The 215855-nt window shown below is 35.6% G+C and overlaps 3 protein-coding genes across 5 annotated transcripts; 1 reads left to right on the forward strand and 2 right to left on the reverse strand.

Annotated features, from left to right (window-relative positions):
* Nucleotides 1-14189: 14189 nt before the first annotated feature.
* On the reverse strand, nt 14190-112985 carry MAP4K5 (mitogen-activated protein kinase kinase kinase kinase 5). Its single transcript, XM_028508068.2, is given in 34 exon segments — nt 14190-15791; nt 17796-17851; nt 20530-20600; nt 23421-23513; nt 26020-26088; nt 29728-29905; nt 30278-30381; nt 33083-33141; nt 34476-34590; nt 35724-35726; nt 37417-37477; nt 37792-37871; nt 40624-40708; nt 41955-41996; nt 42183-42208; nt 42211-42279; nt 43586-43739; nt 44336-44368; nt 44370-44379; nt 45779-45846; nt 46963-47021; nt 54984-55062; nt 59408-59524; nt 60356-60437; nt 62298-62360; nt 64185-64316; nt 66658-66730; nt 67865-67907; nt 67989-68036; nt 76564-76619; nt 79373-79437; nt 79951-80041; nt 90287-90344; nt 112843-112985. Coding segments are annotated over 34 exon segments (2538 nt in total). The 5' UTR covers nt 112951-112985; the 3' UTR covers nt 14190-15703.
* Nucleotides 112986-113539: 554 nt separating this feature from the next.
* Nucleotides 113540-177299, forward strand: ATL1 (atlastin GTPase 1). Of its 3 annotated transcripts, XM_036009875.1 has the most exons (15): nt 113540-113749; nt 121691-121861; nt 137615-137862; nt 140107-140241; nt 140693-140797; nt 144517-144567; nt 146659-146715; nt 160889-160981; nt 162061-162199; nt 169593-169720; nt 170764-170820; nt 171629-171700; nt 172880-173311; nt 174556-174570; nt 175559-175684. In XM_036009875.1, exons 2-15 carry the CDS (start codon nt 121828-121830, stop codon nt 175667-175669), a joined length of 1677 nt encoding a protein of 558 aa, XP_035865768.1. In that variant the 5' UTR covers nt 113540-113749; nt 121691-121827; the 3' UTR covers nt 175670-175684. The 3 variants fall into 3 exon arrangements, with proteins under 3 accessions (XP_035865768.1, XP_035865773.1, XP_028363870.1); XM_028508069.2 differs by lacking the exon at nt 113540-113749 and having other exon boundaries at nt 121538-121861; nt 175559-177299; XM_036009880.1 differs by lacking the exons at nt 113540-113749; nt 174556-174570 and having other exon boundaries at nt 121536-121861; nt 175559-177299.
* Nucleotides 177300-177335: 36 nt separating this feature from the next.
* On the reverse strand, nt 177336-199836 carry SAV1 (salvador family WW domain containing protein 1). The gene is made up of 5 exons (XM_028506968.2): nt 199361-199836; nt 196368-196811; nt 187702-187972; nt 184904-185047; nt 177336-178404 (listed from the first exon to the last, which is right to left on the reverse strand). Exons 1-5 carry the CDS (start codon nt 199452-199454, stop codon nt 178203-178205), a joined length of 1155 nt encoding a protein of 384 aa, XP_028362769.1. The 5' UTR covers nt 199455-199836; the 3' UTR covers nt 177336-178202.
* Nucleotides 199837-215855: the final 16019 nt, after the last annotated feature.

Here is a 215855-nt window from a genome sequence, read left to right on the forward strand (position 1 = left end):
AGAGTGAGTGGTATTGCAGACTGGGTTAAGTAATTTATAGAAGGACAGTAAGCCGGTGGGTTGTGCAGCAGGGATTGGAACGCAGTCTGACTCCAGAACCTTTGCTCCTAACCGTTTTGTTAATACTGCCAAACACAGAGGGGTGGTTGTCAGGAGTTTTGAGTTCACGTATAGGGCCCTGGGAGTTGGCCTGAAATAATGATCATGCCCAAAGTAGTACCCTCCTTCTTTTTAAGCTGCCAGGAAGATGAATCTTGTCGCCATGCTTCCTTCTCACAGTTGCTCTGTAACCTCATCTGTGTGCAGCCCCGACACTGGAGAACCAACCTCCGTGAAGCTGGGAGAGGGGCACTGTGAGGCCTCATCCCAGAGCTGATCCCAGGGGCAATGCTTGAAGCTTTTTTCTCACCAATTACGTTTCCCATAAGGAAAAGGGAGTTGAGTCACTGTGATTTTTAAAATGACACTATAATGCTTCTTGAGGAAATACTTGAATTTACTTTCCCTTTTTTGAGTGGACTTGGAAAGGAAAGGAAATAGTTTCTAGGGCATGTAAAGAAAAACAGTTAATAACTACCATTTAGGTGCACTCATGTTTGAGGCTCATTAACCATACTATCTTTAATCTTTAATAACAACCCCACATGGTTGGATTTATTCACTGGCTGGCATTATTAAGTGGCCCATTTTATAAAAGAAGAAGCTGAGGCTCTGAGAGGTTGGTCAGTGTAGACAAGGCCATCCAGCTAGCTATCCAGAGCAGAAGGCAGGTTTCAAAACCAAGTCCACCTACTTCCAAGCCCATGCTCTGCTGGTGGGGAACGGGGTTGTGATAAACATCCCTGTCTTCAGATGCTCAAGAGAGCTGACCACTGCTGGTCCAACCCTGATCCACAGCCACCTAACGAGCAGCCAGGTGTCAGCTCCCTTCTTCCTGAGCAGTCACCGCTAAATGGTACCAACCCAGATGATTAAAGACTTTCCTCTTATTTGGATATAGTGAAGCCTGATAAATCAGTGTAAGTTCTGGAAACTAAATTTAAATAAAATGAGAGCCTATCATCCTTAATTTTGCATGTGGATGAAATGTTTCCATCCCTAATTACTACAACTTTGGTTATTTTGTGTGTATTTTCCCCTTACTTAACGGGAAAAAATTGCATTTTATTGTATGTATGGCCAGCCGCTCTTTTAAAGGTACCTCTTCTTCTAAAAACTTGCCCTTCTCAGTCTTCCTTAAAAACCCTCAACACTTGTTTACATTTTCAGATTTTTAAACCAACCACCCAATACTTTCACCAATGAACCCAAATGTCTTGATTGTTCAGCAGTGTTAACACTAACGCCCTGGAGGGTTCATCCCCAGAGGGCAGTGAGTCAATGTATATGATGATTCTCCTTTTGGAAATAAGTCTCAGAAGCCACTTTGGACAGTTGATTGTTAACCATACTTACTCGTAATGCAATCTAAGTACATTCTATGCTTTTATGATTTTTGAATCATGATATTCTAGGACAAAGGTAAATTTCTGAGACAATAAATAGGAAAGAACATTAGTAACTTTCTGAACTTCAGCTTAAAGCTGCGACATGGAGAGTACTGTCTGGAGAGCAGACCTGGACTGGGAGCTGACTTGTACCAGGCGTCGTGCCAGGCCCTGGAGACTGAGGAGTGACTTTCCCAGGGGCCAGCACACAAGGCACAGAGCAGCCCTCCAGCCTCCCCACCCAGGGGTTTTCTCCAGGGGCCGCTAGCTGGAGAACCAGGAGAGCTGCTGTTTAATTTGTACTTTTTGCTTTTCAAAATACTTCACAAGGGTCTGTGAGGGACAGAGGGCACATCTGGCATTTGAGGAAACAGATACAGAAAATTTAAATGACTGTTCAGAGTAAAAAAAAAAAATTGTTCTAGGCAGCAAACAAGTGTGAAAACAGGACCTTAACTCTGAGTTGCATTCTTTCCGTTTGCTGTACCACACTGTGGCTTCAAATTAGACAGCTGTAATTATGTGGTTAGAGAAATATAAACTTGTCTTAAGAAAACGTAATATCAAAACAGAAACATTTGTGTTTATGACAAGGTGATGAAGGAAGGGAGGAGAGGACAGGAAGTACAAATTATTTGCATTTTAAAAATATCCTTCATTTTAATTCGATTTTATATATACTTTGTTTTAGAAATGCATCCATTTCTTGTAAGTTCTTTATAAATTTGGGTATTAACCCCTTATCAGATGTATCAGTGAATATGTTCTCCCATTGTGTGGGCTGTCTTTTTATTTTGTTAATGATTTCCTTTGCTGTGCAAAACCTTTTTAGTTTGATGTAGTCCCATTTGTTTACTTTTTCTTTTGTTTCCCTTGCCTGGGGAGATATATCTGATACAAAGTTTCTACGAGCAATGTCTGAGATTTTGCTGCCTATGTTTTCTTCTAGGATTTTTATGGTTTCTGGTCTAACATTTAAATCTTTAATCCATTTTGAATTTATACTTGTGTGTGGTATAAAAGGTAGTCGTTTCATTTTTCTGCACATATCTGTCCAATTTCCCAAAACCATTTGTTGAATAAACTGTCTTTAGCCCATTGTATGTGCTTGCTTCCTGTCAAATATTAATTGACTTAAAGATGTGGGCTTATTTATGGGCCCTCTATTATGTTCCATTGATTTGTGTATCTTTTATGCCAGTACCATGCTATTTTGATTACTATGGCCTTAAGTATAGTTTGATATTAGATAGCATGATCCTCCAACTTTGCAAAGTTCCTCCAACTTTGTCCTTCTTTCTCAGGATCACTGTTGCTATGCAGGGCCTTTTGTGGTTCTATATAACTTTTTGAAATATTTATTCTAGTTCTGTGAAATACAACATTGGAATCTTGACAGGGGTTGAGTTGAATCTACAGATCACTTTGGGTAGCATGAACATTTTAATTACATTCATTCTTCCTATCCATGAGCATGGTGTGTGCTTCCACTGATTTGTAACTTCTTTAATTTGTTATTTAGTGCCTTATAATTTTCAAAAAACTCAATACCAGAAAAACAAATAATCAAATTTAAAAATGGGCAAAGGATCTGAATAAACACTTCTCCAAAGAGGGCATACAGATGGCCAATTGACATATGAAAAGATGCTCAACATCACTAATCATCAGGGAAATGAAAATTAAAACCACAATGAGATCCCACCTCACACTGTCAGAATGGCTATCATCAATAAATCAACAAACAACAAGTGTTGGTGAGGATGGGGAGAAAGGGGCAGCCTTTTGCACTGTTGGTGGGAATGCAGACTGGTGCAGCCACTGTGGAAAACAGTATGGAGATACCTCAAAAAATTAAAAATGGATCTGCCTTTTGACCCAGAACTCCCACTTTTGGGAATACATCCAAAGAAACCAAAAACACTAATTTGAGAGAACATAAGCACCCTTATGTTCATTGCAGTGTTATTTATAATTGCCAAGATATGGAAGCAGCTTAAGTGTCCATCAGTAGATGAGTGGATGAAAAAACTATGGGACATTTACACAATGGAATACTACTTGGCTGTAAAAAAAGAGGAAAATTTTTACCCTTTGCAACAGTGTGGATGGACCTGGAGAGTATTGTGCTAAGTGAAATAATAAGCCAGTTAGGGAAAGACAAATACCATATGATTTCACTTATATGTGGAATCTAATGAACAAACTGAAGTAACAAGCAAAAGATAGACCCATAGATATAGAGCAGGATGACAGCTCTGGGTGGGGAGGTTACAGGGTGGAGGGATTGAGCAAAAAGGAGAAAGGATTCATGGACGTGGACAACAGTGTGGTGATTGTAGCGGGGAGGGGGCCATAAAGGAGTTAAATGGTAATGAAAAAATACAATAAAAAGTAAAAAAAAAAAATCCATTTCTTGGAGTTAATACTTTAAGTCCTCTCACTTTTTACTTCCCTTATAGAAACTTTGTGACACTTATTCATTGCTATCTAAACAACTTTGTACAAAGAGAAGCCTCTGGCACCCTTGATACATTTTCCACGTCAACCACTGAATTTTTAGGCATCTATTGATCCAAAAGATCTAAATAGTTTTATAAGCTCATAATTAAGCTGCTTGCATGCCAAGGATTGAATCAAGATTATAGTTACAACCATATGCAGAAATCCTATTATTGCACAATAAATAGCTTTCACAGGAATGGCTCGTTGTCAAATATTAGTAGTGAGATATTATTGAGGCCTCTAAAGCAAACTCATGTATAGGTCCTTGTAAAACTATTCATTTAAACATCATTCCCCCCATGTAAAACTATTCATTTAAACAACATTCCCCCCAAACAACAAGAAATCCTTTACCTTAAACACCAACAGATTTTCTACTATATCATTTGACCTGATTTTCCCAGTAAGAGCATGAACCCCAGAGCTAGACTACCTAGGATCAAGTCCAGCTCTGCTATGAACCATCTGTGAGAACGAGAGCCAGTTACTCAACCTCCTCATGCTTCCTTTGTGTCATCTGCAACATAGAAATTAATTACTTCTTAAAGTTGTCATGAGGATTCAATGAGTGCTATATCCACGTTAGCTTTCACTGTTATCGTCACAATAGTAATAGTCTCACTATACTCATTTTACTGTTCAGATGGAAATGTCATTTATTACTAAAATGCATTCCATACTTTATTGAAAACATTGTAAAGTTATGGATTCATCTAAGGCCTACCAATCAAGGCAAATCATCTTCTTTTTAGTTCCTCAGTGTCCCGAGCAACACTCCAGGGTTCTATCCAGGAAGCCAAGCTTCCCACAGCCAGTGCAGCGCTCTTCCCACCACACCATGCTCCTGCTGACGCGACAATCTCTGAGAGAGGAGACAGCATGTGATCGGTGAAGGGCCAATCACACATGGGTTCATATCTGGGTCCCATCCTTTTTTAGCTCTGTGAAACCAGAAAAATTACTTCCTATATGGGTCTGTATTTTTTTTATTTTTAAAGTGACACTTTTTTATTCAGAGGTAATTGTAGATGCTCATGCAGTTGTAAGAAACACCATAGACATCTCATAATCTGTACCCACTTTGCCCAGTAACATCTTGCAAATCTATAGGACAATATCATAACTGGTATTCACATGGATAAAGTCAAGCTACAAAACTGTTCTATCACCACAAGTGTCCCTCATGTTGCCTATCCCCCGGTCCCTGGCCCTGGTTGTGAATCAGTTTTTCTGCGGGCTTATGTGTTCACTTCTCTTGGGGAAATACCTGGAACTGAAATGGCTTGATTGTAGGGTATGGCTAACTTTCTATGGTACTGCCATGTGGTTTTCCAACATGGCCACCCCATTCTGCATTCTCATCAGCAATATGTGAGGGTTCCACATCCAGGCAAGTACTTGCTACTGTTAATGTTTTTAGTAGTAGTAAAGTACACATAACACAACATGCATGGCTGCTACAAGATGGGAGTCATTAAAAACATTACAAAATAAATGGCAGATAAGATTTTTTAAAAAATATTTTATTTATTTATTTTTAGAGAGGGAAGGGAAGGAGAAAGAGAGAGAGAGAAACATCAATGTGCGGTTGCTGGGGGCCGTGGCCTGCAACCCAGGCATGTGCCCTGGCTGGGAATCGAACCTGCGATGCTTTGGTTCGCAGCCCGCGCTCAATCCACTGAGCTACGCCAGCCAGGGCAAATTTTATAGATTGCTTAAATATCTTGAAATTCTCTCCTGATATGGGTGTGTTAGGCCTAGGTCCTCACTGCTAACTGAAGTGTTATTTCCTTAATATATTACATGCTTTGGTTTTATAATCTGCTTTACTCATATCTTCAAGCTACTGTGAATGCCATAGCTTCATTTCGCCTAAGTGTGACAGAAATAGTCTAAAATTATACTGTCTGGTACATAGTAGATGCCTAATTAAAATCTATTGAATAAAAATGCCAGTTCTTGCACTAGGAGAGGCCTTTAGTGCAATATCTGCTACCTGGTATTCATTTCCTTAGTTAAGTCCAAAGAAGAATGTTCAGAAATCATAAGGTTAGGTGTTTTTTACAACACCTATCAGGACACTGGTCTCTCAACAAAAACCATGCAGGTCAGGCATAAATTCACAGGAAAAAGATTCTTTGTCCACTTGAACTCAATGATAATGAAAGTAATGGAAATAAATTACTTATTGAAGAATGATCTCCTGTAACGTACTGTAGATATGAAGTTAAATTAGCACAGTCTTTTCTTGGGCACTAATTCCAGAAGGGAAGACAGAAGTAGAAATAATTAGAATACAGTGTGGCGATTCTTAATAAAAGCAGGTACAAAGTGTGGTGTTATATCATTTTAAATTATTTGGATTTGGGAGAGTTATATATGGAAAGGTCAACAATTAAAAAAATTTCTTCCAGTTTTTTGTAGTTTGGTTCCACCATTGCTCTCTTAATATCAAGTATAAACAGTTTGATAAAAGAGTTCATATGTGTAAATTAACATGGATGTACATGTGCATACAAACCGCCCACATTGTTTCAAGTTGGGAAGACAAGGTTTTGCTTTTAATATAAGTGAACCCTATTTACTCAATAAATATTAAGAGTATTCAGATGACATTGACAAAGCATTCTTAGGGAACAAAAGGGTAAACTTTGGGATTGCTAGAACTTGGGGATTCACAGAAGACCCACAGTCTTTATGCTTTGGCCTCTGAGGAGGGGCTGCTGCCTGGCAGCCACTGATGTGTAATAAGGCTGGTTTTGGAAGGGCTAAAAGACGCTGGAGCTAAGGACAACTTCCACAGTTGAGGAATAAGAAGGGACAGCAAGTTAACTGTTCTCCACCTACTATCCATCCTTCTCCTAGTGTCTCCTCTCTAGTTGGGCCAACCTAACCAGAATGGATTCTTGCTGAATAGTATTACATAGCATGGATATGACATTTTGTTCATCCATTTACCAAGTGGTGGATATTGGGGTTACTTCCACTTTTGGGCTATTATGGATAATGCTTCCATGGACATTTTCATACAAGTCTTTGTGTGGATATATTTTCTGTTGGGTGGGTATGTAGGAGTAGATTTTCTGGGTCATAGGGTAAATCTATGGCTAACATTTTTAGGAAAATGCCAGTTTCCCAAAGTGATGCGCTATTTTACATTTCCACTAGCAATGTGCAAATACTGGTTTCTTCACCATCTCACCCCTCTTATATTTTTCACTTTAGCCATTTTGGTGGGTGTGTAAAAGTATTGCATTGTTGACTTTGCTTTCCTCTGATAACCAAGAATGATTAAATCATATTTATTGGCTACTTGGATGTTATCTTCTGTGGAGTGCCTGTTCAAAATCTTTTGGCCATTTTTCTACTGGGTTGTTGGCCATCTTCCTAAGTTTTTATCTTCTGGGTAGGTCTTTTGTGGATATATGCAATACAAGCCTCTTTTCCATGGCTTAGCTTCTCATTTATGTAAAGGTGTCCTCAGATGAACAGAGCATATTAATTTTAATTAAGTCCTTCGTACCAACTTTTTCTCTTACAGTCAAGGCTTAATTTTATATTTAGGAAATCTTTGCTTACCCCAAGTTCATGAAGACATTATTTTCTTTTTACAACTTTATAGTTTCACCCTGGCTGGTGTGGCTCAGTGGACTGAGCTGGCCTGTGAACCAAAGGGTCGCCAGTGGGTTGCAGGCTAGGTCCCCAGTAGGAGGTGCGAGAGAGGCAACCACACACTGATGTTTCTCTTTTTTTCTCCCTGTGTCTAAAAATAAACAGAATCTTTAAAAAAGTTTTTTTAATAAAAACTTTAAAGTTTTGTATGTTAGATTTACAATCTATTGTGTGTTTATATTTGTTTTATATGAGGTAGTTGTCAAGACTCACTTGACTTTCCATTATTGTTTTCAATAAAATTTAATGAAAAGACTATCTTTTCTTTCACTCTACTGAGTGTATCAGTCACATATAAGGTGACTAAGTGGGTGTGGGTCAGGACTCGTCATTGTACTTGTCTGTCTGTGCTAATCTCACACTATCTCAACTGCTGTTGCAGCTTTATCACAACTCTTGAAATCTAGTGGCCTGAGACTCTCAGGTTTGTTTTTCTTACTTAAAATTGCCTTGACCATTCCTGGCCCTGTGCACTTTATATAATTTTAAAATTAACTTATCAACTTCCATAAAATATTTGCTGAGATCAATATCAGATCTTCAAACTCACGAACATGGCATAATCTGTGATTTATTTAGGACTTTAATTTCTTTCAGTGATGTCTTGCAGTTTAAATATGAGATCTCGCTTTTCATTTTATTTCTTAGGTATTTGATATTTTCTATATTGTAAGTGGTAACCATTAAAATATTTTATTTTGTTCATTGCAGTTATATGTATATATAACTTTTATGTAGACAGTGCAGCCAGCTTCTTTTCCAAGTCTACTTATAATTTCTAATAGTTTATTTGCAAATAAAGGTATTTTTTGAATTATCCATTTCTTTTTCTTTTTTTTAAAGATTTTATTTTTTTAAATTTATTTTTAGAGAGGGAAGGAAGGGAGAAAGAGAGAGAGAGAGAGAGAAACATCAATGTGTGGTTGCTAGGGGTCATGGCCTGCAACCTAGGCATGTACCCTGACTGGGAATCGAACCTGCGACACTTATTTCTTTTTTTAAAATTTTATTTAAATTGTTGTTGCAGTACAATTTTCTATCTTTTACTCTCATCCCAACCCACCCACCCAACCCTCCTCTCCTCCCTCCCATTTCCACCCACCCCTAGTTTTTATCCATGTGTCCCTTATACTCGTTCCTGTAAATAAAGGTATTTTTTTTATTCTATCCAAATTTTCAATCTTTTAATCTTTTCATTTTTCTTAGTTTTCTTGGTTAATTGGACTGACTAGGTAGGTCCTCCAGTACAATGAATAACAACTGGTGAGATGGAGAATGTCCGGTTCATTCCTGATGTCAATATAGATTTTTAACAAATGTTCCTTACTCTTCTCCTAAGTAAGATCCATTAGGAACAGTTTAAAATTCTCAGTGGAATTAAAGTGATCTCTTTTGCTAGGGTTCCTTGGACCTTTGACACAAGATATGTTATTTTTTTTAATGAAAAAGCATTTAAGGAACTTGAAAAAAACAAAAAGTTCCATGGTAAGCCTGCCAATGTGTAACATACTGAAAGGAACAACTGAAGAGTGAAAAGATATTCATTATGCCCTTAACAAACTACTTGGTGAAAAATATAGGAGACTATTTTTTTCTTATCATAGAAACTTTAATGCACATCCTTTCTCAAATCTCCTAACACCAAATAATGAAGTGACCATTATTTCCAATCAACAGATAAGAAGTTGTTGAGTGAGTTGTTTTCGGTTAAGTGGAAAGTGCTCAGTGCTTTGGCTAAGTGGCAACTGAGTGTTACATTGAAATGTATAATCTGCATGTGCTACAGAAATTCTGAAGAGCAGAAAATAGTCTGTGTTAAGTAGTCAGAGCTGTCACATAAAAGTTATAGCTTGAACTACATGCTTTGAGTGAAGTAAAGGATTTAAGTTTTTGGTAAAAATTCAGAATTTCAGGGTGGGAGAGCCAGTGTGAGTCAAGCAATGAAGGTGGAATGATCGTGGCCTCTCTGTGCCAGTGTCCCAGGGTGACCGGCGGGGCAGTGGGAGAGAAGGCTGGATAGGAGGCTTAGCCAAAAAACATAGTTTGATGAAAACGCCTTCTCTTACAAGACCTTCTGGATTTATTTAACCAGTCCCTCCTCCACCCCAGTTACTTTGTCTCCTTCCACATTATGCATACATTAACTACATCAATTAATATTTATTGCCTACTATGTGTACAGTATAAGAAGCTGGACTAATGTTTGCTCATGCTGATTGTCATGTAACGAATGTATTTTTACTTAGTTAAAATTTTTTTCCATGAAAGAAATCAAATGTAGGTATGCACATAAATACCTAGTCCTATGAGGTTTGCCACCAAAAAAAGCATGCCCTTCCCCCATTTCTCACTTCCCAAAATGCAACTTTTCCTTCTTCTAGCTGATCATTTTATTTCCTTGTCACTAAATAAGGTATTCTTGATTTTTTTGAACAATAAACATGTTTATTACATGAGCTAAGATAGGAAGGAGGAGGATTTATTTGCCTTTCTGGGACTCGGTTTTCCTCAGCTAGGACTCCAGCTCCTTACGCTCCAGCACATGGTCACCTGTGCGGCTACACTGGCCTGGTCTTGGAGCGATGCATGCATGAAGCTTGTCAGCTGGAATTTTTCCTCTAGAAGATTGCTGATTGTGGCATTCTTTCTCTTTTCATTTCTTCCCAATTTTTTGGATAATTTTTTTGTTTAAAATCTCTTCCTTCTCAGACATCAGCTTGGCCCCCTTCTTGCAGCCCAGGTGCAGTGCATAGTGGGACTCCTACCAACGTTGGTACGGTGTGCTCTCAGTGAGCACGATGCAGTTCTTTACTCAGGGCTTGGTGTGCACCAGTTTGCTGTTGGGTGCATCGTAGGCATCAGTAATCCTCATTTTGCACGGACAACAGGAGTCCCAAGAGAGGTTGGCTGCCCAGGTCCAGCCTTAAGAAACAGTATTTCTTGTCGTCTCCCCACACACAGACTGTGTGTGTGTGTGGTAAGATTGTGGCCAATCTTAATGTTAACAGCAGGGTGTCCCAGCTCATCTTTTCACCCTTGTCTTACTCTTACCCTCGGTCTTACGGCACTTGTGCCAGTTGTCCCAAGAGATGCCCATGGCTTGGCATAAGCTAGAAGACCTACTTCTTGATTTTTACTTCTTAAGTATTACCCATTGAATTTCCACTGTGGAAGATAAAGATTTAAGATGACTTCCACCTCACCTACAAAACACCATGTCCTCTCCCAATATAATTATGCTGCTATTTTTATTAGACCAATATTTACTCTTCATATGATGCCATTCAACCACTGTTTACTTTTTCTTTTCTAATACAACATTTTGCCTTCCTGGAGGTAATAAATGCCAGTTTTTGTTTCATTTCAGTCTTAGATCTAAGTTTTTGCTTAGAAACAGTATCACCACTGATTGAACCCTGGAGGCTTGACGAACATCTGCTCCACCTGCCTGACTTTGGCCACAGAGGCAATGAATATAAGCTCAGATTTATCCCTGACTCTTTCAACTTTCCCCTACTTGGGGAAGGCTGTGTGTGTGGAAGGTAAAGGTTTTGAGACCTTGCACAATTAAAAATGTTTTCATTTTACCCTTAGGTTTGATTAATCATTATTTGGATCCAGAATTTTAGGTTGGAAATTTCTCTCAGAATTTCGAAGGCACTGCTTTGGTTACAGAACAGACCCATGGAGCGGGGGACAATATACTATTACCGAATGGACCCCTCTTCTCCCGGGGTCCCCCTGTACTAGTTCACCTTGCCCGCTGCCAGGTAATTATAGCTCTCAATGTCTGAGATTAGTGAAAAGGAAAGGATTTATTTAAAAGTTATGCAGATTTAGGATTAATGACTTCATTAATGTCTTCATTAAAATCCCAAAGTCCTTTAAAATACCCACAAATGCACACAGCCCTTCCTTCCCCCCTCTGCCCAGTCCGGGGTACCGTATCTCAGGAAAACAAATAGAAGTCCGTGGCTCAGGTAGCTCCGGTTTCTTCCCAGTAATCCGTGATCAGCTGGCAGGTCTCCCTTGGTTCCCAGTACCATCAGCTGTGTTGCCCCCACGATCTTCAGTTGATCCAAACCCATGTGGCACCTTTTTCTGGCCCACCAGCAAGAGTCCTTTTACCCCTTTCCTTCCTTCAGCATTTCTCCTGCATTCTTCCAAACTGCTAAGACAGAACTCTGCATTGCTGCTACATCTTGTTTTCCAGCTTCCTAAGCTGCATGGCAAAGGGAGCCCCCAAAGCCATGTGGTGCCCCTTCTCTTGCCAAAGCCGAATAGTTCCCCTCTGTAGCATGGCTGCCATGCCTGGGTTTAAATACCAGTGCCAATCTTCCTCTGCAGTCCCATTTCCAACTCCTCCCACAATTGGCTACACCTGTCAGCTTTCCTGGGCTGCCATAAGTCTGGGGATGCGTAGCTCCGTGGTGTGGAACCAATCTTCTTCTAAGCTCTTACGTGGGCGCTGTAACCCAGGGGAGTTGCCTCCCAGTGAAGTCATGGGTTAAAGTCACTCCCATCTCCCTGGTTCAAAGCATGGCCACAGCTTTTTACCATATCTATGAAGCCAGTTAAAAGTTATAGATATGTTAAATGACCATGCCTGAGGTTAGTTGCAAAACTGGTGCTATGCAGAACAGCTCTCAATGGTCCTGCTCCACGTGTCCCATCCCCAAGTTCAGATGTAGGGTTGAGGACATCCCGTATTTTTAAAATACTTCCTGGACACCCTCAGTTCTGGACCCCATCACAAATCCCTATGGGGGGGGGGGGGACTGGCTCCACCCTGTTACACTTCTGTTGAAATTCAAAGTTATTTTGATTCTTACTCTTTGGTATTTGCCCTGCCCTTTTTGTTTGGAAACATAGCAGATCTTCTCTCTGACCCATGTCCCTGAAATCTCATATGATGTGTTTCAGTGTAGGATGTTGTTTTTTCTATCCAGTGTTCCTTCAATTTAGAATCTCATCTAAAGCTCTTCAGTACTGGAAAAATTTCTTGAAATGCTCTGATTTATTGTCCCTTCTTTTTGGATCTCTGAGAGATAGATATTGGGCCCCCTGGGCTATTATAATTTTTTTCTTCAATATTTCCATTTCACTTGATTTTCTGAGAAATTTCAACTTTATATCCCAAACCTCTGTTCAATTATTCAAATATGCTATCACATTTCCTTGGAGCTTTTTGTTTTGTATTTATTTTTCAAGTTCATTATTATATTTTTCCATTACCACGTATCCCCCAACACCCTCTTCCACCTCCACCCCCCAGTCACCAGTTGTCTGTCCATTCTTTTTTTTTTTTGCTCCATTCCTCCACCCTCACCCCACCAAGCTGTCAGCCTGCTCTGTATTTATGAATCTGTTTTTGTTTTGCTCGTTAGTTCAATTTGTTCATTAGCTTCCACATATGAGTGAAATCATATGGTATTTGTCTTTCTCTGACTGGCTTATTTCACTTAGCATAATGTTCTCCAGGTCCATCCATGCTATTGCAAAGGGCACAATTTTCTTTTTTATAGCCAAGTAGTATTCTACTGTGTAAATGTACCACCGCTGTTTTACCCATTCATCTACTGATGGACACTCTGGCTGCTTCCAAATCTTGGCTATTGTAAATGGCACTGTAACGAACATGGGATGCATATATTATTTTGAATTATTGTTTAGTATTTCTTTGGATAAATTCCCTGAAGTGGAGTTGCTGGGTTATTAAGGCAGCTACTTTTTTAATTTTTTGAGGTATCTCCATACTGCTTTCCACAGTGGCTACACCAGTCTGCATTCCCACCACCAGTGCAAAAGGCTTCCCCTTTCTCCACATCCTCACCAGCACTTGTTGATTTATTGATGATAGCCATTCTGACAAGCATGAGGTGATACTTCATTGTGGTTTTAATTTGTGTTTCTCTGATGATTAGGGACATTGAACATCTTTTCATATGTCTATTGGCCAAATCTCCTTTTTTTAGTATTCTACTCTTGATTCATAGTTGTAACATTTTTCTGAAGATATCTTTTTCTTGACATTTTCACACTGTATGGTCTGTGTCCTCTAAGTGCTTTTCTTCCTCAATTGTTTTTTTCTCTTTAATATTAGAGGCTTTCCTCAGATGTTTTATAACGCCTGGTTGTTTAATCATTTTTAATAGTGCAGGACTAAAAGCTCTGTAAGCTCTGGATGCACGGGGTTGTGGGGGCTCGTCAACTATGATTTTCACTGTAGAGTTACCTAGCTGAGTAGTTTAGCCAGGACACCTTTGATTCAGGTATACGCAGGCCTTTCCACTTTCATGGGCCAGCCTGCACAGGAAAGCATCTTACAATATTGGTAGAATGAGAAGATCTGGTTGCCAGGATTCAGTGACAGGAGAAGGATACTGGTTTTTATATCTAGTATGTAAATACTTCCTGTTTTGGGTGTGGTCCTTGCCATCTATTACACCCAGTATCCTTCCATCCCAAGGACCCATTTAACATACCCCAAATAAACAAACACACACACTGAAATTATATTGTATGTACACTTTTAAAGGACAATACTTTATTTGCATAACATTTTATTGTTTGCATACTGCATAGTGGAAAGAACAGAGTCACAAGACTCATGGTCTGGCTCAACCACTAACTTGCTGTGTGAATTGGGTCTCTTAACCTTGCTAACCTCTTATTTCCTCATCTGAAAATTGCTAAAGGCCAAATGAGAGTTGTACTGGTTTCCTCTCAAGTAATTTGCTCAAAATAAATCTATAGGTTGCTATTGCCAACCCCTTATTCATGATCTCAATGCTAACTGTCCTCAATGAATGCATTAAGACAATAAGTACCAATGTGACACTTTAATTTTGGATACTAACAATAGCAAAAGAGAAGCAAACTCAAAAACGGCCTTATTATTTCCTATTTTTAGAATACTGGTTTTTACAATACTTTTTTATACTATCCCATCAGGAATTCAATTTCATTAAAAACTTTTTTTCTTAAACCTACTCAAAATGAATACCTACATATGTGAAAAACCCAAGATTACACGTGTAGTTGCTTTACAGTGTTCCCTCTGGTATAATATATGTAAATTACATATCATGGGCAGTTAAATAGTTTCACCCCCTACATTAGGGATGACAATATATATGGAGATTAATTTCTTATACATTATCCCTAATGTAACAAAAAATCACAGGTATATTATACTGCTTGTCAAGAACACATACACATGGTAGTCACATCTAGACACACATATATCTCTTCTAACCATGTTTCTACAATCATCAGTATCTTCTGTATGACCCCCTAAAGCCATCTGTAGTTGAAAACACAATACTCCCTTTAAGGCAATTCTGGATAATATTGTTTTATAAAATATTTGTGTTAAAATTGCATGTATGTAGCAAACCTCCAAACACACTGCCTTTAACCCCTCTTACTACTCTTAAAAGGTAAACAAAATTTTTATACATTATAAAAAAATTTAAGCTGCTCTGCAACCCTCCTTTGCTAAAAGTTAGATACATTACACCACTCCAGCAAGAGATTAATAAATAAGGATTAAATATTCTATTTTACAAAATGATACAGAATGGCCAATGTAAAAGTGAAAGGCAAGGCTTATTTGGTAATTTCTTTACAAATTATGTTCATTAAGAAGAAATAAAACATGGTATAAAATGAGAAAACTGCCACTAAATTTATCTCTGAAGATAATCACATGAGTTGTTATCTAAAAATATCATGGCACCCTTGTTACAAACATTATTTTTTTTAAAAAAGACTGGGCTTCCTGGAACTACAGGACTATTTATCTCATAGCTTTTATTAAGCAAACTTGATATAACCACCACACAGTGGCAAGAGATAAAACAGCTGTTTCCAGCTACAGAAAACATTGAATTCTACCTTGAAGTACAGATCATTTGAGATGTTTCCCGTAACAGTCAAAGCAAATCATGGTGTAGTTGTGCTGAATTTCCTTAAGATTTTTTTGCTTTCCATGGAATATATTCATTTTCCTGTTGTCTGAGATCAGTTTCTGTTGCTTAGTAACTATTTTCATGTCCAGCCAAGATGTAAAGATTGCTGTGTGCAGTAGGATTTTCTGTTGGCCTGCTTTCCAAAACGACAACCCTGCAGTTGAACCAAAACAAAAGGTATGTGTAAAAGTAAAAACAGACATTGCATTCTTCAAATACTACCATCAAACCAGGAAAGAATATCACTGTTTACATTTTCATAAGATTACATAAAAAGTACAGCTGTACATCAATTTCAGCTTTACATTTTATAGCTTAAAAACAAAATTGAGTAAGAATCGATTAACTTATGAATATAAAATACTGAAAACATTTCAGGACAGTCTTAGTTTCTTATTCCAACTAAAAGCAAGCTGGCTTATTCATATGCCTGTAAAGCTATTAATAGCTTTAGCATATACATTAAGAAGGGTGCAGAAGAAGAGCTGAGTGAATAAAACAAGATCTCTAAGGACACCCATTCAAACTGTTCAAGGTATTTGGAAAAAAAAAAAAGTCGAAAAAACGCATGAAGTGGGATCCAACTCCTTTGTCCACAGAACAAGGGAAGGGAAAAGTTCAATCAAAGGATCCACAGGAAGAAAAGTCGATAAGTACCATACCATCGGATTTACACTGTACTTGAGGGTTTGTGAACAGAATAAAAACTAATGTATCCATACAGAGAAAAAAGTCTTGGAGGGGAAAATTCATAAACACTTCATGTTTTTCCAGCGTATGAGTTTTCTACAACTAGCATATTATTATTTTCATGATGAAAACAATAAAATGTACTTTATATAATGTATTACAGAAAAGTAGAAGTGCAAAATAAAATTATAATCCAACTGCCCAGAGTTAATTTAACTGTTATTAATATTTTGACATACTTAGGTCTTTTTTTCTAGACACAAATATCTATATTTAAAACTACTTTCAGAAATTAAGAGAAAACCAAAACTTCTGTATCTTAAAATCAAAGAGATGCCCAAGTAAGATAAGCAGACAAGGCAATGGTCTGAAAATAAAGTTTTTTTAGGGTAAATACATGACAGAATGGAGAAAGACAAAGGGAGAGTTGCAGGAGAAAATTCTGGGGGGAGGGGTGGATGCAAACAAGTAACTCAGAGAAATGGCTTTTGATGCCTGCCCTCTATTAAGCAGAATTCGCTCACACTACGTCTTGTTGAAGTGCTTTTTGCGCCAGGGTCACTGGATGATCCACAATTCTCTGTCAGCCCTTCCTGGAGAAGGGAAGAGCCTCCCACTTTAGAGTCTTTAACAAGGTGGTCCTCAAATTCTCTCTTCTTTGTCTTCTGCAGGACTAATCACTAACCTGCCATGCTCTGTGGGCTCACGTTTTCTACTCACTAGTTGTCTTTACAAAAGATCTTTGTTCTCTTTACAAAAGTCTCCTACAAATTTTTATGGAGTCATAACACCACCCCTCCTTTCCTGAAGTGTCTAATATTTAAGCAATTATTTTGTGACCAGACTGAACTTGAAGACCATAGGTTCTCAATCCTTGCCCTAGGACTAATGCATATAACTATAGTCAATTTTGCTGCAGCAACAATTTTGAGTGAGAAAACAGAAAGGAACAGCTATTTTTATTAGTTGTAGAAGGAGACAATATAGACTTTGGGGAACAAAAACTACTAAATTTTTTCATAAGATGGCACAGTTCTGGAATTTGTCTTTCATTTTGATCATGGAGACCCACATAATTGCTTCTAATTTAGACTTAACTCAGAAACTGAGTCAAATAGTTTCTGATATAAAGTCAAATACCAGAGGGTGCATATTCTGTTAGATTTATGTAATAATAGTTAATAGCAGGCAATATGCCAGGAAGAAATGATGAAATCAAAGGAGCCTGAAATATGTCATGGTACTAGGGACATAACGCCTAAATTAACATGTTTGGTCTTGGCTGAGTATAACTATCTCTAGGATCAAGATCCTTCCATAGACAAGAGACTGCTTAATGAACTAATTAAAATATTATTCTCTCTTTCAATAAAGTTATGAGAAATCCTCTAAGAGTTTTGTGTGACAGTATAATTAAGAACATAACCACCAAAACTCCTGTGGTAATTGAAACAACCACATTATTTACCTGTCTGATCCTAATAAGCGGAAAACTCTTGTTTCATCTGAAATCTCCTGGGTAACCTATAAGAGAAAATATCTATTAATAATACATTTGTCGCCATGTTATTTAAATAACAGTTTAAAAATCAATCATCCAGATAGAGCAATTATTAAACAATGATAATTTCTGATATGACTCTGTTCCTCAAATGAAATATATTTCAGGAAATATTTTTTGATCCTCTATTGGTAGAAATAAAACCACATTTATGAAACACCTATTTGGGTCAGGCACTTTCCCTAGAAGAGCTCCTTGTGTTATAATTCCCATATTACTGGTGGAAAAAACAAGCAAACTGAAGACAGATGTTAAGTAAGTTGCTTAATATTATGTAATTGGTAGAACCAAGATTTGGTAGACCCAGTTTTCATAAGACGGCACGGTTCTGGAATTTATCTTTCATTTTAACCATGGAGACCCACATAATTGCTTCTAATTTAGACTTAATGCAGAAACTGAGTCAAATAGTTTCTGACATAAAAGCAAATACCAGGGAGTGCATATTCTGTTGGATTTATACAGTAATAGTTAATAGCAGGTAACCTGCCAGGAAGAGATGCCATCTTATATAACTGACAGACCCTGCATATAGGACTGCAGGGCCCCTGCTCTTTCCTATATGTCACAGTGCAGATTTCAGCAGAGCTGCGGTGGACACTCCCATGTGCCAGTGTCATATACCAGCATATCTGTGGTCCTCTGCTTCGTCTTCTACAAAGCTGTAGAAGGCACTCAGCCAGCCACAGGTACTATACTGATATGTGGGGAGTTTATACTTCCAGGAGCAAGCCTTAATCAAGAGGGATGGCAGTGAGTTTCTAAATGCATCAGATTCCCCACTTTCAAATAAGTCAATTCTGAGGTGTACTGTACACTGTTCCTCAGTGGTCGGTACGGGATTAATCCCTGGCTGCCCATAGTAGGGACCAGTTTATTATTGTGCTCTTGACTGGATTTTTGCCTCTCTCCATCTTCCTACATTCCTCACTCCATCACTTGTGTTCGGGGATCTACTCCCAAATAAACTGCCCGCACTTTCGGAGGAACCCAAACTATGACAGTGTGGATATAAAAGAAGTACAAATATAGTCTGTTATCGATGAATTTGTAATCTATCTGGGAAGATAGAATTAATAAACTTCAATCAGAAAATAAATTAGGTGCTATTCTAGATAGAGTAATTGTCTGAGTCTTAAGTTCAGAAATGTTCTAATCATTAGGGACTGGAATGGATAAATATTACTTTATTAACATCACAGCAAGCCCAAACTGAAGTGTGAGAACGTAAGGAGAGAGAAAGAGGTAAGCAAGGTGAGTTAAAAACTGGAAATACAATTTGTACTTGATATGGTGAAAACAGGTATCTTCTATGGATTTCTAACTAAAGGAGTGATACAATGAAAGCAACTAAGGAAAGTTAGTATTATGACAGTAAGTAGGGCAGTAAATGTCACCAGGTCCTTCATTAAATGCAGGGACCTGGTGACATTTAGTGACATGGGTTAGTAACAAGATAAATTGACATACTCAAAGAGAGAGAATTACGTCATTTTCTCTTGGAAGCTTTCTAATTCCTCATTCATATAAGAGGTAAAAATACTCAATTACACGTGAATAAGAGTGTGGATAAAACTACAGGTAACTCAAATAAGAGACTTGAAGCTTTAAATAAGTCCGCATATTTGTGAGGCCATGGCACATGAGAATTATACAGGTACTTACACAAATGGGAAATGTCCATTAATACTGCCCTAACTGTTAGGATTTATCTGTCAAGATGGGAGCCCAAGTTCTCATCTCCTGTGTGAAATGAATCCTGATTATCTCAGCAAAGTGATCTTTGGAGACCCTTCAAATCCAGGCAAGTTACTTAACCACTCTGTGCCTGTAAAAACGGGAGTACAACTAGCACCCAACCCCACTGAACTACAAGTCTTAAAGAGATAGTATTTGTAAAGTGCCAGGAACACACATGCTAAAAGGGTTTGAAATCATTTGTAATTATACTTCCCTATGCCTTACAATGCTATAATAATAGTGTGTTGCATGTAGTTGGTACTCAGTAAATATCTGCTGAGTTAATTTCTTAGATTTTCCTTAGTCCTGTGAATTAATACATGTCAACTTAGAATTTTAAATAAGTATTTAAAAAAGCTACACACTTCCAGATTCAAAAAAGGCTTATTAAATTTAGAGTAGTTTAGCAAGCTTAGTAACCATATATTTTTTTAAGATTTTATTTATTTATTTTTAGAGAGGGAAGGGAGGGAGAAAGAAAGAGAGGGAGAAAGAGAGAGAGAGAGAGAAACATCAATGTGCGGCTGCTGGGGGTCATGGCCTGCAACCCAGGCATGTACCCTGACTGGGAATGGAAGCTGCGACACTTTGGTTTGCAGCCCCCACTCAATCCACTGAGCTATGCCAGCCAGGGCTGCTTAGTAACCATATTTAAAAATTACAAATTAGAGGAGTAAAATTATATAAATGCCTATTTTCAAATTTCTTGCAGCTACTGAGAATTTTACAATACGAAACTGAACATCTGAAGCAATAATACTGGCAATTTTGCTCTACTAGTTCACAGCACTAAAGGCACTAAACATAGTAATGTGGGCTCGAGAAGAAAATGTATAAAATGAACATTTCAATATTTAAAATCTTTAGTGGGAATCATTGGAAGTAATCTGAGAAACCTTACCTCATCTGATTTGAAGCTTTTACCCTGCATTCCATGTTTCCAGAAGGCCAACACACTGTCCTGAAGGCATACTAAAAAAAGATAAAGGAGAACTGAAACTAAAATACAGCACAAGTCAGTCACTACACAGTTTCCTTAACTGTTTTAATCAATGATAACATAAGGCTATCCAAATGCTTGGTGCAAAATTCCACTGTCTAGACGATTAATTCTGAACGTTTTTGTGGCTAGGCTATGCCTAAACTCTAATTTACTGAGTCAGAGTCATGTAAGTTTTCAAAGATATATGTGACAGGCATTCATTTAAACATGATATATACTATCTTTTTTTCTTAGGTGAATAAAATAATAAAACATATATAATAGGCTATGTGAATAAAAAAATCCTTATTTAAATACTCGCGTATAAAATTAGAAGTAACTATTAAAGAAGCACCTTATATTTATGTTCACATTTTCCCTATTATGAAATTACTTAATCCAAAATTTAACCACACATTGAATATTTTTTATCTTTGAGTCAATTCTTATTTGGAGGGGCTCTCAGTTACAACACTCCCTGCTACAGCCCCAGGTCCAGCTTCCTCAGGCCTCTGGATCATTCTGGGCCTTTGCTCTGGCCACTGCAGGCTCCACTGCCCACATTTGGGTTAAAAGATTTGAGTCAAGCTTGTCCACTCTCCTGATGGCTTTAAATCCAAGAGTGACCGTGACTCCATAGTATGGCCACCATGTGGCATGCCATTGCCCCTTCTGCCCCCTGCCCATCTCCCATGTTCCCCTGGAGTGGCGTCAAAGTATCGGAGGGAAACCTATTCTTGCTGTGCCTTATCCATCTCTGTGTCCTGCATGGTGCCAACCACAGGTCTGGGTCCAATGAGACACCCATATGGGGTCACTTAGTGGTTCAAAAGCAGAATGGGCAGGTCCCCCAACTGGAAGAGGCAGCAGGACCCTTTCTGGCTAGAGTCATTAAGGAACAGCAAAGAAAGGAGAAATAATAAGGGACAGAACACATTTGTTTGCTGGCAAGTTAGTCGTATGCCCTACACTAGTAATGGTGATTGAAGAGTGATTGAAACTTACTATATTTTCTACTAGAATACCCACTCTGTAAAAAGTTAATACAAGAATGCCTTGAAAAAATAATTTTGCTCAATAAAAATAAAAATGTTTTACAATAACAAATCACACACGTTTTACTAACTGTGATGAATACAAAACTCAGTTACTGGTTGATTTTTAAAAGGTGACTTAAAGATGCTCTTTTTCACCCAGGAGGACCACTGTGATTATTCCAAGGCTCACTGGCAGGGAGAAACACTAGTCTAGGAGGAACAAACTTTTGTGCAACAATTAAAATTCCCTAAAAAATCTGACACATGAAAAAGTTGAGGTAACTGTGTTTCAGTTAAAATGAAGAACTACAAAGATCTTCATGTCAGGATATCTATTGACAATATTAAAGCTTAGAAACTGGCATGCAATAACCTGGACATAAAGATGCAGAGAAAGAAACCAGTTCTAAAATTTCTTTTGTCCTGACATGTACAGAAAGTTTAGGCTTTCTGCTTCAAAAATTATAATTTTCAATCATAAGCAAATTATATTTTTGTAAGATATTTACAAAGAGGGATGAATATACTTTGTGACAGGGCAAAACTCCAGTTGAAAAACCATTAAAATAGGTCACAGATTCGATTCCCAATCAGGGCACATGCCTGGGTTGTGGGCCAGGTCCCCAGTAGGGGGTGCGTGAGAGGGAACCACATATTGATGTTTCTCTCCCTCTCTTTCTCTCTCCCTTTTCTTTCTCTAAAAATAAAAAAATAAATTAAAAACATTTAAAAACCTATATATACATTTGCCCTGGCTGGGTGGCTTGGTTAGAGTGTTGTCCCTTGCGCAAAAAAGTTGCAGGTTTGATCCCTGGTTAGGGCATATATGAGAGGCAGCCAATCAGTGTTTCTCTATCATATTGATGTGTGTGTCTCTCTCTCTCGCTGTCCCTTCCCCACCTCTCCTTCCTCTTTTTCTAGAGTCAATGAACATATCTACAGGCAAAAAAAAAAAAAAAAAAAAAAGAAAAAAGAAGAAAAAAAAAGAAAGGATAAATAAGAACATATACACTTAATTATAAAATACATATATTTTTAAGGCCCAAAGAAAAATTGCCAACTTTAAATATTTTGGCTTATGATAGAATCATATCATAAACTGTTCAGTGTTTCCAGCTGCAGCATTTTTTTCATAAGTTCTATCATCCCTGGGGAGAATACTTACTGACATATAATCAATGAGGAATTTTTATCATAAAACCAATGAGTATTACAGGCTAAAACACTCACTGACAAAGAAGTAAATTAAAATGGCATATTAGTTTCTAAGTCCTATGGAAAAGTTATTAATTTAGAAATAGACCTAAAAGCAAAACCATCAACACACACCAAGTAGAACTTACATGACAAAGAATTATAACATAGTTAATGCCATTATTCATATCATGGAAATATCTTTATGATTTACAGTGAATTGACAGAACTATAATTTACTTGACACAGTAAAGGGGACAACAAACAGAAATTTAAAAAATTATTTCAATTTTTAAATATTTAGGAAATAAAAGATTTATTTTCATCTGCATCTGCACCATCCAACACAACAGCAACTAGCCATATGTGGCTATTTACATTAAAATGAAACTAAAATGTAGCACTAGCCATGTTTCAAGTACTAACAGGTGTGGTTAATGACTACTATATTTAAGAGCACAGGGAACATTTCTAGTAACAGAAACTTCTATGTGGTAGTGATGGTCTAGACAACCCTAGGTACAGAATGAACAAAAAACCAAGTATTCTAATAGAACTATTTAAAAAAAAAAGTCTTACCTACAGACTCAATGCGAAAATCAAAAGTTAGTTCAGAGGCCAGTTTCTTACTTGACTTTAGTTTTCCTTGTAGATTTACAATTTTTACAAATTCTTAAAAAAAAAACACAAAAAAACGTAAGTCGAGTCTGGAAATCCAAATTTGTTAAAATAAATTTAACTGGATATGTGGATTTTACATGCATCTAGAACATTCTTAATGAAGTTCAACTATTTTGATTCAAGCATACCAAGTGAAAAATTATCATTAATATGTTTTATACTATAAGAGTATCTCCTTTGGTAAATGGTAATTTCACTGCTATTTTCTTCTTTTTTATATAGTATACATCAAACAATTATATTCTCATTTTTAAGAAAGTACAATGTTTCTTTAAAAGTGGCTACCTTGGTGCCTAAATATATTTAGCAGTAAGAATTTTTTTCTTACACATTATATAACATATGATAAGTATATCTGTAGTCATTCATAACTTTAGTAACAAGTATTACTGGAACAAAAGGGCAATAAATAGTACTACTACTCCCAAGGGCCACAATTTCTTTATAAGTAAACCCCAGGATGGGGGCTATTCATAATTTTATTTCCCTTTCATCTATTTTTTTTAATTTAAGAACCTTAGCTCTGACTTGGTAGATGCCCTTCTCTGTATTGCTTTCTTATCTGCCTAATGTGATTTGTAATTTTAGACCTATTTTAGACCTTTAGACTCATGCTTACTAAAACTGATTTATGCTGCATAGCTGATGCTTAGTTTTTGAAGTCTTACACTGGTCCTTAAAAAAAAAATCTTAAGAAAGTCAACTTTTCATTTACCTTGACTAATTGGAAAATGGAAACGTTAGTTTTAATCAAAGGTTAAAAAATATTTTTTATAAAATACAAATATCAACAAAATGAAACTAAGCACAATTTATTTTCCTTGGATGTATCAGAAAGTATTAGGGATTTAACATTAAAGGTCAACATTATTAAAATTAAATTCTGATGATCTGATTTTAGTTAACCAGTATAGAGCTTTCTACTTTGGGTAAAAAAAAGAATTTATCAAATTGACTTAAAACTAGTGGAATAATATTCCAATCTTATCAATAGTCAAAGAATCAAAAGTACTTAAAAAAGGAATGATGGGTGAATGAAATTGCTTTGAGTTTTGGGTTACTTATCTCTAATATTAGATGATCTTTATGATTCTATAAGGTAAATCCACTAGGGTACCCTTCAGAGAAGAGAAATTAGGATAGAAACATAGGGAAATTCCATAGTATAACAATTTTTAAAATAACTCTGAACACCTGTTGGCAGACTCAGTAATTTAAAAAATATTGTAATGGATCAAACACAACAAATACTGTCAAGTTTCAAGTATAGTTCTAAGTCTAGGTGAATTTCACCTTACAGGATTCGCTGCATAAAAAAATAAAAGGGGTTTGTTCGAAAAACTGAACTAATATCTGTTGCTAAAAGTTTTCTGTTTCTCTGGTTATAGTACAACACACTTCTATCAATACCTCTTCCTACATCAAAAGAATCCTAATGAGCAGATAAAGGAATGAAATCTATCTACATTAAAATCTCACTGACATGATTCCAAAACTCATGTTACATGACACCAAGTGACCTTAGTTATGTGCTGCATAATGATGATTTGGTCAACAACAGACCCCTTACACAATGTGGTCCTGTGAGATTATAACGGAGCTGAAAAATCCCTATGCGGTAAAGCTGCAGCCATGATAACACTGTAGTGCAACACGTGACTCACACGTATGTGGTGATGGTGGTGTAAACAGACCTACGTGCTGCCAGTCATGTAAAAGTATAGCACATTCAACTATATGTAGCACATAATACTTGACAATAATAATAAATCGCCATTACTGGTTTATGTATCTACTATACTGTGTTTTTTATTGTTGTTTTAGTGTACTCTCTATTTACACAAAAACTCTTTTCTGTAGAACACCATGGCTGTGTTATGCTGGCAGCAGCCACATACATCTGATGTTTACAGCATCTCTTGACTGTATCATTTTCTCTTCTGCTTGATTTAATATCATGCTGTACAGTACACTGTACAGGTTTGTAACTTAGAAGCAATAGGCTATGCCATATAACCTGGGTGTGTAGTAGGCTATACCACCTAGCTCTGTGCAAGTGCACTCTTATGATGTTCCCACAATGACAAAACTGACTAATGACACATTTCTTAGAATTGAGTATCCCTGTTAAGTGGTGCATGACTATATACCATCCATTTTTCTATCAATTATGAGGTATGGAAAAAACTCGAAAGTAGTTTTACACAGAATTTTATATAAACAGTTTCATATAGAATTTAACCCCAAGGTTACAACAAAATGTTCTTATAGAGTGTTTCCAAGTAGGCCAAAGAAAAAGTCAGAGAGAACAGTAATGACAAACAGATCAATTACTACTTATTATAACTGTAGCCATTTTAGGTTTTTCATCAATAAAACAAAGCCACTTGAGATGAAAAAAGTGAAAATGTTGAATTACAGTTTAATAGAATCACTTCCATAAAAAGATTTGTTATATCAAGTAGTAAACTCAGAGTAAATTTTAAATAGTACTTACTGTCTAAACACACTAAAACGGTATCTCTCTCCAACTGTGTTACATGAATGGAATCTAACTGTTGGCTGCCTGGGCGGGGGGGGGGGGGGGGGGCGGGGGGAAACAAGGTTACAGTTATACAACATGCTTTAAAAACTAGCGCTTAGAAAAAACACAAATTCTGACCTTTTCTGTGATTTAAAACTAGCTTTTGAAATTTAACACAGAAACTGTATTTTATAATGATATATTATTTTTTCAAAAAACGTCTGTAGGTCAACTTAGGAGAACAAACATTAAGTCTTAAGCATGGTTAAATGACCTGAGAAAAGCTCAATATTATAGTTAATTAACACCGTAGCTAGTTCTAGAAGGGTGAGTTACAAAAATAAAATGAAGCAAAGGGTAAATACAGAAAAGAAAGATGCATGCTATAAAATGACTAGATTTTGCACTACATTTTACAGTAACCAATAGGAAGATGAAAACAAGATCAGTTAGGTAAATCACAGCATTCTTGAGACAAAAACAAGCCAGTATTTGAAAAAAAGCAAAAACAAAATTAATAAAACTGTAATCAGAGAGAAATTTTCCCGGTGTTGGGGGGTGTGTGTGGGTAGGTGGGAGTTCCTTTCTGAAGAGGACACTGAGCGATATAATGAACCATTCTGTCAACAATAGCTTTTTGTAGGAAGCATCTTTCATTACTTTGCTGATATTTGCAAAGCTGCTTCTTTTAACATCTGTGTTAGATGTGATGGCATTTTTGTATATATATGTGTGATGACATTTCTGCAAAACATTTTTGGCAAAACAATTCATTTTAGGCACTCAGATTGGCTGAATGGTCTAGCTAAATCTAAGAAAAGATTTTAGATTATTTAGAGCAGTCATTCTTAACTGCATTTATTTTGGAGCCCATGGATCCTCTCCCTTAAAAACTGTACATCTAAACATAAACACAAAGTTTTACATATTATTTTGGGGTGGTTTTGGATCTTCTAATGCACGTACATAGAAAAGAATTCAGATCAATAGAAGTTATAAAACTGTTGGGCCCTTGGATGACACTCCAAAAATAGTTTTTCTCAGTAAACCGATGTTCATGCATTTATTCAACAAATATTTACAGAGTGCTGACAATGTACTTGGAATAGAGTTCATTTTAACTGTTAACAACTGTTGCCCACTAAAGAGGGGGTGGGCAGCGGTGCTCAACAATGAACACAGCTGGGAGGTGGATTAACAATCACTGGTGAAAATGGAGAAGCCTAATAAGGACAACCTCTGAGGGTAATCTCCTTTCCTTAGGAAGCAATTTTGGTTTTGCATTATATTTAGCTTAGTAAATGTTCTAAGTGGTTAGACAGTATAGGGATTTTAAAAAAAGGAAAAATCACCTCAAGACCCCTAGCCCCAAATTTCATAAGAGGACTGAATGTCTAGCCTTGAGCAATGTAACCTAATACAAGGGGGACCCCCAAAACTGGAATTTATAAAAAATCATATTTATTCTTACATGTTTAATCTCCAGTCACCTTCCAAGTACTCTCTATTTGATGCAATACACCTATTGAGACGTAAACTTGCTCAAAACAGTTTTTGAACTAACTCATCAATTTTCGTGTCTTTTAGTGCTTTGGCCATTTTTTGTTTCACTTCTTCCACATTGGCAAAGTATTTCCCTTTGAGAACTTTTTTCATTGGGGGAAAAAAAAGTTGCTTGGGGTGAGGTCAGGTGAATAGGTAGGGTGGTACACAGGGGTCATGCTGTTTTGGGTCAAAAACTGCAGAACTCTCAGCATGGTGCTGGCAGGTGCACTTATAAATTGCCCATCATGAAATGGGCAAATGCACTGAGTCTTCAAAAAAAAAATCCACTAAAGCCAAATGCAACCTCACAACAATGCCATCTGGTACACTGGTACAGATGGGTTCCTAGAACACTCACCCAGTAGGGGAAGCCTATACAACAAGGGGCCTGCCCTCCAAAAGATAACTGTGTTTTGGGGGGTCCTCCCTTGTATATCATACAGAAGACAGCTGCAGGCATACATCAGAAAACTGTATGTAATGACTTGCTTTATACTATTATTACATACTAAACAGTAAAAAGAAAGTTGGGACTCTGCCAAAATGATTGATATATATAATACTTCTTTTTGGCAGTAATTATATAATAGGAATATATTTCTATGTGGGCTACTTACCATGTTTTGCTGTATATTATGCATACTTTTTCACCCAAATTTTTTAGTGAAAAATAAGGATGTGCATTGTACATGGGTATAATGAGTACATACTGTGGGCATAATAATCCCATATATAATGTGCACCAAAACATGGGTGCTCATTATACACAGGAGCACACAGCCATGCACACTGTACATGGCAAATACGGTATATGTCATGATACTAAAACAATGTCACTTGTACCCTCCCGTTAGCTATGCTAGGAGGATATGCATCCAACTCAACCAAAAGTATTAAACAATAAATTAAAAAGAAATGTGGGATACAGGTGAATGTAGGAGTGTACAGAATACATTCCAATTTTATTGTACTGGAAATTATGACCTGGTCCATAAAGAGAGTGACACAGTCCAGTGCATACTCTAACTGGCTTATATTTGGTCTTTACATTTTTAGAAATTTTGTAAGCCAGATGACCTCAGGTCGGTAGTTTGAAACTGGGGCGGGAGTACTTAACACCACAGAAATAGGCAACTGCTACAAACCAGGTTTCTCTGTGCCCCAAGAGCCTATTGTTAATTATTCACTGGGATACCACTAGTTCATACTGATTCTTATTCTGAAAGTGACATTAGTGGTTCTACATTAACTTCAGTAGCTGAACTGTATGAAGAGTTCTTGTCATTTAGCCTATAATCAAAAGCTAAAGATATTTAATAAGAAACATCAACCTTATGATACTTGTAACAGACTTCTCTACAAGGTAAGTCAGTAGTGAAATAGCTGTATATAAAACTTGCCTGACTTCTTATGCGAAAATGTCTTCATAAACTTCGGGTTACAAATGATCAAATAATATACTATCTTCATTTCAAATAATATACCCCCCATTCATTTCACTATATAGACTTAAAAAACAAATTGACTGATTTGTCCCAATTTTAAAGCTTGAAAATAAACTTCCTAACCTTTTCTGAACTTTCATTAAGGCACATCTGATAAAATCCTAAGCTAATGAACCATTCCCAGAAAGTGTAAGAGATATATCCCTGTATCTTTAAATGGTAAAGCTTGGAGGTCACACGTGAAAAGCACTTGAACTAAATGATTCTAAGAATTGTCAAGGGAAAAACTTACAGAAAAAAAAATAAAGCTCTTTGCTTGAGAAACTGATCAAATTTGAAAAATACAGGGGTGGGCAAAAGTAGGTTTATAGTGGTTTGGACAGAAAAAAACCTGAATTAATAAATATTAACACAAGAAAAAAACTCTGTTTCAAGTACTCACAACTGCAAACCTACTTTTCCCTACCTCCATATCTTAGAAAACTTAAATCATTAAAATTTTCCTTGGTAAAATAATTTGCCTTAAGCAGACAGAGATCATAAACTACACGCACATGATCCTCTGGGCTTACACGGAAAGCTGTGACCTGAGTGTTTATTTGACTAAGCCTGCATTGGTTGAAACCATTCTGCTTCTTTCATACACAAAACCATCAACATTTTATTTAACATAAGATAAAAAAACACTTACCAGCACCGATTTCTGTAAACCACGAAGATGCAGAATTCAAATTGATTGTCTCAAACTGAACTACCTGATTTGATTCAGTGCCCTTGCTAATAGCTACACAGACCATAGGGTATTCCTGTTCAGGTATTACCAGCATTTCAAAAACATTCAAAGGACTTGGCAGAGGAAAATCAAAGTGCTGAAAAAAACAAACAAGAGAAGTGTAATTTAGAAGCCATCCCTATTCATACTGTTGCTGAGTAAAGTCAAAGGAAAGGCTTTCATTTTCTTGATCGATCTAATTTAAAAATTATCATGATAAGCATCATAAAAATCTATAAAATATGTTTTAGAGAACTGGATACATTTAGCTTTATGTCTGTGATGCTTCTGGAAGCTTATTAATATAAGTTAAAGAGGAAATCTTAAGAACAAAAAAACTGTTAAACCAAATGAAGACCTAGTATAAATAACTGTAAACATGCCGACACTACATAGTAGCAATGAAATCTTAAAATTTTAACTTTAACTTGCACACTAGTTTTTTCTATAGGAGAAAAATGTAATGTACCTTTATCAACATGAATTTCTGCATTGGCTCATACCACTGAAGTAAAACAATTCCAGACTGTAAAGCTCCACAGAGGTATTTATGTCCTGTGTAAGGGTTTCTGACTGGAAAGAAGCGAAAGAGACACACCCAAAACACTGAATACCTTTACATGAAAACATAATTGGTTCATGTCTAACTACTATGCTGTATACCTGAATCTAATACAAAATAATATTGAATGTACTGAATATTGACAAATAAAGACATTTTTTAAAAACCTAAGTAGTTTAGTTAAAAGCTAGACTCATCTAAAAGCTAACTCAGCTCTCTTTATAAAGGCAATGGCTATAATATACACGGGGGAAAAACAAGGAAACGTGGCCTTCTATGGGTGAAAGAAAACCTATTTGAAGCAATTATTTAGCTGATAATGAAAAATTATTGTTTGTATTCACTAGGATGATAACAGTGAGTAGAATTTTTATGGACTCTGCTACCTTTTTCACTTTATCTCATTTAAAAATTATATACATTTACTTCTAAACATTTTTAATATACTACATCCTTAAACATTAAGAACTTTTTACAAGAAGAGTATTTTAAACACTAAGATAACTAAACCAGTATGCAACTTACAAGAGCTGCTTTTTAAGTAATCGACCAAAAGACAGAATTGAGATAAGAAGGTCTAGGAAGCAAGTGAAATCTATGATTTTATTTTTGGTCTACTTTACAATTGTGTACTTACAACAAGGTAAAAATAACTATTTTACATCTTACTAAAGATATAACTTCCTTGACTCAATTCTATAAAAACTTATTAGTCTTTCCTTGTCTGCAATTTGACTCCCATCAAGAATGACTATAAAAGGAGTTATTTGCAATAAACTCTACCTTAATATATTTATGAGTTTATATCTTAGGTTGTAAGTTTCTAGACCTTTCTTGAGTCATATATCTGCTAACAGATATGAACCTGATTCTGCCCTAGAAAATTTGCTCACAAAATCTGCTCACAACTACAGACTATGTTATGGAGCCATGTGGCATGAAGGTTATGGATTAAACAGAAAGATTAAACAGGAAGTTAGCAGCTCAGGATCTGAAGTCATGAACTGGGTCTGATCCCAGAGTCCATTACATCCTAGTGACATGACAAGTATCACAGGGTGGTTTGAAAGTTGAGATAAGTATACACAGCAGAATTCGACCCCCCCCCCCCCCCCCCCCCGCCAGAGAGGTCTGCATTTAGTTGTCACTTCTGCAAGGTACCCTCTAAGCCCCATGTATGTCATAACTGATAGGAGTATCTTTGTTTGCCCGGGACCTTGGCTCACTGGATAGTCTAACAAAATGATTTAAAGCAGGGGTCTGGCAACACTGAGGGAAAATAAAATTATCTATAATCCAACTGCCCAGAGTTAACCACTATTAATATTTTGACATGTTTAGGTCTTTTTTTCCCCAGACACAAAAATCTACATTTAAAACCACTTTCAAAAATTAAAACCAAAACTTCTATATCTTAAAATCAAAGAGATGCCCAAGTAAGATAAGCAGACAAGGCAATGGTCTGAAAAATAAAGTTTTTTAGGGTAAATACATGACAGAATGGAGAAAGACAAAGGGAGAGTTGCAGGAGAAAATTCTGGGGGGAGGGGTGGATGCAAACAAGTAACTCAGAGAAATGGCTTTTGATGCCTGCCCTCTATTAAGCAGAATTCACTCACACTACGTCTTGTTGAAATGCTTTTTGCGCCAGGGTCACTGGATGATCCACAATTCTCTGTCAGCCCTTCCTGGAGAAGGGAAGAGCCTCCCACTTTAGAGTCTTTAACAAGGTGGTCCTCAAATTCTCTCTTCTTTGTCTTCTGCAGGACTAATCACTAACCTGCCATGCTCTGTGGGCTCACGTTTTCTACTCACTAGTTGTCTTTACAAAAGATCTTTGTTCTCTTTACAAAAGTCTCCTACAAATTTTTATGGGGTCATAACACCACCCCTCCTTTCCTGGTGTCTAATATTTAAGTAATTATTTTTAAAAAATATTTATTACTCTCTGAAGTTCATTTATCTACTTGAACATATTGCTATTTAGAGCTTTTTTTTAAAGATTTTATTTATTTTTTTTAGAGAGGGAAGGGAGGGAGATAGAGAGAGAGAGAGAAACATCAATGTGCGGTTGCTGAGGGTTATGGCCTACAACCCAGGCATGTACCCTGGCTGGGAATCAAACCCGGGACACTTTGGTTCCCAGCCCGTGCTCAATCCACTGAGCTACGCCACCCAGGGCTTAAGCAATTATTTTGTGACCAGACTGAACTTGAAGACCAGAGGTTCTCAATCCTTGCCCTAGGACTAATGCATATAACTATAGTCAATTTTCTGTAGTAATTATTTTTGGAGATTTGGGGAAGCTCTCAACTTTGTGATTGGACTCAGAAGTGAGGGTATTTATGTGTGGACTGTTTTGTCTGACTTCATAGTTGGCTAAGCTCCAGCAATAATAATGTTCATAAAGCACTAAGCAGGAACTGTTAAATAAATGAAAATAGAATATTAGCAGATATACATCCTCACGGACTAAGGTTAAAAAAGTTTAGGTACACTACGCTCTGAGAAAGCACCAGGACTATTATCTCCAAGCATTTTTACGCCATGTCCCACTATACATTCTTGTGCTTCAGTGGCCCCTTAATTCCTTATTAAAACAGATCTAAAGCCTTCCTTCCTTCCTTCCTATTTGATACTATAAGTCTCTTCAGATAACTTTAAAGATGTTAAAAGTTCTAACCATCAGTTTGAGAAATGGCATTTACTCACCTATGCAACACTTGTGGCAGCCTTTTGTATCAGGAATCTTTGTAGTTAAAGCAAACTTCCTGAAAGCATAAGAATATAAACATACTGTACTGCAATGGTTTCTATACAGTGATATGTGAACCAGTTGCATCAGAAGCAGTTAAAGAACTCTATAAAAACTGTCTATGACCCCCAAATATAATTTTACAGGACTGAGGCAGGGCCTAAGAATCTATACTACCAAGGGGGACCCCCCTAAAAAGCACTATTATCTTCTGGAGGGCAGGCCCCTTGTAGTACAGGCTTCCCCTCTAGGCGAGTGTTCTAGGAACCCATCTGTACCAGTGCACCAGCTGGCATTGTGAGAGGCTGCATTCGGCTTCAGTGGGGGTTTTCTTGGAAGATTCTTTCAACACATTTGTTCTGATTTACAAGCACACCTGCCCACACCACTGAGTGTTCAGCAGTTTCTGATCAAAAATGGCATGACCCCCATGCCCCACCCTTCTTATTCACCCAATCTTGCTCTGAGTGACATTTTTTTTGTAGAGTGCTTTGAAGATGACTGAAGTTTAAACATGTAAGAATAAATACACACTTTTTAATACATAAATCTGTTTTCTGGGGGTCCCCCTTCACTTAAAACTTCTTCAGAAACAGACTAAAACACACAGAGAGCGGACTGGTAGTTGCCAGAAAGGAACAGGGTTGAGGGACTAACTAGGTACAAGAGGTGAAAGGATTAAGTACAGATTGGTAGTCAGGAAACAGCTACCCAAGAGACTAGACAGCAGTAACTATGTCTGGTACCAATGTGGGTGGTGGAAATATGGAGGGCAAACACGTTATAAAGTACATGACTGTCTAGTTACTATGCTATATACCTGAAAGCAATACAAAATAATATTGCAAGTAAACTAATTTAAAAATTAAAATAATAATAAGCATTAAAAAACTTTATAGGTGATTTCATGGAAACATTGATCTTTCAAATTTTAGATGACATGTACTTTAGTGTAAACTATCTTTCAAAATTAAGACAAAATTTTTTAACCCTGAGGACATTTTTTATTGCTTCTAGAGAGGCAGGAAGAGGGGATGGAGCAAGGGAAGAGAGAGAAAAAGAGAGGGGGGGCGGCAGGGGGGAGAGAGAGAGAGAGAGAGAGAGAGAGAAAGAGAAACATAGATTAGTTGCCTCTAATACATGCCCCAACTGGAATCAAATCCACAACCCAGGCATGTGCCCTGAATGGGGACTGAACCTATAACATTTTGATTTACAGGATGATGCTCCAACCAGCTGAACCATACTGGGCAGGGCAAGACAAAGTTTTTTAGAAGACAAAGAATAATGACTATTTTAAAAATAAACACTAATTCCCCTCTCTCCCAGCATAATCAAAATATTTTGTACCTTGGTAGTATGCGGTCTGGAAACCTGTGAGTTTGAATATGAGCAGCTAATCCTGGTTTTTTGGCTTGTTCAAACAAAGCTATAAGATTATGAGAGTAGAGTTGAAAGGTTTTTCCTATAAAAAAGAAACATATTATTTTTATTAGAATCATTTACAGCAGGAAAAATATAATTTTCAAGCAAAGAAAACATAATTACCTTCTAAAATGAGGAGTCCAGAAATGTTCAAAAAGCCAAGCAATATGAAAAGACACACACACACACAAACAAACAAAAAACCCAGTTAATACTATTTTGAAAGACAGTAAGTAAAATGAGTTTTAAGAAAACAGACAATTGTGTTTCTTAATACACAAATTAGGTATATTCTGACTAACAGGTGACCTGGATAGAATATACATAGACCTTAGTAAAGCCAGCATACAAACAGAAATTGTTAACCACTATTGTACAATGGGCTGAGTTACAATGATGGGCGTGTGGTTATTTTAGCATAACATGGAAAAACATGAAAAATTCTACTATGTGTTATTTTCTAGAATAGACCTACTCATTAACAATTTATCAAAATACCTTGGATTAAAAATGATTGTGAGTGACACCTTATTTTAAGTATTTTAGTCCTTAACCAAGGATATGTTTATTGAGTTTTAGAGTGAGAGAGTGACAGAGTGACAGAGAGAGAGAGGAACATCCATCAACTGCCTCCCACATGCGCCCCAAAAGAATCAAACCCGCAACCTTTTGGTGTATGGGACAATGCTTGGACCAACTAAGCCATCCAGCCAGGGTGTGAATGACACTTTTATAACAGATTGAAATACTAAGGAAAGTAAAGCAAACTAACATATGCCACAAAACAAAGACAACAGCAATTATTATGTGGAAATAACAGGAAATAGGATTATTTCCACATAATCAAAACCACAGCTGTCTTAAGCATGGGGCATATGGTAACCATCTTCTCATTCCATGTTATACATGGTATGGTACTATAACAACAGGGAGAGAGAAATGGGTGGGGGGGAGAGAGAGCGCACGAGTTTGAGAACAGAACAAGTGCATGAGAAAGAGCCAGTCTTACCCTTAACAGAATTCTCTGCAGTTTTTCAGAATGCAAACATTCTGCCCAACATTATGCCATCCGTCCTCTCTCTATTACTTTTATACACATAGCTAGTTACATGGCTAGCTAGGCAGCTAAACATAGTAGTACAAGTATGTGTGCCCATCCACACAAATGCAGACCTTCTTCTCTCCTATTAAGCAGAACAGTGTTTTCTCCTATTAAGCCCTGCTACCTACCTTTATTCAGTTTTATGAATCATTTTAACTAGAATATGAGAACTAATTTATAGGCTAACTCTTCCCTATTTTCCTTAGTTATGTTATAGACATGTAAGATGTACTCCATGTGGTTTTTAAGCTTATTTCCAAAGACAAGTAGAAGTAGAGATAAAAGCAGTAAATGTTAGAGGAAAGTGATCTTATATGTATACAATTCAGAACTGTTAAGTGATACAGAATTGGATTTAAGTTTATTTTCATAATAATAATAAATTAATATTTTGTTAAAAGCAAATACAATTTGGAGGAAATGTAATTTAAATAAAAAAATCAGACTAAATACTCTTTGAGGACCCCCTCTTTTTAGAAGCCATTTATGCACAATCAAATAACATGCTCTTTGTAAACAGTGTCATTAGTGCAAATATAAAATTCCTGAAGAATCTCTAATTAGGTGCTGGAGAGTGAAAGAGTTCAAGTTACACACACACACATACTTAAAATTATGAAAATAACATTTCTTAGATTAGGCCACAATTTATAATGATCTACTTATCAACGAGTAAAAATGAATATCAGCACTGATGCTGTACAGTATAAGTAGCTGAAAGGTACACTTAATACTGAGAAGCCTGACAGTACAGTAAATAAAGCAGGAATATAATCCTCATGTAATCTACTGAGACACAGAGCAGGAGAGAGCATCAAACTAAATAATTTTAAAAAATTAAAATACTAAAATTATTTTATTATTCAAAGTAGAGAAAGGGGTGAGTGTTATTTTCATAGTTAATAACATTAGGATTAAATTAAGGAACAGAGAGAAATAATTAGCTTGTACTCTATTGTCAGAATGAAAGCAAGCAGCAAATCTCCAGATAGCCACTTTAATCTAAAATGTAAAAAAATTAAAAATAGCTTTTCATAGGTAAGAATTTTTTTAAAAGTCTGAAATACCACCTATGAATCTACTGCCAACAACAACCAAAAAAAGAAAAACACAAAAACAAAATTAGAATAGGTTGCTCTGGAACCCACTTGTTTCTAAGACTTCAAAGCATTGGTCCAAGATAATTAATGTGTGGTCCAGAATAACATGAATTCTACCAGAAGTGTCTGGAGAATCCCTCACAGCTCACCAAGCACTCTGGATATCATCTCATTCCATCCTCAAAGCAGCCTCTGAGGCTGTTATTGTTACCAAAATTCTTTTACAATTGAGAAAGAAATTGTTTTACAATTGAGAACACTGAGGCTGAGAGAGGGTGACTTGCTCAAGGTAACAGAAAAAGAAAGCAACTAGATCCTCTGATTCTTTCCCTTCAACTGCTAATGCTCAATGGAAGGCAGGAACATCAGTGAAAGTGGAGGTGGGTAAGTGGAAGGACATGGCCTCAGGTGACAAGCACACTGGTATTCCTTAGGAGCTGAGATCCTGGGCAGGCTTGAGAAGTGCTACCTTAACTGAAAACAGGGTCCCTTCTCAAATTTCTTCCCATTCTAAGCTGGTAAAAAATATGTGCAAATATCAAGTTACTATACTAGATTATAGTTACCCTGAATAACAAATAACATTTTAAAATAATACATATTAAATTACATTTCTCTGCTTGTCTATATATTATCTTTCATATTATTTGAATCATATACATACCTGATAAAGACATTAAAGTATTATTGATAACATAGAGCCAAGTACATTTCCTTGGAAATAACTATAAAAAAAAAAAGATAATTAAAACTCTCCAATTTTCATTTCCTTATCTCTTAACCTCCAAATTCCAAAAGTCTGAAATAGTACAAAAAAATAATCATTTTCTATTTTTCAGTGAATTACCAAAAAATATTTTTCAGTAAATTACAGGAAAAAAGCTTTCAATAAGCACATGCAAAATGTATAATTTCACTTCTTTAAATGTTTAAATAATAAAAATTAAAACTGAGGCCTACATATATTGATTTAAAATTAAGATACTTCTTTTACTCAATTTATCCAAACTAATTTCTTGAGTTAAAACTCCAGAATTACCTGTTCCATTGTTGCCTCATGTAGTTCATTGAGATTCAATGTGTAAATACCATCTTCAGTTCCAAAAATAATGTATTGATCTAAAATAGTTGAGATAACCACCAGAATTTACTATCATTTTCTGAAATCATTCACAAAAATAATGGCTCTATTTTTTAATGGTATTAAGAGTAGCCTCCCACCCAGTCAAAAAAATTATTTTCTAAATCCACCCCACCTTCTTTACTTACCTCTTTCCCCAATTTGTTTCTTATTTTTAAAAGCATATGTATTCTCTGTTACTCACTCTGGCTTTACCTTACTATATAATCCTTCCTTTCAACATAATAATTTTCATATCTTAAGATTTGTTATTATAACTATATTTTTTACCAGACATCTCAAATACTCTTTGAACAAGGAAACTAAAGATTCAACAGAAATTATAAATTATGACATACCAGAAACCATGAGCACACCTAGAATACACACCTTGGTTTCTAAATATTATTTCCCACTGAAAAAAACAAAACAAAACAAAAAACCTTCTTGGAGAGAAGACTGATTCTAATTCTGGGGCATGAAAGTATAAGATGATTCCAGAAATCTTGCTAGGTAAGAAAGTAAGGAAGCACTCAGAAAATAATGAGAACATATCAAACAAAAGTACACAGGAGCTCCCACAGCCCCAAAATTTTGACAGTTTAAGTGCTAAAATAAATATTAACAGTGATAGATCATATCTCACAGGATAAAAAAAAGGATTCATAAGTTCAAACTGGTAAAAATACATAAATGAATAGATAGGAAAAAAGAGATTGTCAATAGACATCAATGGATTGTTGCTAATGGATGCTAAAATTAGTCGGTGAAAGTCTGAGGAGCAAAAGGATTTTATATAACCTTAATGTATCTCTACATTTATTATTTATCAATTAGTTTGGGAAATTACTTAATTAATTAATTACTATAACTTAGGGAAAACAGGAACTTGACCGTGGAGAAAGGGAGTGAACACCACCTTAAACAACTGGTCAATATTCGTATCACCAGTATTTGGACAAGCTGGTATCATGTGCCCCTGCTACGATGCACTGACAGGAGCACAATGACACTTCCATGACATTCCTGCCAAAAATGCATTTCCTGACCTAAGCATCAAACAAACCCAGATTAAGAGACATTCTACAAAATAAGTAGCCTCGAAAATGTCAGGATCAAGAGAAAGACGAAAAGGTGGGTAAACTGTTCCAGACTAAGACTAAAAAGACATCCTAGCTAAATGTAACCTGTGATATTGAATTTTGAACTGGGGGAAAAAATGAGGAGGGAAATCATAAAGAACATTATTGGAATAATTAATATAATTTAAATATGGACTGTGGATTAAAAATATTATCACCAATAAATTTCCTGATCTTTATAATTGTACTGTGGCTATGCAAGAGATAATTCTTGTTACTAGGAAATACAGATTGAAGTACAAGGGGAAGAGGAGCATGATGTCTTCCACTCATTCTCAAGTGATTCAGAAAAAAATGCACATATATAGTAAAACAAATGGGACAAAATAGAAACAATGATTCTGAGTTTACTGCACTATTTTCCTAACTTTTCTGTAAGTTTAAAATTATATCAAAATGCAAATTTACAAACACAAAAAACCCCACTTCCTTACTGTTAAAATATTTTCTTCTTGTATACTTCGTAATAGTGACATTTAAAGCAGATAATTATATGATATGACCTGTTTTTATTGGTGTGAAGTGAAAACAAATATTTCCTGAACACCCTCCACTGCCTAACTCCTGTTTGCTAATTTCCAGACTTCCAGGTAGGCTCCTTAATTTCCTTGCAATAAAGTGAGTTGTATTAAGGTTCTGTTATGAATGATCATTCCAAGAACCAAAGTGGTTATGTATCTTCCCCAAGTCACATAGTAATGACAGCAGAAATTCAAACCCAGATCTGTTTGATTAGACATTTTTGCTTCTATGTATTATGCTTCCTTACTTTTAAAAGTTTAAATTTTTTAAAATAAATTTTATTTGCCATCATTTCACACTTGCAGAAAAGCTGTGATAGTACAAAGGATTCCTGAATGTCCTCCACACAACTTCCACATTTGTTAATATTTACCACTTTGGCTTTATCCTTCTTTCCATACACACTATTTTTTTGTTTTCTAAACTTTTTTGTTTTTCCCTTCAGATAAGTTATAAGCACAATGTCCTATTACTCCCAAATGTGTGCATTTCTTAAAGGGGGGAAAAAGAGGTTTTACGTAACCACAGCACAATGATCAAAATCAGGAAATTAACAGTGAAATGATACTATTACCTTGACTTGACTTACTGAGATTATCATCTGTCCCAGTATTGTCTTTTTGCATAACAGAAAATCCTAAATTAGGGTTGCAATCAATTGTGATGTCTCATTGGTCTCCTTTAATCAGAGCAGTTCCTTTATATCAGGGGTGTCAAAGTCATTTTCACCAGGGGCCACATCAGCCTCTTGGTTGCTTTCAAAGGGCTGAAATAATTTTAGGACTGTATAAATATAACTACCCCTTAACTGTTAAGGAATGGAAACTACATTCAGCCCTTTGAAGGCAACTGCGAGGCTGATGTGGCCCCCGGTGAAAATGAGTTTGACATGCCTGTTTTATACGCTTAAATTCTAATGCTTTAAATCAAAACTCTTATTCACCTACTTAGGTTGTTGCAGGTACCTATACTATTTGGTGTTGAAGTTATATTTATAAAGTAAACAAACTCAGTTCACCGATCAGAAAGATTCTTTCCCATAATAAATATTTTATTGGAGATGTGTATAAAACTTCAGAAATTTTACCTTTTGTGTCAGGATGTATCCAGGATGTTGCACAATTAATTTTCAAAGGGCAGCCATCAAAAACTTTGGAAAAGCATGCTCCCATCTTATTTATAAAGAAAAAAAAGTTGACTTATTTGACTAAATAATTTTATATATTCTTAGAAAATAGCTAAGGTTATGTTAAACTGACTCTTTATACTTATGGTTCATTACAAAGTCATATTTTGATATAATTTAACCCCTTCTACTAATAGAAGCTCATATTCTTTCTTTGTATAATCCATATTTTTGGGCAAAAGTATCAAATTTATCAAAACATCTATTTACATCAATGATATTCTAAAAATTTTAAGTCACTGCTTATCTTGAGGACTAATATTTAAGGATGTAAAACAATGGATCATTTTATTGCAGGGGTGTCAAACTCATTTTCACCAGGGGCACATTAGCCTCATGGTTGCCTTCAAAGGGCAAAATGTAATTTTAGGACTGTATAAACATAACTACTCCTTAACTAGAGGCAATGAGCTCTACATTCAGCCCTTTGAAGGCAACCACAAGGCTGATGTGGCCCCTGGTGAAAATGAGTTTGACATCCGTTTCATTGAGTAACACTACCATGGTTATAATTGTGCTGTAACTCTTTAACAGTGATAACAGAAAAAAAGAGTAATCTTTACACTACATATTTAAGACCTTTGCTGAATAAAAAGGTACAACTTCTGAAGTGTCCTCTTTATATGATCGGCTATACCATCACTTACAGATAGGTTATACTGAAGGACCAGAGAACAAGTGTTATAAGGTTTCCTGATCCTTTTCACTGTGTGTAGTTCAATGTGAAAATGGCTTCAGATGTAGAAAAATACTTAACCCATATAATGAAGAAAACACAGTACCATTAATATCATCACATTAATATTAATTTGGCCTTTGTAGGCTAATCATAGAACTCAACTGCCTATAGGGTGACTCTCCACCCTGGCCTGAGTGGCTCAGTTGGTTGGAGTGCTGGCCCATAAACCGAAAGGTTGTGGGTTTGGTTCTGGGTCATGGCACACACTTAGTGGGTTCTGTCCCTGGTCTGGGTGTGTACATGAGAGGCAACTGATTGATGTTTCTCTCCCTCTCTCTCTTCCTCCTTTCCCCTTTCTCTAAAAAATCAACGAGCATGTCCTTAAGTGAGGATTAAAGAAAAAGGTACATAGTATATCCAAATGCATTTAATGCATTTTGTACTTTATAAATCTTTCCTATCAATGGCTCAAGATACTTGACAGCAAATAAACAACCTTCTGCTTCTAAAGAGATAAAAATTGGTTAGTGATTCATATAAAAATATTCCTTACCAGCACTTTTGGGGTGGGTGGGAGGCCATTGATGACTGGTTTCTATGAGAAAAATAATTATTAATTCTATAAGACCTCTTAAGCCTTAAAATTTTTTTTACAGATTTAGAAATTCAGTTATTCAAATTCTTCAATTAAACAGACTATGCCCCTTATAAGAAAATATAGTATTAGTTACTATATAGTAGTACTATATAGTATTAATCACCAAATGCCTGTTGTACTTACAGGGAAATCTCGCTTGTCCTTTTTCGTGGTAACTGTGGTGCTTGTGCTGATCCTTCTGTATTTTCACTAATCAGTTTTGAAATACCATCACCATTTCCTAAAGAGAGTCATAGTTAAAAGTTGAATAACTATTTGAGTAAGTATCTTCCTTAAAAAAAAAAAACTTTCCCTTTCCCCTAATGCTTGGTAAATTTTATTTTTCAGTTATATTTCATGTTCAATTATAGGTTACAGGTATACAGCATATACCATAGTGGTTAGACAATTATATACTTTACAAAGTGATCCCCCTGATATCTCAAGTACCCACAGGGCACCATACTCAGTTATTACAATATTACTGACTATATGCCCTATACTGTAATTTACAACCCTGTGACTATTTTGTAACCACCAACTTGTACTTCTTAATCCCTTCACCATTTTCACCTAGCCTCCCAAACACCCTCTCCTCTGACAATCAACAGTCTGTTCTTTGTATCTATGAGTCTGTTTCTATTTTGTTCGTTTTGTTCTTTAGATTCCACATATAAGTGAAATCATATGGTATTTGTCTTTCTCTGACTTATTTCACTTAGCATAATATTGGGTATCCCTTTATTGGGAAATATTCTCCATCACACGAGTTAAAGTATCTTCCATGCCTTTTTTCTGGATTCTCTAGCATCTTTAGCAATGGTCTTAATGAATAAAAACAACAAATGTCTTTTCATATTGTAAGAAAAATAAAATCTGACCTGTTGATTCTGATATTTAAGGCCTTTCATAACTGAATGTCAACCTATCTTTTCAGTCCTATCTCCCAGTATACACCTTTAAAAGCTCACATTTCTACCATACTGTTGTAGATTGCATTTCAAACACATTCATATTTTTCTGCTGTAGTGCATTGTTCATTCTTGTTTTCCAAGAATGCCTGTCAGCAGTGGCTCTACCTATTGAAGGCTCACCAAGCTGTTTAATACTTTGCAAGGGCTCACCTCCTGCCTCTTTCCAATCCCTATTTCCCTCAGAAATCTCTCATCCTCTACTGCATATAGTTAATTATTGAAGAAGACACTTATAATACAAAATGTCTTGTCTAATGTTATGTGTACATGGGTTAACTTCGGCTATAGACCCTGTACTTCTGCAGGGCATTACATCCATTCCTCTTTCTGGGTCCTAGAATATTTAGTAAGGAATCAAATCAGGGTTGAACAGGACTGAATCTACTTAAAGCCGACCCATGTGGAATTTTAAAGAAATTTACAAAGATTTAAATGCTAATAAAACTGACTAAAAAGACATTTAAAAAAATCTGAACAAAATGGCATTCTTTTCAGTTTTCACTTTCATTTATTTACCCAGATCACAGTATCTAGCTATATACACTCCAGGGCTGCTAATACTGCTAGCCATACCAATAGAGGAAGTCTCAGCTACAGGAACACAACTTGGGCTACTCTGTCTTCTGAGAACTTGGGGAGGTCTGTTCTCTGAATCAGGGCAACGTTTTATAGTTGATGATTTTTCTTCATCTAGGTGGTTATCTTCAGGGTAACTGTTTATCCTTGGCTAGTGATAATAAGACACAAAAATACTTTAATAAATTTGAGTGTATTAAACAGTAACACTTCATCATCATTATGCATCAAAGACTTTAGGAGGAGGAGGATATGCCTTTTTTTTTCTTTCTTCTATGGAATTCAATTCACTGGGCTACTAAGCAAGGTAAGCAAGAGTTCAGTTGCTGTTCCAACACAGCTATGAATCTGCCATGTGATTTTTAATCAATTCTAACCTAAAATTGATTGATACAATTTTTATAACCAGTAAAACTATGTAAATATTTGGTACCTAGAAACAAGGAAATGACTTAATGAAGTATGACTTTACTGAAATGTCAAATTGTATCAGTAATAAGTCAGGATTATAAATAATGAACTCTTTTTTACTTCTCATGTAGCCAAATATTTTCTCAAATGAGTAATAATCAATTTTTGTCTTTTCTAATAGCTATTTTAATATATATTTACATCTTCATAATCCCCTCTCAAAGAAAACTGTATCTAAAATATAGTTAAAAGAATTTGAACAAATTCAATTACATTATTTTTAAAATTTAATTATTTAAATGAGGATTTATTGTTTAAAATATATCAAAAGCTCACCTTAGGAGGAAGGGGAGGTGGAATTGCTCGTTTTTGAGGTTGATCTAACACAAAAGGAAAAATGCAGTTTAGATGGTGATAAATGATCATAACGTAGATACACTATTAAATGTACATTAAAATCTGTTTATATTCAGGGGACAGAAAAGACAATTAGATCATGGTACACAGAATTTTAAAAATCTATAGGAAATCATAAGATCTCCTGTCAAATTGTATTAGTATAACTATAAAACAGATTTTTACACACTAAATAAAAGGCTTTTTTTATTTTATGGTTATGCTTTGCAACATTTTATAATAAAAACTAAATTAAACTAAGTAGTAAAAAACAGAGTCAGAAGTTTACAGTTGGAACTCCCAGTGATTCACAGATTCAAATGGCCATATTATCAAGTCCTTTGCAGCTCTAAGTGGGGTCCACAGATCAGCAAGACTGGCATTATGTGGAAACTTTCATCAATGCACTTTCTAGACCCACTGAATCAGATCTGCATTTTAACAAGATCTCCAGGTGAGCATCCAGACACACCAAAGTTGGAGAATCACTGATCTAGACTACTAGTTCCATACACTTATTCAGTCACTGCAATCAATTGAGAAGCTTTCAGGATTCTTAGATTCTAGTCCCAAAGACTATTTTGTATAGAAGGAGTTGACACATTTTTTTTTTCTTTAAAGGGCCAGCCAGTAAATACTGCAGGCTTTCCAAACCAAATAATGGTCACAAATACTTAACTCTTTTGTTGTAGCATTGAAAGCACTCACAGAAAATATATAAACTAGTGAGCGTGGTTATGTTCCAATAAACGTTATCTATGGACACTGAAATTCAAACTTCACATAATTTACAAGTATAACAAAATACCACGGTTCTTTTGATTTTTATCATTCATTAAAAAATGTAAATACCATTCTAGTTGTGGGCTGTACCAAAAATAGGCAGTGGATCAGCTGTGGATTATAAGCCAGTTTACCAAACTCTAAATCTACAGGCTTAATGTAGGGCCCCAGGACTCTTGTATCTTTCTCTAGATACTACAATACACACACAGGTCTGGAACTAGTCTCCTAGGCTATCCCTGTCAACTGCTGAGGGAAGACAGGTCTAGAATATGATGTAACTGCATTGCAGAGATGAAATTGGAGCTTTTTGGCTCCCACTATAGTATTTTTCCCCATAATACTGTGTGGTTCATCTTTTAGAATATTAATATTACACATACTACATTCTAATTTAAAGAACAAAAACTAAAACCTGAAGAATCAACACATGATGCATTCTGGTAATTAAAAAATGTCAGAAACTTTATATTGACAAGAAGCACAGTATAACTTTTTAAAGACTGTAAATGAAAACTCTCTGGGATAAATAAATCACCCCCCAATACTGCTCTTATGTAATGAAGTAAAATAAAGTTTTTATATTAGTAAACAACTTACTTTCCAGTATTTGCACCCTCAGCAAAAGAACTCCACTGTAATACAAAGTTTGGGTCTGAGGATACTCCCTGTGAAGGTAAAAACTAGAGTTTAAAATGTTACCTTGAAACAGATATTAACCATTTCACTTGATTCAAAAAAATGTTCAGTCATGATTGCTAATCATCTTGGCTTTCAATCAATTTTTTAATCTCCAGCTAGATTAGCTGGCGTTAGGCATATTTAGGTCAATGAATCATCAGCTGACTAAAACTTAAGAAATTCCATAAACATACTATAATATAGCTTCAGGTGTGATACGCCCTCTTTATCAATTAGCTAGTATATTCCAGAGTAAAACAAAACATCTAATTTTGAATTATTTGCATCACTACTTTATTAGCATGAAGAACTAAACATCATAATATCATTAATTTATTGATGCTATTATTTTTTCCCTACTAGTATAGACGTTGAGAGTTTATTATACAGCAACACACAGGATTGGACAAAAGTAGGTTTACAGTTGTTCTCATGGAAAATAATACAATACTTAACAAAAAATAATGCAGGAACAAACTGTTTCATGTACTCACAACTGTAAACCTACGTTTGCCCCTTGCTATAAATAGTAAGAGGAGCACTGTTTCCAAGAGTTAGGATGAACAGATCCATTAACAGAAGATAATTACTCTAGAAACTATACTTTTACTAATATAATGTGGGTTAAGATAATGTCTAGGCTGACTCTAATAGTATCTTGCTCTATCTAGTAGTTCTTTCCTTTCAGATAAGGAAGGGGTTACCTAAACAGTAATCACAGAATAAGAGCAACTGTTAAAAAGAACCTGTATTAGTAAGTAACTATGAAAACAGTAAGGCAAATGCAACAAGAATCAATAAGAAAAAAGAGCCTGAGAGCTTAAAGCTGAGCATCAAATTCCATGTACAATACTAAATAACTTCATGTAAGTTTTTCAAGTCTCATAAGGGTCAAAAAATGGTTAAAATAGCAAATTACACATTCTACCTGAGAAAAAATACCCTAGAAAAGCCCAAGTGTAGGGTTTTTTCAAACTTTAATGTATGAAATACATGATCAAAATTGATGCTTAAAAGAATATATGCTTTGTTCCTTAGTCAAAGTACACCTAAGTTTTCTCAAATTTTAATGTGTAAAATACTTTAAAGTCATTAACTCCTACCATTTCATCCCGTGCTTCTGTTTCTTTCCTCAGAGGTGGTTCAAACTGTAATTTGTCAACTGCAAAATATATAATAAATGTTCACAAACTCCATCTTATAGGGTTAATCTAAGAACTGTAATGAGAAGCATGTGTATTGGGGTGGGGGAAAAGTAAGAGAGGAGGCAAAAATACAAAAACTCATTTTTTAAATTATAAGAGTACACCTTTATGTTTACCAAAAGAAAGTACTAATTTATCTTCCTAACAACTCTACTTAATTCTTGGTTCAAGTCAGAAAATTTTATGTGTAAGAGATTTTTATAAACTAAAATAGATGACTTAAAGGATTTTAAAGGGTTTAAAAACACTAAGGATCTTCTCTAGACTGCAAACTCTGTTTTGAGACTAATTTAAGCTACAACTTTATGACAGGGATGCACCCCACCACCAAATTACTTATAATTATCTAAAAATAACAAATGATATTTGTCAAATTAAGTGTTGCAATGCATTCAGGAATCTAATATTATATTTTGCTAAATTTGTATTTTATTTGGCCTACACTGATTTTAGAATTACAAATAAAGAATTCTTCTTTTATATGAACTATTCTAAAACAGAGACAAGGACAGCTTATAATCCACTCATAAAGTATAGAGAATTTGAAAATTCTAAAATCTGTGACTAAAAGACTAAAAAAATTAAAATACACTTTCATCAGAGATGCAAAATTCCTAAATACATTAAACAAGTACTTTCAAAAAGGATTCAGTTGTCCTTATCTCTAAAAAACAAGATTTGTAAAGCAATACAAAATATGTATATAATTTATTGCATTAAACAAAAAAAATTAAGTCCAAATTTACAATAAAGGCTGGAAGGTGCTCTGACTGGTATAGTTCAGTGGACTGAGTGCTGGCCTGTGAGCCGAAGGGTTGCTGGTTTGATTCCCAGTCTCAGGCACATGCCTGGTTTGCAGACCAGGTCCCCAGTGAGGGGGTGTGTGAGGGGCAACCACACATTGATGTTTCTCTTCCTTTCTTTTTTCCTCCCTTCCCCTCTCTAAAAATAAATAAATAGAATCTTAAAAAAAAAGACCAGAAGACATTCTATTAGATATAATATTTACTTTCAAAAATAACCCAAAATAAAAAGACCCTTGCTCATTAATGACTTATTTCTTAACATAATTTAAAAAATCTTAATTCAAGAACCACTACTATAATTCACAAGGAAACCATTCATTTGAGATAGAGATAAGCTAAAGTTTTTTTTGTCACAACTAGAAATAATAGCAAGCAAGTCTAGAGTTGAATTATAAAAGGTATAAATATAGAAAAAAGAAAATACCATTTTTAAAAAAAGAAATTATACATCTACAACAAATTTCAAGACAAAAAGTTTCTGGAGTAAATGAGTGTCATAAATTTGAATTAAAGATACAGTAAATATCAACTGCATCCCAATACCAGTTTCAGTGATTAAAAATGAGAGATTTCGCTTATAATAGCAAATACTTAAAGATGTTTTATTTTAGCGTGTAATAAAAGTATTCCTTAAAAAAAAAAACAAAACAAATTCTTTCTGACTAGCCTAATATTACTGTAGGTATGGTTTCTTGTTCTGGGATGAACCCCAAGTTGTTTTGTTTCAAAGAAAATCCTGACAGTACCATGCATCTTTGTCCTATGAAAATAAAAAGGTGAAAGGTTTTCTATTATACATTCTCATTTATCTCCAAAAGATCATGCAGGTTCTGGCCATAATGAAGTAACAGGAATCGGACTTACCCGTCTGCTATAAACAACTACATACATATAACACAAATATGTGTGTGTGTGTACAAACTATACAAAGCAATATTTAGAGGCAACGGATAACAGACACCACAAGGTTTGAGAGAAGGAAACTACATGGTGGCAAGATCCAGATTCACCCTCACTTTCTGCCTGAAGGGAAGGCATTTTTCTAACTAGGGCACAAGATAGTGGAACCCACAGAAGAGAGTAACAGTCTCACTGGGTGCAGGAAACAAAGACTGGAGATTCAAGCTGCTTGGACAGTGGTAATTTGATGGGCAGAGTACCAGAAATAAGACAGCTGCATAAAGAAGAAATATGCCAAGAGGTCTGTTAAGGTTTAGTTAAATGCTAAATTGCTCAAAAGCAAAGCAAAATTATGCAAGGTATGTCAGAAAAGAGCTAACAATGCAGTGAGCTACATGTAGATCTTGCTGATCAAAGTGAAGACACCTCAGTTTCTACCCAGAGGAAAGACTTTGCTAAATATTCTAGTAAAACTTAGACAAGCCTTGAAAGGATTAAGTTGACCTACCGAAATTAATTAACTCTTAAATACTCTTTAAAATAAAGAGGATAAAATCAAGACACTCAATTCTGTATCACAACATTCAAGACACAGTAAGAAACTAGAGAAGAAAACAGAAACCATAACCAGTTGAAAAATAAATAGAAATAGATCCAGAGACAATATACATATTGAAATTAGTACCCAATAACTTTAAAATAGCCATTATATACTCAAGAACTGAAAAGGCAGACACAGTGAACAGATGGAAATTCTCAGAAAAAAATGGCAACTATATATACTGCATTTTGCCATGTATAATGTGGTCCCATGTATAATGCACACCCATAGTTTTGGCTCAAACTTTCGGGAAAAAATCTTTTAATTTTTAATTATTAACTAATTAACTAATTAATTATATACTTGTTTTTTTAACATATTATGGTACAAGATTTTATGTAACATAATTATAAAACACAAGAACAAATACAAAGTATTTCAGATACTACCCATGTATAATACACATCCTTATTTTTCCCTCAAAAATTTGGGCAAAAAAGTGCAAATTATACACAGCAAAATATGGTATCCATGTATATTATATGAGGCCTCTCCAGGAAATAGTCCAGCCATTCTTCATGTAATAAGAACAGTTTGTGCAACATCGATGTAACCTGGCAGCCAAGGAGAGTGGACTGGAATGTGCATGAGTGAACAATGATGACTTCACTGTACTAGTCAGTGAGGACGGTACATGCTGCTGAGTGAACATATGTACTGTGTGGTCACTGCATTCAAAATGAGTGAGTAGAGCAACAAATCTGCATCACATTTTTAAGCTTGAACACTCCTCCACAGAATCTATTTGGATGACTCAGAAGGCTGCAGCTACACGTAACTGGTGACTGGCAGCTTCATCACAAAAATGCACCTGCTTATGTATCATGCCTCGTGCAGAGTTTTTTGGCTAACCATCAAATCACCCAGGTGACTCAGCCCCTCAACAGCCAGATTTGGCACTCTGAGACTTCTGACTTTTTACAAAACTAAAATCACCTTTGAAAGGGGATTAATCAACTCTTGAAAGGGGAGAGACTTTAGATTGTCAACAAGATTCAGGAAAATACAACAGGGCAGCTGATGGCGATTGAGAGAACTGTGTGAAGTCCCAATGTGCGTATTTTGCAGGGGGCTGAGGCTTCATTGTCCAATGTACAGTATTTCTTGTATCTTGTATCTTCAACAATTGTCTCTATTTTTCGTATTACATGGCTGGATACCTTCTGGACAGACCTTGCATATATACATATATCTATATATATAAATAAAAATCTAGGTCTGAAAAATTCAGTATCTAAAATAAAATTCACCAATGGACTTAAAGAGAAAATTGAATATCACATAAAAAAAGATCAAAGTACTTGATAGCCAGGGCACTAGAAACAAAATTCAAGTAGAGAGGACCAAAAGCCACATGTAAGTCTATGGGAGACAGAAAGAACAGAGCCTCAGTCACCTGTGAAACATCAAATGGTGTAACATTTAAATGAAGTTCCAAAAGGAGATGAGAGGAGCTCGGGCAGAAAATCTAAAGAAACAGTCACTCCAGATTTTCCAAATTTGATGGAAAAAAACCCCAACAATTAATAGATCTGTGAAGTTCGATAAACCACAAATAAAACAAGGAAAACTTGCACCTAGGCACATCACAGTCAAATTGCTAACAAAACAAAGTCCAACAGAAGTTTCATAGTGCAGTACTTATTCAGGATTGTGATGCACCTGAATATTTTTCTATTTTGTGTCTTAAAAACAGTCTGGTGTGTTGAATGTGGGGGTACTGTGGTAGGTGGAGGTGGAAGAGGGTACGGGGGAATAAATGGTGATGGGACATATGGGTATGCCATGTTTCAGATCATCTCTTTTTTAAAAGATTTTATTTATTTATATTTAGAGAGAGGGGAAGAGAGGGAGAAAGAAGGGGAGTGAAACATCAATGTGTTGTTGCCTCTAGTATACCCACTACTGGGGACATGGCCTGCAACCCAGGCATGTGCCCTGACTGGGAATTGAACTGGCAATGCTTTGGTTCACAGGCTCGTGCTCAATCCACTGAGCCACACCAGCCAGGGCCAGATAATTTTTCATAAACAATTTTTCTGTTAACAAAGGCTATATTTTTGGTTATCACATGTTTATTTTTAGGATGGATCAAAGTTTTGTTGAGGCTTTTTAAATCCTCAACTATTAACAATGGCAGAGAAAAGTTGCAGTTTTTGTTTCCTACCAGGGAAAACTCTTAACTTCTCTAGTGACATAAACCCTTCCCTACAACTGTCACTAAGGAGCTTTGTAAGTCAATACATCTTATGCAAATCTCCACTACCTCTGTGTTCAGGTGAGATAAGAGGGACAAATGGAATTTTCAAACTCAAGTTGGGTGAACTTTCAAAAATTGTTGGACTTCCTCGGCCTAAAGTGTTTGTTCATTTTGGTGTGAATGACAATGAAGTCAGTTCCCTTGGGAGCTTATTAACGCTCTCCCAGTGAACCAAAGACTAGGTATCTTACACATCTGGGAATACTGCCCCCAACTCCAGTTTCTACATTATAGACTAATATAACTGAGACTTGTACAGTACACACTGTTCTAAATTCAAACACGCCCAAGAAGCATTTCCTCTGAAGTAACCTTTTCATGATTAAAAACTCAGACTGCCTTCTGGAAAACTGCCCTCTAACCTATTAAACAGAATCTTGCCAGGTACTGTGAACAACTATTATAGTGACACAGGCCAATCTTAAATCAATGTAAGTTCTCTCCATAGGACATGTCAAACTTGAGATGACAAAGAATCTTCAGAAGCAGATGACTGCAAAGAGAAGAGTTTCCACACAAGTCTGTTGGATCAAGCTGAAGATGACATGAAATGCATTATTTGCCAAGATGCATGGAACATGATGCCAGCAGACACTGTCATATTTTAATGTGCATATCAGTTTTCTAATTTCTTTCCTCTTTTTTCCCTATATTTTTTTCTTCTTTGCAAGTTGGGAGACTTTCTTCTTTGCAAGTTGGGGTTGTTGACAGCCACACTTGTTATCTCTTATATGTGATACCTGTAGAGTCCCTATTCTTAACATTGCTCTTTGCAGCCAGAGTCAGTCCACTGTATGAGTTCAATACCTGGCTAAAACTTGTGAGTCAGCTAAAACCAAACAATTAAACCGAGTGTTGGGGTGCATTCTTTGTCGATCTCTCTCATCTTCTTTTGGTTTCAATTCCTTGTAATCAGTTAGTTTCCTAGGTAGTTAGACTCAATCACTAAGAAACTTTTTCAGATGACAAAACAATTTTTTAATATTTTTTAGAGATTTTTTAAAGATTTTTTAAAAAGATTTTTATTTATTTATTTTTAGAGAGGGAAGGGAGGGAGAAAGAGAGAAAGACAGACAGACAGACACACACACACATCAATGTGCGGTTGCTGGGAGTTCATGGCCTGCAACCCAGGCATGTACCCTGACTGGGAATCGAACCTGTGACACCTTGGTTCACAGCCCACGCTCAATCCACTGAGCTATGCCAGCCAGGACAAAACAATTTTTAAAAATAAGTAATTTAACTAATACACCCATATATATAGAGGTCAGACTGAGAAAGTAATCTGCCTTGCCATTCATAAAGCTGGCAGGACAGACACAAATCCAAATGCAAAGTCAGTAAGAAAGAATGTTTTTCCCAAGGATGTACTGCATATGTAAAGTACCGCATAATGATCCCCTCTCTGAATTACTACTGCCTTCTTACTGAGAAATACCATTCTCTGAACTCACAGACCGTAGAAACTTTGCTAGAAATTATATTCACTAGAATAACCATTCTGTTCTTGCCTGAAAGATCTAAGTCATTGAAAAGAGAGAAGCACCTTCAATATCCAACCTAGATACGAAGCTTCAAATAAAAGGGCTTCTGAATACAACACTGCAAGTTTCCAAGGAAACAGGTTTCTGGGTCTATTTTACTGTATAGATTTACTGTTCACCCTTTCATACACATCCCTACTGAGCAAAAAGGAAAAAGGACTCATGGATATGGACATGGACAACAGTGTGGTGACTGCTGGGGGTGGTAAGGTAAAAGGGGACTAAATGGTAATGAGGAAAAAAATACAATAATGATTAAATAAGAAATTAAAATAAAAATAAAATCTAAAAAAAGTATGCTACCAGCACATGATTAGACATATTAATGCAACAAAATTTCCAGAAAGAGCCCTAAAATATATGTGGTAATTTAGTACATAATAAAGGGGGCATATCAAATTGATCAGTGAAAATACTAAGTTTTTAATAAATAGCAATGAGACAAATGAGTTGTGATTTGGAAAGAAACTGAAGCTGAATCCATATTTTATACCTTCTACTAAATAAATACTTTTATCAAAGATTTAAATATTAAAAATGAAACTGTAAAAATACAAGAAGAAACAATAGGAAAATTCTTTTATAACCTTAACATCTAGAAGGCCTTCCCAAATATAACACAATACCCAAAAGTTATACAAGAAAAAATGGATAAATTAGAGTACATTAACTGAATACTACACAGCAGCATAAAATAAAGAGAGCTTTATAATGGAACATCAACTTTGCTACTTTTCTGTCTGGTGTTTGAAGCCCAGAGTCCACTTGGGATTTTATGAGAAGAGAGCATAACAACATCGCCAATCTGGGACTAATGCAGAGATAAAATCTTGAATTACTGGTTTAACTGTGAAGAGACATGATCGAAACAACTGATAAGGGAACAACATTCTAACTCTCTGCTGACCTACATTTCCAATGCTGTATCTAGAAAGCTAGAAATACTTGGATTCAAGAAAACTCACACTTAAAATGTTGATCTGCAATAATTCCAATTAGCCTAGATATTTAATAAACTATTTTTCTCCATTATGGTTTGTAATTTTTATTCATATTTTTAGTGTAAACTAATACTTTAGATCTCTTTTGAAACAAGCATGCATGTAAGTCAACATATCCATATACTTAAAACTTCTTTGCAAATCTATTCTTCTATATTAGTATGGCTATAATGACAAATATTTATATTCTTCAATACAAAACTCTTATCTGTCAATGATTAATTTACTGAATAAAAACCTATTCCCCTTTTTAAAATACATATTTTAGGAAACACTCATCTTAGTGTTAAACTAACTAAACCAACCCAAGCATCCAATAATAAAGAACTGTTTGACAATAAGATATCAATCAATAAATAGGATGTAACCATCAAACATAATGGTTATAAAGACTAGGCTAATATGTGTAAAATACATCTGACTATGGTAAGCAAAATTTTATGTATAAATTCAGCCATCTAAAAATATACATGGGAAAGCATGAAAAAATTTCAGCAAAATATTATCTGTGGGTTGGCACTATGTGATGTGATCACAGGCAGTATTGATTTTCTAGTTTTTTCCTCTTGTGAATTTTCTGTGACGAACATATATTATCTTTGTAATTAAAAATAAAAAATTATTTTATTGTAAACCAAGCGAATTTCATTATAAACAAGGAAAACAACCCTTATTTTGAGGTATTCTAATATGTTAAAGTATGCAGACTCAGTTGGTTTGAGATTTTATTATTCCAAAACACCACATGAATAATTAGCTCAACCCTCCAAAACCACCAATTGAAAATGTATACCAAACACATACAATTTATTTCTGAAGCTGTCCTTTCAGCTCTGGCATTCCTGTTTGTAGATCTAATGGTATGACGAATGATTGCATGAGGCTGTGGATATAAACATGATATACACGGTTAAATTTAATTTTTTTTTCAATTAGTTTACATTCAATATTATTTGCATTAGTTTCAGATGAACATCTTAGTGGTTAGACAATCATATACTTTACAAAGTGGTCCCCTCAATATTTCAAGTGCCCACCTGGCACTATACATAGTTATTACAATATGAAGGGGACAAAAAAAAAACCCCCTGGAATTTATTTATAAAAAATTGTGTATTTATTCTTAAAAGTCTAAAGTTGAGTCCCCTTCAAAGTACTTTCCATTTGATATAACACATCTATTAAGACTTTTTTCCACTGTTCAAAACAGTTTTTGAACACATTGATTTTGATGCCTTTGGTGCTTCTGCCGTTTTTGTTTCACCTCTCCACGCTGGCAAAATGTTTCCCTTTGAGGATGTTTTTCATCCAGGGAATCAAAAAAAAAGTCACTTGGGGGTGAGATCAGGTGAAGGGAGAGAGCAGCACAGGGGTGATGCCATTTTCGGTCAAAAACTGCTGAACACTCAGCGCAGTGTGGGCAGGTGCACTTGTAAATCACACATCATGAAATGGGGAAACACACAAAAAGAGTCTTCAAAAAAATGACTGGATTAAAATAAAATAAAAAAAAAGACTGAAGCTGAACGCAGCCTCTCACAACAATACCAGCTGGTACACTGATACAGATAGGTTCCTAGAGCATTCACCTGGTGGGGGAAACCTGTACTATAAGAGATCTGTCCTCTAGAAAATAATTCTGGTTTTTCTGGGTTGTCCTTCATATTACTGACTACACATTTATTCCCTATGCTGTACTTTACATCCTCAGGACAATTTTGTGACTACCAATTTAAAGTTCTTAATCCCTTCATCTTTAAAAAAATTTTTCAGTAATACAGTTTAAAAGGTAAAACTTTCTTTTTCAATTAAATGTTCGCTTACAAACATGACTACTAATTATAAACTGTAGGACAAAAATAAAAATATATAAGGCACACTAAGGTACTTTAAAAGTTTATTCACTTATTCCATATCTGTACTATATAAAATATTAAAGAGATTCAAAGAAACACAGAGATCTTCAGAGAGCTTATAGTATCGGAAGATAACACACAAAATACTTATAAGATTAGGAAATGGTAAGTGTAATTCATTAAGAAAATCACTATTAATGGCCTGAGGAAGGAGGAATGACTTTCACCAGAAGGGGCATAGAAGTTCTTCATGAAAGACCTATAATCTGGTCCTGGGCCTTGATGGACAAGTAGGTACTGGATGTGCAGCAATGTGGGAAATGCATTCTAGCCAGCAGAAAGGATATGAACAAAGTGAGCCAACAAGTAAAGGAAATTGTGGTGTGTTAGAGGGATTGGAAACGGTTTTTAATTGGCTGTAGTGAAGATTAAGTGAAGAGATGACAAAGCTGGCAAGAGACTGAGGAGTAGGACTCTAAAAGACACTGCGAGTCAGGCTAGATTTCTTAATTTTATTTTCTTGGCAAATGTATTTTTTGGAGATTTCACAGAGAGGGAGTGGCATCACCAGAGTCATCTTATAACTGTGTAAGGGGGTATGGAAGGAAGAAACACTGGATACAGGGAGACTAAGTAAGAATATTACTCACTAAGTAAATGAGAAGCATACTATTTCCACTCTCTTGTACAAGTTCCTGATCCTTTTGAAATTATGCCTTCAGCTCAACCCCTGTCTACTAAATTTCTGGAGACTCCTCATTCATTGATGACTCAGACAGCAGCTCATGTTTTCTCTCTACTTCAAGATCCACCATCATACCAACAGACTTCAAAATCCCATTGTTCTGGACTTAAGTTTTCTGACCTCATCTCTAAAGACCTTCTTCCATACTTCAGTGCACTCTCTACTCCTTAGATCACACCCTAGACCCTGTCATCAACTCAGATACACAAATTCGCACTATTGTCCAAACTCCTCATCCTTCTGAGCTCACTCTTTATTTATTTTCATTAAAATTGTTCAACATTCATATTAGAATCTCAAGTTCATTGATCAATTACTTTTTCACTCTCCATTAACATTTCTCCTATCTTCACTTTTCTTCCTATCCACTTTATATATGGTTGACCACAATTTCAAGCAATCCCTTGCCAATATACTAAATTCCCTTTGCTTTACTGTCCTTCATTACATTGGCATGCCAAAATGACAACCCTGGATGAGTTAAAGTAGCTACCTTTGTGTTTGCATCTGGGATATCAATGACTGCTGGTAGAAAATTACACAGTAGAACACACTGAAAATTTATCTACTCTGAGGCTTCAGCTTGCTCAAAACACTTCTCTAGTCATTTAACCCATAAACTCACCACAATGTACCTTCTCCACACTCAATAAAGGGTACTTTGTAGTCACCCAGCTGAGTCAAAATCTGGAATAATCCTTTACTTACTCCCCACCCCTCATGTCTTCATCCAATCACCAAATCTCTAATGTATATCTTGAACTAGTCTACTTTTCTCTATCTTTGCTCTACCATCCTAGTCTAAAATATTACTATATCTATTCTCGATAACTTCAATAGACCCTTAACAGGTTTTCTGGAATGGAATTACCATTCTAAAGTCATAAAGATCTTAAAATGCCTATTTGATTATGGGACTCCCTTACCCTTTAATGGTTCTATTGCCCTTAGACTAAAGCCTAAAATTTTCAACGTGGTTTGAAACTGGCTAGTGCCTAGCTCTGTAACTTCATTTCTCATCACTTCCTTCCTTGTTTTCTGCTCTAAAAAGACTAAATTTATCTTCAGTTCCTCAAATTCATTGCCTTCTCTCTTATCACCAGACTTTCAAACATACTATTATTCCCTCTGCTCAAAACACTTTTACCTCCTCTCTTCCTCTATTTCCAATTTATCTTTCAGGTTTTCAGTATACATATCACTTCTACATTGAGTCCTTTCTTGTCCCTATATTTTCCAGTCCATAACAGTTATCACAGTTGTAGAGTGGATTTGGGAAGCCAAGCAAAATAGTACAGGGAATAAAAGATAAGTGTTGTTATTTACGTACCCAGTGAAAGACTAATTAGGGAGTTAAATAATAGCAAATTATATATATTCAAAGTAAAACAATTTTAATAACTTTTGAATTTTTAAGAGTAAATTATTATGAATTACTACAAGTCTGCAAATAATTTTTAAGTAAAAACTACCTATGTACAGCTGATTTAGTTAATATTTTCAACTATTCATTTAACCTTCAATGTAACAGTCATAGGTACGTACCTGTGATAAAACTATGCTATATGAAGCAATTATTCATTTTCAAAGATTAGTTTTTAAAGATTGTTTAATGACTATTTCTATTAAGTTCATACATAGAAATGATGGTATATTAACCAAAAGAATAGGCTCTAGAGTTAGTTTGCTTGGATTGAAATCCTGGTTCCACTACTTACTAGCCATATGATCTTGGCCATATTACGTCTATTCTTTCTTCTTCACTTTCTCATTTGTAAAATGGGAACAGTAATGATATCTATTGCAAAGGGTTGTTCTGAATATTAGATGAGTTAATATGGAAATTATTTGGCCTAATACTTGGCATACAATGCCTACCCAACAAGTGTTAGTAGTTATCATGATATTTAAATGGTATAATTTAAAACTTAAAAACTGGAAGTTGAAAATTTCCTTTAGTAAATAATAATGCAAAGTTTAGTTTTATAGTCTTGTCAAAAATAAATATAGAGATACAAAAAAGAAATAAAGCATAAAGAGAAATGAAGGGACAGATTCCAAGAAACACAAAAATAAATAAGAATCAAAGAAGTGGATAAGACTGGTGAAAAAAATACATAGTTATATACAGGCATAAAAAAGGTATACACCTATGGGCAGTGTACCTCATTCCTGATTTACCAGTTATATTATTAAATGATATATTCAAAATAATTTAATATTTTCCGTGACAATATTTTCAGAGAAGGAAAGCATATTCATAGTTATACATAGCCCTACTTGCAATTATATAAGAAATAATAGTTCTGAATCAGTACTGGAAAGGACAAATGTTCTATGGGAACTTCAACTTAATTTTTTAAAATCATTTGTATTTTGTTAATGACCTATGTAATAAAAAAGCTACAAAGCCCTGGAAAGAACGAGGACTAAGAAATGATTAGGTTATGCATATTATACAATTTTAAAAAGAAGTATCAACTGGTAATTATATTCAAGATAAGTGCAGTTTACATTGCTAATTAATATTTGTAGCTAAATCTGTTTTAATTAACTTAAAAGAAAAAATTACAAAACAAACTGTAAGGCCATGTTAAACACTTATTTTAATATTAGATTGCAAATACCTCAAAGTCATCATCGTCTCCTTCGGGGTAATGTGCATGGTTATCTGGATTGTTCACTTTGTCCAAAAGTTCAACTGCTAGGGCCCTAGACAGACCTGACTGTCCTACAAAAGTATGCTAAATAAAAACAAAACAAATCAACATCATGAGTATGCCTTTGCCTCTATGGCTTACAGAAATGTTGTTTGTATTTTTCCATTCATTAAATATCAGAGACAAACATATGGGAGCCTACTAATACAAATAAATTAGAGAATATATTAACAAAAATATTAATCAGAGAATCCATAATTATATATTATAAAACTAAAGAACCTCTGTGGCCTAAGTTTATAACATGAATATATTAGGTGTAGAATTAAAACCTTGGCTAATGACATTCATTATTCCTATCATTATACTGATAAAATTATGTTAATGTACAAAGACATACAATGAAAATCAGACATTTCAATAAAGTTTTTTTAGGCTGCTCTAATCATTGCTTTTTTGTATTATAAAAGTATTTAGCCAACACATATACACACAAAGCATTCTATAAATTTATAGAAGTCAAGAAAAGCAATTAATTTTATATGACAGTTACATTTTTAACAGTTTTTTCTAAGGCAGGGTTTGGCAAACTACATATAGCCCATAGGTAAAATCTGGTACACTGCCTCTTTTTGTAAATAAAATTTGTTTGGGTAGTAAAGCCATACCCATTTGTATGTATTGTCTATGGCTACTTTTGTGTTTAAAGGGCAAAGCTGAGTAGTTGTTACAAAGGCTATACAGCCCACAAAGCCTAAAATATTTACTATCGGGCTCCTTACAGAAAGTTTGCTGACACCTGCTACAAGAGATCACTAACATTTTTATATTAAAAAACCTAAATACTTCTGTTCTAGTGATATGCCTAATTAAGGCATAACTATGGGAAATTCCTCTATAATTTCAATGACTTACAGTCAGAAGTCTTTCAGCAGTTGGTCTTTTTTTGGGGTTTTTGGTTAGTGCTATTTTGACAAAATTATGGAATGTTGATGACCTTCAAATAAAAAGAGACATGTATAAAAATAAATATTTCACTAATATTAGTGTTTCGGTGTTTCTAAATAAAGTTAACTTACAAGTAGTTAGAAAGTCTAAGACACATGAGTTTGTTTTCCTTTAGGCCTCTTAGGTCTACATATGCCAAAAACTAAACCCAAAGCACAGTGTATTCCTTGAAAACATGTACCAGTTTCATTTCTTAAGTAAAATGCAATTAGTTAAGAGAATAGTAATATAGGAGCTCTAAAAAAATACACTAAAAAGTAGAAATGCATAGTTGTATCATTTACAGGATGCATAATCTTGTGTTTCAGGAATTCTACTAAGTAATCAAAATGACCTTTTCTCAATGTCTAATTTATGTAGAATGTAAATATTTTGCTATACTAAAAGAGATGAATGGCATGGAGAATAGTGTGGAAATGTAAAAGACTATTTGGAGTCCTTAAAGGTCACTGAATTTGTTAGAAAACAAGGGCAAGGAAGAAGGAGTGATTTTAGCAACCAGAAGAGTTTTCCTGCCCTCTGCATTAATAAAATGGGGAAAATAAAAAGATATAACTCAAAGGAATCATGTCTGGATTATTAATTACAAGCCAAAATTCCACTGGAGGGACTGAGTAAGAACCGAAGAGAATAACCTTAGTCATTAGCAATGACAGCAAACACACAGCAGTTCTCTTCAGAGAAATCACATCACTGCATTATATTTGGTGACTTGTGGAGAAGACAACATGGAGTCATAAAGTGCCTGAAATTGGCAAAGGTACTCCAATGGTATGACTTCTCTGGATTGTGACTGTGAACTCAGTGGTTATAGCTAATAGTCGCTCATTCCTGAATGAATATTCAAGTCATTCCTGCCAAAAAGCCCTCCACTATCAGTTACTTAAAAACTTGGGGTAACAAGGAATAGGAAGAAGCCCAAGTCAATACAAAGGAATACAGCTAGCAGAATATAAGCTCCTTTATTTCCACAGTGTGATCTGCCTTTCACGTCTAGCATCATCCCCAGAATGGCCTGACTCCTAAGTAATACTATGCACAGAAGGGGACTAAATGGTAATGGAAAAAAAATAAAGATTAAATAAAAAAAATTACACAGCAGTTTAGAACCTGTTTTGGGAATGGGCCTCTTAGAATCTGAAATAAGATATGAACTATCTCACCAGAAAAATGAATATACATATGTACAGAATATTGGGGGCCCATCAACCCTCAAAGAGATCCATATAATCTAGATGAAAGATTACTTAATTTAAAAACTTAGAAACTTATTTGCAGTTTTTTTAAAAAATTAAATGTGTGGGAAGACATTACCAGAAAAACAATTTTCAATTTTTATCATTCAGTTGAAAACATCTGTATGAACCATAAGACTATTGAAACTGCTTTACTCTGTACAAAAAGAAGAGATTAGAATAAAAATTAAGTAATAACCTTTTTAAATATTAGGGAAGGAAGGTAGATTTTAAGTGTCATGGTATCTGGGAACCTTTTCATATCATCTTCCATAACAGTTACCATGTAATTAATGACAGTAAAGTATAGGGCAAAAATATGAAATCTCCAAAACCTTAATGTTTTTATTTCAAATCCTTTCCTCACCACACATTTTACCCAAGACATAAGAATATGATCAGAGTTTTTTAAAAGAGTAACACATTATAAAGGATCACTACCAGAAAAACCTAGATCCTTGCCATAGCTCTCAAGTACATTAATGTGTAACTTCAGGTGAAGCAGTTGTTTAAAGGCTCTGGGCTTCAGTTTCATCTTCTATAAAATAAGAGAATTAAACCTGTGTCCCTTTCCAACTGTAAAACTGGACAAATCTATATATTATTTAACTTACCATTTTGTTTTGTCCTTTAGTTTCGGGGGCTGAAAATTACTTTTTGACATTAAGAAGAGGGCCCTGAAATAAATATTTCAGTTAAAGAGCAATACCAAAATACTTTCATTACTACATCTAACAATCAGAATGAATATTCTATAATAAATTTATATAAGATTACTACATATATAGGCAATGACGAAAACTTGTATGAAATATGAAAATTAATTTTTTTTAATTTTTAGAAAGCCTATGGACAATTTCTCCTGGCTAGAGAAAGGATCTTTAAATTTCAAACAAGCTCTAATTCACACAGTAAAGCTACTAAATGTTCGAGAAGGGTTTTGCTACTATACTGTTATATATATAACTAGTATTATATCTTAAGTAAAAATCTATATAGTTGTCTGTCATTCTGTATACAGGTTGTACGTTTAACTGAAGATTTGCCTCTACAATTATTCTGGGTGTATAGGAAAATCATATTCACTTCATAGTCTGTTTTCCCTTTTGGACAATAATTTTCCACATTCTCTCATGAATAATACAGAAGTCAACCTAGAAGAGTCCTAGAAGAGTCCATAGAAAATGGACTATAGGGGCAGAAAAATGGAGGGTTTAAGGAGGAAGTTCTAAAATACTCTATTTTACTATTTCCTATAAAACCCTTCAAGGTTTCTAGGCAAACTCCTTAGTCTTTTTTTAATACCAAAGATATTTTCTCCTTTTAAGAATGAAATGATTCATATGCAAAGGAAAATTCAAACAGAAATAAAGGTCTATATTCCTACAACCCTAAAACATTATTTCAAATGTTCTGGTCTTCTTTTTAGTCTTTATCTTAATAAATAACCAATTACTACATCATTGTAGTAGGTAGTATTATGTTCTGCCTGTTTTAAAACTAATAATCAAGTTTCCATGTTGCTTTGGTTTATATATGTATACAATAGTTGTCCTTACTTGCTAAAATAATTTGCTTACCAATTTATCAACTATTAGGCATTTAGATTTTTCCCTGTTATCCTGAAATGGATAATTCTTAATTTTTTTCTTAAATTATTTCCTAAGTATAATTTTCTAAGTAGTGAAATCATTGAAACATTTGGATGGCCAATAACAAATAATGTATAAATTATTTTCCTAGGAGTCTACACTTATTGGCATTCTACCTAAATGTGGATATCTCTTAACTTGAATAACTTCAGTTACTTGTGAGGTCAAATAGTGTTCCATGTTCTTTAATATCTGATACTTGCTCATAAACAACCTATATTTTGCCTATAAAGTCTCTGAATAAATTCCTTATGCAATATATATCATTCTGTCTGATATTAGAAGAACAAGTTCCCCCTTCTGTTGATTTTCTTTTTAACTTTAAATTTAAAAGTTTAAATTTTAGCCAATTTATATTTTCCTTCAAAATATTAAAAACCCTTTAGAAGTCTCTCCTTTTCTGAGAAGCAATTTATCCTAAAACGCAAATGATAATTACACGAAGCATAACTACCTTTGTCCCTAGAAAGAGGTTAAAAAAAAAGAAAAAGAAAAAGTAAAAGAAAGTGGGGGAAAAAACCCCCACCATGATGAAAGAATAAATAATCTAATCTGTATTCTATCCTTTGTTTATAATTCTACTTAAAACCAAAAAAAGAAACAAGTTCAATTGATGGAAAAATCAAAGTAAAGACTTAAAAAGACTTCAGACAGTATAGACTATTCACTCCCAATTGTTTTAGAATAGCAACACAAGATTGGGGCGGGGTGGGGTTTAGATGAGATTATCCTTAAGTCCCTCTACTATTTTACCATACTTGATAATGAACTTAGAATACCTAGGTTTTTGGTATCTCATTCTCCAATAAGACCTATTAATAACTGCATAATTGTAAACAGTGAGAACACCTCATTGGATGAAGATCAAACATAGGTGGCTGAAGTTCTCCAAGTTCAATTGCTGTTATTCCTACTGCCCAGATATCACAGAGTTGGTTGTAGCCACCATTCTTTTCTACTGCTGCAACTTCTGGGGCCATCCTAGAAGGAATCAGTGAATATATCATTTTTACTTTTTAGAAATGATATAAAATCTGCTACTTTTGTTATATTTACTAGACTTCTTGGAGGAAAAGCAGCTGAGAGGCATTTGCTGAGAAAGAAGAAACGTTACTATAAAGACTTATAAAGACCTCATACATATAGAGACACACACTCTTTACATTTATTTAAAAATCTTAAATCTTTTCCTCTGAATACTAGTGCTCTGAGGAAAAATCAAGCTGTCTTACTTAGTTTCTGTTATGAGAACCTTGTTATATAAAATGTGAAAAGAACACCTAAGTCCCCATTCAGGTCAGAGATGTGACCAGTGAGTCCCCCATGGATGAAGTAAGGCAGAACGTGTGCCACTCTTCAGGCAGAATAGAACTTAACATAAGCATGGAAGACACATATACGAGGGAGCTAATCACTAGTATCTAGAATAGTGAGGGAAGAAAAAAGTGATAATTTTGACTAAGAGGAGTGTTCACAAGGGAGGACAGTCACAGGAAAGAGACTGAGGAGGGAAATAGGCATGCGATGAATGGAATTTTATAGATAGCACAAACAATATATGTTTTCTTTTAACTTTATTTAAATATTTATTGGGGTTTTTCTTCTGTTAAAAGTGGTATGTGTTGCCCTGGCAGGTGTGGCTCAGTGGATTGCGCGCTGGCCTGCGAACTGAAGGGTCACAGTTCAATTCCCAGTCAGGGCATATGCCTGGATTTCAGGCAAGGTCCCCAGTGGCAGGCATGCAAGAAGTGACCTATTGATGTTTCTTTCCCTATCTTTCTCCATCCCTTCCCCTATCTCTAAAAATAAATATTTTTCTTAAAAAGTAGTATCTGTTGACTGAAAAGATTTTGGAATATAGGAAAAATATGGAAGAAAACAAGTTAAAGATTATCCCACTCAAAGAGAACCACTGTTTCACATACTTTCACCCACATATATGTCTTTTATAAAAATGATATTATATTGCATATGCTATTTTTAATCTTATTTTTTTATTATCATTATGTCATAAGCCTAGCCACTGACCATTCATCCTTTATAACAGGATTTTTAAGACCAGCAATTTTATTCCATTGCTTTGAATGAATGTTCGTAATTTCCTTATCTAACTTTCCATATGCATATACTCCCTCTATTTTTCATAATTAAAGTATTTGATAAAGCTCTTAATATATAAATCTGTATGTCTCTTTGATAAATTAATACAAGCAGAACTGAGACTAGAACATAAACATTACTTAAGGTTTTTGAAAAACATTATTGCCAAATTATCTTTCAAAACTGTTCTACCAATTTCTACTTTCATTGTCAAATATTTAGTGCTAGTCATAGGTATTATCCAGGATTCCAAATATTTTCCTGGATAATAGAATGTCACTGTTTATTTAATTTGCATTTTTGGTCATCATTGGGGGAAACAGTTTTCATATTTTATGACATCTTATATGTATTATTTTAATAACTGTTTCTAAGGAACATTCTTTTTACTGATTTAAAGATTAAAACCTAGATTGCCATGCATATTTTAGCTACTAATTCCTGGTTTGTAACCTGCCTTTCCCTTTTCAGCTGGTGGACATATAATAGCTTTAAATTTTCATGCAGTTGAATCTACCAAATTTTCTCTTATATTTTATGCTCTTATTCCAAAAAAGACTTATTCAACTTTTAAAGCAGATAGTCACTGATATTTCTTTTGGTTTTACTTTTATAATTGACTATTTCCATATAAAATGTATAATGATATTATTATGAGGTATGGAGTTACTTAAATTTCTTTCCAAATAATAAAAAATCCAACCTTTCATCAACCTTTAAATGGGACTGTTTATAATATTCACTAAATGATTTTACATATTGAAATTTACTACTAGGCTTTCTATTATATTTCAATTATCTGTCTTCATTAATAAAAGCAGTGTTTTAGGAAGATTATTTGGTCAGTAATTGGAAGGATGCATTAAGAGGAGGGTGGCTGGTGAAGACGAATGGTAGGGTAGGATGCATGAGTTTCAACAACCAGAGAGCAAAGTTCTAGATTAAAGTAGAAGCAATACCAAAAGCAAGAATAACAAAATGACAAAAGACTATGTAATATGAGTCTTTCTTTTGAAAATCTCATACCAATGAGAGCTCTCAACACAAGACCCCCGGGATGATAGAAAGTATTAGCACTTTAACATAGGAAACGCTGGACAATAAAAATCAGTATCAAAGTTTCCAACCCAATTAGAACTATGATAGTATCAAGGCACATGCAAGCCTTCACAATTTATAAAGAAATAAAAATGCACAAAATTTAGTCACAATTATGTCTTACCAATAAGGGGTGCCAATGAAAGATTTTCTCTTTGCAATGGTAGCTGTTATTTTTGCAGCTACACCAAAGTCAGCTGGTGGGGAAAAAAATAGAACAGAAAATTTTAGTTCTTTTCAGTAAAAGCACTTACATTTCTAAGTATCACCCTTACGTATGACATTACTACTAATTCAGATCGTATAGTATAGTATACATTTTCCTAGTATAAATAATACTAGGAAAGTGTATAAAAATTGAATACCTGCCCTGGCTGGCGTAGCTCAGTGGATTGAGCGTGGGCTGCGAACCAAAGGGTCGCAGGTTTGATTCCCAGCCAGGGTACATGCCTGGGTTGCAGGCCATAACCCCCAGCAACTGTACACTGATGTTTCTCTCTCTCTCTCTATCTCCCTCCCTTCCCTCTCTAAAAAAAAAAAAAATAATAATAATAAATAAATAAAAAATAAAAATAAATAAAAATATTGAATACCTAAATCCCTACTTGCTTGGTTTATAACACACTTAATAAAAGAAAATAATACTAGCACTTTACTAGAGTAAATATGTACTTCATTAAGAACAAAGTTAATAAAAATATTTTTATTATAAGCACATTAAAGTTAATTTGGAAAAAAAACCCAAAACAAAACAAAAAAACAAAACCTACCCACCTGAATTCCTTTTATTCTAATGGAACCAGATTAGTATATACTTTGGTGCTATTATTAAAAAGTTGCTTGTTTTTTTTTTTTTAGTACATCCTGGTGGGAAGGAGGTAGGTGGGCTTCAGCCCAGCAAAAAGTTCTTTTTTCTATGTATAAACTTTTTATTGTTGTTGCTACACTTAGTTGCAAAAAACTAAATACATGTATAGTTCATTTTGTCACTTAATAGACCAGGGGATTTTACTCTTACTCTTCTTAACTATTAATTTTGATGACTGAATAATGTTCCTTAAGTGGATTTATCACAACTTAATAGTTTTTCTAAAGCTAGAACTATATTCTAATTTTTCTATTATATATAAATGTTATGATTCATACATCTATAAATAAGGATTTTATAATCTTTAGGATTGATCTCCTTAAACTGTGTCTCTAAAAGTAAAATTACTGGGTCAAAAAATGAACATTACGGTGGCTCTTGATATGACTTTTAAACTTGTATGATGTTAAATTTACATTTTATTAAAATTTGGAAAAAATGTTAGAAACTTGAAATAACATACCTAATTTCACATCACCATGATCTGTCAATAAAATATTTGCACCCTAAGACAAAAATACAAACACTAATTAGCATCATAAAATTCCTTCCAATACTATTAATTTAAACATACTAAATAAACTTACTTTGATATCTCTATGCATTTTGCCTTTAGTATGCAAATAGGCAAGACCCTACAGTTAAAAAGAAACAAAAAGGTAGCATTAGCAAAACTGGAAACTTGACACCTAAATTTTCTACTAGAATTCTTACTGAATAAGAAAAATGCAAATGTCTGTTTTTTAGAGAGAAACCCTAGATGAGTTTCTTTTTACTAGTCAATGTTTACAATATTGTAAGATTTCAAATTCATTTTCTGATAAAAATCAGAAATATTTTACTATAATGACATTGCCACAATGAAGAAAATGAACATATCCATTGCTCTCAAAAGTTCTCCCCACATATAAACACTAATCTTCCTTCTTTGTCATTAAAATATCTTTTATTATACAAAATTCACATATAAAGGCTGAGTAACAACACAATGAATCTCTACATACCCAACATCTACACTTAACAATTGCGAAACCATGGCCAATCATGTTTCATCTTTACTCACTACACATTTCCCCTCCACCACCATATTATTTTTAAGCCCCATATTTAATATAATTTCATTCGCTAAGGCAGTGACTTTCTAAAAAACACATAACCACAATAATATTATTATGCCTCATGATAAACAATTCTTTAATATGATCAAATATCCAGTGTTCACGATTGTTTAAAATGGGATCCGAAGTTTGTATGCTGCAATATGTGGACATGACTCCTACTCCTTTTAATCTATAGGATCCTCTGCCATTTTATTACTTTTTCCTTGTAAGTTTGTGTTAAAGAAAGTGCTGTTATCCTGTGTAGTCTCCCAGTATTTGAATTTTGCCAGTTACATCCCACTGATGATGTTTTACATGTTCCTTTGACCTTCCGTATTACCAGTAAATGAGCACTTATATCTAAGTTCTTGATGAAATTCAAGATTACATTATTTTGGCAAAGTTACTTCATGGGTGGTGCTGTATCTGAGTCCAGTTGGGAGAGACTAAAAACATTTTGAACTACAGAACTAAAAAGGAACAAGGAGAGCACTAAAGAATTACACTAGCAGCAATAAAGAAAGCTGCTACCAAAACTCTGGGACATAGGGGAGCAAGGGAGAGAAGACGCTGGAATTATTAATACTTAGAAGCCTGGAAAGAGAGTCCTATGGAACTGAAATTCAGACTGCTGATGTCCATTAGAAATTACACACCTGGCTATCTCTTAGTGATATTAACAGCCACTGATGCTGATCTACGTTCTATTAACTATAGATTATTCTGACTTTTCTAGAATTTTATATAAAAGAAATCATACAGTGCATTGTTTTTGTCTGGATATTTCACAATAATTAACGTGACAGTCCTTGTCAATGTGAGTATCAATAGTTCATGCTTTGTTATTACTGAGTAGTAGTCCGTCATACAGATATACCAAAATTTGTTTATCCATTCACCTGTTGACAGACATTTGGGTTGTTTCCAGTTTTTGGCTATTACAAATAAAGGTGCTATGAAGTTCAAGTACAATCATATGATTTTTCCCACTTGGGTAAATACCTAGCAATATAACAACTGGATCATATGGTGGTGCAAGTTAAACTTCTGGTGACTGTCAAACTGGTTTCCAAAGCTGCTGCTCTACTGTTTTACATTGAAACCAGCAGTGTTATGAGAATTCCTGTTAATCCACATTCTCACCAACCTTCCTAATGTCAGTCTTTTTAATCATAACTATTCTAGTTGGTGTGTAGTGGTATCACACTGTGGTTTTAATTACACACTTTTCTAATAACTAATGATGATGAGCATCTTTTCCATCTGTCTTCTTTGATGAGATGTCTTGTTAAATCTTGTCTCATTTGCTTAATGGGTTGCTGTTGTCTTATTATCAAGTTTGACAGTTCTGTATATACTCTAGATACAAGTCCTTGATCAGATATACTATTTGCAAATTTCTTCTTTTAGTCTGCAGCTTGTCCTTTTAGTCTCTTAACAGTGCTTCTTGAAGAGTAGAGTTTTTAGGTTTGACAAAGTCTAATTTACCAAGTTTTTCTTTTATGTGTCATGCTTCTCATGTTATGTCTGAAAAGGCTTTGCTTAACTCAAGACTACAAATTTTTGCCTATGTTCTCTTCCAGAATTTCTAGTTTTAGGTTTTACATTTAGGTTTATGAGATTTTTATATATGGTGTGAAGTATGGCAGGAAATTCATTTGCTTGCATATGGACATCCAATTATTCCAGTACCATGTATTGAAAAGCCTATTCTTTCCCCACTTGTCTGTATATGGACTTATTTCTGGTCTTTCTATTCTATTCCACTGAACTACTTATCTACCCTTTATGCCAATGCCACTATGATTTGATTAGTTTTATAAGTTTTCAAATTGCTACTGTAGACTCCAAATTTTATTCTTTTTGTTTGACTATTCCAGATCCTTTCTATTTTCACAGGGATTTTAGAATCAGCTTTGTGAATTTCTGTAGAACAAAAGCTTCCTTGATTGAAACTGCATGGAATCTATAGGTCAGTTTGAGAAGATCTACCACCCTACTGTATTGAGTTTTCTAGTCTATGAATACAGCATAGTCCCCCACCCCCCACTTTTTTTAGGTCTTCTTTAATTTCTCTCAGCAGTTTTATAGTTTTCAGTACACAGGTGTTTATGCATCTTTTGTGATACATGAATATCCCTGAGAATGTCATATTTTTATTATTGTAAGAGGTATTTTTTAAATTTTAATTTCTGAATGTCTGATGCTAGTGTATAGATATCCAATTGATTTTGTATATTGATCTTGAATCCTGCAACCTTTCTAGCTATACTTACTAGCTCTAGTAGCCACTTTGTAAATTCTTTTCCATTTTCTAGATAGTTAATTGTATAGGTTGTGAATAAGGACTATTCATTTCTTACTTTCTAATATGTGTGCATTTTATTTCATCATTTTTTTTCTTTTTGCAATAGCCAAAATCTCTAGCACAATGTTGAAAAGAAGTGGTGAGAGCAGACACCCTGCCTTGTTTGATGGACCTTGGTGGAAAAGCATCTAGTCTTTACTATTGATGACTCAGCCGTAGGTTTTTCATAGGTGCTCTTTGTGAGGCTAAACAAGTTCTGTTCTATTCCCAGTATGCTAAGAATTATTATCACAAATGAATGCTGGATTTTGTTAAATGCTTTTTCTCTCTCTAGATGATCATGTGTTTTTTCTTTTTGTTTGCTAATGTGGACAATTACTTGAAATGATTTTTCAATGTTAAAACAATACTGCATTCTAGGGGAATGCCCTCCCCACCTTGTTCATGAAGTATTATTTTTTTAATATAATGTTGGATTACCTTTGTTGACCATTTAATTTCCTTTTTATGTTTATGAAGGATATTGATCTGTAATTATTTAATGTCTGATTTTGGCTTCAGATCAGTGCTGGCCCCTAAAATGATCTGGGAGGTATTCTCTAGTCTTCAGTTTTCTAGAAGAGTTTACATAGAATTGGCATTATTTCTTTCTTAAATGCTTGATAGAATTTATCTATGACATTATCTAGCTTGCAGGTTTATCTATGGGAATATATATAGACTATTAAGATGACTTCTAATTGAGTGAGCTTTGGCAGTTTATGTCTCTCAAGGAAATTGTCTATTTTACCTAAGTTGTGGGCTTTTTTAAAAAAAAGACTTTATTTATTTTTTAGAGAAGGGGGAGGGAGAGAGAAAGAGAATAAGAGAAACATCTATCTGCTGCCTCTAATATATGTCCTGACTAGGGGACAAAATGGTAACCCAGGCATGTGCCCTAACTGGGAATAGAACTGGCAACCTTTGGCTTTGTAAAACCATGCCCAACCAATTCAGCCATACCCGTCAGGGATAAGTTGTAGGCTTTATTGGCATAAGCTGTTTTTAAAATTCCTTAGGTACTAATTATCCTTGTCATCCTCTTAATATTTGTAGATTATATCATAATATTATAGTAATTTATGTCTTCTTTTTCTTGATCAATCTGGCTAGAGGTTTATTAATTTTATTAATCTCAAAAATCATATTTTTGTTTCATCAATTTTCTCATGTTTTTCTGCTTTCTATTTAACTGACTTCCACTCATTATTTTCTTTCTCTGATACTTTGTATTTAACTTGCTCATCTTTATATAGTTTCTTAAGGTAGAAATTGAGGATACTGATATCAGACCTTTCTTTCTAAAAGAGGTTAAACCCCTCTGTAGTGTTATAATCTTCTCTCTAAGTATTGCCTTAGCAGCATCCCAAATTTTGATGTGTTGTGTTTTCATTTCATTTGGTTCAAAATACTTTTTAGTTTCTCTTTTGATTTGACCCATAGGTTACTTTTCAGTGCTTTAGTTTCCACATTTTTGAAGGTTTTCCAGAAATACTTGTTAATTTCTAATTTAATTGCATGTGATCAGAGAATATTATTTTGTATTACTTAAATCCTTTTAAATGTATTGAAACATATTTTATGGCCCCAAATATGGTCTATGTTGGTAAATGCTCAGTGGGCACTTGAAAAGCACATGTATCCCGCTGCTGTTGGACTAAAATTTCAGTAATTGGTTGATTGTGTTGTTTAAGTCTTCTATATTCTTACTGATTTTCTGCCTATTTGTTCTGCAAAAGTATTGGGAGAGCGGTATTGAACTGTACATTAATCTATTTCTCCTTGCAGCTCTACTGGTTTTTGCTCACTTATTTTGAAGCTGTGTTTTATTAGGAGCATAAACATTTAGGATTGTTATGTCTTTTGATGAAATGACCTTTAGTAATAGTCTTTGCTCTGAAGTCTACTTTGTCTAATTATCAGTATGGTCACTCTGGCTTTGTTTTGAATAGTTAGTATGGTATATCTATTTCTTTTCTTTTACTTTCAACCTATTTGTCTTATAAAAGTATTTTCTCATAGGCAGCAACTAGTTGGGTTTTGCTTTTTTCCATTCTGACAATCTCTGTCCTTTTTTCTTTTCAAAAAACTTATTTAACAAAATTGTATATATTTAAGGTGTACAACATGAGTTGATATACATATGCAATGAAATGATTACTTCAAGTAGTTACATCTCCTCACACACTTGCTATGTTTTTTTGTAATGACAGCACTTGAAATCTATTCTCTTAGCATATTTTTACTATTTAATACAGTATTATTAACTACTATCATCATGCTATGCATTAGTAATCAGTCCATCTATATGACTTCAACTTCATACTCTCTGACAACGTCTCTCCATTTCTCTCCCCTGTCTTCACCCAGTCCCTGGTAATACCGTTCTAATTTCTGCATCTGTAAGTTCAACTAGATTCTACAAAAAATGTAGTACTTGTCTTTCTGTGCCTGGCTTATTTCACTTAGCAGAATGTCCTCCAGATTTAACTGTGTTGGTACAAATGACAGGATTCCCTTTTTTATCGCTGAATAACATATTCCATTACATATGTGCATGCACATGTGTGTGTATCACACCTTCTTTACCATTTGTCTGTTGGTAGACACCAGATATGGAAGTTTGTGAACATAACAGAATTTTAAAACTGGAACTAATCATGGAGGCCATCCTTTCCAAAGAGTCATTTTATCCTTGGGGAAATAAAAATGTAGAAGACATTATGGTCATATACCAGGGCCAGAATACAAGCCCAGATTTTTGTTTCCATTCTGTCCTCTGTCCATTACCTATACAAGCAATGAACTTTGGAAATTAAAATGTAAAAAAACTGGACTTCCGGCAAGATGGAGGAATAAGTGGGCGCACCGTACCTCCTCGCACAACCAAGAACAGAACCACAATAATTTACAACAATGATTTGCAGTCATAATATCAGAACTGTCAGAGGATTTATCTAAATGGAAGTCGGACAGCCTAGAAGTTGAAGTAGACCCGTACATCCAGACTGGTAGGGGACTACGAGCCGAGCGAGCGGGAGCGGGGCTGGCGCGTGGGTCGCAGGCGCGCGTAGGTCGGGGGAAATTTGGCGCAAAATCGGTGCGACAGCAATCTGGGACACAAGAGCGCAGCGGTGTAGCGGTGATCCCTGAATACGCAAACAGCGGCTGGGGGAATCAGTGGGGCAGCGACTGGGAACCAGGGCAGAGCTCACGGCCCAGAAGCCCAGGGAAGTGTCTGACTCCAGGAGAACGGAAGGGTCGCCATTGATCCCTCCTGTCCCTGCTCCCGCCCCTGCCCCCACATATAACATCACAAGCTAGCGACTGGGGTGCCCAGCACTGGTGAACACCTAAGGCTCCGCCCCCCACCGTAACAAGAGCGACCAGACCAGAGAAAAAATAAATAAATAAGTAAAATAATAGGAGAGACAGGGAAAGACGTAAGACATGTTTCCAGCAGAACAGATCAGACCCCCAGGACTCATCCTTTTGAGTGACCAAGAAATAGCCAATCTATCAGATGCACAGTTCAAAACACTGGTGATCAGGAAGCTCACGGAACTGGTGGATTTGGGATCCAAATTACATGAAAAAATGCAGATTACCATAAAAGGGATGCAGGAAGACATACGGAGGAGAGCCAATTGTGAAAGGAAGGAATCTGAGTCTCAAAACAACACAGTGGACCAGAAGGAAGATAGAATCAACCAAGCAGGAGAGCATAATGAAATAAGAATTCAAAAAATCGAAGAAAAGCTTAAGACCATCGAGGACACCTTTAAACATTCCAACATCCAAATTATAGGGGTACCAGAAGGGGAAGACCAACAAGTGGAAAAGTTATTTGAACAAATAATAAAGGAGAACTTCCCCAAACTGGCAAAGGGAACAGTCTTCCAAGAAATCCAAGGAGCGCAGAGAGCCCCAAAGAAGTTGGACCCAAGAAGAAACACACCAAGGCACATCATAATTACATTAGCCAAGGTAAAAACAAAGGAGAGAATCCTAGAAGCAGCAAGAGATAAGGGGACAGTAACCTACAAAGGAGTTCCCATCAGACTGTCAGCTGATTTTTCAAAAGAGACCTTACAGGCAAGAAGGGGCTGGAAAGAAATATTCCAAGTCATGAAAGACAAGGACCTACATCCCAGATTGCTCTATCCAGCAAAGCTCTCATTTAGAATGGAAGAGAAGATAAAGTGCTTTTCAGATAAGGTCAAATTAAAGGAGTTCATCATCACCAAGCCCTTACTTTATGAAATGCTAAGGGGACTTATCTAAGAAAAGAAGATAAAGAAAAGACATGTATAGTAAAAGGACAGCAAACTCACAATTATTAACAACCACACCTAAAGCAAAACCAAAAGAAACTAAGTAAACAACTAGAATAGGAACAGAACCACAGAAATAGAGGGCACAAGGGGGGGCTAGCAGTAGGGGTGGGAGGAGGAGAGAGGGGGAAAAGGTATAGAGAATAAGTAGCATAGAATGTAGGTTGAAAATAGATAGGGGGAGGGCAAGAATAGTATGGGAAATGTAGAAGCTAAAGAACACATAAGTATGACATATGGACATGGACTAAAGCGGGGGAAGGTGGGTGGGAGAGGGGGCACAGGGTGGAGGGGAGTGAAGGGGGAAATGGGACAACTGTAATAGCATAATCAATAAAATATATTAAAAAAATAAAAATTAAAAAAAAAGAAAAGAAAATGTAAAAAAATTAAATCTGTCAATAATTCTCTGCTATGAGTGTATGATTAGCTTTACATTCCATGTGGATACAAAGAAATTTCTATGTTATGTGAATATTAAGAAATTATATATATAAATAAGTTATATGTACTCGGGTGTGTGTATATATATGTGTGACTATATATGAGATACATATATATGAGAGAAACTTTTATATATCTAACAATAAGAATGACATGGTATATCTTTTAAAGCATGCAGAAACCAACTCTTTTCAAAATGACTACAGCTTTCTCTGAAATCAGGTCAATCTCCCAGTTTCTAAAATGTGAGAGAATATATAGAACATCAAGTTTACTTCTGAACAAACTGCATAATCTAGGAAATGTAGGGAGAGAAACATCAATTAACAATTATCTGTTGCAAATTACCAAAATAAAAAAAACACAAGCACTACAACTTAATCCTTCTTCCTAATTTAAATACCTTAGAATATATGAACAAAATAATTTTTTTAATTATTCATTTTCTCAATGAAAAGTCTTTCAGGACACTGAAAAAAATAAGCAAATTGGGAGAAATGCTGCATACTCTTTATTCCTATGAAGATTCACAACCTACTTCAACACAACTAAAACGCTCTCAAACTCTCACAGATCTGAAATAAAGGAATAAAAAAATCCTTGCTTAATACAATGTTTACCAAACTCATAAAAAAGATTCTGCTTCCAGTGACTCTTATTAATATCACATAGAACTATGATTTTGAGATACCTTTCTGGGTAATTATACTGATTTATTTTCTTTTGGGGAGAAATGGAAAAAGACTACTGTGTACACCAGTATTGGCTTAAATGAATTCCTATGAATCATTCATGAAAGAAATAACTAGGCTTACAGAATTACAATATGAGAAGTTAACAGAAAAATTTGGTTTACTCTTTTGGGTGAATCCCCATTTTATAGTTATTAATTGTGAAATCAGAACAGCATTTTTAGCTACATAAGCAAATGTAGTACCTGCAAAGTTTCTCTGCATACATAGGCTATTTGCAATTCTGATAATGGTCCAGTAACTAGAAAGAAAAAAAAAGAAAGACCACATTGTAATACATTTGAATATGACAGATTAAAAACAGTCTACTTTTAAAATGACAAACTATTATAAAACAACTTCTGTATATGTCATTGGGTGACTTCTCATCATGAACATAAATTATCACTGTGATCAGAAAATAACAAGAAAAGATGAGAATTAGAAATGTACTTTAAAAATGAAAAATTTACTCCATAACAACTTTGGTCAGTGAAAGTATTAAGCACCCCTAATGTGCAAAGCACATTACTAAGCATCACAGGCTGTTCTATAGAAAGCAATGAACATGATCTAAATCTTGAACAACTTTTCAGAAATAAAGCAAGAGCCCTGGCTGGGTGGCTCGGTTGGTTGGAGCATTATCCCATACACCAAAATACTGCATTTGATCCCTGGTAAGGACTCATATAACTAGGTTGTGGGTTTGATCCCCAGTCAGGGCACGTATGGGAGGCAATCAATTGATGTTTCTCTCTCACATTGATGTTTCTCTTTTTCTCTTTCCTCTGTCTCTAAAACCAATAAAACATATCCTCAGGAGAGGATTAAAAAAAAACAAAGCAAAGAAATGAGCAAAATATATAATTAAATACAGCTATATAGACAAGTCGAGGACTATAAAGACACTGGTTATTGAAATGTGCTGAAAGAAATCATATACTTTTTAAAAGGTCAAGATACAGTATATTTCTTTACTATAGCTACCAAAACAGAGAGGCTTGATCCAGTACCTTATCTAAGAATTTAAAAAGCAAGTAGATCACTTTTGGCAACCAGATCATTCCCTATGATGAAACACAAAATCTTTTTGCAAGTACCTAGCCAGAGGCTTTGGAAATATGTCCAATACCCTGAGAGAATATTTGAAATCTGGGGTGGTGTTTGCTGACAGTGAAACTAAATGAGGTCCTTACATGCAATCCTTACTTAAGAAAAATATTTTACTGCATATTTTAATCACTGGCTTTCTACACCTACTCAGGAACATAAACTTTTGATTCGTAGTAAGTTGATGGAATAGTAGTAAAAGAAGAAAAGTCACTTTGCTAACAGTTTATTATAAGTATAGATGTTCTTGATTACTATGCTAAATAATATATACAAGTATTTATAAGAATACTTCTGTAAATAATATATATTTCTTAGATTCAATTTCATTAAACAAATATCAAGTTTTACTAAAGGAACTTAGAAATTTCATGAAGAAATAAAATTAATGTCTCAAAATATTCTATAAGTTTGACACAAGAAGTAGTAAAAAATGTCGACTATATAGTTTTATTTATCCATATTCTTCAGTTCTCATTCTGTAAAAGTATAAATGAATAAAAATTATAATTACTGATAAAAACTATATAAAAGATCATAAGTCTTCATAAAATCATGGAAGACTTAAATCTCAAGTAGCATAGAGCTATTTTCTACCAATAATTCTTTAAAATCAACACTATGGTGAAATAAAAGAGAACAGTTATTCTAGTATGATATAATACCTAGCAAAACAAAAAACTACTAAATAAGGAAATACAACTTATTTTTCTTTTTTAAAACAAAAGATCAGTTCTTTCTTTAAACATCCTTTTGCATATTTATAGTATTTATGTGGTATTAAATATTATTTTAAATAAAGAGGCAGTGACCTGAGAGAATTTAGACATCACAACCTTTTTATCATGGGTTATTTGTTGTGACAAAATTAGATAACTACATATTTATTAATGTATAATTAAATAATATACCAATACATTTTCATTGTAATTCAACCTTTTACTTATGAATGTTTTCCTTAGAGGTAATGACTTACTGATTTGATATGTATCCTTTTATTTTCATGTGAATTTATATTCATATGTATACTTTTAAAAAGTGTAAGTATGATTGATTATGTTACACAAATTTTTCCATGACTCATTTTTCCCATTAAAAAAGGTTCTTGGGGAGATATGCCCAGGTCAATATAAATGGAACTTACTTCATAAGGCTCTTAATATAGAGATTTCAGCAGAGAAGTGTTTAAAAATACTTTGTATATATTTAAAAATACATAATTATACAATGCACAGATGCAATAGGAGTTTTACTATTCTATATCCAGTGAAATAAAGAAAAGTTATTTCATAAGGACTATGCATAGTCTCATAAACTCTAGAATTCAAGAAATTATCAACAATAAAACAAATTGAAAGCTAAGCTGTAGAACCAAAATGAAAATTATTTCTAAATACTATTTAAGGCAAAATAAACTTAACTAAAAAAACTGCCTAAGTTAACAGAATGTGAAATAAAATACTCCATATTTTTAAAAAGTATGCATTTTAATATAAAAATATTATAACAACTAAATTGCTTTCCTAGATAGCAGGTTAATTATTATTAAGACAGATATATAATTTCCTTTTTGAGTTACCCTTGCATTTCAATTCTTATTTATTTACAAGGAAGTTTAGGCAGTATCATCTGTAGATGAAATACTTTTCTAAAAGAGTACATCTAAAAAGTAAAAAATGGACTGTTCAAGCACTCTTGAATTTCTCAGTTCAGGCTCCAGCAAATTTAACTGAATAACCAACAAAAAATTAAATTTAGATGTCTTTTATGCAATACTCCAGGAACAGAACAGAAAAAGGCAAAACAGTTAATCTACTTATTAATATTCTCGGTTAACTAGGCATGTCAAACAACAACCATTAAATCCAAAGTCAATCTTAAAATATAAAGGCAAATTAATAGTACCATGGTAAATATCTTGAAGTGATCCGCCACCACAGTATTCCATACAAATCCACAGTTTTTCCCGACTAATATGAAAGAGAAAGAAAAGTACATTAGCTAGTAATTCTTGACCACTGACATGCTCTGAAGGCTTTCACTCTTCAGCATACCAAGATTTACGATGGACTGCAGAGTACAGCATGAAATTACCCGGGCAGTGTCTCTCTCTTATTTCTAATTTATTGGGATATGGCAGTCTCTCCTCAAGCTACAGAAACACATACTGACTTTCAGCTTTTTTCCCATCTTACATTGTTTAGAAGTAGTAAAAAGTATTCATTGTTTACAATATGACCACTTTTATAAGCTGAAACACCTACTTGTAACATTCATAATAGTTCATTAAGGTTGCCAGATAAGGTATAACTGCACATGGAGGTGTCACTATTAATATAATGGGAAACAATAAGAAAACCTAAGAAATTTTAGAACCTCAGGCCTATAATTTTAAAAATGTATACATATAACACTAACAAGAAAGGGAGAATGATAGCAGACATAATATACAAAGAGAACACAGAAGCTTTTTTATGTTTTACCTGAGATAGCTTCCAAAGTAGGCAACAATGTTGCAATGTTTACATTCTTTAACCATAAATATTTCTTGCTGAATCAAAGAAAAATCATCTCCTGAAAAACAAAATGATAATAACCTGGTCACTATGTTAATTTTGAATTTTTTAAAAAAATTTTTACTGTGTTTTTCCATTACCATTTAACACCCTTATATACTCCCCTCCCCACTAAAACCCTGTCATCATCACACTGTTGTCCATGTCTATGAATCCTTTTGCTTTGTGCTCGATTCCTCCACCCCACACCCCCTCCCAACAGCTGTCATCCTGCTCTCTATGAGTCTGTCTCTATTTCGCTTGTTAGTTTAATTTGTTCATTAGATTCCACATATAAGTGAAATCATATGGTATTTGTCTTTCTCTGATTGGCTTATTTCACTTAGCATAATGTTCTCCAGGTCCATCCATGCTGTGGCAAAGGGTAAAATTTTATTTTTACAGCCAAGTAGTATTCCACTGTGTAAATGTCCTGTAGTTGTTTCATCTACTCATCTATTAATGGACACTTGGGCTGCTTCCATGTCTTGATGATTGTAAATAATGCTGCAATGAACATAGGGGTGCTTCTGTTCTTTTGATTTAATGTTTTTGGTTATTTGGATATATTCCCAGAAATGGGATCACTGGATCAAAAGATCAATTTTTATTTTATTTATTTTATTTTTTAAAAGATTTTTTAAGTTTATCTTTTTAAAGCCCTGGCTGGCGCAGCTCAGTGGATTGAGCACGGGCTGCGAACCAAAGTGTCGCAGGTTCGATTCCCAGTCAGGGCACATGCCTGGGTTGCAGGCCATGACCCCCAGCAACCGCACATTCATGTTTCTCTCTCTCTATCTCCCTCCCTTCCCTCTCTAAAAATAAATAAATTAAAAAAAATTTATCTTTTTAGAGAGGGAAGGGAGGGAGAAAGAGAGAGAGAAAGAAACATCAATGTGCGGTTGCTGGGGGCTGTGGCCTGCAATGCAGGCATGTGCCCTGACTGGGAATCGAACCTGCAAGGCTTTGGTTCGCAGCCCGCGCTCAATCCACTGAGCTATGCCAGCCAGAGCTAAAAGATCAATTTTTAATTCTTTGAGGTATCTCCACACTGCTTTCCACAGTGGCTACACCAATCTGCATACCCACCAACAGTACAGTAGAGTTCCTCTTTCTCCACATTCTCATCAGCACTTGTTGTTTATTGATTTACTGATAGCCATTCAGACAGGTGTGAGGTGATATCTCATTGTGATTTTAATTTGCATTTATCTGATGACCAGTGACACTGAGCATCTTTTCACATGTCTATTGGCATCTGTATATCCTCTTTGGAAAAAAGTCTATTCAGGTCCTTTACCCCTTTAACTGGACTGTTTGCAAAAACTACTTCTTTAAGACATGTTTTAAAAATAAAAATCCGGGAACCCAAAGTTTTTGATATCATTTATAATACAAAAAGTACACTTTTTAAAAATTACCCGAGGACATATTTATTGATTTTTAATTTTTTTAAAGACTTTACTTATTTTTAGAGATGGGGAAGGGAGGAAGAGAGGAAGAGAGACACCAATGTGTGGCTGCTCCTGGAGCACCCCCCACTGGGGACCTGGCCTGAAACCCATGCAAGTACCATGACTGGGAATAGAACCAGTGACCCTTTGGTTCGCAGCCCAGTGCTCAATTCACTAAACCACACCAGCCAGGGCTGTTTATAGATTTTTAGAGAGACAGGAAGGGGAGGGATAGAGACAGATTGGTTGCCTCTTGCATATTCCCCCACTGGAGATCAAACCTGCAACCTAGGAGTATGTACCCTGCCTGGGAATTGAACCCACAACCTTTTTGGTGTATGGGACAATGCTCCAACCAAATGAGTCACTGACTAGGGATAGATCTTTTTTTTAGGGTGGGGAGGGTGTGGAGCTAGATCTATTAAATGCATACTTGCCATATCAAGCAATGGCAAAAGCCTTTTGCACTAACTAGTAAGCATTAAATACATTTCTGAATTTTATGAAACAAAATCAACAGTCAAGATAGATACCAAAGAGAAAACTAGTTTTACTGTACAGCTAATAAGTTAGTATTTTCAGAAAACCAATTAGTCCAATGCTAACTATTCTGTCAGATAATTTTCAAATGTCCATGAAAATATAGTGATACTATAGTAGGTGGAAGCAATCTTGTCTATTTGTTTTGGCTGGTAATAACAAAATATGAATGTTTTCAATTGAGCAAAATGAATGCAGCAGGCAAATACAAAGGACAATCAATTCTAAAAGGATATTTTCTTTGGGATGCCTATATCGATTCTGAAAATTGATCTAAAGAGGAAAACCCTACCAGTTTCAAATTCACTAATTTAGAACCTGGATTTGAAAGTCATCTTTTTATTACATAGTAACAAAATATTTACCATTTCAATTTTATCTTGTGTTCAAAAGCAGACTGGGATCTAACTGAAACAGAGTACCCTAACATTACAAGTGATTTTTACTTACTAAATAGCAGAAAATATCTATTTAACCTTATTAGTTTTCTGTATCTATTATTTAAAACCAATAAAAGAACATATCTGGTGGGCATTTATTACCTCAATTTAACATTTTCCACCAATTCAGGTTTGAACTTTACAAAGAGGGAAGATAGAATACCAATGTTTTACTTTAAAAATTATTTTAAAAAATCAAAATTATTAATTTTAAAAATATAAGCAAATAGTGAAAAGAACACCTAACCAGAATAGTTGACATCTGTCCTATCTGGCCAAAGCTCCTACTTTGGAATTTCGTTTTAGAGCATTAACAAGGCAAACTAATGGCTGTTTAAATCTTTATGGACTCTTGACTTTTTAAAAATTTGCTCTTTGTTCCATGCTTATACTTCTAGGAAACAAGAAAAACACTGAGAAAAGTTCTAAACATCTATCTACTGAAAGATATTTAAAGATTCTTATTTTGAAAACTGTCTACACTAATGAAATACATTTAACTTATTTTATTTAAACATTCTGAACTACTTCCTGAGTGTTTCAAGTTCCCATTTTATTTTTTTGCTTATTGAATTATTACTAATTGGAAGAAAGCCAAGAAAATGTCTACAGCCTATTATTAACTGTAATAGTGTAATCAATTTAGTATTTTAAAAAACAAGCAAACAAAGAAACAAAAATATACCCATTAATCACTTTGGGTGATAATTTTATTAAATTTGACTCACAGTTTTCAACAAACTATAATTTGTATAACTTTAAAATATATCATATAGTTTCACCATTAAGGAAGGATAATGAGAAAAGAGAAGAGAGAGGAAGGGAAAGCAGGGTTTTGATGATTAACTTTCCCAAGAATCTTACTCCTGTTCTGGCTGTCTGCTGCCACTAGCTACAGACTTGTTTGAGCAAAATGAACATCTGCAAAACGAGTTAGAGAGCGAGTTGAAATTCAGACACAGACAGGGAAACATGGTGACAAACATCACCATAATACCTGCCTGCTTTTCTAGGCCAATTCTGATGCCTAACCAAAGCAATGGAAAATACAACTAAAAATCAAAACAGTACCACTGAAATTATTTCCAATACTAATCACTAGTATGTCAAACTTTGTTTGAAAGAGGGTGCCTATATTTATTTAATAAGCACCTACTATTAAAATGATACAGAAATGGTTACATCATTCTTAGAAATAATCATTTGAGTGTGAAAAGAATAACAAAAATATAGGGACATAGAAGGAAATGCTGACTCATCTTTTCAATCATGTTTATGGCTAGTTAAAAAACCAATTATCTGTGCTAATCTATTTTTATTGTTAACTCTGATGTTCACTTCAGAATTTTTATGAGTATCCAGAAACACCTCAAAGGCAATTTTTCAGTAAAATTTTGAATATAATATTATAAATTTAAATTGCCAGCAGCAAACAGTAAATCTGTAATAAAACACAGGACTCTAAAATTACTACAAATTTCAATAATCTCTTTTTTAACTGGGTTGAAAAGTATTACTAAGTTTACAGCTGTGATTTCATTTACTTAAAAAAAAGTCTTGTTGATATTTTATCAGACATAAGGCTTTTTCTAACTCATCTTGGCAAATTATCTTTCCATGTCTAAAAACAATTCTAAACCAGCTCATCTGTTAAATCAATACAAGAAAGCACTTCTGTATTATACTGACTTTAGTGCCATTTTTTTCAAAACCTGAGTACAGTTAAGAATTTATTTCTGAAATACGGCTATCTCCAGAATTATTTGAAGTATCTGAACTGACTGCTGGGAAAATTAGCATACCATCAGATTTTGACCTAAACATTTCTTAAGTCTGTTCTAAAAATGTGGAAAACACCATCTACTTTGGTTTTACTGAAAATGCTAAGACACTATGGTATAACAATCTATGGTCATATAGAAAACATATTTTTAAAAGCAAGAAAGAAAAGATAAAAACTCCACAAACAAAATATAATGAAACACCCCAAATGAATAAAATTACCACAAACAGATCAATTCCTCCAATTCTAAAGCACAGATGATAAAAATAAATGAAACTGTTTTCTTTTAAAAAGACAAGTATATATATTTAAAGTGTAAGAAAAACTTATTTTATTTCTCAGGTGACTAGTTTTATAGTTGTTATTACTAATTTTTAAAACTACAATTAGTATTGTCCTGGCCCAGTGGCTCAGTTCATTGGAGCATCATCCCGTAACCCAAAGGTCATAGGCTTGATGCTGGTCAGGCAGGGCACATGCCCTAGGCTGTGGGTTCTGTCCCCAGTCCATGTGCGTATGAACCTGGGTCCAGGCACACACAGGAAGCAACCAATCCATGTTTTTCTTCTAGCATTGATGTTTTTCTCTCTCCCATCCTCTCTCTTTCAAAGAAATGAAGAAAAAAATGCCCTCAGATGAGTATAAAAAAAGAAAATAAAATAATTTTTTTCAAAAAAAGAGAAAGGCTGAAACTGGGTTATAAAATAAAACTCAAATATGGCCCTGGCTGGCATAGCTCAGTGGATTGAGCGCGGGCTGAGAACCAAAGTGTCGCAGGTTTGATTCCCAGCCAGGGTACATGCCTGGGTTGCAGGCCATGACCCCTAGCAACCGTACATTGATGTTTTTCTCTCTCTCTCTCTCCCCCCCCCCCCTCTCTCTCTCCCTCTCTCTGTCTCCCTCCCTTCCCTCTCTAAAAGTGAATAAATAAAAAAAATCTTAAAAAAAAACTCAAATATGATTTGTCATAAAAGAAACACCTAAAAAACAATGACCCAGAAAAGATTACGGTAAAATGATAGGTCCAAGTACAGCAGCTCTATTCATTTGTAATACTACAATTCTAAACAAAAAGGGGGTCTGGCAATATCACTGTTTGACAAAGTTATATTCAAGGCAAAAAGGGTCAAAGGAAACTGAAAAATAATAATTCTATCAGAAAAACTATGAAAAATTATCAGAAAAAATATGAATTCTGTAAAACTGCTAGAAAGAAAATAAATCCAATAAAATTAACAACTTATAAAAATATATACAGTAACAACCTAGAAAGTATAAGAGGGAAAAATGCCATTCACAATAGCAGGCAATACCATAAGTATGAAAATATATGTGGCAAAAGGTATAGTATTTTCCTGAAGACCTGAATAAGAAACAATCCTTACTACTATCAAAATGCTGTCTTCTAAATTAAATCTCATACACTTTTTTCTTTGATAAAAATGATTTTAAACTTCTAGAAAATAACTACAAAAATAGAAATAACTAAAAAATAAAAGCAATAAAGATTATAAAATACAATGAAAAGTTAAGAGTAATAAAAAACAGGAGAGTACTCAGCTACAAATAGGAGTGGAAAAATATCATGGAAACAGAAAACAAAACCCATGCTTACATGGAAATTCAGTTTATGACAACCGAGACATTTTGAACCCATGAAAAAAGACAGTTTGTAGTAAACAGCTTTGGGAAACTCTCTAGCCATTTGAAAAGAATAGACCAAGAGCTCTCATTCACCCCTTGGGAAAAAATTGTTGCTGATAGTATAAGCAGAGTTCAAAGACAGAAGACAAACAGGCAAACTTTTAAAACATATGAAAAGTAACTATTCTCAAAGTGCATATGGAATCTAAAACTCAATAATATAAAAAGACAATCTATACAAAGCATATGTATAGGCAATTACCAACATAAAAATGGTCAAACACTAAAATCATATCAACAAATATTTACTGAACTTTTATGTTACTCTTCTGTGAGGAAAGATTTTACACATTAGTCAATCTTTCTGTATGAACTGAACTCTGACATAAAGTCAGCAGGTTTTACAAAGCAAGGCAGTGAGAAATTCCAACCTCCCAAAGAGTCTTAACTTATGGTTCTAGTAATTAATCATTATGTGTTAAATAGTAACATCTTTTTTTGTATGGCTTACTGAGAAGTCAGAATTGTAGGATTTAAAAAATATTCTAATCAATTCATTATATAAGCTGAACTCAAAGTAAGCTATACCCTCAAGTCAACTAAGTGAAACTGTACTGTCACAAGCCCAGAGCACTCACTCACTGAAGGCCGAGAAGGGATGAACATTTTTGTTTCCCATTAACCCTGTCCATTCACTTCCTGGACTATAACTGTACCTTAAACATAATTTGACTAAATATTCAAGTGACTCCTCCAGGACAGGCAAATGCTTACGTAGTTCTGTTATACTATCTTCTGTTTATGTTACTGACATTTTGGAGATCATTCTATGGGGGAAATGTAAATAAAAACTACAATGAGATGCCACCCCCTCCCATCCATTTAGCATAGATGCTATAACAAAACAAAACTTACTGGCAAGGATGTGGAGAAATTGGAACCCTTGAGCACTATTAGTAGGAACTGTAAAATCATTAGGTGAAACTTAATAAGAGGACTCAAAAAGAGTTATTATTACAATAATTTCTATTAGCCAGCAAAAAATAGGATACTAAGCCATACATGAAAGCTTATTATTAAAGTGTATCTGTCTAACAAAGTATAGACATAATGATCAAAATACTGTATTGAAATGCAAAACCATTTTAACAGCTGAAATTTAGAAACTGTTTGGCATAATTATTAACCACACAATTATTCTACACATCTAAGTTTATGAAGTAGCAAATACACAGATCAACTATTCACCTATATGGTCAAAAATTACTATTCCTCATCCCAATGTCATTTTTTAAAAGATTTTATTTCTTTATTTTCAGGGAGAGGGGGTGGGGGTGGGAAGGAAGGGAGAGAAACATTAGTTGGTTGCCTTTCCCACACTCCCCAACCAGGGACCTGGGCTACAACCCAGGCAAGTGCCCTGACTGGGAATCAAACTAGAAACCTTTCAGTTCACAGGCCAACCCTCAATTTACTGAGCCACACCAGCCAGGGCCCAATGTCATTTTTTGCAGAACTAGAAAAACCCATCCTAAAATTAATATGGAATAGCCAAATAGCCAAACAGCCAAAACAATCTTGAGAAAGAAGAAAGCTGATTTCAAAACTTACTACAAAGCTACATTACCAAAACAGTGTGACAGTGGCACAAAGAGACATAGAGACCAACAGAACAGAGTGCCCAGAAGTAACGTTTAAATAATTCTTGACAAGGGTGCTAAGACCATTCAAAGGGAAAAAGGCCCATCTTTGCAACAAATAGGTGAAAACTGGATAGCCATACGCAAAAGAGTGAAGTTGGAGCCTTACCTAACACCTCATACAAAAATTAACTCAAAATGGATCAAAGACTTAAATGTAAGACCTAAAACTATAAAACTCTTAGAAGGCAATATAAGGCAAAAACTTCATGGCATTAAATTTAGCAATAATTTCTTAAATATGACACCAAAGGTACAGGCAACAAAAAAAATAAGTAAAAAACTGGACTTCATAAGAATTTTTAAATTTTATGCATCAAAAGACACTATTAGCACAGTAAAAAGGCAAGCCACAGAACGGGAGAAAATATTTGCAAATTATGTATCTGATAAGGGATTAATGTCTAGAAATATACAGAACTTCTAAAACTCAACAACACCAAAACCAAACCACTAAATTAAAAAATGGACAAAGGACTTGAAGACACGTTTTTCCAGAGCAAACAGACAAATATCTAATAAGCACCTGAAAAGATACCAACATTACTAATCATTAGAGAAATGTGAATAAAAACTACAATGAGATACACACCTACTCACACCCATTAGAATCACTACTATCACAAACAAACCAAAACAGAAAATAAAAAGTTTTGGCAAGGATGTGAATAAATTGGAACCCTTGAGCACTGTTAGAAGGAATGTACCACTGTATGGAAAACAGTATGGCCATCACTCAAAAAATTAAAAACAAAACAACAACAACAACAAAAAACAACACACACACACACAAAAAAAAATTAAAAACAGAATTACTATATGATCTAGCAATTCCACTTCTGGGTATATACCCAAAAGACTGAAAGCAGGGTCTCAAAGAAATATTTGTAGCTCATGTTCACAGCAGCATTATTCACAACAGCTAAAGTGTGGAAGCAACTCCAGTTTACTTATCCAACAGATGAATGGATAAGTAAAATGTGGCATATATATACAATGGAACATTATTCAGCCTTATAAAGAAAATGTGGCATATATACACAATGGAACATTATTCAGCCTTATATTGACATGTGACAATATGGATGAATCAGTAATAGAAACCAGTAACAGAAAGACAAATACTGTATATTAAGTACCTAAAGTAGTCAAAATCAGAGACAGAAGATAGAATGATAGTTGACAGGCATTGGGGGTAACAGGGAAAGGGGAAGCTACTGTTTAAAGGGGTATACAGTTTCAGTTTTACAAAATGAAAGGAGTTCTGGAATGGGACAGTGGTGATGGTAGCACATTATGAATGTAATTTATACCACTAAACTGTACACTTAAAAATGGTATAGATGGTAAATTTTATGTAATACGTGTTTTACCATAGTAAAAAAAAAAACTTGGGAGAAAAAAGCTACTTTTGCTCTCATTAGAAACTTAATTATGAAAACATGGATGGACCTTGAGGGTATGGTAAGTGTAATAGATCTCACTTACATGTGGAATCTAAAGAAACTGGAAAAATCCAAGCTCACTGATACAAGTAAGAGATTGGAGGTGAAAGGCTGGGGATTGGGCAAAATGAGTGAAGGGATAAAACACTAGGAACTTCCAGCTATAAAATAAGTAAGTCATCACATGTAATATACAGCATGGTGACTATAGTTAATGATACTGTACTGCGTATTTGAAAGTTGCTAAGAGGGCAGATCTTGAAAGTTCTCATCATAAGAAAAAACTAACTATATAGGGCAACAAATATTAATTAGACTTACTGTGATCCTTTCACAGTATATACAAATACTGATCATTGTTGTACATCTGAAACTAATCATATGCCATTTCTACCTCAATTTAAAAAAAGAGTATTTACTGATCTAGAAACTGTCCTTTATGTAATGTTGGTGGGGGCAGCATACAGCACATGTAGTATATGCTAATTATGTAAAATGTTTACATGTATATATAGGAGGAAAATGAGTGGAAATATACAAAAAGGCAATAACGGTTTTCTCTGGGTGATAAAATAATGGATTATTTTAACTTTATTCTTTACACACTTCTGAATTTTCTATTTTTTTGCAGTGAACCCAGGCCCAATACCAAGCATTAATACTTCTTTCAAAGATTCCATTGCTAAGAAAAAAAATGAAACAAAACTTTGAGGCTATCAAAGTAATAAAATTGTTTCAAGTTCTTTACAGTACTTTTGTTTTTAAAGCAAATTACTCAGGATGTTTTAAAACAGCCTTCTGAAAAACAAGTGTTTAAAAAAATAAGCATTAGGCTAAGATTAGGATTATTAAACCTTTATCAACCAGCCAGAAAACAGCTGACATATAAAATATCATTATATTGAATATTAACATATATTCTTCCAAAATCAATGAACACTTTCCTAATCAAATTCTCATAAGTTAATATTAAAGTTCAATTATTTCACTATAACTTAACAAAAAATTAACATTGTCAATGTGTCTTCCAATTTTGAATGTGCACATCTGAAATATATCAACTTGTCTTTTAACTAACAACCTCCAATGCAATTGAATCTAACTATATTTGAGACATCCTACTGCCCTAACAACATACAAATATTTCTTTTGATGAAGGGAAACAAAGAAAGAGATACAGAAAATGCTTTTAAGTTCTACATTTATAAACTGCACAAGAAAAGTGTTCAAAAATTGTCTTGAGGGTTTTGACACATACCAGGTTCCAATTTGATAATTTTTACTGCAGCCAACTCTCCCGTATGTATGTTTCTGGCCTAAAATGAAAATGAAAATAAAATGCTTTAAAAGTTTGTTAACTATATAAAAGTTACTTGGTATTATGTTAATTTGTTGCTTATCAATCATGCTTTTAAAAAAAGCTAAAAAACAAAATTTCAAAGAGTATATTCACTTTTCCATTAAAGAAAAATATACAAATGATACATATACAAAATATTACCTTTAGTTCCACCACTTAAAAACAGTTCTGTTTAAAATGTTGGTGTACTTCTTCCAAGTCTTTTTTTTTATACCTGAGTTAATATTTTTCTAAATTAAAACATATTCATGAGGAACTAGACTGCAGGTACTAAGCATGCAACAGAATATACTGATGTCAAATTATAATGTTGTACACCTGAAATTTACATATTATTATTAACCAATATGCAACAGCATAGGGATCTGGGCTCAGGATCCCAAGGACACCAGACCAAAAAATCCCACAGAGCTAGCATTACCCCATGACCCCTCACTGAAATTCAAAGGTTGCCTGATGGCCAGAAAAAACCACAGATAGGCCCACAAGAATGCAACCACTCCTCCAATTACCAGGAAAAATGTCTTATCTCCCTTCTAATCTCTTGCTTCTTGCATCCTGACAAAAAAATTTCCAAGCCTGCTTTTTTCAAAAACCTGCCTTTTCACACAAGTCTGCTTTGCCCACAGCTTATAAAATGGTGTATTTACACAATGGAATTCTATGCAGCAGAAAGAAGGAAGGAACTCCTACCCTTTGTAACAGCATGGATGGAACTGGAAGACATTATGCTAAGCAAAATAAGCCAGGTGGTGAAAGACAAATACCATATTATCTCACCTTTAACAGGAATCTAATCAACAAAACAAACAAACAAGCAAAATATAACCAAAGACACTGAAATTGAGAACAGGCTGACAGTGACCATAAGGGAGAGGGGAGGGAATTTCAGGGGAAAAGGGGAAGGGTTTGCAGGAACAACTATAAAGGATACATGGACATTAACAAAGGTGGGGTAGAAAGGAGAGGGAGGTGGCGAGGGCTGAGATGGAGGTAAAAGGCAGAAAACTGTACTTGAACAACAATTAAAATTTTAAAATAATAATAAAAATAAGAACAGAAAAAAAGTACTTACAATACTCCATAAGAATATTGAAGCAATCCCAGACAAAAAAATCCTCAAAGAATATATATATAGTAGCTAAGCAGAGCCAGTCCCTGAGCAAGCTTACAGAACCTTCCTTTCCTCTGTGCTGCATCTCTTGTGCTTGAGCATAACTTAGTAAAATCTGTCTGGAACTTCTCTGGGGTTTTCTCATTTCTATCTTGGGGAACTCAAGAACCCCAGTGCCAATAACAAATGTTACTTCAATAAATTTAACTTTTAAAAACATCACGGACAAAATACTCATGGTTGTCATATATTTAATAAATACAGTCATAGGTTATTGAAGGACAATTTTTAATAAATCATCTGTATCTTTTGATCTGGAGGAAAAAAGTTTAAAACATTAACATTTGATATATGTGTTTTCTTTTTGTGGCGCATCTGTGCATGCATGAGTGCATGTGTTCATGAGAGTGTGTATGTGTTATAGAAGAGAATGACGTCAACACAGCCTTCTACAACAGGGGTCTCCAACCCATTAGGAACCAGGCCACGGAGCAGGAGGTGAGCCTGAATGTAATGCACTTCAATCATCCTGAAACCATTCCTTCCCTTGCCACCGGTCCATGTAAAAATTGTTTTCCACAAAACCCATCCCTGGTGCCAAAAAGGTTGGGGACCACTGTTCTACAACATGCTTTGCAATGCTGCCTAATTTTCCACTGATAGAACATGTAATTTACTTAATTAATCTCTTATTGTGGATAGTTAGGATTTTAATATTATTTTGTAAGTATAGAGATAAATGTATGTTATTTATATCTATCCACAGCTTTATTTACTTTAGATAAATTCCTTAAAAAAAACCTATTTACACTTAAAATATTATAGACAGACTTACTATAATTAGTGTTGCAATAATTATCACCATAAATATTTTAGCACATATTAGTTTATCAGTAAAGCAACCTCCAAGAATGGTTAGGTCAAAAAGGTATGTGGATTTAAAATGGATATATTACCATGTTGCTCCAAAATAAATTATGTAAATTTATATTTTCACCAACCTTGGGAATTAAATCTATATCTGTCAAGTTCTATTGAATGTACAAATATTTATTGTTTTTAAAATTACATATTTTCTTCATGCTATATATAATTTTAAATAGCTATATAATAGTCCATAAATCATTCCCCTTTACTGCTAGACATTAAAGATGTTACACTCGGTCTTTTCATTTTTTTAAGGTTATTTCTAAATATATTCTAAAGTATGAAATTAGTAGGTCAAAGGGTATGAATATGCACATTTAAAGCCATTAACACATACTGCCTACACACCTTAAAAGGGCTGTACCAGTATACTGGCATTGCTAATATGGGTGCTCATTTTCATTGCACCCATGGCACCCCATATGTGGAAATTCAATTTAATAATTTACAACATCTTTCACTTACTAGATTTGAATGTGAACTTTCATACTTGGCATAAAAAATAAGGAGTGCATGATAAAACAGGAAAGTATGATTACTAATTTGCTGGATTAAATAAATAAGTCATTTTACCAGAGGAAACAGTTGAAGAAATAGAAGAATGACAAAGAATGTGGGGAAGACAGCCTTACAAGGCATACTTTTAGAAATGACATACAGAGGTTGAGAGAAAAATAGAATAGGGGAGAGAACCACAGAGGTACAGTCACAAACGGGAAGAAGAAAAAAAAAGGATTGTCCTACAGCAGAAGTCTCAAATATTTTGTGATGCGATATTCACCTTTTCCTCATCTGTTGTGGTAAACAGGGGAAGGTGGGGTCTCATCAAGAGAGAACAGACATTTTAGTAACATCCACCCAGAGTTACCCCTCCCCCAATCACTAACACAAATAGAGACTGGACTGGTCAGCCAAAACCTCACACCACTGTTACTGTCTCCTCTTTCTTGACTTTGGACAAAAAAATTGTCTGTTAGCTTTGGGTCTAAAATCTCTCAGCATTTCAATCTCTCTTGGGTTATAGAAAGTTATGTACATACAGACTTAGGCAGTCGATTGCCACACTTCACATGTCAGTGAGATTCAGGTACAGAAAATATGACCAGAAGTTATAGAATAAGTAATAACATTGACCTTCTGGGAATTTTGTTTAGTGGGCAATAAGACGTTAATTCTGTAACAACGATGTCAATTATATTTGTAAACTTTTATAGTTTGGGGGAACTTTCATATTCAGTACTTATGTTGATTTAAAAGCATAAAGATTTAGCTTAGTAAAGTTAAGTGACTTACCTAAGGCCATCTGCGGACATGGACAAGAGTCACAGTCAGAACCCAAGAACTGTATTCTGATGTCAAGGTTTCACTGCTCTTTTCAATATACTAGAATTCTCTTTTCCTTTTTTAAATGCAATAGGCTCATGTGGACATGAGCTATTTGAGGACTCATTCAAGTTACCACGTGCGATCAGCCTGCAAGTTGTTATTCCATCTCCTAAACATCTCTGGAATCCATCTCCTCTACTCCTCCATTGCTAGTTTTAGTAAAGTTTTTTCTTTAAATAAATCCAACAGGTACTAAAGAAAAGTATTAATTGAATAATATTTAACAGATCTCAGGGGTGACTTCTGTTGAATAATTTACCAAGTAATGCACTAATTATCTTTTACATGAAACTAAGTTATTTTCTATGATGATTTCTGATGTAATAGAATGTGAACTCTTACACATTTAAAGTCTTCAAGAAATAATTTCAGAGTTGATCATATTTACTTCAATCCCTAAATATCAGTACATTTCCTGGTTTTCCCTCTTTCCCATCCCCTAAAAGTGACATTTTAAAAAAATTTCATTAGAATTCTAAAAAAAACAAACAAACCCCAAAACAGAGAAGCACCTATGGACATAGAGTGGAAATTTATATATTGGGAAGAAAGGTTTAAGTATAAGAGACACGATGGCACAAGAAAGCAACATATATATATACACTCACAAATGGAGCCATTTGAACCATTCAAGGTTCTAACATCCAGGGAAGGAATGGAATAATTAACTCATGAGACAGTAACAGTTGCTGACACATTTCCAACAACAAAATATCTTCAGCTTATTCATTACTTCTGTTTTCCAAGCAAAACAGGCATTAGGGCAATATACTCTTCCAGTCACTGGAAACCAAAAGAAAATATGAGTCTATGCTTTGCAATTACAGATTATTAAACAAGTGCCAACAACATGAAAAGATCTTATATACTTCTCGGAGAGTTTGGAACAATTAATTCCAGTTTCAGTCAGATTAATCAGAAGCAAATGACTTGATCTCTAGTTTGAAAAAAACTGTCCTCATTCTGGTATATTCTCCTTCCCCTGCCCTCCTTCCTGCCCCCTTAGCCCAGTTAATCTAGACTGTCCTTCAGATTGCAATTTGGTGTCACCTCCTCCAGGGAGTCTTGCCTAATATCTCAAGGCTAGAACTGTGTTCTCTTCTTAGCTGTGGGTGTGATTCTTTGAAGATCTGTGAGGTACAGCACTATAAGTTTGTTGAATGGACAATTATGATTATAGGAAAGTCATTACTTTTTGCTTACAAAATAAGAATATTAAAATCATCTACAACTCAAAAGTGTTATGAAACTGATAATATACTGTTTTAAATGATCTACTTAGTTTTATGTTGGTTGATTCATATTCAATTTTTACTGCTAAGAAATAAAACATTTTGGAGAAAAAAATTACTACAAAACATTGTTTTCAAAAATTCAAACAATATAAGTGAAAGATGACAGAACCCCTCCTCCTAACTTCATCCCTCTGAAGTAACTCCTGTGAATAATTTAGAGGAGATCCATCCACACTTAATTAAACTGATTCCTAAGAACACATACACTGATGGTTTGACAGCTTCTTACAAAGTTAAATAGTCTTTCCATATGATCCACCAATTCTCTACTTCTAAGCATTTACCCAATTAAGCTAAAAACCTAAGTCCACCACACAAAAATCTACACAAGAATGTTTATAGAAGGCTTTATTCATAATCCAAAACTGGAGCAATCAACATGTCCTTCAACAGGTAGATGGATAAACTGTACATTCACATAGTGAAATATTATTCAGTGACAAAAACAAATGAGCCATCAAGCCATGAAAAGATCTGGAGGAACCCCAAATGCATACTGTTAAGTAAAAGAAGCCAGTGTGAAAAAGCTACATACTATGAGTCCAGCTATATGACATTCTGGAAAAGGCAGAACTATATAAAAAGAATAAAAGAACAGTGGTTGCCAGGGGTTTAGGCTGAGAGTGATGAATAAGTGAAGCACAGAAAATTTTTAGGGTGGTGAAACTATTCTATGTGAAACTGTAATGGTGGATGCATGTCATTATGTATCTGTCAAAACTCAGAACTGTACAACACAAAGAGCAAACCATGGAGTGTAATAATAATATACCAATATCGGTTCAATACTTGTAATAATGTATCATTAATCAAAGATGTTAATACAAGGGGAAACTGTGTGGATAGGGAGGGAGGTAGGTAAACACAACTCTGTACTACTTCTCAATTATTCTGTAAATCTAACATTGTATTAAAATTAATTCTACCAATTACTTTTAAAAGAACACAGAAAATTCCCTGGCTGGTGTGGCTCAGTGGATTGAGTGCCAGTCTGCAAATCAAAAAGTTGCAAGTTGGATACCCAGTCAGGGCACATACCTGAGTTGCAGGCCAGGTCTTCTCACATCTCCCCATTAGGGAACATGAGAGAAGCAACCACACATTAATGTTTCTCTCCCTCTCTCCCTCCCTTCCTTTCTCTCTAAAAATAAATGTAAAAATCTTAAAATAAAAGAACACAGAAAATTATTTTAAGTATATATACCTTCAGGCATATTTCAGTCGATTTTTATGGTAAGAATCAACTGATACTTTGTTTCTCAATTTAACAGACCCAAAATGACAAGGACCAAAGACACACTTTTTTTTTTAAAGCAATTCTGAGAGGTTTAGAAAGAAGTAGATCATTGGATCATTGGAGGATGTGAACAACAATCACAGAACCACATGAAATAAAGATGGTATTTTAAAAGTCAGCTACACCATGCAGAGGTCTTCAAAATATATGTAGTTAAGTAACAAGTAAATACTGTAAGCTCTAACTCCCACTGACGGAAGAAACACAGAAATGTCAGTCTCCATTTTGATACATATTTCTGTTCTCTCCAAATGAAGAACTGATGGGCAAATGGTCTTACTCTGTAATTTTCCAGCTGGATTTTTAAAACAGAAAGCAGTACCAGGCTCTTTTATAATGAAAGGCAAAGAGGCTTTCAGAAAAAAAAATCTTCTAAACAGAGACTTTACAGATTCAATGTACTAAATAGATCTTTCAGATATTTAACTATATAATTTCACACTAAAATCCAAAGCAGTCACATGTGATACTGATTTTTGAAACCCAGTATTTCCCTGCAACAAGTTAAATGTGATACTTTCAAGTATTTTTGTTTTTAACTTTAATACATAAGAATTTAAAGATTCTGGATTATGTTTACAGAAAGAATTAATAGAAGTACTACATCCCTTCTACAAAAAGGATCTAAATATATTTTTGATTCCTATTCATTTTAGTAGGTTACTGGTATATACTAATATTGGCCTGAGAGTATACCAAACACTCAGAAATCTAATAAAATATTTTGCTACAGTAAATTTCTTATTAGTCAGGAACTGGAATTACTGAATGGAAAAAAGATAAACTAATGGGATCAATGTCACCATAAAATCCATAAAACAGCCTTTCCAGTTAATTAAGTTTCTCCTCTCATTGCCAATGCAATTCTCTTTAATTTCTTAACTAATATTTTCAAGTCAACTTACTACTGGAGAATTATTTTAATTCAAACTCTCCTGCCTTGGATTTTTAAATTCAAAGTAAGAAGTCACCCCTAGATTTTCACTTGCACCAAGAAAAAAAAAGATGTTGATCTTTCTAACTAAGCCATTTAGATTTCAACATTATCCAGCTGCCATTTTATCAGCCCTAAACTTTCCTACATGCTGTGAAAATTTTTAATGTGACAAATGAAGTTTTATCTCTAACACATTTTAACTACAAGTTTTCAACAAAGAATAAGATATGACTTAATGCACAGTACATCTCAGTAGCCATGACATTAGAAGATAATTTTTAAAACTAGGGTTAAAAAAATGAAACTGGCAAGTAATGACCGTCATCTAAAAGCTATAGCAACCAAGAAAACTGTACTTGAACAATGATTAAAATTAAAAAATAGGAAAAAAAAGGGTAAAAAAAAAAAGCTATAGCAACCCAGATGGTCACCATGAAGATAAATGAGGTCAGCTCTCGTATTCCACTTTACCATTCCTCACATTGGGCCCCTCTCCTATCCTGTTAACTTCCTCCCAGGGTATTTTCAGGGTCACAAAACTTTGCCATGAGGCCAACTGGGGGCCATCAGCTTTAAACATGCCTCCTTCCACCAAAAGTATTCTTTAACATAACAAGAGAAAACCCAGATGTCCCAGTATTTAACAAGCAATCTCTAGTTGCTACTCCTCAGAATTATGTATCCCAGATTAAAGAATATGAACTTTGATACAAAAGTGGCAACACAGTACCTGTAAGATCTGAAGGGATGCAAAGTAGCTGGTTTGTTCACAAAAGCAGTAAAATCACTTAGGCCATAGGCTGTAAAACTTCTACACCTGATTTCTTAATGTAACACTGCTTCTAACTGATTCATTCATTCAACAAATATTCTGAATACTAACTATGTGCCAGGCATTGTTGTTGATGTAATGAAATAAAATAGTTTTTGCCTTCAGGGAGCTTTTATCAGTTGGAAAGACAGAGAAGTGAACAGTAAATACAGTACAGCGTGAGAAATGCTCCCAAGGTGATAAACGACAACCTAAAAGCATTCTGAGCCCAGTAAAAGTTGACTGGAGAAAGCGTCCAGGAAGAAGTAAATCTAAGCTGAGACTTAATGAGATTTCCTAGGAGTGGGGTATAAGGGATTATGGCAGAATTCCAGGCAAAGGTATAAAGAAGAAAACATGGGCATTTCAAAGAAGCAAAATTGTCTTGTACTAGAAAACATAAGAGTATAAAGAGGGCATGGTGAGAGTTAAGATTGCTTTGAAGCTCAGTAGAGACTGCACAGACTGTCACCTGCCATCCTCCTGTGGCTATTACCTGCTAACTTCTTGGTCACCGTTCCTTGTTCCTGTAAGACTTTATAGCCTCTGGCTCAGTCTTCCTCTCTACCCCATTCTTGCCACCATTCTTAGAAACCTTAACATCCAGATCTTCTCTCGAACTTCTGATTTTTTTGACCTCTTATCTGAATCTTGGTTTCAAACACTGTACTTTCTGATCATAACCTTCTATCCCAGGGGTGTCAATCTCATTTTTGCCAGGGACCACAACAGCCTTGCAGTTGCCTTGAAAGAGCCTAATGTAATTTCCACTCCTTAACAGTTAAGGAGTAGTTACATCTATACGGTCCTAAAATTATTTCAGCCCTCTGAAGGCAACCTTGAGGCTGATGAAAATGAGTTTGACACCCCTGTTCTATCCTTTCAGCTCACTTACTCTAGTCCTCCCACTCCAGTGATTCTTCCACTTCGTCAACCCAATGCATTCCCTACCTTCTCCCTTAACTTGTGTAAGGGTTCCATAGCCCATCACTCTATTTATAATCACTCTCTTGGAAACATCCTTAATTTCCTTACCCTTCATTCTCTACATATATTAGCCTGACAAAATTCTAGTATTATTAAACCCAATTACCCACTAATTCCATACTGGTATTGAATAGCTAAATGTTAATGGAAAAACATTACAAAATTAGCTTAACTGGTCTTAAATTCCAATCAGAATACAAATACCAAACTATAGCTTCTCTACTAGGTTTGATTTTTCCACTCTTAACTCTTCATAAGGACTATTTTACTCCTATCTTCAAACCTTCAATAATGCCTCAGACTCTCTGTTCTCCCTCCTCTCTTACTTATCTTGACTGATGATGGAATTTCACCTTTTCTTTCTCTAACACTCTCCTTTAACAGCCATCTCCAGGACAAATCTCTTCACTGAGCTCCAGATTTCTAAATCTATGGAAACCTGACAGGCATCTCAACCCTAACCTGTCTAACCGAACACTCAGTGATACCTGCTCCACAGACCCATTCATCCCCACACCTTCCCTATCTAAATAAAGTTATGGTATCCACCCTGTTGATTATGTCCAAAACCCAAAGTCATTCTTCATGTCTTTCCTTCACAATCTTTGATCTGATATGCAATCAGCAAATCCTGATAGCTTAAAAATACAAACAAAACCTATTCACTTCCCTTTACCTCCTCAGCTATACTCGAGTCCAAACTTGTCTCCATTAGAAATTGGTAAACTACTTAAGGTGAAATGCAAAGAAATAGCAAGTCAAGGATAACTCCTAGTTTCTAGATTGCATGACTGCATAAGCAGTGCGGACCCATTCACGAGGATGACAATCACAGGAAGATGGATACATTTAATGCGGGAGGGCAGTGAAGGGCTCAGGACAATGGGCTCCAGTTTGGACATATTTAAATTTTCTATTCCTATGGAAAGCTAACTGGTGAGATCCCATTAGTCACTTAATATACAGCCCCTGAAGCTCAAGAGCTACTACCCTGGACTGAATAAAAATTTGGGCATCATTAACATTACTGATTCTAGGCAGATAGATGAGATTACTTAGGAAGGGTATGTAGAGTTATGAGAAAAGAGTCAAGAACAAAATCCTAAAAATCACCCACATTTAAGGGAGAGTGAAAATAGACAAAACTAAAACTACTCAAGAGATATTATTCTATTAGAATTTTAGTTAGGAAAACTTTTAGAAATCATCTAATTCAATCTCCTTTCTACAAAAACAATTCTCTTCTACTTAGTCTATGGAGGTCATTTGGTCAACCTAACACATTCATTTTTTAGATAACTTCAATTGTATAAAGGCTTTTTTATGATAAGCAAAATCTACTGTCCTATTTCTCATTAGTCCAGTTCCAGTTTTGGTGTGTGAGACAATATTGATTCAGTCCATTCCTCCCACTATGACAAATGAGTCCCTATAGCAGCCTGGGGCCTAAGTTCTAATTATAACCATGCTCAGATCAAAAATATAAAAGCCCCCTTCTACCTGTGGATGAATCATGCTAACTTCCTCAACATGCCACATATACATTCCAGGCCCTTCCCACCATTGTGGTTACTATTTATTTTGACTATGTGCTCAAAGTTTGATGTCCAAGACAAATGATAGTATTTAAAATATCAGATTCATGACATTACAGGTGACTTTTCATTTTTCATATTCTATAAAATTATGATATTTTTAAAATTTAAATATAAATATTAAAAGTATTATATTGGAAACATAATGCAATACTTTATCCTCTGACAGGAGCAAAGTGCTCCATTTTACTTCTGTAAATCCTTTTGGGAAAAGGGAGGTTATACACACTATACACATTATATACCATATAAGTTATTATTTAAATTTCCAAGAAACCACTTCCAATACGATTATTAAGTTTAGGGTACAAAATATAATAAAGGGGGAGCCACTTATAGCATATCCTCTGCATGGAGAGTTTAAAATAAAGAAAGTCATTCACCTGGCTGGTGTGGCTAGGTGAACTCAGTGCTGGCCTATGAACCAAAGGGTCACTGGTTCAATTCCCAGTCAGGGCACATGCCTGGGTTGCAGGGCAGGTCCCCAGTAGGGGGCGCTTGAGAGGCAACCACACTGATGTTTCTGGTCCTCTCTCCCTCTTTCCCTCTATCTATAAATAAATAAATAAATAAAATCTTTTTAAAAAGTCAAGTCATTCATTGTTTTAACATTTATTCATTGACTACCTCTTTTGCATTTGATACTTTTAAGTATGAGAATATTGGGGTGACAACAAAGGTGTATCTGTCCTATTGTAATGGGACAAATTTTCAATGGGACAGATGTTAGATCAATACGGGAAAGTTTAAAAAAGAAACTGACTGCTTCTAAACACAGCATGTCATTATCTGAATAAGTTAAATGACCATTTCTCAAGGATAAGGCTTATGTGAGAAGTCCTCCGTGGAGCAAGTTATTTCCAAGATGTCTTCCACACACCATTATGGAAGTCTGCAGAGGTGCTCCTTCTTCCATGGCAGGAGAACATATTCCAAGTTCCCCCCCACTATCAGGCAGCCATATTCAGAGCCTGAGGCCTGCCCATTAAGGTGACCCCGAATATGGCCACATGACATATCTCAGGACACACTCAAGCCTTAGTCTATTAGAACACTTGTCTATGAAAAAGTTTTTCTAATACTTTCCTAATACAAATTAATTTTTATTGAAAAATGAGATCCTTCCAGATTACTTAAAGTAAACTAATTATCTGGAAGTCTTAATGGTAAAGGAAACGGTTTAAGATTAAAAGAGGTAGGAATGCCCTGGCTGGTTTGGCTCAGTGGACTGAGCGCCGGACTCTGAACCAAAGGGTCGCAGGTTCAATTCCCAGTCAGGACACATGCCTAGGTTGCAGGGCAGGTCCCCAGTGGGGAGTGTGCAAGAGGCAACCACACACACTGATGTTTCTCTCTTTCCCTTTCCACCTCCCTTCCCCTCTGTCTAAATAAAATAAAATCTTAAAAAAAAAAACTAGCATGAATAAAAGTAGCATGTGTTTCTATTTAAAAAAAAAAAAAAAAAACAGCTGGTGTGGCTCAGTGGATTGAGCGCTGGCCTGCGAACCCAAGGGTCGCCAGTTTAATTTCCAGTTGGGGCACATGCCTGGGTTGCAGGCCAGGTTCACTGGTGTGGGGTGTGCAAGAGGCAACCAAACATTGATGTTTCTCTCCCTCTCTTTTTCCCTCCCTTCCCTTCTGTCTAAGAATAAATACATTAATTAATTTTTAAAAAAAGGAGGTAGGACTTTCAGCCAAAATGGAGGCATAGGTAATACATTTTGCTTTCTCATACAACCAAAAGAAGGACAACAAATTTAAAAACAAAAAGTAACCAGAACTGCCAGAAAATCAAAATGTATGGATGTCCAACAACTAAGGAGTTTAAGAGGAAACATTCATTCAGTCTGGTAGGAGGGGTGGAGACCAGCCACCAGGGTGAGAGGACACATGGCAAGGCTGTGGTGACAGGGTGGGCAAAGCAGCTGGTGGACCAGGCAGTCCCACATTTGCCTGTGGATAAACCAGGAGGAAGAAATGGGAAGAGAGAAAAACCGCACAACCCAGGATTCCAGCACAGGGAAATAAAGCCTCAAAACCTCAGACTGAAAACACCTGTGGGGGCTGCAGCAGGCGGACAAACTCCTAGCCTCTCAGGAGTTTGTTGGAGAGACCCATGGAGTCTTAGAACATACACGAACCCACCACCCAGGAATCAGCACCTGAAGGACTCAATTTGCTTAGGGGTAGCAGGAGAAGTGACTGAAAGCCAACCTAGAACTGAGCAAATGGCACTGTTCCCTCTCAGACCCCTACCCCATACACAGCGCCACAATGCAGCAGTGTGAGTTGCCCCGTCCTGGAGAATACCTAAGGCTCTGCCCCTTACTACCTAACAGGTGCACCCAAACAAAAAAAAACATGGCCCAAATGAAAGAACAGATCAAAGCTCCAAAAATAGAACTAAGTGAGGAAAAGAGAGCCAACCTATCAGATGCAGAGTTCCAAATACTGATAATCAGGATGCTCACATAAATGGTTGAGTATGGTCATAAAATAGAGGAAGAAGTGAAGGCTATGCAAAATAAAATAAAGAAAAATATACAGGGAACCAATGGTAAAGGGAAGGAAATTGGGACTCAAATCAACGATTTGGAGCAGAAGGAAGAAATTAACATTTAACCACAACAGAATGAAAAAACAAGAATTCAAAAAAATGAGGAGAGGCTTAGGAACCTCGGGGACAACTCTAAATGTTCCAACATAGGTGTGACAGGAGAAGAGGAAGGGCAAGAAATTGAAAACTTATTTTAAGAAAACATAATGGAGGAGAATTTCCCTAATCTGGCAAAGGAAATAGACTTCCAGAAAGTCCAGGAAGCCCAGAGTCCCAAAGAAGCTGGACTCAAGGAAGCACACACCAAGCCACATCATATTTATATTATCCAAGATTAAAGATAAGGAGAGAATCTTAAAAGCACCAAGAGAAAAGGAAAGAGTTACCTACAAAGGAGTGCCCATAAGACTATCAGATGATTTCTCAAAAGAAACCTTGTTACAGGCAAGAAGGGGCTGGAAAGAAGTATTTGAAGTCATGAAAGGCAAGGACCTACATCCCAGATTACTCTACCCAGCAAAGCTGTTATGTAGGATGGAAGGGCAGATAAAGAGCTTCCCAGACAAGAAAATGTTAAAGGAGTTCATCATCACCAAGCCCTTATTATATGAAATGTTAAAGGGACTTATCTAAGAAAAAGAAGATGATCAAAAATATGAACAGTAAAATGACAACAAATTCACAACTATCAACAATGAACCTAAAAACAAACAAACAAACTAAGCAAACAACTAGAACAGGAACAGAATCACAGAAATGGAGATCACATGGAGGGTTATCCACAGGGAGGGGGAGGAATAGGGGGAAAGGTACAGGGATTAAGAAGCATAATGGTAGTCAGGGGGAGGTGAAGAATAGTATATGAAATGGAGAGGCCAAAGAACTTTTATGTACGACCCATGGACATGAACTAAGGAGAGGAATGCTGGTGGGAGGTGGGGTGCAGGGTGGACGGGAATAAAGGGGAGAAAAAACATGGAATAACCGTAATAGCACAATCAATAAAATATATTAAGAAAAAAGAAAATGAACAACAAAAAAATCACCAAAATGCATGCATTATTACTAATAATTAGGTATGGAATTTGCTATATAAATTATATAGTTTAATTTATGGATAAAATATAATTTATGTTTATGTTATATTCAAAGGAACCTAAAACACTAATTGGAAAAACATAAGCATACCTATGTTCATTGGAGCATTATTTACAATTGTCAAGATATGGAAGCAGCCCAAGTGTCCATCAGTAGATGAGTGGATAAAACAATATGGGACATTTACACAATGGAATACTACTTGACTGTAAGAAAGAAGAAAATGTTCCCGTTTGCGATGGTTTGGATGGACTTGGAGAACGTTACGCTAAGTAAAATAAGCCAGTCAGAGAAAGACAAATACCATGTGATTTCACTCATATGTTGTATCTAATGAAGAAACTGTACTAAGATGAAAAATAGAGACAGACTCATAGATAGGGAGCAGGATGACAGTTAAGGGCTGGGGTGGAGGAGGAGTTGTTGGAGGAGGAGTGACTGAGCAAAAAGGAAAAAGGACTCATGGACAAGGACAACTGTGTGGTGATTGCTGGGGGGAAGGGGTTGGTATAAGAGGACTAAATGGTAATGGAAAAAAATGTATAAACTAAAATAAATAAAAATAAAAGAGAAAAGATGTGGCCAATCACTATTAGTAGGTGCGACTTTAGCAGGCAATAACTGGTCAAAATTTCCTAAACAAACCTTAAAAAATTAATTATAAAAATTTACTTAAAGAAATAATTAAGGATATGTGCTATGAATTTATTCAAGGTTACTAATCACAGCATTACTTATAACAGGGAAATATTGGAAACAATCTGTTCAACAAAATGGATTAAAAATTGTACAACAATTCAAGAAAACACAAATATTAAATGTGTATATTTACTGACATGAAAAGTGGTTTTGATGTCCTGTTAAACAAAAAAGTACATTATCAAATATATAAACTACAGAATAAAAATTATATATATAATTGTACATATGCTTCTATATGATTTATGTATATATCTCTAATGAGTTTTTATAAGTCTAGAAAGATATATACAACAATGCTTACATTACAGTGAAGGAGTTAGAGGTAATTTTTCATTTATTCCAACATGAAATTTTTCTAAAATGAACACATATTATTTAGAGGGCTACCTATGCTGAGGCAAGGAAGAGAGAGGCAAAATAGGAAGGCAAGTCCTACCCATGTATCTATGCTATTGCAGAGAGAATAACAGAAAATTATTCCTGGGGGAAAAAAATGGTAAAGGACCCAAGCCTCTCTACCATCTATTACAATGATGATAGAAGCTAAAAAGCTTAAAATGCAAAAGCTGTTCCTAACATACTGAATGTTATATCTATTAAAATATTAAGTCATGCTTGCATTGCCTCCTCCTGATATTGGTAAGAGGAAGGGTTAAAAAAGAGGCTCAAGATGGTATAGGGCACCTAAAAAAGGGGCTGCATATGTATGAGAAATAACACACTTGTTCAACTTTTTCTCCTTTCTGTATCTTTAATCATCTTATAATATACCATAGAACTTACTATCTTTAATGTTTACTGTCTTTCTCCCAGTTTGGTTTTTTTTTTTTAGTTTTTTTAAATGATTTTATTTATTTTTAGAGAGGGGAAGGGAGGGAGAAAGAGAGGGAAAGAGACATCAATGTGTGGTTGCCTCTCACATGGCCCCCACTGGGGACCTACCTCACAACCCAGGCATGTGCCCTGATTGGGAATCAAATTGGCGACCCTTTGTTTCACAGCCTCTGCTCAATTCACTGAGCTACACCAGCCAAGGTTCCTCCCAGATTCTTCATGGCAAGACTCTTTCTCTATTTTGTTCACTGATATATCCCAAGGAACTAGAACAGTGTTCAGTACATAAAATGTCCTCTATAAATATTAGTTAAATGTTAAATACTCCTTTTTACCCTGTTACCCTCCCCCCCACTCCAACCCACCTTCCCATTCATCTGTGTCTCTCATGCTCATAGGAGAATAACTGGGGCTGGAAATCAATGGAGGCTCTACAACAGAAAGGGAGGGAAGGAGAAAGAACGGGAAGAAAGAAGGCTTAAATTTATAACCCTACCTTGGTTCCTAACAATCCCATCCTAAGTTTCTACCTTTAATCTCCTTTCTAAACTCCCAGTGCCTCCCAAATTCTTTATCTGGTTTCTTTCTATAAACTCAGTAACATTCCTGGTGATTTGGACGATAAAATAAACTTAAAGAATAATAACTGAGCCCTGGCCGGTGTGGCTCAGTTGGTTGGAGTGTCATTCTGTAAACCAAAAGGTCGTGGATTTGATTCATGGTCAGATCAGGGCACATGCCTAGGTTGCGGGTTCAGTACCAGTTCAGAAGCATACGAGGGGCGACTAATCGATATTTTTCTCCCTCTTTCTCTCCCCCTCCCTTCCCCTCTAAATATGTCCTCATGTGAGGATTAAAAAGAACTGAAAGCTATAATCAACTTCAACGGAAGGCAAAACCTAGAAACCATCAAAGAAACATCTGTGTTTCTTTTTCCCTTCATAGCTAAGATGCTTCAAGGAGTGATCTACATTCCCTCTACTTCCTTATTTACCATTCACACTTCAACTCTTTTTAACCCTTAATGAATCCTTGCTGCTTCTTACTTACATGACCATTCTATGGCTCACTCCTTCAAAATATATTTATTGAATACATACTATGTGCTAAGCACTACACTAGGTTAGCTGATTCAGCAGTAAACACAAGGCCCTTGTTCTTACACACTTTGAGTAGAGGAGGGAAGACTGACAGCAACAATGGTGAGTGACGAATGATGAGTATTATGGCAAGAAATCATACAGCATATAGATATGACCTGTATAAGGAACAGAAAAGGCCTTCCTGAAAATGCAATGTTTAAAAGGAAAGCCAAAGGGTAGAGGATAAACAGGTGAACGAGAAGAAGTGGAAGAGCATTCTAGGAAAAGGAAACAGTACCTGCAAAAACCTGAAGGACAAAGAGTACAATGCGCTGAAAGGAATCAGAATGGCTAGCCTTTTGGTATAGGGAGGGCTTTAAAAGGCATATTAGTCTAAGATTTTATTCTCTGGACAAGGAGAATAAGGAATGACACAAAACCCAGATTTATGTTTTTTTGAAAATCAATACATTTCCCTTGCTGCAGTCACAGTGGAAGGCAACAAGAATGGATACATAGATGATAGAGATGGGCTCTTGAAACTCTTGATTATCTATGAAAAGAACTTCACTCACTATACCTCTGTTTCTTCTCAGACACCTTCAATATACATTACTCTCTTCTGCCACTGTAACACTACAGTCTTTCCTCAACTCTCCTACAAACTCTCCTGGGGACTTCACCTATACTTCATAGGTACCACTCTCATAATGTGATGATGACTTCCAGACTTGTAGCCTCAGTCTAGATCTCTGAAGGCCAGAGCTGTATTTCCTACCATTTATTAAACATATCCACCTATGCAATGTTCTATGACCAAAACCAAACACAAGATCCAGACCCCACAAATTTAGTATTTTCTAATTCTGTTGATGGCACCAATGTAGTCACACAAGCCAGAAATTCTAAATGCCACTGATGACCTGTTTTTCTACCATCAACCACCAGGAAATTCTGATCATCTCTCAACATGATTAAAATCCATCCATTCATTTCATTTCCAGTACCAATGCCTAAATTTGTACTTGAATGAATTTTCATCTGGATTATTCAATAACTGGTCCTTATACTTCCAGCAACTTTGTCTAATCCTCTACATCATGAAAGAGTCCCCCCTAAAGTGCTTCCTCAGTTTACAGGAAAAAGTACAAATTCTTTGACATGACACATGAGGTCCACTATCTGGTTCTTTTCTGCCAGAAAATAGCCTGTGTTCTCCTTCTATGAAATCTGCCAGGTTTGGTCACAGTGAACTTGGAAAGCAGATGCAGATCCCTCAAAATGCATCATTTTGCTGCCAAGTGTTTACACACTATTCCCACAACTTGGTATATCTTCCCATCTTACCCACCTGGAAATTGCCCGCATTCTTTCAACATGCACTTAATGCCATTTCCTCTGTTAATCTTCCCAGGTTTACATCATAGTTCTCTCTTCTCCTATCCCCCAATAAAGGAAGAATTAGATATTTCTTCTACTTCACTACAGCACATTTCAAATTATGACTGTTTACATGTCTGTTTTCCTGACTAAATTATATATTCCTATTTAACAGCATGCTTTCTTGTGTTTGCATCCCTATAACCTAACATACAGTTGGAACTCAATAAATATTTCTTTTTAAAAAAGATTTATTTATGTTTAGAGAGAGGGGAAGGGAGGGAGAAGGAGAGAGAAACATCAGTGTGTGGTTGCCTCTTACATGCCCCCAAGGCCTGCAACCCAGGCTTGTGCCCTCTCTGGGAATTGAACCAGTGACCCTTTGATTCACAAGCCAGCAGTCAATCCACTGAGCCACACCAGCAAGAGCTCAATAAATATTTCTTAAATAAGTGAATGTTTACAGAGTATTGTCATGCATCAAGCTCTGTCTTTATAGAATGGAATCTTGGAATATGTTTCAAAGTACCTTATGCCATCCAAAAATTGTGAGTCTGGCTTTAGGGAGAGAAAGGCATATGTAAAAGAGGGACTTACTAAGTGGACCCAGTTTATCAAGCATCCAGAGGAACCCATGTGATAAGACCATTCGACAAATATTTCTACACAAATTGTAACATTATTTATAACTGCAAATTTTTTAAATTGGAAACAACAAATATGAAACTCAAAATATCTAAATGAGAGTTTGTTCAATGGATCTTTTAAAATGATATTTTTGAAGAATATTTAATAACCAAGGAAAATGCTGTTCATTCTAATCTACTAGAAAAAAGAGCTGTATCAGGATACCAATTTATAAAAGCCATTTTTAGAAACATATTGGTATAAAAACATTTAGGAAGAAAGCCTGAAACAAACTATATTAAATCATTAACAGTATTTATCTCTGGATAATTTTCTACAATTAATCTCACTGCACAAATATTTATTGAGCATCTACCTGTCTGCTATTGTACAATAACAAGCAAGAGATATCTGGTTCCTGTCCTCCTGGAACTAAACTATCACACTTTTATAATCAATCAGAAAAAGCAAAACAGGTTAGGAAAAAAAATAGAAGAGACTGCCCACTCTATATCTGTATTCCATGTAAGATAAAAATGATTCCTTAAATTTCTCTGGAACCTAGGATGGGAACACTTTTGATAAAAATATTTGGATAAAGACCACCCAAATGTCGTGTACTGTGATTATAAACTGTATTATGATACAATAATTGTCTAGATCACTGTGGATAGAAGGTAATATAGACACTAAATCTCCAGACTTCCTGTTAGCAGATTTAAACATTAACAATAATTATAAATAAAATTCACTCAGTTGATCCTTGATCCATCTTGAACCACATTTCTTTTCTCTTTTGTTTCTTCCCTGCCACCATTTCTTGTTCCTGCCCTCAATGACTTACCCCATCTATATAAAGTTTTATATTCCTCTTCTTTCAACCAGGGCATAGCCAGTTTAAGACTGAGCCTCCCCATCTTGGGGATTCTCACGAAAGATAGGAGCCTCAGATGGGATCTGTGGTCTTAACATAAAAGTAATTCACAAAGAATCTGAAGCTGTAGTCTTTTTAAAGCTCCTGCTTTATAAGGTATCTCAGGTGTTAAAAAAAAAAAGGAGAAAAAAGTAGAGATAATACCTGATTAGAACAGTGATGAATTTACCTTCCTTGTTCTTCACTGTAGTTATGTTACTAGTTTATGTCACTGACTGGAAATACTTCTAAAACTTCCTAGGGTTTTCAGCACATCAGAAACACAGTGATAAACAGCAAATTACTCTAACTGTTCTGAGTTTATTAAAAACTTCAGCACTGTAGCTCAATGGTGCATGTTTTCAGGCATATTAAAGAGTAAATGTTAACTGACAAAATTCTGTAGGACTTAAAGCGCTGAAAATGGATATGCTATGAAAGAGTTTTCCAAATATATTTTTTCTTAGAGAACTCAAATAATTGAAACTTGTAATAAAGTACGTATGCAGGACATCACATTAGGCATTACAGGAACACAGGATATTAAATGCTAACTTAGTGTTGTTATGTTAAAAGCATATGCCCATAGAACTAGGTGATATAATTACTGATATTTACTTGTTCATTCATCAAATTTTTAAGAAGCACTCTGTTCCTAGTCATAATTCTAGGTGCTGTTCGACACTGACCAGTGAACAAAACATATAAAAACTCTTACCCTCATGGAGTATGTTAGTGGCTTGAGATGAATAAACAAGAAAAAATAAGTAAAACATTATTATAAATGGTGATAAAGAAAAAAAGTGAAGTGGGGAAAAAAGATGTAGAAGGTGTTAAAAACAAGTGGGGAAGACAGCAAGTGTGGCTATCTGAGGAAAGACATTCTGAGCAAAAGGAATAGCAAGAACAAAAGATCCAAAGGTGAGAATATGCTTCTTATGTTTAAGGGAGATCAAGCAGGCCAGTGTGGCTGGAAAAGAAGGAATGAGGAGAGTAGCAGATGAGGTTGGAGAGAAGGGACACTGGAGCTTCCTGGAGGAGCATTTCAGTAAGGCTTTCATGGACAGGTAGGATAGCAACAGGTTTAAATGAGGGTAGGAGGTGATTCCAGGTAATCAGAACACAGGAAAACAAAAGACAAGGAACCAGAATTGAAGATGTTTAGGAATCAGAGGCTCATCTAGAATATGAGTATACATGTAGAGGTGAGGGAGCATGAATGTGAGGGAAGGGAATCCTGGGAGAGGGGGTGGTGGTGAAGGTAGTATATGATAAATATTCAGTCTTTGATCCTCTGTTTAGAAACTGTGGAAGAGTGCCATAGGGTACCACCAGGGTGAAAGGCAGGTATTAGCTGCCCCTTTACTATAACTCTTTTATTCCCTGGCAAGAATAGCAGCTTTAAGTTGTTATATTTTTAAAGAAAAAAAAGGAGAGGTCTTGGGATTTTTGTAGGAAAAACACATATACATAGTGAATCATAAGACAAAGATGACTAAAAAGTCAGACTGAGAAGGCAAATAGGAATTTCAATTTTTTTAAAGAGCATTCCAAAAAATGACTAATCCATGGATAAACAGCTGAGTTAATTATCTCTAATTCTACATAAAGAGAAAAAGGATTCTGTTATAATTATCCACTTTGAAATCAAAAGTATACAAGGTAAAATCTGGGACCTACCTCACAATTCAACACCCCATATCTAGAACAGTGTCTAGTACAGAAGATTCAATTGTCTATTTAAAGAATTGAAAGGCTTACAATCCATCCCAGTAGGATCAAACAGTGCTAGAGCTGTCATAACACCACCTTAAATTGTTGGTATGCATTAACAGCATACTGAACAAAAGCAGAAATGTAGGAAGAAAAGATGTTTTCCTTCCATATTACCACCTGTGCAAAACAACATACCCCAGAGGAGTCTACTGGTTAATTACCCATATGACATACAAGGCCCTTTGAGCTATATGCAGTAGTGTTGTTTGGAATAATGGGATATATATCATGATTAAATCCAATAAACAATGCTGTTGCAAAATTAAATGAAATTTCCCTAAATAAAACCATGAGTTGAATTAATGTTCCCTTTTTGAACACAGAACCAAAAGCATGAGGCGACCTGAAACAATTTCCTTCCTCTTGATCCTTCAGAACTTAGTAGATTTAGGGAATTGGGTTTTCTTCTCTATGTTTTTTTAAATCCCAAATTAAGAGTAACTCACCCTCATCAGTTTGTCTCAAATAATGCAAAAAAGCAGAATAAAAAATACAGCAGCTCCTATACTTGTTTGCTCATGAGATGTTATAAACCCCAGAGAGAGGACATTATAAATTCCAGAAAGTAGGGGGAAAATCATCGACCAGATACAAATGATGAAACTTCTGCCAGGAAAAGCATCTTTCTGCATAGGATAACATTTGTGCTCACATCATTTTGACCCAATACTACACTGTGTACATTTAAAATTGAGAGACAGGGTTTCATAATTTTAAAATTCAGTTTCATACTTTTAAAATAAAATGTTTTTTTAAATGCAAATATCGGGATGTCGATATTTTCTCCCGTCTTTCATGAAGCATTTTTCCATGCTACTACTAGAACATCCTCAACTGAAACTCCGTAAGTCGATTCAACTCCCTTCAATACCATAACCAAGCATGAAAATGCCTTTATACCACAAAAAAGTTCAACAGTGGTTTGCAAAAGTGAGGTTATTTCTGCTTCTTGGTAGCGATTTGAGCAAGCAATGAACATCGGGTGCTTTGAACAGAGTAAACGGCACCCCGGCCGCTTCATCTCCAAGATGCAACAATAAAAGCATGCTCCCCCTTATACTTCAGAAAAAGTGGCCCTCTTCCCGGGAGCTCTAGACCACAAGAAAAGAGCCGGGTTTGGGGCCGGCCTGCCTCACCTTATAGACGTCCCCGTAGGTGCCACTGCCGACCCTCTGGACGAGCTCGTAGTCATGCTGCGGGTTCCGCCTTAGGATGTCCGCGGCAGGCCGCAGCGGGGCCTCCATCTTCGCCCAGCGCCCGGCCCCTGCAGGCTCAGCCCGCAGCGACCCGGTTCCCGCTAACAAGGACACACAGCGCCGCTTCCCAACATGGAGCCTCAGCCTGCAGCTCCGCCTGCACAAGGGACAAGTAAAGGCGAGTTGGCGCCGCGGGCTACGACCCCGAGCGGCCCAGCCCCCTTCCCTTCCGCCCCGCCGGGAGCCGCAGAGAAGCGGCCCAGAGACGGTCCCCGGCACCCCGCAGCTTCGTTCCAGCCGCAGCCCTTCCTCTCCTCCGCCGCTCTCGAACTGTCCGGCCCAGCCTCTCCGCCCTCCGGGGGCTGGGGACTACTCGGTACCTGAGAGGGGCGGCCCCGCTTTGTTGAGCGCGGAGCCCGAGACCTACTTCCTCGCCGGCGCCTGCGTCCTACGTCCCGGCGCCTGCGTCCTGCTTCCCAACGCCCGCCTGGAAGCCGCTCCAAGTCTTGCGCCGCCGTCTCCCGTTGCACCGCCCGTCCTCTCGCAGGCAACGGAGGCGCGTAGGGTCGTCGCTGCCGTCGCAGCACGTTCCTATCCGGGGCTGCGTCACCGGGAGACACGTTCCCGGTCAGCTTAGGTCAGCGTCCAGCGGCCCGCCCGAGTGCGCTGGCCGTGGGACCAGAGTGCCTCCCTGAGGCCTGGTCCCGGCACGACAGCCTCCCGGGCGCGCCCCTGACCGGCGCGTCTTTTAAGAGCCCAGGCTCTGCTTCCCACTCTCAGAGATAGGGACGCCCCTGGGCACTCGTTGGCCGACGGGCCTCCCCTAAACAGCCCCCAGATTCATCAGGTAAACAGTGACGGGTAGAGGGAGATGGGTGGGCATGAGAGTGATGGGAACGCAGCCCTCCCAGTTCACGGAAAAGGTACGTAGAGGGCACTGGGCCAGAAGTAACCTGGCAGTGGGGCGCTGGGAAGGAGGTGGGGAAGTGCCAGGTTAACTAAGTTGCGGCACACCCTACTGCACCTTCCTGTTTTGCAAACTCTTCCCAGCGGTACCAGTTTAAGGCTGGACTGCACACCTGAACAACCTGTCTTCTACGGAGTCTTCCCGAGACAGTTCTGAAAGCTTGAATTCCTAGGAAGTCTCAGTGGCCCTTATTCCTGTTGGACACAGGGCTCTCACCGCGGCTATTGCCCTTTGGTTAAAGCAGAAGTTCAGAAGCTAAAACAAAGGACCACCACAACCTGGTTCTGGCTCCACCACTTCTTCAGTATATAATCCGGGAGAAACCGTCGTATTTGGCAGTATCTCACTATCCTTGTCTGCAGCTTGAAAGGGATTAGTTTTGCACCTGACATCCGAGAAAGTGTTGCAGGGGTGTCCAACTTTTTGGCGTCTCTGATCCACACTGGAAGAAGAGGAGAGTTCTCTTGGGCCACACATTAAATACACAAACATGAAAACACAAAAAATGTTTTGAGTAAATTTACAACTTTGTGTTAGGCCGCATTCATAGCCATTCTGGGCTGCATGAGACCCCTGGGTGGCAGGTTGGACACCCCTGCTTTTTACAGAATTATGAAGAGGGTAATCAAATACAAGAGGTTTTAAAATACTTCACAATGCACAGAATGTCAAAGAGGAATTCAGGGAAATAATTTGGCTGGTATCTCACAAGCTGTTTTGCATTTTCAGTTCCAGTCTTGTTATGAAGGTAGAAACAAATTTGCCGGATTTATGTATACTGGCAAAGTTATTTCTAGAGCCCAGTAGAAGTTTTGAACAGAAAAGCCAGACAACACTCAGCCAACACATTTAGTAACTGAAAAATCACAAAGGAGCAAGTTCCAGACGTTGGCTTGTGGCTTGGAACATCCAATTCAATTCTGTTCCTGGGCAATATGCTCCCTGTTGATCATTGTGATCAATTGTGTAATGTAGGAATTAAATTCACACCTTCACAGGACAGGGTATATGTATTTTCTTGTGCTCCATACACAAAGGGCACTTATTTACGGAATATAAGTAAGCTCAGACTTACATGCTCTATGGACAAAGCCTATGTGTTTGCTGTATTGAAAAAATTGTTGAAGAACAGTTCCTTCTTTCAGAGCTTCTTGGCACTTGTTTTGGTGGGCACATACTTTTGGCTTCAATGACTCAAAATCTTCTCAAATGTTCTGTTAGTATCCTAGTACTTGTTAACTGTCATAGATTCTTTCTTTTTTCCTCCAGTGATCCTGTAAACATTGATCCTTTCTCTAGTCTGAAATTTATTAATTCTTACTTATTCATACCTGCCTTATTCCACAGAGAATCTGAGGCATTCTACAGAAAATACATACAATAACACAACACAAAAATAAGTAAATGAGGAAATGGGTATGATGTTAAAGGGAGGGGAAAATAAAATAGTGAAACAATGTAACAAATTAGCCAAAGCAGAGGATTTTACAGTGTTTTTGAGACCACAATCAAGAGGGGGCATATTTTCCCCCAATTCTAAGACTTTAAAAACTTTACCTCATAAGTCTTCATAAAGTGGAAACTTTGAATTCAGTTTGAAATAAGGATGGTGTCCTTCTAATAATCCTTCAAGCATGTCATTCTTGAAATACAACATTTGATATGAATTAAGCAAAAGAAAATTTGAGATCATAGATTTCAACAAGACCCTGGAAAGAGGATACTTTATGTTGCCAGTAATAGCAGATCCATATGCTTTAACCATTCACTCAGAGGTGGATAGCATGAAGAAAGTTGAGATTCTACATAGTAGTTAAAAAATGTGTCTGCTGTAATCATTATTTTGCTTGTACCACAACTGATGCAAAGAGGAAAGCATTTGCTTTATACTAACTCCAAAAGAATCTTAAGGATTTTTAAATACGTACTGGTTCAGTTTATTTTAATAAGATCAGTGAAGTCATAGCTAGTGGTTAAATATTACATGATTGTAAAGAAATTCAAATTCAATTTCCATAAAATAAACTACAGTGTGTAAATTTAATTTTATATCCTAAACTAAGTACCTACTTTCAAGGTTGACAGTTATAATTATAACATATTATTATATTATATTATATTATGCAATATAATAATATAATAAAATTATAATAAAAATTGTAGCTAACAGAAGAGTTTTTTTACAAACTACTCAATTTTATAATGACAGGGTATAGAATAAGAATAAATGTGGCTTGATAGCCCTTCATCCCAACCAAATTATCTTATTTTCTTAGTGTCTTCATAATATTCTGATATATAAATATATTCCAGCTTTTACTTTAAACTATATAACAGTCCATAATGGTTTGTCCTGTGCTTTACAGTGTTTTTCCCTTCTTTCAAAGTTTTTTAGTAAAATGCTTATTGTAATCTGTGGCCTATGGTTTCAACTTCAACCAAATCTGAATTTTTAAAAATTGGGGATATAAACATTTTCAGCTTCTATGTAGGTAAGGTTCACAATTTACTATGCAAGACATATGGCTAATTAAAACCCTCAAGTGTGGCAGAATGGAGCATAAGGACAATATTTTAGTCTATGGAACATTTAAACAATATAATCTGATGAATCTTCCAACATAAACTAGTTGCAAAGTGTAACTCAATGTGATTGAATTGGTTGTTCTATACGTTTGTTAAATATAAATCAGTTAAATGTTGGAAGACATCTGCCATGATTATGATTTGGATTTTCAAATAGTTAACCCATGATTTCTCTTACTAATTAGGGCCAGTTTTCTGTGTGGCAAAACCCACGTTCTTAAAGTACATATAGGAGAATTCTATTTTGTTGTGGACAGCAGTAGAATATACTGTATCTCATTCAGAATCAGTATCAGATCACTAGGATGGGAGTTTAAAAAAAAAGAATTGAGGAAGGCAGTACACATTCTTTAATCCAGCTTGAATTGCTCATCTGCTGTTAAAATGCTATTTGTATCACTCTGATCCCAACATGATGGTTTTAAGGTTTATATGAGACTTGATAGCAGTGTTCCTGTGTTCAACTCACAAATTGGTCCTGTCTACAAACACAATAACTAAGAAAAGATATATATTACAAAGAACTGTATGTTGTTCCTTATCAGTTTTCTCACATCATGAGTATAATGCTCAGAAAGGGTGCCTAAAGTTTGCTTACATCTCACATGGACTAGTATTCTGAGAAATGAATGCAGAAGAGGCCACAGTACCTGGCTGTGGCCCTATCCTACAGCTATACAACTGTTTCAGGATTCTAAGAAGGTCTTTTTTTTCCTTGCCCCTTTAGGGCAAGGATGATAATGTCTCCCCACTGTTGCTAGTTTCAGGGTGCTTCCCTATCCCTTGTTGGTCCCTTTAACCCTGTCCTCATTTTTATAAATAGTCCTTTCATTAGCCTGTCTTTCTGTGCTGCCTCTTTCTTGCCAGAATCCTGATTGCTAGAGGAATTGGAAGTAACCTTAGGAAAGAAACCCTTGCTTTCTGGGATGGTATTACTCACATATCTGATGATTACCTGTATAAAGTGTTTGTCATGGAAAATGGAACAATAGTATTTCATAGCATGGAGTGACATCATAATTACTCAAATAATTATCACTAGTGGCATGTGATGTAATGCTGCATGTAGAGCATAACATTGGAAGATCAATGTCTAGCACTTGGCCGCTTTGACAGTGATGATTACTAGAACTGGTATCATTTGCTCTGACTGCTTCTTTGAGAATACACATGAAAAAAGACAGAAAGCCTTCAATTCCAAACTGAAAGCAGGAGTAGAAAATCAGAATGCTTTTTTGACAACTTGGAAGAAACCTATACCTCTTACTGCTGCAGGCAGATATGGCAGAGGATCAAGCCCAGGGCCTAGTTGTAAAGGCTACAGAGTTGCAATGTCAGTTAAGTGTGAGACCTAGATCTGTTATGTGAAGGTAAGAGCACTAGTAGAGAAGAACTGGTACCCAAATGGGGGCATTTGGGCCAATATGAATGAGGCTGAGAACTTTGAATAAGAGTTAGACTTCAGCACAGCCCTGATGGAGGACAAGACCTGTTCTTGAAGGAGAGAGCTTATGCACTGAAAGAATTACAAGATTTTGCCAAATACTTACCTAAAGTTCAGATTCAATTTGTTGACTTGACCAACTGGTAATCCTAAATTGGTTACTTGAAGCTAGTAGTCTATATGCTAAGATGCCAGAACTTTCCTGTCATAGTATAGAGGAAGAAATTATAGATTCACAGAGATGGAAATGTTGGACTTCCTCTAGTATGTGTATCCTATTAAGTTATCCATTCCATCCCTAGGAAGACCCATAAAATCTACTTTTATCAATGCATTGGGTAAAGAGCCACAGATATCACTGAAAAATTATCTCATGGCTGTTCTTAGTTGGCTAGAGATGATGATGGAGATGGTATAATGAAATTGGGATCCATGATTCAGTCGGAATATTGAGATCCCAGAGAAGGCCAGGTGGGGGATTCTTAACTGTCAAAGACATGTTCAGCACGATTATCATGATAACCTTCAGGAGGAAGGAATGAAATCAGGGTGTTTGACTACAAGGATTTTTGGTGATGGTCTATGGTCACCAAGTCTCTAGGAATGAATAAAACCAGCAGCCTACTTAAGTGCTACTTGACATACTAAGCAGAAAAATTCTAGGTCTGATGAGTGTAAATGTAACTGAAATCACTGTAATAGAGATTCAAGACCTAAATTCTTAACACCTAGTTCCTAGACTAAAGTCAGTTTACAAACCGGAGTCCCTTATTTGAGAAAGAGAGGCCAGATTCCACTGAGGAAGGATTCCACAGTATATAGCCAGGTATAAACAGTGAATCTCTTCTCAGACAATGCCAGATGTACTTGTGACCTTTTACTGGGTCATTGTGAACTGAGGAATGGGGAATTCTCATATCTTCTAGAGATTAATAAATACTGGCCCTGAGTATTAATCCCTGCAATCTCAAAATACCAGCAAAATCCCAGTGATCAGAGTTGAGACTTAAGAAAGTCAAGTGTAGTCTTGATTCAGGTCTGTTTTATAGTGGATGCAGTGGGTCTGATGAACTATGTGGGGTTATCTTTCCAGTCCCAAAATGTATGTGGAATAGCTATATTGAGTAGCAGAATCCCTGCTTTAAGTTTACATAGAGTTAGGTCTATTATGATTAGAAGGGCCATGTGAAAAACCTCAGCTAATTTATGCTCCCCTGTGCCAAAGTAGAAATTAAAATTAAACTTTACCAGTGGGAATTTTAGAAACATGCCCATGGAATTATCTAATCTTACTTCAAACCCATCACTTAGAAGCAACTAATTTTAGCTCTGACCAGGTAGCTCAGTTGGTTAGAGCATTATCCCAATAAACCAAGGTTGTGGGTTTGATGACCAGTCAAGGCACATGTAAGAATCAACCAATGAATACATAAGTAAGTGGAACAACAAGTCCATGTGTCTGCTTCTCTTCTTTTAGAATGGATGTGAGGTGGGACCCCCTCCAAAAAATGGAATTTATTAATTAAAAATTGTGTATTTATTCTTGCATGTTTAAACTTCAGCCACCTTCAAAGCACTCTGCATTTGATGCAATATACCTATCAAGACTTTTTTTCCAGTGCTCAAAAACGGTTTTGAACTCATCGATTTTTATGCCTTTTAGTGCTTCTGCCTTTTTTGTTTCACCTCTTCCACATTGGCAAAACATTTCCCTCTGAGGATTTTTTTCATCCTGGAAAAGAGAAAAAAAAAAGTTGCTCCGGACAAAATCAGGTGAATAGGGAGGGTGGGGCACAGGGGTCATGCTGTTTTTGATCAAAACTGATGAACACTCAGCTTGGTAGGGGCAGGTACGCTGAGTGCACTCGTAAACCACCCATCCTGAAATGGATGAACAAGTTTAAAGAATCTTCAAAAAAATTCACTGAAGCTGAACACAGCCTCCTATAACAACACCAGCTGGTGCAGATGGGTTCCTAGAACACTCACCTAGCAGGGGAAGCCTGTACCACAAGGGACCCACCCTCCAGAAGATAATTATGGGATATATATAGATATAGATATAGATATAAAATATATGAGTAAATTCTGTATTTTTTACTAGATGTCTACTATTCCATTGTGGAGATGTATTATAGTGTACCACTTTTCTATATATGGACATATAGGCTGTTGCTAGTATTTTGCAATTACAAAAAAATGCTACAGTTAATAACTCTTATAGAATCATTGTTTTGGAGAATCTACTGTACTCTTTTACTGGTATTCACCTGAAAGAGATTATCAGTCTGGAATGTGAACTGGAAATTTTAGCAAAGAAACACAAGAAGAACAGATCCCACTTCTTTTTGTATTATGAATTTGGTTTGTAGATTCAGTGTTGAGATAATTCCTATCTTCCTATGTTGTTTCATTAGTTGGTAATGCAATTCTGATGAACACATTTTGCTTTAAAACTATAATTTAAACTTGGTTTATGGAGTTCACAGTTCTGATGTCACTAGAACCATTAACTGAAATATGGAATGCATAAAATTTGGCAATAATAGGTAAGACAGTTTGTTTTTTGACTTGTTGATTTTGCAGTGTCAGCAAAACCAAGTGACAATGACTGCAGGCAGCTATAAATTCAGCTCTGTTACTACCATTCTCAAGAGAGTTTAACACTAGAAGTACAGGTTTGGGAGTCATCAGGTCCTGTATGAAGACACCACAGTAAATTATATTGCAAGAACATAGAGTGAGGAGTTGCTGATGACTAGGAATAAACAGAAAGTAAGGGCCTGGTGATTAAGAGGCTAGCAGCAGTCAGTCTCCTAGGCAGAACTGATCTGTGGAATGTGGGCAACAACCAAATACAAGAGAAAACTGTGTAAGAAGGTGAGGAAGGGGATGATGGTATCTTGAGGGTCAAGTAGCACAAAGGGACAGTGTTTCTAGGATACTAAAAACTAAATTTGTAGGCAGAGAGGAAAGAAATCAGTGAAAAGGGAGAGATTGAAAATATTTTTTAAGGGTATTTATCACTTTTTGCTTTCTCTTTAAAATTGTCTGCAACCTTTTGTGGCTGCCAAGGCTTACCCAGACTATGTAGTATGAATTTACTTCAAATATTTGCCGATATAAATCCAGATTTTATCTCTACAAATGTAGTGGGACATTTCGCCCACTAGACATTTAGTTACAGATTATGATGAATCTTCAGTTTTCATTTATCTTGATCTTCATGATCTAATTTTGCTAGCTCAATTTTAAAAGATAGGCCTCTTTGGTAGACAGGTGCAAAATGCACAATACTTATACTCTGGTTTCTCTTCAGATAGTATAAATCTTTCACCTTTTACAAAATGCACAATACTCTCTTAACCAAATAATGTTGGTTTTAAAATTGGGTGGGTGGGTGGGGGGGAAATGGTGCCCGGTAAATAAATGCAGATCAACTTAACTTCTTTAGCTATATAAATATTGCCAGCATGTTTGTACTAATATGTAACTGTTGTAGGAAAACAGGTATTTGAACAACCAGTATAATGCAGTATGTGGTTTATATATTTCTGTGACTAGATAATGCTGTTAAATTTTTGAGCGTGTGTGAGAGAGGGTGTTGTTTATTTGTGTATGTGTTTCCCGTTGAAAATATTGCGGTGCATGTCTGTCACTGTCTTCACGCTCTGGGGGTGGGCTGAAGTAGGGAGGGTGTGACGCTGGTATTTGTGTGAACTCCAGCTTTTGATGCTGAGCTTGGTTCATCCGTTTTCTCCTCCCTTTTCCTCCCCACTCCTTCCCTCCAGCGCCACAGCAACATCCTCAGAGTCTGAGCGAACTGCGCTCAGCGCGGGCACACAGTCTCCCACTGCCAGCAACCTGCGGCCTGGGAGAAGAGCGAGCGTGGTGACAGTGCCTCACTGCCACGAGTCCCTGGACCACCATGGCCAAGAACCGCAGGGACAGAAACAGTTGGGGTGAGTAATACATGGTGACTTCTACAGCCTGAACGGTACTGGCCCTCTACTTTCTGCTTCTGAAGAAGAGGAGGGCCAAGGACTGCTGGGCACCAGCATCCAGGGTGGGAGACAGCCAGGGCCGAGCTGCTCCCTGTCGGGCCGGAGGAACCATGGCAGAGCGGTACCCACGTAACCAAATGGTGCTGTGGGCGAGGGCTGCAGCTTCACGCAGGCTTCTCCCTGCTTCTTCCCGACTCCCCTAGCCCACCTCTTCCTAGCATTTGGACAGCACCCACGGCGAACCTCTGGGGACTGGCTGGTTCCGCTTTAGCTCTAGGTTGGCAGGAAGGCGATGAGGACGGGCAGGGGCCTGTTGTTACTCGGAAGAGAGGGGCAGGGCATTGGGGATCTTCAATCCCCTACTTCATGGGGAGCTGCGAGCTCTTGTGCCCCGCCAGACGCGCTCCGGTGGTGGGTGGTGCTGGAACAATGAAGCGGAGTGAGCCGGGCCCAGTGAGAGCGTTGCAGACCAGAGCAACCCAGGAGAAGGGATGCCTGCTTGGGGGTGCCCCAGTGCTGCAGTACTCATTTTAATTTAGGGGTTGCTTGGAGAATTTGGGGCAAAGGGAAGAAAAGTTGTGATTTCCAGCCTTCTACCCCACCCCAACCTGGTACCCCATTCAGAGTGGCATTGTTCTTTGATTTTACCTTTTGGAGATATTGGGCTCATGATTCAGCACCAGGCCGAGGGGAGGGGGAAGGAGAGGCTAGGCCCAGTGGGTTCATGCTGTGAGTGGGTGGGCGGTGCTCACGCAGGCGGAGAGAGCGCGCAATGATGCAGGAGAAATCTGGGCCCCGCCCACTCTGCTGCTCCAGACTTGGTTTAGGATGCTTAGTGTGGGCCGATTGGGCGTCTTTCTCTGCCTTGGACTCCCGATTTTTTAGCCACAGTACTAAACTCGCTACCACATAAGAAGCTAAAGTCTTTTAGAGCATTTTATTATCTGAACCAGAGCAGATCTCCGGCCACTGTGGCTTGGTGGGTATAGAAATATGTTGTTCATTAGCCTTGAGTTATTATTATTTGGAAAGTTTACTCCCACTAGGTGTTGGGAGCTCCTTGATTCTCTTCCATGTTTCACTGAGATCTATAACTGTCCATAAGACTAACAGGTATAAATTTTAATTTTAATTGATTATTTTGGTGTACTTTTGTCAAAAGGCCATATTTCTCCTTGCTTAGATTGATCACAGGACCAACTTAACTCCCAGGAGAAAAGGTTTACATTTGAAAGATTATCCAAGATGTGGGATGTAGTAGGAAGGTCTGTCTTTAGTTATCTGAATTTAGAAGAAAGTGGTTCCATTTTACTGAAATCACCAAACCCCCACTTTAGTAGGCGTGACTATTGCAATAACACTGTTTTCTTTGCTTCTTCTGAAATATGGGTAAGCTTTTTCAGGGTGTCTCCTTTCTATGCCTCTTCTTGGCTTCTAGAATAAGAATTTCTTGAATACTCACAGTTAAGTTGTGTATGTTCAAATCAGTTTTGGTCTTGAACTTTGTCCACTGTTGACTCTACTCTGTTTGGAGACAGGCATGTGAAAATTTATGCTGAGGGTTAAAATTGTTCTCCTTGATGAAGCTTTGGATCATTATTCTTCAGTATTTCCTTTGGTTACAGATCTTTGTTTAGTGGAGGATCTCTCTTTCTTTCTTTCTCTCTCTCTCATGTGGTTCTCCAATGGGATTTGCATAAAAATCACATTGGAAACTTATTAGAAATGCAGATTCCCATGTCTTCCAGCCAAAACTTTTGAATCAATAGGTCTGAAATGGGGTCTGGGACTTTTAATTAGCATCTTAAGTGATTGAGAAGCAGGTGGTCTTTGGATGTTACTTTCAGAAACACTATCATTATTTATATTTGATAGAAACATAATTCAGACAGTTTACCCAGAAGACACCAAGAGAGTTTCAACTCAAGTGATGAATTAGGAAAAGAAATACCAGAGTCACTATATGTTCACTGGAAATGTTCACAGAAAGTAATAGTGGAATTGTGGAGTCTTACCTTGATGCTCCATGAAAACGCTTTATTATTTTTCTTTGGTGTAAAGTACATATGACATAAATGACTTAGAAAATGTAACATATGGAATAGGAAGTAGGGTTTTTTGCCAGAGTGTTAGCAATGTCTATCTCGATTGCATTTTATTATTGGTACCTAGTAGAATCTCTAACAAATAGTAGACATTTATTAATACCAATAATAGCTACTATCATTGAGATAAGCACTGTAATCCTTATTTTACATATTAAAAGTTAAATAATAGAACCAAGATTCCAATTCTGGCAGTTAGACTTCAGATTCTTTCATCTTTACCACTATGCTATACTGCCTCTTTATTGGGTAGAGAATATCTTCTCCATTAAATAGAACTACAGTTTTCAAGGCACATTCACATGCATTACTACATTTGATCTGTAGTCTCTTAAGTTGGTAGGACACGTTTCCTGTTGTGAAAATGAAAAAACTGAATCTCCTATTAGTTAAATAATTTGGCAAAAGTAACACATTTGGTAAATTGGAGAACTAAGATTAGAACCTAGGAATGTCTTCTAATTTATTTTCTATAACATGATGCTGTGGAATGTTTTATAAGATAATGGGGCATAGTGTGAGGGGAATAGAGAGAACAAGCCCTTGTAGAAGCCAGAGGTCTCTGATGAGAAACAAGTCAGGTGATAGCTACAAAAGACTGACCTTATCATCTACCTATATGAATATTTCCTAGACAAGTTAGAAAGCCAACTGCTGAGGACAAAGGTAGACTATTCAGAATTGTAATATATAGTGATTTCCAAGGAATGGCAGGAGAGATATTTGAAAATCTATACAGGAAACCTAAGATTTAGATAAGGGTTCCCTATAGGACCATATAACTGGTATTACTATTACTTGAGTGGTCAGAGACCTGGTAGGTTCTACAAGGACCATGGAAGCTAGAAAGCAGAAAAGCGTCTCTGCTCACACCCAGAACTGGGGGTGATATTCGAGGATCATACCCAGAGGTACAATTGGGAAGCAGGTTTGTGAGTAGGACTGAGAATCTTATCACCTGTATTTAAATCTACACTGAACTAGAAGTTTGAATAAATTTAAGCTTTTAAAAATTAATTCCTCAAAGATAGACATTATCCTTATTTTAATATATAGGGAATCTGAGACTCAGAGAGCATGAATAACTTGCTATAGGTTCCATAATTTTTATGTTATAGATCTAAGATAGAAATTTAAAGTTGTTTGTTTCCCTAGTTCATGTGATGAAGACAAGGAACTAAAACAGTATGCCAAAAGGTGCCACAGTAAGCCTATCTAGGCTTGAGCTGGTATAAGAAATCAAGGCTCTATAAATTTGATCACCTTGGACTAGAAAAGAAGGCAAAGAGTGTGCTAGTGTGAAAAGTAAACGGAACAGATGAATATCAGGAGGCAGTAAGTAGCCCAGTAAGCACTGTTTTAATGTTGGGCTTAGAGCTTAAGTACTACTAGAAACAAAACAGAAGTTCATCCTTTTTTTTATTTGTTCTAGTTAATTACAGTTGCTTAAAAATTTGCGATACCACATAGGAATTTGAGTTTTCCACAACAAACTGTCAGTGCAATATTGCTTTAGAAAAGCAACTGTTGGATAATTGCTTTAGAAAAGCAATGTTGCACTAAAATGTCAGCTTTTTCTGCCCTTAAAGAAAAGCTATCTTAACTTTACAGTAAGTATAGTAAATATTTATTTGTTGAAAATCAATTTTTAGATTTGTTTTTTGAGGAAAGATTAAGAACAATTTTTCTAGTTTTATTGAGAAATAATGAACATCACTGTATATGTTTAAGTTGTGTAATATGATGGTTTAACTTACATATATTGTGAAATGATTACCATATCCATCATCTTATATAGATACAATAACAAGAAAAATATTTCTTCTTGTGCTTAGAACCCTTAGGATCTACTCTCTTAACTTTGTTGTACATACTTGTATATCATATAACAGTGCTAAATATAGTCATCATATTGTACATTACATCCCTAGTGCTTACTTATCTTATAATTAGAAGTTTGTACCTTTTGACTACCTTCCTCCAATACCCCCTTCCTCCAACCCCTCACCTCTGGTTACCATAAATCTGATCTCTTTCTCTAGAAATTTGGTGGTTTTGTTGGTTAGTTGGCTGGTTGGTTGGTGAGATTCTGTGCATACGATCATACAGTATTTGTCTTTCTCTGTCTGGCTTATTTCACCTAGCATAATGCCTCCAAGGTCCATCCTTATTATCCCAAATAGTAGGATTTCCTTGTTTTCTATGGCTGAATAATATACATATATACAAATCACAACTACTTTATCCGTTCATCCATCAGTGGCTACTTCGGTTATTTCGTGTCTCAGCTATAGTAAGAAATGGTGCTGTGAACATGGGGATGCAGATATCTTTTCAAGTTAGTGTTTTCATGTCCTTTGGATATATTCCCAGAAGTAAAATTGCTGTATCATATTTTTAACTAGTTCCGTTTTTAATTATTTGAGGAACCTCCATGTTGTTTTCCATAGTAGATGCACTACTGTACAATCCCACCTATGCACAGGGCTCCCTTTTCTCCACATCCTCAACAGCACTTGTTATCTCTTTGATGACGACTTACCATTTTGATAATGACTGTTCTAATAGGTGCAAGGTGGTATCTCATTGTCATTTTAATTTGAATTTACTCAATGACTAGTGATGCTGAGCATCATCTTTTTATGTACTTGTTTATATATCCTATTTGGAAAAATATAAAAACAATCTTGAGTATAGTATAATTACTTTCTGATCTTTCTTTTCCCATTGGATGTATTCTGGTTTTCATGCGATGAGACTATTTGTTCCTTTTTATAAAATATTTCTTTTTAGAGAGATGGAAAGGAAGGGAGAAAGAGGGGGTGAGAAACATCAGTGTTTGGTTGCCTCTGGCACACCCCCTATTGGTGACCTGGCCCTCAATCCAGGCATGTGCCCTAACTGAGAATTGAACCAGCAACCCTTTGGTTCATAGGCTAGCAACTCAACCACTGAGCCACACCAGCCAAGGCTATTTGTTCCTTTTTACTTGCTTTATTTTCCATATATCTAATCCTTCTGAAACAAAATAAAACTTCTAATGGGTTATATATATACTTGCATACAGACTCTCCTCTCTCATTTTTATGATTTAATTTGCCTTCTCTTACATCTTTTTTCAACACATTTTCATATATTCATATATATATACACATATATATATTTATACTTTGTATCTGCTTACACCTTGTATTGATGTCTCCTAGGTTATAGCTTTGCTCTATTTCAAATTCTGTAGCCTTTATCTTTAGAACCAGTGGCTACACCATAAGTAGAGTCTGTAATTATCAGGAAAATGATCATCAGGAAAGTGAGTTACTGCTAGTCATTAAAAAGCCGGGGTACAGTTAAATTTGGAGGCTCTTTTACACAAGAATCCTTATGAAAAATATCCAATATACAAAATAACAAATAAAACATAGATGTTGAGTATTTATTTATTTATTTTAATGTGTGGTTGCCTCTCACACGTCCCCAACTGTGGACCTAGCCTGCAACCCAGGTATGTGCCCTGATTGGGAATTGAACCAGTGACCCTTTGGTTTGTGGGCCAGTGCCCAATCCACTGAGCCACACCAGCCAGGACTGAGTTTTTGAAAGAATAATAGTGAGCACCTGTATCCTCCCTCCCTATGTGAAGAAATATTACTTGTCAGTATTTTGACACTGTTTCTGTGCCCCTCCTTAATGGCAACCTCTCCCTAATTCCTCTCCAAAGAGTAAAGATTTATACATTTTGTGTTTCTCATTTTCTGATAATTTTTTAAAGATTTTATTTATCTTTAGAGAGAGAGGGAAAGGAAGGGAGAAAGAGAGGGAGAGAAACACCAATGTATGATTGCCTCTCATGCGTCCCCCCAGCTGGGCACCCAGCCCACATCGCAGGCATGTGCCCCTACTGAGAATCGAACAAACAACCCTTTGGCTCGCAGGCCAGCACTCAGTCCACTGAGCCACACCAGTCAGGGCTCATTTTCTGATAATCTTAACATTTATGTATATATATAAAATATATATATTTAATATTACATATTATTTTTATATTTTAGTACCTAATATAAATGGAACCTGGAGTATTAATTTTTCCACATTTTACTTATTACATATCCTCACATACACCTACTATTATAAGTGTAAAATGATATCACACTATAGTTTGAAAGTGCATTTTATAGATTACCAATGAAGTATGAGCATATTTTCATATATTTATTAATCATTCATATTTCACACTCTGCCTGTTTGCCCTTTGTCAGTCTTTTATTGGAATATCATTTTCTTTTTGTATTGTATAAGTTTTAAATATTTGGTATAAATCTTTCGTATATTATTTGTTTTACATCTATGTTTTGCCACTTTGTAGTATGACTTTACTCTCTTGATGGTATATTTTAGTAAACAGAAGTTTTATATTTAAAACTACTCCATTTAATATTTTCCCTTATGGTTTTTGCTCTTTATATTTTAATAAATCTTCCCTTACCTCAAAGTTATAAAATATTCTTCTATAATATTTGGTTTTAAAGTTTTATATGCATCTTTTTAAAATTTTTTATTGTGGTAAAATACACATAACATAAAATTTACCATCTTAACCATTTTTAAGTGCACAGTTCAGTGATATTAAGTACATTCACGTTATTGTACAGTCATCACCACCATCTATCTCCAGAACTCTTTTAATTTTATAAAACATCTATATCCATGAAACACTTAGTCCCCATTCCCTCCTCCCAGACTCTGGCAACCTCCATTGTACTTTTTCTCTCTGTGATATTGATTACTCTAAGAATCTCATATAAGTGGAATCATACAGTATTATATTTGTCTTTTTCTGACTGGCTTAATCCACTTAGCATAATGCCCTGAAGTTTCATCCATGTTGTAGCATATATCAAATTTTCTTCCTTTTGAAGGCTGAATAACATTCCATTGTGTGTGTGTGTGTGTATACACACTACATTTTGCTTATCCATTTATCTGTCAATAAATACTTGGGTTGCTTCCATGTTTTAGTGACTATGAATAGTGCTGTTACAAACATCGGTGCACAAATATCTCTTTGAGACCCTGCTTTAAATTCTTTGGGTATACACTTAGAAGAATAATTGCCGAATTATTTGGTAATTCTATTTTTAGTTTTTTTAGGAACTACTACATAATATTCCACTGTGATTGTACCATTTTCCATTCCCACTAACAGTGCAGTTTCTCTGAATTCTTGCCAGCACTTCTTATTTTGTGGTTTTATTTCATTTTATTTTTTATAGTAACCATTTTTATATGTGAGGTGGTATCACATTGTGGTTTTGATTTGCATTTTATTTTCTAATTTCTCTTGTGATTTTTTGATCCATTGTTGTTTATGAGTATGTTGCATAACTTCTACAAATTTGTGAATTTTCCAGTTTTACTTCTGTTACTGATTTCTACCTTTATCCCATTGTAGTTAGAGAAGATATTTTGTTTTATATCTATCTCTTAAAAACCTACTGAGACCTAATTTTTAGTGTAACATATGTTCTGTTCTGGAGAATGTCCCACATGCACTTGAGAAGAATGTGTATTCTATTGTTGTGTAGAGTGCTCTGTATATGTCTGTTTGAGCTAGTTGGCTTATTATATTGTTTGAGTCCTGTGTTTTCTTGCTTATCTTCTATCTGGTCATTCTATCCATTATTGAACACGGGGTATTGAAGTTCCCACTTTTGCTTCACATATTTTGATGGCCTGCTATTGGGTGCATAAATGTTTACAACTTATGTCTTGTTGTATTGAAACTTTTAAAATATAATGTCCTTCTTTGGTTCTTGTAACCTTTATGATTTAAAGTCTATTTTGTCTGATATTAGTATAGCCACTCCTATTCTCTTTTGGTTAACATTTGTATTAAATATATTTTCCATCCTTTCACTTTCAACCTGTTGTGTCTTAGATCTAAAGTAAATCTCTTGTATACAACTTGTAGTTGGATCATGATTTTTTTTTTACCCATCCTGTCAGTCTCTGTCTTCTGATTAGAGAGTTTAATTCATTTACACTTAATGTAATTACTGATAAGGAGGGATTTACTTCTGCCATTTGGCTGCTTGTTTTCTTTATGCCTTATAGCTATTTTGTCCCTCATTTCTTGCATTACTGTATCCTTATATGTTTAGATCATTTGTTTGCAGTGTAACATTTTTATTCCTTTATCATTTCCATTTCTGTGCATAGTCTATGCTATGGTCTGAATGTTGATGCTCCCCGCCCCAACTTCATATATTGAAATCCTAATGCCCAATGTAATGATATTAGGAGATGGGTTCTTTGGCATGTGCTTAAGTCATGTGGGTGGAGCCCCCAATAATACAGGAGACCTCCACAGAGCTCCCTAACTCCCTCCACCATTTGAGGATACAAGGAACCTGTGACATGGAAGAGGGTCCTCATGCAACCATGCTGGCACCCAGATCCTGGACGTCCAGCCTCCAAAACTGGAAAAATAAAGTTGTTATGTATAAGCTACCCAGTCTGTGGTATTTTGTTATAGAAGCCCAAACTGACTAAGACAATGGATCATGTTTTTGGCATTATATCTAAGAATTTATTGTGTGACTCGAGGTCATAAAGATTTTATGTTTTGTTTTATGTTTTCTTCTAAACATTACATAGTTTTGTTTTACTTTCAGACTTATCCATTTTGAGTTAATACTTTATACAGGTTATGATGTATTGAGGTTTATATTTTTGCATATAGACATCCAATTTTTCTAGCACCATTTGTTGCAAAGCTATTCTCTCTCCACTGAATTGCCTTAGCATCTTTGTCACAAATCAGTTGACTATTCAAGAGAAATGGAAATATAAGTTCACACAAAAACTTGCAAATAAATGTTTATAACAGCATTATTTATTATAGCCAAAAGTGAAAACACATAAAGCCCTGTTAACTGATGAATGGATAAACAAAATATGTCACAGTACTCACCCCTTATCTGCAGGGGACACATTCCAAGATCCCCTGTGGATGCCTGAAACTGCAGATAGTACCAAACCTTATATATACTATGTTTTTTTTCCTATGCACACATACCTACAATAAGGTTTAATTTATAAATTAGGTATAGTAGAAGATTAACAATAATAATAAAATAGAAGAATTATAACAATATACAGTTATAAAAGTTATGTGAATATGATCTGTCTCTCCCTCCCCAACCCTCTCACAAATTATAAAAACTTTACTGAAGGGGATTAAAGACCAAGTATAGATGGATGATATCTCATGTTTATGGATTAGAACACAATACCACAACAGTATTGTTTCCTTTCAAATTGATCTATAAATTTAATGTAACTTCAGACTAACATGTTGATTCTGATATTGACATGGAAAGTGTCAAAATAGTCAATACTGATAATAATTAGAAGAATAAGAGAGGCTGGCTATTTTATATATGATGGCATTTTATAAAGTAATTCCAGTTAAAATAGTTCATTGTCGATGCTGGTATAGACAAATTGGTGAATGGATCAGAATCGAGAGCTCAGAAACAAAGTCACTATATATTTATGAAATGTGTGTGTATGTTTATATATACATATGTATATGTATGTGTATGTGTGTAATTCTTATTTGTAACAAAGATCACAGGGCAGACCACTTGAGGAAAGATGGGGCTTTGATAGAGGTCTGAAGATTTTGTTACTAATATAGTGTAAATAAAATTGGATTTCTATATCATATTTCATAGAAATAACAATTCCTGATAGATTAAGAACTTAAATATCAAAAACAACACTTAAAAACTAAAAGTTTATATGCGAATGTCTTTCATATGCCATGTAAGGAATAATTTCTTAAACATGACATGCAAAATGCTAATCATTAAATAATTTATTAATAAAATTTAATACATTAAAATTAATAATTGCTCTTCATCAATAGCTTAAGGAAAGTGAAAAGGCAAGCTCTAAGAGATTTTTGCCATACATATAACTAACAAATAATCTAGCATTCAAAATATATGAAGAACCCTGTAAATCAGTAAGAAAAAGACAAACAACTTAATAGAAAAATGAACAAACACTAATGTACTCACCTGATGAGCATTTAGAGAAATATGTATCAAAATCACCATGAAATACCACTTTTACCTATGTAATTGACAAAAATTAAGAAGTCAGACAAAACCAAGTATTAGAAAGGATATGGCTTGATATGATGTCTAATAAATTCCTGGGAGTGGGTGGGGAGTGAAAAATTGGTACAGCCACTTAAAAAAATTGCATCACATTGTCAAGTTGAGTATTTGAAAAAAGTACAACCCAGAAATTCCATTCACAGTACATCTTGCATATATGTAGTTTGCTATAATTTTAAAGAGTCATGTCAGTCTGTAAAAAATTGTGATGTAGTTTTCACCTCCAAAGATATTTTTCTATTGAAAATATTATGTCTGACCAGAGTCCCTAATTCCCATCAGTTGTGTACTCAGATGATAATTACACTGCAGGCTAGGAGCTTCAAAGAAAATGTATAGTTGCTGTCCTGAAAATGGATTTTTGTGCAGAAGCTGAAATTAGGTGGGCAGGTAGAACTGGAATCAAATATGAATAGATAATAATAAATAATATTATTATTAATAGTGGTGACCATTATTAAGCACATACTACTTGTAAGGCTCTTTGGTCTTCACTTAATAAACATTATTTAATTATCACAAAGCCTCTCTGATGTAGGTACTATTCTTTTTCTTTTTTTACCTTCAACTGAGGACAGGCTCATTGATTTTTAGAAAGAGGGGAACAAAGGGAGAGAGAGATGGAGAGAAACATTGATTGGTTGCTTCTCATACGCACCCTGATCAGAGACCTCTCATACATGCCCCAACCGGATGGAATGGGCAGCCCAGGCATGTGCGCTGACCGAGAACTGAACCGGCAAACTTTCGGCCTGTGGAATAATCCTCCAACCAAGTGAGACACACTGGTCAAAGTTGTAGGTACCATTCTTAATCTTGTTTTTTAGAGATAAGATAGTAAGCCATTGTGAGGTTAAATAATTTCCCCAACTTCATATATATGTAAGTTGTGAAGCTGGGATTTAAAGAAAGACTCTTTGACTACAGCATCTATCATATGGCAATATATAAGCTGCTATATTTTAGATATAACATCCATATTTCTTAACTTTGCAGAGAGATCCATGGCTATAGGCAATGGTTCTGTTGTCTCCAGATGCTTTGTACTATTGTTCAGAAAGCATTGCTGTATGTCTCTCTCCATTAATGAAAAAGTAAATTTCATGTTAGATGTGCAGTATTTTGATAGCAGTATTTTTTTATTTTTTTAATCCTCACCCTAGGATATGCTTTTTTAGAGAGATTTTATAGAGAGAGGAAGGGAGGGAGAGAAAGAAAGAGAGAAACATCAATGTGAAAGGAAAACATTGAACTGCTGCCTCTCCTTTGTGCCTCAACTAAATCCTAAAACTCAGGTGTGTGCCCTGGCTGGGAATCAAACATGTGACCTTTTGGTTTTTGGGACAATGCTCCAACCAACTGAGCCACACTGGCCAGGGCTCAATAAAACTGTTTTATAGATGAACAACAATATGTAGAGATATGGTTATAAATGTTTGTGTATATGTGTGTATATAAATATATATGTGTATATATACAAAATCAATGTGATCTGATGACTTAAAATTATACCAAGAAATACAATTGCCTTGTTTTTTTCTTTTTTTCTGATTTAAAACTTTCTTGTGTAAAGTCAAAGTGCATTCTTAGGTGAAAATAACTGTGCTTTAAATGCCAAACAATTGAAAGCTTGGTTTCTATATAAATTTTCTAAGACAAACATTTTATACAAAAAGAACATGGACCCTCCCAGTATAATATGGCAATTATTCTGGTCCTCCCGTCCTCCTTTTTGACCTTAACATTGCGCTCCTTTCTCATTCCTGGGCTCCAAATACCACTCTTGACAAAGCAGCTTAACCACTTTGCACTCTATCTCAGGGAAAGTGCTGCATTTTTATCAGATAATTGAACTCACCAAAGGCTCCTTGGAAAAACAAAGCCATTCTGGGCCATAGCCCTACCTGGTCAGTTGCCTCGTTTTTTTGTTCTTATAGGACTTATCAAATAGACATAATGAAAAATGTCTATTTAAGTGTATATTTATAAATTTAGATGAAAGGTTATTTAAAAGCCCAGTTTGTTTCAAAAATTAATATTATTATTATTATTGGTTGATTTGAGGTTAATATTATTTAAGGCTAGGTCGTATCTCTGATCTGAGGAATCAGTGCATGTTTTGACTTTCTGTTCTTTTAATACAATACAAATGAACCCATTTATGTGTTGTCCAAGAGTTATTTGATTTCCACTAAAGAGGCAGAATATAATAGTAGAAAGGGCTGGGATGGAAGTTAGATAGCTACCTGGGATCTAATCCCAAACTGACAGTTATTAACTGTGTGAACTTGTATATATCACTTGCCAGTGGGTGTGATCTTGGGAAAGTTAATCCAATTCCTAATGTTCTCAGTTGTCAAAAATACAGATAATAAATACCTTGTTAGGCTATTTAAAGTAATAAATAGCACAAGAAGGCATCCATGGTAGATTGCCTGATATAGAAATTCTATTTCCTTTTCTTGCACAAGGTCAGTTACATCTTTGCCTTTAGTTTCTTTTTTTTAATTTCATATGATTTTATTTGTCTATTATATTTCTTTTTTCTTACCTTTAGTTTCTTAAATCTACAATAATTCTATTAGCATTTACTATGTACCAGCCACTATCTCAGTGTGTTACATGCATATATTAATTTACAACAACCTTATGAGGTAGACAAAGAGAGGTTAAACAACATGCCTACAGTTACTCAGCTAAGAAATGGGGAAGTTTTAATTTGAATAACAGCAGTCAGAGTGGGTTTGTTTTGTTTTGTTTTGTTTTACCAGAGCCTGTGTTTTTAGCCATTACACTGTACTGCCTGCCTCTCTAAAGGAAGGAGTTGTGGGCTGTATCAGTTGTTTATGGTCTGTTAAACTGCATAATAAACAGTCACAAAACCTCAGGGGCATAGAATAATAAGTATTTGTTGATCATATGTTGAAGTAGGTGTTAGGCAACTCTGTTGATCTTGGCTTGGCTGGGGGTCAGCTTGCTGCAGAGCTTGTTCCAAGTGTCTCTCATCCTGCAGCAAGCAAACTAGTCTAGAAATATTTTCATGGTGAATGGCAGAGGCACGTCTGCTACAGGAAGTCACGTGGATGATGGCAGAGTCAAAGCAGGAGGACGTTATAAAGTTAAGGCAGTGGATGTAAGAATGTGTCACTTGACACATTGAGGTTGTTTTGTAATATACCACAACTGCCAAGGTCTAGGGTTCCAAAATTCATGTATATTAAGAATGAATTCTAAAAGTTGACCTTTTTCAAAAAATCACATTTCTGACAATTTAATAGAAAACTCAGAAAACATGCAAGTATGCACACACATACACAAAAATTTATAGAAAGTATGCAGAACTTCTTGCAAGAATACTTAATCCAGTCAGTAGTTCCAAGGTAGTGGTGGTGATGATGATGATAGCTAACCTCTATAAGTTTACTATGTGGCAAGCACTGTTCTCAGCACTTTGCTTATACTAACTCCCTTAATCTTTACCACAGCCCTCTCAAATAGGTACTGTTAGTAGTTTCCATTTTACAGATGAAGAAACTGAGAGGTTTAGTAATGTCCTATGTTCATGCTACTTTTTTGTAGGATCTCCACAAAAAGTAACTTTCAGACAAGATCTGGCGCATTCAGGGTGGTATGGCCATACACATAAAGCAACTTCCCAAAGTTTCCTCTTTTATTAAATTATTTCCAGACCTCTTTGCTATGGTTTGAAGACCTGAAATCTGGTCCTACCCAATTTAATTCTCATTAACTTCCATTGCTATGAAGTATAATTTTAGACAATCAGGAGCCTGGGATTTTGTAGATGGAATGCATGCCTTGGAGGTAGCTGAACTAGATGCTTTAGAGATTTATTCTAGTTTTGAGAATGTATGATTCTGAGTCCCTATATGTATTTCCTCCTATGTATATTCAGTTTTAAAAAATTTCTTGAGTCTCTTTCATGTGAATAAGCTTATTTCTAGAGGATGAGAAAAGTGTCCACTAAAGTCACTTTATTCCTCTTTTATAAAAAAAAGATCCCTTTGTTTTTATTTTCTTTCTCACCCTGCAAACAGAGATCTCTGCACTGATGTAGAGCTGTTTTAAAAACAAAGTTGTTTTAATTTGCATCTCTCTGATAGGTAGTGATACTGACCATCTTTTCATGTGTCTCTGGATCCCCTGTATGTCCTCCTTGGAGAAGTGTCTGTTCAAGTCCTTTGCCCATTTTTTAATTGGGTTGCTTGTCTTTTTAAGGTGGAGTCATGTGAGTTCTCTATGTATTTTGGAGATTAAACCCTTGTCTGAGGTATCATTGGCAATATGTTTTCCCATACAGTTGGTTCTCTTTTTATTTTAATACTGTTTTCTTTAGCCATGCAGAAGCTTTTTATTTTGATGAGATCCCATTTGTTTACTTTTTCCTTTATGTCCCTTGCTAGCTATCAGAGAGATGCAAATTAAAACCACAGTGAGATACCACTTCACACCAGTCAGAATGGCCAGCATAAACAAAGCAACAAACAAGTGTTGGAGAGGTTGGAGAGAAAAGGGAACTGTAGTGCACTGTTGGTGGGACTGCAGTCTGGTACAACCACTACGGAAAACAGTATGGAATTTTCTCAGAAAACTAAAAATGGATCTGCCTCTTGACCCAGTAATTCCACTGCTAGGATTATATCCTAAGAACCCTGAAACACCAATCCAAAAGAACTTATGCACCCCAATGTTCATAGCAGCACAATTCATTAATAGCCAAGTGCTGGAAGCAACCTAGGTGCCCATCAGTAAATGAATGGATCAAAAAACTATGGTACATTTACACAATGGAATTCTATGCAGCAGAAAGAAAGAAGGAGCTCCTACCCTTTGCAACAGCATGGATGGAACTGGAAAACATTATGCTAAGTGAAATAAGCCAGGCAGTGAAAGAGAAATACCATATGATCTCACCTTTAACAGGAACCTAATCAACAAACAAACAAGCAAAATACAACCAAAGACACTGGAAGAGAGAACAGGCTGATCGTGACCAGACAGGAGAGGGGAGGGAATTTCAGGGGAAAAGGGGAAGGGTTTACAGGAACAAGTATAAAGGACACATGGACAAGAACAAGTGGGGGTGGAAATGGGAGAAAGATGGGGAGGGCTGGGGGGGTGGTCTGAGATGGGAGTAAAAGGCAGAAAACTGTACTTCAACAACAATTAAAATTAAAAAATAAAAATAAATAAAAACAAAATTGTTTGATTTGGTCAAATGATCAGAAAGACCAGATATAAACCTGAGATATGGTGTGAATGACATTAATATATGTTATTTAAAGTGAGCATTTCTAATTCTACTGTTTTCCTATTTCAGATGTTTGAGAGTTAAGAGGTACATATGTATTTCTTGGTATTTTGTGATGATTACCTGAGTAAAATGCTGTTTTATTCAACAGGTGGGTTTTCAGAAAAGACATATGAATGGAGCTCAGAAGAGGAGGAGCCAGTGAAAAAGGCAGGACCTGTCCAAGTCCTTATTGTCAAAGATGACCATTCCTTTGAATTAGATGAAACTGCACTAAATCGAATCCTTCTCTCAGAGGCTGTCAGAGACAAGGAGGTTGTTGCTGTATCTGTTGCTGGAGCCTTTAGAAAAGGAAAATCATTCCTAATGGACTTCATGTTGAGATATATGTACAACCAGGTATGTAGAGCTGTTTTAAAAAGTTTTCTGTTTCTGTGCTTCTGTCACTTTGTGTTTTTATTTAGTAGTGTCCATTATTTCCATTTCTATTATTATGTATCCTAAATGTGAACCAGTTTTAAAATGCTAAGGTGTAATCATTTCAACTTTGGTACTTTGGGTACCAAACTATGTAGGCCACTTTTGTCTGAAACTACTTGGCCACGTTTCACATAGAACAGAACTTATTTTTTACTCTTTTAAAAATAGACACTGCATAATAATATGATTACAAATTTTACATGCTGTAGGGTTTAAAATGTCAAATAACTTTTGTCATAACTTTTTTATTGTAATCATTTCTCCACCAACATTTATAATGACATTTTTTAAGCATTTGGCAAAGTTCAAAGAATTTTACACTGAATACCTGAATATTTACTGCCTAGATTCTATCATTGACATTAACATTCTGGCTTTATCACATGTGTCTCCAACTATTATTTCCATCCATCACTTCATCACATATTTCTGCTTCATTTCAGAGAAAAAAAGTAAATTGCTGATATCAGTATACTTTCCATCAATATTTCAATTATGATAGATTTTAGTAGTTATTAGGTTTTTCACTATAAAATTTACATGCAATTACATGCACAAATCTCAAGAGTATATTTGCATATTTTTTGAAAATCCACATACCTCTGTAGCTCCAAATTTTATCAAGTATACCTTGCCTTTACCCCAGAAAGTTCTATCTTATCTTTTCACACTCATTTCTCACCCCTACCCTACCCTAGAAGCAACCAACAGTGTCACAACATTTGAGACAACAGTACAGTGAAGAAATGACAGTTTAAGAGACACAGAATAAACCAAAAGCAGAGGGATACATAGAAGATTAGAGCTGGGGAACAAAGGGTTGGGAGTAAAGAGCATACCAGTATTTTTTTCTACATTTTTACCCATAGCAATTCTGGTGCAAATATAAACTTTGAGGTAGAATAGACACTACCTAAAGAAACTTCATATTATGTATTTATACCATAATTACTCATTTTGGATTTATCTTCTATAGTTGAGTTATTTTTTAACAATTTGGTAATGTTAACTTTAACATCTTGTATTTTTACAATATTTTTTAAAAGATTTTTATTTATTTACTTTTAGAGAGAGGCAGGGAGGGAGAAAGAAAGGGAGAGAAACATCAATGTGTGGTTGCCTCTTGCACACTCCCTACTGGGGACCTGGCTTGCAATCCACGCATGTTCGCTGACTGGGCATCAAACAAGTGACTCTTTGGTTTGCAGGCCAGTGCTCAGTCCACTGAGCCACACCAGCCAGGGCATCATCTTGTATCTTTAATGTCCATTCAAACAAATCAAGAACAGAACTGCTAAAATACTCAGGCTTCGAAAGCAAGCAAAATTCTTATCATTTTCTATACAAACATTAGTGTGCTACTTAACACAGATGAGAAAATTGAATAAACAAAATTCATATACTTTACATTCTTTGGGATTATACAGTTTTAGATGTATTCATAGTTTTGACTGTTAAACATCTGAGTGAAATACTCAATAACACTTGTCATGCTGCTATAGTTAAATAGCATTTACTCAACTTAAAGTGTAACAGCTTTTGTTTTTGTTTTTCTGCACCTACTACTAGGTGCCTCTCCTCCTGCTATTCATTCCCTTCTTCCCCAATACCATTGTAGTACGTTGTTGTTTATATCCTGATATTATATGTTCTCTCATATCTTTATTTCTTTGTTTCTGTAATGCCCTCCCCAAGTTTGCTTATCTGGAAAATTCCTAAACATCCTTCAAATCTTAGCTCAAACAATTTCTCCTTTAAGTCTTACCTGACCAAGAATTAGTAGTTATTTCTTTTCTTATGCTTCCATCTTTCCTTCCTCCCATTTTGCTCCCTTATGCTCCCATCTTTCCATACACTCCCACTTTGGCATCCATATATTGCATTATAATGGATTGCTAGCATGTCTATCTCCCTATTAGGCTAGGAACTTCCTCTGGGCTGGGTATCTTTGTATCCCCAGAACCCAATATAAAATGTGGCAGGCAATTGCTTCTCTGCAATTGCTTTTTGGATGAATAAATAAAGTAATTGTATCAATACAATAGTTGTGAATATGTTGTTTCCTTTTGACTAGAGTTGGAGAGAGATACAGACCTGAATGGATGAATGGAAAATACTATACTACATACTTAGTTCTGTATCATAGACTTTCTTAATTTATAGGAATCAGTTGATTGGGTTGGAGATTACAATGAACCACTGACTGGTTTTTCATGGAGAGGTGGATCTGAACGAGAGACAACAGGAATCCAGATATGGAGTGAAGTCTTCCTTGTCAATAAACCTGATGGTAAAAAGGTACGATGTGAACTTCTTAAAGAAAATAGATTTTTTATGTGCAGCAGTTACTGCTTTTCAGGATCCTTAAAAACTCTCTTGAAAACTAATTCTTGGCCATTTGACATGATGTTTAGAAGGGAAGTGGGTAGTATTCTATTACATGTTCCCTGTTTCCCTTTCTAGTCATCAGGGCAGAGAAAATTGTAGAGACGATGGAACAGCAGATCAGCTAACATCTAAACTTTGTTTCAGTGTTGTTTCTGTTATGTTGGATTACCTGTGAAAATTAATCATTATAGTATTCAGCAGCTAATTAATACTTTTATTTTCTGTGGCATTCATGACACCTGTACAAAATACAGTATTCATTATTAAAGGTTTACTTTAGTTCTTATGGTGCTAACTTTGTGGTAACCTAACACTCTGCATGTTGTATAAAATATCAGTAACATACTCTATTTGCCTATAGGTTGCAGTGCTATTGATGGATACTCAGGGTACCTTTGATAGTCAGTCAACTTTGAGAGATTCTGCCACAGTGTTTGCCCTTAGCACAATGATCAGCTCAATACAGGTATGGAACACAATAAATTCATTTTTATGGATGTTTCTGTCACTTGTAATAAAAATTATGAGTCTATGTATCTTTACATGTGTGTGCTAGGGAGACAAACAAAAATGGTAAATCATGTATATTATTTGGCTCAGTTAGCCTACTAGTTCTTGTAACTGTACTCTGTGAGATACAATTGTTTTTGCTATTGTCATCTAATTTCTAGTAAGTTTTCAAATTGCCTACTTCAGTCAGAAAAGGTTATATTATCTTACTGATCTTTTTTTTGTTTAAAGCATATAATAAACTTAATAATATTAAATCTTATAATATATGCAGATACATTGGGATAAACTATTATAAGTTATATTTTATGAAACAAGATTTATAAATGCAAAATTTTATTTTACATAGTAGAAACATTTATAAATATTAAAAAATCTACATGGGTTCACAACTTTTTAAACATTTTAATATATATTTAGGAAAGTGTCTTCTTATAAAAATGTTTATCTCCCTTTCCTTTCCTTTTTTCTTTCCCTGACTTTTATTAAGTAGTGTCTTTGAGGTTATTGGAGGCTTTGTTGAGGTTATGTTGTCCTAAAAGGCCGTTGAGAATTTTACTGTAAACATAGAACCCACAGCATAAAAGATTTTAAAACTATTTAAAATATTTTCTATTTATAGAAAGAGCAAGAAGACATAGTACACAAGAAACAGACTGTTAAAAGCAAGGTTAGATAGTTTGAAAGGTAGGAATGACAAAGTGGTTAGGATGAGTAAGTCACACCTGAAGTTATAAGTAGGGAAAATGGAGCTAGTGATCTTGCAATAAAGGCATCTTGTGTGGGTAGGACAACAATGAGAGGATGGATAAAGGAAAATTGAATTTTTTAAATAAGGGGCTTTAAGATAAAAAGCCATAATTATAACCTATGACTGATTAGCATTTAAAAATATATTTCTTAAATCTATGACTCTTTAAAATACTGACTTATTTAATTTCTTCATAATCAACAGTATAAGTCATTTATACAAACCGATTAAAACCAGATTGATTTTTCCTTTTAATATTTATGATTTACTATTTATATTTTACCTGAAGACATTGAATATTTTCACTGAAAAATCTAGGTCCTTTAAGTAATGACTATTTGTTATTTTCTGAGAAATGATCTATTTAAAAGTATACTGTTTGTAATAGTCCACAAAAATTATATCCTTAACTTTTCTTTGAAGTTACTGATATTTATTCTCCTCAAAATAATGTCGTCTTGATGCAGTAATCTGTTCGTGAAGCAATAATGCATATGTTTACAGGTGGGGGAATGATATTCAGAACCTAACTTTCAACTTCTGGCCAAGATGGAGGTGTAGGTAGACACGCTGTGCCTCCTCACACAACCAAAAGAAGGACAACAACAAATTTAAAAACAAAAAATAACCAGAACTGCCAGAAAATTAAACTGTATGGAAGTCTGACAACCAAGAAGTTGAAGAAGAAACATTCATCCAGACCAGTAGGAACAGTAGAGACTGACAGCCAGGGCAGAGAGGACTTGCAGCAAGGTGGCAGCTATTGGACAGGGTAGTCCCACATTTGTGTGGGGATAAACTGGGAGGAACAACTGGAGAGACAGAACATGCAACCAAGAATTCCAGCGTGGGAAGTAAAGCCTCAAACCTCTCACTGAAAAACCTGTGGGGAGTGCAGCAGTAGGAGAAACTCCCAGCCTCACAGGAGAGTTTGTTGGAGAGACCCACAGGGTCCTAGAACATACACAGACCCACCCACATGGGAATCAGTACCAGAAGGGCCCAATTTGCTTATGGGTAGCAGGTGAAGTCTCTGGAAGCCAGCTGAGAACTGAGCAAGCAGCATTGTTCCCTCTCAGATCCCTCCCCCACAAATAGTACCATAGCACAGCAACTTGGGTTGCTTCTCCCTGGCAAATACATAAGGCTCCACCCCTTACTACATAACAGGTGCACCCAAACAAACAAACAAACAAAAAACATGGACCAAATGAAAGAACGGATCAAAGCTCTAGAAAAAATACAACTAAGTGATGAAGAGATAGCCAACCTAGCAGATGCAGAACTCAAAATACTGATAATCAGGATGCTCACAAAACTGGTTGAGTATGGTTGTAAAATAGAGGAAGAAGTGAAGGCTATGTAAAGTTAATTAAAGGAAAACATACAGAGAACCAACAGTGATGGGAAGGAAACCAGGACTCAAATCAATGGTTTGGAACAAAAGGAAGAAATAAACATTCAACCAGGACAGAATGAAGAAACAAGAATTAAAAAAATAATGAGGAGAGGCTTAGGAACCTCTGGGACAACTTTAAAATTTCCAACATCTGAATCACAGGTATGCTAGGAGGAGAAGAAGGGCAAGAAATTGAAAACTTACTTGAAAATATAATAAAGAAGAACTTCCCTAATTTGGCAAAGGAAATAGACTTCCAGGAAGCTCAGAGAGTCTCAAAGAAGTTGAACCCAAGGAAGCACACACCAAGCTACATCATAATTACATTACTCAAGATTAAAGATAAGGAGAAAATCTTGAAAGCAGCAAGAGAAAAGGAGACAGTTACCAACAAAGGAGTTCCCATAAGACTATCAGCAGAGTTCTCCAAAGAAATCTTGCAGGCAAGAAGATCCTGGAAAGAAGTATTCCAAGTCATGAAAGGCAAGGACCTACATCCAAGATTATTCTATCCAGCAAAGCTATCATTTAGAATGGAAGGGCAGATAAAGCGCTTCCCAGATATGGTCAAGTTAAAGGAGTTCATCATCACCAAGCCTTATTAAGTTTAAGGGACTTATCTAAGAAAAAGAAGAATATAAAAAATACAAACAGTAAAATGACAACAAACTCACAACTATCAACAACTGAACCTAAAATATAACAAAAACAAAAATGAACTAAGCAAACAACTAGAACAGGAACAGAATCACAGAAATGCAGATCACATGGAGGGTTAATAGTGGGGTGAGGGAAGGGGGAAAAGATACGGGAATAAATGGTAGGTATAAAATAGACAAGGGAAGGTTAAGAATAGTATGGGAAATGGAGAAACCAAAGAACTTTTATGTATGACCCATGGACATGAACTATGGTAGGGGAATGCTTGTGGGAGGGGAGGTACAGGGGAGAGGGGAATAAAGGGGAGAAAAAAATGGGACAACTCTAATAGCATCATCAATAAAATACATTTTTTAAAAAAACTAACTTTCATGTGATGAAACATTCTGTAGACATAACTAAGATAATCAATTGTGAACAAGTCAACAATAGTTTTCAAGACAATTATATATTTGGATTATTCAGATTTAGATCACCATTATTTATGAATAGGAGTGTTTTATTGACTATTGTTAAATTGGGTTCATAAAGTAATTTTTATATTCTTCCTCCAGAACAGGTAGCTATTGAATTTCTGGAACAATTTTATGATCATTGTATATTGTTTCTTAAGCTTCTTTTACTCTTTGATTAAGGTCTTATAAATATCATTATACAAGAATGTACTTAACAATAAAAAATGTGAAAAAAGAAACAAAAAAAAGAATGTATGTAAGAGTGTTCAAGTTTTTGATAACTAATATTTAGAAGTTGAAGTTGAAGAAGAACATGAAGTTGGCAGGAAGTTAGCAATTTATGCTAAAGAATGACAAAGTGAGTGCTAAGGATGATGCTAATGATTTTCCCGTTTTATTTTTTAATCAAGGTATATAACTTATCCCAAAATGTACAGGAGGATGATCTTCAGCACCTTCAGGTAACAACATTTATACTCTTCTTTAAATATCTGGTAAGATATTAAGCATGTATAGTAGAACTTCAGGATTTGGTTAGGTCTTCTTCTATTTGGAAAACTTAACAATTCAGAAAGCTTTAGGAACGTAACCAAAAGGAGGTTGTCTATTTCCAGGGTATTTTTTCCAGCCTTGTATTGTTACATTCTTTTTAAATTAATTTTGAAATTCCTTTGTTTCTGTAAGTCAACTTGCTATTGGCCCTGTCTATGTGAAAACGTGGCATATTAGAGTGGAAAAAGAGTCTTTGCTTTAAAAAATGACCCAAAATGTGAAGTCGAAAGCCTTACGGTCAGGGATTTAATAATTGCTAGTATGATATGAGTTGTATGCCAGTTTTTTCCCCCCTGTGGACCACTTTCTACCTAAAAAACTATGGAAGGGCTACTTGATGATAACTCATTGAATTCTGTTTTAGATCTGAAAGTGACTTCATTGACACCTTATACTTCATGTTTTATACATGAGGAAAATTTGGCTGAAAGAAGTAAGACTTGCCTAAATTCTTGTGGCTAATTAGTGGTAGAGTGGAAATAAAAATGTGGTTATCTGACAGGGTCAATGCTCCTTCTATTCTCCAAGCAGCATTTAAATCTCAAGTAAAAGGTTAGATATTTCCTAAAGATGCTTCACATCTCTGTAACACTCTGCTCTTTCAATTCATGTTATATTGGTACATAGCAAAGCCTATTGTTTCTCTGATAGATGCCTTCTGCATATTTTATAGGAAATTTTGTTTTCAATATATTATTTTATCTTGTCAATAAGAGTCATGTACAAATTTAACAGAAAACAAAGGATGATAAAGCAGGGTAATTTGTGACATCGGAAATATATGAGTTCACAATCAGCATTGCCCCCACCAAATATATTTCTTGTACATCTCACTGACCATTTTTTGACAACTAGACAATATGCCAAATAATTGTTAGATGTTTCTTATAATAAGTTCAATTATTTCTTCAGGCATGTACTGTTCAATACTAGTTTTAGGGATTTCTAGAAAAGGAATGGTTTGGGACTTTTATATTAAGTAAATTAGCTTGTTTGAGATCACTTAAAATTTTTCCTGTAAATGACAACATCTCAGTCTTCCTCAAAAAAGACTGACATTATGTTAATAGATAATTCAATTTATGTTAATAGATAATTCTAATGAGAGTGTCCAATCTCTGGACCAGCTTCCCTTTAGATATGATAATCCAAACTTTCATTTAATAACTCTAATCAGATACCTAGTAATTACCCCTTACTTTCTAGATTCCCATAGCCCTCACAGGAGAGACAATGTGGTACCATGGAAGGTATTCTCAAGGGTAAGGGATGGACATCCTTGGTGTCAGCATTCTTCCCCAGCTCTGAGAAGCCATTGTGGCTTGTTAGTCATGTGTATGCGGTGGCATTTCCTGTGTACACATGGGGAAACCCACTCCGCCTCTCTGGATGAAACTCGTACTAGGGACCTAATCACAGTCACCCTGTCAGGTCTGTGTTCTCTAAAACCTTTCACTTCTGGCAACAAAAGAACTACCATGATTCCTCTCAACTGGGAGCAATAAGAAAATATAAGATAGCAGTGTATTTAACTGTTCACTTTTTAAGCCAAATGCCTATATCCTTTTGTAATAATCCAGGCCATTGTGCCATTAAGTGTCCTCAGGCAATAGCCTTTATAAATATATCCTACATGGTTTATTGCTCTCTGGTCTGATTTTGCAATTTGTGCTTTGAAAGGTCATTTAATATGTTTTTTCCTCATCTTCCTGCCAAAAGAGGAAAAAAAAAAAAACAAGACTGTTCTATACTCTAGATATAAAAGGTGTTAGCTTTAAGGTGCAAACTTTATTCTTAAGTGTACTTTATATATCCTTAATTTTAAAATATCTAATTACTGTACTATTTTATCTACCTAGTTCCTTAAAATGATTAGTATAATCTTAATAATATAGTATTATCTTACAGCTTTGGGAAAAAATATAAATGGAAGAGGCTAAACCTTGCAGATACTGAAGTTTTCTTTGTGCATGTGTTTGTGTGTATAATTTTTCTTCTAGCTTTTCACTGAGTATGGCAGACTGGCCATGGAGGAAACATTCCTGAAGCCATTTCAGGTGAGTTGGGGTTAAATGATGGTAAGAATTCTTTTAACATTTTCTTAAAGGCCATAAGCAAGTATTTTAATGTATTGAGAGGGTCTACTCCTTCCTCTTTTTAAAATTTCATTGAAGAAGCTTGTTTGAATATCCCTTTAATGCTATCTGATGATTGGAGAAGATAGAAATAGGGAAATAAAAATTTAACAAATTGTATTTTTAAAAAAAGAAAGGGAAAATAAAAGAATGAACGAGATATTTTGGTTCCTGCAAGAATATCAGCTTTTCTCCCCTAAACTCAACCTAGCAATGTCACAAAAACAAACAAACAAAAATTGTTAAGTTTGCCAGACAAATCCTAAAAACAAGTAAGTAATACTCCTGGCACAACAGAAGGTGGTTGCAAGCCATAGGAAAAGCTGGCTGAGCACCAGAAACAGTTTTCACAGTTCTCTTTCTTACACATTGACCTGTGGGAACCATTACCTCTCTCTTACACTGAGTCATAGAAGACAAACAAACAGCTCAGCCTCTGTTGGGAACAGCAGGATAATATCAGAGCAATATCTGTACTTGGATTGGGTGGTATAAGCAAATACTCTGGCCCCCTACCCCTATAATTATATGCCAAGAACTAAGAGATTATATCTAAGTCAAACAGCCCTTAAAACAGTTACCTGGAGGAGGAAGAGATTTAACCACCGAAGACTGTCTACTTGAAGCATGATTGCTTCAGCCTGGGCTTATCAGAGGGGGCTCAAGCTAAGCCCTAGAATTTAGCCTCTCCCTTCAGATACATGTCACCAGTCAAAATGGATAATGCCTTTGGAGGAGTGAGAGCACACAAAGAAACTTAACAACTAACAAAGGGCTATAATTAATGGCTCAGATGGCAAACAATGTAAAATAAGCTATATTGATTATCTGTTGATGCATAACAAATCATCCTAAAATCATAAACATTTATTATCTCTCACAGCTTTTGAGGTTAGGAATCTATCTCGAGTGGTTTACACTGGGTGATTTTGGCTCAGGGTCTCTCAAGAGGTCTTGCTCAAACTGTTGGCCAGGAGACATTCTCTTAAGACTTGACTGGACAGTCCACTTCTAAGCTCCAACAGCCACTATGGCTGTTGGCAGGAGACTTCAATTCCTCCCTACATGGACCTTTCTGTAGGGGCTGCTTACAACAGGCATCCCTCAGAGTAAATGAGTCCATTGTCAGAGAGGGCGGCCAAAAGAGAAGCAGCAACATTTATAATCTAATCTTGGAAGTGAAGACATTCATTATTCGTTCTTCCAAATTCTATTGGTCATACAGACTACCCCTGGCAAAACCTGGGAAGAGACTAAACAGAGGTGGGAACACCAGGAGTTAGGGATCTTGGGAACCTTACTGGAGACAGACTACCATAGGAGCATATTAAATATTCTTAAGAAATAAGGGATGAATCTTTTTTGAGTCCAGTAATAGAAAATTGGATAATTTGTATATACCTTCTTCCTGACAACAATAAAAAGACTCAACAGAAAATCAAAAATTTGTTTGAATGAAGGAGTATTAACAATAGTAAAAAACTGTGATCAGAGGGAAGGGAGAGGCCAATGAGTGGATGAGTATTATCGTGTAAACACCAAACAAAAGAAAACTAATGTAGCTACATTAATATCAAATGAAGTAAACTTTAGGAAAAAAGCATTACCAGAGATAAAAGGGTGTTTCTTAATAATACAAGAATGCATTGTGAGTAAATAAATTGGTAAATACATATGCAAATGTAAACAAATATTTTATATATATATATATATATATAGATGAAATAATAAGTTCTAATTTATGGTAGTTAAAAAAGACAGAACCAAAATATTGGACAAAATAAAATGTAAGTTTTGTTCCTCATATCAGTTAGGAGTTTTAAGAAAATTATACTAGGTGATTGCTAAAATTTCAAGAATTATCACAAGAATAATACAACTAGTACATCCAGGGCCATAGAGGATGGAAATGGCATTAGCAAAAACAAATAAAACAAGCAAATATTGTAATCACTCTAAAAAGGACTAGAAAAAAAGAGAAGCAAGGTAAAAGAGGGACACAAGGAAACCACAAACCAAGATGGTAAAGTCCAAGTGTATTCATGATTTCAGTAAATATAGATTTAAACACCAGGTAAAACAGATTACTAGCTTCTGCCCTGGCTGGTGTGGCTCAGTGGACTGAGTGGCCTATGCACCAGAGTCACCAGTTCGATTCCCAATAAGGTCACATGCCTGGGTTGCAGGCCAGGCCAGGTCCCCAGTAAGGGGTGCACGAGAGGCAACCACACACTGATGTTTCTCTCCCTCTTTCTCCCTCCCCTCCCCTCTAAAATAAATAAATTAAATATTTTTAAAAAGAGATTACTAGTTTCTATAAAAATCAAACTAATCATCTATATGTTATTTATAAGAAACACACTAAAACATAATAATAAGATATACCAAGCACATACTACATGAGAGAAAACTTGGGTAGCTATGTTGATTTGAGACCTCAAGTAAATAAGAATTATTTAGAATAAAGTTGATAATGACAAAAAGTTCACTTCGCCGGGACAATGTAAGAATTCTAAATATGTATGTCAAATAGTCTCAAAACATATAAAGTAAAAATTGGTAGAATCATAAAAGAAAATGGGTAAATTCATTCAAACACAGCTTTCCTAACTATTGATTGGTCAAACAAATAAAAAAATTGGTCGAGAGAAAGAGAGATGAAACACAGGGTTAATAAACTTGCTTTATTGGATATGTATGAAATACTATACCTAACACAGGGAATAAACATTGTTCTTAAGCATACAGAGTGCATTTATAAAAATTTACCACATACAATGCCACAGAGCATGTTTCCACAAATTTCAAAGGACTGAATTCATACTGACCTCATTCTATGACCACAGAATACTTTAGTTAAAAGTTAATAAGAAAGTGTTCATTTAAAAAGCATATTCTGGAAATTTAAATATATATTTCAAAAATAACTTGTGAATCAATTCAAAATAAAAATAAAAATTTGAAAATACTGTGAACCAAATGCTTTTAAAGTTGTGCATGTTGAAAATAAATACTATAATGAGGACAGTACTTGGAGGAAAAAATATAGCCCTAAAAGTTTATTTTAGAAGAGAAGAAAGGCAGAAAATCAGTTATGTAAGCACAAATTAAGAGAAAGAAAAACAACAGAAGAACCCTAAGGAAAATAAAAGAACCTAGTAAGAATTACATGCTTCAAGATAGATCAGTCTTAAAAACATACTGTGGAATGAAAAAAGTTGCCTTTTAAAGACTACAGTATGATGGCATTTTTAATGTAGTCAAAAATGAGCAAAACTAAACAGTGTATTGTTTAAGAATATACATATATGATAAAACTACAATGAAAGCAAAATTTAGGATAGTGATTACCACTGGAGAGGAGAAATAAGGATACGTCAGGGAGGGACACACAGGAATTCAGTGTTATTGGTATGTTCAGTTACTTAAGTGGGTTTGTGGATCCAGAGGTATTTGTTTTATTAATGTGCTTAATAGTATGTCTCAACGACATTAATTACCAACTAGCAAATATAAGTTTTTTAAAAGGTATACCATTCACAATACAAAAAAAAAAAAAAAAAAAAAAACCTTTGGTAATACTCACAAAATACAAAGACTTTCATGCAGAAAAATTCAAGGATACATTAAAGATCAGAAAGGGAAATTTGTATAAAACAGACATATTTCAGATGGAATGATTTATTATAGAAAATTTAGTTCTCCCCAAATTAATAAATTCAGTGTAATTCCAATTAAAACCACAACAGGATTTCTAAAGAAATACAACACATTTTTCTATAACTTATATGGAAGATTTAAATTCTATTTTTATTTAAGTCAAATTTAAAAAAGAAAATTCAAATTGGAGGATTGAATACACATTAAGAAACCACAGAAATGAAAATGGTGTGGTCCTGTACAGATACAAGAAAAAAGCCCAACAGAACTAAACAAACTCCAAATATAACCCCATATATATGGAAACCCTGTACTCAACAGAGGTAGTATCATAAACCAGTGGGAAATGGATGGATTAATAGCTTGAGTTTAGAAAACATAATTTACTATTTGAAGAAAAAGTTGAATTTCTATTAAACACCATGTATACTAGTAAGCTCCAGTTGGATTAAAGAACTAAATATAAAAGTTAAGACTGTACTAATAGAAGAAAATGTTTGAAATATCCTTCTGAACTAAGGTGAAGAAACACTTATTTACTAAGATCCTCACAAAATAAACCATATAGTTAAAAGTTGATGGGTACTGTTACATTAAAGAGTATTTTTATTTATCAGAGGACTGTATAAGCAGAGTGAACAGACTAGTAGAAGATACTGACAATGTCAGAAGTCAACAGTGACCTAATATATACAATGTGCGAGGAAGTTTTGCAAATAAGTAAGGAAGTTTTGCCAATAAAAAAAATGGCAAAGGAACCACTACAGACCTATTAGAATGGCCAAATTTCAGAGCACTGACAAGACCAAATGCTCCACAAAAGAGGATGTGGAGCAACAGGTACTCTCATACATATCTGGTGGGAATGTAAAATGGTACAGCCACTTTGGAAGGCAGTTTGGCAGTTTTTTGTGAAATAATAAACATACTTTTAACATATGACCCAGTTATTGCACTCCTTGGTATTTACCCAAAGGAGCTGAAAACTTATGTCCACACGAAAAGCTGCAGACAGATGTTTATAGCAGCTTTATTCATAATTGCCAAAACTTGGAAGCAAACAAGATGTCCTTTAGTATATGAATGGATAAATAAACTGTATACATCCTGACAATGGAATATTATTCAGTGCTTAAAAAGGAAATGAGTTATCAGTCTATGAAAAGGCATGGATGAATATTAAATACATATTACTAAGTGAAATAAGCCAAATTGAAAAAAGGCTACATATTGTATAATTCCAACTGTATGACATTCTGGAAGAGGCAAAACAATGGAGGCAAAGATCAGAGGATGGTGGGGGTGGCAAGGAATGGAGAGATGAATAGGCAGAGGACAGAGGATTTTTAAGGCTGTGAAAATACTCTATGTGATACTATAAAGATTGGCATATGTCATTATACCATTGTCCAAACCCATAGAATGTACAGCACTAAGAGTGAACCCTGTGGATTTTGAGTGATTATGATGTGTCAATGCAGGTTCACTTTTGGTTTAAAAATATGTACCATTCTGGAGAGTACTGTTGATAAATGGGGCAGCTCTACATGTATAGGTACCGGTGGTACTGGCCAATACTTTATATTTTCCTCTCAATTAAAACTGCTCTAAAATAGTCTTAAAAAAATCAAAATGTTCAAAAATGATAAACTGCACTTAATTTTAGGAAAGAGTCTTAAGCAAATTTGGCAACACAGCAGGGCTCAAAGTCAATATTAAGAAATCAGAGGCATTTTTATACACCAACAACGAAAGGTCAAATCAGAAGTCAAGAAAAAAAATCCCATTTGCTACAGCAACAAGAAAAATAAAGTACCTAGGAGTAAGCCTTACCAAGGAGGTGAAAGACCTGTACTCAGAAAATTACATAACACTGAAGAAAGAAATTAAGGAAAACACAAATAAATGGAAGCATATACCATGTTCATGGATTGGAAGAATCAATATCATCAAAATGTCCATATTATCCAAAGCAATTTATAGATTCAATGCAATCCCTATTAAGATACCAATGATATATTTCACAGATATAGAATAAACATTTCAAAATTATGTGGAACTGTAAATGACCCTGTATAGCCACAGCAATTTTGAGAAAGAAGAACAAAGTAGGAGGGATCACAATACCTGATATCAAACTGTACTACAAGGTCACTGTAATCAAAACAGGATGTCGCAGCACAGGAACAGACACACAAAACAATGGAACAGAATAGAGAGCCCAGAAATAAATCCAAGTCTTTATGGTCAATTAATATTTGACAAAGGGGGCAGAAGCATAAAATGGAGTAAAAATAGACCCTTCAACAAATAGTGTTGGGAGATCTAGACAGCTACATGCAAAAAATGAAACTCAACCACTAATGTACACCATACACAAAAATAAATTCAAGGTGGATAAAACTTAAATATAAATTGTAACCATAAAAGTCCTAGAGGAGAGGATCATAGGTAGGAAATCTCAGATATTCCATGCAGTAATATTTTCACTGGTATGTCTCCGAGAGCAAGAGACATAAAGGAAAGAATAAACAAATGGGATTTCATCAAAATAAAAAGGTTCTGCATAGCTAAAGAAAACAGCATTAAAATAGAAAGAGAACCAATTGTATGGGAAAACATATTTGCAAATGATACCTCAGACAAGGGTTTTATCTCCAAAATATATAAAGGATTCACATAATTCCACTCCAGGAAGACAAACAACCCACTTTAAAAATGGGCAAAGGACTTGAACAGACACTTCTCCAAGGAGGAGATATAGAGGGCCCAGAGGCATATGAAAAGATAGATGCTCAGCATCACTAGCCATCAGAGAGATGCAAATTAAAACCACAATGAGATATCACCTCACACCAGTGAGAATGGCCATCATAAACAAATCAACAAACAACAAATATTGGAGAGGTTGTGGAGAAAAGGGAACCCTAGTGTACCATTGGTGGGAATGCAGACTGGTGAAGCCACTGTGGAAAACATGGAATTTCCTCAAAAAACTAAAAATGGAACTGCCTTTTAACCCACAATACCACTGTTGGGATTATACCCTAAGGATTCTGAAACACCAATTAAAAAGAACCTGTGCTCCTCAATGTTCATAGCAGTACAATTCACAATAGCCATGTGCTGGAAGCAACCTAAGTACCCATCAGTAAATGAGTGGATAGAAAAAAAAACTGTGGTATATTTACACAATAGAAAGATGCAGCAGAATGAAAGAAAGAAGGATCTCCTACCCTTCTCAACAGCATGGATGGAACTGGAAAGCATTATGCTAAGTGTTACAAGCAAGGCAGTGAAAGAGAAATACCATATGATGCCACCTATAAGTGAAACCTAATCAACAAACAAGGAAGCAAAATACAACCAGAGACACTGAAATAAAGAACGATGTGACAGTGACCAGAGAGGAGGGGGTAAAGGGATTATAGGGGATAACTGGGGGCCATCAAGGAACATGTATGAAGGACCCATGGACAATGCCAAAGGGGGTGGGTTCAAGGGTGGGAGATGGGGATGGGTAGGGCAGGGGGGGGCATCGTGGGGTGAAAATGGAGACAATTGTACTTCAACAGCAATAACAATAATAATAAAAATAAAAAGAGGCAAAGGATATATAGGCAATCCACAGAAAGGAAACCTGAATGGTTAACACATTTTTGAAGAATGTGAAATCTTATTGATACCAGATAAAAATTAAAATAGACATACCACTTTACACTTGTTAAATAGGCAAAAAGTAGAATGTGTGGTTAATACAAAATGATAGAGAGAATTTGGATGACTGGGAATACCAGGGCCTGTTAGTGAAAGTGCAGATTGGAGCAGCCATTCTGTGGAGCAGAGGAAATGTACATGTATATCCATTGGAGCATTGATAGAGTAGTAGAAGTAGTGGGGAGTTGGAGGCAACTTAGCTGTCCATCACTAGAAGAATGGATACATAAAATATGGTGTAGAGCATACTCTGGAATATCTGCAACATCTAATGGCAGTGAACCAGCAGTGTATATATATATACAGTAGCATGAATAATAGTGTTAAAATTCATACTGAATAGAGCAGAAAAAAGTTGGAGATCTATAACATTATTTATGATTACTTAAAATACTCTACATATGCTATATATTGGATTGAAGAGCAGATACTTGAGAAATGGGAGTGGGGATCTGGGTAAAATATGATGAAATAAAGAAAAAGGGGCCTTAACTTGGAGAGATGATGGTATGCTGTGAGTGAGAGAGTATGAATTTCTCCCCTGTGGTCTGGGGAGGGGTGGGGAGAGGAGACAGAGTAGAATAAAAACATTTCTTTCTGACAATCTTCTATATGGTTTACAATACCTACTAGATTCTGTTGTCTTTTTAACATTTGTCAGGCTGATAGTTGAAGTATTATATGGTAATTAGGCTACTTGCTTTGATTTTTCTCTTCTCTGAATTTGTTACTCTCAGGATCCATTGGCATAGACTGGGGAACTGCATTGTAAATTCTGGAAAGGAATGTTAAGTCTTATCAGCAGGTACCATTGCTTCTTACACTTTGTCAAATATACTAAAACCAAGTGACTTCTGGCCAAGATGGAGATACACTTTGCCTCCTCGCACAACCAAAAGAAGGACAACAACAAATTTAAAAACCAAAATAACCAGAACTGCCAGAAAATCAAACTGTATGGAATTCTGACAATCAAGGAGTTAAAGAAGAAACATTCATCCAGACCTGTAGGAGGGGTGGAGACAGGCAGCCAGGGGGAAAGGACTCATGGCAAGGCAATGGATGGAGGACCGGGGGGGGGGCGGGGTGGCAGTCCAGGTGGTCCCATATTTGCACTCAGATAAACTGGGAGGAACAACTGGTGAGTAAGACAGAACACGCAACCCAACGTTCTGGCTCAGGATAATAAAGCCTCAAAACCTCTGACTGAAAAAATCTGTGGCAGTTGAGGCAGAATGAGAAACTTCCAGCCTCCCAGGAGAGTTCATTGGAGGGACTCACAGGGTCCTAGAAGGTACACAAAACCACCCACCTGGGAATCAGCACCAGAAGGACCCAATTTGCTATGGGTAGCAGGGGAAGTCACTGAAAGCCAGCAGAGAGCTGAGCAAAAGGCATTGTTCCCTCTCGGACCCTGTCCCCCCCAGCACCACAGTGCAGGGAAGTGGGTTGCCCTGACCTGGCGAATACCTAAGGCTCTACCCCTTACTACATAACAGGTGCACACAGACAAAAAAATATGGCCCAAATGAAAGAACAGATCAAAGCTCTAGAAAAAATACAACTAAGTGATGAAGAGATAGTCAACCTAGCAGATGCAGAGTTCAAAACACTGATAATCAGGATGCTCACAGAAATGGTTGAGTGTGGTCATAAAATAGGGGAAGAAGTGAAGGTCATGCAAAGTGAATTAAAGGAAAATGTACAGGAAACCAACAGTAAAATGAAGGAAACCAGGACTCAAATCAATGCTTTGGAACAAAAGGAAGAAATAAACATTCAACCAGGACAGAATGAAGAAACAAGAATTCAAAAAAATGAGGAGAGGCTTAGGAACCTCTGGGACAACTTTAAAATTTCCAACATCTGAATCACAGGTGTGCCATAGGAGAAGAAGAAGGGCAAGAAATTGAAAACTTACTTGAAAATATAATAAAGGAGAATCTTCCCTAATCTGGCAAAGGAAATAGACTTCCAGGAAGCTCAGAGAGTCCCAAGGAAGCACACACACCAAGGCACATCACGATTACATTACTCAAGATTAAAGTAAGGAAAGAATCTTAAAAGCAGCAAGAGAAAAGGAGACAATTACCAACAAAGGAGTTCCCATAAGACTATCAGCTGATTTCTCAAAAAAATTCTTACAGGCAAGAAGTGGCTGGAAAGAAGTATTCGAAGTCATGAAAGGCAAGGACCTATATCCAAGATTATTCTATCTAGCAAAGCTATCATTTAGGATGGAAGGGCAGATAAAGTGCTTCCCAGATATGGTCACGTTAAAGGAGTTCATCATCACCAAGCCTTATTAAGTTCAAGGGACTTATCCAAGAAAAAGAAGAATATCAAAAATACAAACTGTAAAATGACAACAAACTTACAGCTATCAACAACCAAACCTAAAAAAACAAAATGAACTAAGCAAACAACTAGGACAGGAACAGATTCACAGAAATGCAGATCACATGGAGGGTTATCAGTAGAGAGGGGGAAGGAGCAGAATAAGAGAAAAGGTACAGAGAATAAGAAGCATAAATGCTAGGTACAAAATAGGGAAAGGTTAAGAATAGTATGGGAAATGGAGAAACCAAAGAACTTACATGTATGACCCATCAACATGAACTAAGGTGGAGGAGAGTAAAGAGGAGAAAAAAATGGGACAATCAATAAAATATATTAAAAAATAAAACAAATGAGACCAACCAATGCTCAGATAGATTAGTTGACAGAGTGAGTTACTGTTTTTGGTTAAAAATGTGAACTGTGAACAAATAGAAAAAACTTGAAGAGATCATCACTTGTTAGTAAACTATTGGCATTATGAATGTCTGTGAAAAGAAAAAGTTTTCACTAAATTTGAGTCAACTAAGTCCTAAACAGTTTTGGACTTGTCAATCTAAGTGTCTAAAATTGAATTGAGAAACTCATTAAGTAGTAGCAAAAGTGGCTTCCAAAGCTATTTATAAATATTTAAGATTAAAGCAACAAAATTCAAACCAAAGGAAGACTAAACATTGTGCAATTAAAAGACAAAATGCAAATATATTTAAATCTCAGAGCATTTAAGATAGCAGCAAAATAATTCATATTTAAATTAGAAAAAGGAAAAACTAGAGATAGAGGAAAAACTCCAAATTAACTTTAAATAAGTTTGATTAATTTCGCAAGCTTTCTTAGCACCAACCACTTCTATCCTCTTCCTCACTCCAGAAAATTCACTGTTTTTTCTATTGTGAACCCATGTCACCTCTATAACCAACATAAAGCATGTATTGATATATTTCACATATTTGTAATATTAATAGCTATATATTGGCATATCAATATGCCATAATTTGTATAGCCATTTCCCAATTGTTAAACATTGGGATTTTTTTCACTACTACTCATAGTAGTGCTATGACACTCATTTTGAATAATTTTCTAAAGAATATAGTCTCCAAAGGGAAGTTAACAAAGGTGGTAATGTTTTTTCATGATTTAAAAATATATATGATCATTTATAGGATACAGCATAGGTGCATCTTTTGCCCCAGTTACCTAACTGGATTTAATTCATTTTAAAAATGTATTTATGGCTTCAAACGTTTTTATTTGAGAAAATTAGGATAATTTATAACCTTGATTTTTATCTCTATGTATATGTATGAATAAATCAGGATTCAGCAGTATAGAAAACTGATGGCTTTTGAAATAAGGACCGAGATTTATAGAATTCCACAATGATAAATATAAATCATACAACTTATCATGGGAGGGCATGGAACCAGTGGATTTGCTTATTAGCTGGCTTATATCAGTTCATAAGAGCTAATTAGTAAAATATTCAGGACTTAGGTAAGCCCATTATTAAACAGTAGCTTGAAGTCAGTCATGGTGTATATACTTACATCACAGAAAGTGTCAAATGCTACAAATCAAGGTGTTTTGTTGTTTGGAGAGCCAGTTTACCAGCCCATTGGGTGGGAGCACTAGGCAGAGAACATGGGAATTTGACACTATAGATAGAAAAATAGAATACAGATTGTTCACTGGAAAAAGTAAGACTTTATACTTGATGCTATTCTACACATGGTTCTCATTATGTAGACTTTGGAAGGTATCCAGTGAAAACGACCAAGAAATGAGACTAAAAATCTCCCAAGAAAAATGCAAAATATAGCCAAACCCACATACTTGGTTTCATTTATCCTGGTTCATGAATTTCTGTTTTGCAAAATTGCTTCCTAGTTAACCTCTGTTTTCAGGATACATGTTTTAGGTATAAGTGTTCTGAATACAAGTTGTTATATTTTATTTTGACAAAAATTTTGATGGAAATTATATATTTATAGATATTTAAAAACAGACATTTTATATATTTACAAAGACCTATATAACACATCTTTTATTTATATATAAATTTATATATACCTACAGATAGTTGGCTATTTAAAGGTAGTGGATATAGGTCTTTGTAAATTCTCTCCATAAGAATCTCTTTCCCATAAGAATCCACAAAACAAGGAGAGAAAAGAGAGAGAGAGAAGGGCCCACTTTAGTGAAACAAGAAATATCCATAATGCAAACTAAGAAGCATTCCTTTTTAAAGAAAGAAGATGTGAGCCAAGGATTTTATATCCAGCAAAACTGACTTTCAAATATAAATGGCACAAACTGTTACCAACATGTAAGAATGCAAAAAAATACTGTTCCCACGCGCTCTTAATGAGACCTCTACTGAAAACTGAGCTTCACATGAAGATGATATAACTTCATCAAAAGAGAGGTAATCATGTACTATGTGCTACCTGATAAAGGGACACTTTGCTTCCCATAGTCTTCCCAAAGAAATAGAACCTGAGTCAGATTAAGCCTCTGTATCCAGCTGCCCATTTGTGAAATCCAGAAGACAAAGAACATGTTGAACTGCTGCATAAATATGCAATCAACAAGGTCCAAGTTATGGGAAACTCTATAGGTCCAACTCCTAGGTTCTTCAATAGGTCAACAGTAAGGGAAAAGAAGGGATGGAAGAGGGACTTGAAGATTAAGAGAGAGTTAAAAGACAATTTTAATAGACAAGACTAAAAGATTCAGTTAGAAACTCAGAATATATAAACTTCTAGAAAGGACATTTAAAGATAGCTAATTTTACAAAATAAAATTTTTTCTCAATTTCCTGTATTTTTTTCAGAAAGAAAGTTGAAGTATCTTTTAATCTAATTTGTAAAAGCATACTGTAATGAGCCCTCAAATTGTAAACTACATATTTCATACTTAACTTTGATGGGCAGTGCAGCAGGGATTTTGAAGTAAAACAAGTTTAAATGCTAACTCTTCTATCTCTAGATGTGTGACTTTGAGAAAGTTACTTAATGACAGGTGAGGGTGGAGGTGATTTTTATATATTTCTTCTGAAAAGAATAATAAATTATAACCCATCTCTTAGGAATACATGAACTATCGTGTACAATTCCTTCTATTGTGATTGGCATATCATAGGCACTCAATATACACAAGCTAATATTACTTTGGTTTCAATAGGTCTGGGGTGGAGCCCAAGAATTTTATAGTTTTAAAAACCTCCCAAATGATTTTTCTAATTTGGGAAACAGTCTTTGATAAAATCCTTCTGGATGTGAATAAATATTTAACTTCAAGAATGATTATTAATTCTTAGAGTAGTGGGAAAACTGGAAGCCATCTTGGAGAGTGACAAAATAAACTATGGTCTATCCATGTGCTGAAATACTACTTGGCCATTAAAATCAAAATCAAATAGCTAACAGAGCACTATTAATCAGGCACTGTTCTAAATGCCTTATATATTATCTCACTTAGTAGTCCTGTGAGGTGGGTTCTATTATTATCCCTCTTTGAGAGATGAGGAAATGAAAAGTGTCCATAACATTACAAATAAAAGTTGTGAAGCTGAAATATTTCTAAACTATTAATAAAAATGTCTTATAATAAAAAATTTTGGCCTTGTTAGAAGACTGAATTAGCTTTCTAATAGAAAATATTTCAAAATCATCATATCAGGTGATCAAATCATTTGCAGCCAGTAACTGTAGGGAAAAAAATGTATTAAAATGATATGTTAGTTATTTTTCTGGAGTGTGTGTGAAGTAGGGGGTGTAAAGAGAGAGATTTGTCAGCTTTTTTGAATTATTTATTTATTTTTGTTATTCTAAATAAATACCCACTTTCAAGCAATTTTGTATTCTTTTTTTTATTGAGCCCTCCCCCCACAGATTATATAAGCTTCAGGTCCCACAATGCCTGGATTCCCACCCCTCTTTGTACCATTAATGCATAAAGAGAGCCCATGTAGGAGAGGATGGGACACATGTAATAGAGAAAAAATATCTAAAGAGATAATAGAAGAAAACTTTCCTCAAATAAAATTTGAATCTTCATAAAAAGCTGTTAAAACTGCCAAGCTGAATGCACTCTACCAAGAAATGAGAGACAGAGATGCCCTCAAATTGGCTGAATAGCACTTTGTAACTATGATCAGTTTTCAAACAGCTTTTAGTTTACACTGAGTGGAAATAAGACGATCTAATAGACGAGAGACTGCTCAGAAACTTTCAAAGATTTTATGTTTGCTTTTAGTTCCATAATGTAGTAAATAATACTACTCAAGTGACAATATCATTTAATTGGTTTCAATTAAAAAGTAGAAGGAGGCAAGTTAGAGTGTCCTTATCAATCCTTTTTTCTGATTATTTCTTAGAGTCTGATATTTCTTGTTCGAGACTGGAGTTTCCCATACGAGTTTTCATATGGATCTGATGGTGGCTCCAAATTCTTGGAAAAACGCCTCAAGGTTTGTTAGATATTTAGGTGCATGAAACTTCATCATTAGTAATCTATAGAACTATTTCTGTCGAATGATTTCCTGAATAGATACTCAGTAGCCACATCATTTGACCCTCATAGTCTCTTTATGAACAAGCTAAGATAGATTTAATACTTTCAGAATCATAATTTTAAAATACTGTCAATAGTTATAATACAGATAAAGAGTTCTTTGTACAATAGATTATCTATAAAACAATGATTTATTCCTAAAAACAAAACTTATAATTTGAAGAATTGAATTAGTTCAAAACAGTGCAAATATCTGGATTCATGCTCTAGTAGAGGTTTAAAAGTCAATTTAAAAGAAATATCTAATTTTGCAATCCCCAATCTTAGAACATTTTGCTAGTAGTTCACAGAAAGTAAAACTAGAAAACACTTCATTTTCTATGTCATGATGGTTTAATATCGAATGATTTACATTGAACAGAAGTCTCAAAAATACCTACTCAGAAACACCCCCCAAAATTGAGATTTTAAAAAGTTCCTTTATAATCAGGATCTCTGGGCTTACCTTTTTAGGTTTATAATTACTTTTAGGGTAATTTGTACTATTAACTGTCAAATATATGTGAAAAAAGATACAATTCCCAACTATTAAGATACCTTTCTAGAATTTAAATGTATACCTACCAGGTGACAAGAAGCTGTCCTGAATATCTCCTGAAAAGAAGGGAGGAATATGTTATGATCTGTTCATGTTTCCTGGTTCATGTTTCCTTAATGAGTACTTTGAATTAAAATTGGAATTTGTAGGAACTAGCCAGAGTAAAGCCCCACTAATTTGTAATACAAAATGAGAACGCCCATCTGAGTTAGCACAAGAATGTGCATTTGCTAATTGTGATAATGTCATATTTATGCTACACTTAGGTATGGCCGTATGACAAATTAACCCAAGATTTTATTCTTTATTAGTATCAGCCCTGTCATGTCATTTTTATAATTGTGGGACTAGATAGAAAATGTAGGATGCCACAGAATTCTCTGGAGTTCAGTTTATATTGGCAGTAGTTTAAACTTCAGGATGATTTACTACTGCAGGTCTCAGGGAACCAGCATGAAGAACTACAGAATGTTCGAAAACACATCCACTCCTGTTTCACCAAAATTTCCTGTTTTCTGCTACCTCATCCTGGCTTAAAAGTAGCTACCAATCCAAACTTTGATGGAAAACTGAAAGGTTTGTGTGTCTTTTAATGAATATATTTATATCACAGTCTGATTATAAAAATGTCTGGGCTTACAACTGCTTGTTTAGTTCATTCACTCATGTGAGACTGATGATTAGAGATTGTCAGGAGAACTGGGATTCCTGGGCTAGTGCTAGAATGTCTCCTTGGTGAACTGTGGGATTCTGTGGGTGCTGAGTATGTACACAGAAAACAGGCTAAGTCCTGTGTCCACTTGGGAGACAGTAACTGTAATCCTTTTACCGAGGTTCCCACTCACCCCTGTGCATTGAGAAATTCTCCTTAATTTCTTCCTGTTTAATTTTTCTTATTTACATTAAAGGGGAAAATAGATGTCTAGCTCATTGGGATGTTGCATTAAGTTATATAATTGGAGATTGAAATATTGCATAGTACTGAATTCAAGCTCTTTAAAACAGCTAGTAAAAAATTTAATTTCAAATTATGAAAAGCTTCAGTGAAACTGGAGTCCTCTACTGGATGAGGACCAATTTTTTAAAAACCAAAAGCACTACAGTGTTTTTCAAATAGTTTTGGGTTGGCCAAAAAGTTCATTTGGTTTTTTCTGTAAGACAGTTCTAGTAGCACTTAGTTGTCTTTATCTTCATTCAAAACCATTTTGTTAGATTGTTTTGTGGCAGCTGTCATATCAGTATGCATTAAAAAAAATCAAAATTGGTGAATTTTTGTGTAGCTGTTTTAATATGGAAGGTGGAAGAAAATAAGCAATATTTTCAGCATATTGTGCTTTATTATTTCATGAAGTTAATATTTGAAAACTACATGGTATTTGGTAAAGTTCCTAAGAATGAAATGTGTATGTTCTGTATGTGTGCCACATGCTGGGGGAGGATGCCAATGAGGAGAAAGGGTGTATCCATGTGTTTTCAAAGTGATATAGTTTAACAGTCTTACATAATACTGGAGCTTCTAAAGCTCCAAATGAATTAATTTGTGAATACTAATGACAACTAAACCTGGAAATAGTTGGGAAATAAACTCAATAGAAGTAACTGCTATTTTTAAATAAACTAAGAAGATTTTATGACCAAAAGAAAAGAAAGGTAAAAAAGCAACTGAAACATAAAAAAAGATTTGTGCGGTGTATGGAGAGAGGTGCTGTGACTGAATATGTCTAAAGTGGTTTGCGAAGCTTCATACTTGCGTTTTCTCACTGGACAATGCTTCATGGTCTGGCAGATCAGCTGAAGTTGATAGCTACCAAATTGAGACATTAATTGAGAATAATCAACATTATACCACACAAGAGATAGCCAACATATTCAAAATATCCAAATCAATAAAGTTATTGGTGAAAAAGAAAAATGTGTGTCTCTTATTTTTACAGAAAAAAAACATAGCGACTTTTTTGCCAACCCAATATGTGCTAATAGTATGTAATTCTCTCTTAAACAGAGGCATGTCTAACATTTTAAGATTTCAAACCAACTCAACTTATTAAAAAAATGTGGGGGGGTGGAGGTACAGGTATGGGGAGACAGAAGTTAATCTTCCCTAACAGATAATCATCAGCTCCTTAGATATTTGCTTTGTAGTTAATGCAAGTTAGTACAAACACATTTCTGACTTGTTTACTTGTAAGCCTAGCATTGAGTACACCACTGAGTTCAGATATTTGCTTAATATACTGTGGCCTTTCTGCATTGTGCTGGGGTGGTGAGACAGTGACATAAATTTCTCGGCACAATTGTTCTCAAAGGGCTTACGGTTACTTTTTTTTTAAGAAAAAAGGACAACATAACATGTCCAGTTTTATGGCAGGTTTGAAAAGCTATGATCCACGGTGTTTACTTTCAGATACCTTATATTATGCCTTTACTATGGTAGTAGTAGAAATAGAATCCCAAAATTTTCAGTCATCAGCATTGCTTTTATACGTTTTAAATTATCTTACCTTTATAAAACAGAAAAATAGCAGTAGGCTATTAATGCATGGATCCCAGGATTCTACCATTTCACTGTCACTTATGAATTCCAATCCACGAGTGAGTACACAGTCTTCTTGATACTATGCAATTACCTAATGGCTTCCATGTGTTTTGAATAAATTACATACAAAGAAGGCTCCCACAAGGCCTGTCTTTCTTCTCTGGAGTTGAGAAGCCATAAACAGGCAAGAGGAGGGGCAGGCCTTCAACAACAGTCCTTTATTGGACAAAAAAGTACTCTTGTTCCATTCCTGGAGTATACATCTACAGTTCTTAAATTAACTGATACATTTTAAAATGAAAGATCCAAGGACACAGTTTAAGACAAATCATGCAAGTATAGAATCTCAATTTTTAACAGATCTGTTCTCCATCAAATTTTATTCACATCTAACATGTACTGACCCACACAATTGGTTTACAGTTACCCATAAGTTATGCGTTTGCCAAAGTAGCTAGCCTGAAAGAGCAATGAAAGACAGCTTTAGTTTCCCATCTTTCATTTTGATGAGGGTTATAGGACTGCTGCATAATCCCTCTGTGTGCCAAAATGTTCTATTTTACCTCAGTTTCTCCTTGGCAGTTTTGATAGTCTGTTGTCTACATCGTTTTTCCATCCCATCCTGAGTGTTATAATTTGGTGTGCCTTCTATCCAGGACATCTTGTCTGCTGGCCACACTGTTCTCCAGAAGGCTGGCATCTCACTGTTGCCTCTGGAGAAGAAATGCCTCTGAGTAAAAAACTGGGCAAAAATTGTTCTATAATAGTTTCTCACACACTCCTCGCAAGTCATAGAAATAACTTTCCAATTCATTATTGGTAGTAATAATTGTTGTAATTACTGTTTGTTCATGGTCTCTCACATTGCTGAAATTATCTATTTCCAGTGGTATTTAAAACATAATACTATGACCCTGACTGGTGTGACTCAGTGGGTTGGGCCCACAAATCAGAAGGTTGTTGGTTCAATTCCATGCCAGGCACATGCCTGGGTTGTGGGCCAGGTCCCTGGTTGGGGGTGTGTGAGAGGCAACCAATTGATGTTTCTCTCGCACATCAATGTTTCCCTGTCTTTCTCCCTCCCTTCCCCTCTCTCTAAAAATAAGTAAATGAAATCTTTTAAAAATCATGTAATACTATAATTAAATTTAATCACTATTGATTTACTAGTTTCCCACATAGGAAATCAAAAGGACCAGAAGCACTGAATCACAGTCATTCATGCTATGTTCAACCAGTTCTTACAAAAGTCTACTGAATACTTCCACCAGCATACCAAGTTCAACCTTTTAATAAACAAAGAATTACCTGTTTTTGAGTTTGCTCTGTGTTACAGTGCCCCAAGTAGAATGGCCAGGGAAACACACCGTAAGTTGTGGAGCTCCTCCTTTGAGGCTCCAGTCAACTTCAGAAAGCATAACCAACACCACTGCAAGGGAATTATTTTTACAAAGGTGTTTCTAATGACTTGTCAGAGTCAGGTGATCCCAAGCAAATATCTTCCTTGGTTACTTTACATGGCAGCACTACACCTGCCCTGCAGAGATCTTATAAAGAATGTTTCATATCCTCTGGACTTCCGGCAAGATGGAGGAATAGGTGGATACACCGTACCTCCTCGCACAACCAAGATTAGAACAACAATAATTTACAACAATAATTTACAGATAGAATAATGCCCAGAACCGACAGAGGATTTATCTGAATGGAAGTCGGACAGCCAAGAAGTTGAAGTAGACCCGTACATTGGGACTGGTAGGAGAAGACGAGCCGGGCAGGCGCGGGGCTGGCGCGGGTCAGCGGCGCGCAGAGGTCGGGGAAAGTTTGGCGTGAAATCGGCGTGACAGCCATCCAGGGCGCAAGAACGCAGCGGTGGTCCCTGAGTACACAAGCTGCGGCTGGCGGACCCAGTGGGGCAGCGATTGTGGACCAGGGCAGAGCTCGCAGCCCAGGATCCCAGAGAAGGGTCTGAGCCCAGGAGAACGGAACTGCCGCCATTGTTCCCTCCCGTCCCTGCTCCCGCTCCCGCCCCCACATATAACATCACAATCTAGCGACTGGGGTGCCCAGCCCCGGTGAACACCTAGGGCTCCGCCCCCCCACTGTAACAAGAGTGACCAGACCGGAAAAAAAAAAAAAAAGGAGAGACAGGGAGACATATGTTTCCAACAGAACAGATCAGTCCCCTAGGACTCATCCTTTTGAGCGACCAAGAAATAGCCAATCTATCAGATGCACAGTTCAAAACACTGGTGATCAGAAAGCTCACGGAATTGGTTGATTTTGGGCGCAAATTAGATAAAAAGATGCAGGTTACCATAAAAGAGATGCAGGAAGATATTCGGAGGAGAGCCAATAGTGAAAGGAAGGAATCTGAGTCTCAAAACAATAAAGTGGACCAGAGGGAAGATAGAATCAACCAAGCAGGAAAGCATGATGAAATAAGAATTCAGAAAAAACGAGGAGAAGCTTAAGAACATCCAGGACACCTTTAAACGTTCCAATATCCGAATTATAGGGGTACCAGAATTGGAAGGGGAAAAGCAACAAATTGAGCATGTATTTGAACAAATAATAAAGGAGAACTTCCCCAATCTGGCAAAGGGAACAGTCTTCCAAGAAATCCAAGAAGCTCAGAGAGCCCCAAAGAAGTTGGACCCAAGAAGAAACACACCAAGGCACATCATAATTACATTAGCCAAGGTAAAAACGAAGGAGAGAATCCTAGAAGCAGCAAGAGATAAGGGGACAGTCACCTACAAAGGAGTTCCCATCAGACTGTCAGCTGATTTCTCCAAAGAGACCTTGCAAGCAAGAAGGGGCTGGAAAGAAATATTCCAAGTCATGAAAGACAAGGACTTCTATCCCAGATTGCTCTATCCAGCAAAGCTCTCATTTAGAATGGAAGGGCAGGTAAAGTGCTTCTCAGATAAGGTCAAGTTAAAGGAGTTCATCATCACCAAGCCCTTATTTTATGAAATGCTAAAGGGACTTATCTAAGAAAAGAAGATAAAGAAAAGACATGTATAGTAAAAGGACAGCAAACTCACAAATATTAACAACCACACCTAAAGCAAAACCAAAAGAAACTAAGTAAACAATTAGAACAGGAACAGAACCACAGAAATGGAGGGCACATGGAGGGTTAGCAGCAGGGGGGTTGGAGGAGGAGAGAGGGGGAAAAGGTATAGAGAATAAGTAGCATAAAATGTAGGTTGAAAATAGATAGGGGGAGGGCAAGAATAGTACGGGAAATGTAGAAGCTAAAGAACTTATAAGTATGACACATGGACATGAACTAAAGGGGGGAAACGTGGGTGGGAGGGGGGTATAGGGTGGAGGGGAGAGAAAGGGGGAAATGGGACAACTATAATAGCATAATCAATAAAATATATTTTTAAAAAAAGAATGTTTCATATCCGCAGTTATTGTGAGAGATAACCACTTTGGCCTAGCCCCTGAATTCCTAGCAAGGTTTTACTCCTGTGGCAAAAAATTATTGAAGAAATGATGAAAACAGAATATCATCCTGCATAATCATCTACCCACACATATTTGTTGAACATTTGCAGTGGGCCAAATTTGATTGGTGTACCTCTTCATTTGATCTTAACTGGTCTGCAGATGTTCTGGGTCATGTATTTACTGTGTTCAACTAATATTGTTAGCAAAATCTCACCACTTGTGTATGTTATGAATATATTATTCATATTTTCTGAATCTCAGATTGAAATGTCTGGCATTGGTCTCAGTGAGAACAAAGTTAGACCATGACTAATACCATCTTCAGACACACTTTTAATCCAAATATGCTGATTACCTTAACAATAATTACCACACTTGCTGGCATATTAGATACACAGGTGTATCTTATTGCATTCCAATTGCATAAGGAAATGTGGGGCAGGGGATATTCAAGTATGTTTTGAAAATGATTTAAAAGTGGTTTTATAGGGAGAAAGCCTTTTGCTTCATACAGAAATTAAGAAAAAATTCATACATTCTAGATAAATAGTAATATTCTCCAGATGCTGAAAAAAGCACAAAATCATATAGCAAAAAGGAAACCTATTACTATCAGTGAATACAGATACATAGCAGGCAACAAAACACAACACAGGAATGTGGTAACATAATACAAACACCAGTATTGTATTTCAGTAAATTCTGGTAACTAAATAGCAAACCACAATAATAAATACATTTGAATAAATCTATATATAATACAAAGCAAAATTGTAAGTAAAATTTGGTACAATGCAAACAGCAAAATAAATATGAATAAACTCCTATACAAAGTCATAAAACATGAGCACTAAAATCTCAAAGCTATACAAAATGTGAAGCAGAAGTCTGAAGGATCTCCCACATCATGCTCATGCATGTCATAAAAATAGCAAGCAAGAGAAAAGAACTTCTTAGGTAAACTGGTATTTCAATGTATATTGAGGCTATAAAACCAAGCAGGAAAAATGCAAACACAATCACAAGGTTTTCATCTTTGCGAATTAAGCCCTCGGAAATCACCAAACACAAAGCCTGAAAACTCAGTAACTGCTGAAATTCAGATTTTTAAAAACTATATGCAGTCACTGCATTTATTTAGATATCAAGTCTCTAAACATATCTTGCTTTTTACATATATTATGTGTATTTTTCTGTATGTTTTGAAATAATGATTTAAGAAATTATCACTATGTTCAAAAGACTTCTTTGAAGATGTTTTCTTTGTTACTTCACTAAATTGGTGAGGTTAAGGTTAACCTAATGCTGTAACATGGGCTATGTGTAATCACTGTGCCAAACATGACAGGTGAATAACTCCGACTACCTCTGATCGGCTTGCTACTCTATTAGCCCTCCATATTTTCTTGCCGAGGTATTTCGTGTTGCTGTGTTTCACCACTAGAGGTAGCATCTTCATTGCTATCTTTTTGAACTTCAGTTGCTAGTTACCACACCATACCCAGGTCTATACACCTTTCATAAGATGGATACTAAACACAGAAAAATTTTGGATACACTTTCTAGAAGGAATACATCTCACCTGGTAAATATCTGGCTCCCCCCCTTCCCATTTATGAGCATATATATAAAACCACAAATAAGACTTAAAGACAGAATACCTGAAATGTTTATGTGAGTAGGGTGTAATATATTTGTATAACAGTTCATATCAAGAAAGCTCTTTTATAGGTGGAAGATGAGATAAATGTGTAATTGAAGTGAGGATAAGAAAGACCAGCAGAAAATTTGGGCAAAGAAGATCATTCACCCTAAGAAATGTGGGCTTCAGGAGTTGTTTAGATGGTAGGAAAGTGATAGCTTTATCACTGGGGAACAAATAGAGGAAATCAAAGGATGTATTATTGTATGGCATGGAGGACTAGATAGGATTTTTTAAATAATGATGAAATTTGCTTTTACTTGTAGAAATAGATGATGAATTCATCAAAAACTTGAAAATACTCATCCCTTGGCTACTGAGTCCTGAGAGCCTAGATATTAAAGAGATCAATGGGAACAAAATCACCTGCCGAGGTCTGGTGGAGTACTTCAAGGTATTGCTGTCATTTCTAGCACATTTGTGAGTACTTAGATTTGACATGTTGGGAATACAGTTCCTACTTGAAGCTACAACAAAAATTACAGACTATAATGTCGGGGCAAAGGTATGAGGAATCTATTAAACAATTATAAGATTCCCAAGAGGAACTTGCTTTCTGAAATTAGTTTTTGAGAAAACTCCTTGAGGTAAATTTACTGTCCCCTTTTAGAGGAAATACATTTTGAAATATGAATGTATCAAAGAGTTGAAAAATCTTTTGGGGGGAGGGGTCTTTCCCAGGGTCCATACCATATAGTCCTCAGTTATGACCTATACTGAATTTTACTTTCATTCTGAAGATTTTTCAAAGGGCTACACCTCTTCCCTACTGGAGAAAATGCTTCCATGTTCCCCACTCTGCACCAAGGGCCAATTTGAAATGGCCTTTTTGCATTTACATGTTTACCTCAGGTAGTACTGAATACTCCACTTTTTTTTTTACCAATCCACATTTATAGTGAAGAATTTCAGTTACCAATCTGTGTATTGATGCTCCAAGGACTAAAATATCAATTTTTAAAATTAACATTTTGTCATTTAAAATGTGGTCATATACCTCCTGTGTGATTACCTACCTTCATCACTCTCAGCCATAAATGACATATTATTTATCTAAAATTTGAATTCTTACTGTGTACAACACTGTGGAGGAACTTAGAAGTTAATAGGAGATTCAGGACCCTTCCAGAAACCTGTTTTATGAAGCTTATGACATCAGCAAGTACAAATTCCTGTGGGTAACTGAAAAAGAAAGGTCACTCCCAGCAGAGGGATCTGAGAAAGCTTTAAAGGTGGTAGAAGTGAGTTAAGCCTTTAAGAAGAGTAGGATCGGCAAGGTGGGGCGGGCGGAGTGTGAAAAGGAAGGGAGAACTAAGTAAGAAGGAATTAAAGGATGAGAAAAAGATAATAGTTCCTGAAACTGCCAAGACCTTAGACCTTTAACAGAATTATAGAATAGAATTACTTGAACATGAGTCTTTTGCTTTTTCTTTTTAGGCTTATATAAAGATTTATCAAGGTGAAGAATTACCACATCCCAAGTCCATGTTACAGGTATTTATTAATCAGGAGGCATGACACTTTAAAACATACTTGTCACTAAAGCTAAGCTTTCCTTGCTAAGAAAAAGATTATGTTCCAATCTGCTTGTCAGAAATTACCAAATTAAAATAGTGGGCAGAATGATTTATTAGATTATTTTTCTAATAACTGCCCATTTGTGTGTGGAGTTAAACTGTCACATAAACATATAGCAGCATTCTCTTTGTAGAAAATTTGTTTAAAAAACAGACTTATACTGTGGCTTAGATTCACACATGTAACAAGAAGTAGAAAAGCAGGTCCAGGTTTCAACAAGGGGGCTCTACAAAAAACATTTGAAAAAGAAGAAACTGGCCTTTTTCTTATTTAAACAATTTTAAGTTCTTAATAGTTTCTTTTTGTTAACAAATACATTGTTCCATCAGTAGCAGCCCTTAAACTTGACATATTGTAAATATATATATTAGTGTATATAAAATATACTATATATTATTTCCCATGTGCCTGGATTTATAGATCCCACTCCCTCAATTTGGTGAGAGGCTTAAAATATTTTTTGAGGAAAAAAATAAACCTTCCAAATGAAAATTCAGTTTAGAACTATGGTTTATTGAGTAAACATCTATGTATTATGCATTTTGAAATTTTATTTTTACAAAATTTAAAAAATGTAATGGAAATATTTCAAGGACTTCATATTATTTGATGACCTTGGGTTCTTGCACATTTCTTCTACATGATGCTTATAAATGAGAACTGCCTGTGGAAGTTTAATAAATATGAATTCCATTTTACATCATATTTTGTACTTTGTCCAAAGGCCACAGCAGAAGCTAACAATTTAGCAGCCGTGGCAACTGCCAAGGATACATACAACAAAAAAATGGAAGAGGTAAGAATTGAATTATATTTTAAATGTTTTAAAGTCAGCATTTTTCCCATGAGCTCATTCCTTCCAAGTTAGACTGTACACACATGCAAAGAGGTGGCTTTGACTTTCTCAGCCTATATGTATATCACATTTCTATTCCTTGTATTCCTAAAATATTTTAAAAGAAACCAAGAAAAGAACACTGTATTGCAAAGTTTTCAATGTATTTTAAAGGTTATTTCTGTATTTGACACATTTTTTTTGCCCATCTTTCCACTACTTTATGATTTAGTGGCTAACCTCTCCACTACACCTCCCTTCATTTCACAATTCCAGAATTTCTATCTTAGAAAAAGAAACTCAGCCTCTAGGGCCCATATTTCTACATATAACATATATTCTTTTTAACATTCTCAGTTAGGATGCACCTAATAATTATTGTGTACATCTAATGTGGTGGGTGTCTTTTCCCCTGAAAATGTTAAAAATCAAAATTACATTCAAAATTGATGGAGCCTTAGAGTCAAGGGAAATACAGTAGTATATGGAATATTGTTTCTGACATAACTAAAGGGTAATTAGAATGAGACTATCCTTTATATAGTTAAATCTCAAATAACCAAAGTGAATGGTATGAGTGAAATTTCCTTTGTAACTTCTGAAAAACAGTTGAAAATTTGGTCCAAGAACATTTACTATGTTTCTCCATTTAGTCTCTTGAAGAAAATACTGAATGGGAAACAAAAATCAGTGAAACTGCCAAAGAAAATTTTTAATTTTACTTTAGAGCTTTATACCATTGCTCACTGTTTTCAATTAAACTTCATTAGTCAAAATCCCTTCAGTGCAGTTAGAAAAAAAATTCCCAAAGGGACTAGGTTTCTTGAATTTGGATTCATTCTGTAAATGAACTCAGTTTTGCAGTTCACTTTGTATCATGCCTTTTCATCTTGAGGAACTTGTATTAAGTTATGGGTATACTTTCCCATGTCAAAAAGAAAACAAAAATAAGAATGACTTTATATAGGTCACCTATAAAGCACCAATCCCACTTATAGTCATATCTGATAGATATGAACTATGGAAAGCTCCTTGATTATTAATGTGTTCTAACAAATTTAGCAAGCTAAGTGAAAATTTTTTATACAGTTGCTAATTTTACTCTGCATTGCATAAACAATACTTCTGCATCTGATACAGATTTGTGGTGGTGACAAACCATTTCTGGCCCCTAATGACCTGCAGACCAAACATCTGGAACTTAAGGAAGAGTCTGTGAAGCTATTCCGAGGGGTGAAGAAGATGGGTGGGGAGGAATTTAGCCGGCGTTACCTGCAACAGTTGGAGAGTGAAATAGATGAACTTTATATCCAGTATATCAAGCACAATGATAGCAAAAATATCTTCCATGCAGCTCGTACTCCAGCCACACTGTTTGTTGTCATCTTTATCACATATGTGATTGCCGGTGTGACTGGATTCATTGGTTTGGACATCATAGCTAGCCTATGCAATATGATAATGGGACTGACCCTTATCACCCTGTGCACCTGGGCATACATCCGATACTCTGGAGAATACCGAGAGCTGGGAGCTGTGATAGACCAGGTGGCTGCAGCCTTGTGGGACCAGGTAGGAACAACACTTTTAATTCTCTTCAGCTAAATACAGCACACATTTGAATGTCATCTATGTACATGACACTATGTTAGATGTTGGAAATATACATATATGATCAACATGACCTGGGCTACAGTTTTCAAGAACTTTAGAATCTGTTGAACAGTTAGATACAAATAACTATGTAATACAGTATGTAAAATCCCACACAACTGTTTCCAGTTAACATTTCAATATTTTTAAAAAATACATAGATTAGGCGGCGTTTTCCTTTTTCCCTGTCCTAAAAGTTAAAGGTTAAAAGTTGTATGAGAAAATACATTTTTTAATTTAGCTCATTGTGACTCAAATATGTATGTTAGCTTTACAATATACAACCTATTGTTTGACTAGCATTGACTGTTAGGATCATATGAACCACTAACATAAGTTGTCCTATCATTCTCTCATTTAAGTACCAACTCCTAAAAATATTATCTGATTACTTTAGATTATCTTTATTTGAAATAGACATTTGCACCAGGCCATAGCATGAGTCCAGGTCAACCTCCTGACCACCCATTGCTCATGGGTCAGTTATCCTTTATGGGACAATTAATCATAACCTGGGAGTCATGCCCACCATGGTCCATTGTTTAAATAATTGATTATGGATAGGGGAGATAATTATAAAACCATCTAGAACAATCATCAATCCACTATGTCATTCTGGAAGTGTCCTCAGTTTCCTCATGAAAATTTAGGGGAATTTAGTGAAGCTAAAGTTGACATTTGTCAGAAAATTTTGAAGTTAAGACTTTTGAACATTTATGATCTGAGGTAGCAAGTAAATAACAATTCTCCCAGCATTAACACTATACTTACATGTACCCTTTAAAACAGAATTTTAACTAATGAATTTACCATGTACCTTTGAAAAATCTAGTTGAGATAAACTAATGGTAACACTATGGGAAAAAAATGAATTAAAAACTGGATCCTCTGAGCCACTGTCTTAAATAGCCCCTCGACCTCAAAAGATTGAAGAGGGGCTGAGGAAAATCCCAATGCTCTCCTAGAATATGATACTCAAACCAATAAGGGATATAGAGCTGGGTTTTTCAAAAAATTTATATAAAATATATAATAACCTACAGGGATATTTGTTCTTAAATTCTCACCAATTAATACTGTAAGCAAAGTTGAATATCATAATGCTATTAATGAAACAGGATATGTACTTTTCTTTTCTCCCTTTTAAACTGCCTTTGCCACAGGGAAGTACAAATGAGGTAAGTTAAAATTTTTAAATTAAGAGCTACATATTTGTAAACATTATGATGTTCTTATTTTACAAACCAACTAGCCATTAAAGGATGTCTAAATGTAGATTAAAAAATCTTTGATGACATATGATTTAACTCATATGTGCAATATAAAACTGAAACTCATGGACACAGACAGCAATGTGGTGGTTGCTAGTGGGAAGAGGGTGGGGAGTAGGGAGTTGAGGGGGACCTAATATATGGTGATGGGAGATGGTGTGACTTTAGATGGTGGGCGCACAGTGCAATATACAGATCCAGTATTGTAGAAATGTACACTTGAAACTTGTATGATCTTACTAACTGGTGTCACCCCAATAAAATTTTTTAATTTTTTAATTTTCTGAGGTAATGTTTCTGAATAAGGTTTTGTAAAATATGAACTAATTAATAGAAACAAGACACGAAAACATTTAAGTGAGGGATCCCAGTGTGACAGAGGGAGGGGGGCAACATATGTGTTCATTTGCCTGACTCTATCAGGAATTAATGATGACTAAAAGTGGCCCCATTCTGATAACTCTATATGGAAGCCCTGGTAACAAGTGGTCTAGCTATGTACAGTAAAGTAGCTATTGGCAGTGAGAAGTTTTGAGCCCCTATAATTCCTCTAAAACTGACAAGTTCTCAACATGCCCCTGGGACATAATGAGTGGTTAGGAAGCTGCACTCCCAGACGTGTGCAAGGTAAAAGGAAATGCAGCCTGAGAATAAAACATTTACTATGAAGATGAATTCACAAAAGTAGTAACACACATAGGGGAGAGGTGAAAATATTTTTGGGTTCTAAGATACTAGTTATTAATTTATATATTGTATAGATTAATGATATAGACTCTAAATTTATCATGCTGTATTTAATATAGTACCATAAACTAATTAATTACACTAAAAAGGAAAAATTTTACATCTGTGTGTTTAGTATGTTTTATAATCTGCACTTTTGTATTTTTAGGCTTTATACAAGCTTTACAGTGCAGCAGCAACCCACAGACATCTGTATCATCAAGCTTTTCCTGCACCAAAGTCAGAATCTACTGAACAATCAGAAAAGAAGAAAATTTAATCCAAATTTTAAAAAGTACAGGTGCATGACCAGTTGTCAGTTAAATATTATTTCATGTCTCCATGTAAACACTCACAGTGCTTCCATCAGAACAGAGTAAAATACCACACAACTCTGAAGTCTGCAAAATGGTTTAATTCTTTTATTTCAGTGTTTAATAGCAGATATATGTATGCATGGTTATTATCATTTTGTTAACATGTACAGTATCCTGATTTTGTCTTCAAATATGCTATTATAATTTTAAATTATTTGTCTATTTATGATGATAGTATATGTGTTCTGCTTGAATTTACTAAATTCTACTACTGGGTTATAATTAAAACATGTAGTAATATTACTCCATGTTTGGATATGCTCATTTAATTTCTACAGAAGAATTTTTAAGTTATTACAGTCATTTGTTAAAGCACAGCATTAGAAGTCAACAGGCTTGATCCAATCTGTATCATCTTACATATACCATAAGCTTTTATTTTTTTTAAAGATATTTAAGAGAGCTTTTCAGTTGCTTTATCAAAAACTATGTATTGCTTCTTTTATATAATTTAATATAGAATATAAACCTCTTGATCAAAAATGCACAAAAACCACGTTGTATGTGAGTTTCTGCATTGTATACTTTTTCATTTGGTACACAAAGAAATGTATTCATCATAGGTTTATTCTTTTAAAATGTGAACTACTATTAAAGTTTACTTTGGTTCCTAAGATTAAAAACAAATGCTTCCTGAATTTGGAAATGTTTGAGGTGTTGATAAAGAATGGTGATGGTTTGTCTTTTTTTGAAAATTCAAAATGCATTTTTTTAATGTTGACCCCATTAAAATTTAGGTTTTAATTTTAACCTTGAAATGCTGACCCCATTTTAAGAAGCATATGCTAATCCCTTTGGGTACCTTCTCTTTTTAACCAGTGAGTCTATACTGTATTTCTAATTACTAAAATCTCTAGTGAAGTTTCACTGAGCATACCTTTTAGAGAAAAAGAAAATATGGTGATGAAAAAAAAAAGTAATGCCTCTTACCTGGGACCTCTAGTAATTTCTAACTTTCTTAGAAAAGGCCTAGCTGTAATTAAATCATAATAAAGTAAGGCATAACAGGAAAAAATAATTCAGACAGAAAATCTTGTGATAGTCCATAAGATATGTAAACTTAAATCTTACAAAAGTTTTACCACATGCCCTGCAAAGTAACTTTCCCCACTGATAAAATTCTACTGGCTTATTTTCATTTTTCAATACCCCATTCAATATATTGCTTCCTTTGCCTATGGATCTTATGAATGGAAAAATCAAACATTCATAGCACTATGTATAAAACATGAAGTCAAACACATTTAGTTTCCACAAAAATATATTTAATAAGCTTGTATAAAATCAAACATTTAATATTTCCAACATTTTATCAACAATTCAAACTCACTGCTCTCTAACTAGGAGTGCTTTGTATTTTGGAAGATTACCTAAACTAAAAATATATTCACATATTTACAACACATAGAAATGTAACTGAAGAGTTACTTCAACTAATGTTGAAATTCATGGAATTCTAGACATTTATAGGTAGGAAGTGCCATTAATTTGTCTGCAATCAAATGTACTACACAAATTATGAACAATGTCTTATTAATCATTAAATCAAAATGAAAATCATATACTGGGTTTTAAAGTTCCATGACAAACTCTTAAAAAATAAAGGAGAAGAAGTAAAATCAATTTATTGACCAAGATTTCTTAATAAATCCCTGATTGTCATTTTTGGCAGCTCAGTCTGGCTTGTAGGATGGCAGCATGCTATGTTGTAGGGGACCCTCCACTGTCTAATCAGAGCCATGCCCCTAAATGCCATAAGAGCCCTGGCCAAAAGGAAGGAAGTGATGTTAGCAACTTTAAGTGCTATGTACCTTTCCCACCCAGGCTAAGGCTTTATGCCTAAATTTATGAAAGATTGCAAGCCCTTCACCCTTTCATACACAAAAATACTTTATCACATTTAAGAGAGTTTTTTATATTTTGGGGAGGAGGAGAATCTCATAAATTAGATATAAAAATTTATCACAATAGAAGTCCCAAATCCCACTTTATGTTCTGAACTATATACAATAGTAACATTTAAAGCATTTGATTCCAGACAATGTTCCACACTTAAAGCAGTAAACATCTTTTTTTAAATACTGCATAGGTTTTCTCTGTTTATTAAAGAAAGGTCCTGCTACTGTAAGAGTCTACCAAGTGATCATTCCTATTTAGTATCTCATTATGACATTTCTTGCTTCATTTGTCTCCACTGAGAATATTCAAAGCAGTTTCCTAATATGTAGCATTTAGAAGTTTTCCATGGTGGCTCTTAAAATGATAAATTCTTTTTCTATTTTTTGCTCAGTAAGAGTACATATTTTTAATAACAAAATACATGTAAAATTAGAATATTACAATTTCTAAAAAGCTGCATTTATTAACCAAAGTAATTGTTATTTGCATATTTTTATCTGAAAATATTTTAAAGCCCTTAAAAACAAATTCTATTTTTTAAAAATTCTTGCCATGTTGCTGGGCATACCACTGCTGCCTCTGCTTGCGGTCTTCCAACTCTGTGAGAAGAGCCTGTCTGTAGGCTTCATACAGTTTGACAATCTGTTCCAGTTCTTTCATGAAAAGCAACTTTAGCATTCCCTGGTATGTATCCAGGTCAGCTAGCTGGAAGAGTTCCCACTTCAGAATGTGGTCATATCTGTTTTAAAACACAATCATATATATGTTCTGAATATATACATAAATATGTATTTATGTAATCAACTGGTCTATTCTTATGTCAGTTTTATTAAAACTAAACAAAGTATAAACTACAATTGAAAATAACTGAGTTATTAACTGCTATTTATACTATTTTTAGGGAGAGGAGAAAACTACTATTACTTCATTTTGATTTAAGTAATACCCATTTTTTTAATATCTTAAGTATCAGCTATTCTAATATTAACAGTAGATAACAATAAACACAGATTTCAAGCCACTGTGGTTCTATAATTTCTGAAGAACACATTCTATGCTATTCATAAGTTCCTCCAAGGTTAACTGTCAGGAACTTAAGAATGTTTTAGACCACACTGTGCCTGCAAAGAACAATACATAAAAATGGGCAAGGTCAATAGTGTTGACAGAGCTTTTTGAGGAATGTTCACTGCAGCAAACAAGGAACTGAACAGAAGAGGAATGAAAAACCATCTCATGGGTTGAGTTTGAGGTTGAGTATATAATATTAAAAAAACACAACAACAGAAAAACTCAAGCAGAAAGGAAATCATAAGCTCTTTTCAAAAAGAGAGAATAAGCAGACTGTAGAAGACACCACAATGTGGGGAAGGACTCATGTAAGATTATATATGCATCTCAGAAGGCCTTCTTCAATAGTAGATCACATACTGAGATGCAAGTATGCCACAAACTACCTAAGCAGTAACTTACACTTTGAACTGAAAGACACATGAAGACAGCACTCTAATCCACTTTTCTCATTTTGCAGATAAAAAACCCCTGAAACCCAGAGGCTATACATGTCATGAAAAATTGTTTAAAAATTGTTTAAAAATTGACTAAAAGATCAGACAGAAAGAGAACTATGGAATAAGATGCTTCAGAGTAATAGTTTTGAATATTAATACTTAGGCTAGACAAAGAATTTGAACTAGAGCAAGGCATATATACCTATATGATAGTGAAGTTATACTTCTCAAATACTGCAGAGCTGGCATAATAGGAAGCTTTAGTTATAAATTTCAATTATAATTATAATTATGGCCCTTGGTAATTCATTTACTATCTTATTCCAAAAGGATCATCTAATATAAGTTTAAAAAGGCTTTTTAAAAAGAAAAACAGTGAAGAAATACTGAGCAGCAAGTATGAGCCAAATATTGTGCTTGGCACACTGACATACATTTCTGTTTAACTTGGGTATATGTACCAGGAACACCAGGAGTACAATATATAAAACCACAAGGTAAACATATTCTGTTCGGTCCCAATTTTACTCAGTTACATAATGAGTGCTACAAATTTACTAATAGATAAAATTGGTAGAAAGTTTTATATTCTCTTCAGTAGGAAACTCCAACTACTTGCCAACATGTATTAGGGAGATATTGCAAGATATACTCACTGAGCCTCCATGAAGAAACAGTTGTAAAGTGTTTTCTAGAACATCTGCCATTTATCTAACTTAAGATTTTACTTACTTGTTTGAAACAAATTCATAATTCCTAACAAAAAATATTAATCTTCCAGAGTATGAATCCCACAGTTAAGAGGCATTCAGCAACGCCTACTGCTTCAAGATGCTTAAATTTATGCCAGGTGGTGAACTATAATGTAAGAACATTGAAACTCACTTATCATCTGTGTACTTTCTAGCAAGGAAAAAAGGAGAAGAATAAATTGGTTAAATGCACTTGTTTTTAAGATATAAATATTCTGTATAAGCATTCAAGTTTTATAAAAAATAAAAAGTTTCAGATAATTTTCTGACCTCCTAATCAGTATTTAGCATCAAGAATAGCATTATGGGTAGAAACACAAAATCAGAATAATTAGAGAAAATCCTTTGAGAAAAAGAAAAAGCACTCTAAGGAAGAGCAGAGGTGAAAAAAGGAACACAATACGCCAATTTCCATTCCAAATTCTTGCCCCTGGAATTTCTATATAGATACTTCCCTTCTGCCTATAATACATCCCAATATGCCTGATTATTTTTTAACAATATAGTGACCATTCTTTCCTTCTTAACTAGCCAAATAATATACTTCCCCAAGTTTAACTTTTAGCCACTTACACTCATTATAGTGTAATATATTTATTATATAATAATAATATAGTAATATAGTATAATAATATAGTAATAAATAATATAATTATTGTAATATATAGGCAACTCATTTAGAAAACAGGCTGTAAAACCTACTCCAGTAGCCTATTCTTATAGCATCTCTTTTGCTGTTTTTTCCCCCCCAGGACAGAATTCTATCCAAACATTACTAATAAATAGCCCATGGATAGAAATAGCTATTGCTATAATGCTACCAAAAAAAACGTGTTCATACTGCAGTGGATGCTGCTTTTAGGAGCCAAAAGTACTACTATTCTCAGCTCCAGGTATCATAATGTAGCCTAAGTTCCCTGCACCTGACCCCATAACAGTGTGCCCACTCTTTCTTTCTACCTTCTTATACCTAGAGCTGGGTCAGTGGTGACAGTGCAGGATCACTAAGCCACAGGAATAAAATAGAATCCATGCCACAATGCTACTGGGAACTGGTGCTGGGGCGTGTGTGAGAAATATTAGAAAGCGTGTTCCTGACAGTCCTCTTGCTGTTAAAGATTAAATCTTTTAATTTTGTCTGGCAGTTTGGCTTAATTACAGTTATATGATCCATTATAGATTTTTGTGAGTAGACTTAGAAACATAACCACTAAAATAAATAAATAATAACCTCGAAACATAATGTGTTGTTGAACCATTCAGGTTGTAAAAGTACACACAAACATTATTTTGGTAAGTTACTGCTAGAGGTAGAAACAGAAAGTTGGAAGATTGTCAATTGTTAAACAAGAGGAAGAAGGCCTAGTTGTTTTTTTTGGCTGACACCTCTCTTTCTGATAAGTAATCGATTTTCCATCATCTAATTCATACCTAACAGTTTACTATTTCTTGACAGAACAATATTAACCACTTCCATACTCTTTAGGGATAAAAATTTAGGAACAACTGAAAAGCAACAGGTTTCTAGACCTTTAAGTGTTTTAGCAAAGAAGTATTTGCTCTCTTTTTCCAGTCTGGCCCATTCTGGAAGGATTCTGAGCTAGTTGGGAGGGGTGGGGAGTTCCTAGTTTCCTAAAGTTTTATAGCTAGCTCACAGAACCAGATATGAAAGGAATTATAATCTTTGGAAGTCCTTCTTTTCATAAGAAGTAAGGAATTCCATCAAAGTACTACCTTTTTTCCTCCAAAGAAAAACTTTTTATGTTATTTCTTTTTCTAAAATGACTGCGGAGTAGAAATAACATCAAGTACAAAAAGTAACCCTCTTCAGTCTTACCAACTCACCCCCCAAAGGATCAGCATATGTATAAAGGCTACATACAGTAGTGGGTCAAGTGGTATTCAAGAGTGAAAGAAGAAGGGATTAAGCAAAAACAAAAATAAAAATGACTCATAGACACAGACAACAGCATGGTGATTACCAGAGGGAAAGGGGACTTGTGGAGGTAGAAGAGGGTATAAGGGCATAAACAGTAATGGAAGACAACTTGACTTGGGTTGGTGAACATATAATACAATCTACAGTCAATGTATTATAGAATCATACACCTGAAAGCTATATATTCTTATTACTCAGTGTCACCCAAATAAACTCAGTTTTTAAAAAAGGGGGGACAAAGAGTGAAAGAAGAGAAGAAAATGGAAGAAAAATCTATTTGCTATCACATGCCTAATCCCATTCCTATATCTGTATAGACAGGTATCAGATAAAGAAGCTTCTTCTGTAGGTTAGCCGAGACACCCAACCATGCTAAACTTTTATGGATAAATGTGTACCTAATTTCAAGTAAACTAAAACCAACATTACATAAGCACTGTATATCCCTTGCAGAATATCTATAATTAAGAATTCATTAAAAATTACATTAAATTTGACTTTGGGGTAAAAAAAAGAACTGATACTTTTAGACCATAACCCTCAAGGATCCTCTTGTCTCTCTGCATCAGGCCACAGATCGACAGCTATTAATTTATAGACTGAGAAGAACAGAGGGGATGTAAGGGAATGTTTATGTTGGGCAAAAATTAATAATTCATAGTAAATGACCAATAACTATGAGAATGTTAAACTGGCCTAAATGACAAGACTCATGGTCAAATAATGATGAGGCATATCCTTTAACATACTGACTGTTCACATTAAAAGCCTGAAAAGAAGCCAAAAACAAACGGCTGTAAGCAAGAAAAAAAGAATTAAAGACATAGTCATTTGTTCATACACACACAAACACAAAGGGCCAGTAAATACATAGCAGTATGGTAAAAATTTAAATCAGAGTTGGCTTAACCTCTTAGAAATTTTATTTCAGTGACCATCCTTTATAACCATAGAAAAAAGTTACTATTTCAAAAAGTATACATGAAAGGTCTTACACTTCTTTCATCTGAACATGAAAGGTTTAGTTATTTTATTACAAATTCATTGTCCAATCATCTTAAATTCTCTAAAACTCTTTGGGCTATTTTATGCTGATAAAATTTTGGTTTCTGAAATACAGAAGGGAAATAAAGAGTAAGGTTACAAAAACTGGTAACTGAATGTTACCTTACTGTTAAAAATACAAGTACATGAAATAACTATGTGTAAAATGCCTAGCAAAGTAGCAGGAATTTAATAGCTGCTAAGTAAATGACAATTATTATTAAATAAGAAACTACCAGTGACCAAAGTTAATGATCTTTGAATTCAGAGATAAAGTCTGTTTTTTCACTTGCAAAATGGGTTTTGAGAAGATTAAATGAGACAACATGCCTAAAGGTTTAGCACAATAAGGCGCACAGGAAGCACTGGATAATCAACAACTATTTACTTTCAAACACCCCCCTTTTCTGAAATCATAGCACACTGCATATAACACTATTACTAATCTTTATCATGTTGGGTTATTGATCTGAGTACCGTTTTCCCAGAAGAGAAAAACTCTTTGAGGCCAAGTTTTCATTAATTCATTCATGATTATGTTCCCAGAACAGTGTCTCCTATGGCACCCAGTAAATATCCTCAATGAGCCTGGCAAACTCAGCCATTTTTAAAAAAATAGAGCATGTTATTTTCCTCTTCACTGCAGCTCTCCTTGCTCCACTCATAAGGGCTTACACATGGCAGCCACTGCACCAGGTGCTTTAAAATGTATGATTAGCCCTGACTGGTGTAAATCAGTATGTTGGGTGTTGTCCCTCAAACCAAAAGGTCAATGGTTCAATTCCAGGTCAGGGCACATGTCTGTGTTGTGGGCCAGGTCCCCCATTGGGGGCATGTGAGAGGCAACTGATCAATGTTTCTCTGGCACATCGATGTATTTATTTTTAAGTATTTATTTGTATTTAAGTATTTGTATGTATTTATTTTTATCTGACACAAAGATTTATTTTTAAGATTTTATTTATTTATTTTTGGAGAGAGGGGAAGGGAGGGAGAAAGAGAGAGAGAGAGAGACACATCAATGTGCGGTTGCTGGGGGTTATGGCCTGCAACCCAAGCATGTACCCTGGCTAGGAATCGAACCTGCAACACTTTGGTTCGCAGTCCGCACTCAATCCACTGAGATACGCCAGCCAGGGCTTAAATAAAATCTTTTTAAAAAATGTATGATCACTTTTAAATTTCACCATACCAAAAAAGGTAGGTAAGCTTATTATCCCGTTTCAGTAGAGGAAAAACACTTAGACCTAAGTTCAGTAACTTGTACAAGGTCATTCAGTAAGTGGGTGAGGGAGCCAGAAATCACACTGTTTCCTTCCTGAGTTATTTTAACCACTATTCTGCACTTCTATCCCCAATAACAGTAATAATCATTTACTAAGTTCTCTCCATGTATAAAGTACTGTGATATATATTTTAGATGCATCATTTTATTAAATTTTTAATAAGCTTATGTGTAGGTACTATCACTATCTCCAACTTACAGAAGACAAAACTTAAGTTAAACTTCCTACCCAGGGTTACACAGCTAAAAAGTATCAGTGAACTTAGAGTTGGGGTAAACTTAAAGTAATCAGTAAACTTAGAATCATTTTATTCCAGCACTTGCAGCCACTACCTGTAAAATTTCAACACCTTTGTGTTCTGCTTTGTTTTACCCCTGTACCTAGGACTTACTTGGGCCCTTACTTTTATCCCAAGGTCTTGTATCACTTATTTGCAACTCAATTTCCCCTTATAAGAATGGAAAGCTTCTTATTATATCCCTAATATAGTTCAGGTCTGCATACAAAGTGAAGATTCAAAATATGTTTGCAGAACATATTTCTAATCAACTTTATAAGCTATAATATCCTTTCTTCAAATTAAATATTATTTAGAAGTCCAATATTATGAAGAGAAAAAACACGCTGCTGGGTGGGTTAAGCAGCCCAGAGACTCTATTCAATCCTCCACTTACTCAACAAAAATTTGTGCTGTATGTTCACTTACTTCACAGGGGCTCGAGCATAAACCTGAAGCCAATCAGGGATTTCTGCGGTATGATATGGATTTGCAGGTACCAGAAGGGACTGATTTCTTTCAGTTTGTTGTGGCTGATATGTGACAGGAGGAGGTTGATCATACCGAGGCACACTAAGAAGAAAGAGGTGACATTCATTAGGGTAAAGGCCCTAAATCTAAACAAGAACTATAAAATACAAGTAATATTTAAGCATTTTAAAAATAAGCCTCCTGACCAAACTGAGTTCCTTCTACCACCTTTGAAAGTCTAAAGTCTGGCATTTAAAAAAGATCATACTATAAGGAAATTAAAATCCACCTTCTCTCAGAAACTAGCAGGTCACTAGTGATGGGTATAAACTAAGCTAAATAAATCTTTACATGTTTTTAAATTTCTTCTGGCTGGTATTTAGTCTTCTCAAGGATGACCTCAAGGCCTATTAAAAAAAGTTGGAGCTAAGTTGTAATTTTTATACAGAAACTTAAAACAAGAACCATAAATTCCTGTAATTACTAGTAATTAGGTATAAATTCGTTGGAAAGGTTGATAACTTTCTCTCACAATGACAATGGATATTTTCTTCCTCATTTAGGCTGAAAAGGTTTGAAATATGTAGTACAGTAGGAGTACTTGAAATATCCATATTAACTATGATATTTCCTTTCTGCTTTACCACCTTAAGAGAACATATGGGAGTTAAGAGTTGATTAAAACCTATTTCAAATCAGACTTTTTTAAAGCATGCTTTTAATTAATTCTACTGGCCTGTACATGTTGGGGCCAGAAAGAACACAGGGAAGGGGTTGCTATACAGGAAAATGCTAAGGAGAGCATCGAACTATCAGAAGGTGAATTCTGGGAGGCCAAAATAGTCTATTCCAGGATTGGAGACAAAACTGTAAGTGGGCCTTCCTTCCAACATTAAGATTTATGTGTATATCAGAAAAAGGTCATTGTAATACTAATCTGAGATTAAAAGAAGTGTTAGATTTAGATTCTTCTCTCATAAGGAGGTGCAAAGCAAAATATTCTTTGATAGCAGAGTTGGTGTGGGGGAGAACTGATGCTCTGAAGTGAGGTATGCCTAGAGCAGATAGCTATTTAGAAATTATATGAATGTAGGCAAAATTGCTCTACTTCTCTAAGTGTCAGCCTCCTTACTTATAAAACAGAATAAATTCATACTAAAGATGATTGTCCTCATGGTTAAGTGACCTAAAATAAGTCAAGAGTTCTATATAAGGATTAGTACAATACAATCAAATAGCTATTAATACTACCTACCTTTGTGAGCTTAAGGGGGGTGTTTATTCTCTCCTGTTTAATGTCTACAGAGTTGCAGAGAAAAGCAGATAAACTAATTATGAAAATGCTTTGTAAACTATAAACATCGTATAGTAACGTAAGGTTAATGATGATGAACAGAAACTTAAGCTCAATATACTCTCAAATCTAGTTCTCTGAACCACAAAGTTCTCTGCTACTTGATGAAACTGTAACCATATTTTTTTCCATTGTTCAGTAAACATCTGTCCCACTCCCACTTTGTGCCCATGTCTGTGTTGGGTGCTGGGGACACCACAGGAATACGAGGGGCTCTGAATTATTACCCCCATGTCACAGGCCTGAAAATGGAGGCCAGGGAGGCAGAATCTTATCTGAGATGGTACAGAGGGCAGGTGAAGGGGCCAGAGCTCAACATAGACAGACTGGCTGGTCTGGTTCTTCTAAAGGGATGATAACTTCAGTTGTTCAATAAACAATGACTGAGTGCCACTAAATGGAATCACAGGAAAAACTGCTTTTCCAACTTGAATTAATAAGTCCAAATATGTATGTAAAAATTATCAAAATACAATGATAAAGCTTAGTTTTCTAGGCAATAATATTAAAATGTATTTTCATAATGACTTCAATGATTCTAAAAAATGCAAATGTCTGCTATAACCAAAGACCTGTATTATGCTAGATGATACTAAACAACATGTTAACATGCTGATGATATTCTACACATTTTTAATTTTATGGTCCAGTTCTTGAGAGCTCAAATGTAGTTAATTAGGAATACTTGCAAATACATTATTAAATCAATACTAGCTTTTATATGTTTTGAAATATAGAGTATTTTATACATTTACAACACATCTCAATCTGGATTAATCACATTTCAAGTGCTTAATCACATGTGACGACTGACTACAGTATTCAGAGGGCTACAAGTCTGGCCATAAGCAAGATCGACTAATTAGCCCAGCACCAATCAAAATAGCCCAAAGGATCACTGGCTACATTTACTAAACAGATGTTTTGTACAGTTCTCATTTTCACTTTCTTGCCTGGTTATGGTAAAAAGCAGACCATAAAATATCTGAAACTGAATAAAAACAGCAAGATGTTTCAATCCAGAAGTATATTTTGACACATTAAGAGATAGGTCTATATTACTAATAGGAATTTAAATGTAAAGAGGCAGATGTTTTTATTTTTTTATTTCAATTTCTGGGTAACTACAATAAAAACATTCAGGCATATTAAAGCAGAATCTGATTATAAGAATACTGAGCCTGTTTCTGAGGTTCTTTAAAGAGAACAGCTTTTTTTGAAAAAAATTATGAAGTCATTCATTACTAAAAAAGAAGTCCAGAGAAAGTTATCATAAACTATGAAAAACAAAGCTTTCAAATATCAAACTTCAGAATACCTTTCCCTTTGATGAATATATATATGATCTTGAAATCTAACATTAGACAATCTCAAAACAAAAAGTTGAAAATAAAGTCAATACCTAGGAGCACAGGGATGCCTATATTGAGCCTTCTTATTTGTGTGATCTACATAATAGGTTCCAAATTCTGATGACTCAACTCGCTCCCATCCTGGAGGAAGTCCTTCTCGCTCAAGAGGATGGCTCCAATGAGTTGTATTTGTATTGTGATCTATATAATATTTTCTCCCTCTCATTGTCCAGTCCACAGACCAGCCAGGAGGAAGGGGTAAATCTTCAGAACCGTGGTTAGTTAAATTTCCTAAAGATGTAGCAGCAACTCTCCCAATACCTGAGAAAGAGAAAAAGAGAAAAAACAGAACAATTATTCAAAGTTAAAAAGATGCTATTTAAGCAACAGGTACAAAATTAATTACCCCGATTATAGTCTTCTGTTAAAATTTATGATTTTATCATTATAAATAAAATTCTTCATATAATTAGTCAGTAGTGCTCTGGCCGAGTAGCTCAGTTGGTAAAGAATCATCTGGATACACCAAGGTTGTGGGTTCAAACCCCAGTCAGGGCACATACAAGGATCAACCAATGAATGTGTAACTAAGTGGAACAACAAGAATGACTAAGAGTCATTGAGAGGGACTGACGAAGAGTGACTCTGACACACTCTCTGTCTCTTCCTCTCTCCTTTCTTCTTTTTGTCTCTAAAATCAATAAAAAAAATTTTAAATAGCCAGTTTACTATTATTTAATTATAAGAAGCGGGAGGAAGCAGTCTTCCTCTTTGAAATTGGGTGTCTCTAGTTGATACCTCTCATCACCAGAACATGTAAATATTTAACTACTAGCAAAGCTACTCAAGTATGCATACTGCTAAAGAAAAAGTGAGGAAGAAAAAATTTCACCTCATTAAAGATTTTAGATTTGACATTTCATCTAAAACAGAAAAATGAACTTGTAAAACTATTCCCAGGTTATAATTTCTAAAAATAATCTGGCTGTGCCTTAGAACTACTAGGTAAGTTTATTAAGGTAGCACGGGATAAGATCAAACTACAAAAATCAAATCTATATACTAACAATAATTGAAAACATTTAACTACTTACACCATTTACAATAGTTCCAAAAAAATCAAACATTTACATATAAACCTAACAAAACACATATAAAAAATGAAATAAGTCCTATCATGTTAATGGATTAGAAGACTCAAAATAATTAAGACGTCAATTTTTCTTTAAATGATCATTAGTCTTCAGGTAATTCCAACCAAATTCCTGTAGGCGTTTTTGTGGACATAGATAAGTAGACTCCAAAATGTACATAAAAAGGCAAAAAAACTAGTGAAACCAAAACAGTTTTTTAAAGAATAACACTGGAGGACTCATAATACCTGATTTTAAGATTTACTGTATAGTAATCAAGACAGTATAGTATTGTCAAAAGGACAAATGAATGGAATACAGTATCCAGAAATACATCTACACATACATGGTCAATTAATTTTTAACAAAGGGGAACAAGTAATTGAGGAAAAAGTTTTGTCAACAAATGCTGGAACAACTATACATCCATATGCAATAAATTAATCACAACCTATACATACTAGCTTATATACAAATGGCCTCAAGATGGATCATATATCAAATATAAAACATACTTTTTCTAAGGTAGGATAAATTTTATAACCTTTCATCAGGCAAAGGGTTCTTTTTTTTTTTTTTAAAGATTTTATTTATTTATTTTAGAGAGGGGAAGGGAGGGAGAAAGAGAGGGAGAGAAACATCAATGTGTGGTTGCCCCTCATGTGCCCCTTGCTGGGAACCTGGCCCGCAACCCAGGCATGTGCCCTGACTGGGAACCGAACTGGCGACCCTTTGGTTCACAGGCTGGTGCTGAATCCACTGAGCCACACCAGCCAGGGCCGGCAAAGGGTTCTTAACCAAATAAAGCTTGGACTTTTACTTTAAAAAAAAAAAATCCCTGAGTTCATAAAGATACTAAAATACAAACTCACTGGCTACCTTTACTGTTGTTTCATTATCCTGAAACAACAGTAAATAAAAAATCTAGCATTTATCCTGTCTTATATGAACAGCAACCAAGTAATTGATAAAGGAAAGTTCTTCATTACAGAATTCCAGCTATAAAGAAGAAATGACAGAATTAGAGTATCACCATTTGAACACCTAATGAAATACATGGATCTAGCTAAGGATTATAAAATCATTAGGTGAATGGCTGAAGGAGAACTTCAGGACGGATGAATGGGACCGACATCTAATTGAATGATCAACTTTAACATCACAGAGAAATCAGGCATTATGTGTCCCTGGAACTGATGGAATAAAATGTACACAACACCACTTACAAAGTATTGTGGCAAAAAGGAAAATGCAAGAAAACAATCACTCTGGCTCAGTACCTTTTGGGAAGAAAAGGATACATTTCTAAGGCAGATGGTCACTAAAGAACAGAACAAAGGACTTTTGGTGAAACTGACCTTGGCTTCTGTCAAACTGCAACTGAAGGTTTACTTAATATGCATAATTTATGGAACTTCATAACTTAAAGAGGAAATATTTAAATAGAAAAGAAATAAGCCAATGCACTAAAGAAATGTGCATAGCAAATAACTTTGAGATCACATTACATAAGTATGCAATGGCTTTATACTTTCTCATACTTCCATCACTAAAAATGTACTATTGGCCACAACTTAGGACAACATTTTAAAAATAAACTTACATATACATACATATACACACATACATACATACAGGGTACGGCAAAAGTAGGTTTACAGTTGTTCTATGGAAAATGATACAATAATTAATAAATAATAATACAAGAATAAACTGTTCACATACAACTATAAACCTACTTTTGCCTCACCCAGTATATACACATGGTCAAATACACACATGGTCAAGTCAAAGTACTCATATAGAGTTATAAGAACCGTAACATTTGGTCTGACAAAGGTCCTCCTGGAAATGTATACATTTATAACTACAGCATTATTAAAAAAACCTGGACCTGGCCGGGTGGCTCAGTTGCTTAGAGCATCATGCCAACATACCAAGGTTGCAGATTTGAGCCTCAGTTAGGGTACATACAAGAAACAACCAATGAATGCATTGGTTGGAACAACAATGCATTCTCTCCTTCCCTCTCTCTCTTCCTATGTCTAAAAAAAAATAAAATAAAACAAAATTATATGAGGTCCTTCTGGAAAAAGTCCAGCCACTAACATAACAAGAACAGTTTTTACAACATCAATTTAACCTGGCAGCTAAGGAGAGTAGACTGGAATGCACATATGTGAACAATGACAAACTCACTATACTAGTCAGTGGGACAGTAGACACCATTGAGTGAACGTTTGTACTGTGTGGTTGTCACATTCAAAATGACTGAGTAGAGCAATGAATCTGCATCAAATTTTGCATTAAGTTTGAACATTCCTCTAAGGAAACTATTCAGATGATTCAGAAGGCTGCAGCTATGGGCAAGTGGTAAGTGGCAGCTTCATCATGAAAACATGCCCACTTATGCATCACGTTTTTTGGCAAAACATCAAATCACCCAGGTGACTCAGTCCCTCTACAACCCAGATTTGGCACCCTGTGGCTTTTGGCTTTTCCCAAAACTAGAATCACCTTTGAAAAGGAAAAGATTTCAGACCATTGATGAGATTCAGGAAAATACTATGGGGCATCTGATGGAGATTGGAAGAACTATGTGAGGTCCCAAGGGGCCTACTTTGAAGGGGACTGAGACATCATTGTCCTATGTACAATGTTACTTGTATCTTATATCTTCAATAAATGTCTCTATTTTTCATATTACATGGCTGGACACCTTCTGGAGAAACCTCATAGTAGTTTAAAACTGTACAGGTTCAGAGGGTATTAAGGTTTGTGACAATTTCATTCATCTCCTTAGAAAATCCAAAGTTCCATGTACTAGACTTGATTAAATCTAGAAACAAATGCACTTCTACATTTAAACAACATTATGTACCAAACACCAGATTTAAAGCATGATAAACCAGAAACTCATATTTAGAGGAAACACATAGACCTCTCTGTAAAATCTCATTTCCAGGAACTAATTGTTAACAGTTCACCATATAGTCTCATCAGGTTTACCAATGCCATATTTAGGAATCATGATTTTTACCTTTTTAGAAATCTCTACAAATAGTTTTTTTGGTTTCACAACACACTTCACTTGTACTTTTTTGAAAGTGCCATGTACACTAAATTTTTTCAAAGCTATTATTTGGGATAAGTTTATACAACCTAGTAGAATAGAAACCACTTATCTAAAATACAAGACATTACTACTAGTAAAATAAGACAAAATTTTAAAAGGCTGTATCAAGCTTTAACACACCAGACTTCCACTCTGAGTTCAGCCAGAAGGTAGAAACTTCAATAACTATAAACACACCAAATCTGGAAAAAGGGCATGAACAATTATGAGTGTCTATTCTGTCGTTGGCCCTTTCCATATGTACTATTTCATACTCAAAACAACTCTAATAAAGTAGCAGAATTACAACCAATTTACAGGAGATGAAACTAAAGTTCAATAAAGCCACACAGATGGTAGAAGATCAAGTGATAATACTACTAACCATGTAATCTTAGCAACAAAAGATCATCTGTAACTTTTCGAAGAAAAATACGGCTGCCACTAATAGAAGAAAAAGCAACCAATTTTTTAACTCAGTCAGTGGAAAATGAGAACGCATTTCTAAGCTACAAGGAAAAAATTCATTTTTCATCATCTTGACTGATTCCAGAGAAGAATGAGTGGCATTCATAATCCTCAAAATAACTCCCATTTACAGGAACTAATCACATACCTTCCATTTATATAAAATAAAGCATTCATAAACTAAATACAGGGGTAGAAAAAGACATGCAGGTTATGATTATTACAATAAATTTATTGTTTTGTATATTCACAACTGTAAACCTACTTTTGCCCACCCCATACATGATTTCCCAAAGACATGGAAAAAAGAATTATTTTGTCTCTCTACCAAGCTCTTACTAGGCATGTCTCCAAAAACCTTAATCTAATGGAACCCGGCAGATTATCTGAGATCTGCCCTTACAAAGCTCAAAAATTCTAACTTCCTAATTTTATAGCAGCTACAGAGAATATAATGGAATCTGGAATGCTAAAGGTCTATAAGCTCCAGGGTAATAAATACTAAACATTATAGCCCATGTTATTATCGTGGTATTGATAAAGAGATGCAAGTATTGAATCAAGCCAACTGCCTCCTCTGCAAAATAATTACAAAATAAAGTCATATTCTTAAAGATTAATACCCCTCCTCAAAAGATGATTATGGTTCACTTAATATTTATGCATATCCTGGAATAAACAGAAACTCCCGAGTTTTTAATAAAGTCTGACACTTTCCATTTTTATTTTTATAACCTGTCTTTAAAAATAACTTTTAAAGTCTGTTACTTAAAACTGTATAAAACTAAAATACTTAAGTGCAAAACAACGGAAATTAATCTGCTTTTAGTATTCTAACTAAAGACTTCCTGTTAACAGCAGGATTCCTTCCTTTGGCCATACAGTAAGTGCCTGATATGTTGCCCAAAATGTTAAAGGTCAAATTTTACAGCTAAACATAGAACTTGCTAGACCCTAAAACCCTTTAAGATACTATACAACTTGTTTTTATGCTTCTGCTAAATACAGTAAGATGAATTTAACCCTTGAGATAGCTGTTCTGGAAAGTCTAAATAGTAACTAATGGGCAGGAATTATTACTATCCTTCCATAAATGTTTTATGCTTACTATCAGGCTGGCCCAAAAGTTCATTTGTTTTTTTCCGTAAGATGACTGTAGTAATACTTAGCTGTCTTTATCTTCATTGAAACAATTTTGTTAGATTGTCTTGTGACAGGTGTCATATCAGTTGTGCATTTAAATAAAAACTTATCAAAATTGGTGAATTTTTGTATAGCCATTTTAATATCGAAGATGGGAGAAAATACATAACATTTTCAGCATATTATACTTTTATTATTTCAAGAGAGGTAAAAACACAACTGAAATACAAAAAAAAAAATTTGTGTAGTGTATGGAGAATGTGCTATATAACTGATCGAACATGTCAAAAGTGGTTTGTGAGGTTTCGTGTTGGGAGATTTCTTGCTGGATGATACTTGGTGGTCAGGTAGATCAGTTAAAGCTGATAGCAATTAAATCAAGACATTAATTGAGAACAATCAACGCTATAGCCAGTGGGAGATAGCTGACATATTAAAAATATCCCAATCAAGTTATTGATGAAAATGAAAAATGTATCCTTTATTTTATGGAAAAAAAGCCTGTGGACTTTTTGGCCAACCTAATATATTAGTAACAGCAATCAAAATTTAAAGCCTGTGAAAATAAATCTGTCTATGTTACATCCTTACCCTCCCACAAACTTACTTTATCCTTTCAATTCATTCAACTTCCTTGCTCTCCAGCATAAATCTTGAAAATATAGTAAATTTCAAATCTTTTCAAGATGAATTCAAGAAACTTCCAGCTATTGTCTCATATTCACATTTTTCCCCTCTGGAAAAAGACAGTTGTTAGGCTTTCTTTGTTTGGTTAGTAATTAGTTATTAATCCTTCATTGCCACTTAAGAAACTCCCTCAAAATACTGGGGTTTTTTTTCCCTAAAAATCAGAACATTTAATCTTATTGCCCTCATATAAATTAAATTTTTCAAGCACATATAACTTCTGCAATAATGCAATTTTTTAAAAAAAATGACACTGTTGCCCTGGCAGTGGCTCAGTTGGTTGGAGCATTGACCCAACCCCCAAAAAGGTTTTGATTCCTGGTCAGGTCACATACCTCTGTTGGAGGTTCTAGCCCATGTCGGGCATATGTGGGAGGCAACCAATCCATGTTTCTTTCACATCAATGTTTCTCTTTCTAAAATCAATAAATATATCCTCCAGTGAGGATTTTTTTAAAAATTACATTTGTTAATTTTACAAAGTATCCAATTAACTTATTTCTAAATTCCAAATAAAAAAATGTTTTAAAGTTTGTCATTAGAAAAACTAACCAGTCTGCTCCTAAGAGAGGATCAGTAGAAATTTTTTTCTTTCTTAATTCTCATTCAAGAATGTTTATTGATTTTAGAGAGAAAGAAGGGGGAGGAGGCAAAAGGAAAAGAGGGAGGGAGGGAGACATGTGAGAGAAACATTGAGGTGCTGCCTCCAGTACATGCACCCGATCAGAGATCTAACCTACAACATAGATATGCGCCGAGACTGGGACCTGACCAGATCTAACCCGCAACCTAGGTATGTGCCCTGACCAGGAATCAAATCCACAACCTTTTGGTGCATGAGAGAACATTCCAACAAACTGAGCCACCCTGCCAGGGCAGAAATTTATTTCTTAAAGTATTTTCTCAATGATATTTGGCAAGTAAGAATTTTAAAACAAGGTTTTAACTTGGTATTACTAATTCTTCATACTTATATTCAGGCAGAAAAGTGTTATGAGCGAGCTATCAGTGATGTTTGCAATATAAATACACATGGGTAAGGTGAGTGTGAAGAACAATTAATCTATATTAATAAAACAGACTGTTATAAATTACAATTCCTGCTACCCGTTAGCTGCCAAAACTGTCTTAAAATTCCAGACTTGAAATCTCTGGATTCATTCACTTACTCAACCATTTATTTTTGGAGCTCCTTCTATACACAGCCAGGTGCTACACTAATCATATATGACTATTCTCTTTCCCTCAACCTTGTATCCCCATTAGTAGCCCAGTTCCATCAAAGCAGATGTGTCCCACTTCCCCCTTTCTAAATGTCCCCAGCCTAGGTCAGGTCTTCATTAACATTTAAAATATTAGCCACCAAACAGAAGTTTATAGAATCACTGAAACTACTCATAAATACTGTATTACATTAAGAAACTCATTGAAGAAACAGACACGAAACTATACAGATTTTAATTATAAGAACGCAAAAAAAAGAAAATGTCATGATGTATTCCAGTACTCTAAAACTAAAATGAACTATGCATTTCTCCTATCTCTTTTGCTCGTATAAGCATATTCGTCAGCAAATATAGAAAGATTTCAAAAATTTATGACAAATAATTTTACCCATTTCAGAAAACAACAAAAAGGCACCCTTAACACACAATTAACTATTTCACAAGTCTGTCTGACCAACTTGGGAATTATTGAACCACAAAAACAATTTTCATAAGAAAAATAGTGCAGGTTCTAGCTAAGTAATGATGCATTTGCCCCCATGGGGCACATCACCTACTGTGCCCAATTCTTTCTATCTGCCTTGCCTTTCCTTGGTTTAAGTGCAGTTTCTTCCAAACCCTAACCTTCCCATGCTACCAACTAAACCTAGATTCAATCTAACTGTAGACTTTTAATTATCCAGGTTTTCAAGGTTCACACTGTTAACAGTCAAGATAGCCTTCAAATAAGTACCAAGTTTTTGTAAATTGAGTTAATAAAATAAATGAACACAAAATCCTTTCCCTCAGTGCAGGTTAATAATTACCTGCAAGCTGGCTTAGCAAGACTGGCAAAATAAGTATTTCTCTAGGAATATCTATTGGCTTCCCAAGAAAATCCAGAAAAGAGTATCTTTTAGATTAATGTTAATAAACCTAATGTAGTAGGTCTAATTTTAAGTTACCTGAAGCATGCCTCCCCTGATTTTGTGGCATTCTTTGGAAGAGATCGTGGTTGTATTCGTAATATCTGTAATCTTCATGTGTACGATCTCTAAGTGGGCGCCTTCGCTGACCATCAAAATAATTATCTGAGTAATAATATCGGGAACCAGAGTCTCCATTTTCAACAGCAAAATTAACTTCTGTTAAAAATGACTGAGAAGAGCCATATTCCCTAGGGACATCTGCTAGACTCCTGGCAAGATAAGAAGGTGCTGATAATCTGTTGCTTTCTCTTCTCATTATTTCATGAGGTGTTCTTTGAACTGGAGTTCTAAGGAAACTCTGGTTTCTTGAAACTATTCCATCTCCAGAAGCTGAAAAGGCATTAGGGCTTGAATCTGGAAGACAGACATCAGTTCGTCTTGGAATTGTTGGACCATGCCGGATGAATGAAGGCATGAGATCTATAATGAAACAAATAATAAAATGACCACTTTAACCATTATACTTTTTAAAAGTTGTTCATTTACATCTATCACCGCAAAAATTACAATGGACTAAAGAAAACACAATTTAAAAACTTTATTTAAAATAGTACTTAAGGGGGAAGGGTTTTCAGGAACATCTATAAAGGAAACGTGGACAAAACCAAAGGCGGGTAGGGTCAAAGGTGGGAAGTGGGGATGGCTGGGGTGGGGGGGAATGGAGACAACTGTTCTTGGAAAATAATTTAAAAAGTTATATAAAAAAAAGTAATTGTTAAATGAAAAAAGAAAATAGTACTTGGGTATTTTAAAATTGAGGCTGATTAATATTCTTCCACTTGAATTTGTAAGTTGCATAAATGTATAAAATCAACTATATTTGGCATATTTCCATATACTTTATGATGAAATATCAATATGTTTAGTTATGAAATACTTAATGAAATACTCACAAATACATGTGTAAAAATAGAAAACAATCTAAGTTACCGACATAATTTAAAATTATAGTTTGTTTTGTTGATTTCACCTCATATTGAAAATTCCACAAAGTCCTTCTTCAAGCAAACACAATTTCAAAAATAAAATAGACACAATGCTATTACCAAATGTATAAAGCTGGATTCCTTTAAAAAGATTTTTAAATTATTAACCTGGTCTTCCTTCCTGGAATTAAATAATACTAGTACAGTAATCAAAAGAGAAAGCCAAAAATTTAGCTTTGAAAATTAAAAATAAAATGATCTCATTTCGTAATAGTACATAATGCTGAACTAGTTCAAGAAATGTAAAGCCTGAAACTATGGCTACTTTATGATTATAAATCAAAATAGAATAGTAAAGCAATGGCTTTGAAAATATAGTATTTCAGAACACAGAACTTAAATAGCTTGGACATTCCTGATTAGAAAGCAAAATAACCTTAGCCCTGGCAGGGTAGCTCAGTTGATTGGAGTGTCCTTCTGATATGCCATGGTTTCAGGTTGGATCCCTGGTCAAGGGCACATACAAGAATCAACCCTTGAATGCATCAAGTGCAACAACAAAAATCGGTGTTTTCCTTTCTCATTAAAAAAAGAAAAAGAAAAAGAAAAACATGAAGAAATGAAGAAAATTGGATTTGGAAACTGTTTTATTAGGTCATTAAGTAAACAGTATTAGAGAGCACTCAGTAAGCTTCAGAAGCAAACTCTAGACAGAAATTAATATCCAAATAAACAAGGCTCAACACCTGAGGAAACTAAAGCTAAAACAAAATAGTATATCAAGTTATTTGTTTAAAGGTATGCCAAAAATATTTCATGATTTCAAGCAGTGTTTAATACACTTTATTTGCAGCAAACTGCAAACTATCTATAGTAAACTTTGCCAAAAACGTAAGAGAACATGTAATTTAAAGATGTACCATTAAAAAAGTTTAAAAATCAAGTTTCTGGTTACTGGTATACCTGTTTAATCTACTTTGTTGTGTTGTAAGAAAGTATAGCAAACACAAGGTTAAATCTGGAACGTTGATGTGATTATAATGGAAATACATGTTCTCCACCCCTTTCTGTGTGATCCTGGGCAAACACTAGGAATCTCTATGAACAGCTTTTCCAATTAAAATATGAGGTAATGGTTAAGTCACAAGATTACTACAAGATTCCAAGAAGGAAACTTACACAAAGGGCCAGCACTCAGTAAGAGCACCAAAATATTAGTTCTTTACCTCTCAAATGTTCTGAACACACAGCAAGTTTAAAAAATTTTAAAGATAGCAACAGTTAAAAATTTAAAAGATTCAGCTGGAAAACCAGTGTCACTTAAACTAAAGATAAAAAAGGTGCGGAGAGCGGGGCAACAGAAATATATCCTATTAAAGTTAAAAGAAAAAAAAAACTTTTGGTCATTTTCCCTAAAATATGACAGAAACCATTCCGAGTACTTTATCTTTTAGGAATCCTTGGGGATTTATATTTTAAGAACTTCTCATGAATGTAGCCAAATACACAGGATTGTGGTTTCTCTATCCTGAAATCTAAGATTGATGATGCTTTGGGTAGCGGCTACAATAGCGACGGTCAGCTTTCACCTCCTCGCGTCTGCATCCAGCAGCAGAGTTGAGGAATTGTAGCCGAGTTCGCACAACTTAAAGCATGGGCGGGTGACACCCGCAATATTTGCAAACACAGGGCATATCTGGGCGTATCTAGAAGAGAAAAAAAGTGTCCCCGTGTAATCATTTTTACTGGGTAATTTAAATTTTTCGTAAAGAATCTTTTTCTTCCAGTAAAACCAGTAACATTCTGCCGTAAGGGGACAGGGAAGTTTGTTATTTTTAGCGGGGAGTTCAGCGAAGGGGGGAACTAATTTAAATTTCTTAATCTCTGTCCGTTTCAAGTAACAAACACGACTTCAGGCATAATGAGATTTAAAACAATACATTTAAAAAATACATATGTTTCACAGAGATCAGTAGGAATGAAAAGGAGCGGGTAGCCCTGGCCGCCCAGGACAGGTAGGAGTGCGCCCCGCCCGACACTCACTCCGCAGCAGAGGGGACGTCTCCTTTTTCACGTACTTCCCCTGCACCTCGGCAGGCTTGGACACTTCGTTCTTCGTTTTCTTTCGGGACAGCATCCTGGTCCACGAGGCCCCAGACCGCGCCGCCCTAGGGCTCCGAGCTGGGAGCCGGTCGTTCTCGTCGCCACCTCCGCCGGCGCCGCCGCCGCCTTCCCTCCCGAGCCGCCGCCGCCGCCGCCTCTCCGCAGCCCGGGGTCGCCCGCAGGGACTGCCGCATGTTCGGGGCGCTAAGCGCGCCAGCCGCCGCTCAGTAGCTGGTCAGTTCCTTCCCGGAAGTCTGCCCGCTCTGTGACGCAGCCCGAGGACTCCGTGAGGGGAGGCCAGGGACAACCGGCCAGGGCCATGATCCGCCGCGGGCCGCCGAGTAACCGCTACCGCTACCGCCGCCGCCTACGTCCCGTAAACTTTCCCCGCGGCCGCTGGGAATTCTGGGAAACTCGACGCATTGCAATTGGCGCTGTCGCCCCGCCTCCCCCACCCCCAGCCTGGACACGGCTCTGACTGAGGGGTGTCGGGCGGCTCTCAGCTAACGGGCTGGCCCCTCAGTGGGCCTCGAGGAGCAGCGGCAGCCTTTACTTCTCCTCAGCGAGAAGGAGGTCCCGAGGGCCGGAAAGGACAGGAACGAAGTCGGCCTCGCTGAGCACGGCAGGTCGCGAGCTCACGCAGTGGAGCCCCCTATTCCTATAGATTTTTTTTCCCTCAGTACTTTGAGGGAGTCGGTGACGCCCGCAGAGACGCGTTCCCGTCATCATCCTTGAGGGCAGACGCCCTCTTGGAGTTCCATGGGGCTGGCAAATAAATACAGGTCGCTCATAACGCAGAATGCGAATACACTTAAAGGACCACAACCCCCAGGCGAGTGCTGCACCAAAAAAATCTAGATGTCTCTTTCCGTTGAAAACATTGACCTGTTCAATAACAAATTAAATATAAATCTATAAACTCCCGTGTGTCAGGGAGTGCATCTTGCTGATAAAGGAAAAACTGAGGGGCAAAATGGAGTTTTCTACTACATCTTACTAAGATAAATTTGATGTTAGCAAATTTTACTTAATCATCATTATAGTTAATAGCCACATAGTTCCTTTTGGAGTGAAATATTACAATCTTACAATTTTGAGGATTTTGAGCATTAAAGGTCAAGTTCTGGCAATATAAATCTATAGTGGACTTCAATTTCTTCTTCATAACTTAGCAGAGCTGTCAAATTTGGGTAACATTTGGAAGATATGATGGGATCCAGCTTCCAGTGACCAAATCAAGTCTGATAGTGGAGAATGTTTCCTCTGAGATCAAGAACATCTTACAAGACCCCTGCCTGGTGTGGCTCAGTGGATTGAGCGCCAGTTTGTGAACCAAGGAATTGCTGGTTTAATTTCACATGCCTGGGTTGCAGGCCAGGTCCCCAGTAGGGGGTGCTCAAGAAGCAACCACACATTGATGTTTCCCTTTCCCTCCCTTCTCTCTAAAAACACATAATTTAAAAAAAAATAATAAATTAGTTAAAATTAAAAAAGGACATCTTAGAAGAGACATAAAACAATAGACAGTGAAGTTTTTTTACTGTACACATTTAGGATGATGGTCAAGTCTTGTTTTGCCATGAACAAACAAGACATTTTATCTAGTGTGTCTCTGTTGCAATCTGTTACACTCCCTTGGTATAGAACTTTCAATTCATTCCAGAAGCAACAAAAACTTATGGAGCACCCACTATACTAGGCACTGCTCTAGGTGCTTGGGGTATAGCGTTAAGTAAAACAGACAAGATTCCTTACTCTTGTGAGGAACAGAGAAAATAAAGAAGGAAATTTTTTTTTAAAAAGCATACTATGTTACATAGTAATAAGTGCTTGAGGTGAAAACAAATCAAGGAAAAGAGGGCTTTGGAGTTTAGACAGTGTGATAGAATGACCAGAGAAGGAGACGGTGCAGTTGACAAAGTGAGGAGATTGGTAATGCAGCTATCTGGTATTCCAAACAGAAAGCAAGTGCAGAATCACCACAAGTTGCCATGTTTCTGGGAGCTTGGAAGTAAAGAAGGTCTGTGTAGCTGGAGCAGAGGACAGCAGTGGGAAATGTTAGGTAACAATGACTAGGGCACCTAGAGCCTTGTACACCACTGTGAGGAATTTCACTTTAGGTATGATGTAACTTAATGTTTTGATAGGATTGCTTTGAATGCTGTATTGAAAACAGGCTGAATGGGAACAAGGGTAAAACTGAGGAAGTTCAGTCAGAACCTATTGCTCTCCTGGACCAGGGTAACAGCAGTGGAGATGATGATAAGTGGTCAGATTTTGGACATATTTTAAAGACAGCCAACAGGATTTGCTGGCAGATTGAATATATATAGAGAGAGAGAATGCAAGGATTACACCCATGGGGATATCAATTTTAACAGTAGAACAGAATGGTGCTCAATGGAATAGCAGATTGTACTCTGAAAGGAACATTAGAAAAGCAGTTACTTGTTCCTGTGGGTCAGGTATGAGGACCAGTACTAAACTACTGGTAGTGTGGATGGAAAAGAAAAAGTGATGAAATATAAATGAAGAGACAATGAGGTTTTGTTATAGATAGTGTATGAAGGTGGGAGATGAAAGAGAGAAGGAGGTGCCAATGAAGTGTCAGGTTTTTGCCCAGGGCTAAACTCAGAAGGATAAGGGAACAAAATGATTTTAGGACACTGTTAATAAAACTAGCTCTTCACACCTGGGACTTTCCCACAGGCTGAAATACAGGATACATTTCACAGAATCATAAAATTTTATAATGGGAAAAGAATTCTGAGATTAGCGTAGCTAATCTCATTTTATTGATGTGAAAACAAAACTAGAAAAATTAAATGTTTACCTCAGATTATATTCCTTGTTAGTGGGAGACTAGTCTCAGAACTGGAGTATTCTATTCTTTTGAGCCTTTTTTCTGCTATGTAATGGCGCATTAAGGATCCTTCTAACATGAGTCCAGAGTGTTTCTAACAGTCATTTTGAAAATCATCCATGTTCCTTACAAAGTACTCCCCTTTTCAAGGCTGTTTCACTTATTTGAATTGTAGCAGAAAGAAAGCCTCAATTAGGTGCTCTTTTTAAGAGCTATAATTTGCCTTTTTATCAAGAAGGGTACATTACAGAAGCAACAATGTGCAGACAGCATCAGCATAACAATACATAGTAAAATGTGAACTTCAAATCCAAATTCTTAAATATAGATGCTTTGCATTTACATCTGTTTTCTAGACATTCCTGGACTTCTAGGAATTTTTTAGGAATCCCAATTTTGCATCTATAATTCTTCAGACATTGGCCTTGATAAGGCTAATGCCATATTACATAATAAAGATACTTTCCCCCTTGCAATTGTTTTCAGTGGAGAAAATCATCGATTAGGGAGTTATTAATGTCTTATCAACAATCATTTTTTAAAAATTTAACATTAAAAATGTTTTAAAGAAAGTAATAAAGTACTATTCTGACCTAACCTCACAGCTCTCTAGATTTTAGTTTTCTCACCTGAATATGAAGAAATCAGAGTAATTAAATTCCACGGTTTCTTTTAGTCCTACACTTTCGTGCCGCGTAGGCAGAAGGAAATACAACAAGTAGGACAATAGGTATATAGATGATTTCCCTTCTTTAAAAATATTGATCTTTATTGCTATATTTTTATTTAAAAACTCCTAAAGAAAGTGTTAGCATATTAGTATTATATAAAACCATCATTACCATAAAATAAAACTTCATGCCTGATCGCTGCTTTCAAAGAGAGGCTAGGTTCTTATGCTATTTTTACTTTGTCTGGCTAGAATCATATAAAATTTACAAGGATGAATTGTCTGATAAAGGATTGTCCCAGAAAGAACCAAATGGAACAACTAAGTTTTTCCCACTGCACCACCACCACCACCACCACCAAGTAATGTAGAGAATAAGTATCACACATCTAATCAAAAAGAACTAAGCTAGGAAATTTGGTGTCCTTAAGCTTGGCACTTGTACCTATATGTTGTTATTACCTGGATTTGGAAGTCCTCTGAAACCTTGACAGCTGGCCAAAATGAGTCTTTTATTCTTGGCAATGCTACCTTTTGACTTCTGTTGGCTGTCCTTATAAGCCTTTCTGTATCTGCCTTTCTAGCCCTAGAAACTTTTAGGTTACTTCTAAAACTGGGTCTTACGTTCAGCCACTTTCAACTTTACGTTTAACTACTCTTTGCAATTATCAATTTTTACTTGGCTGATATTAAGATTTTTTTTTAGAATTCAGTAAAAATTTACTGAGGGTTCTTATTATAAGGTGTCTACCAATATATATCTAATGTGGAAACATCTGCATGCCTTTCCACACCACATGGGAGCTTAGGGATCCTCAGAAACACCATGTCTACTCCATGTCTAAGTCAGTCATGCTGCTATTTCTCTTTTGCTGTGGCCATTCTGAGCTGATGCAGAGGTTCCCTGCAAAGATGATTTTTCAAGAGTCCTAAATAGAAATTGGGACCTACTCTCTCTGTTCAGTCTACCAAATGCTCTATTTCCAGGTCATGACATCGGAGAGCTTACTCTGCATCATCTCTTCCCTATCTTCTCTGTTGCTTTCTTGATGGCTCTACTGGCCCTTTTCTCTGGCAACAAAGAAGCTTTTAGCCTCAGGGTGCAAGGTAAACATGATTTATGGAGAAGGAAGGAATGAAAACTACATTGTTTGAAATATTATCTCAAGAGAGCAGTTTAAATAGAATTCTTATGGTTAGACCAACATACAAAGGATTAAGGGGGAAAAAGAAATGTCCTGTTCTATATGGAGGATGGCCATGTAAATATATCTCCTCTCCCTCTTGGAACACCACTTAATTGACAAAGAATAAAAGGGAAATAAGCTCATAAATATTATGGGAACAAAATATGAGCCCTCAGTGGGCATGATATTAATGAATTGCAACTAGAGAGTGATGGGATCAAAGTGAGACAGAGAAGAGTTGAAGAGAACAGAAGAAATAGGACAGAAGTAGCTGCTGCCTAAAATATTGAGATTCATGTGGACACACATACAGCCAATAGACCTGGGAAATAGTTGGGACACACAAACACCTAGTTTAATTATGGACGGTAGGAAAGAAATGTGGAGATGAAATTAGACATTAATTAAAAGTCAAAATGTCATCCTTTTTCTTCCTGTCCCTAGAATTTCAGGCAGCTAGGCCCTATCCTACAGAAAGAGGATATTTGGGTTCTTTTCTGGAGAAATAAAATGGCCCTACAGCAAAGATCTTTGCATTCTAACATTTGTAGGTCCTACAACAAAACAGCCAACTCATCTAATAGGGACGCCTGCCAAGCAATGGGCCCTGATCCTTCACACAGACTCCTCAGTGTTTTTCTTTTTTAATATATCATTCTTAAACATAAATGTGCAACCAAGCATCACTAGAAATTTTAGGAAAAATTGCAATATGAGAGACAGCATATAAACAGAAAATAAGACCCCAAAGAAAGTAAATAATTCAGAAGATAGATGAATACTTTACGCACCAACAATTATTACCATCAACAGAGATATTTGAGAGAAGATATTGTCTCCATAAATCCACAAAAGGATGCTATAAAAAAGAAACAATCAGAGAGCAATAAAGACCTCCTGGTATTTAAAGATAGGGGTTGCCAAATAAAATATTCAGAAGAAAGGAAGGTAAAGTTGGGCAAATCTCCCAGAAAACATAACAGAAAGACAGAAATGGGAAATAAAAGGGAAAGTAAGAAAGAGTCTCTATATAAGAGGCCCAATAACCTGAAAATGTGAATTCTAGAAAGAGATAATAGAGCAAATGGAGAGAATATCACCCCCCCAAAAAAAGATTTTTTTTTCAAAAATGAAGGAAAAGAATTTCCAACTAAAAGGGTATCTCAAGTGCCCTTCAAAAATAATGAAAAGAAGATTCATGTCTCAATATGACATTTGGAAATTTCAGAATATCAAGGATTAAGGGAAGGTCAGGAAAGCTTCTCTTTAAGTGAAAGCAAAGGCCAATTATAAAGGAATGAGAATCAGACTAGCATCATGTTTTTCATCAACAAGGACTGCTCTAAGACAATGGAACAATGCCTTCAGATAAAAGAAGGAAAACCAGTTTTATTTTACAATTCCATATCCATCCAAAACATCAATCAAAAGGAAGGGGAGAGTAGAGACATTTTTTAACATGAAGTAACTCAGAAAGTATGATTTTCATATACCCTATCCTAGTAAATTATCACAAAATTTCTAACAAAATAAAAGAATAAACTCCTACACACAAAGAACAAACAAAACAAAAGCAGGAAAATAGGGATTAAAGAAATAGTAAATCTAACGCAAGCAAGTAATGAATTTAAGTTTCAGTACCACTATACATCTGGAATTCAATCAATCTAGATTGGAATAGGATTAAGTGGACTCTGGAAGGAAGCACCTAGGAAAAGATGGAATTTAAGATGGGATTTTTCTCAACAGTTTGGAACAAATTAAGAAGGTAATAAAGGTTGAAGATTCAAGGAAAAAATGAAAGGCAGTAAAATATGAAAAACTTGGGAGAATACAGTTTTGGGGGCCCTTCTGAAAAGACCTACTTGAGAATGAAATGCAGCAAACTCAGTGGGATTGGAGAAGCAGTTGAAAATGGACTGATAGTAAGCATTAAATACATTTTAATATAGAGAAAACTAAACAATTGTGGGAATTAAGATTTTAAAGAAATCAGACTTTGCCTTGTGTTTTTCCATGTCAAATACTTCTTCTTTTTTTTTTTTTTACTTTAAAGAGTTTATTATCTATGAAAACTTAACCCAGTTTATGCTTTTAGTCAAAGCAGGTCTGAACAGGACATTAAATATCAAGATTCTTTGTGTTTGGCTGGCAATGCTGTTTATCTGATCAGGATTAAGGAACTAGAAATAACAATGTAGACAAAGAACAGATTTAGTGGAGTGAGGAAATGGGAGGGCATGAATAGGAGGTTGTGGTCAGAGAGGAATTTCAGGAGTTTTAAATGATAAATTACCAGGTGTGACCACATTAGCCAGTAGTTGGAGTAGAGGTGGAAGTGATGCAATTGAGAAAATTAAGTAATGTGAAGGTAGCATGTCAGAAGATATGGGAAACAGTAAAAACAAACCATGAGCCATTGAAAAAGGATGAAGGGAATGTCCCAGAAATTAGTAGAAAGGGAAGAGGAATGGATAGTATAAATAAAAGACATATAAATAACAGATTCTTTCCTCATGTTTTCCATAGAGGCCTATGAATTCCTAGAACTTCTGTTTCAAATCACTCAGTAGTAGCATTCAAATATTATATTTACTGATATGCTTCACTGTTAAACTCACAGTGCCATTAGGCCTCTAAACAAACTGGTGTTCAGAATTTCCATTATAGTCTCCTCCAAATTTAAAGCATGTACAGACCAGAGGGCCTGGTTATCTCATACACAATTAGTTAATATAACTGAATTGATCATTCTCAATAAAAACAATTTTCTCAATTATAGTATCATTGATATTTCCAGTGACAATTTTGATGATGTCTCTGATTTGGAATTACCATGACAAAATACAGGGGGAAAAAACGAATTTCAACCTACTTTCCCTGCTCCAACCTAAACTCCAAATTTTGTTGAATTCTAATGGCAATATTAATAACTAATATTTGAACAACTGATACTACTGAGTATAATATAATGATCTGCAGCTAGAATGGTCCAGATAAAGGAGAATCATTGTAGCTTTTGTTATGGATGTGGAGAAATTCCTTCTTCCAGGATTGTCAGTGATTGGTTTCTCAGGTGAATATTTTTATAGTTGAATTTCTGAGCACACTTACTTTGGATTGAAAGCTTAGAAGAACCTCTGAGTCAAAGAATGAGGTAGGCTAGATAATGGCACCCCAAAGATGTCCATGACCTCGTTCCCAGAACCTATGAATATGTTATCTGCAGATGTGATTAACTTAAGAATCAAGATGAGGAAATTATCTTGTGTTTTCCAGGTGAGCCCAATGTAATCATAAGGGTTCTTATACAGATAGAAATAGGCAATGTGATGATAGAAGTTGGAGCGATGTGAGGAAGAAGCCATGAGTTAAGGATCATGTGTAGCCTCCAGAAGCTAAAAAAGTCAAGAAAATTCTCTTCTCACAGTCTCCAGAAATAACCAGTCCTGGCAGCACTAGGACTTTAGCCTAGTGAGACTGATTTTGAACTTCTCAACTCCAGGAAGGTAAGACATAAATTTGTGTTATTTTATGCCACTAAATTTGTAGTAATTTGTTAAGCAGAAAACTAATGCAGTGAGTTTGCAGTTTCAAGGTTTTGATTACTAAATTTCCCATCAGCAGTGTTTTAATCTGTCTTTAGTCTCTGCTTTATATTTACATTCTTTTTCATATAAGTAGTCTATAAACTTTGCTAGGGTATAGAATATGTCCTCTACCTCTCTCAAACCAGGTATCCTGAACTTGATAGATCCACAAAAGTATACATTAACAATGTTGATGAATTTCAATCAAATAAGAAGTCACTGAAGAAAAATTTTACCTGATATTTTAAAAAAAGAATTATATAAATTCACTTTGAACCATCTGAGTTAGGTGGAGTATCATATCAATGTATTTTGGAGTTAAAAAAGCATCAAGTAGTGGGTATGAAGATACCAGAAATTCCTTCTATCTCATACTAAAAGGGCAACTCACTAAATGTATGTTATTTTGTGACCAAAAGGAGAGTAGAATAGGGAAAATTATAGGAAAGACATAGAAATATCATACTATATAGATTAATATGCAGACACCTGAACACCAATCATGATTAACAATTTTCTTCATTCTTCTTCCATCTTCATTTTAATGCAAATTTCTATCAGGTTACCCTTTCTTTTTTTTTTCTTAATGGCTTTATTGAGGTATAATTGACATACAATAAAGTGCTCATATTTAAAGCATGTAATTTGATGTTTTTGACATCTATAAAACCTGAGAAACCATCACCGTGATCAAGATAATTAATATAGTCATTACCCCCAAAATTTCCTTGTCCTCTTTTATATCTCCTTTTTTCCCATAACCTCCCACCTTAATCTGTTTTGTGTCACATAGATTAGTTTTCAGGTGCTTGAAATTTATATAAATGAAATTATATAGTATGTACTCTTTTGTTCTTATTTCTCTTACTAGAAATAATTGTTTTGAGATTCATTCATCCTGTTGTGTGTACTGTAACTTATTCTGTAATGCAGGCCAGCACTCAATCCACTGAGTTACATCAGCCAGGGCTAGCTGGACATTTTAATGATGTTAATTCTTCCTATCCATGAACACAGTATGCACTTCCACTTACTTGTATCTTCTTTAATTTCTTTCTTCAGTGTCTTATTATTTCCCAAGTACAGGTTTTTTACATCCTTGGTTAGGTTTATTCCTAGAGTTTTGTTTTTTTTTAAGCAATTGTGAATGGGATTGTTTTCTTAATTTCTGTTAGTTCATTATTGGCATATAAAAATGCAACTGATTTCTGGGTATTAATTTTATATCCTGTTATTTTGTTGAATTCACTTATCAGTTTTAGTAGTTTATTTGGTGCAATCTTTTGGGTTTTCTATGTACAGCATCTAGTCATTTGCAAATGAAGACAGTTTTACTTCTTTCTTTCCAATTTGGATGCCTTTTATTTCTTCTGTCTGATTGCTGCGATTAGGACTTCCAGTACTATGTTGAACAAGAGAGGTGAAAGTGGACATCCTTGTCTTGTTCCCAATCTTAGGGGAATGCTGTAGTTTTTGCCTATTGAGTATGATGCTGGTGGTGAGTTTGTCATATATGGCCTTTATTATGTCTAGGAATGTTCTCTCTATTCCCACTTTGTGGAGAGTTTTTATCATAAATGGTGGCGGATTTTATCAAATGCTTTTTGGCATCTATTTATATGATCATGTAGTTTTTAACCTTCATTTTGTTTATGTGATGAATCCCATTCATTGATTTATGAATGTTGTACCAACTTTGCAGTCCTGGGATAAATCCCATTTGATCACAGTGTATGATCTTTTTGATGCATTGCTATATTTAGTTTATTAATATTTTGTTGATGATTTTAGCATCTATGTTCATCAGGGATATTGGCCTATAATTTTCTTTTTTTGCAGTGTCTCTATTTGGTTTTGGAATTAGGATAATGCTGACTTTGTAAAATGGTCTTGAAAGCCTCCCTCATCTTGGATTTTTTAAATCATTTGAGAAGGAGATGTGCTAGTTCTTCTTTGAATGTTTGGTAAAATTCACCTGTGAAACCATCCCATCCAGGACTTTTGTTTGTTGGGAGTTTTGATTAGTGTTTCAATTGCAATTTCACTAAGTATAATTTGTCTATTCAGATTCTCTGATTCTTTGTGATTTATTTTTGGAAGATTGTATGATTATTGTATGTTAAATGGAAGTCTGACAATTATGTAATTAAAGAAACCACATCTGTCCAGACTGGTAGGAGGAGTGGAGATGAGAAACAGGCTTGTCCCACATCCATGTGTGGTGGATAACAACTCAGGAGGGATAACTCGGGATCAAGCAGCCCTTGCCCCACTCCAGGTCATCTAGCCCAGGGTTTCAGTGCCAGAAAGGTAAGTCCCCACTACTTCTGGCTGCAAAAACCAGTGGGGACAAAGTTGGTAGAAGAGGAGTCCCAAGCTTTTCTTCTTAAAGAACTCACAGACTTACTCTGACTCACTCTCTGAGCCCCAGCACCAGGGTAGCATATTGAAAGACACCAGTGGCATACAGGAAAGAACTGATATATCTGGCATCAACAAGAGAGCTGGGGGACAGCTTTCTTCTAGACGGAAAGGCAGGCAGAGGCTATTATTCCTTCTACAAACCCTCCCTGAACAGAACAACAGAGGTGGCAGGCAGGTGCCATATCTAAGACTCCATCAACCTAACACTGTTTGCCCCTTTCTGGGGATCCCCTGAGGCTCCACCCCACCCAACTTATGGGCCCACCCAAGGTGTTAATAGAGAATTTTTCATATGAATGGCTGGTCTTGGCTCATGCTTTACAAATTCCTGTATCACTTCAAACAAGCAACAGATGGCCTCAGTGAGCCCCCAGTCCCATACTTCTTGCTAAGTGGCTGCAGGCCAGGTACTAGTATTAGCCAGCCTAGATTCACAGTTAGGTTCATCTGGAATCTCCAAGCCCAGCTGAGCAACAGACAACTCAGGCTGCATTGTAGCTCATGCAGGGTAGCTTCAGGCAGAGCACAGGTAGGGGCTGACTTTGGCCTGCACCACCCTGGAAATCCCAGAGACTTCACACCCAGTAGACAACTACAGACCACATCAGAGCATTACCACCCTGCCCCTATACAGCTGATCCTCCACAAAGGGCAGAGATTGGTGGTCAGTGGTTGTAGGGGACTGGTTTGTTTCAGTCTGGCAAATGTGACTCAGCTCTGTATGGAAAACCTACAGAAGTGAAGTGGTGGGCAGGAGCCAGACCTTCAAACTGAGTTTTCCCGTGGGAATCAGGCCTAGAAAATCCATACTGACTGTTATGGCTTGCTCTTGCTAAAACTCCATCACCCTGATCTAAAACAACAAATGTGTATTGTCTATCTTCAAGGTAATTTCCAAAGCCTGTGTGAATTCTCCCAAGGATAGAGCTAATCAGCTTGTTGCCATTCCCCTCTGCAATTTATTTTCATTCCCTTGACTGTACCTAAAATGTAGACAATAATATGCTATGTAACAGATAATAAATCTTTCTCTGATGTAAGACCCTCGAAAAACAATAAAAGCCTGTCTAGGCAAGGGTCAAGGTGCTCTCCTCTGAAGGGAGTGGCCGAGGCATTCACAGGCACTCTCCCCTTGAGAGAGTAGCCATGTCATCCCCTTTTTCTCCACAGGATTGCTGTCTCCTCTGCATTTATTCTTGTCTCCAGTCACAACAGGCAGACTCTGCTGGCCGGAGTGCGCCACAAGTGGTCACAGACAATCCTTGCAGCCTCCCATTGACCTACCTACCAACAGCAATCAAGTCTCAAGTACAAGAGGAGGGTGTGCCACTGGACCCTACAGGATATCTACTGCATTAGATCACACTACCAAGACAAGAAGTCATGGCAGCTCTACCTAATGCATAGAAACAAACACAGAGAGGCTGCCAAAATGAGGAGACAAAGAAACATGGCCAAAATTAATTAACAGATAAAAACTTCAGGAAAAGAACTAAACAAAAGGGAGATATCAATCTATCAGGTGCAAAGTTCAAAATACTATTATAAGGAATTCAGTGAAGCCCTCAGCAGCTTAAAAAAGATCCAGTCAGAAACAAAGGATACAAACACTACTTGAAATCACCAATATACAGGGAAACAACAGAAGAGGGGATGAAGCTGAGAGTCAAGTCAATGATTTGGAATATAAGGAAGCAAAAATCCACCAATCAAAACAAGAAAAATGAATCTAAAACAATGAGGATATTGTAAGGAACCTCTGGGATAACTTCAAGCATTCCAACATACACACCATAGGAGAGCCAAAAGGAGAAGAGAAAAAGCCAGAAATTAGAAATCGATTTGAAAAAATAATGAAAGAAAACTTTCCTAATTTGGTGAAGGAAATACACATGCAAGTCCAGGAAGCACAGAGAGTCCCAAACAAGATGCATGCAAAGAGGTCCACTCCAAGATACATCATAATTAAAACGTCAAAGGTTAAAGGTAAAGAGAGACTCCTAAAAATAGCAAGAGAAAAGCCATTAGTTATCTCCAGAAGAGTTCCCATAAGACTGTCAGCTGATTTCTGAAAAGGAACTTTGCAGGCTAGAAGGGACTGGCAAGAAATATTCCAAGTCATGAAAAGCAGAGAACTTCAACCAAGATTGTTCTACCCAGAAAAGATATTATCTAGAATTGAAGGGCAGATAAAGTTCTTTCCAGACAAGAAAAAACTAAAGGAGTTCATCATTACCAAACCATTATTATATGAAATGTTAAAGGGACTTATTTAAGAAAAAACACAAAAAATATGAACAATAAAATGGCAATAAACACATATCTATGAACAGTTGATTCTAAAAAACAATCTAAGCAGACAAGAACAGAGACAAAATCATAGATACCAAGAGTGTTTAGATGTTGCCAAAGGGGAGCTGGATATGGTGGAATGGGTGAAGATGTGAAGAGATTACGAAGTACAAATTGGTAGTTACAGAATAGCCATGGGGATGTAAAGTACAGTATAGGAAATGGAGTAGCCAAAGATCTTAAATGTATGACCCATGGACATGAACAATGGTGTGGACTTGCCTGAGGGAATGGGGTGTGCTGGGTGGAGGGGGAAAAGGGGGAAAAATTGGAATAACTGTAATAGCATAATCAATAAAATATAATTTAAAGTACTATTTTCTAAAAATCCTTTGTATTCTTTTGGTATCATTTGTTATTTCTCCTCTTTTATTACTGATTTTATTTATTTGGGTCCTCTCTCTTTTTTTCTTAATGAGTCTGGTTAAAGGTTTGTCAATCTTGTTTATCTTTTCAAAGAACCCGATCTTGGTTTTATTGATCTTTTGTATCATTTTTTAGACCCTTTTATGTCTACTCTGATCTTTATTATTTCTTTCCTTCTACTCACTTTGAGCTATGTTTGTTCCTCTAGTACCTTCAACTGTAAAATTAGATGGTTTATTTGAGCTTTTTCTTGTTTTTAGAGATAGGCCTGTAATGCTATGAATTTCCCTCTTAGGATTGTTTTCTTGGTGTCCCTCAGATTTTGGATTGTTCTGTCAGTTTTATTAGTTACAAAGTATCGTTTGAATTCTTCCTTGATCTCAAATGTTGACCCATTCCCTCCACCAGATTAGGGAAGTTCTCAGTCTTAATTTCTTCAAATGGGTTCTCGATCCCTTGGTCACTCTCTTCTGATATTCCCATGATGCTTATGTTGTTACGCTTTATGTTGTCCAAAATGTTTCTTAAGCTTTCCTCATTAAAAAATTTTTTTTTAAATTTTTTGCTGCTGTGCTGGGTGGTTTTTTCTACCTTGTCTTCCAAATCACTGATTCAGTCCTCTACTTTATTTAACCTATTGTTTATTTCTTCCAGTGCATTATTTATTTCAGATTCAGCACTCTTTATTTCTGGTTTCTATGTCTCTTTTCATGCTGTTGAGTATGCTTACAACCATTACTCTAAACTCTTTATCTGATAAATTTCTTGCCTCCCTTTTATCTAGTTCTTTTTCTGGAGAATTGTCTTCTTTTCATTTGGGGCCTGTTTGTCTTCCCATTTTGTCTGCCTCTTTGTGTTTGTTTCTTTGTATCAGGCAGTTATCTGCAAAGACTCTGGTACAGACCTTTGTCAGATGCTGCTTGTGACTGGCCCTAGGTAACATGTTTGGAGCTATTAGCAATTCAATAGCCGGTGGCTCCTTCTGCTGGGCCTGAGTCTGTGCAGAAGGAATGATGCTGCACTCCAAGGCCAGGTTTTACTAGCATTGAATCTGGTGGAGAGTAGCTATCAGAGCTCTGAGATACCTGCCTTAGTTGTTAAACTTAATCAATCAATGATATAGCCTCAGGCTGTAATCAGCAGCCTGGCTTAAGCTCCACAGAGTGGGGCAGAGTAATTCCTGTGGGCAGGGTTATTGCTTCCCCTCGGGCTGATACCATTCAGAGAGAAGTGCTGTGCCTGAGAAAGATGGCTCCTGCAGCATGGTGAATGACTCAGCACAGTGATCCTGGTGGCTGTTCCTTCAGTTCTACCTCCAGGGCCACCAACCCCAGACTCTCGTCATGTGTCTCCAGTCCATTCTGTCCTCCGTCTGCTAGAGCCCAGGGTAAATAAATGGCTGCAAATGGAGTTTTGTGCACTAGCTCTGTAAGAGGCTGTCTGTGTCTCCAGCTGTCTCTCCCAGGCAGACAGAAATCCCACTGCTTTTCACAGCTAGATGTTACCTGTGTCCCTTTTCTGGCTCTGGTGCTCAAGGCTGTGGAGTCCAGCTTGAGGCTTAGACCCCACAGTTCTCAGGAGGAACCTACCAGCTGCTGAAATATTCCTCTGGAACTTCAGCTGACACCTGTGGGAGCCCAGCCAGCCCTCTCATGACTCCTCCACACTTCCTACCAGTCATGTTGTGATAAAGTAGTTTCTTCTGTCTGTGTGTTTGGTTATAAGGCTTTTTTCCAGCTAGTGTTCGGTTGGTTATTCAGGATGATTTCTCTACAATTTAGTTGTAATCTAGATTTGTCCTGGGAGGAAACTAGGGTAGCTTCCACTTACCCCTCCACCATCTTAGTTCCCCCTCAATTGTTGCAACATATTAGTACACATGGACTTGGGCCTTGGATCCTGTGTCCCCTACTTAGTAGGCTGTGTGGCCTTGAGTAAGTCACAACCTTGCTAAGTTGCAGTTTTCTTATCTGTAAAATGGGGATAATAGTTCTTGCCTCATAAAGGCAGTATGACTCTGGTTTAAAAGCTTTGAAAATAAATAAAACCAGGCTCATAAGGTGGGTCTAGTTTGGGCAACATTGCTATTTTATATTTCAGTACTCAGCATATTAAATAATGTGCTTTCAGGTTAACTTTTTTGTGCTTATAATTGCACTTACATCATCATTCATGCACAGCTCAACTAAAAAAGTCTGTGTCACCCATGAAGATGGCAAAGTGAAATAACGCCACCTCCAAAGCACCCGAACTCCCAAGCATGGCCTTGCCTATGGTTAAATCAGAATTTTATAAGTAAATTATGAACCACAACAAGAACAGAGACCCTAAAGTTGCCAGTGAGAATGTTACTAATTCTGTGACAAAAATGAGGTATTGGGCCCTAACTCACATATACATCATTTGGGGATTTTTAAAAAATGCATAATCTGATTCATTAAGTCAGGAGTAGAGGATCAGATTCTGTGCAGATTTTTAAGTGCAATATTTTGATGTTTTCACACTAAATACCAATGATAAATACAGTGAGACTGTTTGTAAAAGTTCCAAAGTGTATAGAAAACAAGTCACATTTGTAAAATGATTTATTTACATTTTAAGCTCATATTTAAAATTTCTAAGATAGAATGGCTAACATGAAATATACAAGGCCGATATATACACATTAATCTGTATCTGAGAAGATTCCTAGAGCCTAGAGGCTTTAGGTGAACTCAGGTTTTCCTTCACAAAACCAGTGTTCCCTTAAATCGTGCTGTGATGTCTTCCCATAAGAATAAATTTAACATCTTTCAGAAAAACTGAGAAACAGAAAGCTAACTTGGACTTATTATTAAACAGCTATTCATATGCCATAATACCAACTCTATTTTACAGCGTTGAGATGTTTAAATAGGTCCAAACATGATATAATGAGTAAGTTTTAAATATGGAATGCTTTGGTTATTAAGCTTTGACATGGTTTTTGGCTTACTTGTATAAT

Source organism: Phyllostomus discolor, chromosome 1 (assembly GCF_004126475.2).
Source record: "Phyllostomus discolor isolate MPI-MPIP mPhyDis1 chromosome 1, mPhyDis1.pri.v3, whole genome shotgun sequence".
In the NCBI taxonomy this organism is placed as follows: Eukaryota; Metazoa; Chordata; class Mammalia; order Chiroptera; family Phyllostomidae; genus Phyllostomus; species Phyllostomus discolor.

Coding starts and splice junctions, on each gene's coding strand:
- ATL1 (XM_036009875.1), top strand. CDS start 121,828: ATGGCCAAGAACCGCAGGGACAGAAACAGTTGGG. Junction 137,863..140,106: donor TGAGATATATGTACAACCAG/GTATGTAGAGCT, acceptor CTTAATTTATAG/GAATCAGTTGATTGGGTTGG. Junction 162,200..169,592: donor CTTTGATGGAAAACTGAAAG/GTTTGTGTGTCT, acceptor TTTTACTTGTAG/AAATAGATGATGAATTCATC.
- SAV1 (XM_028506968.2), bottom strand. CDS start 199,454: ATGCTGTCCCGAAAGAAAACGAAGAACGAAGTGTCCAAGCCTGCCGAG. Junction 185,048..187,701: donor AGGCATCCCTGTGCTCCTAG/GTATTGACTTTA, acceptor CTTTCTTCTTAG/TGTGCCTCGGTATGATCAAC. Junction 178,405..184,903: donor TATGCTCGAGCCCCTGTGAA/GTAAGTGAACAT, acceptor GTTTTAAAACAG/ATATGACCACATTCTGAAGT.